The 288,358-nt window shown below is 38.2% G+C and overlaps 1 protein-coding gene across 1 annotated transcript; it reads right to left on the minus strand.

The window, feature by feature from the left end:
- Positions 1–18,960: 18,960 nt before the first annotated feature.
- Positions 18,961–205,690, minus strand: PLD5 (phospholipase D family member 5). The gene is made up of 10 exons (XM_074925510.1): positions 205,222–205,690; positions 129,438–129,574; positions 90,709–90,877; positions 82,509–82,623; positions 56,148–56,275; positions 34,251–34,448; positions 30,173–30,312; positions 27,802–27,967; positions 21,489–21,603; positions 18,961–19,398 (listed from the first exon to the last, which is right to left on the minus strand). Exons 1-10 carry the CDS (start codon positions 205,405–205,407, stop codon positions 19,163–19,165), a joined length of 1,590 nt encoding a protein of 529 aa, XP_074781611.1. The 5' UTR covers positions 205,408–205,690; the 3' UTR covers positions 18,961–19,162.
- Positions 205,691–288,358: the final 82,668 nt, after the last annotated feature.

The raw sequence follows: 288,358 nt of genomic DNA on the forward strand, positions 1-288,358 counted from the left end.
CTCACTTTTTGCAAGAATGATTTACTGGTCCCCTCAAGAGGGTCAGACATAACGTTCACCATTCTGTTCTGCCTGGGGGATCTCTGACTGTACACTGGAGCTGCGCTCCTCTTGGAGGACTCCCCTTTCGTGATGGTCTTCCCTTTCAGCTGCTCTACTCGTGCAGCTAGGGCGGCAGTGGGCTGTCCATCCCACCTCCTCATGTTTTCTTCATGGTCGCGGAGGAAAAACCACAGGGTGTCGCGTGGTGTGTGCCTTCTGCTGCCTTTCTCTTGGGTGGGGAAACGTTTACTTCTAATGGCTGAGACATTAGCCCGTGTAGGTGGAACGTAGAACATGTCCTCTTCCATTTTCTGGACCCTCTGAGACAGTTCCTCCATAGCTGAGACCAGGGAATGGTGAGATGAAGGGAGATTTCCCTCATATTGCTGGAGCTTGCCAACCACTCCATCCACTGTTAGAGTCTGTGTGTCTGTCCATCAGGACACTATTGCCAATGCTTTTGAGTGCGCTTCTGATGCGTTCTTCAGGAACTTTCACCACATCAGGTGTGTGCAAGGGGCCTGATCTGGGTCCACGGGCAACTGCTCATTATTCAGATCACCATAGATCATCTCAAACACAGACAGTTCCCTGAGGTTCTGGATGCCTTTCTCAATGCTGGTCCATTTGCTCAGCTGACATAAGATATCATCCTTGTAGGGGTGCCTATCCCTTACACTGAGCAGGAGTCGCTTCCAAAGGCTGAGGGTTTGAGTCTGTTTCCCTATTTCCCTATCAATGCCAGCGTCCTTGGCCAAAGATCCCAGCTGCTTGGCCTCTCTCCCCTCCATCTCAAAAGCACTGGCTCCATTGTCCCAGCATCGGAGCAGCCAGGTGCAAATCTGCTCGCCTCCCAGGTGGCTGAAATCTCTCCGCATATCTCGCAGCTCAGTTGGGGAGGAGATCGGACAGTCACCTCTGGTCCTTCCTCCTGTTCCCCTGATGGTCCTGGCTCATTCTCATCCCTCACTCTGCGAACAGACTTTCTGGTATATTTTGTTTTCTGTACTGGGGCGACTGACACTGGCACTTCCTGGCTCTCTGGCCCAGTTTGCGTGCTGGTGGAGGCAACTGAGACTGGCTCTGCCTGTGCCCCCGGTTCAGATATTGTTTGTGTGGCCTTTTCTTCCATTTGAGGGCAGTGGGTGGTATTAAAGAGGACACGGTAGGCATGGGCAAGTCCCCAACACTTTGCAGCGATTTGTGTCGCCTGGGTTTCGCCAGTTTGGTAACACACCCTTTCTAAGCACTCCATCAGCTTATCAGGGCTCTGCATTTGCTCAGGAGTGAAGTTCCAAAGCATTGGGGGTGTCCACCGACTCAGGCCTTTGCCCATCTTTTCCCACACCCCTTGCCACTCACTATTATCTGACCACAGGGCAGGTTTCCGGGCACTGCTGTTGTTAGAGAAGTGCTGCATGGCCAAAACCGAAATCAGGCAGACGTTCAGAAGGCATAGTGCTGCAATCACAGTGGCCTGCAGGCTCCAAGGATAATTTGAACTCCCCAAAGCCAAGAGGATCTCTTCCCCTGACTCACTCACAAGGGGGGTGAGACCCCTAACAAAAGCCCAAACGGCAAAAAGGTACCGGCCCACCCCCCCGCACAGCGATACAAAAGCAGCATAAACGTTCGATAGCCCATATAACAACATAAGACCTTTTATACATTTTCCACCGATAACAAACACCGCCACTGGGATTATACACTGCATATAAGAATTAATCCAGCCCCACCACGCAAGCAAATGGGCCAGCATTGCAAACATTTTCTTATCAAATAAACACGAATACAAACAGAAAGATTACACCCAACAGATGGCTTTATCACACTCTGGTTAGGGTCTGCCCCACGTTGGTGCGCCAGTTTCTAATGTGTATGTTTAATTCCTGCCGGGATCTGAGAGCACGTTGCCGTTGCCCCTCCCCCACCCGCGGCCGGTCAGGCTGGAAGTTAGGCACAGACCCGGGCTAAAGTAACGAGGAATTTAATACAACAGAGTGATAGAACAATTTGAACAACAACAGTAGCAATGATAATAACAATAAACAGCAGTAACAGTGAGCAAGATAAAAGATATACAGAGAAATACCAGTAGCTGGTTTACGGACAAAGGATTCCTGCCACCGAGCCCGCCAAAGAGCAAGGTGAAAAAAGGTTCTGCCCCTGGACCTGACGCCAGCATGGTATGAATAACCCGGCTGGAGATCCCTTCCCCCTCTCTCTCTGTTGGGAAGCTTAACCCTATCCTAGCTGAACCAGGACAGTTCCTTAGGCAAAATGTTACTGCTTCTGTTCTGTTGTTGGGCCTCATCTTGCAGTGTTTAGTCCCATGCTGCTGTTCCTGTTATCAGACTCCCAGTATGGGAATTCACCAGGAAGAGGGTCCTTCTAAAAATTGCTGGGAGATCAGGCAGACTGGGGGTAGGAATTTTAATGACTCAACTTTTTTCCTCAGAGTTAATTATTTTTTCCATTTTCCTGTTTATGCCAGCTACCCCTTTGCAGTTATGGTGCAGTTTAGGATTCAGCTTATTTTCTTGGATTGCTCTTTCACTATAGTGTATCTTGGTTGTTGCCCTGTAACATACAGGTTTTTCACTTGTCCTCTGTAAGTAACTTTCATCAAGTCACCACAAAGAAGAATGCATGTCAAGCAGCCCCCTCTAATTTACATAGAAAACATTGTGGAGTTATTCATTCTGATAAGGCATTGTAACAGCAAAAAATGTGAGATGTGGAGATAAATTTCACCCTTCAGTGTGGAAACTGAATTCTGCTGTATAGACTTAGGATGGAGTATAGATCACTGATGGGGTACGGGCTTTTACTCTTTCGCACCATTTCCTTGCAAGCACTAAAATACAGATCTGGCTGTTTAGGGCCTTCCATAACATGGCTGAATACATTCTATTGCTTTAGAGCAACCTGTTTCTCCAAGTTAGGTGATCAAGAAAATGATGTTTTTAACACTTAAAAACAAAGTTGGGGTGTTATGGTAGCCACAGCTTGGAATGCTGTTTTGATTGCCTAGATCATTATTTTTTTTAAGCTGGTGCCACAGACTTTCCGACCTCAGTTTTCTGTGCTTGTAGATCAAAAGACATTTTTGTAAAACTGAAGGGGTTTAGGAGTGTCTTCTAGGACTGAAAATCACTGGATGTCGACTTTGCTGCTTTACTTTTCTGTAAAGAATTTGTTGTACTCCTAATATAACCACTGTCCATTTTGAAAGGGCCCATCCCTATAGTTTTGAGTACTTGCAGCTCTCTAAATACTGTATCAATATGAACAGAAATGAATGTGCTGATCCTTTGGTGCTCCCTGGAATTATCCCATTGATTTAAATGGCACTTTTGGTTAGAAATTAGTTTGTATGACCAAGTCTGTAACTTTTAAGCCCGGCCAGTATTCCTGGACCGTTCTGTTCTCTACATGACCTGAGATGCTTTAAGTATTTATAACTCCTTAGAATGCACTCATTAAGCTGGTTCTGCTACAGAAGACGTGACCTTTCCAGTAGCTCATAAACCCCTTGGAGATGTTGTGTTAGCGTTCGGTCCTCAGGCTGAACATGGTCTTTGGGAGTATTCTATTACTCCAACAGTAAAAGCCATCTAAGGACTTAATGCTATTCTGGTCTGATACTGGCTATAGCCATAAAATGGGTACACGCTAGTGACTGGAACATGACTCTTTGGTACTGAACTGTGATTTGTGGTTTTGTCTTTGCATTATCTGGTGTATGTATCTTGAAAGCATTTTAAACTGCAGGCTGAACTAGGCTGTGCAAGGGCTAAAGAAGGCTATCCCTCCTTTGACTTCAAACAGTACTTTGTTCAACGGAAAAAGCTGAGATGTGGGAGCCCTGTGAAGTGGATTGTGGCTGTTCAGTGATTTCTCTGCATTCTTTCAAACTTCCTATGCATCATATCAGAGCACTGTTTCACCATTGCTTGTGAGACTAGGAATGAAGTGATTTGGAAGATTTATTGTAATAAGCCAAACATCTGTTCTGAGTATTTTTCTGGCTCTCCTGTTGAAGTCTATAATACAGTTCCATTGACCTGGATTACTTTACCCTGAAGAAGCATCTTCAAACCTGGGCTACATTTAGCAGAGTTCTCTAAGTGGATCAGAGTTTTGTGTTGGTATAGTTCAGGGGCAGACCATCTCAGCACATTATTAGCATGTTATGCCCTTCAGCTACTTAAAAGAGTGTACTGTTAAGAAACCAATATGTGAAAGAAAACAGCTTTCTTTTTTTTTTTTTTTTTTTGTCACATTACTTAATTTTAAAGGTGTTGGCAAAGTCCAAGAGCATACCGTAGCTGATTTACTGTTGATGTTACTCAGTCACACATGCTGTCACTTGCTGGGTTCTTTCAGTTCAGCATTTTGCTTGAATATATGTGGCACTCAGTGAGAAATGAGTATTGGTAATCAAATATTAATCAGAGGTTAGTAAAGGGCTCTCTTTCTGAAGGGAACTTCAAAATTCTGAGTTAGAGATGTCAACGCCTTTGGGGATCAGTGTCCCACTTTAATTGATAAAAGGTATGCACTGCTTTGGAGATAGAGATCAAGTCTGAAAAGGATGTATCCTTTTAAAAACATTATAGTATTGTAGGTAAGCGTCATTTGTTATACTTGAAATGTGGTCTGTTTAGGACTAGGCAGTCTTGTAAAAAACAGTCATTCATTACATCCTATTGCATATGATTGTGAGTGGAGAGGGGACTCATCCATGTCACCAGCATTGTCTCATTCTGTTGGAGCACAAACCCTGTTGGATGCTACCAAAGGCAGGGGATGGAATAAAATCCGTTCCTGCTCAGTAAATCAGTCCAGTCGTAGTGATCTGCACTGTACGTGGGACACTGTAGCTGGTTTCTTTTCAGCTACCAGGATTGAAATGTTTTGTCTTCTTATGGAATGCATCTGAGCATTTCCATGCATGTCTCCATAGAGAGAATGCATGTTTGGAAAGGAAATTTAAGATGAAAATAGATGTCACCAGCTGAATTTAAATTTTGTGTATTTTGAAAGGTACCTTCTTTGTGATACAGTGCACAGCAAGCAATTAAAGTTGCTCATTGTAATCAGGACTAAGATTTTTGTTTCCTACTTCATATGATTGTTATGAAACTTTATAATGTTTATCTGAAGTATTGAACCATTTGGAGTCAGCTTCCTTGCTGATTTTTTTTTTTTTCAGTCCCTGTTTTGTTTCTTTCCATAGCCAACATTTTTCCACCTCTATGCCTACATCCCTTCTGTCCTTCATGGTAGACTGCTTTGTCCACAACAGCACCTCTCTGTAGAAAAGGGTTTCCCCTCCCATGCAACAGGGTCTTTAGGCAGAGGTTTGTTAGTATCACTGTTATTTCTGTACCTCAGCTCTTGGGACATGAAAGGAGACTTGGGCTATCATATGCTACATTATGTTTTCAAAGTCTGTCTGGCAATTCAGATTTGGTGGGAGGTTGGAAACCTTACTTTCTTTTCAGTTGGAACAGTAAATAAAGTTCTGGACCATATAGCATACTACTGCATCCATTAACTCGGGCTGTGCTGTCATTATGGCTACATCCAGAGCAAACTACTTGGGGATCAGGGAAAACAGGCCAGGTTGGGGCACTGGAACTGAAAGCATGAGAGGGAGGGGAAGACATACACACACACTGAGGTGGAACAGGCCAACAAGCCTATGTATTCTGTAATAATCACAGAAGGTAATAAACATGAGGGGAGAAGAAGCTGCTCTTCCTTTTTAAATCAGTCTATGCAAATGTCCAAATATGAAAATATTCTGTAAATTTTAACACTTAATGTTTCTTGCCTGTGTCAAAAGTCAATCTAGATACTCGTGGTTTTGTAGGCTAAGGATTATTCTGTACAAGAATAATTGTTAACAAAGAAACTGTATCACTGCTGTGTTATAGAAGCAGCTACTTTTAGATAAATTGTATAGTGTACAAAAAATAAATTGGAAGACTCTTAGGCCATGTTAATGTCTTTTTTATTGGTATCAGCTGATAAGCTGAGCTACTCATGTAACTTAGTGAAGCATCTTAAAATCACAGAATCCTAGATTGGTTTGGAAGGGACCTTAAAGACCATCTAGTTCTAACCCCCTGCCATGGGCAGGGACACCTTCCACTAGCCCAGGTTGCTCAAAGCCCCGTCCAGCCTGGCCTTGAACACTGCCAGGGAGGGGGAAGCCACAGCCTCTCTGGGCAACCTGTGCCAGTGCCTCGCCACCCTCATAATAAAATAGTTCTTTTTATGCAGTCCAGGATACAACTAGCTTTCTGGGCTGCAAGAGTGCACTGCCAGCTGGTGCTCAATTTATCCACCAGTATGCCCAAGTCCTTCTCAGAAGGGCTACTCTCAATCCATTCATCCTCTGGTCTGCTTTGATCTTGGGGATTGCCCTTACCCATGTGCAGTGCCTTGCACTTGGCCTTGATGAACTTCATGAGGTTTGCATGGGCCCACCTCTCAAGCCTGTCAAGGCTCCTCTGGATGTAGCCTCCCTTCCCTCTAGCAAATCACCTGCACCACTCAGCTTGGTGTTGTCTGAAAACTTGCTGAGGGTGCACTTAGTCCTACCGTCTATGCCACTGATGAAGATATTAAATAGTACTGGTCCCAGTATGGACCCTTGAGTGACATCACTCCTTACTGGTTTCCACTTGGACATGGACTTGGACTGTAACTCTTTGGACGTGACCAGCCAGCAGTTCCTTATCCATCTAACAGTCATCCATCGAGCCTTTATCTCTCCAGTTTAGTGGCAAGAATGTTGTGGAGGACCGTATCAAGGGCCTTACAGAAGTCCAGGTAGATGACATCTGTAGTTCCTCCCCTGTCCATTGATCCAGTCACTCCATCACTCCGTTGTAGAAGGCCACCAGATAAGTCAGGCTTCAAGTGCTTCAATTTTATTACTGTACATGAAATATTTTTTCTTCCATGTTTCTACTTTGCCTTCTGCCTACAACCCCAAGAAAAGGTTGGGGCTCAAATTTCAGAGTGAGGCTTTATGGCCTTAATTTTGGTAGAGCTCAGATTAGACAGTTTAAAATTATTTCTTCTAGAATTTAACAGATGCTGGTAAGCTCTCTGTATTATTTTCTTTTAGCTTTTTTTCCTAGTATTACAAGATCTACTCTGATAAATACTGTTTTCTCTGGTCTGAAAAACAGGACAGTGTTTCCAATAGCTATTGGTCCTGTTCAGTCAGGGAAGAAAGGGGAGAATTGGAAATGCAGAGGTGGTTGGAGTTCCCTGCTGGGTTTGTGTTCACAGGTAAACTGTATCCTGGAGAACATTGTGGTTTTGTCTGACACCAAGAGTTGCTGCTAAGGTTCAGATTTGGAGTGTGGCAATTTTAGGGGAGTGAATAGCTGCACTTAAACAACAAAAGACGGCAGGAGCAGTTCCTTGACTGTACAGCTAAGTGACACAGAATGACTGACATCCAAGTGCCTAACCTGTCCTTTTCCTCTTTTTACAAAGTGTAACTGTGGCCAGACTGTGTTGAAGACAGTTACTAAGACATCCTGCCCCATAATGCTGCACCTGGGCGCTGTCTGGGAGGGTTGTGGGCCAATGTGAAGGACAACTATGCTAGCAAATAATTCAGATGATGCCAGGTACTGTTCAAGTGCCGCTGTTCATGACTACAGTCAGCAGGACTGCCTTAGAGCCTGACAGTCCATTTAATGTGAACATGTAGGACAGATACAGCCTGGGCAATGTAGAGACCTGACGAGCCTAAAAGTGGGATTTAAGCTTAGTGTGTCTGAAGCCTAAGACAAAGAGACAGAAGACTTGTGTTCCAAGAGCGGTGAAGTTCAGGAGATGCTCACAGTCACCGAGTGCCAGTGCTGCTCAGAGTTCGCAGAGCCATAGTGGGAGGCACCAGGCAGGCTGTGTGGCCAGGTATGCCTTCCGTATGTGTATGTGCAGAAGACTGGGAGCTAGGGGCTAGTACCTGTGATTCAGTGCTCACAGAAACAAACACTGATGGAGACAGACGAGAAAGAATAAGAAAAGCATTATGTACTGAAACAAGATTCTTTTATTTCAGTGCAGTACAAAGAAATAGGAGTTAAATTGCTTTAGGAGTACTGAAACTAAAAAATGAAGCAGATGAAATACATTCGTGTAGTACTAGGAATCCTTGGATATCAAAGCAGTGAAAAATGATAGCTATGATGCTGCATCATTAAAATAAATATTTACATAGCTTTAAGTTAATGTATTACTTCCTTGATTTAGTGTTATATTATTGGTAACTCAGTTTGCAGCAGTACATTACCACTGACAATGCTGTCTTAGCCATCAGTCTTTCAGCCAGTGATTTCCTTACACTTAAAATGCACTGGTACAGCAGCAACACTCTGTACCAAGCCACCTCTCTAAAACCTCAGCAAAACCAAAGTCAGTCTCTTTTTTCTTCCCCCCCCCCCCAAGACTTAATCTGCTTAGTTCTGTTAATTACATTGAACTTTGGTTATGTATAGTAAGACTGTAAACAGCGGGCCCAGTTCACAATCAAATAACATTAACTCATTGTATTAAGGTCATGAGACAGTATTGTTTAAAGGAAAGAAGAAAAAAACCCTGCTACATTGGCATCCTGCAGCACCAAACACAATAGCTGCTCAGTTACGGACTTTTTCAATTAGAGCACTATTTTTCAACTTGAATCAGGAGAGGTCATCTGTTTTCTTAGTAAATGTAGGTGAGTTACATTTTCAAAGTTATCAAAACATACTGACATAGTGGTTTGCAGCAGAGTCAATAGCCCCATTTATAGACTCAGTGATATTTATTTTTTTTTAGTAAGCAAACATTAATTACACAGGTATTGCTGTGAACCAAGCCCATTGTCTAAAGGAAGCACATTTCTTGCCAAATTAAGTCATTACATGAGAACATGTTTTTATAATGGATTTGAATAGCTGCTAAGTTATTAAAATCATGTGTCTTCCTGCTTCCACTTTGTACTAACACAAAAAATGGATAAACATGCAGTAAAATGTAGCATCATTTAGAAAATAATGTGTAAAAAAACCATTCAGTATCTTATATTAAAGCATTTACACTGCATAGGCATTCATATAAGGATAGAGTATAATAAAACTTATCATATATACAAGCATGCAGCAGTTGCCTTATATTCACAGTTCTAGAAATGACCACACATTGATTTCCTCAAATATAAATTGGATTATCCAAAATAGATTTTGCAGCCACTCTCCTTTGCAGTGGCAAACAATGTTCTTGTGTGCATTGCAGATCCTGACCTATATAACAGGCCTAAGCTATGCTGCTGTATTGTACACATCTGTGATAAATACTGTGTTTTGAAATAGGAAGGATAATGAGAAGTTATCCATACTTCTCATAGTAGAACTTGGAGACTATGCAGTGCCTGAATTGAACAAAATATAGAAGCATATTTATTGTATTCTCCTTAGAGAGTAACACTGCAACCTTGCCACATATCTAGCTACTGCATAAGCTGGCATGCAGTTTTCAAAATAAGTTTAGACAGATTTTTCTATTTGATATTTTATTCCATCAGAAGAGGTATAGTAGTAAACTTATGTAGTACATATCCTTTTTGCTCTGAAAACTTTACAAAGAACTCCTGCTACTTTTAGATTGTATAGGGGAAATACGATGCAGCGTCAAAGTCCCACTCAAGAGATTTAAAATACATTTGCAGAGTGGTCTTCTTTCTTCATTTACTCTTTTGAAGGTGGTGGTGTTCTGTACGATGGTGAGCTTGGACCATCTTAACTGTCACAAGATGACAGGACCCAGATTAGATCCCCCATCCCCTCTGTGGCCAAATGCCACCTGGAGGGTACAGTTGAGGTTGAAGTTGTCTGTGGTTTTGACTTGTTTATTATTGCCTAGCTTGGCAGGTTAACCTGGTGTGTGACTCCAGGATAACAGTGGACAAAATACCTGGAGGCAAGGCTTGTGTTAGTTGTGCAAGGTCTGCAAAATTGGGCTCTAGATCCTGATACAGGTTTCAGATGTGCCAGGGTGAAATCAGATTGAGGAGCATGACTTGACTGAAAACCTCTTCCCCATCCAGGTATTTTTCCAGTAGTGACTGCACTCTGCTTTTGCCCTGACTCCCCTTGTCTTCCTACACAGTAATTTGTGTGTCTTTAAGCAACATGTGCGTGTACTTCCTTCTTCTGAGCACTTCAGGTAAAGCTAGTGGAAGTAACCTTGTAGGATGTTACAGCACCAACGATGCAAGTTGGGATTCATCCCTGTGTACAAAGCAGCAAGGGAATCAGAAACAGCATGTAGGAAATAGCTTGAAAATGGAAAAGACAAGAGGCAGAGAGGGAGATAATGGAAACATTTGCCAATGAAAAAGGGGAGTGAGGAAAGGAAAGAGAGAATTGGGGCAGTGTTTGCTGTTCTCTCTGTTTAAAAAAGTATAATCCTCTCTGGAATGTTTAGTTCAGAGAGAAAGATTGCCCTTTGTTTTTTAAAAAAGTGAGCTTTGGCACACATGTAATGTGGGAATGAAAAGGCGAGTCGATGGCTTTGGTATGTGCTATCAGAAACTGTTGCATTAATGGACTTCTGTGCTGTGGCCAGGAGTTTACTTTTGTAGTCCATTATTCTGAGTCTCTCTATGTGCGCATATTCCTGTTTTCTAGTAAAGGCTATGTGGCCCTTTCCAGAAAGAGCTGTACTATTTCCCATCAGCCCTATTTCATAGTAGGACAATAGTGGAACAAGTCATTGTACTAGAGATGTTCCAAGCTCTTCTGGCAGATACTCATTTTTCCTTTGAGGGTGTGTCTCTGTGTGTGTGTGGAGCCTCAGCTCTGAATTTGGAACCTGATATAAGTACATTTGGAATCTGAGATGGATATGGGGGCATCCGAGTGCTTTTATTGTATCAACTGGCACTTGGAAAATGGGCTTACATTTTATTTTAGTTGGCTTGCTTGCTGCCACAGATGTTGCTTTTCTGCCTTTCTCCAGATTTGTTCACTAAGATCTCTGTGGTGACATCTGAACACACAAATGCTGTGAGACGCGACTATTTTTTTCATGATTATTTGGCAGTAGGGTCTGTACAAATATACACAGAACCCCATATTTTTTGCCTTCTAAGCTGTATACAGCTGTAGATGGACATAAGACAGACTTTGAATGCTGAGACCTTTGTACAACATACCAAACCTAGTAGTTTACAGATTCTTGACTGCATCTCTGTCATATTAAGAACAGCAGTTTAGATGTGGGGACTGTCCAGAAATGTATAGTGTTTTGGTTTATAAATTTCAACTTCATTAATCTGAGGTACTGCAGTAGCCTCTCATTCGTTTTCTAATTCTCATTTATTATTTTAAATGTTGGCAAAAAGTTCTGATTTTGATCATGATTTCTTATGCATTTTAATATTTGTACTAGGTTCTTCGGGTCCCTCACTGAATCTGCCATTCATTTTTCTTTCCACAGTGGGAAAATTCTTATCTAGTTTGGAAATGACTTTGAAGAATCTGGAGATTGTTAAAAGCAGATGTCACAGCTGTCTTGACTATAGTGAGAAGGAGGAAAAGGAGCTCTGCTGAGAAGCCTGACAGTTTGGCACAAAGAAGTTGGTACCAAGCTGTGAGCCCTGAGTTCCCTCAGGTATGTACCCCCTTTTGAGAATTAGAAGTTGGATGTGTAAGATCTTTGTGTTTTTTCAGAAACCTTACCAGCTCTAGTAGCATCTATTCCTTGGGCTATTCCTTGAAAAGAGGAGACAGTACATTTTCCATTTTTACGTGCCTCTTCCACAGCTCTTACAAAGCAAAGAAATTAATTCAGTTCCTAAAGACAAGGGGTGCTTGACCTTTCACCTTTTCATGCTGAAGTTAGCTGCACATTTCAGTCATTACAAATCTGGTTGTATGGTAAAGAATGGTTTACACTAGAATAAAGAGAGGCCACCAGATAGGGTATTTATATCTCCAGAAGAACATCTACCTCATTTAAAGTTTGCCAAAGATTCCCCTCCACACCAATCTCTTCTTCTTCCTGATTTTGCATATGTATCTCTCCAGGTGAAGAATGATGTGAGGCACCTGGAATTATGGGTTTGATCTCCTTTATTATGTCGTCTCTAGTATCACATTAGGCGAGGGATCTCTCAAAGGGCAAAATCATGTTGAGCAGCCAGTTTTCAGAAGCAGCAGGTAAGTAAAAATATTTTGTTCCCTTTGCTCCTCAGGCAATGACAAGTGAAAACCTGGACTACATAGCTGAAGAAGCAGGAGATGGTGAGAGGACAAGCGAGATTAGGAGAGCAGCCCTCTGACCTTAAGAAACAGCTGTCACTACCAGAAGCATCCTGCTTTTCTGTCAAGTTTGAATACAGGTAGTGTCATTTGAAGAAATACAAATAAGGAATAATGTGGAGTAATTGAATACTGAGCAAATCCACCTGAAAACACTTGTTAGCAAGACAGTCAATAAAAATATTGTTCCACACACTTCCATTTGAAGAGCTTCTTATTTTATGTTATATGATGTCTTGCTTAGACAATGCTACATATAATGGTGGGTGTCTTTAACATAAAAATTCCTTCCCCATCAAAATCCCCATTATGTCCCTCAAAGTTACATTTGAAAATAATTCTAGCTTCTAACTCATTTATGAACTTCATATAGTTAGCAACTTTTGGGGGGATTTTTTCATCTGAGTGTGATTAATTTGTCGAATTTGGTTGCCTGATACTTGTGCTTAGTTTTCACGTTTATTAGGAGTTCAGAATGGTATCTGTCTGACTTGACTATATTTATATATTGAGAGAACGTATGCAAATGATGCACATGATGTGAAATTTGCAGGCGTGTGCTCTGCTGTAAATCGTTGCTTATAGAGCACTAGAAACTTCTAATGTACAAGGAAGAGCCCCTATTTCAAATACTGCTTTCCTTCTCAGTACCCGCTACATAGAAATTGATGGGCTCTTATTCATGTTTGTGTCTTTTTGTTAAGCATAGGTTGGTAATTGTTAAAGGTTCCCTCCTCATTCTGAAAATACTGGGAGTTCACTCATATAAAGAAGAGCATGGTGGATGCAAGAAATACGGGTTTTTGCAGGGAAAGGAACAAAATGAGAACATAGCCCAGAGCTTTTAGGCCAGCACCCAGTCCATTAACTCAGTCTGATTCAAGCTTGTTTGCCTCTGTAGCTATTTTAACCCCTTCTTCTCTACCCTTACTACATTTGATGCTGTTGCAGGAGGCATGGATATTACTATGAGATGAAACGCCCGCTACTATGTTCATGCAACACCATCGCGATATGTATAATTTGTATTATTGACATTTGTGGCCATGCAACATAAAGGAGCACAAAATAATCCTCTGGAATGCTACGGTTCTTGGCCATTTTGTTACCTTTTGTTCTATTCTGTACCCTGAATCAGCCATCATCCATTTCTGTTCTTAAAGGGAAAATTATCATGTTCCTTTTACAGGATTAAAAAGATTTATTGAGTTTCCCTGTAAATTGCAGTGTACAACTTGTTGTGAACAAAATATAGCTGACTCCATTGACTATAGCAGACTAATTTGCAGCCAGAATTGAATTGTGCTCTTAAAATCTAGTTTTAACAGGGTTTTCAGAAATATGCTACAGTAGCTTGATTTTTGAATTCTAAGGAAAACCTAAACTTAGTGTGTTAATGCAATTGTAGTGTATGGATATGGAATGGAAATGTGTTTTCATGAAAACCCAGTTTAAGTTACTGCATTGAACCACTCAATACAGCTGGATTCTCTGTAAATTCCTGATGTCAAGATAATTCAAACACACAATTCTCAGAGACTTTTTTCTTTGAAGCCCATACAGGGCTAATCCTAACAGGAGGTGCAGTAGAAAGCTATGCTGTATTGTAAGTCTGTAATTTATCTACTGACTTCAGCATCCACAGAGTGTAAAGCACGTGAGTTCTTTTCTTGTCTAAACTATTTTGAACGAGGTCTCTTTTACATGCTAGTTTGGCAAGCTTCTAAGGCATTTGTGCAAAGTGATGATGCAAGAGCAACCTGATTCAACACTGAGAAATTCATAAATAACATCCAGCAGTTATTAAAGTGAAAAACTACAGCTACAAAAAGCAATCACCCTGCAGTATCAGTTGAGCTACTATACTCTGCAGTGTTAAAAGTGGAATATGTTTACTGGTGCCTTCAACTCAGGAGGTATCGCCGTGAATTTTAAATATACCAAGGATTCATTCTGTTTTTTACATAGATTGAATTGGATTAACAGTGATTTAAAAACCATGAATATATACGTAGAGAAAGGATAAGAGTGGAAGAAAAACACAGTGCCAGAATTTTCCATCTGGAAACATACTATACACATAGTCATTATTTCTGTATTAAAATGAAGAGTTAATTTTGAAGTCAAAATGGTTTTAAAATAACTTAGCGCGCTCTATAAGGCCATTCTCAGGAGTCAAGTGCATGATATTCAAGATGGGGATATTTATAAAGGACTTCAGTTTGAAGAACTGGAATAATCCGCTGATGTCATTACCATCTTGATGAGAAAGTCTGCACTATTTTCAGTAAGTACACACTAAAGTCACAAAAAGACCCTACATACTCATCTGTATTTCTCCTTAGATTAGGATAAAATGGCAGGTAGCATTCACAGATGCTTAGTTGTTCAGTTTTTAAGTATATAAAACTCAATCAAGTAGTAGAATTTAGGTAGCTAGTAGTATACCAAACAACAGGTAGGTCTTAAAAGTAGCATTCTGAGGCTTTTTTACTTCTTTCTCAAGCTCTCCTCTGAACCACCTGCAGAGCCTGGATTTACTGGAAGGAACACTTGTTCCTGTATTGTGTAAAACTTTGTACAGCACAGCCTCAGTTCAAAGATGCATTATTTAAAAAAAAAAAAAAAAGTGAGGGGAAAAAAAATCAGACAAATCTGTTCCTGTCAGGGTACAGCTATGGCCGTTGTGCTGTGGCACACAATCCATGCTTTTCTGGTCTTCAAAGAGAAGATGAGGGTAGTTGTGATACTAGTTCATGCTTCAGGCAGGAAAAAGTGGTGGCCAGCCCAAAGCAACTTGAGCCTTAACATGGAAGATTTGTAAAGGAGCCACTCCATAATTTTTGGACTTCACCCTGTGCTTACAGGAATTTCTGTGGTTATGCTTTTGATATCAGCCAGGTGTTGGGGGTATTCAGGTTTTATTTATTTTTACACCTTGGCAAGACAGAGTAATTCAACTGTGTTGTGGATTAGTTGATAATGAAGACAGTAATTTGTGAAATTCAGTTCTAGAACTGGGCTTGGATAAAAATGCCCAGGTTTAAACGTGCTTGTGGATTGGATCACCATCTCGCATTCAATTTTTGTCTTTTTGTGACTCTAGTTTTAGGTACTAACCTGTAAACACCACAATATGTAGTCTTACTTAGGAAGTTCGCTGTATGCCTCCGTACTAGATAAAAGATCTTTAGCAGGACTTCATGTGAGGAACAGTTAAACAAAAGCTTGTATGAATAAGGCACTAGTAAATGTTTGCAGCAAACAACAATTACAGTCTATATTCTTTAAGAATAAAGCCGTTCTGTTTAGGAAATTGCCTTTAATATGACAGAGTTACCAATGCCAGTTAGAAGGGGGTTAGAGAAAGTGCATCTTTTGGATTATGCCTGTGAGGTCTGTGAGAAACCACTGAATGCAAATCCCTGTTAAGTTTGGAAATAGCCTGTGCAATGGTCATATTCAGGAGAGCTAAAGCAAGAGGAAACTGGTCTAGATTCTGGTCCCGGCTAAACCAATGGGAAATCACTGTGATGGATTTGGTCTAGGTTTATTTGCATTGGTAGAGGGATCTAAAGCCAGAATTGAGGCCGCTATGGCAAATCTAGTTAAACGGTAACATTGGCTATAATCCCCTTAAACAGCTTCAGAAAAGAATCTGAAGCTAAAGATATTTATCTAAAGATATTTTTAATTTCCTACTTGCTGAAGTCCAAGGATGCACTTTGTCTTTTGGCTAATGTAACAGACCAAAGCCTTCTGTACTACTTTGGAGCTGCTGCCGTTCTAAACAGTTACTAAAATATCAATCCATACATTATACCAAATGAAACTTGAGTCTGCCAGTCTGTTTGTAGGATGGCTGACTGCTATTTTGCATTAAAAGTTGTTCAAAAAACTCCAAACTCTTCCGTTCATAAAAACAGAACATACTGCCACTTTTAAAATGTACGTTTATGTATCAGCTCTTTGGGGGGGTGGTCACTGAAACACCAGAATTTGATAATCAAAACAATAAGAATGCATTTGTAAACTAATGGATCTGGTTAATATTCATGATTGTATTATCCTAGGATCTGTCCAGTAAAACTAGTATATCCGAATCATTCATTTGGTATACTAAATGGAAGGTCAGTGGTAATTCCACAGTGATTTGATCACTAGATCCTGCTCTGTCAACAGACAGCTTATCTTTATCACCTGACAAATTTCTGTTCCACTCAGATCCTCCATTATTTGTACAAGATGTTATTTAAAAAACTTAACACATTTCTAGTATCCATAATGCAAGAGGGAAAATTTATATTGATTCATTCTTGTATATTATTGCCACCAGGTGCTACAATTAACAACCCCAGACAGTGGGGGGTTTTTGTTTGTTTGGGGTTTTTTGTATCTTACATAAGGGCTTGGTATTAAGTTTATCTCAAGTTTTAAGATAACCCATCCATGGAGACCTCTGAAGATATACAAAGATCTCAACCTGCTTTTAAAAAGTGGTGGGGTTTTTGTTTGGTTTGGTGGTTGGTTTTGTTTTTTTTTTTTTCAGCTTTGACTCAAGACTAAATTGATTGAGGGTATAACTCGGCTGAAATTTTCACCAGAAATTAATCTGGACTAATATTTATTAAACAAAACAAAACCCCCCAACAAGTAAATTAAATTCTGGGGATCTCTCTCCCATACTTGCTATACATATTCTCTAAATTACACACAAAAGGAAGAAAATACAGAAATTTGTCTTCACAAAGATCTTTCCTTCATAGGAACTCGGGAAACATTTTCTTTTTAGATACTTGTTTTTTACATGAACGTAAAAAGATATGCTTTTCTATGTGTGTGTAGGCTAATAAATGCATGTGTTTATCTGAATATTAGAAAATGTTATTAAGCATCAGAGCTGTGCAGAATCTTTTCTGTAAAAGTTGACAACTTAAAACATTTTTTGTTATGTCATTATTTTCAGTAAGATGATGTAAATCTTGGCAGTTGCAAAAGAAACAAACATTCTTTGTCAAAAGTGTGCCTTTTGCGGTCATAACTAGTTTTGTTGTGTTTCTCTAGCTGACAATATGAAATTGTGCACGTTACTTCCTAAGCTGTGCTTACTTAAAAAAAAATTTGAACTATTTTAACCTTGTAAATGAAACCTGCGTTTTGGAACTCAATGTGAGTTTTTAACTTGTTCTTAAGGTCAAAATAGTGCATTGGGACATGGTTGTTTTTTCTTTCCTTTTTGCACACTGCCTTTGAAGTGTGCCTTCAGTAACATACTGCCAGGTGAGAAAAGTCTGTATTTTGAAAAAGTTCTGTGAATCTTTAACAAAATGCAGAATGCAGTTTGTTTTCATGGCCATATTTCTTCAACAGAAACAGAGGGATAGTAATGAAACATTTTTATTGTGAAAGCTCGCAATTTTATGAGCTATTACAGCTTATAAATATAATAATATAATATTATATAATAATATAATATGTTGTATTATATTATTATATTTATAAATATAATAGCTTTTATAAGCTATTACAGCTCGGACTGGAGAAAAATCTGTTGTCAAACATTTTAATGTATTTTTTTTAAAGAGTAAATTCACACTTTTACAAAGCAGTTGCTTCTTGGTGCAACTGAGTTGTGTTTGTAGAGGTACGCTATTAACATCCATTGGCCTAAAATGAAGGCATTGTATTTCTGTTTGTGCTGATGTATTCACCTATATGGATGAAATTTTAACAAAAAATGCCATTTCACTTTTTTTTTTTAAGTAAAAGTTAGGAAAGAAAAATCTTCCAGGTGTAAAACCAAACAAAATGACTATATGATTGTTTAACAACAATTATTGCATGATTCTGCATAACCCTTGACCTTCCTAAAAAGCAGTATTTGATTTTTTGATATATGCATTGGTTCGATAATGAGTCATCATGCAACTGCTGACTCACACTTGATAAATATTTCACTTAGGGAAGAAATTTTGAGATTACAAAAAAAAAAATCAGCCCTAGGTCTTTGTTATTAATCCAGAGATTTTCACTGTTAGATGGAACATGTGTAACTGGAAATAACTATTATGTTGAGAGGAATCCACATTACTTTTATAAAAAATCCATTTATCTGAGAGGCTTTAGGAATTATGACAAACTTGATGAGGCCACCTGAATCCCTCAAAACTTTCTTGTACTTTTAGGAGATGAATGAACTACCAGTCATGTAACTCTAAGGTATTTTAAGGCTAGTTAGAAGACATGAAAGAGTAATAACTGAAACTAAATGTTCAAAAATGGGAAGTATTTGCATGACTGGGTATTTATTTAAAGGGAATGATTTATATGGGTGAAAGTTTGCTTATTCCTTTATGTTTGCTAATACAGTAAACCTACCATCTACTTGTATGTCAATAATAACTGATCTTAGAATGCCATTTCATTTGAATCTTGGTTTTGCCTCAAGCTTCATTTGAGCCAGGATAGCAATTAGGAAAAGTCCTAAAACTAAAACAGAAAAATTGACACATGCTGTTAAATTCAAACACAGAACATTAAAATTAACATGGAAGCAGAAATGACATTCAGTGTCAGAAGTAACAAATTTGAAAGTCTTAAATAATTCAATATAGAGAATATAGTTCAGACATTTTATATAAGTGTGCTTTTTCCTAAAAACACCCCCCCAATCCAAACTTTTTTTTGCTTTTTCTTTAAGTCTTTTGTCTGTAAATATGAAAGAGGGCTACACCCCAACGTAATTCTTCATTGCCATACTAAACAGTGAAACAGTCTTTCTAATTCACATTGCTCATGGCAGTCTTATTTGATGTTGCTTTATTAAGTTTGTGATTAAAGCAGTTTGGGATTTTTGTTGGTTGTAAACTTTTGGCATAATGTGAATACCAGTCTCTTTCAAAAACAGCCTTGAGTTGCTTAATGATGCTTGTGCTGTTCCCCACGTCTGCTTGGTTGATAACAAGGCCAGCTCCAGCATTCTGCGTAAAAGCATTTCCTACCCAATCAAAATTACCTACAAGTAAAGGCAGGAATATACAATGAGTTTCTAACATTTAAAAAAAAAAAAAAAGCATCTCCCTAAAGGCAATCAAGCATGACACAGTATCATTTTCCCCAGTACCTGCCTGGGCAGAGATGGAAATAAGTTTTCTATACAAGCAGGAAAGAAAAAAATTCCTTACATACCAGTGTGTAGTGCAGAACTTTTCTGGAAGTTTAACATCTCTAACCCTTCATAAGTGAAAACAGGTTATTCTATTTATTCAAAGTGACTTGCTCTTCCTTTTGCATACACTGTATTATTACTCCATTTACTTTCCTCATTGGCCTTTTCAGTGACAAGAATGAAAATAATTTCCGCCATATAAACAATTAAAAGTAGATGGGATGGAGAGTGGTTGCTCCATAATGCTGAGCCAAACCAACAGACCTTTTACAGGTTACCCACTGATAGACACTATTTCAGGAAAGAAAAACAGGTTTTACTGTTTTATGCCCGTTATTACCACCTTTGCTGAGGTAATGAAGGAGCATTGTAAATCCTGGGGATTGCAAGGCAAAGAGGATAACTGAATTAATGGAAAACAGGTAAACCAAGTGTTTCAGTCATTTCTTTTTATTTCGCTAGAACTATAACTATTTAAGTTGTACATTTATAACACGTGCAGTATTTTGGAGAAAAAATGCTGTTACTAGAGGTCATTATTTTAAAACAGTATCTGAACATACAAAACCCATGAAAATATATGAGAAATTTATACCCTTTCTTTCACTGTCACTTCAGGTACTTCAGCAGGAAATGTTTTCTAAAGTTGTCGAGGTTGGTAAATTGAAGCCTCATCGTAAGAAACATTTCTTCTCATGCTTTCAAGTAAAAGATGTATCAGGTATAATAACATGCATCTGAATTACTTCCACACAGCTTTGATTATCTCTTTCTTTTTATATAAATATATGAGGATGTAAGGAGAATTCAAAAGAAAAAAACCAACTCAGCTAAGAATCCATGCTGTGTAGACAAGTTATAAATTACTGAAATCTGATCTGGCTAGTGGAAGGAATTTAAAATGGAGTAAAAAAAATTATTTTGGGGGGGTGTGTGTCAAAAATTTGGGAGATGAGAGAGGAATATGCTGCACTATTTGAAGTGAAAAATAAGATCTGGACAGCTTGAAAGGTGTGTGTGTGTGTTTAGAGCCCATCAAGATGAGCTTTTCTGAGTAGCTCTTCATTGTATCTCTGCAGTATTTGGGATTCTCCATTCTTCATGCATGCACAGGCACATGCTTCTGGGTTGCAGCCTTTGCCCTCGCTCACCACTTCTGCGATCGCTGGCTTTAAGCCCTTCACAGTAAGTCAGGGTGAGGAAGTAGCAACTGAAGCACCAAGCTGCAGCATATTAGAATGCATGTTTTCTCCCTTGACTTCATAAAATCCCATGACTTGCTTTTTAATTCAGGGGCAGTTTTCTGATTCTGCAGCTCTCACACAGCTCAAGCAGTCAGTTGTTTTTTCTTCTTTTTCTAAAGGGAGTTTTCAGCCTGCATTCAATGAGCATTTGACTGATGATGAACTTCTGCTAGGTGTCATACAGCGACTTTACTTAAACACACCTTTAACCCCAAATACCAATTAGATATGTACCCAGTGTTAGGAGGGTGTCTGAAATGTCATTACAGTAAATGGGAAAACACTTCAGAAGGTGAGGATGAAAGGCATTTGTACAGTGTTTACCAGGATTGACCATAGCTTTAGTAATAACATGGCAAATGAAGAACAGTCCATCTTCACTGAATTGCAGAAACAAGAGAGTATGTTAATAATCCAATTTGTTCCTGCTTCATAAAGTGTGTTGTATTTGTGTCTTCAGTCTGCTTTTAAATACTGAAAGCAGAATGTTGCTTTTGAGAAACTGATTCATAGGGAAAAAGAGAGTTTTTAAATGAGAAGAGGCTCAAACCTCAGCCTTCATCCAAGTTTCCAAAGAAAGGAACTATTATTCTAATTTAACTAGCATATCAGCTGTAGATTCCTCATTTACAAATGGGTGTTATTTCAAGATTTTGGCTACAAACTAGAATTTCTTGCGATATGGTTACTTACCAATGTATGCAGCTCCATCGGTCACCATGTATTTGTTACGATTTAATCTGGGAAGAGAAGTGTTCTTCTGTTCTTTAAGAAAGCATGCACTCTCCTCCTCAAGGTCAAAGAATTTCTGCCATAAAATAGAATGGAGTGCAGGTTAATAAGAACTGTTCTATAATGGACAGAAAAGATATGGTCTGTTCTCTACTCTTTATTGAAAAGGAGTCAGTGCTACAGAACAGCTTAAGCCGACCATTAATTTAATAAAACACTGCACGTTGTATTTCTTACTAAATTGTCATGGTTTGTGATGCTCACTATGCCTTGGCTTTCTGACCTATACAAAGTATACGGCTACCACATACTAAAAGCAATACAGTGCCAGGTAGTAAAGGCTATGAAATGACCAATAAAATCCCGTCTTTGTGTTCTGCATGGTAAGAGCCAGGAACTTTTCTTTAGCTCATTTCCTCACTCATCAAGGGACACCAGGGTTTGAAGTCTGCTTCAGGACCTGGACTGGCAGGCACACCAACAGCTGAATTAATACCTTTACATTTCATGTTGCATAGTTTCTAACAGGAAACTTGATGATTTCAGAAACTTCAAAAACTCTCAGGATTAAATCTGATATGGAGAGATCAAATTTACCAGACAACAAGAGGAAAATGCATTTATTTAACCTTAAAGAGTGAAGTCTGAGTCAGATTTTTGGGGTTTTCTCAATCTTGGACCTATGTGCACCCCTTGTCTGGATCAGTGCCAGACAAAAATGAGACTTCCAGTACAAATCTAAGTATTGTTTGATTCACCAAGGAAATTAATAGCTAGACACAGATTCCAAAACCAGAAGTAGAGAATAACATGATGAAGGAAAAATTAAATATTTACTGCATGACTGGGAAACTTTGAGGTAATGGTGTAGATCTTCAGAACAAATTTAATTCACAATATATTACTGATGAAGGTAACTGACTATAATTTGCACCCACTTAAGACATTATAAAATAGGATTAAAACACACACACACACACACCCCCCAACTCCTTCAACATGCTCCGGGGTCTGTTTTCCATAATGCAAAATTCATCTCTTGAACCAGTGCTTTTTTTGATATAAACCTTGAACAAATCCTTTTAGGTTATGGAGATGCCTTTCAGAATAATCTTACTGTTTGGAAAACCCATCTGTAAAGTACTGAAGTGTAGTGATGTTGGTGGTAGACTACATCATCAGTTTCATTAAATTAAATAAAGGTCTATGCACAGCACACAGGCAGTTAGTTTTATAAAGCATTCTTTACCCAGCTGATGATGTAGGTGGGTTTCAAGCTGGTTTGCAGTAAACTGCTCGACTATTGCAAAATGTGGTGTTACTGATTACCAGGAATGGCAGCTTTAGGTTTTATACCACTGGTTGCTTCAGAACTGTACTTCTAAATATTAATGCAAAATTTATTTATATAATAATATTTATAAATATTAATTTAAAAATTTCTCATCTTTATCATCAGTCATGATCATTACAGTTTGGTTTGTCTTGAAGAACTCTCCTCTAAGCAATGAAGAGGCTTATCTGTAATGAGTATTAACAAACCTAATTAAAAGGGTTTAGTTGAAGACAAAAGGTAGGTAGAGTCGTCCAGATGCTGCTGTTTATCTAAGGCCTTATGCTGTGAACTCTGTCGGAATCTCTCTCTTCCTCACTGGAAAATATACTGGGGTAGATTTTATGTTGTCCGAGGTTGTACCAAAACTGTTTGGAAGAACTCTGTTTAAAATACCAAGGCTGGTTCAGGCTCCTGCTGATTCCAGCACTGAGGAAACTCTCTGATCTTGGACTGACAAATCGCTCATCCTCAAAACGATGAAAGTTTATTAGGGGTGAAGCAGGTTTCTAGTGCATTAGAAATAAAATTTGAACAGTTTGTGTTTTTTCAGTCTCCAAATACTGGATGGTAGTGCTGTGTGCAGTTTTATGATCAGCAACTATCACGGAGCTGTTTCCTCAAACAGTCTCTGAATTTCCTATGTCACCACATGATTACTTACCTGTACATGGCATTGTTATCTTCCACAGCTTAACTTTTTGTAATGAGTTCAAATACTAGCAAAATTCCAAAGACAGTTTTTTGAACTTAAAAACAAGCACAACAACCCAAACTGAGTGATTGCTTTACAAAGAGCATCAAAAAGGTTATTCTATGTACAACTGCAGTATCTAGCCTTTAAATGAGATTTATGTTGTATATTCACATCTAACTAAGCTGTATGGAGAACTCATACCTTTAATTATGGATTTTTAACATCACTAACAATTATATCATTATACTTAAAAAAAAAATCTTAGCAGCTGTAAAGAAAAGTTTACTAGATATTAGGGGTGAGTTTTTGGTCAAGACTGCAACTGTGTGCCTGAGGAACTGCTCTACATACATGCACCCACCACAGAAAGGATGTACGTAGCAAGCCAGAGATGGATCTGAAGCTTTCTGAAAGGGTCTTGAAATTTTGGATAAAGCCAGAAGAAAATGGTCATGTTTTTCCTGGTGCAACAAAACAGGAGCAGAGATAGTTTGCAGCCACAGGGTGCCCATCACGGGTACTTGCAGCAACTCTTCACAGGGATGTGGAAAATACCATGTGACTAATACTAACATTGGAGGGAATAGTCTGAGTCGGGCAACTGGGAAAAGTATTTAATGCTAGGAAACAAAACGTAACAAGCTGTCTTCTTCCCAGTGTTACGAGATTTAGTAAAAACCTTGATGTAAAAATAGTCAAGCACAATAATCATGTAAGCTTAGAGTTGTCAAACTGAGACAGATTCAGCAGATGTGCTGAATTGAAAAATCATACGTTAGTGTTCTGTTTGTATAACTTAAAGAGAAAATTTCAGAGTCAGGCAGAAAAATATAGAAGGCTTGAAAATGTAATGTGTTCTCCAGCAACAGCAGAGAAGCCATTAACTCCTTGACAAGACAGATACCACTAGGAAAACACATCTGCCCTCACAAAGAGAGTAAACAAATGTAGCTTAGATGAGCAAGTGAACCAGCACTGACATTAAGTAGCACAACCTAACATTCTCCAACACACGCCTTCCACAGAAGTACTCTGTTAATAAAACACCACATTCTGCTAACATTTCATTAATCTTTTCCATGCTTATTTTAGGAGCTTAGAACTTTAAAATTAAATTAGCGCTTAGGAGCAAAGGTTTCACAGTTAATCCATAACACTTTGTTTCCTCGTAGGGCATTTCTGACTTTCTGAGAACTAGTGAAAGGTTCAGTTGTTCCTTCCTCTTAGCAGGATACACCTGCACAACTCAAAAATAGATTCATGTGGAGGCTCAAGAACAACTTGTGCTGTAGATAAGCATCTGTTCTATGCCACTCCTTCCCGGTTTCCAGTTGTCTAAAGACAATTTGTCCTAGTTCACGCTTTCTGTGGGCCCTTCAAAACCATGCACCTTTCTCTGTTCAGCACTTTACCTGACAGAGCTGGCCCATTTTTACTGCTCTTTTGAGAGTCAGACTGAGCATTCTTGTGCATAAGATGTACTTAGAGGGTCAAGCACACACAGTTTAAGGAGTACTGGAATTAAGGTCTCAAGAAGCACAATGGTGAGGTCTTCATCTTGAGTTTACCCTTTATGATTATTCAAGCTTTAATTTCATGACCACAAGTGGTTCAGTGCATAGCACAGGGTTCCTGGAATAAGGAGCGGTTTGGTATGCAGTTTACTCCTTGACATATGTGCTTACAGCATTTATTTAGTCCTCAAACAAAGTTTTTTCCTTGTGCCTTCTTCTCAGTGATCATTTTTTCAGAGTACTTGTATTGAGTTTGCCTCTCAAAGGAGTTTCAGTTGAATCCAATAGTTATTAATGCTTACGTGAACTGGACTCTGAGTGAGATGCTGAGGAATGCGTAATGAGGGACTAAGCATTTTCTAACTGCACTAATGATGTTAATTGCCCAGTATTATCAAGGTTTTGTGGCAGAAGAGAAAGAAAACCTGCTTCTAGATAGAGCACACTGTTACAATTCAGTGTTTGCAACTAGGAAATTGTGTCTTGCAGTTCCTGCCTCCCTGACCTCAACTGAAAAATTACACGCACAGCGCTTGGTGGCTGGTTTTGATCAGGACACTGCTAGGCATAACAGATTTTCAGTCCCTGTTGCTAACTATATACTTGTAGTCAGGCAATACCAAAACTTCCATTAGCCTGGTCAGAGACCAGAGGAAATCAGGAAGAGAGTCCCATCTAACAGAGAAATTATATCTGTGCAGCCTCCTCCAAGATGATGGTGTAACTCGGGCTGCTGCCATTGGCAAAACAGTGTTCCCTGTAGCTGCAGCAAGCTGTTGGCGTTCGCTGGAAACTTCCTACTCAAACTGGTCTTTCCACAGGCATAAAAATAAAGGAAAACAATCACAACAAGACATATCACAGGGATCAAGAGCTAAACGAAAGAAAAAAGTTACTGAATATGCTTTGTAGTACTCAGGTATATTATCCTCAGGAGAACAGAAGAAGGAGGGCAGGGGTGCCAGTTCTGTCAGAACAATATTGAGGCACTGGGACAACTTAGGAATTTTAAGTATAATTTCAGTCAGAACTTGTAACTTAACATTCTCCTAAAATTTCAGTGTTCTTGTGTATAAACAAATACATGACAGTATTTTATGTACAGAGTTTTGTTTGACTTTGTTTTCTCATACTCAAAGCAGAACCAAAATAGAAAACATAATGTTCCAATAATTCAAAAGGTTCAAGTTTAGTTTTTACTTTGTTAGCCTATTCTTTCTCCCCCCCTCCCCAATTTTGTTTCCCTTTGATCCTGGCTAGAACAGATGAATACAAAAGAAATGCAGTTTTAAAAAAAACAGTGCTCATCTGACATATTCTGTGAAGTAAAGGAGTGTTGTGATGGACCCTGTGGCACAGTTTCAACCAGAATCAAATAGATACCAGTAAACTCTGAGCCTTGGGTGGTTACTTGTACCAAGCTTATTTAAGGCAGTGACACACCCAGCGTGTGGAACACGTGATGCACAGCACACAGGTACTGCAGTGTGTTGAACCTTTACGACAAAATCTGCGGCAGTCTCATTTTTTTACTGGAGGTTGTATTTGTATTTTCTAACTCCAGATATTCTAGCTAGACTATCCACCTAGAATAGATGTCTAGAAAGAATTTTTTTCCTTTTAGCATTTTGTTCTTGACAAGATAAATTCTGTACTAAAGATTTTACCTGCTGTAAATAGATGGAAACATATATAAGTATGTAGAGTATTAGATGCTGATTAAATAAAAAATAACTTAAAAAACATAAATAGAATTTTAATAATAAATATGGAACAACCTAGAAGTTACTCAAAATTGAGTGTCAGACATGTATGGGGTTTTTGTCTTAAAAACAGACTTTACACTGCTTTGTACCTAGGAAACTTGTAATAACAGTGTATGTTATAAAAAAAATTTCCTTGTTTCTAGATATGTATAAATACCACCTAGTGTGTATAACACAAACAGTACTTTTTTTCCCTAATTGTTATTGATTTTAAAAAGACAAAATGATTTAGTGGATTATCAATTTAAGAAGTGAAAATAATTCAGCAGATTATTTAAAACAGAAATCTGCCACAAAATCCCCAAAAGAAATCCAATCCAAGATGAATTGATCCAAGATGGCTGATTTCCAGGTGCCTCAATTTCATAAAAATGAACTGTATCAAGCTGAAAGTAGTACTTCACCATGTACTCTGTTCTCTAATACATATGGTATTTATCACTTTCCTATACTGCATGTCTAATGTGTTCACATGATAATTGTTCTAGTCTTCACAATTCTGAATTCATAACCTGAATGTAATGTAAAATCTTCATTATTTTTTCTTGTACTGTGTACTTGATTAAAGGAAAAGCAGATGCTTAGGCAGCTGAACAGTAAGGTTATATGAATCCAGACTGAAACACATTTTTGTGCTGTCAGATTTACTCTTATCAGCCACTATAAACAAGACATATGACTACGGTTCTGTTAGCTTTGCTGTGAAAGACCAGATGCAGTGTTTTACACAGCCTGTCCGCCACACAGACTGCCTTTTGGCATCATTCTATTTTTCTGTCTTTATTTCTATGTCTGTTACTACTAGGCATATATTCAGTTCATTATACTACATTTCCTGGGTTATTTAATGAAATGTAAAGATACTAACAGAAAACACTTCTCAGTTGTGAAGTTTTCTTGAGTTTTTTTGGGGGGGAGGTGAGTGGGAAATACCAGATTTCAAAGCAATATGGGTTATACTTACAACTTTCAAACTACAGCTTGGAACTTCAGTGCAAATAGCTTTCAGAGATGAAACAAAGTTAAAAGTAAGGGGATCTGTGTCTCTTGAGAAACTTATGAGAAGTCGTACTTTAATACTTCGTAAAACTAATGCTTCTCTTATCTTCCCATCTAAATATGGCCAGTACCTGTGGGGAAAGAATACAATATATTCAGAAAATTTTAAAAATGTTGGATTTTTATGCAGCCAAGTCTAGACATCACAGAGAAAACTAAACACATGTGAATTTCATTTTCTGTCTGTTGGAGGAATGCTGTTCAATTTAGAGCTTAAGGATATGCTGTAGGTGGGAACTGTGCTAGTCAAATGGTTGGACTAGATGATCTCCAGGGTCCTTTCCAACCTAGATGATTCTGTGATTCTCATTTATAGGGATCCTCACCGAACAGATCTGCCAGCATCCTCTTCTGTGTCATTCTGCCCTGCACCAAAACTGTCACTGTGGGAACAGTGAGGTTGTGAATAGTTGACCACATCTTCCATCTGTGAATGTGCACAGAGAAATGTCAAAACACTCGCACAGATTACAGGTACCTTGGCCACCCGTAGCTGGGAATGTTACTCCTGTGTCACTGACTGCGGTGCGAGCAGCGGAGCTCTTGCTGTGCCAGAGAACCAGCAGAATGAGCTACAGCTAGAGGGTGCTGCTTACCCAGCACAGAAAAAGGGAATAAGGAGGATTTTTTTGTTGGTTACACCAGTAAGGGAACAGGAACCCTGGATCCCTCCCTGACTGACATCCTTTTTTTTTTTTTTTTTTTGTTTACTAGGACCATACAGGCTGGGGACTGGAATGCCTACTGTAATCTCTTGCTGGGGAAAAGGAGACCTGCTGCTATGCACGTTGCCTGCATTGTTCCTCAGCAGATGAAGATGGGTCATTTAAGGAGGATGCTACCTTTTTTCCTGGTGAGGATTGCAGAAGTTCTGCTATGAATAGGGTGGTGGCTTCCAGGGTGCTATTCTCACAATCGCTAGTTAGCTTTGTGTTCCTGACCTTTGGTGGGAGTAGGTCAGGACAGGGAGAATTAGACAAAGAAAATGCATGTTTTCTTTATTCCAGCAGCATCAAGGCATTCAGCCTAATGAAAACTGAGCTCTACAATGCCAGAAAATAACTTATGAGAGAGAACTAGGAGCTGACAAAGTAGAGAAGCTGTGGGAATGCCTCAAACACAAAGCCATGCTGTAAGAAAAATGTTGAAGAATTCACACAGGTGGCTTTCCTGGATCTCCCTAATGCAGTACATTTCTGAATTCTTCAGAACAAAGTGAGGAGGAGTACAGGAAATAACATCAACTGCAATGCTGTAACCGTTTTACATACTAAGACCCAGTCTTAGGCGAAGCGCAAGGGATGCATGTGTGAAACTCAGGTTCCTGCAGCAGTACCCCTGATTCTTTCATTGTGCAAGAGTCTGTACTTAAGGAGTTTGTTGAAAAAACCCTCTTACAGAGTTGAAACAGCTTATGCTTGATATCAGTCAAATGATATTATGTTTTTAAAAATTTGAACAAAACATCTTCAACTGTGCAAAACTGGAAAAAAGCACATAACCATGTGTTTAGTTTGGCTTAACTGTTGTTCAGAAAAAGTGCTTGGATGGAATGGTGAGGTTTGCTAGATGCTCAATTCATTGTGTTATTGAGAGTAGGAAGGACCACTGGATACTTGCCTTCTGAGTTGGATGGTTTTATTACCATCCAGGGTCAAAGTGCTTTTTAATGATCCATACAAACAGGGTGTCGAAAAATTACTTAGATTTGTTTGCTTTTAGCAACTCTGAGGTAACCAAAATGTGATATAATTCAAATGTAATCTGTGCTGAATTTGGAATGTTCATGTACATGTATAGTTCAATAAAATAATGACATCTCCCATGTTGTATACAAGAACTTACAACATGTTATTTCTCTCAACACACACACACACACACTCTCTCTCATGTTGAATATCTGCATGATACTCATAAAATGCCAGAATCTGTGGTATCAAGGTAGTGAATATAATAGTGTAAGAAATAGGACTGATGTATAAGGAGGTTCTTGTATTCCTGGGTCCCAGTCACTTGCAGATGGTCAGACTAGACAATTTCTGATCTCCTTCGATAGGCAGATCCCAGGCTTAGGACCCAGAACTGGAAATGTCTTCTTAGGTCCCAATTCTGCTCCCATTTAAGTCAATGGCAGAACTCTCACTGATTTCAATAAGAGCAGAATTGGGCCCCAAGAAATTGGTCCACAGTAGTAATTAATCTCCTGTGGGTTCATTTTCTACAGCAGACCTCACTGGCATTATGATAACCTGCCAGTCCTGGACATGGACACTCACCGTTTAGCATTGGTGTCAATGACGATCGGCAAGTAATCCATGACAGCTATGTATACAAACTGTTTCGCATCATCGATAACACTGTATATAGCTTCAATATCCAGGACTCTGTCCTTTGGGCAGAAGAGTTTAGGTGAATTCTGTGAAAGGAAAAGTTCAAATATGGCATTTAAAATACATGATTTATTTTCTCTTCCCTCATTCTTCTTGAGATGGCAAGAAGTATCCTTTATTTTAGTAGAGAGTATTAACTGATACCTTCCACTGTCCTGCTAGAATACTCAAAGGTACAAAGGAGAGCTATTTGCTTAATTTCCCCTTGAAAGCCTCACCATTTAGAGGTAACTGTGGGTAAAATGCAGAAGACATAAACTTCAAAACATCCGCTGTCATCAAAGAAGCTCTAGTTGAGGTTCCATTTCAGAGAATTTTGTTCCAAAGAGTCCCAGGACTGGTTACTATTAGATGGAGATATACCTGTGTTCTTGCCACATGAGCTTAATCCATCAATGGTAAGCAGGTACTAATCTGTTTGAAGTCCCACACAAAGTCACCATTTGCTCAGTCACTGTTGCATGGAGATGCTGCAGTTTTGCAAGAAACTTGTGTTTAAAACCTAGCTTCAGGTATACATTAACTGTTTACCTGGTACTGAGCTGGTAAGTGGTAAGCCCAGATTTCAGCTTTTCTGCTTTGTACCTAGGGCTGTCGAATGTGTGAGGAAGGTGAAGCCAGCAGGAACCACCTATCTGTGGCAGAGAGTCCCAGGACTTTCTGCTCTTCTGCCTGAGCAGGAAGCGAGAAGTGGAACCACCTGACAAGTTGCTCACAGGCAATGACACGGCTCCTAGGGGTAGAAGTTGCTGAAGGCATTTTATCAAGTTAGAGCAGGTGCCACTTGTCCTTTTCTTAACACTTGGCCCTGCCAGACCCTGATGGCCTTCCTGCTCCTGTATCACCTTCTCACCTTTGTTATCTGATTGGGTTGCAGCTGACATCTAGATCAGTATGTTTTCTTTGGAGACAGATCCTAGGAGTTTGATTAGTCTTTTCTTTCTATACAATGCCTCTCACAGGGGTTTCTTAATCATTGACTGGTGTTCTTAAGGATTTACTACAACTGAGTTCAGAAACTACTAGAAAAGTAAACGTAGCAAGATTTCAAGACCAATATTCCAGATCCGTTCCTGAACGCTAAAAACAACCAAAACCTCTTATATTTTATCAGCCAGTCTGGAAGACGATTTTGTTGCCAAGCAACACTCGGCCATGATTCCTGAATATAAGAAAAAAAAATATCACTGACTGTGTGTTATGTTTGTTGTTATATACAGCACATTCAAACTGAAATACATTTTTAAAGAATGAGTTTTGATTCAAGAAAAAGTGTAAAGTGATTTTGTTAAATATAATTTACATCTATTGTCTGAAACTTTTAGGAGGTTATTGCACTGAGATTTAATTCTTACACTCTTACTGTTATCTTGAGCAGAAGTTTTAAGTTACAGAACAGCTAAAGAAAGGAATTCTTTGCATTGACTTTTTCAGATGTGTTCAATATAAAGACTAGAAAGTGAAAAACATTTAGAAGATAATTAGAAGAAAAACTTCTGTTAAAGCTTTTACAGTAACAATTGTGTTTGGGCATTCTACTCCTTACCCTGTGGCACGGCTGACTCCCCCTGTGGTCACAGAATACTGTAGTACTTTTCTCCATATTAGTTGTATAGTACTTGCTGTTCTGATCAAATACCCACATGATACCTCGCTTCACCTACCAGAAATAGGCCTTATTCTCACTGGGCAAGAGTACCTTGCCATGCCCCTGCTCGGGGGGGGGGGAGTGCCATCCCAGACCCAAAGGTCTCCCACAGAAGACGATGCTCCCAAAGGAAGGTCCAATGCAGGGCTGGGGAGGGAGTGGTGCTGGGCAAGGGCAGCACCACCACTCCTGCCCACGGGTAGGGCAGCGATGGCAGTAAGAGAACTACCTGGCTTGCAGAGACTTTCTTCTTATTAGTCCAGGAACAGACAGCAATGTTAACACTGTCTCTACCAAACCAGTCCAGTGCAACTCCAGGCCTGTCTTTCAGAGGGACATGCTTGCAAACATTAAGAATCTGCTAGTAGGTGAAAAATTTATTGAAGACCCTGTTTTCAGAAAGGAAAAACCAGCCCAACTGGCTGTGGCTACAAATTAAGGTAGCTCTTGGAGTGGGACTCCACTGGTCTGAGCTTCTGAGTACCAATGACTCCTTCCTTTTCTTTTGTGAAGTGGAATTTCAAAAGAGGCTTTTGTTGCCCACACAAAAGGAAAATTCAAATCACAGGGAGGAAGTGAACGTTCTGCAAACTGCAGAAGAGCAGTTTTTATACAGCCTCTCTACCGGTCTTTGTCTAGGATCCCAGATTCCTTAAAGTTGGCCTTACACAGCTTTCCTTCGTGTGCCCCTCCGGGACTGGCTCTCAGCAGAATTTCTCCTTTTCTTACAGATTGTTTAGAAGGGCTCCTTAGCTAACTGTCCAAAACTCAGTCTCTAATTTAAGCTAGTTCTTAAAACTCTACAGAATCAATGAAAACGTATGCCTCTTCAGATGGCTATTAATTCCAGCTGTCTTAGGCACTTCCAGATTTTTAGTCCAAAATAGCTCTTTGTGTCTCCACTGATTGTAGGAGTGTGAAAAATCCTGGACACCTGAATGCTGCCTGGCTCCCAGCAGGTGAAGGTAAACCCTGCCCTGTATAACCACTCATCCGCCCGTGCTGGTGGCTGTACAACTTAATAGTGTGCTACACGCCTTGTGCTGTTTTAGATATAGCTAGCTATAAAGCAAAAGGGTTTTGCCTCTTGTTGTATACAAGAATTGTAAATAACTCTTAGCAACTTCATTATATTCCTGATTTTGAAGGGATCGTTTTTACTCATATAATTACCTCCAAAATGAAAGATACTCCACATCTTTCATCATCTCTATGACTCTATGTACTTTTTTCCAGTTTTGCTACACACTGCTGAGATGGAAGTCCACTCCATTTTTTCCCATAAAAAATACACACAGAGAGTGCTTCCATAGGGACTGCTGCTTGAATTTTGTAAGTTTTAAAATGTCATTTAAGAATAAAGTTAAAGTAGAAAATGTTCTATAGAAGTATGAATGCTTTCAATGGAACAGGGTGAAGAGGATTAATCTTTATAAATGACACTGATAAAAATGAAAGCTCTGATATCAAGCTTATTCTGTATGATTTTGGATGTCGGATCAACAGTGCATTTACTCCCAAGTCATTCACCTTCTATCTACTAGTGTAAAGAAATAACCAAGTTTGAAGGGCCTCCCTGTAATTTTTTGAATGCAAGAGGAAAAGCTGTGAACATTACAGAGAAAGGGAAAAAGAATAATACTGAAATGAAATCCTGCATCATCTTCAGTCCTGGCAAATTGTATGTATGAACAATGTCAAAGAAGTCAGAATAATAATAAAAAAAAAAAGTATTGTGCTTTGTCTGTTCTGCATCACAGGGAAAGGCAAATGACTTTCAAAAAACGTTTCAGTTACAGACTTCCACACAAAAGCATGCCTATTGGAATAACCATTTTCCCACACAGCAGAATGATTTGGTTTTCCAGCATTATGAGACTACCAAACAAGTTCTGTCTTGCATAGGTGACAGCAGTAGAGGTCTCATCTCTATAGCTGGCTTTCCAGTCACTCACATGAATCTCAATTTTGGTAGCTGCTTTTGGTTAAGCCTTAAGTATAGGCTTAATTTACACCATATATGTTCCTATTAATGGAAATTCTTTTCTATGGTAATTTCTCCCTGACAAGGAGAACACAGCATTATGATGGACTTATTGCTGAGAACTATGAACATCTCTGTGTCAGTGAAAAGACGCTTGAGATTCTTTCACAGATGCTACTAACACCTACCTAACCTGGTCTTACTACTCTGTAGTTCATAAAGGATAATACTGGGAGAATAAGCAGACGTTGTTTACAGGTATTCCAAAAATCTGGTGTGTTAAACAAGTTTCTTCCCTTCCCTCCCTCTCTGCAACTCATTTCAGAACTTACCGACACAAAAGCTTCTGATTTTGTCTCGTTCAGCTGCAGTGTCAGTTTATTCTGAGTATCGTACACTCCATATAGTCTCTTAGACCAACTCGGAGGTATTTTATTCTTGTATCTTAATGAGCTATACAGGGCAAATATCCTTTGTAAATCCAGGACCAGGCAGCTACAGTTGTATACGATGATGCCAAGTTCCTTCATCTGTGAAATTAAAAGTTCATACCATTAGTGATGCTTTGGCTGATGGATCTGTTGAAGTATGCAGCAAGTACATAAAGTTTCTGAGGGGTATCTCCCAGAAGTGTGCCTTGAGCTCAGCAGTAGTATTGTTGACTGCAAGAACACTCCTAACAATACTCTTTTAAATGCAAACACATAAGCTAAATCTTCAAAGTCAAGAGTGAGCAAAAGCAACGGGGATGTACATTCCATGTATGTCACAGCTGCATGTTCTGATAGAATACAACACACAACTTAGGTGTGATACCCATTGGTCATAACTACCATTTTTATTACAGGTGTTGCCCAAGGTTTACTACTCTTGGCTAGAGTGTTATTTATTTGTTTATTATTTTTATATTATTTTGTTTACAGGAAAACCATTCTTTCTGCTGGATGACGTAGGAGCATACACTACTACCAGTGACAGTTTCTTACTTCAGAAACAGTTTGTTTTCTGTGAGTTCTGAAAAAAGAAAGTGGACATCAGTTACTTCTCTGCTAGAGAAGGAATGTGATGCTCCAGCTTCAATTGAACGGATGCAAAACCAGGTGTTTAATACTACCAGTAGCTAAATTTACTGCGCTATTAAATCCAGCATGATCCAGTATAGTGTATACACAATTAGGACACAAAAAGGTTTGGTTCTTAACTCCCTCACTGCTATGGTATGGTACCTCACCTACATTACTCCAAATTTCTGGGTGACAAGTTTCTTCACATGTAAAAATGGAGATATCATTACTCTTCTCTCATAAGAAGTACTCTGCAAGCATCCACATTCTCACGTACAAAGTATGAGGAAAAATAGCCCAAATACATATAGACATCATAGTACAATTAAATACTTTAATCTTCTGTGGACACGCTCTCATTTCTCCATTTAAGTAAAAGCATGTCTCCTGGTCATCATAAATCTTGGTTTGGAAGAGTTTGATTAACTGCACATCCCTAGTACTTAAGTTGCTGGCAGAATTTCATTTATAAGCATATTGCCTGGCTTCTGTAATCAAAGTGTAACTGCACGCACTCTCTCGCTTCCTTTGCTTTGTAATAACTCAGGAAAGCACTGCTGTGGGCACACATGCTATTGACCTCTCATTATCTGCATTTCACACTACTTCAGCCATCTCCAAAAATAAAGCGAGAAGAAAACCTTCATGTATCTGTTGGAAAACAGTATGTAGGATAAATATTTAAAGGGATTTCTGCAAGCAAACTCTCTTGGTAGCATGTCTCAGAAGTCTGCCTGGCATGATGAAGAAGATAAGAAGAGTACCAACTTTCCATAAGCTCATCATTTGACACCAAAAAATCCCCACTCGTTTTATTCCCTTAGATGAGGTCCCCACAGTCATGTGGAGCAGGTTCTGGTAGGAGCGTATCTTTTTGTAAAGCCTGCGGGAACTCTGAACCCCATACTAATGTTACCTCAAAGCTTGTTCCTGTGCAGCTCGCCCTGACCGCAGATGAGAACCACTCTGCAAGAGCAGTCAGAGGAAGGGAAGTGAAGGATAGAATTGAACCTTCACTCTCTATGGTGGGTGAAAGGAAACAACACATCCCAGTGCTCCAATGATAAACTCGATGGGTGACAACTTCTTCAGGTCCCCGATCTGGAAATACCACATACATAACATACAACACTGAGTGATCTTATTCCCAAATACTGAATAGTTTCAACCACTGGAACATTACCTAATATTCTTACTGCCTAAATTAAAATATTCCTGCAAGCTTCTTTAATTCAGAAAAAATATGGAATTCCTTCATTAGCCTGCCCAACCTGAAATTTGTGGGTAGTTGAAAAATACAGACTACATGCTGCATTGCGGCCTTTAATTTATGGATAAGCCAGTAAATTCATTTTCATCATAAACATAAATTATTCCAAGCTATGCCCAACATGCTCATCAAACAGCCTGTTTGGAATAACATTTTTGGTTCTTCCCCTGGGTGCTGGTATCTTTGAGGACACTCCTGTATTCAGTTCTAGGGTGTCCCTGTACTCTAAGCACTGTTTGTCTCCAAACATTTTTAACTATACATTATCACTGTTTTCACTGTGTGCTGCCAATACTCCTCTCTTAATTGCCAGGCATGCCATTGCAAAGGACTTACTAATAGTATTCTGTTACATGTATCTGCATAATGTGGTTTAATCGGCTTTTCATGGCTGTTAGTTGATTCTGACATAATTATGTGGTTACAGTTTTCCTTTCATTTATCAGTTCCATTATTACTATTCTGCTTTATCCCTTCCATTAAAAGTAAAGATAAAATAGTGTCCTCACAGAACACCAGAAGCTGCCAGGATCCCATCTGTGTGAGAAGCTCTCCTTGGAGCAGGGGTGCTTGCAGTGTGTCCTCTCCCTGTGAATGAAATGATTGCCCTTCTGCCTATGAGAACATGTACAGAGACAGGGAGGAAGCTGAGGGCAGTAATGGGGTTTTTTAAGTGCAGTTTTTACAGATCACCACCTAGTCTGACTGCAAAATGAAGCATTAGCCATGCCTTACTGCCAGCCTCTCCCCACGAACAGAAGCACACGGGGACCAGCCCGTTTTGCCCAGGAACTTGACACTCCCCCATGGGAGCAGATGTCTGCCAGAGCCGAGGAGGTGCCCTGGCTGAGGCCCTGCCACTCACCCACTCGCAGCGGTTACACTCAAATCGCAGACTGGAACAGAGCCATTTCAAGAGATGTATTTACAGTGCAGTAATGAACCCTGTCTTCCCACGGCGTTGGCTTTCTGGCGGCAAGCACTGATCAAAGCTTTCCTTGCTTCTGAAGCCGTGATAAGGACTTTGCCCCACTGGATTCCCTGGTACATGATACAGGCTGGGCTCCTCCTTTCCCTCTCTGGGAAAACACAGTGATCCTCTTTATCCAGCTGACTGTTTTCATTAAGCTTTTATGTACTTAATGTTCAGATTTGACTGAACCTGAAAAGTAGATTCAAAGTTACTGGAAGAAGGCAGACAGCAACTCTGATGCTTATTGTGCAGACCTCATTTCCTTAAGAAACCAGGTTAGATGTCAGCCTGTCACCTCATAACCGTTTTGGTTTACAGATGATACAACACCTTGGAATGAGAACAAGACAAACAGTCCGCACATGTATGCAGTAATACCCCAGCCGTCTCCTTTCTTGTAGAACAGCCCCAAGAGGTTTGGAAACAAACAAAAAAAATATACTGTTTCAGAAGCGTCTGCCACACTGAGCCTATTTTTACTCCCACACTCTGAGGTGAGGAGAGACTGCTCTTTTTCCAATTAATCAGAAAGCCTATCATCCTGGAGGCACTGCAGAGAGGGGGCAGCAGGGATATGCTAGAGACAGGTTTAGTATGAAGCAGCATGTCATCTAGATAACGGAAAAGACTTTCTCTTTGGTTTGAGAGCTGCTGTTATTACTGACCTATTTTTTTTCTAAAAAATAGTGTCAGAGGAGCAGCAGAAAAAAACATTTATACTGAAAGAATCATAATCTGAGTGTTGCTCACTGGCTTGTAGTGACTGAAACCTGCAGCTAAGCATCATCTGAGGTATCTGTTAAGGTAAAATCCTTCAGGGCAAGAGCTCTTAAGGCAAGGTTAAGTATTTCTTCATCCTGAGTTTTAAAAGCAACTAATACAGTAATGAAAACATCACTTAGAAAATTAAAGTGAAGAAGATCTCAAGAAATCAAAACCTTAATTAAACTAAGGAAGATAAATCTGGAATAAAAATAAAGAGTCACAAATTTGATTACCTCAAAATGGAACTGAAATATTTGGATGTTAAAGTTGCAGCATTGCTTATGAATGACATTTTCAGGGCATGTGCCGGGGACTAGAATGTTTTTCTGGATAGACCATTTTGTGTCCTCTCATGAGCAGGTTTCTTTCCCTCTTTGATAAGAGCCACCATGAGTGCTCTTTTCAAAGAATGAAAAACATGGGAGCTGTTTTTCCTTGGTCTTCCCCAAGCCATTTACATTTGTGGGGAACAACTGTTAAAGGCTACCAAATCACTGGTTCTCTTCCTTGTCAATAAGGGCTTTCTTAAAGCACCAGAGAAGTGAATGGCTACACAAGGCTCAAGAAATGGTGGCTTAAAGCCACTGTACAATGATGCTCTAACTACAGAAATCAGTGAAGCTACAAGAAGTAATATGGCCTAGCTAGAAAAATAGTGATTATTATGATAAGAGGAGGAATATTGTTTAGTAATAATAGTGATTATTATGATAAGAGGAGGAATTCCTTACTAGACTGGACAAAGCAAGATTTCACAGACAGGAATTTTTGCTTGTACATTTGTAGGCATCATATACAAAATGAAAAAAACACAGGAAAAGAAGCTAAACAATAGAGATTGTGGACCCATAACAGTGTAAGCTTCCTAAACTGAGAAAGAGTGTTAGCAAGACTTCCCAAATACATTTGGATCATGGGTTAGACAGGGTATACGATGTGTCCTTATCCCGCACTGTGCAGACTAGACAGTGTGGTTTATATTTACCTTGAGCTACACTCTAAGAGACAACCCCACTGTGTAGGCAAGGTACTATTTGACCTACATAAGAGTGGCACAATCTGGTTCACAGCTTGCAGTATCTGAATTATGGCAAATGTAGCAGGAGGCTTTAGAAAACTCCTTGTTAATTTCTTTTAAAGAAAAAGTTTTTAGTAATTGCTCACACTCGAGCCTGATCCTGAAAATGATAGGCGGCTCTCCTCAGGCATTAACCGCCATTTGCCCAGAAGTTCTGGCCACTGGCAGGGGCTGTGCAACCATTGCCTGTGCTACAGAAACTCTGGATTAACTACAGGTAGTCTATTGCACACTAAATTTACTCAGTAGACTTTTCATATACAGGACTGTGTCTGCATCTCACATTTGCTTGTGTTTGAAAATGTACTTAATTATCCTCTTCAAGCCTGTGACTTTTAATGACCAATTTCCAAATGAATGACCAAGGAAAACCAGAATCACAACAGGGGCAAGTAATGGAGTACCAAAAAGCATCCTATACTGATAAATCAATTACTAAGGCCTAAAAGGATCTAAGATTTCCAATAGATTCTAAAGAAAAATAATATTCAATGTATTAATTACCACCTTAGAGCCAACCACGGCTATTTACAGTGGTAAACTCATTATCTTTTCATAAAATGTGCTCTAATTATTTGGTTAGCCTGCACTCCAAACGTACAGGGTTTTTTTCACCTGGTTATCAGTCCTACCTGACCCCTATGGCAAACCTCCCTTATGTTTTCATCTGGTATCATTCAGTGCTCAGTGAATCTTTTCCAATTACACATAGCATCACCTTAAGGCTGCCTTCTGCATAGCTGTTCTTTATCTCTCACCAAAACCTGCTGAGCAGGTATGTGTGGTAGTCCCATGCCAGGCACAGGTAACAGCCTAGCGGTGGCCTGTGGCAGGAGTACAGGAGGGGAAAGGCATCCTCATGGGAGCTACCATCACCAACAGAGAGAGACAAAGAGATCTGAGAAAGGTAAAAGTGTTTCTTTGTGCAGTAATGTTTGATGTGACTGCTGTAGCAGACTTTGCTATAACAGAATTACAGGAGTAGTGCTCATCCCAATTTCCTTAAGTGTAGTAGACCCCATTCAGATAGCTGTCATTTTGATGTAAACCAAAAATGCAACTCAATGCTGCAGAGGCTGAGAGGGCTGCAACACTGCCTGGCTCTTCTCTCACAAAACCTATGCAGGTATTAGAGTACCCTAAACACCAAAAGCATGTACCTCAGCTAACACTTCTCTAGAAATTGCAACCTATCCTTATGCATCCTAAACCCAATTCTCCTTCCATGCTTGGCTAGTAAAACAGTGCAGAAGCTCCACAGCTTTGTTATGTTAAAATCAAAAGTAATTCAGCGAAATCCAAAGCCAGCACAGTCCTGCTTCTGCTCCAGTTTCTACTTTTTCTTCTTTTTCCTTCCATGTTGGTAAGAACATGGGAGCTACACTACTGTTGGGAAATACTAAACAGAAAAGATTAATACAAATGGTAAAGCACTGTATAAACTCTGTCTAGCTTAAACTATGTGAGAGTGAAATAATGCAAAATTTAAATTAGCAGTATCTTTGGATGCCAGAAATCATCTAGGGCACAATAAATGTTCCTTCTTGAATTCACTGTTATTTTGAAAACTACAAACTGCTTTTGAAGATTACTCAAAGAATTCAGATTAAATTTTGAGATTAACTGTTTCATTGTAATTATTGTTCCTATTTTCTATAGACACTTTTATTGAATAAATGGTATTTTGAAACTCCTAGATTCAATTCTTAACCATTCTCCAGTGAATCATTTTGCGAGTCTTGCACATGGATATTTCTTGTGCCTGGCCTATGCCCCACAGTTGTCATCTAAGGCCAAAGGTTAACTTTTTATCATCTTAGATTTAAGTGATTTGAAAAGAATCTGCGGACAGAATTTCTACTGAACTAGAAAAGAAGTCCCTTCCACTTGACATAATAATGCAGTCTCAACCTGAGCTGGGAACTCGATCCCATCACTGAAAATGAAGAAACTGTCATTCAAGCCACTGTACTGGAAATAAATCTGAGCATATGACCAAGAAGAGGTCATGTATCAATAGAGAGTGCACCCAGCGTTGGCCCTGAATTTCAGTATAAAGCCATGACATGCTCTTACTAAAGCAAAGGAAGGGACATGAGTAGACTGACTGTACCCTACTGGAACTGTTAAGTACATCTGAATTGGCAGTCACTAGCAGTCCATTGGTCTTTAATTCTCACCTTTAAAAAGAGCATTCGATAGATTTAGGTCTGTGGGGTTCTTGCAGAATAAAAGTCCCAGAGAATTTACAACTTCAGGCATTATTTTTAATTTTATTACCTAATGGCAAAAATCTGCTACAATAAGGGAGAAGAGATATTTTAGGAGCTGGTAATTTTTGTGTCCCATTCCTTTTTCTGCTGGTCCATAGGCCAAGAACACAAAGCTGCACAGTGATGCTCTACTAATTTCCACTTCACCTTACATTCAGTAGATAGTTCCACCATTATTTTGCATAGCACCCTGATCTTAAGAAAACCATGCTGAAAAAAGGATTAGGTTCAGCATTTCATTTCTGCTGAAGGGTACTGCCACTGAGATACAAAACAAACTAGACACCCATGCAGAAGCGGGTCTTGTTTTAAAATGAGTGGTTTAAAAAGAACTTCATGGGGAAGTGGTAGTAATACATCTTCAAAGCAGAAAACCAGAAATCCCCCATGTCCTTGTGACATTAGAAAAAAAACCCAAAACAAACCACCAAACAATTTTTCTTTTTCAGCCATCTGCTCTATTTGATACAGAAAACTCAGCAAAAATAAATCTGTTTGTACAAACAATCCAAATACAATTTGTTTAAACCATAGACCAGTCTTTGATGATGTTAATGCGGAACCTAACACAGAACCGAGAGTGCAAGTTTGGGCTTTCTTACTGCTGTTGAAGCAGCTCACTAAACAAACCAAGCCTGACACATTGCTACTTGTCAGAGCAAGCTAAAAGGCAGAACTGAATCAGTTAAAAATTCCTTGCTATATAGCCTATCAGCATAATTAATATCACTTGGCATAATCACAGCCTAATTTATCATTTTCAAATGACTTTTCAGTTTACAGTTTCATTACCCCCTCAAAGCAAGCACAAGTGTCTCTTTAGGGAAAAAGCAAGCTTGCAACTGCAAGAAACCATTTTTCCAGGATCATGTTTGATTTATTTCTTGTTTTACTGCAGGAAATCTAATTAATATGAATTGTAATTTGATTCTGTTTCTCTTTCAAAACACAGTTTTTGTTTCTTATATCAAAGAAAAGTGCAGGCTGGGAAGAAAAGGACTACATTGTGCTGGCCTTCATCTCACTGCTGGCAAGCTGCATCACATTTCAGTACTGGTGTCATTCATGTGACATTAAAGAATATACTACCTCAGTAGAACCATAAAAAAATTAAAAGGTGAAGTGACAGATCCTGCTAGCTTCTAGAAAGGCCTGGACTCTCCTTTGCCACACACACGTGCATACCTCCCATTGCCTCTTTCCATCCTTCCTGCATCGGAGCCTGTCCTGTCAGCCCTTATTCTTGCATCCTCCTCACACAGCTGGAAATCACAGCATGAGCTCTTAGTATTTGTTCTCATCCTATGTAATGCTACAAAGGACAGCCTGCGTATGTCTTCTGCTGTATCACACAGAGAGGAGAGTGCAAAGGACTGACCTCAGAATAAGGACAGTATTTATGTCTAAACATTTCTTTCAAAGTGCACAGTCTCTTCGGGACTTTCAGATTCGTGGGCTTCAGGGAAATGCAACAGCACGTAGTTGATGAATTGGATGCATTATTTATAACATCACTGACACACACAGTGGGTTTTCGTTTTGCAAACCAAATACGGATTGGTGGCAGGCATGCTGTGGACACAAACCGGGACAATGACATTGCATATGAATTATTGCTGTAACAGTTGAGCCTTGCCAGACTACCTGATCAGAATTAGAAACCTATTCTCTTGATGTAAGCAGAGGGCCAAAGGCTCTAATTAATTTTTGACTGAGCCTTGATTAAATTCAGTGTACAGGACCTTAAGGTAAGCTAGGAATCCAAGCAGTTTAGATAGGTAAGGTAATTTAGCGAAAGAGTACACAGATAGCCTTAGGACAATAGCTAGTCTGTATGAAAATCTGCCTCAGAAATCCATACTTGCTCTTTGTCCTATTCTTCTGAGCAGCCACCTTAGATATTTGCGGGGTTTCTGGCTGCTTCAACACGGAAGCAACGTCTCCTGTAAAGACGGGGTCCTGGTATATGCTCCTAGGAAGAAAACTTGGAATTAAATTAGTACATTATTTTTGCGCCTCCTGACCCTAACGGTAAAATTGGAAACACATTGATTCATGCTTCCTTAATCCCTTCTATGTTGCACATACAGCCTAAAGGTCATATGGGTCATGTGAAAAGCCTTTTTGTACTTGGTGGTGTCAGATGACTGCTACTACATGAATAAACAGTAATAATGCATGCTATGGCTATATTATCACAAGAAAGAGGAATATTCATCTGTTTATTGTGTAAGGTCATGACCTGGGTGTTTTGTCCTATCTCAAATCACAGCAGATGCTGCCCCTGTGGATGTAAAAATTGTTTATTTCTAAATAATGTGTAACACCTCTTGCGCAAGAAACAGAATTATTGTGTGCCAAAGATGTCAGAGATTTAATATGCTAATAAAAGTCAGCACAGCTCTTACATAAGCTAACACTAAACAGAATGAAGAGAAAAAAACCCCACATAAAACAAGCGTGAGACAACTTTAAGGCTTGATACCATTTACATCTTCAATATTGTGTAATAATCACTTTATAGGAAAAGAAAAGAAATATCTGAAAAGATACCTGAAAAGATGTTATTCCCATTCAGCATTAACACTAACTTCCAGTCTTAGAACTAGGAGATCAAATTTATTTCTCAATTTCTGTTTAAACGGAGTTCTTTGTTACAGCACATACAGAGTTGAAGGTAATAAAATGTAAGTCACAATGATAAAAGATGTTTTCAATACGTTTAAGCAGAACATACATCATGAAACTGTAGCATATGTTCATGTTGTATATGACATATATATGGCATATATAGGTTCTGTATCTGTGCTTCAGATCTACTTACAAAATGATTTGCTACCCAATCATAGAAATCTACCATACCATTAAATTTGAAAGAAATGCCTAATAAGTCATTATACTGATTAGAAAAACCTGACTGCCCGATAAAGGGATTTTCATGACTTTTGCAATTTTCTGAAGATACACCTCACATTTCTCTTTGCGTGCACTGCCTGCCCAACACCCTCCCCCTCAAGAAAGGATTCATAGTTGCCACTGAGCAGTTCCAGGGAAACATCAATTCCATTGTTTTGGTGACTGCTGTTTACTTAGCAAAGTTAAGAAAGGTGACTGCATGATGACTTCCAAACTAGGCCTTGATGCTTATGACGACAACATCAAAACCTGAAAAGGTTTAGTGATGCCATTAATTCTGCACATTTATATGGAAGGAATGCTTTGCCAGAATCCGTTTTGTTCTGCTCGATGACTTCTGGAGATAGAAAGATGAGATTTTACACTGAACTGCAGAACCATTATTCTTTTCATAGAATGACTGAAATGGTTGTCCTTCCTTTTCCTGACTCATGGAGATTTATGGCACAGTATTTTGGCCTGATGTGAGTCTTTTTCACAGGACAATACTAAATCCAGTTTTCTATGAAAAGATTCAAGTGTTAAAGTGGGAGGTGACTGGGCTGCTACATTTGGGAACCTTTTGAAGTTGTGGCAGTTCTGAAAGAAGATATTTATCTAGAAGGGAACTATCATCTGTGCAATATCAAAGTGTGTGTGCGTGGGTGGAACCACATATTGGGAATACACTTTCATGATTATTTTAATGTTGCTATTTTAATTGTTTAGTTGAACAAGACTGATCTGATGGCATATGCTAATAACTAAATCCCTCTGAGAGGAATCTGCCTCCATTCATTAACATCACTGACCAAGATTAGTTGCCAGCATGTTCTTGTGGGAGATGACAGAATAGACTGTGGTGCATTAGCTCCCCCTCAGAGATTCAGTTGGGTTTTAATGAACAAGTTCTCTTGCAGCACAACATAAATCACATTTTTTGGAAAGTGGTAGAATTTACTGCCTTTCTTAATCTATATAAGTTTACTGATTATTTAAGACTACCACCAGCTGTTGAGACAGATGCTGGAACCCCTGGACCAGACTGCTCGGCCTGTATTTTTATCTAGGACAAACAAAATGATTAAAAGTTGGGCCAACCTCAATGATTCCGTGATTGTAAAAGGCCACACTGGTCTTAAAAGCTCTGACTCTGCAGGCATGCCTACTCCTTAGCTGCTGAACTCCAGCAACAGGCTCTGGCACAGAAGCCAAAACACTTTTGGCCTGTCCATGCAAATCTGGCTTGGACACGTAAGTGCAAACAAGTCAAGTTCTGCTGCCCCTACTTTGTGCAGGCTGCCTGCAAGCCAGCTCTGGTGAAGAAACAATAAAACAATTCTAGCTCAGCACCTGCATTAATATACGTTTTTGTCTCAGCACATCTTACTATTTCAGGGTTTCTTAATGAACACAACAGAAATGAAACTACAGGACTTAAAAGCAAGTGGCTGGAGGATCTGCACATCCAAATTAAGCCTTTCTGCTTTAGCAATTACTGCAGACAGGCCTTATAGATGTATGCCTGGAAACTATTCTCATCACTGGGACTAATGCCTTTTTTAAAAACATTTTTTGAAGGCAAGACAACTGCCTGGTGCACTATTTGTGATGCAGTTTCTGGGAGATCCTCCCAAACATTTTTTGCAAATTTAATAGCTTAACTCTTGGGCTCCTGAGTCTTATCTCCAGGCCACAGGCTCATGCAAGCACATCTCACCACACTGCCCACCTGTTTGCTACAAGATAGTGGTAGAGGTCTTTAAAGCTGTCTCTAGTTTTGCACACACTGGTACAGATGATTCTCTACCCTCTCTGTGGTGGTGTACAGTGTGTCTTCTGCCACCAAATTCCTGCATACCTCCAGTTCCCTAAACACTTCTAAGAACCCATACAAAACTCTCGAGTCTGATAATCCTGATGCACTGATATTATTTGACGAGTATCTGAGGGACCATTCATAAACCAGAATCAGACACTCTCTTTGCAACATCTTCTATGACACTTAATTATTTTAAGTATAGCAAGTATTAAAAAGCAAGTTTTTATGACGAAAGAACTTCCTCTTTTCCTTTGGATTGTGGAGATTCGACTACCTGAATATCACATACTGCTTTGGAAAGAAGGGAGTCTATCTGTTCAAACTAGATATTCCATTATTTTGCTCTGCAGGTTTATTATTTATTGATTTACAATTTATTATTGGTTACTCCAATGGTAAGTAAACCTGTTTTACAGAACTTTCACAGCAACTGAAAAAAAAAATTATGAGAAGAAAATAGATCTGTAATTTCAGAGGTCAGAGTAATGAGCATACTCCTACAGTCACCTGAAATCAAATAAAAATATGCAGCAAGCTGTATTTTGCCCTCTCTTACACTAAATACAAACACACAATGCAGATGATGCATGCAAGAATGTAGCACAACAATGGGAGAAGTATGATAAACAGTAATAAGCACCTCGGAGCTGGGAATCAGCTCTGCATCTAGAGAAACCAGCCAAGCTGCGGAGGCATGAGAAGCCTATATGGCTCCAAGTGGAAGGTGAATATACAGCCCCATGCTGTTTGCAGTCACTAGATCACAAAAACAAAAGTGCACAGGAGCGAGGAGGAACCGAAAGCACTACCAGGCAGTAGCAGGAGTACGTGCAGAACACAAGCAGAGCAGCCACACTATCCATGTTCCCGTCCAGCTTTACCCAGCCCTCTGTTAGCAGTGCACAAGAATGTTAGCGAGAGACAAATGGCCCGTTTTCTTCACTGAGATTCATTTGTAAATACTGGATGATCAGATAATAAATTTCAAGGAGTAAACCTAAATGGGCAATACGGACTGTGCTGATTCCCTAGATGCAAAGTGGCCTGTCTCAATTAAAGAATAAAACAAAACATTAGACTTCCAAAAATACAAACTTTACACCATACTGTAAGTTCTGCACATTTCCTAAAGCAACATATCTCTACCCACCCCTCCCCCAAAAGAGAAAATTAAAAAGAAAAGCTGCTATTTTGGATAGGTAACAGTCATCAAACTGCTTTAGATTTGATCAAAGATGGAGACCGTAGCCAAAAGCTCTTAGTGAAAACAATTTTTCAGCCAGTCTTTTGAAGGGCAAACTGTAATAGTGTCACAGCAGTTTCGACAATGTAACTAGCTTTCTACGCAGTGAGAAATAAAACCACAAAAAAAAGGTATTTAACTGTCAATACAGCTGTGTAATATCTACTTGGACCTGGTTTCTTCACATCTTGACTCATTCACCTATGCTTGAAGATCGGGGTTGCACTTTTATGTTATCATTACAATATTAGCTAGTTCTAGAAATAATCCCATTGAAATAAATCAGATTAGCAGCATTTTTTTTTTTTTTTTTTAAGGATTGGATCACATGGCTAACAGTATACCAAAGCTTTTTAGAAGCAGATATTCTCTGTCATATATGAGATATTATTTAACACAGAAAATTGAATTTAGATAAAATATACTGGTATCCTGTAGCACGTACTTTCAGTCTAATATTTACCCATCTGAGCTTGATTGAACCTTGGTGGATGATGAAGTTGAAAGAGCCTTGTTTCCTGTTATAGGACACTTGAGACTGTGCTCAATTTACTAATAGTGATATGATACTGAACACCATTGGGACAGTAAGAAATTAAGCAAAATATTAGAAGATGGCAAGGATTGGCAATGGTCTAAACTGCACATTAGGGACATAACTGTAGTTCATACTAGAACAACTTTATATCAAATGGAAACTCTCAATATAACTTTTGCTTGAGTGAAAAGATGTAATTCCACTAACCATCAGACAAAGTATCTTATCTCAAAAGCACCAGATGCTCCATTACATAACTTTGAGAGACTCATTTAGATAAAAGTTGGAAAAAATGACTGATTATAGTGTGCTTTTTATTATATGCAGTTCTGTAAAGATAGGATGCAACTGTCATTAACAGAAATTGCAAATGGGCAGATCATGTCTTGGTGATCAGTTTGGAGACGGGGCTCCACTATAGCAAGATTTTGGGGAAACTGGAAATGAATGAGATCATCGTGATGTAGTTTGAGGTATATAGAAGTCCAGTACTTATTACATATTGGTTTTATGAGAGGACAATTTTGCTCACACAAATAAATAGAAGCTACTGTGTTCAAGGATATACTTTGAGGAAATGACCATTCCCTCTTCCCTGAGAGAGATACATAAAAAGAAGCATGGGTTGCATTTGCTCCTGGCAGCATTCCAGAGCTTCCTGAATTTTGGGAATGTTTTGATTTGGATCTATATACCCAGAAACAGAGACCAAGAAAAGAAGGAATAACCCCAGGATGAGTTTTATCACTCTCTAAGTGCAGCCTTAGAACTGTGACTCCTCCACTTGAGCCCCTTCAATATATTTGGGATGAGACTTGAGTAAAGAACCACGTGGATTACTTCCAACTGATTTTAGCCCTAACAGGCAATCAAAGGGTTGCTCCTCCAATATTCCCACAATCCTGAATTTCCCCCAAACTGCCATTTTAGATGTAGCTCTCAATACCTGAGATACCACATTAATCTCTCAACTTTTGTCATCTCGGAGTAGGAAGAAAAAGAGGTTAAGGGATTTTACCAGTCTTTTTGTCACAGAAGACACAACGAAGAGGAGGAGAAGGTGTTAGAGAAGAACTCTAACCACTGCTTTTGTCTCCTTTTTTCTATGTTATAAGGAGGAGAGCCTCAACAACTAAACTGAAATCCCCAGTGTCTCTCAATCCAGTTCTGTCCTGTGCAGCAACATTCCAAGCGCTCCTGGAGCCATCCTGCTGCAAGCCTTCCTATAGCCAAGTCCAAAACACTAATTCATACAAAATATTGGCAAATCAAATATTTGCTCATCACTTTTTACTTAAAATTGACACATGCAAAAAGTGTATCTTTTGATCGACTGCAGTTTTTGGCTTTTTTTTTTTCCTAATAACTATAGGGTCCTTAATTTAAAAAAATTCAGAATCCAATATACTTTCACTGGAAGTATGCACTACATTATTCATATTTATAATAAAAAGCATAACTTTGTTTATCTACTGTATCTACAGATGCTTAATAAACCTTTTTTGAATAATTAATACTTGTAGCTCTCAACATCTCATAGTTAATTTGACTGCTGATTCAACTGAATTATTAACAGAATAAATTAATTGGACAACTTATTTCTTATTCTTCAAATTTAATTGATAATTCATAATTGCTACAACTTTCACATACTATAGGAGTCAATCCAAGAGAGCGAAGTACATTTTACATAATAATAATCATAATGAAAAAGAAGTCCATAGAGAGTTTATCATTCACGCACTGTCACACATCTCACCTTCTACACTATTTTGGTCCTCTTGAATATTTATTTAACGTCTTCAGTGCATCAAGTAAAGCCCTAACTCCTCAGCTAAAACGCATCACTGTTTCCAACCTGATAAAGCATGTTGGGACAGTTTATCTGATTTCCTAATTACATTAAATTATGTACATACAATCAGCAGTTTCTAACTTATAACACCAAGAGGAGGATGTAGAGGAAAGTGTCTGAAAAGGAAATACTGTTGTTTAGCAGTCCTGTCAGATACACAGCTGTCACACGGGACACTTTAGAAAGCGCTCCAAGGCACTGCTGAGAGTCAGCAAGAACAAATAATTGATCCTTTGCAACAGAGATTATTAGATAAACTTCTGCTATTCAAAACACTGCCCACACTCATTTCATGAAAGAAGCAAGGTCAAGAAATTCTACTCAGAAGACCAAGCCTTATTTACCAATAATATGTCTTCATAAATAAATACATAGGTGAAGACATCAGGCATTATTTTTCCCATCCCCCACCTGATGAATTTTTAAGATAAAGCAAAATCAAATACCCTTCTGAAGTCTTGCTTTGTATTGGTGAAAGAAATCATATGAAGAATCCAACAGACATAAAATAAATGGGAAAATGAGAGCAAGTTTACTGTGCTGGTTTTCTGTCCTTAAAATAAAAGTATGTTTTACAGCCTGGGTTTGGTTTTTTCCTTTTTCCCTTCAAAAAAATTACATCTTACAGCCACTCTGCTTAAACTGGTCTTAATTTAAAACAATAAGAACAAACAACCCAGAAATATATGTGGACTTAAGAGGCATATTAAAAAGAAAAATCCTCTGCCAGCAGCTTTTACACAGCTAACTAAGGGATAAAATCATGTGTCTGCTTAGGAACTTTTCCTCGACATCAGCTGAGTCAAAATTTAAGTAGGACTTTTTGAGATAATGCTTTTAAGATGTCACAGGCAAGACAGAGTAAATGACTACCCATGTTGGATCTGGATATCGGGGTTTAAGGACCAAGACGACCAGAGCTTTTGCAACTACTTGATTATCTTTCACACCTTCCATACCTGCAGGGAGGTGGCTGCTGGCTCGGGATGCTTGAGCAGAAAGTTGGGTCTGTCCCTGCTGCGTGACTGCTCACTGCCACCTGTCTCAGGCACCACCAGCCAGTGTCCTTGCTGCATCCCATGGCTTCCATCTCCTCACAGCTACCTGATGTCCAGGATCTCCCCCACGCCCAGGATATTTCCTCCAGCCAGGAGCTTCACCTTCTTCTGTTTGGGTCCCCTTCTTTTATCCAAGACCACTTCTTTCCAGTATCCCTTATTTTCTGGCACACCAAGACTCATTTTCCCCCCAATCTAGTTTCTGTGCATAAGTGCAAGGCATGAGCAGCCTCCTGACTGGTGGTTCTGTCTCATGTCTCTTCAGTAACTGGAGGGCTCCAGACATGCCACTTTAGTGCCTCGAGACCCTGAACACTCAAATTTGGACACTAACCCCCACACATACACCCAGATACCTGCTACCTGTTAGTATTTATGATTTAAACTATTTTTTTGCCTACAGAGCATTTAATATTAGCCTGATTCCACTTCCACTGAAGAAAATAGGATTAATTTTACTTGTTTCAATAATTTTCAGTAATAAAATTTTCCAATGGCTGATTATTTGTTGTACATAAAAGTATTTTTCTGAAGTGGTTCAACTAATCCATTACAGATGTTTGCCCACTTGATTCAATTATTCATGTGTGAAGAAAACTTTTCCAAAAATGTTCTTAGTATGAAGAGCTCCAGAAGTGTTTCTTGAGCTGATTAAAGCTTCTGTCTGTACAACAAACATCACGCTTAACAGAATTAAGGAGCTAAATGCATTTGCTAGAACTACTGGAGGGAGTCATGGAACAAAAGAAATATATGACACTTTTTGTTAGTTGTTGCTCTACATTAGTATTATGAATTGTAACATCTTTTACATAGCCTACTACTTTTATTTAAGTACATTAATAAGCTACCTGCTCAAGGAGTTAGAAACTAGAATAAAGCACCATGGCCACCTTGGTTGTTATCAGTTCAAACCACGGGCAAAAATTAATCAGTATATATACCTAATTTTAGTCATATTTGAGTGAATCCTTTTTCAGCCAAATATTTTATCATAAATGCATATATTTTGCTGAATAAAATTATAGACTTCAACACGTCATTATCTTAAATATATACTTAAGTAGGTTGCACAGCTATGGCCTGAAGATGTTGATTGCCTTGTTTGATGGTTTCAAGACTAACTTCTTAGTAGGTAAGAGCCTGGGAACTCTGGGAAAACACTTTATCAGTTGCATCCATTACCAAATGTATGTCCGTGAAGTGGAAGATGGGATTTGTACAGCTGACCACATAGATCTCCTATATGAAATAAAACATTCAAAATGTCATTTAAAATGTTATCTTCATAATTTTCCTCTTCTAGTACACCCTCTAAATTACATTTAGAAGGCAGAAAGACACACAAAGAACAAGAGACCATCTCTCCAGATGTCTTTCATCAAGCTGGTAAACATGTAAGACTTGTTTATATAGGTTTTGCACCATTTTATCAGTTTATAAAAATTTATCAGAAAGAAACTAGATTGATAGAAAGATTATTTCACTGATAAACTCTTACACAGCTTACTATATCTAAGAAAGTGGTACCTGTCTAAGGAAATGGTAAAAACTCAGCTGTTCATAACCCAGAATTTTCAACGGGTTATGGAAATGGGCAATATTTGCCATATATTGATAACATCAGAAAAAGATGCATCCCTGACACAAAATCTAGATCTGTTCAAAGAAAAGATCAAACTATTTCACTATGAATTCAAAAACATCTAACTTTTGTAAAATCCTATTTTCATGGAGTCTAAATAGTATTTTTTATTTGCCCGTGGGTTTTATTTCAGACTGAATCAGATAGCTGGCATAGATTATTTCAGCCAAAATTATTAGTGTTTTGGCAAACTTGCAACCTAACTGAAACATAGCTTTACTTGAAAAGTAATGATGTGCTGTCAGACTTGCCTGTAATTTCGAAGCTAAGACTCTGGCAAATATTGAAACTTTGACAGCAAAATCACAAGAGTATATGCAACTTTAAAGGTTATTCCCCAAGTAATATATGCAGCATATGAAAATCAGTCCTTGATGCAGAAAATTTACTTTTAAATAAAGTACTAGTATTGCTTCTTGTCAGTGCTGGCAAGTCAAGAAAATAGCAACAAAACTCAGTAAGCCTCATGAGGTTGATGTCTAGTGTCCAGCTTATAAATGTAGAGAAGAATTTTCCACAAAGATTGTAAAAACAAAGCTGACACCTTTCGACATGTAAGTCCTGATGTTGTTTTCTAAGGAGCTGTTAAAAATAAATTACTATTCCAGCTTTAGACTCAGGATCCCAAGAGAATAACAACTTTTTTTTTTTTTTTTTTAAAAATCCCCCGGCAAAGGGACAAAATAGCAATAAAATCCACTTATATCTCCCACAGTAACCTTGCATAAATATTCTCTGGTATGCTGAGCTGCTATATGTTAAATGCTCTGTACTACTATGTCACAGAAGCCTTTCTACATCTTTAGGTCCCTAGCAAGCAAGTGGTAGGAAGGCTCTGGAACAATAGCCCAGGGTGAAATACTGTGGAGACCTGGTGCATCTCTAGTGCAACTGCCACACCAGCAAAGCAGGTAGATGCTCCTATATGAACTATGCAGTGTACTGGCCTGAATGGATGCAAAGGTTCAGTACAGAGGAAGCAATAAACATGCATGTAGGAAGTATAGGGGAAGACATGTGAAAAGATATGACAACCATGCACAGTTAAAATCTTGAGGTTTTAATTGCATTTAGGTATTGTTAGATGCAAGACTGGATGCCCTCACATAATTTACACTGGAACTGTGCTGCTGAATAACGAGACATTGCTAGCTACAAGGTGACTGACTCATACTGGATGTTTGAGTGAGAAGACAACTGCTGTGCTTGACAGGCCAAAGTACCATATGTTTCTAGAAGAGAAGAGACCTACTTTATTCTGTGATTTGCTGTTAAGATCTAGTAATACTGGCCAAAGTGGTTTGTTGGTTCAATAACCACAGTTCAGTTGCTCTAAAAGTCAGATGAGCTTTTAAAGGGACCATATGTGACTAATCAATAGCCCAGTCTGCCTTTTCACCATCCTTTCCTGGCAGATAAACCATGATGTAACAGGAAACATGCAGTGACATCTGCAGCAAGTTCCCTGCCTCCTGCTGCAAAACTGCACAAGTCAGTCCTACCCTGCTACCGTGGGCAGTGCAAGTGCAAGGGCCCACGTCTGGACAGGCCTGGAACTATCTGCTCCACTATTTCCCAGTTAAACTCACTCCTCACACACATTTAGGCTGCTTTGAGACAAGAGGGAATTGATCTCTCAGTTGCAGCTACACTGGGACTCTGATAATGAGAACCCGTGGAAGATGTGTTGCCCCAGTGAGGGCTTGGCTCACCGTGGACTTTAAGATTAGGTCCCATGAATGAGCAAAGTATGTTCCTTGAGGAAAGCACTCAGAATAAAGTGACAGAGTTCTGTGCTTATTTTACCACTTACGTGAAAAGTTCAAGACAGATTATTATTTTAAGGACTGCATATCAGATCTCTTTGACAGCTGCCCTGATTTATTAACCTGTAATGCTGGGGTAAGGAAACTGGATACTCATATCTGATGTCAAACAGAGCCAAGTATCTAATTCCCTTAGGCTCTTCTGAAACACCAGCGTACATTTCTCAACTAATTGAAAGCAAATTCTCTTTAACTGCAGTTCAGAGATTTCTTTTTGCTCTGTAGAAATATTCTGAGTTTCATCTTATCACTACATATAAAAATACACTGTTATATGACAATAAGATGGAAAAAAATGTCCGAACGCATGCAAAAAAGAGTGTGATAAAATTAACAGTGAGGAATCACATTTGAAACAAAGAACTGGCATCAAAGTTTAATGTAGGTATGTCACAAGAGTTACAATTTACTTCAGTATAGAAGACCAAACCTATATGGAATTGTAGCATCTGGGATGAATATAATAAACACAATGATTAAATATAAGAATATAATAATGTATTATTTTTGTGAGTACTCGAAATCCCAACTAGAAGAGGCTTCAATGCTAAACTATAAGTTAAATAGTTCTGTGAAGTTATAACATACTTATTTCTGATTTTGTTATGACATACAGTTTAGCTCATGAGGCACAGACAATGTATCATTTAATTACTAAATTGTCCAAAAGCTGAAATGATATGTTCTTACATTAAGCAAAAATACAACATCCTCTTGGCCAAGACTTTCTTTGGTTTGTTAACAACATCCTGTTTTCTACCAGTCTTCCAGATTACTTTGTAAACATTCAAAAAGTTACCTTTTAAATAAATGAATACACATAGGAATGGCAAAAAAATGTATTTATTCACTCTTTCTTTACTAAAAAGGTTGATTTGTTTTTATTCAGACTTTCACTCTTAGCTCAAAACAAACCTTAAAAACTTCAACACAACCAACACACACCTTCTTTTCAAAATCATTAGACTGTTCAAAATTATTTATGTGTATTTGAGATTCTATTTAAAAAGTAAGCTTTTTTACTTCAATTAGTAACTACTTAGAACTGCTTCTTTTTCCCCTGTGTTGGGCATTTCAGTTACTGAGATCTGAAACACAGGTCCCACTCTCTAAGTGTGACCAACAGCAACCTCACACAGCCAGTGGTATGTAGCAAAAATGAACATGATAGCCATTAATAATCCTGAGACTGTGGTGAAAATAAAAAAGCTACAGATACCTACAAGAAGGCAAGTAAACTGCATTACTGTTTAATTACTTCTTCAAAATGGTTGTAGACTGTAGAGAGTCCTCAGCACTGGAGAGGCCTTAGTGTACACCCTTCAACTCTTACGTTTATGAGGAACCAAAATATGGAATTCTCTCTAATATGTACAACCCCCAAAATTCTTATACTATTTGTCTTTCTCTAGCCATCAATCTCTCCCTCCCCAAGGGTGGCATGTATTTCAGGAAAATACACACTATCCACATGGACGTCTTTCCAAAATTTGCTTTTCTTTATTTAAATAGCAGATGAGAGGGACATTACCACAAAGTTTCCATAGTGGTTTGTCTTCCAACAGATTTGCTCACTTTTTTTTTTTTTTTTAAATAAACTAGAACTTACAATCTTCAAACAACAAAATCATCACAAAAATCAATAAAGGCCATAAAATTTTTTAAGTTTTAAAAATTTAACCCAAGGCATAACTGTTGAGGATAGCTATTCCAATGAAAAGAAGTAAAATTTATAGTAATATACTTCTGCCAACACAGAAGAGTCATCAAAACCGTGAAATCGCAGTTTTTGATGCTGGCACTTTCACCAGCAAATTATCAGAAAAAGGAAGATATCCATCTCCACTTACTGGCCTCAAAAACATTACTTACTTTCCTCATGATACCCTCAAAGGGTATAGAATTACTTTTTCAATTCGATTACCTGTCCCAGTGATCTCCAGTCTAGGCTGGCACTTCCAATGTACACGTGCTGTTTGTCAACAATCCAGAAAGATGACTGAAGCCGACCTTCATTATATGCTGACATGTTCATATATAGCACCTCAGCACCTAGAGATTTAAGGATAGAATAATAAATAAAATTGTTTGAAATAACATATGTTATTCAAAAAAGAAACAACTTCGCATTTTAGGGTCTCAGCTTCCAAAACTATTGAGGGATGTAATTAAACAGGTTTAAAATCAATGATAAACAGTTACTGTCGCACTATTTAAGACCTTTAAATAACATATATTCCAGAAAAGCAGGTATAGGGGAATTCCCATGCATTATACTGTTTACTTAATATTCTTCCATTTTAAAAACCAAATAAGTGCTTTTTTTTTTCCAGCACTGTATGTTCCTAAAACTAGTTTATTTTTAAAGGTTTATTCTGGAACTCAAACTTGATACATATTATAACAATGACCTTTAAAATGTGAACCCAATTACAACCCCTTCCTGAAAAGCAGACTCTGCTCCTTTGCCCTGTGCAGGGATTCAGGCAGGTAGCCTGTGGTGGGCTGTCGCAGGGAAAAGACTCTGACAAGAGAAACACGGGTGGATAATTAAGGAGTGAGGAAGTAAGCAAAGGCCTAAAGCATGCTGAAACTGCTCTTAATCCTGCTAATCTGAGACATTCAACCTACCACTTTGCACAGTTTTAATAAGGATTGTAAACCACCGAAATCAAAGGAGCTACTTGTCAAGTAAAAGCATGCAGGCTCCGTCACATCAGTAGGAATGTCTGAATTGGACCAATCAGTACGTTTGCAGAACTAAATCCAGAATATATTTAATATTAGGTGAATTTAAGGGATTTCTCACATCATTATTGTTCTTTCAGTGCTCCAGTGTTTGTAAGATTAGGTGATTAATCTGAATTAATCACTGCCAAAGGTAATCTAAAGTAACCCACTCATTTTCACATTTTAGTCATGACAGTAACTGGGGAAGAGGAGCGACACAAACAGCAGCCTGGAGGGCAGTAACGGTGCCAACCATCTTCCATTAAACATTCATGGGATCTTCAGTACCATGAATTCTAATAACAGTTGGATATGAATCACAACTTCAAAAGAATTCCAGGATACCTGAAGAGCTAAAATATATTTCTTTTCACCTAACTTTCAATTTCTGATCTAAGAAACACTCGACTCACAATTTTAAGCAACAGTTACCAGTGTTAAATATTTCTTTTTTATCATGGAAACTGTAATTCCCACATATTTCTTTTTTATCATGGAAACTGTAATTCCCACTTTAACAAGTGATTCTAGAAGTTCAGACATCGAGAAGAAAATTCAGGTAAGGTGCCACTTTTCATGAAGCACCAAACATGCAATATAGGGTTTTGAGCAAGTTACAGAATTTGGTTCATTGTGCAATTACATCTGCGGCAACCCAGTTACCTTTCCATTTTTTTCTATGCTTAGAAACAAAGGTATTTTCCAATTTTCCTTGGGACATGTTGCTGCTGACTTTCAATCCATCCGTTAATGAGTAGAACTGTGCTAATTAATGAGATAATGTGCATGAAATGGAAAAGAAATCAGAAAACACTATAGCAGGTGTTAAATGGTTTAAATTGTTTTCTGATGAATAAACAAAACAAAAGAAACTTCTACTACCTAAGGAAAACAATCCTGTAAGGTGCTAAACTAGCTGCTTATCTGAAAACTGCATTTAAAATCATTTAACACAGCTTTTTGCCATGATCATATTTTCTTTCCATACATCCAATTTGCAACATTAAACAGCAGAATGAATTTAACACCCACAACACACCTACATCAAATAGGTTAGAAATGAAAAGTTAGCATTTTTGTATAGGAAAGGCAAAACAGTCAGAAGCAACAATGAGCTTCCTTCTCGTAATCAAGAGCCTAAAAAACCCACAGTTTAAAAACATTTTTGGAATCTCCAATGTCAAACAAATATGCTAATTGTTGAAGTTACAACAGAAGACTATTTAACCAGCAATAGTAAAATTAAAAAAAGCAGACATCGAAAGTAACCTAACACTAAATCCAAAAGTTGTTAAACACCAGGATTTGTGGGTGTGGGCAATTTAGACATGGTCATAAGCAGTAGGATAGGACTATCCCTCTAAAACATAATCTAGGCTTCAATTACCAAAATAGCGAATATAGCAGTGCAGGAGATACTGCTATCACACATACCATTAAAATCAAAACCTGGAACCCAATTTCTTTTTCTTCTGGAAACAGACATCTCATAAGGCTGAGGAAACAGTATCTCCAAGTTAATTAAAAAAAAGTCATGTGTTGCAAACAGCAGCTGCTGTGCAGCCTATTAATGAGCCCTTAACTTTTGATGAAAGGAAACATGCATCAGTATTGATAATTGCCTCTGCTCCAGGAGCCCTTGAGATGCTTTGTTAAAATAGGCTTATCAGGCCTTCAGCACAATCCATCATCCCTAGCATGGTTTAGGTCCCATGAGGAAATTAAATTGGTCTGATCAATATGTGAAGCCATAACAGAACTCTTTATCATTCTGCAGTCTCAATTACACAAAGCTGTGGGTCTACTGAGTTCAACCATAAGGCACAATTTGTAGGCTTGATTGCTAATACAGATGCCAGATTCTTAAAAAATAAATCTATCAATTTTGTTTCACTGAAGATTAAACTGCAGGGTGAGATCTTGGAGAAAACCAGTGCTGTCACTTAAAACTCAAGTGGATTTGCCTGTCCCATAAAAGCGTGCATTCTAAAGGCTGAGCCAGATTGCCCTCTTTCTGAAGGAAAAAAAGACCACTGTAGGGAGCAAAGCATGCTTTAAATAACAGACATTTCTCTGAGTACTTTTTCTTCTATGTAGGAGGTTTTGAACTCTGTATAAGGGAGATGACTGATGCAGTCAGGGATGCACAGAGGGGACCCTGTTGTTGAAAGCCTGGACCATCTCCATGTGATGAGAACACAGCCCCTGGGAGGTGCCAGGCTGCCACTTAACCTCTTGCTTTGTCTCATAATGGAGGAAGAAAACAGAAAACATTAGCTGTATTATGAAAAGACTGACTTTTCATCCATTTTCAAAATAAATTCAGTTCTCAGTATCTTCTCTCAGATACTCCACTAACAATGTCAGGAAAGCTACAGGGCAAGCTTGACTTCAGGAACAGGAGCTTAAGGCTAGGACCTTTTCTATATATTTGAATCACAACAGTAAGCTGTTGGCAGGAGACTTTAATCAAGAGCTCATCACATATATGCTCTATCATGAAAAACTGTATGTCATCGAGAAGTGCACCTTGGCACACCTGTGTTGCAGCATATGCTAGCTGTGGACTTTACTGCTGCTCAAGCAAGGTTACCAGTCAGCTACACAAACTGGGAGACTCTTCTTCATGGGAGACTGCAGGAGGCTGGGGTTCACAGGGCTGCCATTCAGCCTCCAGATTCAGGTTTATGCAACAGTGGAGAATGTGCACAGGGAGGCTTTGGATCCAACACCTGTGAGCAGTCCAGGATACTGCCATGTTGTCCTGGTACAGAGACAACATCACTGAGTCAAATCGCCTTTTTGGTGGGTAGGGTAAATAATTTTTGTAAAGAAGATCCAGAAAGAGCAACTGTTTAGGCAGCTATTATCACAGCTGCCTTGAAAGCAGAAGAGGTTGTTAGGCGTTGGAATGGGCTGCCCAGGGAGGTGGTGGAGTCCCCATCCCTGGAGGTGTTTAAGAGTCGGGTCAACATAGCGCTGAGGGATATGGTGTAGCTGGGAACTGTCAGTGTTAGGTAAATGGTTGGACTGGATGATCTTCAAGGTCTTTTCCAACCTAGACGATTCTGTGATTCTGTGAAAGCAAACATGCAAATTCTGCCTGCAACAGTTTCTAACAGCACCAGTTCCAGGCTAAACTCACTCTGGAGTTAGCAAACATTAACGCCCAAGAAACAGAAGCTGCATTTGCTTGTACAACGGCTAAAATTGGCCTTCTGTCTTCACAACTTTCTTACTTTCATGATAGTGTTTTTAAAACCAGAGAGAAGTATTGAGAGAAGAGGCAAACAGAGGCATCTGGGAAGTTGCAGCAACAGTGACAGGTGATTCACAACAGGCAGAACAAGAATGAGAAAAGCACCAAGAGCCCTGACTTCATTAGCCCTGACAGGAGAGAACACTGCAGCAGAAAGAGGGTGGAGAGAAATGGACGTGATCTGATAGCATGTGTCGGGATGGTGCATCTTGCAGAGCTCCAGGAGAAAGGGTCGTGGAGCCAGGCTGGGCTCTGCTACCTCCTGCTAGGAACAGGAGGTTTGTAAAGGTGGACAAGATAAACTGGGGCTTTTGAATGCCTCTCTTTCCTCACTTTGGGGAAACAGCTTGTCAAGTGCAGGCTGCATAGGCACAGCAGGGGATGGAAGGGGAAGCATGTTGTGGCAGGGGGAGGTACACAGGGCTGTTGGTAGTGGGAAGTTACACAGGGATGGCAAAGGAGAAGGGACAGCAGATACAAGGAAGTGCTAGGATATGAAATGTGTTTGGCCAGGGAAAGCAACACAGCTTACAGCTCTCTTGTATATTTGCAGTTTGAACTTGACAGATGCTCCTGTACCACATCCAACACACTGTGCATCTTCCAGCCACTGTTCCCGATGTCACCATCAAGCTGGCCACAGTAGAATCAGCTGCCCTCCTCGCTTTACCCCATTCTTGCTGTCCCTTCACTCTCTTCATCAGCATGTTCATATGTTCTCACAGCACTTTTTTCCATCTCCTAACTCTGTGTATTTTCCAAGCAAATACTCCAAGCAAGGAGGCCTTTAAAAAGGAGTCTGAGAATGTGAGCTGCGACTTCTTTGTTTCATCCCACTGCTGAGTCAATTGGCACACAAAGATACACATTTTGATCTATACCTTTTGAAAGGTGGCCTCAAGCCAGACTCAAGAGCAGACTTAACTAGTCTGTGCCGTGAACTCTAACGCTCACAAGTGCATGTATACCTGAGCACATCTGGTGCTCAAGCCACCTGCACACCACCTTGCACAGCCTCTCTCACATGGGGTTATCACATGGATGGGAGGCAGCACATGCAGCACTTGCCATCATGCCATAGACCTGCTGTATTCTTTCACCTAAACTGAGTTTTCAGATGCAGTTAATCCTCATGTGCTATGGCAGAAAGATCAACAAAAGATCCTTTATTACCTCTAGGATGCAAACTTAATTTTAAAACTATAATTTGCTTACTAGAATATGGATATGTACACATATATAGAAAATTAATATCTCCTTCCTTACATTTTGCAACAGAACCTTTCATTTTATTTATTTGCTCTTAATTACAAGACTAAGCACAAAGTATACCCATGAATAAAAATAACTTTTAGTCCGCTGAGACAAAAATCCAGAGTTTTCCATACCCTGCTCACAAGCGGTGGAGTAGCTGTCTCATACTGAGCAGACACAAGTGACCCAGGCAGAGGATCATCTCCCCAGGAATTTTCATGCTTTTTTCTCAACTGATTGCAAAAAGTCTGGAGTTGTTCCAGAAGCCCCATTAGCATGACCTGTCAGCACTCAGAGGAAGATAAAGCAGAAGAATACACAACTCGACAACAAAGTTATTTTTACTATGTCTCTGAATGATTAAAAGACAAACTAGACTATTTACTATTTCTGTGCTCTTTATAGATTATTTGATTTGAAATATGAAGTCTGACTGGTCCCAGAAGCACTGATTCAGGCTTATTTTAAAGAGAGAACACTCAAGGACTTTTAGGGAAATCTCTGATGGTAATACTGTAACTTTGAATCAGCTGTTGTGTTTATATCACCCTCTGCTCCTCACACACCACCCCCTTTCCTTCTTAAAAACTGCCAGGACTGAACGGGACCCACTCTGGGATTATGTGCTATTTGCCAGTCCAAGCCCATAGTAATTGTAAAAAAAAAAAAAAAAAAAAAAAAGTACACTAAAAGCCTTGCTACCTTTTCTTTAGGAATTCCATATACAACTGCCACACAAAAATGAAATAACACAAAGTACATTCTACTACAAGTCCAAGCAATTGCTGGAAAACCTTCTCAATATACAACTGTTAACACCATTTGGGCCTGCCTTAAACTGGTAATATCAAACTACCTGCATGACATACTTCCTGAATGAAATTCCCACTCACTCCTAATGTACAATCAGCCATAAACTATGGGCACATGCAGCTTCTTAAAAGAACACCTGCCCCCAAAGTTAATGCTGCCTGTAGTAAAATGAGCCTGTTTCTGATGGAGATATTTTCATTAAAAATTGCTGTGATACTTACTGCTTTATTTTACACCATCTGAGGTAACTGAGAAAAAGAATTTTGAGGAAATCAGTGCACAGGGGAGAGGAATCTCTGACTGTAGCTCCATGGGCCCCTCTGGTCTGTCTCTGGAGAGACATAGGTGCCTGCAGCACCCACTGGAATCGCAATGGACGGGCTCACACACTGAGGGCCGCAGCATGGGTAGATCAGGGAAAACACACAGAAAACACTCTGCCCCCTGTGTGCTGCCACTGCTCATCTCCACTGGCATGTTCCCCAGCCAGCTCACATGCCAACGCCTGGCAGGAGCTTGGAAGAAAGGCTGCTATGAGCAAGCTTCTCTGAGCAGACAGGCTGCAGTCAAAGATCTCCCTGTGGAGTTGCGGGTGTGAGAAGAGAGGTCTCTGTCAGTGCCGGCTGACTTCCCAGCCCCTTCTCCAGGCACTGAGCCAGCTTCTCGCCTGGTTCCCTTCCCTCCCCAGAAGACTGACACACTGTCAGGCCCTGTCCTGCATGATCAGGGAGAACAAATATCCTCTACATTCACCATTGTTTTTTTGCTTTGTTTTTAAGGCATTTAATGGATTGAAATAATTTCTGTGAGCCGGCACAGCCCCAGAAGCTGCTCTATCCATGCAGTTGAAGAAACCAAGAGCTGAGTGCAGGGACTGAAGGGATCAGGAAGAAAAAGAAATAGGGAGAAATGAGGATTACAGAACTCAGCTCTTCAACTGAAAACAAAGTATTACAGAATTACAACTTGCATGATTAAAAAAAAAAAACAACCACCAAACCCCCCACTAATAGTGGCACAAACAAATTTAATTTTCAGCAACCCTTCTCCTTCCCTCCGCAACATTCTCAGCTGTGCCCAAGTAGATTTTTGGGGTCCAAGGAATGAACTGGATGGGAAAATGGGTCCAGGTTAAAAATAAATAAAAGTAAAATTGTTGTTTCAAACAAACCCATTCACTAGTCCAGCTCACCACGTGGCAATATACAATTTTTCCAACATAGCTGAAGGCACAGTGCAAGCATAGGAATGAGTGGCTTGTGGCTGAGTGCAACAAGATGCAGGAACTGCTTATGCCAGTGCTGCTACTTAAAAGTAGGTCCACATAATTGTAGTCTCTGTTCCTCTCAAATTCCAGGTAGAAAGTCCCAGTAGCTGTTTGCCTTTTATCTTGTATAACCATTTGTGAAAACAAAGCAGATCGGAGGGCAATGCTGGCATTTGCTTGGGATGACATTTCCCTCATGCTTACACAAGGGACCACAGTGACACAGAAGATCCAGAAAAGTCCTGTCAGGGGATCCTCGTGTGTGCAGAGTTTGCTGACTGGATGTAGGATGGCAGATTCTTGAGAACAAAGGGAAGGTCAGAATTAATTTCTTCTAATTACTTGTTTAACTCCAATACCATCTTGGGAGCTAGTTAGTTCCCAAGGTAATGTTTGTCTCAATAAGCCCTTACAGTGGTTTTCAAGATGTCAAATGTTCCCTGTGTTGCTAGTCCAAGTAGTCAAAATAATGATTTCTCAGCAAAGTACCCAGATGTAGACAGAGTTGAGTGCAGGAGTGTTACAGCTCTCACCCACATGAACGCATTTGCGCTGCTTGTTGGGCTCTTTTAATTTATGTAGCAGAAAAAATGGATGTATAACGAAAATGCTTCCCGTCCCATACCACAAGAGATTTGAAAGAGAAGCCTGACAGTATTTCTTTGTAATACTTATCCACCCAGCTACGCGTAATTTCTGATCCACTGACAAAAAGCCAAAGGTTCATCTTAACTGCAGGGTGGGCAAACCAAGACAAATACAACAGCATAGCTATAAAAGGTCTCCTCTTTACCCACAGGATAGAGCACAGGAACACTCTACTTGAGCTTCCTTGCAAATAGCAGGTAGCTCAGTTGATTAATCACATGTGGGCATGATTAATTAACCTATGCACAGAATTTTAGACTGTAGACAAGGAAGAAAGTCATACAACTACGGACCTCTGGTCCTTCCAAAGATGGAAATCCAGTTTCCAGAGCAACGCCATGGCTTTCTCATTTTCACCAAGAAAGAGGGTTTCCACAAATCACTGACATTCCATAAGGAAAACCACAAAATGCAGTGCAGCCCATGTTAAAAACCCCCAGCATTCAGAAACAAGATTTGAAGCCTGATACCTATTTCCCCAATGCACAGAATATAACAACATGATTTTTAAAGGTTAATTAACCTTGTTAATCCCATGGGGTTTTATTATTTGTGCAGTAATAGTTCTTTCCTTTCTTCCCACTTCTTTTTCTTAAACTCTGTGGTGTGTACTTGACTTTTTATTTAAGATTTTTAATTGTTACTAAAGAATATTACACTCTACAGTTTCCACTGGAAAACACCTATTCTATTCTTAATAAAGACATATCCATGTCACCATGTCCTTAGGAGGCACATACTGCCACCCAGTAGATATTTGATAAGCAAGTACCCCACAAAAGCAAGCTGCATTTGAACACTGCAGTAATGAACACTACAATTCATTACATGGAACAAGTCAGGAAAGGACATACTTCAACTCTATGCTTTCCCACCTGGATTTGAACTCTGAAGTCAGTAATTTCTGCACTGTATTTGCCACAGAAACCCTTACTGTTTAGGACAAAGTTTAGGACTCACATTTTAGACTACCTTTACAAACAAAAAAATAAATGGAGTCTGTGAACAAGAATTTAGTGTAACTCAGATCCAAACAGCTTTTCCTTTCCCTCTAATAGTTTTATTGGAAGTAGCTAACATTTCACGCCTCTTTTAACAGGTTTTGATGCCTGATGCAGCAAACATGGCAGAGGTCCTCATTTTACACTGACTTGACTCTGACATCAGTATTTTTCAATCAAATTTTTACTTCTTTTTGAGTTATTTAAGGTATTTCATATCAATAGCCATAGATTATTTTGAATAAAACTTTGAATAATGAGAGCACTGGTGATCAGTTCAATTCTTTCCCCTTAGCAGAACTCAGCATTCCTCTAAATAGCATTTTCTGAGTATAAATCTGTTTTGTGAGTCTGATGATTCAGTAGAGTCTGTAAGATAACAAGAACACAACAAAGTTTGATAGAATATTTTAAAAAAATTTCCACATCTTTTTTTGCCCTTCCTTATTGGACAATAGGCTGCTCATTTACTAGATGAAGCTATAAAAGTGATTGCTTTAGAGACTGGGAAAAGTAATTTTCTTACTTAGTTGATTGAGGTGACAAAACATATTACTGCTTGAAGGAAGACTATAATACTATCAGTAAGAGCATTACTAAAGTTGGATTGTGGCTTGCTTTCTTCGCTGAATTATAATTGCGTATGTTTTTACTATAAAAGAAAGCTATTTTAAATATGAGACATTACTAAACCCACACACTTTTTATCCCACCCCCCTTCAAAGACCCTTTTCTTTACTTGGATTAGCATTTTGAAGCACTAGATTTATTATACGCTTTGTAGATGAAACATCCAAGAATTCAGGGACATTTTTTCATCTTAACACATGAGGAACTAGAATTACAACCTTCTATGAATGAACAAGGCTAAATCCCTAACAAAAAATACATCAACTGTTTATCTCTCTTTTTAACTTATCATCATGATTTTCTTCTGATATTTATATATTATAAACCCATCAGTATCAGAAACAGTCACTTCTAGATGTGCTAACTAGCAATAAGAATATTTGTGCAATCATTCCCAAAACGTGGTCCTCAGACAACCATATCTCTGCTTTGGATTCTGTCTGTTTCCTTCCTGTGAAGCTCAGTTCTGGGAGGTGAGAAAGTATACTGCAGGGTCCACAAAGAGGTGAGGGCAGAGTATGCCTCCTCAGAAGGTAGTATTTGATTCTAAGCTACTGCTTTTTATTTTTACAATACCTTCATAACAGAATCATTTTTTTTCCTGCACTTTCATTAACTGATTCTCTGAGCAGCCCTAGAATATTGTCTCCAGGCTACCAAAAGTTTGCAGCTTGGATGGGCACACGCTTTGCTGGGTAAAAAACTGTCTGGATGGCCGGGCCCAAAGAGTTGTGGTGAATGGAGTTAAATCCAGTTGGCGGCCGGTCACTAGTGGTGTCCCCCAGGGCTGGGTGTTTGGGCCACTCCTGTTTAACATCTGTACTGATGATCTGGACGAGGAGATCGAGTGCACCCTCAGTCAGTTTGCAGATGACCCCAAGTTGGGTGGGAGTGTTGATCTGCTCGAGGGTAGGGAGGCTCTGCAGAGAGACCTGGACAGGCTGGAGCCATGGGCTGAGGCCAACTGGAGGAGTTTCAATAAGGCCAAATGCCGGGGGCTGCCCTTGGGCCACAACAACCCTCAGCAGCGCTACAGGCTTGGGGAGGAGTGGCTGGAGAGCTGCCAGTCAGAGAGGGACCCGGGGGTGTTGATTGACAGCCGGCTGAACAGGAGCCAGCAGTGTGCCCAGGTGTCCAAGAAGGCCAATGGCATCCTGGCTTGTGTCAGCAATAGCGTGGCCAGCAGGGACAGGGAAGGGATCTTACCCCTGTACTCAGCACTGGTGAGGCCGCACCTCGATTCCTGTGTTCAGATTTGGGCCCCTCACTACAAAAAGGACATTGAATGACTCGAGCGTGTCCAGAGAAGGGCAACGAAGCTGGTGCAGAGTCTGGAGCACAGGTCGTACGGGGAGCGGCTGAGGGAACTGGGGGTGTTTAGTCTGGAGAAGAGGAGGCTGAGGGGAGACCTCATTGCCCTCTACAGCTACCTGAAAGGAGGTTGCAGAGAGCTGGGGATGAGTCTCTTTAATCAAGTAGTAAGCGATAGGACAAGAGGGAATGGCCTCAGGTTGCACCAGGGAAGGTTTAGACTGGATATTAGGAAGCATTTCTTTCCAGAAGGGGTTGTTAGGTGTTGGAATGGGCTGCCCGGGAGGTGGTGGAGTCCCCATCCCTGGAGGTGTTTAAGAGTCGGGTCGACATAGCGCTGAGGGATATGGTGTAGTTGGGAACTGTCAGTGTTAGGTTAATGGTTGGACTGGATGATCTTCAAGGTCTTTTCCAACCTAGACGATTCTGTGATTCTGTGAAAAGCCTAGAGCAGTAGCTGAACTGGCCATGGCCATGCAAGCAAAGTAGAGGCACAGCCACAACTAACATAGGTCTGCCAGCAGCGCAGTTGTTTCCTTTTACTTCTTCTTCTCACTTGTCTCTCAGCATCTTTCCCTACCTCTTTCCTTTGGTTCTGTCCTATTATCCTGCCAAGTGAGCCTTTGACTTTTCTATTTTTTTCAGATCATTCTTATCTCAATTCCAATTATTCTCTCCTTTCATCTACCCTGTCAGAAGCCCACCAAGAACATGCTTCACCTTTTGCGAGCATTTTTTTCTTATCTTTTTTCTAAATTACTCAGTTTTCTGTTTCTGCCCTTCTCTTTGATCTGATTAATTCCTCCCTTTTATTTCATTTTCCCCATTTCTTTCCCCCATATCATTCTTCCTCTCTCTCCTTCACTCTCTTCCACTTCGTCCTCAGTTCATCACTTACTCTTGACCTTGACCACTCATTCATTTTTTCATTTATCATATTTATTCATTCAGTTATTCATTCAGTCTCCCACTCTCACTTGTGGAACATATTTTATTCTCTGACTACGTAAGCAGCATGGTATATTCTCCAAAACTTTACAAATAAATTTGGGGAAAGGAGAAAAGATTTTTTTAGTTTTAAGACTAAACACAGTTTTGGGGTGCCCAAGTTGGTCCTAGTTTTATTTTATTTAGCACATGCTAGAACTCCTGCAGGTATTAAATCACGATATACAACCCAAAAGAGAAAGATTATTGGTGGGTTTTGCAGATTGGGACTCCAGGAATTTCTTCTCGCTTTCCTAGTCCAAACAACAACCGAAGCTGAGCTTTTGTTTCTTACTCTGGGTCTAAGGTTCTTAAAAGAACAAGGCACTTCTACAGTCTTCTTTTATAAAAGCAAGCATATAGAATAGACACTGCAGGTCTGCTGTAGCAGACTGAAGAGTCTCATGCTTAATTTACTATTGCTCTGACCAGCCTGTCTGATGCGCTTTTGAGGGCTTCAGCACTCTGGTTTGGTCACCCAGATACTTCATACATTAAAATGGAGACATTTTAGAGACAAATGGACATGTCCCAGTGTCAAAAGCAGAAAAATCCATGCAGTGCACTGAGGAAAAATAAAGAGCACACCAGGAAAAAATGCTTTTGGCTTTGAGGATATACATAGGGGATATAAATCAATAGCTTGTCAGCAGCTTTGTAACACAGATTGACTTTCTTCCAAACAGACTATTTGAAATGTAGAATGCAAAATAAAGGGAAGCCACAACTCCACAGATTCTATGTTATTAGCTGACTGAAGGACACACACAATATAGAGTCAATAAACGTGACAACATACTGAAATCACAAGAGGATTTTAGTGTCCTAGAGGGACTAGACCACACGTATCATCTCATTTCTTCAGTGCAAATATCAGCAACTGTCTGTGAAGGACAGGAACGCAGCTATATTACTGCCCTGTGACATTTTGAACTGATGGAGAACCAGGTCTGTAGGACGTCTCTTTCTTCTCCAAATCACAAAAGGCAGCAGAATTAGTTCTCAGCAGCAGAATTAGCTCGAGAACACTAAGAGACAGAGCAGTTCAGGGTCATCTGGCATGGCAGCAGGATACAGGATGGGGACTGCGTAACTGGACTGCTTGCAGCTGCACTCTGGGATCCCTACAAAAGCGAGGCCAGAAGGGAGCGTGCACACTTCTAGTCCCAATAATGCCTTCAAGGCACTCTAAGCTGCAGGAGAAAGTGCTGCCATTATTTCTGAAGCTGATTTGAAGTAGCTAGATGGATACATATCCAGGAAAGCCTACGCGATGAGAGTGTACAAGAGACAGAAAGGGAAATCAATTAGATTCATGCTATCAAATGCATGTAATCAGAAAATTATAAAGATTATATGGTGAACATGGCTGAATATTGATAAGAAGTATAATGAATGCACAGGCAAGCAGGCAACTCCTGTAAGAAAACAATGAAAGATCAAACTGAAAGCAGTACTAGACACTAACAGGATCAGATGAAGCATACAGTTCTTCTGGGGGGGAGGATCAGGTCCCTGGAATAAAGAACGCTGCTGTAGGACCTCTCTCTTGTGTAGCATAAAAGACAAAAAGAACAGAGAAAATAAGGCTAGGATTCAAGAGAAAAAGAGTAGTCTCATATTTTAAGTTGCTTGAAACTACCCAGAATATTTGGATCCCACAGCTGATGTTCCACAAGTCGCTCTGCATGAGGGAGGGCAGGGCAGGGCTGGTGCACATGTAATTTTCTGAGGACTTAGTTTGAGCTCTTGGGGTCTAATCTTGTTTACAACGCACTGATACATATTAAGTGCTACACAGTGATAAATACTCTTTAAAAAAACCAACCAAAATAAGCAACACATTGCGTGTGCCACAAACTGACATCAAAATAAGTGGATCTCTTAGCTCTTACTTATATCTTATTTTTTCATCTATGAAATGCAAACTAAACTATTCCTTCATTTCCTCTGAGCATAATGGACATTTATTCTTGAATATTCACGAAGAACCCTTGTTTCAGTGTTAATACCACAGGAAAAAAAAGGAAACAAGTTTGTCCCCAGATGAGGTCTTGACCAGTTTTCAGTAAGTGAAAGAAGAGACAACACAATGAAAATGATCATGCAATAAAATACTCTACACATGCTTACATGAGCATAAGAATCCCTGTGCATTGAATTTGATAGGGTCCAGTGAAGATTATGTCAGATTCAAAGGTCTATATCATAACTGCAAACAGCTTGATGGTACAAAAAGACATGATACAGAGAATATATTTTTATATACCATAAATGATTGCTTCATGGACCAACTAGAAAATGCACAAGCTGAGAATCTACTCTTGAGTTTGAGCAATGCATAATACTGATGGAAGCTGCAATTATCAAAAAGCCCCTGTAAGGATGACCATAGTGTACTCCAGCTTACTATCTTTGTAACAATATCTGTATTCCACAAGCCCATTCTGGTAACAACTTCAGAAAGACCTTAATAATATAAGAATGTATGCTAAGGGAAAAGAAGGCCAAAGAAAAAAATGGTTTCCTGGTAATACTTGAAAACATTTTAATAGAGGCTCAGCATAGATGTATACGATTAGTAAAACCAAATGCCTCTCTCCCAAGAGATGATGCAAGGGCAGATAAAAGAGAAGCTAAAGAAGAATGTTACAGATAAAATGGTATCCTTCAGTAAGGAGATTTGAGTCCAAGCGAGAAAAGAAAAGAGAGCAAAGGAGAGAAAAGTAAAATTAAACTCAGGCAAACTAAATGTAAAACTATATAAAGTGAATCAAAAAGATTTTTGAAGAAATATGGATACTAAAGTTGCAGAACACATTGCTACTGTGTGCAGTGTTTTGTGGATGACAAAAATACAAATAGATTCAAAAGTGATTGCACAAATTTAAGGAAAAAATAATCCAAACACCACAACAGATTGCAAAACTCCATGACAAGGCAGTTCCTAACCTACAAATTGCTAAAAGAATATACAGAGTAAGGGGAATATCATCCTCCACTTGTTTCAGTTGCTATACTCCTTCCGGAAGCGTGTGGTTCTGCTGATCCCAGCAGTACAGAAGACCGACCTTCAGTCTATTTCCGTTGTCTTATGGCTGAGGACAGTAACTCTGTGCCCCTTTGCTTAGGAACTGTTAGTTTTGAAAGCTTGACATTGCAACCATCATAAAGTTCTTTTGACATGATTTTGAAGCTTAGTATAGGTATTATGTAGTCTCGTAACACTGCTGGTATTTTTCCCATCACTTTATGCAGACATGACTATTGAGATTAAAAGCGTCAAGAGCAGGGTTCTGTTTTGTTTTGAGTCACTGAAGTGACTGTCAATTTCTGCACTACATAATTACTAATATTTGCACACTACAGTTAATATTCTGTCTGAAGGAAGGAGAAGATGCTGAAAGGACTCTTCTCAAGCATAAACGTTAGAGACAATCACTCTGTAAGAGTGTGCAATAAGAGATGGAAACAATGGAGAGTAACACAGAGATATCATTCTGGGAACTTCCAGTTGAATTACTTTAGAACAAGCTTAATGTAATTTACTTTCCAACCATTAGGCTGTGTAAAAATGCATAACACAATGAAGTGCTGTGGAAGGCTAAGGTTAACTTGAAACTTGATAGATGAGATTACCAGAAAGATCATTATTAGCGTGATAGAAGCAACTCCTTGTTACAAAGATAAAGCGTGGTAACTAATGCTGTATAAACCAGCAAGATTTGATCACATGGGTTCAATTTATGGTACAGCCATGCTGTATGCAACAACCCAAGGGTACGCAGTTGAGTAGCCTTTCCAAAGTGTTCATCAAATGAAAAAAAAATGGTGTCAGTCAAACAGTGTCAGCTCGGTTTGGACATTTATTGATGTTCTTAGATGATTTTGAAAACTTCTTATATAATTTTGAGCGCACAATACTTTAATTGCAAGTTTGAAGCAGAAGTGATTTAGCTAAGCAGCAAAGAAGCTAGAAGAATGTAAAAACACATACACAACTTTAGAGATCCAAGTGTCTGTGTCATGTCACTTCACATGATGGTCTTCTCAGAGCTGCCTAAGTTTGTAGTTGCATTTCAGTCTAGATGACATAAAAAAACTTGAAAAGGTGAGAGATCAAACACTCACCATCATTGAGAAGGCTGAAGCCTGCTTGCAAATTGTAACAATCAAAAATATACCAAATCCTACTAGCAAGACTGCTGTGACTGGCCAAGGCACAGTTCTAGGAAGACAGGCTTCAAGTGGATATGAAGCATGTGGAAACCACATGAACAGACAAGACAAAATCCACCGACAATAAATTATCCTGCTTTCTCTGAACCCCTACATAGGGCCATGAGCCTTCATCTCTTTTCAGGATGAGATAGTGTTAGTGCTTTCTCACACAAGAGAAAGCATGGGGTGCCAAAATTTCTGCAAAGGGAGAACAGCTACCTAACAAATTTTTCCTGAGCTCAGATGGCCCTGGCAGCTCCTAGCAGCTCTTCTAGTAACTGTAGGTAGGAACTTGCATGCTATCCATATGTTTTAAAAATGTCAAAACTAATTTCTGCTAATGCCATCCGTTATTGGTTCCTCTGTACTAAAAAGTGTCAGTGACTCAAACCAACTACTGCCATACAGGAAGAATCCATTCCAGAATGAAAACTATCAAGCAAGATTTGGAGATGATCCCTGTGGTACAAACCTGCTATACTGGACCTGACTACCAGACAAAAGCAATTCAACTTTTAACAAGATGGCTGGATTACCAACACTCATAGCTGTGCTGGAGTGTATGAAATACGAAAGTGCCCATTTCTGCCAAAGCCATGAATACACGTGCATTAGTAACAGACTCAAGCACAAGGACATTTGCAAACTGAAATTATGTGCTAAAATACTGATCGGTCTTCCATGAAATACTTTTTCAGTTACAGATTTCAAAGCAGAAGAATTATGAAGTTGTTTTTACTAAACACCTAGAATCTTAAGAGTGCCTTACTGTATATCTAGCCTTAATTCATCAATAAAAAATGTAATATTATTTACCTATGGGTCTTTGAAACAATGACTACAGATATTGGAAAGCATGTGACTGATATTTTATAATGCAAGAGCACACATTACCAGTGGGAGGGTAGTGTCCCTGGGAACACAGTCATTCCTCTCGGCAAAGGTATTAATTTCTAAATAAAGTCTACAGACACAGATGTGGTAGAGCTTAGAATTAGAATTTATTGCTTACATATCTGGCTCTGATGGGCACAGAATTTTTGGCTTAAGAGAACCTTTACTCCTCTCCCTCTTTGCAAGACAAGCCACTACAACCCAAGGCCCTGGTCTCCTTCAGAATTTAAGTTATAGTGATGTTTTTTAGGGTTTTTTCCTCTATTGGTTGTGGATGTGACAGCCTCATACTGCTAATTCCCTCATGCTAGAGAATGCTGTAAGGCAGGCCATACCTGAATCTTCTTAAAGTTGCTGTGCTTCAGACTCGTAAGAAAAAATAACCTGTTTCACATTGTATTCTATTATGGTGCCTAATCTGGGGACATTTGTGTGTGTCCAGTCAAAGTTTTATTCTCAGATTAGGCATCTAGTTTCCTATAGAACCTATAATAAAAACTGGACTGTCAGCAGAATTTTTTCTTTTTATTGAGCTAAAATACCTAAACTAGGTAGCTAGCAATGCCAATGGAAGGTATGTTGTCTACCCCAGCCCCTCTTTTAGAATTGCACAGAAGGATTGATTCTCCAGTGAGTTTCAAAATCCTGTCCTACAACCACAAGCTTAAAATAATTCTTTCACAAATAAGGGCAAGACATTTCTTTCAAAATTTATCTGGTGAGAGTAGAAGGAGCAGCAGAGCAGGGATTGGAAGCCAGGTGTCTTCCATCCCAAATGAATGTGTGACTGCTACAGAGTCATCTTTAAATGAAGACACAAATTAGAAGACTTTCTGCAAACTGTTGGAGCTCAAATAGGTAGGACCAAGGGACAGCCACTACAGAATACCCTCTGCACTTTCTAATCCTTTGTGATTGAAAACTCTGTTTTAAAAATGTAAGATTTTCAATACTAGCGTAAACAATTTGCTTTATATCAGGTGCCTGGCAAAGTAGACAGGTCTACTTCAGGTTGACAGTTTAGAAACCTTCAGACAGAGCAGGATTTTTAACCTCATCTTCTGCACTCAGGAAGATGTTCTGTGTCAAAGACATTCTGTGTATCTACATGTGTGTCTAAGATGTACTAGAAATACTACACACCTGCTCTTTTCAGCCACATTTCTTGAGGTTGAACATGGCTTACCTTACTTACATTGCAGGATCTAGCTCCCCAACAGAAACAAGTGAGAAACATTGCATACTAGTTCTCCTGGGATTTAGGCATAAAACCTATGCTGAACATTTCCTTGCTATCAACACATTTAGTGTATATGTGCACACTTAGCAACATAAACTGAGGTAAAAGAGTTTAGGTGCCTAAACAGGAAGATGTTTACCTAAAAACCAACTAAGCAGGAGTTTCTGCATTTGACTGTTGCCCAGATATTAGGTAGATACTCAAATGTTTGAATCTCTGATGCAAAAGCGGTAACTGCTTTTTTTTAAAGGATGCAACTAGTTTTGGAAATTCTGCTCAGTGTTTCTCATTATGCAGAACTCTGTCAAAGTTATTATTCAGTTCTAAGAGGTAAAGAATATAATGAGATCTTTCGTCTTGGAACTGGCTTTAAGATTGCTTGTCACAGGCTGAAGGTTGTTGAGAAAATATCGGGAAACACTCTCCAGCAGCAACTAATAAAATCTAAATCAAAGCATGCATCTACCCTGTTGTGGATACCCAAGGAATAGAAAATAATAATAAAAAAGGAAAAAGGCCTGATTCATAATAAATCAAAATATAAAAATGAATTTAAACTCAGACGTCAAAGGCCTTACCGCTACAATTTTCATTAGCTGCCTTTTGAACATTCTCATATGTTAAGGTATGGCTTGGGCACAGTTTTAGAAAAACGTCAACATTCAAAATCTGAAAGGAATGGAAGAAGGGATTTCTCTCCCTTTGTTCACATCCACCTTTGTTTAACTCTATGAAACTCATATTGAAATTACTTGCTTCCTTCAGGAGGACTCATCCCTAATCTACCAGTCCTCTCAAAGGATCCTGCTTACTTATTCCTGAAAAATTACAGGGAAAAATGAGTCTATTTTTGGTACTGTTGAATTTTAACATAGCAGAAGCTTAACCCATCTTCAACACCCTTCCCTCTCACATAGTCTTGAGAATCCAGCCTAGGAAAGACTGACCAAGCAAGCAATGGAGCTACAACTCCATGAAATACCTTACATAAAATCATCAACTGAACTTCAGCTCTCAAGAGCAGTCTATACTCCTATGGAGCATGCATCAGATAATATTATTTTTATGATACATTGTGCAAAAACTGGTCATCTGGACAGGCAGGAATCTCTTCAGGATTCCTGCTTCCTATTGTAGAAATGTAGTTTCTTTTTTGTCTTCGCAGTGTTTTACATTGATTCTCAACAATATCTTCACATGAAAAGGAATTAAAGGCTTACTTAGAATCATAGAACAGCCCAGGCTAGAAGATCATCTGGCCCAATCTTTTGTGGGAAAGGGAGACTATATGAGATTATCTAGCACCCTGTCCAGTCACATCTTGAAAACCTCCAGTGACAGGGACTCTACTATGTCCTTGGGGAGGTTGTTCCAGTAAATGATAGTTCTTATTGTAAAAAAATGCTTTCTTTCTTGAGATGAATGTACTTAAACATATCTCCTTCTAAATCACGATGGAACTATTAAAACCATCTTTGAAACCAATATAGACCTTTCCCGTGCATCAGAGCCAAACACTCATGAGGCCACTCCTCACAGGGGGTTGTCTACTTTATCCTTAAAATTGCCAGTGATGGTTCTTTCATAATCTGCTCACAGTCCACTGACCCCATATTTTCTCTAATACTGAAACAAAATATTCTGGGCTGAGTGTAAATCAACGTCATCATGGTTTACATTATTACTGGCTTGCACAAAAGCCCAAATTGTCCACCCAATCATCTTTTAGGCCCAGAGAAACTTATCAGGAAACACCCCCTCTTACACCTACAGCTTTATCTTTTCCATAGAAAATGTCAATTTCTCCCAAATGGTGAATTCTACATTTCTAGGGTTTGTAGTACACAAAGGCTCTAGGTTAAAAAAGGTGCTTAACTCACAGCTTGTTTCACAAAACAAACTGGACTCCATCTTTTAGATGGATAGAACAAAGGTGATCTCCATCTTTTCTATGACATAACACAAATTTTCCAGTTCTTCTATAATACATTCAAAATATGACTGCTTCTTCCCATTCTCCCACAGCTAGACAGGGAAAGGGAACATGATTGTGGCCAAAGGTAAGAACAACTCATGTTCCATAAGCATCACAGCTCTAAAACTATGCAACACCTTAACTGTGCCAACAGAAACAGACAGAATATCAGATTAAACACATTTCATCTGATATATAAACCATATTCACTATTGCTGTCCATCGTGCAACAATTCCATTAAAACAGAAGTACAGGAAAAACCAAAACCACTGAAAGTCCCTAGCATTACATGAACTCTGACCTTTCTGGTGCCATGATGGATTAAGCCTATCTAAACCAGGTTCCAGCGGTCCTTCCTCCCTTGCCAACTCCAGCTACGCATTTCCTATGTCTGTGTTGCACCCAGCATTTATGTCTGTGAGATCATACACTGAATAATGCAGAAATCTAATGCAAATGACCATTATGCCAGCCACAAAAAAGCAGACTGTAGCCAAATCAGCCCCCTGAACTGTCTTACAACATGACCACTGGTGCAAGGAAGAAGGCAGGGACAACATAGGGTGGGAGGGCAGAAAGGAGGCTGGGATCATGCAGCTGCCCAGATATAAACTGATTTAATCTGTCATGGAATGGTATCTGTTAGTGACTGCAATCTAAAGTGCACAAACAAAAGCACAAAAAGCTTCTAGAGCTCCACCCTCTACTCCATTCTTTGTCTCCCTGCAATAAAATAACTTTTTAGTTTCTCTGTTTTGGTTGTATCTGGTTAAGAGAGAGTGTAATCCTAGGCCAAAGTGCACAAACTGCTCAGTGAGTAACAGCTGCACATGTGATCTAGTGATTAAATCCTGCCCTAACACAATGACTTTATATTATTCTCCAGTTTCACTGCTAATTCTCAATTTCTGTTAGTTGAGTTTGCTGATTTTTTTTTTTTAAATCACATTGTGACACGGACAGACTCCTCTTTTCATATCTTCCTCAGCTAACACTGACAAAACAAAAAAACATTCCTTGCAAACGTATGAAAAATGATTCATGAAAAGGCAGTATTGGAAAAAGAACAAACAGAAAAGGAATGAAGCAATGCAAATTGAAGAAAGGAAATCCATTGGCATGTCTTAAAATGCATTAACAATGTCAGCTAAAATAAGATCATAATTAGTAAGGGATTTAGATTCTGTACACGTAAGAAATGATACAACAACCTGCTAATTGGAGACAATACTATTCGAATGTTACTGAGGAACACAGACTGGTACACAATTACGTGCAAGGAGTGGGACGGTTACAAGAAATGTTTCAATCTAGTAGACTGAACCACAGCTGAGAAAAGGCTAAAACAATAACCTTGAAAACAAGCATTAATAAGCTACTGTCACAGCACAAGGACGATAAAGAAGAACATGTTTGTTTACACTGTCAGCCAAATTTTGCCTACAGGCAGACCTACGTTTTGCAAGACAGTCATATACATATATGCATAGTATTTGTATACATATGTGAAAGTGAAATAGAGCTTTAACATTAACTACAGAGGACTTCACACCCTAGGACTACATATTACAAAATGTCCTATAAAAATAACATTATAGTTTATATGCTGCTTAGTAATAATTTTGACAACATGAGCTGGGGGAACTTACATGTGGTTGATTTTTTAAAATTACTAATACGTTTTTAAAATTATGACTATAGAAAACAAATGCTCAGATCTGGCTTCTGGTGCCTGTGCTGCCATTAATAATTGCTACTTGTCCCTGAGAGACTGAAACATCAAGCGACCTCGCCTAACAGTGATGATGTAAAAAGAAATTCATTAATAGTGTATTTGCGGAGCACTCAGATACTGCCGTGAGAGGCAGCATGGAAAAGCCTATGAGGAAATTAATCATTCTACATTCAGTGCAGGATCTGGCAGATGTGCAATAAAGCAAGCCTGGAGACATACATTAAATATGAAGATAAAAGATTCTAGCCATTAACGGCAGAAATAATATCCCCTGAATGAGCATCATCTGCCTTAGGTATTCAATGTTTGATGTATTCTTATTCAATACAAGGGAATAACTTCTGATTAATGTGATAAGATTATAGCAAGTACCAGCCAGGTATTCTATGCAAAATATAGAATCTGATAATGTAATTAAAGTCTATCATAAATATATTTTCTGGGACTAGTGTTTCCTCATTTCTGCATGCTTAATTTTGCAACTAAATAACACTCCCACAGTGCAGCAATTATTAGCAAGTGTACATTATCTCTGCACCCAGAGACTTCTGTCACCACAGCTCTAGGTGTGTTATGTGTTAGCACAGTAAATCAATCCCCATTTCATGCTGCAGCTGCTAGACTGCTTCTGTAATCAAGCTATCCCCTTTTACAGCTACCTCAAGAGAGTCAGGAAAGCAAAGGCAAGACAAAAAAAGGCTGAACAGTGGTGACAAACCTGCAGGTTCAGAGCTAGTTCAGATATCTGTACTCACATTGCAACTGTAAATTACTAATTTTACTTTACTCTGCATCAGTTCAGTTCTCCTCTCCTGTCCACATAAGTTATGTTTTATCTTACTCCATCAGCTCAAATCTGAAGTCAGAGTTCAATTTTCTCCTCTGTTAATCAGTAGGGACAGCTGCTGGAGAGGGAGGATGTGTAAGGAGGACTCTAGAATGAACCCCTGGGTTGGAAAAGGGGTTATTAAAGCTATTAAAGCTGCTTTCTACAATACTTCAGAAATGGGGAGAAGAGGCAAGGGGGCTCCATGCATGGCTGTCTAGAAAAATGAAAGATGTGCTAGAATAATCTGACTGTCAGAAACAGTCTCACATCTGTGCTGAGATGCAGCAGTACTGTAACATATCATGGTTCCTAGTACAAAAAAAACCCCTGCATGAGACAACTGGATGACTTAGTTCTTCAAGCAACCACATATAACCCCATGCCAGTGTCGATAATAAGACTTTTACCTGGGCTACTTGTCAGAAAGGACACACTACCTGAAGATACCGAGTGAGGTAGATAACCATGGGCTGAGGAACTGCAGCACTCTTAAAGGTTCCCAGGCAGTATATCAACAGATACATCCTGGGTCTGACACCCAAAATATCCCTCATCCTGACCCACCCCAGGAACCAGCCCACACAGCATGGGGGCACAGCTCGGGGGTTCTGATCACCCAGTCTGCTGAAAAGAAAGGCAAAGTTCTTCCACCTTCTCTGTGCAATAGCAACTATTTCTCATGTTTAGTAGGACAGCCCACTACCTGCAGACAGTCTGACTCTCGCACACAATCTGCCTTGGAAAGAAGAGGCTAGCCTATGCCTACCTCGTCAAGGTGAAGGCAGGCTCAGGGACACACAAACCTCACACAGGCCATGTATGTGCTTTCTATGCTACTGCCCATGGCTTGGGCCCCAAGCATATTTGCTGCTTAGGAACGATCAGCTCAGTTTATTAGCTGACAAGCCACGGAGTAGGGCTTGGACCCTCCTCCGCCTAATTCAGACAGACACCACAAGTGGGAGTTTGGGTCTGTCTGTTCAGCCAAATGTATTCTGGCTCTCCATCTTGAGAAGCTTCAAAACTTGGCTGAGCTATTGATATATTTACTGCTTTCTTTCCCACAAGAGGAACATTTCTATTAAAAAAGGTGCATGGCATACTTTCTAAGACAAATCTGATCAGTTGCAAGGAAAAAGAAAGTTTGTTATCTTCGTAAATATGCATGACCACAAAATGATGTGCAGTTCCCTTTCAAGTTTCACTGATTTCTGAGGATGCAGGTGGCTGGTGCTTCACAAGCAAAAATATTAACAATTTTAATAAACAGATCTTCAGGGACAGCATAGCAAAGCTTAATGTTTGTCCTCAGCTAAGACAATGGTAGTAGGTAACGCTATTTTTTTTCCTCCAGCAGGCATGAAAAAGGCTAATATAGATATGTTTTCCATTTACTGTGCTAATAATGTAACTAATGGAAATTGGGGTAGTTGTTTGTGGGGTTTTTTTAAGATAGCCTATCAGATAGCTTCTATTTGACACAAGCAGGACATACCATGAATCTGCTGTTCATACAAGGTCTGCTTATTTCAATATAAAATTAAGACTGCTAAATCTGATTGAATGCTAAACCTAACTTACCTCTTTTCAGGAATGCAGAACCAAATAAAGATTTACCTAGCTTTCCTGGAGATAAAAACCAAACAATAAGCCTAAATGCAGGTGAAAGACTTGCAACAGAGTTGGCAATCACCACATCATAATCAAGACATTCTAACAAAAATATCAGAATGTGTACAAATAAACAAACCAAAATATGGAATTAGAAAAAATCATCCATAGCGAGAAAATCAAGAAGTTATAATATTGATCTTTGAAAAGGTCAGCAGTACACAATGATATCTACAATTACAGGGTTCAAATATGACAACAAAACTCACAAGAATTACTACATAAGTGACTTTTTCCAACTGTTTGTAGCTCAGAGGACTCAAATATATTGATCACTTCATTTGAATACTCTGAAATTTCCTGTCTTGGAAATCTGAACAAGGCATAAGGGAAACTGAATTGTAAAAGCCCATGTTATGTTTGTTTGTTTTTTTCAAAAATCTCACAAGCCTGATTAATTCCCACATAAACTGAAGGAAGTGTTAATCAGGCATCGCTCCCTTTTTGAGCTCAAATTTTTTGCTCATCTCTTTTTGAAAGAGGATAGGTTTTGCTGTTGGGTATTCTCAACAAATGGTAGCCAAAATGTCTATTGCCAGATACATTAATATAAAGATACAGGCCCTGCCTCTCATCTCATCTGACTCATGGGAACTTGGGACATTAGAATCACAGGGAAAAGAAACCACTTTTTCAAATACAGTTTCACTGGCATCGATATTAAAATACCTATTTCTTTTTCAACACATTAGAAAAAGATAATTCCTTACTTCACAGATGTCTCACAAAGCCGAGGTATTTGGTTATCAAAGGATCAATATCACTTTTGGTTACATAACAGAAATAGTCAAAGCCCTGAAATAGGCCACATCATGAAATGACAGGACTCTGTAGTTATTACATTTAAATAACATGTCAGTCTTGATCAATAGATCTCTTTAAGGGACCAGGACTTCCATTAGTAATGTTCTTTTACTTGCCCAGTAAGAAGGTTACAGGAAATTTAAACAAATAAAGATTGATTTTTGTTAGAAAAGGGTGTTCTTTATACTTTGCCATAATACAGACATGTTATGTTAGGGTGCTGTTACACGTAGCAATTGCTTTACTTAATTCCTTTTTCAGATTTCCCTTTGTGATCCATGCAGTAATCTGTGTCAAAAATGATCATCATCAAAATACATAGATTCTTTTTGCCCTTTGAAAAATCATTCTTTTATCAGATTATATAGATAATTAGTGTATCCAGGAAAAGCATATTTAAGATTGTTAAAACTCCTAAGAGATTCTAATTTCTTTCAGCATTTCTTAAAGTCTCTTTGTTATTTTCCACAGTTTTACATAAAGTAACTTTAGCCATGTAATGCCAGTGTGTAATCCCTCTTTGGATATGGATTTTAAACCTCAAAAAAACAATTAGGAAAGCAGGCACCTAAGAAATACCCGTAGCATAGAAAACCTTTTCAATTGGCTAAATCTGACTGATGGTCTATTTTCCAGTGCTTCAGAATCATCAGTAGCATAGATATGTTGTTTTACTCATTTATTTTGCCATTGCTCAGAAGAGAAAACTATCGTGTCCCACAAGGTATGACAGCAGTCTCTCAGGTTACATTGCATACTATTAGAAAGGCTATAGTGAGTTTAAACATATATTTAATCTCTGTACCACCTTTTTAACCACCTGCAAACAGCAAACACCAACTATAGTAACAGTTTCAGATTTCTGACAACTACGAACCAGAGGAATCTGAAAGATTATAGGGTAACAGTTCTAAACCAATGTGTGCATTTTATATATCATCTGAGTCTGCATTTTAAGTAAAAGGAATATTACATAGCAGTTATTGGCATAACAACATAAAGACCTTGGTCTTACCCTTTGTTTTCAAGTCGTTTAATACCTTTGATTCTACAGGCAGTATATCGCTCACCAGTTTTATCTCAATATTTCGGGATGCCAGTTCAAGCAATTTTTCAAAAAGACGCTGACCCTGGGAAGAACATTAAAGAAAGCAGAAGTTGTAAGACACAGAATTGTTCTAACAGCATATCATAAACCCAAACAAAAACATATTGTACAACCGCTGAGTAAATCTGTTCCTAGATGTGGTTAAATCTATCTTAAAGATTAGCAACTCAACTGGTTTTTTTTTGAGAAATACTGTTTTGAAGGCCAAACTTGCTTCTTCCTTTTCCCAGATTGTGCAATACTATTGAGGACAGGTGACAGGCAGAGAATGAAGTGTTTTTATGCTGCATAAATGTATTTTTACATTTACTTTCTTCTATACAATTACATTTCGTTAAATCAGGATAAAAAGTCCAAGGAAAAGAACAGTTATGTGTATTGAATGTCCATTTTGTAAGTTGTTCTAACCATAGTACAATACAGTATTCAAGTGGTCACATACTCATCTTTAGATGAGCTATACCAGGGGTGGAAAACAATGATCTATGTGTATCTCATACACTTAGATCCCCTTTTGATACTATTTTAACTTTATTATTTAAGCCATATTTCTAACACAGAAAAAAAAAAAAAAAAGAGGGAATCTCATTCTGAGCCACAGCATGAAATTTAAATTGCTCCATTTTTCCAGGAACCAAAGAAAAAGTAGACCTTCTGATTGCATAGTACATGCTTAATTTTAGATTCAATATTTTAACTTAAAGAAAAATGCTTACTTAGAAGAATCTAAGTACACAACGTCAAGAATAAAATATTCGGTGTACCACTACTGTGCTGTATTACTACAACCACAGTTAGAGGCTGTTTCCTTTCTGCCATTCTACCTTGCCACAGCAGACACTAGTTACAGTTAGCAGCTGAATATGCAAAAAAGTGCCTGCCCGACCTACACAGTTCACTTTAGATTTGATATAATGTTGGCCCCAAGGCAAAGCTAAAAAGCAAGTCATATTAACTTTCAAACAAACAGGTAGAACACAAAGCTTTCTACAGAACCATCTTAGATAACTCTCTATACAAACTGTTACTCTAAAAATCTTAAAACGATCATTGTGTTCAGTGAAAATGGCCATAGCAAAAGCAGTTTGGGATGATGCAGTCTGACACAGCATGGACTAACAAAACCTCAGACATAAGCCCTCCTCTCACATCAAATCCAGAAGCAACAGACAGTGGAAAGCCACCCTTTGCCCTGTAATTGCCTGCATAGATTGACACTTGGAGTGTTTCTGAGCCTTAAGCATTAAGCAGTCACAGAAAGTTGCTCTTCACCTGTCAACAGTACAGATGTATTTTTTAATATTCACTTATTTTGAATATATGTAGTAAAATAAGAATACCCACCCTCCTGAAAGCTAGCTTTCTCAAAATTACAGAGCAGCCAGAGGCTGCAATGGAAACACAGAACTACCATTTATGTTTTACTTTTGTAATATATGCCTGCTTGCTGGCTCAAATCCACAGCACAGCTTCCTGCTCATCCCAGGCCTCACAGGAGCTTAGTAGTCAGTAAAACACTGCTATAGTAAAAGCATTAGACAATAGCTACCAGAACAGGAAAACAAAAAATGCTTTGCACGAAGCTCAAAATGCTTCTTACACTCAGATTCTGCATTTCTTGAAGGGACTAGATGGTCCCATATGTAAGAAATAACACCTGTGATTTAACTCACACACCCAAAAGCCCTTACTGAGTTGCTGTAAAAGTCAAGGAGTGTCTATCGCTCACATTCTTCATGAAGCTAAAAGGATCTTTAATTTTCATATCAGCGACTGTCTTGAGGTTTTTTAAAAGGAAAAGAGCAGCAGATGTTACCAGAGGTAAGAATTAATGAGGTAATAGTGTGGAGGGGGTGGATGCTGAATACAGAGTTATGCAGCAGCTCCATCACGATCCCAGGGGAGTTGGGCACTGGCCAATATTCCTGGGTGCCCTGCTCCCCCCACGAGGGTCTCTCCTGCAATTGCTGTGGACTGGCACTGGTAGACTCTAACTGAATCTGGGAAAAACACTCACTGCACTGTTGTCTGCCGAGTTCCCAGCCCACGCCTTGCCCTGTCACCCAGCTCCCGCAGGGCGACAGGCTCCTGACATGCCAGAGCTCAGGCTGCCTCTGGACCCACTTCATCTGAGTCCACTGACTGGAGACCAACAGCTTTGTTTTTCATTAGTTATATCTTTGCAAAAAGTGAGCAAGGAAAATTAAGGAATAAAAGGCTTGCATGACATTAAGTAATTAATTATGTAGAAATTGCTACTCAGAAAGGTTCTATATGTTGATTTAACATACTAGATAGAAAGACAGACACACACTGGTTTTATCTGGGTTATCTGTAAAAACTGATTTTGACTAGAAGCATAGTGGAAAGCTATCATACAAAAATAAACATGGAAAAAGCATTCATAAATTTGATGGAAAGTGATTTGAATTATCTATACAAATTAATGCATTAACTGTTCTGATAAAGAAAATTAACATCTAAAGCTCATAATATTAATTGTTTCAGGAGATGGTTCTTTACCAGGTTTTTTCCCCATGGTAATTGTTTTTGGACATTATTGCCACTTCTACCTGCACAAGATTTTATTTACATATGATTTACAAAAGCTTTGATAAACAAGCCTGGACTTTCTGTTTTAATTTTAGTTTGGACAAAAAAACCATAGCAGTGTTTCCTGAGTTTTATCTGATCTTAGCATGCCCTGATACAACCAGCACAGCATCCTTGATGGACCACCTGGCTGTCTCTCAGAGGCCATGCTGCCAGCTGAATAGTCCATCCTATGGGTGAATAGATCACCTGGAGTGCAGCCCTGCATTCCAATGGAGATACCTTCTCTGAAAATACATCTCTTTTCCCATCTGGAACACCACAACCTATATACTTATAGTATCCTTTTTTGTCCAGTTATGTTCATAAACGGTAAAACCTCAAATTGATAAAACGTTTAAAGCATTTCTGAGTAGTGATGGTTAAGACTAGGAGTACACTCCACTCACCACAAACATGTGCATTTATACAGGTATACAAAAAACGTCACCTGGTGCCAGAACTGTAAAGAATTCCCTCTGTTTCATCCCTAGCTGCATCATCCCTCAGCAGGCATTCATACACTCACCGAAACTTAGTGTAGACACTCCAAACAACTATGAAAAATTCACGACTTGAATATAAAAATCTGTTCATACTAAAGTAGGGTAGTAGAAATTCTTCCTTCATTACTGAGGTACCTGGCCTTCTTCCCCATTAATATTACTTTGAAACACACTTTCTATACTTCCTGTTATGTTTACTTGCAGTTTTACTGTTTTGTTCAATGAAAGGGAAAAAAGACAGGACAGAAGGTCTGAAGAGTTTTGTCACTGCTGTCAGCATATTTGAAATGTTTCTGTTGAATACAAACCCTCATGCTGTCACTCAGACCACACTCCCTTGTGAGACAATACCAGACTGCTGCACAACTATGTGACAGCGACCAGAATCATTTCTACATACCCAGCTTGTGAGGACTGCGAAATGGTAGCAGCCAAGTGCCATGAAACTGTAGCACGCTACCTTATACCATATCTGCATTTTAACAAACAATACCACCAGAAATCTCTCTATCCTGATAAAATACTCTCTTACACTTTTCACTGGGCTGTTTCAAAAAAACCTACTGTAAGTGACAAGATAGCATGTAAAAAGTATTTATCACATAAACAAACTGACATTCTCGTAGTTGCTTTAAACTATCATACATCTGAAACAGCAATCCCAATGCCACCCGGTGAATTGAAAAAACAGGAAAGGTATCACTACCAAAAGGCCCCAAAATTGCCCCTAAATTAATTTCTTAGCAGTCACTAGGCAGACTGATTCTAGCCTGGCTGATTTCCCTTGCCTGATGTCTTTACCAGCATGTGTTCCTCATTAAAAATAAAATAGGGGAGATATGAACATAAAACTGCTATATTTATTGAAGTACTCTAAAATTGAATTATTGTGCTCTTCGTAACTTAGATTGCAGGAATCTAAACTGTAGGAGTTTAGACAATTCTTAGCTTTTCCTTTCCACAGAAATAATACCGGTTACTTCCAGATTATTCTTCTGGATTTATTCTATATAATTCTACTGATATTTGTCCTAATATTTGTCTACTAATAGTTGTCCTATAACCAAGCCTCTGGATATATCTATAAAATACCACTAATAATTGTAGCATGCTGGCAGAAACCAATAGTGCAAATAAATCAAGAAATTTTAACTTTCGCTTCTGCTATTTAATACAGAACAGAGAAACTCAAAATGCTTTTCTCAAACTCTTCTAGCAAAGCAGCTAATGAAAAGGGAGGGAATGTGCTTTCCTTTTAAAACCTCTCCTTTTAAAATTTATTTTCTATGACAGTCTGTACCAGCCGCACCAGGGAAATGCCACCACCTGAAGAGGAGAGTTTGTGTAAAGATGAGCTTACAGAAAAGAAAATACACTGCGATCTCCACAGCTGATTGCAGCCAATTTCTGCTGCTAGATGTTAGGTTTGGAGATGTGCTCTTCTTTGTACTTATTTGCGTTTTTTAATACTTGTCAAGGACAGATACTTAAACTCTGGCACTAGCATTTGTACTACCAAATAAAACACTTAAGATCCTTGGGCAATGCATGTCGGAGTGACACGGAGTCGGAGTCATCATCAGAGATTCATTACAAAGCTGGACAGCTGGCTTACATGAGACATATCATCAAATGGAGTAGGAGAATTCTCCCATCAAGCCATTTGGGAACTGCACAATAGGTAGGTAAATAAAGTCAGAACCACCTATTTTTTATGTGATTGTTGTAAAAAGCAGATGCAGATATACCCTTCAATCATCTATGGTCATCCAAATAGCCATCCAGAGAGAACTGTGGCAAACTCATGGCAATGCCAATAAGCAATGATGGCATTAATTCTCATTTGTGAAATATAAAATGAAATTGGTCAGGAAGGACTTGCTGGAACTATAAAGGGTCACTGTAAATTAAAGTTTCTAAACATAAGATAAGCCTGAGGAAATGAATTGTGAAAAATCATAAAATTGGTATGATTCTGTGTTCACCTCTCTCTTCACCACAAATGAATTAAAAGCTATCCTCAAAAACTGTGTTTCCATTGTCCTCTGATACCTCTAAACATCAGATTGCCACAGGAGTCACACATTCATATTCTGCAAAAGTCTCAAAGCCTCTACATGACATCTACCCTGATATCTTAAAAATGCATAGATGACAATGCAAAGTCACCAAAACACATGGTTTTCTTCTGAATAAGAAAAGCAGGTGTAGAAAGCCTACTCAGTTGTTTGCCAAACATATATTTGTTTACTTGACTGTAGAAGCACACAAAACACTGCAGCAACATGTGTTTGCATTTGGAGACTCCAATTCAGCAAGACTCATGAACCCAGACAGCTGGGCACAGCAGTTGTGCCCTGTACAGCTCAGTCAGCAATGACTGTTTATTTAGATTTATAACAATAAAACATGGACAGGCAACTGTCAAGACACTAGGTAACACACCCACAAACAAAAATGAAGAAAACAGAGCAGGAAGTTCTGCAATTTTACATATGCACATGTATACATAGATATGTCCAATATACTTTTGGAAAAAATGGACAATATGGATGATACGTATATTTGGCATGAGTATATATATGCATGTCTGTATAAAAAATTGAGGAATTTCCTGCTGTATTTTTCTTCAATACATATATTGGACATACATATGTATATATATGTATGCATGTGTGTATGTAGCTACACAAACACAGAAAAAGTAGCTAAACCTTGTAAATAAGAAAAAGAAATCTAGCCTGCTCAGCTTTCCTCCTTCAAAAACCTATGTCTGTTGAAGTGCTCTTGTAGAGAACCTTGTTTTGCAATATGCCTTGAATATTCATAAAATGAAAATTGCTAGTTACAGAGCAGGATGTGGGTCCATATGGAAAATGGTTATGTCCTTGGTTTCTGATAAAACAAGAATCATTCAAGGAATGACTAAAACTTACTCACTAAGCACCATACTACCTGGAAGTTTTATATCTCACCCCCTTAACTTTTCATAATGCTTCTGCTATTTTGAGGCAAATTCCCCTGAACTCAAATTGTAAAGACTTGAGAACATTCGACTTACACTTCAGAAAATTACTGGATTACAATTATTGAAGCTTCTCTGAAATTTCACTTTCATTTTACAAGTGGAAAAAGCAGATGTAATGATACAAGTTTTCTCCTTTTCCTTTCACACACTAAGCTTTGTGTACATTCTCTGGGGCAGCGATTCGCTAAGAAATGCTGTCTCTTGGCAATTTCTTTAGCAATTAGACTGGCCAATAACAGTATAGTGTTTTAGCATGAATAGACAAGCTTGACAGAAAGATCTATCAGCTGTTCAGCCCACATTGCTGTACAAATGAGGAAATGACTGGAATATTAATTACCTTTAAACAGAAGTAATTACTCACTTTTGTAGGACTACTAGCAGGCAGAAATAGATAACTAGAATAGAATATTATGATAAAGGTTTCATTTTTCTGGCTTTAATAGTGCATTTGAGGATGAAAGCACAAATCTACTTCTTAAATGTCTCTTCTTCCTTTCCATGCTCTGATATTCAGCACTATCTTACAGTTTTTACTTTGCATGAGAATGTGGAAAAGTGAATGGATTTGATGCTTAACTACTGAAATCCCAATTTACAGTTTGCTATTTTTGTCTTCTGGGATTTGCTAAGCTCTGCTGGTTTTGAAGCAAATGACATGTTGAATTTTTTTCAGACAAAACATTTTTAAAAGATTTATGCACATACCAATTCATGCTCTCCTAAAACCATCTAAGGCACTATCTCTTCGAATTCATCTGCTTGAATGACAATATATGGGTTTGAAGTTTCTTAGGCAATAAATTTAAACACAGCTTAGCTGCAGAATTACATTGTGAAAAATCTCAATATTTTGATACTCAAGAAATTTATTCACAAACTATATTCCAATATTTATAAGCATTCTAAAAGGAAGGGTTTGCACTACATTTTCCATTTTGCTGCTCACTTCAGATTGTCACTTTTAAATGGACATGCAGCAGATTTATTCTGAAGAAAAGTTAATGTATGCCATTCAACTAGGCTACGGGACTCTTTCAGAGAAGTAGAATCCAGTTCGTGATTTGAAAACACAGGCTATTTGCAGTAGTATCTTTAGTGGCTCGGAATACCAGTCTTTGTCTATCATCTACCAAAAGGTATTTTTTTTACTGCACAACATCAACAGAACTAGAGAGTAAACCGAAGAGCTTATGATATAGTATGATAAGAGCTGATTCCTTACAGTTACCCAGCTGTCATTTTAACCCCCTTTCATGTCAGCTGAGAGGTTTTTTTCAGCAAAGAATCCATTTTGTGGAAAGGAAGACATACTCTCAGCCTATCAATTCTTTGATACCTTAGTTTTACAAGTGATACTAAGTGGAAACCTGTCCTTACCATATTTCTAAGAGGACTGCTCTCAAGAATAAAGCGTTTGTTGGCATAGCATCATTGTAATGCATGTCTGTCTCATTCACTATGATTTATGTTTTCTCCTATTGTTCTTAATTGCAGAAGTCTTGAACACCGCTCCCTCCTTAAATTAATTTTGAAAAGCTATGAGAAATCATCTGATACTACATTCTTTATGAGTGTAATTCTATCCCTCTATTTGGCTGCAGAATTAGTCCACATGCTTGCTCTTTTACTTCATCAGTTGCATCAAACAGAAAATGTGTATAGATTTGCGGATATTCCCAAATTATGGATGTATTAATATAGGTACAATTTTTGCAGGTTTCTTAAGATTACACAATGATATCCTCTCCTAAGATGGAAGGGATATGAATATGTACTGGATGTATTATCTAGTCCAAGTGTGTCACTGCTCTCAGAAAACTATTGTATTGGCAGGAAAATCCTCATAAGAAAATGGTTTTTTAGACTACGCAAACAAAAAGGTCTGCTACAGGGAAGGACTGTAGCTCTAAAAAAATTAATAGTGAAACAACAAGAACAGATTCTCAAAGTCCCACCCTTTTGTTAGGCTAGAACATACCTGGCATGCTGATGGATGACTGTGATTGAGGTCCCACTGGGAAGATACTATGTCAACAGACTTTTCAGCCATATTAAGCAAATTCATCCAGCCTTGGAAAAGAGACAAATGGGATGGTGCACTGTCTGAATAGTTGATCCCTTCAGGAATATTTTCCACAAGAGCAACCCTGAGAATAGATAAGGAAAAAATAACCACTTAGCAAAAGCACTTTTCTTTAGTAAAAGGTTCCAAATTGTATAGAACATCAGGTTTTAGGCCTGTGGTTCAACATCTGCTCCCAGAGGCTCTCAGCAGTGTGCCACCCTGCAACTCACTCTGAAGTTGCTGACTGTCATGCTCTGCACTTCTCAAAACAATAAAATGCGGAAAGGACCTACTGTTAATGCAGCAAAGCCAATTAAGCTTTTGAAGCTCTGCAAAATTAGCTTAAACATGGAAAAACTTACTACTTATAACGCAGCAAGTGGGAATCAGGCCTTAACATGAGGATGGGAAAAACAAAAAAATTTCTTCTTGCTTTGCCACTCTCATCTTTGCATTTAATTTCTTCTTCTCTCTAAGCAATGTGGCAAGACATAGACTGCCTGCATTCGCTTCAGTCTGCTTTTTACAGCTGACATTTTATTACACTGCAGTCTCTATAAATGAATTCTCTCTTTCCAACTGCTCTAAGCTACCTAATTTTTATGGTTTTGTTTACCTGTATAAGGCTCTAACTGGGATCCAATGGTTAAGAAAAGAATAATTATGCCCTTTTAATGTCCTATTCTTTTTGGTAGGCTCCTTGATCTTACCGTTTTTATTATTCAAAATGCTTGTCAATTACATTACATACATTCACACTGATCCAGGAAGCTAAAAAACATTGTAGTAAACTGACAGTTCAAAATAATAGTCCTTTGCTTCAGGGAAATGATATGTTTCATTCAGCATACTGCCTCACTGCTAGATGTCCTTAAATTGCAGCAGGTAAAGCTTCTCTCTACACTCAGTAGAGGAATCTTAAAAATAAATGCAAGTCACACAAGTTTCCCAATTCTGCCTTTAGGTAAACAGTTGAAATTTTCAATTTATCCAAGTGGCACTTCTGTAAGTGCCACCAACATCTGCCCCTTTTACTGTGAATCATACAAACTAGATTTAGGAAAGCTGTAGTAGGAACTTGGAGAATACTCCTTTTTGTTGTATCCAAGTACATCAAGTATTTCCAGATTGTTTCTGTACTTATTAATAGCATTAATTATCAACTCCAGCAACGTGAATATAATTTGTAAACTTTTTTAAGTAAATCATTAGTACAAATCTGTAGTATAAATGAGAAGTGTACAATTTTTGAGTGTCAGAAAAACAGATTAGTGCAGTATCTTCTGTTAATTCAGTTTACCCTACAGGGTCACATGGAAACTTTTACAGCTATTTCAGAATATCAAGCATATTTGTGAAGTTAACCCATTAAAAGACTAAAGATTAGTACTCTTTTAACAGTATAAATAAAACCCAGCAAGAACTGTGATACAGTAAACCTGTGGTAACTATCACATTCTTACTTTCCTGGCCTGTCAAAAAATCCACCTCACCCCACTCCCACCCCAAACCAGAACAGGCACAGCTCCTCTTTTCCTTAAACATTCAAGTATGTTCTTTCATTCCCTAAAATCCGTTAAACAACATACATATCGCTAAGCTACAATTACTGACGATGTTCTCCACAGCATACTTTGAACCCCCTCTTCTACTGATTTACATTAAAACTTAACTGCATGACAGTAACAGTTGCAACACCAGTAAATTAACTGTAAAAGGTTAAAAAACACAACTTGATTTTTTGATGTTTTCAAAGTATGCTTTATTCTAAAACATTCTACCTACCTTGTTTACAAGCTCTTCAAAATAACTAGTTCCCTAAAAATTTAGTGCCCTTACTAGTCCATTAAGCAATGTTGAACTTTTAAAATAAAATATTTTACTCTAACACTCAAAATTTTAGACTCACTTCTACTGCATCTAATCCTGTTACAGAACTTAATAAAACTTTTGTTAGATCCCTTGAAAGCCTGGCTAGTTCTTTTTTGAAAGTTAACATTACTTATCATATTGCGGCTCTTAGCAATTTCCATGTTCCCAGACCTGTTTTATGGAGAGCTGTAGGATGGCCACCTTCAAAGAGCAAGATATCGAAGCACAGAAGATAAAGTGATCTCTACAGAGACATAAAAATTTTCCCAACAACCTAGTGGCAAAATAAGAAATGAATCCATGTCTTCCTGGCCTCTTCCATCCCCTACCAATCACACGTAGATACAGAAGAGAGTTATTTTGAATATTCTCCAAAGATATTCTTTATACCAAATGACCATTCAAAAAGTAATCTATCAAATGTGGTTCTGATTTAGCTAGGAATTAAAAATGCACAGCACTCCTTTAACACAAGATGTAACCAAAATTTCTTGACATTAGAATATTGCCTGACATACACAGCATTTTCTGGTTGGACCTATGCAAATGAATATACAGGAGCCCAACAAATAACTGACAGGACTGAATCTGTCCCGGTCACTTCAAGTGGCTTGCAGTGGTGTTTCCCATGGGCTGTACTGAACTGCTGTTTCACTAGAAAGCATTAGCTTAACTTCCATTCTTCCTATCTCTGTCTTTGACAAGTTGAAAGCTGCCAAAAAGGTAACACTGTCACAGAGTCACAGAAGTGCTGAGATGATCTGGAGATCATGTAGCTCAACCACCCTTGTCAAAGCAGCGTCAATGACAACACATTGCTGAGGACATTGTCCAGTCAGGTTTTGAATATCTCCAATATCATCAAGTCTAAGAAGCTAATTAATATATTATATGTGAGATCAGGGCCCTGATCCAGCCAAACACATACATTTTTATTTCTGATGCTTTTCTTTCATGTGATTTAGGTCCAAAGTAGGGGAAAATGCTGTATATGTATATTATAAACCCAGATTCCAGCTATACCTTCAAGAGTAACATAGGAAGAGCTGCAGATGTGGGTCACTGCTCTATAGATACATTTGGGTACAGATACCATCAAGATACACAGAAACACTGGGTTCTTCCTCCTGTTCCACAGGTTAAAACCACTTACTTATTCAAAGAAAGTAGCAAGGCAAATTTGCTGAGCAAAAGGAAACTCATCTCCCTTTTCAGAAAGTTCCCTTCCCAGGGACAAGATGCCTCTTGGTAAGTAAGTTTGTCCTGACTGTTGGACTGAACTTGCTCTTCACTAAGACATAAGATCCCAACTTTTCAATACGCATACTCTTCATCAGGCTACATCATAGCACCAAATAAGGAATGTGACTACACAGCTCCTGCCATTTTATAATTTCGGTTTGATTATATAACAGAAGCTAAACACATTCCAGTTAGCGAAACTGTTATTCAGAACAGAGATTTTCTGATAATGTATTTCCTAGTCTTTTGTTTAACCAAATAGTATGTACTTCATGTTCTTTAGCAGACAAAGACATTTCATCTAGCTAGGGCACTAGTTAAAATGTTGTTTTCAGAGTTTAGACTTCCCTTTAATAATGTACTGATTCTGCCAAATCCCCCCAATATATTCCTCTACCTACTCAAAAACTCCACACCAAGCTCAGAGGTTAAAAAAAAAGTCAACCACTAAGTTTCTAAACTAAGTGATTTTGTCTTCATATTCTCTTTTCCTTTGGCACAATAGCAAAGTTCCAGTGATTAGTCAAGAAGAGTTTTGTTAAAACTTCTGTGCAAAAGTTTTGTGCTTGAGTTTGCAAGCCCTGATTCCACCAGTAAAAGCTAAATTTAGCTCTTATTTTTTGTTGCAATATGACCCAAAAAGAGGTCTTTAAAACTTGTTATCACAAAATCTTCCAGAATAGAAGGTCATTCACAGACCTTGAGGAAGATCAGACTTAGTGACATAATTTATTCCGCAAAAATGGCATATTGACAACGCAAAACAGAACAAATGTGGCATGGCAATTAAACAAACTTTTCCTATGTTCAAAATCATTAGCAGATAACCTTACGCCTGTTAGATGAGATGTCCTTCCCCGATTTCCTGGTACTGTTAAGTATTTCATCCGATTAATGCAAACACAGACTAGCCCATTCAGTTATATAGCTGAATATTCTCAAACCTACCTCACACAGACTGAGAAACCTGAAAGTAATATTACATGATTTCTGTGAAGTTATAGAGAGAGGCAAGGGTCGGAGCTGAGATTCAAGCTAACAGAAATGTGGTAAGCAGTGTAACAGTATTTAATGTCTAACAAAAAATAGACATTGACCTCAGTAATAAGGCCCTTCTGAGCTCAGCCACATGACTTTAGCAATTCCAAGTGAATTTTGTCCAAGGCTAAGGACTGTTCTTCCATCTTTGACAGTTCTTTGGTCAGAAAGTGAGAAGGTTTGTTTCTGATCTCACACTAATTTTTTTTTGCCTCTGAAGAAAATAGAGATACTCTTAATTTAGCATCTGGGTTAATTAGAGTAGAAAGAAGGCTACGGCAGTGAAAATATGCAGAGGTTATATGTCTGTCTCTTGAATAACCTTGGGGTTATTGGGAAAAATTTATAGCTCTGTCTGCTGAAAATTTTAGCTGTAATGATTACACAAGTATAAAAGAAAAGTTCTTTTGATAGTTCCAACTTCACACCATATTAAAATGATAAGCTGTAGAACTTTATTCACTACAGTTTGTCTCAATCCAGAGTCATATACTAAAGAAAATCCAGGTCATGAGCACTCGAATGTCTCTACATCTGAATTTGCTCACCATTAAAGGGAAGAAACATGATAAGAAAACACTGCAATGATTTCTATGAGACAATAAACAAATGAAAAATGAACAAAGGCTATCATTGCTATATTTCATATAAGAAATAGATAAAAAGAAAAAAAAAAGGAGGAGAAAAAAGAAGAAAAAAAGAAAAGATTACTAAGAAAGGTGCATCAGACCTGCCCCTACAGCAGGGTCCTAGTTAAAGATACTTTCTTGTGACCCCTCTCTCTTTCTTAATCACAGCCCTGAAAAATCACAACTCCTCACAGAGTTCCAGTTCCTCCTTTCTTATAGCTCCATAGTCTTAATATCCATTCAAAACCTACCATCTTTCTCAGACCAGTGCTTTCAGCCAAGTCATTCACCATGTCACCTTAAAACCCTCCACTTTGTTCTACATCATTATCACTCCTACCACTCATCTCCCTCAGATCTACTCATTAGCTGTCATACTGGCCAAGACCATCTTCTCTTTAGCTCCTCAACAGAACCAAAGCTCCAGCTCTTTTTCTGAAAATAATTAAGAAATATCCTTCCAGATAGGGTATAATTACTATTTCAAAAACATGCAGAACAAACTCTCTTTTCTGGCTTCAGAAATGTGTCCTAAATTAAGAGAAAGTACAGAACAACTTATCAATATATTTGGATATTCCCCTTACAGTCAGTGGTAAGGATTTGGAAGATCAAGCGCTACAATTCTACTTGAGATCAGACTCCGGAGCATAAAGGTATGCTGTGTATTTGGATAATTACATGACATATCTGGTAACAAAAAATTAAACTGGGGATTATATGAAATATTTACTCTGTAATTAATTCCATCTAATTCTTCCACTATGAGAAGTTACAAAATCTGCTAGCTGCTGATTTAGATTTTAAATATGTCTGACACTAAATTCATGACTGAACACAATGTTTAAAAGTGAAATGGAGAACAGATAAGATTGAATTTAAAATGCACTGTAAACTCATACTAAGTACTCAAAAGCACCTAAATTACTAGCATCTAACCAAGAATATCCCGAGCTCTGTAACATTCCTCTAGCAGTGATAATCTCAACTGGTGAGGCACGTGTATGTGCGTTTGTACATGTGCATGCACCTGAGTATAAGCACACTACAAAAGCTCTTCGCTGACATTTATTTTTCTGCTTTTTCAATTTTAGTCATGAAGACTTTGATCTCCAGAGACAAAATCTTGGAATGCTGAATGCTTGGTTTAAGACTATGCTTTGAATTAGATCTGAAGGGAATGCAGATTAAGTTCAGATTTATAGTATTAAATATATTTTTCTGCAGACATGCAGCATTGAGCTCCAGGTACAGAGTTTTATATGAACATTTCTGAGTATGTGATAGAGAAGACCAGTGTGATGTTTAAACAGGAAAGCTACTCTCAGTGCCTCCCTGACGAATACATATTTCCAGCACATAATCATGCCCTCAATGATAAAACACTGCAATGAACATATTAAAACTTACTATTTTAAGAATTAAACTGTGCCGGAATTTTAGACGCACATAGTGTCAGTCTCCGTTTTGAACAAAGACTCTTCATCTCTTGATTGTCATTATATTCAGAATCTGGTAATCAGTAATGAGATATGAGGGTAAAAAGTTAAAAATCTGTCATATAGGAAGTCCAGCTAGATGGTCTAAAGCAGATTTCCTAACATTCCTGTCCCTGGACATGTGAATTGCAACCTAGTGGGATAAAAGGGGAGTGGTTTAACAGGGTGGATGGTGTGCAGGTACATGGGACTACTAAACTGTTGTGTTGGAGCATATATTGAAGTAGTTCTATGGCTACAGCATGCAACAAAGCAACATTTCTTCTAACTGTACTGCCTCAAGCCAAGGAGGCACATACTGGTCCTGGGCTTCCAGCACAGTAGTCAGTGACTCCTCAGTCACACAGGTCACTGGGCCAGTGTGGATGCCAGCAGGGCACCCTAACACAAGAAAGGGCACAGCATTTTACATTACAAATGCAAGACATGCAGACAATTTGCTAAATAACATGTAGGTAGAGCCAGTTAAGCCATCCTGCATCTACTGCAAACAGTTTGATAGATCTAAACAGTGGCCTAATTTCTGTGAATACTGTCTGTGACTCAGAAGACACAGCTCCCTTCAGCCAAGTGAGTGGCCTGATCTTATTTAACATGCAGCTGCTGGAGGTGGCTGTGGTACAGGAGCGGGAATGAACAGCCCTGCAGACTTCAAGTGTTCACTGAAGCACTTCAGATAATGCCTAAAATTAGAAGTTGCCTTTCAGCTTTCCCCTTCTATGGCTGCCCCTTCTTTGCACTTAGTCTCCTTTCAATTTTTCTTATCAGTCCACAGAAGCAATTTAAGTATGTTAACTATATGCCAACACATATTTTAACTCCTCACCACTTAGGCCTTTTTATTTTTTCCATAATCAACTTGGAGATCACTTTGCTATTGCTATTCCCACATAATTGTTTTTGTGCCCACTCATCATGATGTCTACAAGCCAAATATAGTGTGCAGACATGCACAATGCATCCATCAAGCTTGGCAAATTTTATGTGTCAGATTCTTGGTTGGTACAATATAAAAGATAAGAATTTCAGTCAGCAGTTATGTCAGTGAAACAATAATGGGGTTTACCAGTTGAAGATTAGACTCAATTCTCTGGGTCTACAGAACAAATAACTAGAAGCACTCCAGGAATATCTCTTCTCTTTGGACTGCCTCATGGATTGTTATGTAAGAGAAAGATTATTCCCTTCCTCTCATACCATCATCTTCAGAAAGAACATACCAACAATAAAATTATGCTGTTTCAACTTCCCTCAAGTGATGAGCAACACAATATTTGTGTTGTAACATACCATAGCCACATAAGTTTCATAAGAAGGACCCACTATAGAAAAACACAAGTCATCTAAGGTTTAAAACTGTGAATGATTTCAAATTAAACATATTTTAGGTGATAAAATTAAATTTACACAGATGTATTTCAGATGGAACTTTCAGTTCTCAAAGGCAAAAATATATCCAAAAGAGGGAAAGAATTGACCAGATGTTTTACAATATCACTTCAACCTACTGCGGACAGTATTTCCCTTATTCCAAAGCGAGTCTGAACCCAGCTTAATACCTAAAATTAACATTGGATTAACCACAGACTTAATTAGGGCTGGTTTGACCAGAAAACAAATACACTATCCCAATGAAAATCCTATGCTTTACGGTCCAGGCTTTCCCACCTTCCTCAATGACAATTAGTGCCTTATTCCATGAGGAAGGAAAGAATTATTTGCTAGAGGGAAGGGTTGCAATCGTAACACCTACATCTGAGTTTCCAAGCGACAGAGTGAAATTTCATTTTAGGAAATGTTTAAGCGTCTTATTTAAACATTTTGCTTCAGGTGAAATATTGCAAGAACTGATGAGCACCGGATCATCAGTTTCTAAATCCAGTGTGGGTCAGCAGCTCTTGAAGTCCTCCCATGTTGTCTAAATAGTAATCAGAACTCAAATGTACCACAACTTTCATACTAACCTAAAAGTTCAGCACTCATATAAATACATTTACTATTCAATGTAATGCAGAAATGTGCCTGGATTGTTCGTTAAGGCCATTAGAGATGTCAAAAAGACATTATTTGAACCAAATTGCCACAGCAGTCATCTCACCCTCCCCACATTCTCATGGGAGCTGACATTTCAAAATTCATAATCAATAGAAAAGGCATCATACTCTATATTTCTAGATTCTTGTAATTCTTTGCTTAATGTCAGAACTTTGATTTGCACCCTTTTTTAATGGGATAACCCATCTTGATCAGAAACAAATTTCTTATGTTTCAAGTAAATCTTATTTCACTGAATATTCGTTTGAAGTACTCAAATTGTTCTTAAATGAAACACTGAGGCACTTTAAAATCAAAGAAAGAAACAGTATCTCTAGACACTAATTCATTTCAAAGTACACTGTAGCTGAATTTCACATACAATAGGACAAGAATACAGAGGTCAAACATTTCAGTGTTCTGCTCATGGATCTCTTCATGCACCACAGATATAAGCCTTGGGGATATGTATAAAATCTATTTAATGGACACAGACTAAGAATGGAAATTGCCATCTGTTCCTCATATATATTTGGGTTTTCTTTAAGACACTTCCATTAGGCTACTGTTAGGGTATGAAGAGCCATGACAAGAAGCTCTAAAATTTAGCTGTAACATGTCTCTTTCCTCGTCATGTCTAAAACATGCTACAAAACTTTACAGCATCTTATCTCGTGCCAGAACAAGTTCCTTTTAGACTTTGAATTCACAATAGTGTTTAAAGATAGTGGAGTGAAAACAGCTTCTATTGTGATTTTATCAAAGAAACACAACAATACAGAAGGATGACATATCAACATTTGCATATGGCTGAAATTTATTTGGAGTCATAACAGCCCTTCAAGAGCTCTCATCTGCTCTGCCCAACTTCAGGTATCATAACAAGTTTCTCCCACCAAAGCTTCTCTATGACTACCACAGCTTCATTCTGTATTTTCCTTCTCATCATTTCCCTCCCTCATTTTTCCCCAGATGCTCAGGCATTCATTCCAGCTCATTGTGGAGCACTATGTGACAGGGAACAAAGAGAATTTCTCTTACAGTTACCCTTCATTATGATGATGTTTTATACAATGAAACTTAGACTTTGGTTAGTAAGTGCTCAAAATGCATCATTCTGAATGAACTGTTCATTCCTGGGAGATTTCTTTTCTCCCTGCTTTTGAGAAAAAGAAATGCTAGGAAGAAGCCAGAGAGTGGAGTCAGCACAGTCCTTCTGTGAGGATTATTAGGCTTTCTAAAGACAATAGGCTGACTCCTGTATTGTTTCCTGGGCATTCTGCATCAGAACAGCTTGCTCCTGCCATGTGCCACCTTTTTTCCCCCCGTCTTTTGCTCTAGTTATTCTCTAATCTGAACTCTTCCATTCTCCTGCATCCTCCTACCCTTGCTTCCCTCTTCTGTGTATTATTACATCCTAGATGACCTCTTTTGCTTTTGTTTTGCTCCTTCTAGTTAGTTTTCTACTGATTAAATCTCTTCCAAATGACTTAATCGGCAGAAAACATAGTATTGTTACTAAATCTGTGAGACAGAGTTCTGTGCATTCTGTCCTGTTCCTCCACCATACCTGATTTGTCTAGGTAGAGTGAAAGCTCTTTATTAGTGGTAGTCCTTGTTACTCTCGTAGCAGTGAGAAACACAGTGGGATCCATCTTTGGTAAATTCCCAGGAATTACTGCATTAGGAAAGAGCAGCATGGGCCTCTGAAAATCCCCACTGACAGTATACAATATTCAGGGACAGACTTTTTGGTGGGGTTTTTTTTGTTTGTTAGGGGATTTTTTGGTGTGCTAGGTTTTTTTGGGGGGGTGAGGGTGTTCTTTTTTTGTTTTTTTAGAGGGGTTTATGGATATCTTGGCAGATTTCCAATACGCAGCAGTAACAACTAAGACTTCTAATTACTATTTCTAATGGTAATTCTTTTGAAAGTCTGCTGCAGCTTATCTTCAGCTGCAGTAAATAGAAAACTAAATATATTTATTTGAAAATGTGGTTACCCCACCTGCAAGCAGCTTACATGGTAACACAGTAAGCTATTGACAGTGTGTAGGAACCTAAGTAGAAGTTCCAAACTCAAATGGAAATGGTTTTCTGGGTGATCGAGTCCCCGCCCTTTCTACTTCAGGAAACGTTTCATACACTTTTATTCTTAAATTATCCAGAGGAGAAAAATAGAACAAGTAAAGGTTTTTACTACCACTTGTCCTCTGGAATATTTTTTACCCTGCTGCTTTTTAACCTGCTTCACTTGATATCCTTTTACCTGCTGTATCTTTTATCCTCAGTAACCCAGATCCCACCCCAGAATTTCTCTCTTCTTTTTTTATGGACAACAATCTTTTCACTTCTTAGATTTCACCCTTCATAGCCAAGTGCTTTTATTGTCCTTTAATTGCATAGACTCTTCATTCCTAGAACCTCCTCCTACTCAGCATGAGTTCAACCTTCTTGACTACTGATGTCAGTTACACATAGTATTCCAGATTAAAATTTATCACTGCCTTTCAAAGTGGCATTAATACTTCCTTTGCACTTCTGGTTACATCTTGCCTGATGTGAACAGTATTGCATCTATCTCTAAGTAATTCTGTCTTCTTTTATTACAGGAATTGCTTCCCTTAAATAGTATAAAGATAGAATATCTAGTTAAATTACAGTTGGTCTACTGCCAAGGAGTGACTAAAATCAAACTGTTAACCAAAATGGTACGGATATTCCCATGAGAAACCAAAAGATGTATTTAACATCCATTATAACATAAATTTGAAAAAGAGTTTCCCCATTCTCAGTCTGAGGAAGGGGCATTTTTGGATCACTTATATTTATTTTTGCCTTCAGATCATATATGTTCTCATTGAAATTTAATTTTAATGATGTCTGTGGGGAAACATATCTTTAGGAGGCTCTACAGTCAGCTGCTACTTTATTCACATATTTAAGTCAGAAAACTTTACTAAACCAGACCTCTGTCATTCCCTGCTTCTACATGACTGCTGTAATCTGAAGCTCAAAGAGTAAAATAAAGTAAAAAAGATATTTTAAGACTGAAGAAAGACCAATTAAAAGCCAGATGACTGCTGAAATGTGTAACAGATATAAGAAAAATGAATTTACAACCCCTTTCTGAAGCTGTAAGCAACAAGTTCCAACAAAGCAGCCAACAGTTGAGGTAGCTTTATTTCTCTCATAGCTGCTTCTGAGGATGTTTGATTATTATTTTCAACTAATTCAAGAAAAGACTAACCACAGAACCTGGAGATAAGAAATTGTATCATGATTGGGATCTGCAGCAAAAAACTTTGAAGAAACTCTGCTGAAAGACCCAAAATTAACCCTTAGCAAAAATATTAGAGATTGCCAGAATCACTGATGTCATACTGAAACCTAGGGAAGGCAGACACCCCTCTGAGAAGTGGACATAAAAAGCCCATATAACTATAAAGAACACAACTGCGGAAGGGATTAAGGAGCTCCAGTTGGCATTCCAGCAAAGAAACCAGCAGACAGTATCATCAAAGAATTTAGGTTTGAAGATAGCCCTGGAGGTCATCTAGTCTAACTTCCTGCTCAAAACAGGTCTACTTAGATCAGGTTGCTCAGCACTTTGGTAAAATGTTGAATATCTCCAAGGATGGAGATTACACAATCCTCTCTGGGTGCCTGTTTTGATATTCAACACCTCTCATATGGAGGAAAAAAAAAAACAACCCATGTACTTTATTGGAATTTCCTGTGCTGCAATTTTTATCTCTTGCCCCTTGTCCTATCATGTGCACCCTCAAGACGACTCTGGTTCTGTTGTCTCTGTAACCACCCATAAGGTAGTTGTAGGCAGCACTAAGACTTCTTCAAGAGAAGAAGACTTCAGGCTAAACAGTTCCTCAGACTCATCTTGTATTTTGTGCACTTGAGTTCCCTAACCATTCGAGTTACCATGCACTAGATCTGCTCTAGTGTTTCAGTATCTTTCTGGTATTGGAGGACCCAAAACCAGATGCAGTACTCCAAATGTAGTCTCACAGATACTGAACAGATGAGAATAATTTCTTCACACTCTTGCTGATAAAGCCCGGCAGGCCATTGCCCTCCTCTGATTCATATTCAATCTCATTGTCTACTCAGAACCCCAGATCCTTTTCTGCAAAGCTGCCTTCTAATCACTTGCACAAGGTTATTCCAACACAGGTGCAAGACTTCACATTTGCACACACTGAATTGGTACTGATGATCACAACTCTCTGAGCCCAACAGAACAGCTAGTATTTCACTCAGTTCATGCTATTCTCTGACAAAATAACAATGATGCTAACAAAAGCATGAGCTAAAGCAAACAAAAGAAACAGCTTCTCAATAAGCTACGAATACAAAATGTACAAAAGGGACATCAGTATTGTCTGATTACTTGTTGCTACCTAACATTAAACATGGTCCAGCCCAACAACTTTTCAAGATTATTTTGCCATTTATGAATGATTTGCAAACTACAGTCCTTGAAGAGAGCTGCTGATTGCACACACTATCTCTGAATAGGTGACAAACAGAAGTACAGTGCCACTTCCTTATACAACATGAAAATTGTTTAAAGGCAACAAGTAAACTGTTGTAAAAGGAAAAAAAAATAAATTTAGGAATAAAGATTCTATCATAAAGGGTAGTGATATTTTACTTCAAATAAACAGCAACCTGAGAAATGTGATAAAGCTTTTAGTTTAATTCTAGTCTATTAAAAGTCAACTAGCCTATGTTAATAATAACATAAGATGCCCTGCTCTAGTATCCAGGCTCCTCCTGTTCTTCATTTGTAGCACTCATTTTGCTTTTTATTTGTAAATGCATGATTTTAGTGCTTTGCAGTATTAACCGACTTTTCTGTAACTGCAGACCATAAGATCACCGCTTGTCTTCTATTTTACCCAATTCTTTTGCAGAATTTTCAGGTTCTTCCTAACATTGACAGTATTTCTCAAACTATATTTTGAGCATAAAATACCCTAGTTAAAATATTAAATGGTATCGATCTTAAGGATCACCGATTCTTGAAAAACTGCTGTACCCTCTCTATTCATGATTTTACAGTTCCCACTGTTGTGGGTACGTGCGGTATTTTCTCCTCCAGCAAATGGTTTGCTCAGTGATACAGAGTAGATCCACTGCTTTACCTTGTTAAAGTAGTCAGTTACCTTATCACTTGGAAATACATTAGTCTGATAGAACAATACCTTTTCCAAAATCAAGGGAATTTTTTATCCATCTTTCCAACATCTCTGTGCTAAAACATTATATAACACTGAAGCCAAATTTACAGGCTGCGTTTTTTTTTAAATGGAGTATTGTTTAACTTACAAACACTACCTGGGAAAGCATAAAACTTCAAGTAACCTATAGCAGACAGACCAGGCTTTCATCACAAAGATGAAAAGAATTTTACTTGACTTAATCATACATCATGAGTAAATTAAAAGAAAAAGCAACACAGTTGGGATGTGGAAAACTCACTTCCTACAGTGAATGAGATATATGGAAATGATTAATTATTATAGAAAAAAACCCAAACAACTGTAAGACAAGAAACGTAGATATGCAAAACCAAAAGTAAAGCTTATTTCAAAGAAGCTTCAATAGGAACACTAACTAGTAAAGCAAAAATATTCACTAATGTACTCCAGTTCAGCAGCTGTGTTTATAAAAGGATTTGGACATTCGCAGCTAGAAATCTCTCCACAAAAATAGGTTCAAGGACAGAGGAACACAAAAGTGTTATATTATCTTAATTTATACAAAACAATTGGATATGAAGCTATCATATCTTGATCCAAAAAAGGAAAAACCACCACATTTATTGGTTACTCAGTCTATCCCTTTTCCCTATGAAAAATATAAAAATCCTATCACTTTCTCATCTCCAGTATTTTCTGGACCTATACCTTTATAATACAACTGGATTAATTTATTGTTCCTAACACTTACTAGTAGAAACCATCAACAAATAACCTACAATTCAGAGGAGATTCCTCCCACCTTATCACACAGTCTTTCAAAACCCCTCCTCCGGTCCACCACTACAAAAGGAGGAAGATGCTTGAAAATAAGGTAATGATCTGAAGATTTCACATCCCTGTTCCCAACCACAGAGAACCCTCAGGGATGAAGAGGAGTAGAGGAGTTTGTGTCTGTGAACCAGTACTTTAGTTATAACTGATTATAAATGTTTTTAATAAAATCTCTCCTGGAAGAGGAATTCCTATGACCTATTTCTCTTTAATCAAACTATCTGTATCAGTGGAGATGCTATGGCAGGACAGAAGTCTTCAAGTATGTGCCTTTGTCTCACTGTCCCTTTGCCCCACTGATTCCTAATAAATAACACAACTGACAAACTGCACAGCATCTTCAAAACAAAGCCCCCATTATTGATGCTCCACAGACAGAAATGGGGACAAAGCTACACAGAACGAGAGACTAAAAAGGTTTATATTAATGGAGGTGGGAGAGAGAAAGGCAGCAACAAAATATCAGCTCTTTGTCTCTCCTATTTGTCCACTGGCAAGCAAAGGCTTATCACAAAATTGATGGGTTTCCTCTTGCCCTCCCAGGTGGAAGCCAACTGTTCATGGGAACTGTACACTTCCATGGATCCCCATATGTGTCCCTCACCTGAGGAGGCAGATGGTGGATTGTGGTGAAGCAAAACAAATTAAAAATTGGCCTGCCTAAAGTGAATTACAAAATTCCTAACAGTTCAATTGGAACAGAACTTAGCTCTAACCTAATAATTTTAAATAACCTCCAAAAAAGCCTATACATAAGGTATTCTGCAGTAGTTTACTTCTCAAAACCATTAACTGTCATTAATAGTGAACTTTAGTGAATGCTGGCCCAGCAATTTTTTGTGCCTCATGGGTTTATGCATAAAAAAAAAATTAGTATGTAGAAGAATCACAAATGTTTTAATTTTCAAGGAATGAAATTGCAAGACAACATTTTTAACAGTTTAATTATTATTGATGAGCACAACTATTGCAGAAAAAGCCATTCAAAGGAGTTTAATATCTGCTGTAAGTGTCAGGATCCATTGGGAGTACCCTCATCAGTGGGCACACACACACACAGAATTTTAAAAATCACAAGCACGGTTGCTCATTCTATGGGACAATGAACTTTGCATTGTTTCCTACCCACAGTTTTCACAGACAGCACAAAACACACCACAAACCACATACCTGGCCATGTTCCTGATTTGGTGATTAAGATACTCTTCTGAAAAGGAAGATGCAAAGGAAAGCTTACAGCTCAGCTCTTCTGCTTTCCGTCTACTGCTCAGTCCATAAAGGCAGGCACTAACACCGTCGTCTGGCACGGTTATGAGCTCAGTAATGTGAGCTCTGCATGGTTCACTCTGAGCATATCTCCCAAATTTGTAATTTCCCAGAGTAACATTTTAATTGTGAATCCCAAGTTTGCTGGAGGATGAGATGGGGAACTCTGATAAAAAGGTAGCAGCGTTAGAAAAGCAGAGTAGGGAGTAGGAGAAACCTTGCCTGGTTGGGGTGGATTTTTTATTTGGGTTATTTTTTAATGTTCATTTTTAATAGATGAAAAAAAATGTTTATGGATGATTTTCTACACTTCAGCTCCCAATTTCTGTCTAATTTGCATTTCACTACACATGGTACTTTTTTGGGCATCTACGTAATTTTTCAAAGGAGGCCATTTCTAGTAAAAGTTACAAGACAAAGTGAGAGGAAAGAAGGATCACAAGCAATTTGAGGGGTTCTCAGAATAATTGTAAAAACAACACAGTGCTGATATGACAACGTAGGCATATTGTCTGGTCTGTTCTAATTCTAGCATAATTACATGGTGAAGAACTTCTCAGTCACAGGACTAACCAAGTGCAAAACCAATACTGAAAGAATTTATTCTAATCTTGTTTAGGATAGGACTTACTCTTGTGACTGGGAAATTTGTAACAACATTCCACTAACTTCTTTTAAAGGATCAGGATCAAGTCTTTGGTAAATAGGGTTTTTGCCGTTCTTCTGAGTACTGCACAGATGAGAAATACATAATTTACAATACTCTTTTACTGGATAGATTCCATTCTGTTAGCGCTCTCCTTATTAAACTGGTTTTTGACACAATTCATCACAATTTTTGTGGTGAATACTTGTCAATGCCTTATTTACCTTACAATATATTCTTAAAAGAAGTCTTTAGAAATGAAGTTAGTATCTCTTTGTAAATTAAAAGATTTGCCTTTCGTCCTATAATATGTTGCAATATAAATTCCATTGCTAGTTTTCCTTAAACCTTCAGGTCTTGGCTGATAATTGTCCAAATATACATTAAGTCACAAATCCAACTTCAGGCGTTTACACTGACACATCCTCACTGCTGATTTTGATTATCCAGGTTTGGGGAAGTTCATTCTGGAAATCTATCCTGGACAAAAAAAAATCACTTTACTTGAATAATAACACAGACATTACTGTGATTTACAGCACACAAAGTAAACAATTTAAATCATTCTTATTTTATACTCTGTATATTCCTACTGTCCAGTTTCAAATACTAATTAGATAAATAAAAATCACTGTTTTTATTTGCCACTAGGTCAAATACAACAGAAAAACAACATCTTTAAAACAAGCCTGTTTATGACAGCAAGGGGTTTTTTACACCTTACAATTGTACACAATAAAATAAACATCAGTCTGCAAATTGTGTGTCCGGAAAATAACTAAATCTTTGGGAAACTAGTTTGATCCCTGGAAGAACAAACGAAAGTATCACATTCAAAAGGTTTCATCAGGTAGTATGTCTGCTTAAGAGCATCAGTGTAAACAAAACTACAGAATGAAAAATTCTGATGAGGTTACCAAAATAAAAAGCAGGACAAGCAGGACAGACCTAAGACAAACACTGCCACCACCCTTCCACCCCCTCAAAAAAGACCCCACAGCCAAAACTGGCAGAAGGTATGTGAGGTGTAGGAAGCCAGAGGTGTATCCTGAGCTACCATGGTACATTCAGGCTTTCAAGTTCAGGATAGACCTTTCAGGTACTGATACTTGGAAATGGATTTGGCTTATTCCTGTTATTTTCTTCTCTGCAGCATCAATGTAAACAAGCTGAAAGCAGAGAAATATGAGATGCAGACTCAAGATAATAGTACTGTGAACAGCTTGATACAGTGGGGCACATTTTATCTTCAAAAGCAGTTTTCAGACAAGTAGCACTCTTTCAATAGCAATTAGACTCCAGGAAAAAAAAATAGAGATGGTCTTAAGTAACATGAAAGTCATCTTGTATCTTCTAGGTACAACTGCCTGACAATTCACAGGACAGGGCCATTAACAGCCTGGCACAGACACTGACCATCCCTAAACTTGCTCAGATACTAAGTAAACCATAGTGACACCCCAGAATACATATCTCAGTTGTAGCAAACATAAAGGAGTATAATACACAACCTCAGCATAAACAGAATTAAACAGCTGAGAGACAATTTAAAATTAATTTCACTATCTATATAGTTCATTACTAGTTTGACAATATTAAAAGAAATTCCAACAATTTTATCCTTTGATGCAAAGAAAATGTAGTGTGCTCAGCAAGATTTTCTGTAAGCCTCACGCATGAAGCTAAAGCAGGATTTTATATGATTTAACGAAATTAATTACAAATATTGGTTAGGGTATTGTTTGATTTTTTTTTTTTTTTTTCCAGATATATAACACCCGACCAAGAAGAAATTAAGTAAAAGAAGTGAGATGCCGTGTCAGTGGCAAATTAAAACGAAATTTAAAGAAAGTGTTTTGGGCTTTTTTGTATTTATTTAATTTTTAAATTTCATGAATTCTTCCCCTGCTCCCAATGATTTCAGTATTTACTGCAAACGTCATAAAAAATACTAGTTTTCAATATCAACTGCAAGTTCATAATACTATTTTACATTTATGCACTCTATGTATTCTTCTAGACAGTCCTTCCTTATCTCCTCCATTATTGCTGAATTTTAATTCACTTTCATAATTGCATTTCAGTTATAATTATGAGAGCTTTGGTGGAAGAAGTCATACATTTGTTATTTAAAATAACAATATATCTTTCATGTCTTATAATTTAGCAGTAAGTTTTAGTCAAGTCTCCAGCCCTAGAGTGTGTGAACTGGAATACTGAAATACATGAGAATCACATTGCTAGTGTAAATCCCTCTCTGTTAAAACATGGGAACATGAAAAATTTACTGATTATTATGTTGTCATTTGAGTTACTGAAAACAAGAAGCAATAGCCACATAACTTATAATTATGGCGCAGTTCTAAAATACATCAGTAAGCCATAACAATATGATCTCATGAAAATTAAATTCTGCTTTAAAGCATACGAAATCCGAAAAAATGCATTTGCTGTCTTCTCCTCAGCACATAAACAGACTGTCTGATGAGGGTGGGACTGTTTATGAAAATAAAACACTTTCTGTGATTGCAAGCTTTCTATTATAAGCCAAATAGCTAAAAGACAACAAACAGCTAAAAGGAAGATTAGAACAATAAAGTCACTTGCTGTAAAAACAAATAAATCATAATATATTCCATTTTTAAATAATTTTTTAAAAACACTGAGAAACTTTGCTGATATAATAATCTATACCGAACATTCCCCCATCTGCCCACCCCCCCAAAACAACAAGCTCTGTACAAGTTAAGGAATGGAGATTTTTTTTCTGTTTTCACATAGTTTAATTCTGTAGTTGGTGAAATGTCAACACTGTACTGGGCTGCACTTAGTTGACTGATTGACCTAGGGTGTTTCAGTGCCTTCCCTTCCAAGCATTCTGGAAGGAAATAATTTTTGTTAAAAATAAACATATTGTTTTAGGTAGAAGACAACTATTCTATCAAAATACAGCAAGGCCCCAACCCCAGAAACCACATACACAAACCATATTCTTGTACAAATCCCAAGAGCCGAGTAGTTGAATTGTTGACTACTTGAAATTTGGGCTTTCTATTGTACTACAGGGAGCAACAAGAACATGAGTGAACCCACATCATTAAATTACTGCAAGTTTTCAGGAAAATATTGCTAAGCATTAGCGGAAATGTTTTGCTTCTAGTTAGTAGTCATATGCATAATAATGGTATTTGCTTTGAAAAAATCACTTTTTTCACTTGTTTTCAAAATCATAGTAAGATTTCACCAGCTTGAAAATGCTTTCTATTGCTTCAAATTGGTTCTTTTTCGCTGGAAATGGGACATATTTTTTTTAAAACACAGTGAATGGTTAATGTAACAGGATCATTTCTGTTACTATTGCACTCTAGTGCCATGCCAAAACACAGACTTCCAACTAGTCTTTAATTTATTACAAACTCTTTTGCATACGAAATACATTAAACTGAACTTTGTTCTTAATAAGATAAATGTTACTAAAAATCTTCTTTTCACTGTCATATTAGGAAAAAAAAAAAAGCAGCAGCAGTTAAGTACTTAAAATGTGGTAAATTTGGGAAAAAAAGAAGTAGTGAATTCAAAACATGTTAATTCTTCAAGCAACCAAACCACTTGGTTATTTAGGGGTCTTACACTAATCTGAAAGTAATTTGTGAGATAGACTCTCTCAAGTAATTTGAGAGGTGACCAAGCAGAAATTGTGTGTTCCAGTATAGTCTTGCAGCAGTATTTTCAACTTTCAACTCACTAGTTACTGCACTAAATCTCATTCAAACATGGTAATTCCTGCTTCAGAGAGGTAGCAATACTCCAGAGAGACTTAGAGACAAGAAAGAAGCACCCAGAGAGTGCAGATGGAGGCAGGGTGCCCCAACTCTTTGCTGGTCCAAGCAGCGATCACAGCTCATTTGCTGCTACAGGCACGCTCCCCTCCTGCATATGGCACGCTTACAGAGGGGAGCTCTGAGAAGCACTTTAAGAAAGAGATGAGTTTTACAAAAAAGCAAAATGCCTGACAGTAAAAATAAAAGACCCAAGAGAAACATAAACAATGATGATTGTTTCACTTAGCAATGTGATTGAGAATTCAGTTACTCCATCTCCATGCTCTCTCTGCTCTTGTTGATCATTACCCTTTCCATTTAGATCCAATACCAGTATAAGGGCAACATCACATGAAGCCAGAGTGGGGTGAGCAGTGCTTTGCCTTCAAAACTGTTAACTTGTAGTTGCTTAACCAACAGAAAACAGCCTTCATGGATTTTTAAACAAGAATAATAAAAAAAAACCCTGCTGGAAATATGATCCTCAGAAAATAAGCAAAGATCCTTTCCTTTTTCTGATGTAGAGACGGGTAGTTTTCATTTACACTGTATCTCATGAAATTGGGTATTCTGTAGAATTTCAAGGACGGCCACTGTGCATGCAACGTGACGACTTCCTCGTATGCATTAGCTTTCTAAAACATTGGTACTGAACAACAGGACAATATTTACAACACACATTCATAAAGAAAAAGTCATGGATAGGGGAGCTCAAAGTTTTGCTATTACTTTTGACCTTTAGCAAAGACAAAAAGAATATTTCCTGGGGACCGAGGAACAACAACCAAAAGTCAGCTGTTTTTTCCACCATACCTCCAGCTACTTGTTACTTCTCAGCTGTCATTAATGTCTAGGAAGAGCGTCCCACACTATTAATAAAAGGCCGATCAGCATTCCTGTCTCACTAGATGGTAACAGGCACAGGGAGTCCAGTAAGCAAAATAGTATGTCAAACAAATGTCCCTCTTCATTGCCACATTATTAGTAACAGTATGAGTTCAATGAATTCATACTATCTGAAACCTGGAAGAGGTAAAAGATACATACGATCATCATGATGGATTGCTGGAGCTGGAGAGCAAAGGAGAGTGAGAGAGAAGATGCAACAAAGAACTGGTTGTTATGAAAACCACCTACTTCCAATATGAAATAAACTAGTTTTAAATAAAAGGTTTAGAAAAAAAAATAATTAGAAAATTGGTGTTTACTCTTTGATCTTTGCTACAGATTAAACACCGCATCTGTGCGCCTCCAAAATACATTAAAAGCTAACTGTTTATTCTTTGTGGATAAATTTATGAACTTGATTCAAAGCTCTTACTATCCTTAGTGGTATTTTCAAATAAACTTATCTTGGTTATAACTAGAAACAACAAAGTCAGAATTTGTGAGTTAAGACTCTAGACGTAACAGTTCCGGTTTATTTCCAGATGGAAGACATAATAGAAACAACTAAAATCTAAGTTTTCAGTAAAGAATCTATAACTAACTCTTTCTTAGAATTGCTACACATGAGTTAGTTATCTAATTGCATACTAGCTTAGTATAATTAGGGCAAGTGGAAAACTTAGACAAGTGTTTTCCTGATTATGACACATAAATTTTCCACAAATATAACAGGGCAATAATTAAGACAAGACACACAACTTTAATACCAGAATACAGTTAACTAGTTTTCAGTCAGCTCCACTGATAAATGTTTTATCCTGCAGAATGGTTTCTCAGCTATACCTGGAGGATGACTAAGTTTGGTACAGCAACAGATTACTCAGCTGACAGGTCTTTGATTACCAGAGAATTACAAAAAAAGAAAAGTCTGCGGTTGCTGAGATTTCAAAATGTGAGCCTACTCTTTTGTAATTTGTGCATACCTTCAGGGTAAATTTGTTCCAACGTCACTGAGCCTCTTAGTGTTAAATGTCCCACTGAAATTTTTAGGCTTCATTCCTGTCCAGGTTCAGCTAGGATAGGGTTAAGTTTCCCCAGCAGGGAGGGGGAAGGGATCTCCAGCCGGGTTATTCATAGCATGCTGATGTCAGGTCCAGCGCGGGAGGCGGGAAGCTTTTTCCTTTGTGGCTTTTGTCGAGGGGAACATGCGGCGGGCTGGTTGTGTCCATTGCGGTATTTCTCTGTATATCTTTTGTCTTGTTTACTGTTATTACTGTTTGTTGTTGTTATTATCCCTATTGTTGTTTTTCAGACTGTTTATTACACTGTTGTATTAAATTTCTTCTTATTTTAACCCAGAGTTTGTGCCCTACTTGTGTCTGAGGGTGGGGGAGGGACAACAGCAACGTGGTCTCCAGTCCCGGCAGGGCTTTAAACTATCACAATTCCCCTGTGGGTGGGTATGATTTCTTCTGCCTTCTTTACATTTTACTCCTATTAATGGGGCTTTCACACATTGCACTGAACACTGAAGACACCTCTGTGTGACTCAGATTTTTCTCAAAATAAGTTGTGAGAACCTTCAAATACACTTGTATACCCCTATCCTGGCTGATCAGACTAAAATTAGACAATATTAAAGTATATGTATTAATTCCACATTTGTGTACTGTTGAGATCACTGCAGAAACTTTACTACAATGAGCTACTATTTCTTGATTCTGCTGAATCAAGCAATGCTCATGAAACTTTCAGTATGCACTTCTATAGTGTTATGAGAAAGTACCTGGAAAAGACATTTTTATTTTTACTTCCTATATTATTATATTTATTATTTATACTTGTGTAAAACATCCTGAAGATGGTAGTGACAACCCTCAGAGAAAGAAACTTGCTGAACTGAAAAAAGCTAATCCTACATGTCCTTGTTATGTATCATCTGATGTAAAACTGAAAGCTAAGATGAAATACAGCAACACAAATACTGTAGTTCAATATAGGTAACAGCACTTCAGAGAATGTATTATGCCCATTATGCCTGAACAGACCCTACAGGGCAAACGAGAACTAACAGAGAATTAAATTATTACATTGTTGATATAGGAAGTACATTATTACAGTAGGAAAAAGCAGAAATCTAATCAACTCCTCCCATTTTTTCAGCCCCTGGTTAAGAAAAGAAAATAATATCCTTTGAAACAGTCTTGAAAATCAACTGCTATGCAGCCACTGTATTATTTCAGCTGTGAGATGAAAGTAATGAAAATAATTTTTAAATTTTCTGATCAAAGGTTATACAGCCTATTCCAAAATCTGGATGAAGCACACACCATCTGTTTTGCAATAGAAAACACCATTATTTTAATTACATCTTCTTGATTTTAAAGAAAAAACAAAATAATCTCTCCAGCTCAGTACTCCACCAACAGAGTCAAGGGCACAACTCTGAATTTCACTTGGCCACAGCTCTACAGAGCATCAATGTGCACAAGAAGTTAAAATATCTGCTGAATGAAAGCTGACCGTTCTATCCTGGGCTTTTCTATGGAGCTTCTACGTGTAGTACTTAGGTGAAGAACAGTGCCATTTTGGAGCCTACAAAGCAGTCTTTGCTTTGTGCACCAACAGAGCAGAAACACCATCTCTTAGCCCATTATTTTCTGTTAAAAAAAAAAAAGAAAGTACAGAAAGGAAACACTCTGTGCTGAAGTCCTGAGGTGATTGAAGAATCAAAATACTAGTGATCCTATTGATATACCATCAATAGTGATGCTTCTCTCCCATTGCTCGAAACTCTTCATTCCATCTGTATCATATCAACTCCCCTAAACCCTTATTCAGCAGTGAAACATTTTGAAAAGCATTACTTGGCATCTTGCCCTTCAGCAGAAGAAAATTTGCATTTTTACAGCATTTCTGCCTGTCAGCACTAAAACATTCTAATGGGTTTTGCAGCTGTGCGGGGAGAATTGAGAAATGGTCAGCGGATTCTTATGGCAGACTGCTGGGAGACAAGTGCCTGAGGGTGCTGAGGCAGGAGAAACCAGCTGACCTGACCAGTCTTTATACTCCACAGAAAATTCAAACAGCAGCTTTCACCTCCAATGAGCATGCCAAAATAAAGACCTTTTATGATCCACATGGGCTCTGTGTAGCAAAGAACAGTAAAATCCTTATTTTTTTGCTTGATCTTAACAAAAGAAGCAGCTTTCTGTAAGAACTCATTAAAGAGCAAAAGTACAGATAATTGCAACTTCAATTCCCATAAACTGTACCTAGTATATGGGTCTGAAGTCACAGACCTTTATGCTGTACCTACTGTATGCACCTTGAGAAAGCAAATTAGAGCAAAATCAGAAAACCACTGCATCCCAGGTTTCTACTTGGAGGCAGGGACAGTAATGTGTCTGACTTAAAGGCACTTCTTCAAAGGAGTTTACCTAAATGTACAAGTAAGGGGCAGGGTGAGAAGTAGCAGTAACACTAGGAGACAGCACATGCAATCTCTATAAGAGCTTCAAGCTGAGGTGGCTGGCATTAGAGAAGGACAATACCAACAAGCTGTCATCCCTCAGGGGAGCCATCCAGCACTTCGACACCCAGTTTCAAAGGATGAATTAAGCCCAGGAGTCCAAGCCCAAGTAAGGGGTTAAATGCACTTTCCCCTCTGCTAAAAGCTGAATAGCACTCCTCCTCCATAATATCTCTTGTTTAAACACTAACCCTAAATATTTCCCCACAAAAGGCATCCCTTGGCCAACCCAAGAAGAGACTGTCTTGCTGTTTCAGTACACCTTATTAAAGTTTACTAATTGCTATTAGAAAAAAATAATCCTTCACAGGAGTAGAACAGCTTAAGTATTTTGATTTCAAGTGTAAAAAAACCTGAGGTCATGTAAGCACATTCATTGGATTAACTATCTTATGACACAGTCTTCTGTTAATTACACCACAACATTTCTTAACTAATTAGTAAATTCTTCTCTTAGTTATACATAAAAATGTGGATTTGTTTGATATCTGCAGCACTGTGGCCAACACAGATTTATCCTCGAGATACTCTCTGTCTCCGAATATAGACTTGAGATAGTTCATCTAGGCAGGGAACATGCATGTGTGTAGGTGGGAGTCTGAAAAAGTTCCAAGGAATGGGGTTTATGCCACTTCCTAAACCACTGGGGAATAGGGCAAGACCACAAAAAGGCCTGTAAGGAAAAGCCCAAGGGAAGTGCATCAGAATGCATTTTGCACACTGTCAAAACCTCACAAAGCCAAACTTAAATGACAAGGTAAGCAAAGAGAAGAAAAACAAAGTTACAGATGTCACCAAGGGCAAAGAAAGGAAATTTAGAAAGCTGTAAAAATAAGAAAGCAATGAGGAAACATCTTTACTGCATGACAAAATTTTATCAGAGTGTAAACCAAGAGAAAACTATGTCCACATGAGCTCTAACACCAACTACTTCATGTCAGAGTTTGTAGATAAAGTATTAACAATTTAACACACCACCATTCATTATTCAAAAAAATCACACTCCCACTGAATCTTCTTGAAATCTGTCTTGCTTCTCAGATTTGGAGTTAATGAGAGGAATGGTATTCCTCCACATTAGTGCCTGCCAGTGTCCTGCCCATGTGACACAGCCACAGAGCCTCTGCCCTTCTCCTACCATCAAGGTGTTACATCACTCAGTGACTTAAAAAATGAAAACTTCACCCTTGTAAAGAGCAAATCTGTAGCTTGCATTATCACATTGTAGACAGCTAGATGCTACATTGAAAGGTAAACTATGAAAACATGAGGATCCTGAGGATCTGAGGTGAATTGAAATGAAGAAGGATGAGGTACATATTACAAAGCTCCTACCAAAAAAAGAAACAGTGTGACCCAATTCTGTTGAATTTAATAAGAAATTTATCTGGCATTGCTGTTTATTATCTAGAATGCCATATATACTATTAACCAAGAGACACTACAACATTTAGTTTTCTCTGTTCACTACCATACTATAATTGAAGATCTACAGGATATGCTTATCGAAAAACCCACACAATTGCCTTGTCTATGTATTTCAAAAGCTCATGCTTAATCTCTAGACATGAAAGGACAAGGACACCATCAGAAGAGAAACTTTTTTTAAACCCCAATTTGAGTTACCAGAAGTACTATTTTTCTCCTCAATCTTTCTCCTTAGTTTTGAGAAAGGACCAGGCAATTTTATTTTTATTTAATCATTTTTTTTCCTTTCGATTTCTGCCCCCTCACCAGGAACATGCAAAGGTTAGGCTTGTTTTTTACTTCTGTTGTTCTAAATATATCCATTGCAGTTTGGTGCCACAGTACTGCTATACGCACAATTTATACACAGAAAAATTTCCTACTGAGTTTGTTTCCGTAATAGCTTATTTGTTTATACATTCTTAATTCTGAGCTAATGTTTTCAAGATTCACTATCTATATATGTTGTTAGAAAAAGTCTTTCAGTACAGTAACTCATGATAGTTTGCCTCATATTAAGTGCCTGTTTCCTGACAGTCACTCCAGGCAACATACCTAAATGGCAGCTGGAGAAGCTCTGCACCCCAGTCTGTGGCAGACAGTTTCCTTTCTAACAGATGAGGACTGTACAGCACACACAATTCAGACAATGCTGCCCTACTTAGGTGAAGCCATTCTTGCCCCTGTCATGCATAAGGAAATCCAGGTGCTGTTCTCGGTGTTAGCAATGTATTTTTAAATATAAATCTGCAATTTTTCCTCTTATATTTTGTGGTATGCATACTGCATGGAACACCCCAAATACCCATCAATCAGGAATCAGGAGCTCAGACTTCCCAATATAGCATAGTAAGCACGGACTTGGTACCTGTTCAGCCACTGATAGGTATTTCAGCCTCTTTCCTTTGTTTTGCACCATATTTAAGTCTTGGGTAAATACCATTATCTTGATTTTCAAATTATTTAAATTTAACAGCTGAGGTATTTAGTCAGAATCCTGTATAAAGCTGCATAGCAGCCACACAAGCTCCTCATTACCTGGCTTATGTCTATTCAGCTCTTCTGAGGAGCAATCCAGTCACTGTTTGCCTATCTGTGAAACACATCAAAATATCCTAACATACCAACTTTACTGAACCTCTCAAAAGATCAACAAATATTGTAATAAATAGCCATTGCCATATACATTAATTAGTTGGTGAGACATTTTTATTTTATTTCTACATTCACCTCGTGACCATGCAAGTCCATAGAAAACCTTTTTATAAGGCCTGAATATTGCAAATAAATATTACAGGAAAATTCAGACAGCGGGTTTTTTTAAGTGACAAAAATATATGTCATCCTTTTATTTCCTTTCACACAACCCCAAATCTTCTTATATGAACACTTTGTAACTGCAAGTAGCAACACTTATTTGGACTGAATAATTATGTATCAATACACAAGTGGGAACAAGATTTTTACCTTCTTTTCTCTTGGCCTATGCATCTCCAAAAGGCCCTGATTATCTTGGTATGACTTGGGATGAATAAACATGTTAGCTCACAGTTGTAGAAATCCATCGAGAATCAAAATATTATTTTTCCTCATAAATAAACATGATTTTATGGTGTTAACAGTAAGTTAATGAAAATCTTCTAAGTAAAAGCTTTCATCCCCAGAATAGGAACAAAAGGATATTCTATGATGTTGACATTTACACAATCCAACAATCCATTAAGCTTAATTAATGCCCTTCCTGCTCAACAAGAACAAACAAAACTACTGTGCAAAACGAAGGAAAATTCAAGGTAAAACCTTCAGTCAGCAACTATTTGAAATCAGCACTGCAAATTCAGCAGATATATAGTCAAGGCAGGAACAGCAATAAAAATCCACAGATGAAAAGAATAAAGAACTCAAAGTATCCATTCCCAAAGGACATTGCCAACACTCAAATTACAGAGGCAAGATTCTATGGAAATGTTCCAGGACACCTTAGGAGCACTAAAATAGTTTTGACTGTTGTCCATTGCTTTTAGGTATCTATTTGTATTTGTTTCTTTTTCATGTGTTTTTTGGGTTGTTTTTTTGTTGTGTGTTTTTTTTTTTTTTTTAAAAAAAAAAAAAGGTAAGTTTAGTTCATGTCAAATTGCATTTGGTTAAAATTCCATCTGCGAAAACTTGTTGCATCTAAGTTAAAACTTTTTGAAGAAAAAAAAAAAAAAAGTAAAATTGATGACTAAATTTCTGGCCAAGATGAAGAAAGTGATGTGACTTCCTTGCAAAATGGACACAAGCTATGTATCTTGACAAAGTACTATTTATATTTCTAGTAAAAGAATGCTTTAGTCTCATGCCCTTAGAATAAAACAAAACAAAACCTGGAACAAAATAAAACCAAAAACCCCTCACCCTTTCAGATTTTAGTAAAAAGCATTAACTGAGTTATTGGCAATTACTCTGTATACAGAACTATGGAATGTATTTTAATAGAAACATCCTGACTCTCAAAAAAGCTCTGAAAACATCAAAATATCTTCAAGTATTATATTTCTATCTGGAGCACTAGCACCTGCACATGTCCAGATCAGTACCTCTGACAATCCCTTGGCTGCTCATTTCAGATATTTGAGTGATTCTTCTCAAGAGCACCTTTGAGCACCTCACTGTTTTCTCCTCTTTAGTCAGTCCTGAACAACTCTCTTCACGTACAACAGATGAGTCACTAGGAAAAAGAACAGTTTATCTGATGTCATACAAAGGTTACATCTCTACTGGTTTTCCATACAATTCCCCAAATTGCAATAGTGATGGACTGGTTCCAGATTGTGGCAGCTTGTCTTTGCCCCAGACTCGAAGGTGTTCAGTATATCTTTAAGGTGGCTCACATAAATCTATATTAAACATCAAACGGAACAACTCAGGGAGACTGTCACCATCCCAGTAATACTGGCTGCATGCTTGAGAAGACACTTCAACTAGTCCAGCACTTCAGTCTCCATTGCCCAAAATACATCACTCCTAGCATCATCTAGTGTCTTTACTGAACCATAAATCTGTCCACTTTCCACCAGCATCCATAATGAACTGCAAAACATGCACTGGCAAGTTGATAAAAGCGACCCAAAAATGAGTGAAAAAAGTACTAGCAGCTGCCCTCCTCATGCTGGTGGCACATTCTTTATTTCTGTAAAGTTGTGTGCTTAGCTTCGATGCTTACGCATATTCACATTTCACTAAGCTATTGGCAAAATGGCATTTTTCTCCACTACTCAGCCAGTAGAAGCTGAGCTCTAAAATTTTTAACTAAAAACTTGCTTTATATTCCCAACAGACTTTTTAAAGAAGTATTTTGGAAGATCAATGAAGATCAATTAGCTATATACCTTCCAAATTGACAAAAGATACCAGATTACCATCTGTGGTCATACATATGAGTACAACATCTTTATTCCTAGCAGATCTAGAAAAACAGTAAAAAGTCAAAGTCAACACTTCTAATGTGCCACTAAATATCCATCAGACTCTTAGTCTGAGGCAAGATGAATCCTCCCCCTCATATCAGAAGACATGCAAATCACTGATGGCTCTTAGAAGAGTCATTTCAACACTTGGTATGTGAAGAAACCAAATTTAAACGTACCAAATTATGATGCTGTCGGTCATGAAAACTCCCTTTGAGTTTTGGAAAGGACTGGACATCAGAGAGCAAATGACAGATATGGAGCTGCATCTGGCAGATGCCAAGGCTGGTATCTGTGCATTATTTTTCTGGTTTCCAGTCAGGTTGACAGGAAGCAAATTCATTACAGAAAAAACCTAAAACATAGCATGAAAAAATAGTAATGGTGATAAAAATGGATCAGGTCCTCCAATGCATTTTTTCCTCTTGGTCAACACAATTGGATGCAGATAAATTGAATAAAGGAAGCAAACTCATACTTCCATAATTAACAAAGGTCATAAACAGAGAGGTTCAAGTGTCCAACACACAAGAGTACTTTGTATTTAAATAACTGTGTGCATTACTCACAGACTGTGATGCTCTAACTAAGTAGAGACACATGGACATAGGGAGACCATATGAGAGATCACAGAGAGGAGCCTCTGGCTCCACCTATATCAGAATCCATGTATTAATACAAGAAGAGAAAAACAAATCAGGCAGAAAATCTTCAGAATAACAGAGAAAATCCCAAACATTTCACCCAAATATATCTTCCTCAACATGTACAGAGCATCTGAAAAAAAGAGTCCTATCAAATGTCAACCATCAACTCTCCTCTGTGCCTTGCAGCAGGGCATGAGCACCAAGAACCACTGCTGTCTGACTACAACCTCAGTGCTGCAACTGGCAACGCGTGCTGCATGTGACTGAAAAAGATAGTCAGCTCTAGCTCACCCAGTCAAACAGCACCAACAGCTTCGGCATAATGCTTAGGCTTCAGTGGGCTCCACAACTGCTTTTTCTTAACTGTGGCATTGCCCTGGTGCTCTTGGAGGCGGACCCAGCCATGTACTCAGCAGATCACAAAAGGCAGGGACTAGGATGTTACACTTGTACTCTTGTGGAGTATCAAATCATGCCAGCTGAGAAGACACTCACAGTACCATCGTAGGATTAGACACAAAACTCAACACATCTACTGTAAGCTGACAGGATAATAAGTACCTTTTTATATACTGCTCTGAGGGTGGAGAAGCAATTAAAAATAAATGGTGTCACTGGAACAGGTCCTTGCTAGGATCTGATACAAAGTCAGCCCTGGCTGAACGAACAAGTCACCCTGAAATGAAGCATGAATTCAGACAGATTCTACTACTAATTTTAGCCACTTTTAATGCCTTTCCTACAAAGGAAAGGAAGAATTATTTATCAAGGAGCTTTATTAAGTTGGATCACTATTCTCACCATGCAGAATAAAAACCTATCTGAAATGTCACAAATCAGTCTTCAAGATCATGAGAATAACCAGTAATTTTAGAATTAACAATCTGTTTAGAGCAGGCTTACAATCTGGTAAAGAAAATGACCTCGGGAATCTTATGAGTCCTGTTGGGATAAAATAATTTCCGTTTTCTGAACACATTAAGCTAAAAAAACCAAAAAAGATTCAATCATAGAGAAACCCCAGCAAACTACACAGGAGAAAGGCTACTCTAGCACATGAATTGTTCCTTTATCCCACCTACATTACTCAGGAACCTTAAAGTAACTGGAATTTGATCTCTACTAAGGTTGGAACATCTTTGATGTGAGGTCACAAATCCTAAGTCATAAAAGGAGAAACAAACACATAAATATCTAACTTCCAAGAATACAAACATGACAATCTCTGTACTACATTCTAAACAATGCTTAGCATGACAGGAAAAGCTGCCTTAAGGCCACTCTAAAGCACTCTGTCCTAAACTCCAACAGAAACCATTAGATTTAACACAACAAAGAGTAGGATTAAAAAGAATGGTTTGTACCTTTGGACAAAATGAGTTGAAGCCCAGACCTATTCAATATGATGTAATTGATTATGAACTATCTACTGGCAGTAATGCAAACAGAATAAGATCTAAACAGATCATGAGTTCTGGCACTCCTTTTTTAATTTGTGAAGGCATTCTTTGTAGCTGAAAGTAAATGCAAAACAAATTGACCCTTTATTGTATCAGTGCAGGAACAGAGAAAAAAAAATTCTTACTCTGTACAGATAACTGAGGAACTATTAATATGATACCTTTTCCATTTTTATACATTTTAAAAAATGAAAAATAAAAGGTAGGAAAGGTAGGTTCCTCTTGAGCAAGCTTGTTGAATTACTGATGTCCCTCCCTGGCTCAGGATGCTGAATGCCTTTGCAGGAGGTCCACCAGTTCTTTGTGGTGTCCAGCCACAGAAACATTAATTATAAGCGCGTTCCTTCTTTTGATGCAAAAATAGAAATGCCTGCAATTAGGGATCATCCTAAAAATTGAGTGGTTTTATAGCTCATTCTTTCCATTACCCCAAAACAAGAGGACAACAGTCATCATAGAATCATAGATCAATTAGGTTGGAAAAGACCTTTAAGATCATTGAGTCCAACCATTAACCAAGCCACCACTAAACCATGTCCCTAAGCACCACGTCTCCACGTCTTTTAGATACCTGCAGGAATAGTGATTCAGCCACTTCCCTGGGCAGCCTGTTCCAATATTTGACAACCCTTTTGGTGAACAAATTTTTCCTAATATCCAATCTAAACCTCTTCTGGAGGAACCCGAGGCCATTCTCTCTTGTACTATTCTTTTGTCACCTGGGAGAAGAGACCAACCCCCACCCTGCTACAGCCTCCTTTCAGGTAGCTGTAGAGAGCAACAAGGTCTCCCCTCAGCCTCCTCTTCTCCAGACTAAACACCCCCAGTTCCCTCAGCCGCTCCCCGTACGACCTGTGCTCCAGACCCTGCACCAGCTTCGTTGCCCTTCTCTGGACACGCTCGAGTCATTCAATGTCCTTTTTGTAGTGAGGGGCCCAAAACTGAACACAGGAATCGAGGTGCGGCCTCACCAGTGCCGAGTACGGGGGTCAGATCCCTTCCCTGTCCCTGCTGGCCACGCTATTGCTGACACAAGCCAGGATGCCATTGGCCTTCTTGGCCCCCTGGGCACACTGTCGGCTCATATTCAGCTGACTGTCAGCCAACACCCACAGGTCCTTTTCTGATGGGCCACTTCCCAGCCACTCTTCTGCAAGACTGTAGCACTGCATGGAGTTGTTGTGACTCAAGTGCAGGACCCAGCACTTGGCCTTGTTGACCCTCATACAATTGGCCTCAGCACACTAATTCAGCCTGTCCAGATCCCTCTGCAAAGCCTTTGCAACCTCAAGCAGATCAACACTCCCACCCAATTTGGTGTCACCTGCAAACTTACTGAGGGTGCACTCGATCCCCTCGTCCATCATGTTGACAGAAGGAATTTTTATGCCAAGTGGCATATATTTTGTAAATAGAAATCTTCAGTTGCTCTTTTTCAGGCTTGTTTTCAAAATATGAGCATCTTGTTCTGTTTAGACATTTAATTATTATGCTGTCATAGTTTGTTTATTAAGTAGAAATCAGCCAATATAAACCTTGCTATGTTCAGACCCACGCAGCGCAGAGAAAATCTCCCCCACAATCAGCCAGGGGCAAAGCACTTCCAAGGTGAACCAATGTAATCATGTGCTGCAGCATGCTAACTTTATAGTGCTGCAAAACCCTACTTGGTGAAGTAGCAGAGAGGAGTTGAAGGAAATATTTATCAAGCAACTGAAAAAAAAAAAAATCAATTGTGGGCACTCTCTCACAACCTGAGCATAAAGAAACATCTGACGAAACTGAAAGCAACACACACAACACATAATAAATGAACAATATAAATTATTATTGTATACCACTAGATTTAATCCCAAGAACATAATGCTTTAGGGTACTGTTGAGATGTAAAGCTTAGCATTTCAACAGGAAGAATCAGCTCCTTTGCAGGATACCAAAATTATAGAGGATACACTTATCCAAAACATCCAAACAATTTCCAAAGCAAACGAACACTGCCCAAGTATCACCACCTACTTGCTACAGGGCAGAGTTGGTCAAAGCCTCCTTATAATAACCAAGTCAACTAAATAGCTTTGCCACTCACGTCATACAAAAAAGCAAATTCTTCCATCACAAATCCAAACACAAAAGAACAAGTGCCTTTATTATATATTACTCTGAGGACAAGAGAAATCATCAGAATAGCAAAATTGTGTCACTGGAACAGAATGCAAGACAGACTCCACCTTGAACTCACACACTCAGAAACCAGGAAAAACCTTCTATTATCATCACCGAAAGGCAAAAATTGAAAAAACATAAATGATCTCTTCCTTTTCCACCTTGCTGTTCCTTAGCCCCACTCAAGAGATAGGGCCAAACACAGAGCCAGAGGCAGGAGCTATGTATGCCACTGCTACTACCACTTCAATGGATGTTGGAAAAGCTGGTGAGCCAAGGATAATGAAGGGTATGAACAAGCTCTGTAGGAACCCTAATATGACTATCAGCAGCAACAAGCAGGAAGAAAAGGTATACTGAACAGCTGAAGTTACTGGTAACAAATGAAAATTACCTTGGTTCAAATGCTTTGGATTATAGAGACCATCTCTTAATAGTCATAATTTCTTTCATTTCCCAGACTGCCATTTTTAGAGTTTACCAGCCAGTTTTAACAAAGCCAAGTAAGTCTTGACTGATGTTAAGTCAGAGGCTAGCCAAGATTTAGTCACAACAGATCAGCCATTAAAAAGTACTATTTTCAAATTACAATAATCTAATTTTGTAGATGCAGTGTCTAATGGACCCAGAGCAAGACAGGCAAAATTCCTAGGCTGCTAAGCATATCCTCTTAACCAGTCTTATCCATCAGGGCTGCCTAACGACATTAATGTGGCTGTCTCAAGAGAATAATTTGTATCCTATACCAAGCACAAACTGCAAAAACTTAACTTTTCACAATCATTTTTATTCCTTATGTCAATCAGTTAACATTTCCTTTAATAGGAAGGGTCAAAAGACAAGTCCAACATTCTGAAATCAAATTTTGTGGAACGAAGCCAAGAGTGTCCAGAACCCTCTGAAGTGAAAAGCTGCATCTTATCAGACCTGGTCCAGTTGTACAACATAAAATGTCTACTTTCAGTCAGCCAGTCTCTCCACATATAATACACAGTATGACAGTTATGTGGGACAGTGTAAGTAAGTACAAACAGCATTATTTCATCTAAACCAATCCAGTTAACCAGTCAGTAGAGTTCAGATTCTAGCTTCAATTCTGAAGCCAGAATTTGTCTGCCTGATAAATTTTACAGATCTTACCCCATCTCCCCCCAGCTCTTTATGTGAATTGCAACGTATATACCAGTAAGAGACAGAGTGCTTAGTAATTAATCCAATAAGTACATTTATTTGTTCTAATATTTGCTCTCAATTATTAGGTCAGGGTTGTAAATTCTTTTAAATTACCTATTTGCATTTTTGGATTACAACATGCAAAGCAGGCTAAAAAAAAAAATTTAAGTTTCATGTCAAAAGACAAAAAAATTCATTTCAGTAATTTCTTAGTTAAATCTCAAATATTCAAGTTCCTCTTGAATATTCTACTCAATATTATTGAATAACAAATTCCTCTGTGTAACAAACAAAATGGGAAAGGCAGCCTACAGCAATCTGACTTCACATTGTGGCAGTCACAAATGACCTGTAAGGCAAGATGCATTTCGGTTCCCAACACAGGCTGAGTTTTTCAGCAAAAAGCTCAAAGCTTTACAAATAATAAATCATAGTTTTAGTTTCAAATGTATTTTCATTTATTTAGAAAGTGCTATTTCCTATACATCCTTTTAGAAGGGTGGCAACAATCCCCTCAGCAATCAGTGAAGACATGCAAAAAAACCTGCTTTTCCACTTCCCTGACTTGTTTTTGTTACAAAGCCCTCAAGTGAAACAAATATATCAGTAGAGGAAGGGGTTTTTTGGCAAGTAAGTATTCCTTATGTAGTAAGAGTTTAAGGAATGATTAACAGAAAGGGAACCTCATGTTGAATTGCAACAAGAAAATCAGAAAGGCTGTATTTCTACTCACGAACAACAATACAATCACAACAACAACAATTTACTGGAAAATACTGCTTACAAGATACCTCAATGATTCCTCTCTCAGGCTACAAAAAAACTCTAGACTTCTAAAAATGTCTTTTACTTTCTCTTCCTCTATTTTTAAAAAAAAATCTCACTTGCTATTTTTTGGCACAAGCTCCAAAAATTTCTAGCCAAAGAACTATTCTAGACCACATCTCTATTTCAGACATATTTTTCTTTAAAACAGAAAGACACAAATGAAATTGATTTTCAGAAGACAAAAACCTTTAACAAATTATCAGTGAGGTTCTTCTCAAATCAATAGCATCCTTTCCCATCAAGCTTCTTCACAAATTCGATCAGTTAAAAACAAAAAAAGGATTCTAATATCACGTATGTAAACTTCCATTTGACAATTATTTCATCTAAAAAAAAGGAAAAAAAAAAAAAAAAAGGACCATCTATTAGCATTTTGCCTCAGCACAACCTGCAAACGTAAGCGCCTGTTCCTGGATTTCAGTGAAAGTACTCGCACAGCAGAAATATAAGAATTCAATAATTCTTGTCTTACTTATTAAAAGTGCTTACCCCAAGTACTAAATAGATGCCAGAGGCAGCAATTGATCTTACAGCACTTCAGTTAAGTCTGCAATATATTTAACACATAAAGGAGCCCAGTTTCATCACATAGAGAAGGATTCAATGTTAGCAGGTAGCAGCTGCCAGCACTTTGATACTGTTATTAGAAATGATTTAGGCAGTTCATACACACAGCATTGATGTGCCTTCTGGTTCAGGCATTAGTAGCTAGATCACGCACTTGAATCACTCTGTGAAAGGTACCTTAAAATAGAGCTGGGGTCTGAGATCACTCTTATCATTGTAAATGCAGAGCAGTTTCATTGACCCTTATTTTTAAAGTCAATGTGCTGTATTTACTCCCAGGCTCCTCTAACACAGTCCAGGAGAGGCAAGAGAGACACACACCAACTGACAAAAAAATGAGCAAAGATAAGTATTATTTGGAAAGGCAAATTAGTGCAACCCATACAAAAAGATAAAAGAATCTCTTACACATGGAAAAACTAATATCCTGTTTTTCCATAGTAATGTACATCGCTCCCATTCTGAACTTCTTAATGTTTGAAGAATACATAGTGAAGAAGATTAAGGTCTTCCTTGGCTAGGCCTATGCAGCTACCCAGAACAAAATGGGAGCCATTAATTGATAAAACTAAGAGGAAAACATGGTGCAGCAGTTGTTGCATGTGTTGAAGTTGTGTGCAGCACCTTGCAGCCAATGAGCAGAAAAACTTTCCCCTCATCTGACCTAGTTCTGTCAAAGATTCACACATGGAGATAGTGGGTGTAGAGGTGACACATGCAGTGTCTTTAAAGATTTTGGAAGGCAACAAATCACACTGAAGAATACCTAAGACCTTGATGGGGAAAGAAAAGCTAGCTGAACTCCAGAAAATTCAGACAAGGTATTAGAAGGCTGCCCAGAACTGTAGGCACACAAGAAAATGAACAGATTAGGGCCAAGCCATTTTACAAAAACTAAACAATGCTGAAAAAAAACGTGCCAGAAGGATGGTCGGTTTCAGGACAAAGTTACATGATGCTGCAGGTATGTCCTATTTCAAACAAGCTACAAATTTAAAGAATCCTCTTTAAAAAAAAAAAAAATCCAAACAAACAAACAAAAAAAACCCCGGCATGTAAAAAATACTGTAAAAATCCAGTATGGCTGCAAAAACATAATCCAGTTTGCTGGATTGTGGATTGCTGCTGACTGCACCGTGACAGGTACAGCATAGAAAGGCACTGTCCCCAGTGAGCCTTCACACAAAGTCAACAAAGAATAGCAGAAATAAAGGAAAAAGGCTCAAAGAAACATTAATTTTCCATTAGATTATTCTAAAAAATAAATACTAATTATCTCCAACTCACTGTATACCCAGCCATTGGTAGCTGGATAGATCCTGTACAAACACTGGCACAGGTTGCCCGGGAAAGCTGTGGAGTCCATCTTTGGAGTTATGCAAAGCCTGAGTGCATGCACCCCTGAGCAAACTGCTGTAGCTGACCCTGCTCTGAGCAGGGAAACGGACTGGAGGATTCCCAGAGGCCCCTTCCCCCTCCAGTAATTCTCTGATGAGATTTCTGAGAAGTTATTTAAGGATAACTGTTTTTCCACAAAACGAGTCAATGAGGGTGCCCTATACACAAGTTAAAGCCTTGGAAAAAGCAGCATACAACTGTGAATGAAGTCTACAAATGTGTGTTAAATCATCTTTAGTGGTGGACAAAAGAGGACCTTGGACAATATCATGCAGGAAAAGCATTGGTCATCGCTGATGAACAGATTCATGGAGGAACCTGACAGTGAGGCACGGCAAAATGAAATTCACAGTCTGGATATGAAAGGCCCCCCAAAAATTGAAGCCCCTACTCAAATCTAAATTTAGAAGATAAACACATCTGTGGCAGGTGTCTGAGGCAAATCTTAATCCCACACAGTCAATACTCCAGCCTTTCTGACTGTATCACTAATTTTCTTCACAGTTCCTAGGCAAGCCACTGTGACTCTTCGGGGAGCACAACAAACAGGAATATATATAAAAGGTCCTCCTATATAAAAGGGACAGCAGTCTCTGGTCAAAAGTGATCAATTACCTTCTTGGAGAAAGAAAAAAGCTCTGGATGAAAGACATGACAGAATTGGGAACTATGTGAGCCACCTCAGTACTCATTTACTGAAAGTTATGGGCTTTGAACAGGCTTACAAAATAACTGAACTAACACAAGGATCTTGCTCAAAACACACCACCAAAAATAACTTTTAAAAGTGTGCTTGATTTTGTCAAACCAACCTCCAAAACCAGAAACTCAAAACAAGGAATAATTTCTTCCTCTGTTACCTATTCTTCCCAATCACACCACAGGACTATGGTAATTACTACATGCCATTATATAACACATATATGTTCTCGTCCACCCCAAAAGAGAAGTTTTGCTTGTTACCTCTTACCGACAGTTATTTTGACAGTTCTTTTCTGAGAGTCCATCCTCATCTTCTCCCATAATATCCACTGCCGAAAATATCAGTGCAACCAGAATTGCAAAGCAGCATACCAGTGCAAAGATCACAATGCATCTTTGCTGGGACTGAAAGAGATTAAGATTAAAAAAGTTTTAATGGTGTGATCACATTCCAGTCAATGACCTGAGACTCTAAAACTTTTACATAAGATCTAAAATTCTTTGAAGATCATACTGCCATAGTTGTCAACATGAAGCACACCTCTCTCTAGATGAAAACACTCTCAAAACTGTCCTTCAGGTATCACCTTGAGATGTATTTTAAATCTCTCAGACATTGTTAAATAATTCATGTCACAAATAACAGTCATAATTTAAACTGTTTTCTGTTTGTACCACAAGGAAAGCATTATGCATTAAAATAAAGATTCTTACATTACGTATTTTCTGATTGTGCCTCACAGGTAAAGTACACACTTAGGACAGCACTCGAAAGTCTTGACAGTTTTGTTGTGTTTGGCTGAAATAAAACATGTCAATGCAAGGAGACTGAAGAGCAAAGTCTTTTTTTATTGCACACACTTTTTACACAAAGTAACTGACATTGTTACTATGACTGTCACAGCAACTGAGACACTTTGGCAAGTCCTTGCCCCACAGAACTTATAAGGAAAAGAAACTCACAGATGATAGGTGGGATTCAAGGAAATAATGGGAGACTGTTGCTCAGTATGATAGGTGATGCCCTCCGTATCTCAGTATTAAGTATTAAAACATGGCATAGCACTACCTTATCCTACAGTATGAAATCCTACAGTACTAAATCAGATACAACTGTGTACAGCCCTAGATAAATGTGAAACCTCCTAAAAACAATCTTCTGACATGCGATTTACATAGCTACATGAATGTAAAGCATATTTTATTCTGAAACCAAATGTTGCAGCAAATATGTGTATTTTTCTACTGAATAAAATTTGCACAAAACCATACATATATATAAAAAATATAAAAGTCTAACTTCAGTCGCTACAGTTATTTTCATTATTGCCCTGTAATTAAAATGTCACATAAAGAAAAAAAGCTTTATAAAGGAATGGGAAAGTGGGAGAGTATATAGGAAAGCAGGAAAAGTGTAAGGGAAAGGAAGGAACATCATGCTTGCAGCTGAAAAACAACTTCACAGTATTTCCATTGTTCCTGACGTTTTGTTTAAGAGGTAATAAGTTTCAGTGTAATAAGACCATTTTCCTGTATGCATAAAGGCCTGACTTTAAAAAATAAGCTTGCCAAACTTCCAAACTAGTGCACATCCCAGAAGAAACAAGCTCATGTATTTCAGAACAAATCAGACATAAGCTTTTTATTTCAGTCTGTGAAAATCTAAAACACAAGCAAACAACTTCCTCAGACAAACAGGAACAACTTTTCTGAAATTTACTGACAAATGTATCCTTCTACCTAACAATAACACTGAATATGCTGCTTAGATTATATGCATATTAGACACTTTTAAACATTTCAAATATATGTTTAAAACTGTTCTAATATATTACCTAAAATCTTACAAGAACAGAGCATAAGAAAATCTTATTCAACCATTTACAAGAACAGAGCATAAGAAAATCTTATTCAACCATTTACAAAAGCCTACTTCTGAAATAAATAAAATTTGGACTTTTTTTTTCCTACTGCTAGGTATAATCATGGCAACCTATGAAAAGAATTAGAAATTACTGCATTTGGATGTCCAGAACTAAGCCTGCAGTCAGACACACAGTAGGACTTAAGAGAAAAATGTTAAAACATTGCCTCATACTACTGGCAGGAAAAACAAAGACGTGCCAAAGAGAAAGACGTACTCAGATCTGGGACACTGCTTTATGCCATTTCTTCATCAGGATGGCTCACACTCTTGCTAAGATGACCGTTGTCTCATGCAGTCTTTTTACAGTTCTGTGTGTATTTGCAGAAACTGTTTGATGCAGCTTCGTCCAAACACTGAGCATATTACCATGGCAGCAAGATAGCAAAGCTACTCCCGTACCAGCAAGCTGAACAGAGCCAGGGCTCTTTTTCTAGCCCCTAAGAGCAGGAGATGAGACCCAGCATGGCTCGCAACACTAGCATTCTTTTTCCTCCCAAACCAGGATAACTGCAGCCATTCTCCTCACAGGGAACAGTCCCAAGTCCATATTTTGGGCAGATTTGTAGCAACACAATATAAATTACTTCATGCCATTGCTCCAGGGAATAACTCCCATCTTCTTGCTGCATTGCCAGGCAAGCAGCAAAACAAATGCAACAGAGAACTGCAGGGTCCCTGGACCAGAAGAGACCATGGTAGCCATCACGGTTGGGCCAGCACACATGGAGGCAGAAAGAGATGTTCCATTAAAAGGAGTTCATGGTACCTCTATCACATATGTCATAAGGTATAAACCAGCCCTAAAAACCTTTTAACCAGTTTAAAACTTAAAGGCTAAAGCTATAAAAAATTTACAGTGTATCAAAAATGATATGGTATCACAAAAAGAAGGAGGGGGGGAAGCCGGTGCAACAGATGCCTTAAATGCCTTTGATACCAGGAAATGTTATGGTAGCAATTTCTAGGTGGTTGTGTTCAAGGAATACAGAAAGGGGAGGCCAAAATAACTCTAAATGGATTCTCCTAACCTATCTTTAATTCCCATTTCACATAAATTCAGGGAACATATTTAAGGTTTTTTGACTTCTGTGTTGTAGCTGAAATCTGTATAAAGTTTAAATTGCTGTTATTTCAGTTCTGCATGTGTACAGCTTATCAAGCTCTGCAGTGTGACTGCTCACTGTAAGCAGCACAAAGTTAATACCACTAGTAAGACCACTGCTATTCTACTAGCACTAAAATAAAGACAGAACTGCACAAATCTAATTTGCTGCTCTTATTCACACAGATCCTTTATATAATGCATTTGTCTTTGACAATTATAAAGGATTAGTTACTTAACTTTTTCTTAAGTACCAGCTTAACAATATGGTTATAAATGGTGTAGGGCACCTTTTAAACCCACACACCAAAAAAGAACCACCTTATCAAACTATGACAATAGTATTTTTTCTCTGAACTAAGGATAGCACAAATTATTAAATAAAACAAAGTAAAAATTCCAAGTTTGCAATTCTCCTAACCCTGCATTTTTATTCATAGTTCTGAGGGGTCAGGTAAAGACCATTTAAAAAAATGTATAGTTAGTGAGGATGATTTTGAATGGTTTGACAGTTCATCTTGAAATTACTCTTGTCGAGTAGTGATTTTTTGATTGCTTTTAAATCTAAAATTACATTAGAAATTAATATTTGAATATTGTTTAGATTCAAATTGATGTTTATATTAGAAAACAAAGAATAAAAAATAGCTCCTGGCACCATCAAGTCTTCTGAGCCTTTCTTTTGACAATGGTAATAAATCTTAATTTTCATGCACTAATGCCACACTGCAGGCAATTTTGTAATAGGTTTTTTTCTAATTAAAATAGATTAGAACACACCATGTCACTGTTCTATTATACCATCGGTGCGTGCCTGTGTCTATGTATGTGTGCATGTGTGAGTAATAGCAGGCTTCTTGAAAGAATTCAAAATAGAAGAGCTCACGCCATAGACAGACTAGAAGGAATCTGTTAGATTTGCTCTTCAGACTCTTGCGTTGGTGGGCTTGGGCAGACTCTTTTCTTGATGCTATGTTATTACGTATCCCCTTGGCAACTGGGATCCCTCTGAGCTTATCAGATCTATCCTCCTCCTTCCTTCAGTAAATGCCTAAAAACCCTCTGTGGTTAAGCTTTCAGTCTTCAACACTTAATTATGGAACACAGGGTCATGAGTGATCTCTGAAGCTTATGTAGTTCCTCTGTCCATATATATAGTTAATTTATACGAATACAACTTCTATGAGATATTTGTCTAACCTGGCCCTAAAAATCTCCAGTTGAAAGATTCTTCACTCTCTTCAGGCAACTCTTCCCACGTGTTAGTACCTTATTTTGATGTCTAAAGTCTCTTACGCTGAAATTTTATTTTTTTTTTCTTATACTTGCTGAAAACTGAGAACAGAGGATGTCATTCTTCCCTGCTGCAGTCTCTTACATGATTGAAGACTGCTAGAGATGCTAAGAGGCCTGGACCCAGAGCATCTACTAAGCTGCCTGGACCTGTCAGAAGATAACCATGCTTGAGAATTCACTCTTAACAGCGTGGAGATCTCTACTGTAAGCCAGAAATTCTGTTGCAAGAGGGAAAGAATTCTTCAGAGCTTTTAGAAGATTGGGAGAAACTCCTGCAAGAATAAGGACTATCAAAAATACTTTTTTCCGTTTTGTGAGCAAAATGTGTTTCTTTCACCTGCCTCATCTAGCTTATTACCTACATTAAAACAAATCCACTGAAACATCACATTTACTAAAACAAAGCATGGGTTTTTTTCCATACTATTATACCCTCAAGTACAGAGTAAGAAAAAGAGCAAAAGCTGCACAATGGGCAGTGCAATTCTGACTAGATTTTAATCTGAGAAGGACCCTGTTTATTAAGAAAAAGGATAGTCTATGTCAGCAAAGGTTACATCAGAGCCTATGATACCCAAGCAGAATTGAAAATGAGAGCAAGACAGAAAAAGGCCTCCATCTTTACTGCACTCCCATTGCTCAAAAGCTATTAAGAACACTTCAATGGCCCATAAAGCTTTCAGTTTCTTTGCAAACAACAGGTATCTCTGTAAAGCACTGAATTTAATCAGGAATTTACTTTTCCCCTCAATACAGTACAAAATTGTCCTTCTCTCCCCAAACAGGAGCCATGAAACTACCACGCTGAACCAACTGAGAAAACTGAGCACATAACAACAAAACAGGTCATGGCTTTGAACTAGTGCTTCATTTTCATACCTATTCAAAGAATAAAGGAGGTAATATTTATAGAGCATACTAATATGGAGTTCCTATCTGCTTGTCAGAACCACAGAGGCTCTAAGAGGTAGGCTTTCACATCTTCTGTCATATCAGTAGTCTGCTCACAACATGTCTGAACAGCCGTGTGAGAACAAAAGCACTCACCTTCGACAACTCATAAAATCCTGCTTACAAGTGGGGCTTTATGGCATGCTACGGTACATTTGCCAAAGATAGCAAGGAACTGGATTTAAAGAATTAGTCATCTTTCTTGGATTAACCTTGGTTCTTAAAATCACTATGTGTGTTTATTAGAGAAAAACATTACTATAAAGACTTTTTTCCATTGATCTGGAATCCACATACAGTAATAATCTTCACTGCAACTTAAGGTCTCCCAACTAGTATGATGAATATCAAGCAGAATTTAAGTTCCTATTAAACAAAAATAGGAAGGAACTAAGCCAAGAGTGCTAAGGTAAGTTAAATATTTTTAAATTGGCTGGGCCTAGTGAGCTTCATTCTTGGATATTTAAGCTACTGGCAGAGGCTAACAGAGAACATTTTGCACTTATCTCTGAAAACTCACGAGCATGAGTGAAGTATCAGAAGACTGGAAAAAGCAAAACTGTTATCCATATTTTTAAAAAAACAGTGGGCAGGCAGTACAAGTTGGGAAATATTAAACTAGTTATTTTAACTTCAATCTCTAGAAAAGTACTCTATAAAATTACTTGAACAAGTAAGTAATGAAGCTATTACATGTAAACATCTAAAAGATGAGAAGTTTTGTCAAGAAAAAGTCACATTGATCAGTTTTGATTTTCATCTTTCCTAGTCACAATCCCTGTTATCCTGCTGGAGAAGCTGAAAAAATAACATATACTTTGATCTTTAATAAAAACTTTCTTGCAAACCACAGAAGCTATGTCCAGATTATTATAGGAGAGGTGTAAAGCTGGTTGGAATATCATGCTCACTGAAAAAATAGGAGGACATTTTAGAAAAGATTCAGAGGAGTCTGCTGTGTATCTGGTTTTGTTCATGTCTTCATTAACAATCTAAATTATGGACTAGAAATGAAATGTGCTTATTAAGTTTGTGCAAATTGAAAGCATGTTGGAAGACTAGATTAAAATTTCAAAATGTTCTTGGCAATTTTGGGGGTATGTTGAGAAAAATAGGTTAAAATTCAATTAAGGAAAAGAGCTACCAGCAGGTAGGAGCAGTCAGTTGCATAGATACAGGAACTAAAAAACTGTTAGGAGAAAGGATAATCAAAATGATTAAGAGGCTGGAAGAGACGCTTTAGTAAGACAGACCAAAAAAGGGTAGGAGTCTGTAGTTTGGAGAGGAGAAGAAATATTACCAAGGGGTACAAAATCATCACAAAAGCATCAAGTATAGTGAAGGCAAAATTATTATTCACCAAGTATCACGATACAAGAAATAGGGGATGTTTAATGAAACTTACAGAAGTAAGTTTCAAAATTATAAAGTACTTTTTTATGAAGTGGATATTGAGCTTCTGGAATTTGTTGCCATGGAAGGCTGTGAAAGCAAACAGCAGCAGCAGGTTTAAACAGAGATTAGACAAAGCCTTAAAAAACATGTCCAGAGCAGATGCTAGAGAAAACAGGCAGGGATGTCCTTTCTAACAGAGATGATGCTGTTGCCACTGTTAGACACACAGTACATGACTAGATATGCCATGGGTCTGAGCTGCAGAATATATTTTCTACACTTAAAAATAGTTTCCTTTTTCCAAAGAAGGACACATGAATTATAGCAGAGTACAACTTGAACGTGAATCAATCATGTCACACCATTGTGTTGACTTGCATCTCTACATCCTAGCATAATGTTTGTACCACATACAGGGTAAAAACAATCCTTACCCTCTACTTCAAGTTGGCATATTTTGTTCACCTTTCAAGACTGCATGGAGACAGTTTAGAGTTTACTCTAATACTAGGCAGGTTTAGAGTTTAGTCCTATAGTTACCCACAGAAAGAAAAAAATCAAGTTAGTTCTCCAAACAAGATTCTTTAATTTCAGTGTTTTCCAAGCAAACGAGGCATATGAAGTCACACTCTCTGCCCGGCAGTCCCTGTCTGCCCAGTTTCTTTTGCATCTGTATTTGAAAGAAAGATTTATAGAAATGTAATTGTCTCAGATATTTTACAAAATCCAGTATGTAGGTAGACTTGACTGAGAAAGACTCAAATTTGTGCCTCTACCAAAGGAAAGATGGTCCAACTTTTTGCTTTCCAGCACACACAGACAGCACCACACAGCCTCACGGAGGCAGGGATGAGAGGAATCACTGCCACAGTGGTGTACAGAGGAGTGTGGACCCTGAGCACGCACCCATAGAAAAGCAACTGCGTTGGTTTCATTGCTCACTGAACAAATGTTTGATCCAACAGGTCAGGCATATAACACATAGACAGACACATTGCTATAAATAGACAACCAATAAACTACTTTGGAAGAAATCCAAAGCTTTAGGGGTTACTTATCTGAACCTCCTCCACACAAAGTGCTGTATTACAGAAAGCTATTAACATTCAGAATATGAGTTCTATAAGAAAAAAGGGTTTCCAGAACATGACCAACTAACCTCTAATGCATTTTGTTGACCAGAATTGGCATAAGAGGAGGAGTGAAAAGCCTGAATATATTTAAGTGGTCATGTGCCATTTTCCTGAAATTGGGCCCTGGCTTCTCAACATGATATACTGACTCAGTCTTCAGCATAATGTAAGACAAAATTATAGTTTGGCAATGCTAAAAAAGGCCATTGTCTACCCTAAAAACAAGTATCTACTCAAATCCAGTGTCTCCTGCAAAGAAAAAAAAAAAAAAAGAAAGCATTGAACAATCTCAACCTGACCTGAGCAATCAGTTCAGAATACTATTAATATCTCATTAGTAAAAAACAGTATAAATATGATTTCTATATACTGATATCTCTTTATGCATCATTAAACCTGGACCCTCTAAGTAAGGACTCTTACCACAGCTAGTATTAGACCCATTACTCCACCAGGAATTTTAAAAGTAAATATTGCTGGGCTAAAGAAAGCTATTATATTTCTTATCAGTTCAGCACTTCACTATATAATAAAAAGAAAAAAGAAAAAAAAAAAACAACAAACCCAAACACCAGACTGATGGCAAGAGTCTTGGATTAACATTTTGGGGTGACCCAAGAAAGAAAGGTATTACAGTACACTGAAGGGAATGGTGGAAAGGAGAAAAATAAGAAGGTGGGGGGGTGTGGTGGGAATTATGTCCAATATGGGGCAAGAACTCAAACAGCAGAAGTCCATGGTTCACAAAGGAAGAGTTAAAAAAAAAGGAAGGATGCAGAAAGGTAAGAAAGAATGAAGGAAAAAGAAATTATAAAAGATAGAAACAAGAGGTAGAAAGAAAAAGTGAGAGAACTGGAAATAAATATAAAATTAAAAAGATACAAAAATATATAAGAGAAAAGGTAAAAAAAATCAGATTAGCACTTGAGAGTCTATAAACTAGAACACTGCAGCTAAAAATAATTACTAACACACATACAGTACTTAACTTTATATATTAGATATTTTATGTACAGATAAGAGATCTTCTATATACAACTTCAGTTCACAAATATAATTAAAAACTGAAATCAGCCCTCTTCAAAAATCAGGTGAAACATAGCAAATAAACACCAAGCAAACAAACATTTAAAGGTCTATTATTTCCCATCAAGAACTGGATCCTGTAAGGCAGCATTTTGAGAAAGAATGAAATTAATAAGTACATTAAGGTGCAATCTATTTAATATATTGCAGAACACTCCATTTAAAATCAGGTTATAATCATCAGAGGACAGCTGGCTGGGGGATCTAGTAGATACAAAGACTGGCCTATAGTCTTACAAGTCCAGGTATCAGCAGGCACTGTGGTTGTCTGATTGTCAGCAGAAAATGCTCTTTGCAGTTTTACACCCTTTATGTATCACTCTGGAGTCTACAGCATAGCAAGCCAAGCAGTTAGAAAGCTCCAAGTAGTAGTCCAAATTCTCTTCACACCTAGTTTAAATTTGACATGGGTAGTCTTAACTCCTAAAGGAAAACTAGACTGAAATACTAGAATCATGGAGCAGGTCATCTCAAGTGCCATTAAAAGTCATATAATGGACAATCAGGGAGACAGGTCTAGTCATCATGGGTTTATGGAAGGCAGGTCCTGATTGACAAAATCACCCGACTATTGGACAAGGAAAAAACTGTGGATATTGTCTACCTCAATTTTTGAAAAGCATTTGACACAGTTCCCCATAGAATTCTCATAGAAAAACCAGCTGCCCATGGCCTGGATGAGCGAACAGTCTGCTGGGTCAGGCACTGGCTGGATGGACAGTCCCAGAGAGTGGGGGTCAGTGGAGCTAAATCCAGCTGGCGGCCGGCCACAAGTGGTGTTCCTCAGGGCTCGGTGTTGGGACCATTTCTGTTCAACATCTTTATTGATGATCTTGACAAGGACACAGAGTGTATCATCAGTAAATTCACAGATGACACCAAGTTAAGCGGGAGTGTCGATCTGCATGAGGACAGGGAGGCTCTACAGAGAGACTTGGATAGACTGGATCAGTGGGCCAACGTCAATGGGACAAGCTTCAGCAAGGCCAAGTGCCAGGTCCTACACTTGGGCCACAACAACCCCCTGCATGGCTACAGGCTTGGGAAGGTGTGGCTGGAGAGCTGTCTGGAAGAGAAGGATCTGGGGGTTCTAATTGACAAGGAGCTGAACATGAGCCAGCAGTGTGCCCGGGTGGCCAAGAAAGCCAACAGCATCCTGGCTTGTATTAGAAATAGTGTGACCAGCAGAAGTAGGGAGGTGATAGTCCCCCTGTACTCTGCACTGGTGAGGCCACACCTGGAGTATTGTGTCCAGTTTTGGGCACCTCAATACGAGAGAGATATCGAGGTGCTGGAGCGAGTGCAGAGGTAGACAACGAAGCTGGAGAAGGGCCTGAAGAACAAATCCTATGGGGAGTGGTAGAAGGAGCTGGGACTGTTCAGTTTGAGGAAGAGAAGGCTGAGGGGAGACCTCATCACTCTCTACAGCTACCTGAAAGGACATTGTAGAGAGGTTGGTGCTGGTCTCTTCTCACAGGTGATTATTGATAGAACAAGGGGGAATGGCTTTAAACTCCAACAGGGGAGGTTCAGACTGGACATCAGGAAAAAAAATTTCACAGAAAGAGGGGTCAGACAGTGGAATAGGCTGCCCAGGGAGGTGTTGGAGTCACCAACCCTGGATGTGTTTAAGGGTCGTTTAGATGAGATGCTGGGGGATATGGTGTAGGGGAGAACTTTGTAGAATAGGGCTGATGGTTGGACTTGATGATCCCAAGGGTCTTTTCCAACTTGAATGACTCTATGATTCTATGAATCTTTACAAATCAGAATCTTCTGCAGACACTAAACAAGAAACTGCTGTAACTTGCCATATTGCATCTGACCCTAGCCAGCAATTCTTGTTTTCATAATCAACAGAAAAAAAGAAAAAAAGTCTGCATTATTACTGTCTTTTCCACACTTTGTTACATTCATCATAATCCCATTTTTGTACTAATCCTGACCCATGAATTTCTGAAATCTCTTCTGGAATGAACTATTCATTGTACACTTTCAACTTTTAATCTAAAAATTAATCACATTTCTACTAAAGTGAAATGGAACAATTATAAAGGGGAAAATTACACTTTTCTTCCTAATTGTTGGTGAAACGTGCTCAAAATTTTTCCCCCTTAGACATTTCAGACTCATTCTAAACATCTCACCAAAAAAGGAAGGACATCCCACATTTGAAGTGCTTGAAGTCATGCATTTAACAGGCCTAACACGTATTGCAGGTTTTGTTTCCAGTTGGTCACATTTGAACACCAAAAGAAGCTGGAGCACTGAAGTGTCAGCTCAGCTGCAATGACTCCAAAGTGTTTCCATCCCACTCCACTGGATCAGTCTAATATATTTGGCTCTGGCAGCACAATTCTGCCCTAAACTAGGCAGGACTGCAGTAACTATAGGACAGCTTCAGCTCTTCAGGTAAGGCTCCTAAAGGAGCAAAATATAAACAGCTATTAAGGTTCTAAATTTTAACATCAACCCTGACATGCTATGAAGGCATGTTCCAGCCTAAGGACAATCTGTTGAGGTAGTAACATGCAGCAATTCAGAACACTTCAACAGTGAGTCCAAGACAAGAAGCATTTGGGGACAGAGGACAGGCCAGCATATGCTCTGGCTAACTATGGTATTTAGCTTTATAACACCAAAGAATTTGAGGTTGTCTGACAGAAGAGACCAGCAAAATATTGGGCAGTTAATTTGTGTGCACACAATAAACAAATTTATGTGCAAAGGACCTTTTAAGAGGAAACACAGTAAGCCTAACAATATCAGTGCAAGTATATCCATGACAGATCATCCCATATCACATTGGCATCCAAAAGGCACCTAAACATCTTTGTGGGTCTTACCCATATCTGTGCCATATTCCCTGAAATCAGTGAGCATTTGGAACGCAGATTCTGGTTCCAGGACAGTTATTAAATGTATAATTTTTGTGTGTATATATGTTCTTAAATATGTATATTTATACACACAAACAGACACCCCATATATATAATAATGATGGTTAACAGCCAACACAAATCTGTTTCTAAATCACAAGGGAAAATTAGGAGTATGTTAGATTCAGTTATATGTTTATTTGCAAAGGCAGACCAGACTATATAAAGATGAATACACTGATTTCATACTTGTGATCTCTAATTTACAAATGGTAATGCCTCCGTTATGTTTAAAAGTAGCTATAATTTATTTTAGTACTTTAGTAACTGTGGAAAAAAATACTAATGACTCAGTTAAGTAACCTAAAACTTGCTGACAGCACAGCATCAACTACAAAAATCACATTTCTTTTAAGGAAGTGTTTTATCTAATAATGCTGCTCATAAGGCTTTAAGATAAACTAAATGAAATTTAAAAGTCACGAAGAAATTTTTTTCCCCAGTGTTTGCATGTGTCATTTTTGGCACATTAAATGATTGTATGTACAGTCAGCTCAAGCTTCTTGCACACAGCTTTTCATTGTTTTTCTGATTCTTTCAAAAAGAGACAAGAAAAAAAATATTAAAAGTAAGAAATTGTGGCTATTGACACATAAGCACCATCAGGGAGGCTACTCGACACAAATTTGTGCTCAAGTGTAGTTCTGCAGCATAACAAACACTACTCTACCTGGAGCATGTTTTTGCTTAGCCAAATTAACAAGGCAAAATACATTACCTTAAACTTTTTCCACTGAGGGTTAAGCATTTCATCCTGTAATTGGGACAGGCTAAGAGTGCATGTGCCATCAATTATAGCAATATCACATTAAGTGAATTAATGATTAAAGCAGGTGGTGCAACTGAACCTGGAGGTACTAACTGAATCATAAATTGACAGCCTATCATAAAGTGTAAAAAGCAAATTAAGAGGATTTCAGATGAAGTTGCTTGTTGGGTTTTCCTTGTGTTTTGGGTTTTTTTGGGTTTGGTTTTTTTTAAGAGTTTGCTTTTACTCATTTTGATGAGAAACACTTAAGTAAAAAGTTTTACTAACATTATCAAAAATTGACACAAGTTCATAAAATGAGATTATCTCATATGGGAAGCATTTATTTTTAGCTCATTCTGAATCTATAACTACACTGTGAGTGCATGTTGAAATAATAGATTTGCCATTTGGCCAAGCAAGGTAATTCCATTGTCACAGAGAACACAAGCAATCTGACATTCACAATAGGAATTATATTCTATTTTAAAGAGAGATAAAGGAAAGTAGAGGCTTATGATCCATAGCTAATCAGAGATATAAAGGTAAACTAGCTAATTATAGTGATTAAGTGTATCTGATCTATGCTTTCTTTCTTGTGACAGACTTGAGAGGTAATTTAGTTCACATGTTTTTTATCCTATAAAACTCTGTATTTGAAGTAAAAAACAGTATTCGTAACTTTTATATCTTAAGTAATTCTACTTACTGGATAATTCCTTAACTGGCTGGAAAATACGTAACACTATGAGCAAAGACAGGACTGCTGTATTGACTTTGGCTTCTGAGAACTCAAAATTATATACAGAAACTGATCCCTATTAACATTTTTGGAAATAGGACACAAAGATATTTGGCCCAGATTATTCCTTGCCTGCCCATTGCTTTGAAGAAATTATCTATGTCAAGATCCCTGAATTTCTGCAGGAAAGGAAAAAGAGACAAAATTCTCCCTCCTTGGCATCTGACACTTGTCAATGATTCCAAATGACACTTTTTGCAGTGAACAGAGGACCAAAGAGTGAGATGTCACCAAGAGCAGCACCATCCCCTACTCTGCACGCAAAGCTCCAAGGTTAAGAAAGCCAGGCTGGAAGCATCCACTTTCACATGCATCACACAAAGGCAGATAACTCTCCTTGGAGGGTGCCTCAGGGGCTCTGCTTTGCTCACTTTTCTCTGACCAAGAGGGACATTACAGGTTTTCTGGTTTTTGTTTTCTGTGTGTGGTTTTTGTTGGGGTTTTTTGTAGTTGTTGTTTTAATGAAAGCACTTCCTAGCAAAGCAGGAATGATTTAGGTAAGAAAAAAAATCAATTCCTCAAGGTTTTCAATGACTGGAATGTCTGGTGCTAGCTATTTATAATAATTGTTAATAAATCTTATTGACTGAAGAATATTTGGTCAGAAAGACTTTCCCTGAATCAAAGCATAAGAACAAAGATTTGAATATTTACAGCAAGAGTAAATTTATAAGCACAGACGATGATGTAACAAGCAAACAAAAAAAGGGCACCAAGAGAAAAAAAGTCAAGAAACAAACAGCAACAGGCCTTTAAGACCTCCAGTGTTCTACTTCCCTCTATCATAATCTCTTTCTGTATGAGATCTGTTACAGTATACTCAGTACACATCATGGTTGTAGGAGTATTTTTTCTACCCCTAGTGAAGTTGACACACACCATTATGCGTGGAGGAGACAAAGAGAAGAGAATCAAGTAAACTGGCCAAAGTAAATTGTTCCTGAATGTCCTCTTCTTTCACTGTTTCAGATATATGCACCCTTTCCTCCTTTCCTACTCCATCAAACAGCAAAATAGTTTATCATTATCATGGTCTCACTCCCACTAACAAGCCCCCACTCTATTCTGCCCTCTTACATGTTTCTCTCTGCATGCAGTGGAAAGAAAAGTCCATAAAAAGGACACCAGGTTTCAAAACCAGCAGAAGTTAACAGATATCTTGACGGGAGGTACAAAAAAAAAAAAAAAAAAATCAGCACAAGCGGGATCTAGTTTTGGTAGGGTCAAAGAGATTGATTTTCTAGAGAGTGATGCAACCGTCCTACACCAGCAGAGTGTGCAGAACTACTCTACTCCAATTAATCTTTCACCTCTTGCTGGAATAATTACCAGACGCCTCTTCTACCAGCAACAATGCTCCTCCTGGTAGCCCTTCCCTGCTGCCTTACCTCCATATTAATAAGGTCAGAATCTTTCTGGTATATCTGGGATATGAAAGTGTCCTGATCTTCAGCCTTTTGTCAGGTTTTGCTTCTCTGCCTTGTTTTTCTCATTTACTACCTTTATGGAAAAGGCTTTGTCCTACTCTTTTCTTAGTCTAATAATATATTATAGTATTATTCTACTGAATTGGGCTTATTCCCTATTGGTCTATTATCTAGTCAAAATAGTTATTTTTGTTTTCTTACTCTGTTAATATGAGAAATCAATTCTTTTTAAAAATAATAATTTCCACAAGATTAGCTATAAGGATAATCTATCAACATCATAACTGACAGAACATACATTAAAAAAAATGTTAGCTTGGCTTCCTATATCTTCTATTTTGCCTTTGATTGTTTTTTATATCTAAGTCATTAAAAATCCAGAAAAAACAGAGCCCACAGTTATGTAAAATATTTCACTTTACTAGGTGGCAGAGAATCTGCTCTTTCCCTCAACCCATCATCAATTTTCATGACACCTGACTTAAAAATCTCTTAAGACCTCCACCTTTCTCTTACATATCATTTAAGTCAGTCTATGGATTTAGAAGCCACTGAGAAGGAAAAAGATACATGCATATGAATATACATACACACAGCCTTGACCACAAAAGTCTCAGCTTAATAGGAAAACAGTCCTAAAGATTAAATATTATATCCAATATATATGACTGTTATGGTAAAAAAAAAAAATAGAAAATATTCATACAGACACATGGCTGTTCCTATGAAAAACATCAACTGTTCTGGTCTACATGAGTTTATGTGTAGTTTTATTACTGTTTTAAATTAGGTAATTAGTTTTCAATTATTGCCAATTTGGAATTTTAATCCTTCTTCAAAATAAAACACAGAATGAAGCTACTGTGAAGTTCTGGCTGCTTCTTCTCAGTTCTGTAGCAGAGAATCCCAATGAAGTAAAAAAACAGAGAGATGAAGATGAACCTTGAATACAAAATAGCCACAGCAATTTGACATGGTGGAGGCACATATCCCTCACTGATGTTCTGATGTTCCTGAAAGGAGAGGAGGTGTATTGCACCTCACCAATAGAAGTGATGATGTGTCAGAGAAAGTTCCAGCAAAGAGTAACTGCATGCCAGAGTGTCACTAAACATTATCACCTTTCATCCTACTGTGAAGTCCAATATTTTTCTGGGGATTTTTTTTCATTTTCTTTTTTGACAGCAAACTTCATTGGGAATAGTCTATTAAAAGGAAAAGAAATAAAATTGTTTGGAATAAAAGCTTCTTATGGCAGACTGTCAACTGAGGAAAATTGTTTTGAGCACGGGTTTGTGCTCACAATACTTTACAAGCCCTTTCTAAATGGCAAAATAAAGCACAGTTTAAGTTTTCAGTTAAACATCAAGGCCTTAACACAGCAGAAGCATCTAGAGAAAGGTAGATTTATCTGGGAAATCTCAGTTTCAGGATGCCCAATCTAAAAATAAGAATAATTTATTAGAAGCTGTCTTAAAGAAGTAGCCATTTTGTTAAGTTCTATAAAATTCATACATACATCTGCATTTCATCTGCCACATTGTCAGAAATTTTCATATAATAAGGTTCCAGGGGGTCTCAAAATATGGAATTTTGCCATTTCTCAGAAAGCAGCTAAATACTAAACAATTGCTGGCATTTTGTAAGTAATTTGAGATATGTAATATTACACTGTCATATTATAATGATATGCATTTTTTCTCCTGAAAGCAATAGCTGTAAAACACATGCACACTGCACTTATGAAAAAAAGCTTAGACTCTAAATAACTTTTGTATGCATTGCTTAAGGTTGAAATTTATTTCACATGATTAAAAACCAATACAGTGTTTATTGTTTATTCTGCTAAAATAATAAATTAAATTCAAGCAAAATTAGGTACACATTTGCTTTCTGAATGTATAACATTTTAACAAGTATAATTTTAAGCAATGCACAAGGATACTCTATTACTCACAAATAACAAACTCAGATAATATACGTTGATAATACTTCCAGATTATACTGCGTCACCATGTGTCCCTGTAAATACCTGTTGAGACAACAATGGTTCTCACAGTTCTTAACTTATACAGATTCTCTCTCTATAGGAAAAGTTAGCCTAAGGGCAACAGGCTTGCTTTTCTTAGATTCCTAGCAATTGATAAAGAAAATTAATAAAATGTCCAGTGGTACAGATACACTATGCATGTGCTTTTTCCAGAGCAGATTCAAAACAAACTAATTTGATTCTAACATACAATATCAGAACAAGACGAGACAGACTTACTGCAGAAGCTATATGCAAGACTGTGTACATGCTCATACTATCAGCTGATTGATACTCCATGTTCATACATAGATTTTATTTTTAATTTTAAAGTAAATTTATTTTTAAATTGCAGGTATTTATGCCCATATTAATCTATTAAAATATTTCCACAAAAATGTTACAGAAAGAATTGCCCCACAGACTAATAAAAGTTTAATTTTGTTGATTGACATGCACTTAATGAATTAATGGTAGCCAAGCAAATTAATAGATATCTTTGCTGGCATTTGTATGTGCATGTAAGTAATTTGCTGGCATTTTATATGTGCATGTAAGAAACATGCACATATACACATATATGTCCTACAAAGCTTATTTCTGGGCAAATGCCATTGTATAGCAAAAGCATAGAACAGTAGTTCCTAAACTTTCTGGGTCACTGAAACACTGCCAGGCCTCAAGAGCTGTAATAGAAAACCACAACTATTTGTCAACAAATTGCAATTGCAGTAAAAGTGAAGCAAACTAATATTTAATACAGTTCAGTGGGTCAGCTACTTATCATCTACCATAATTTCTGTAGGTCATCAGCGCTGTCCCGATCACACCCTACAAAATTCACAGACGGGAGGAACTTAATGATCTGGGGCCAAAGATATCTTTTTCTATAGTGGAGAGATATGAGGAAGGTGCACAGATCCCACCCAAACCTAACTCTCCAAATGTGCAGCAGAGATGTCTGGAATATGTATTCTGAATATATAGCAAAGGACAAAATTTTGTAGCAGCTCTAAGCTAAAGATTTTCATCTGTATGCATTATAGACATAAATGTCCATGAATACATGAAGTGTTATATCATTAAAAATGACAAATGCTTTGCGGTAAGCTTACCAAGTGAGCCACACTTGTTGCTGTTTAGTAAGGAATTACAGGAGAGAGGGTTGCTCTGAAATGCTGTCCTTACCCACAGGAGAGCCACAAAGCTTGCTATCACACTCCCAATGCAGATTTAAGTCACAGTACAAGCCATGATCTTCTATGCCATTTCTCATGTTCTCCATTTTAATACCGATGCCAAACTTCCCATCTGCTCCTGCCTTTCTCTGCTCCCGACCTTTCTTTTGTATTGAATTTGCTATTGGCTTTGAACAAGCCACTGTGTGTAATAGTGATTTTGCCACTGTCTTTAAAAGAAACAAGGCTTAACTCAATCTTCAAAACGCATATATCATTGTTTTTATATTGAAAAAGCCAAAAATCTGCTCCAAATAGAAGTGTGATAGATTTCTTTCAAACCATAAAACTGTAGCCCTTCTCTTTCAAGGGGCATTAAAAGGCAGACTATAATCACATAAAAGTCACTCGTTCAAAACAACCTTTTTCAGGGACAATATGCACTTCATTGTTTAAAACCTTTGCCTTTTCTTCAGTTCATTCTGTCTGGCTATGAAAACTCCAGTTCCCTATGGACCTAAAGGCATAATTAGATATGTGCCTAAGCCAGAACTCATATACTTCACTGATCTCAAATTCAGATTTTGCCAAGGACATAAAACTACAGCTATAATCTACCACATTCATAGTGCCATGTTCAGAATGTACAGCCAGGTAGCAAACTCATAGCTCAAGCACTTCTATTTAACATGTTCTCTGCTAGACAAACCTCTTGATCTCATTTTGAGATTATGCTATATAAAGAAACACTATCAGAGATGGCGTAAAGTCATCAGCTTGATTTATACTTTGAATACAAAAGTATTGATCAAAATTTAATAGATGATTCAGAGCATCTGGCACCTTATTAAATATTCACATATTACCCTATTACATATTACGAAGAAGAGATGGCATTTTGATTTTCCTTTGTTGCTAAGACTTTTTGACAGATCTATAATTTTCTTTGACTCTTCCTTCTGTGCCACCCTTTAAAGGCCCTTCCACAACACACAACAGATCTAGACTTTGTCCGTCTTATGACAATTATGCTCATCTAGAGGATATGCCAAATGACAAGACATCTCACTTCTACTAGGACTGCAAGGCTGGATTTGTTTCTAAAAACTAGCTTTGTGCTCAGCTGCTGGGCTTTTTACTGAAAAAAAAAGTGAATAATCTGAACAATAAAGCATGCAATAACTTTTTTTTTTCCTGTTTGTATCTGTGTTCTATTATCATATCCATACTGCTAAAATAACTTTACTAAGTTTTTCTTCAAAATTTGCACTGATATAAACAGAATTTGGTCCTCGTTCTTCTCAGCTCCTCCATGTCTGACAACTTCTACAAAGTTATTTAGTAAAGATAAAAATATTTAAATACATGTCATTCTTATATATCTGCTTCTAGCACAGCTTTCAGCTTAGTTCTTACATTTAAAAAAATAATGGGTATACTGGAAACTAAGATTACTATCTCAACTATGTACTAATAATTTTGTAATAAACTGAGATACTTTGCAAAAAGTTATTATAAAGGCTCAAGAGTTTTGCCCGAGAAGCATAGAAACTATGTTTTTAAACACGATGGGGAAAAAAAAACCACATTAGTTTCCATCTAAGTCATGATACTTCAAACTGAAGGAAATTACATAGCAACTTAAAAATTCAATAAATATACTTCTGCTTATCCAGAAATCCCTCCAAGGGCATTGAATCTATTTGCTGTATCAGCAGAAATTATTATATTCCCTTTCTGATGTTTGTAGCTGTGCAAATTACTTTGTAGACAGCAACTTTGGTAATTTATCTCTTTACTATATAAGAATGGGCTCAGGGACTGTAAGTGATTATTTGACAAAAAGCATCTCTGAAGTTTTTTGGCTCAATGCAAGAATTTTCCAATGCTCTCTTCTCTGTTAGACAATCACAACTCTTCCTGTAGAAAGATGAAAAAAGGTATCCAGGCAAACTTCTTGACTGAAATTAAGATCTACAACAAGTTTGAGAGAAGAAAGTTATATGAAGGTTAAAAAACCAAAACAAATCAAAACCAAACCCAAAAAACAGTTTGAAAAATTTTGCTGTCATCTTCTACTTATTTTACATTAGACAAGCACAGGACAGAACACAGCATGCTTATAATGTTGTAACTAATGGTTTGGATTTTATCCTTTTTGAAAAGCAAGTCTATCTCCTCTTCTCTCCAGCTTCTATTGCTGTCATCCTTCAGCTGGGCTGCCATAAAGCTAGCAGAGCTACTGCAAGGAGCATACCTATGTGCAGGCAAACCAGGCTACTCCTCTGTGGCAAGACAGTGGAAGGGAATGGCCCTGCCACATCATTATTCTAAGAGCTGGAAGGGTTACAGGGCAACACCAATGCCATCAAAATGAATTAATGCTCACTAGATGATGGCATTCCAGAGGCAGCTGAGGATAATGAGGTTGCAGAAGCTGTTTAAGGCCACTTTTCTCAACAGCAATCTTGGCATATTGTACAAAGTGATTAAAACTGAGTTGGCAGATAGTGGGCTGTCTGCAACAGCCAGTGCTGCTAAGAAAAGTTTTTACAAAAAATCTTAATTATTTCTTAAAGCTACACGCACAGCCAGAAAAATCAGGAATGTGGTTCTGTTAAAGTAATATTACAGGATCCAAACTACCCTTTTCAGCCTCTGACAGAAGAAAGCTCTATGGACTAGAATGAGGCAGGTCTACGGGAGGAAGTAGGACAGAAAAGGAAGACTAAAGTTGGAGCTCACCAAATAGAGTGATAAGACAGAGAAATTTAAACAACTACTTTTAGAAATGTGAAAAGGCAAATACCACAAAAATATTACAGGACAGTTCAGCCCTTGCAAATGACACATTGACTCAAAGGTAAATCTAAGACCCAAAGAGTTGTTTGCATCCGTAACGTCACCCAGGGTGAGTGCTCCAGCACTATCATAGTAACTACAGTACTTGTGCTCACCTTCCGTGGCCTTGATGTTGGAGCAGAGAGCATAATGAAGAAAAAGAATCCTATCATGGTGCATCTGATATTCAGAAGCCCCTTCCATAATGAAGCTATGCTCAAATTTCTTTCATCCTTTTTTCTCCCCCTTTATCATCTGAGTGTCTGGTATACTCAAGGAATAAAAAACAACCATTCCATATAACAATGGCAGAATACTTTGCTTTTTCTTCTGCAATAATATTATCTTTTTGCTACCACTCACTGATTCTCCCTCAATTTCAGCAAGTTCCCTGACTCATCTCTGAAAAGGTATCTTTGCACTGAAGGACAAAGATGCATTTAGGCTTTATAGCATCCCCAACACCTTCACTCAGAAAGCCAGGAATGCTTGAGTATGTTCTACAAAAATCTTTTGAATGCTGTCAGAAGTGTCAGAAAAGAATATCAAAGTCCCCTGAGAATATGGTAGGGTGTCAAAACCAGGAGCAGCAGAAGCAACTTCCATCTACCATTTTAGATTGTCTTAATTTTCAATATGTGCTTGGAAACTTTCAGTAGTTTCAGCTTGTCCCAGGCTATGACCATAGCAAATAGCTTACTATGACTCTTATGATGACTTATTCCACCTATAATTCTATATAAACATCTACACAACTGTGACACCTCATTCCAAAATACCAGTCCAATATTAAAACACTATATGCTGACTGCCAGGAAGCTCCCCCTCCCTTCTTCTACATGAAGTACTTTTCCCTGGCTTTATTTATGAAGGTACAGAGAGTTTCAACTTGTCTTTGAATGCTACACTGAGTCCTCCCTCTGCTGTAAAAGTCTTCCTAATCACCAGTCACATTTGAATTGTACTAATTAATAGTTTGGATAGACTTAGTTAATAAATGCTTTGCAGATATACATAGATAGCATAGAGACTTAGCATACCAGAACCATGGAGGAATTCCCTCTTTCATTCTAGCCTTCTGGCCCCAATCCCTCCAAATGTTATAATTACTATTCTTAATCTCAGTCAAAAAAATGCACAGAGATTTGGGGAGTTTGTAAAGGGAAGAAGAAAGTTTTTTAATTCAGGGAGTTCTGAAGATTGCAAGCTAACAGAAGTACTCAAGCTAAACGTTAGAAAAAGTAACACTTAGCTAAAATAATTTCTATGTCCCTTTTATATTTTAAAAAATATCAGAAATAATCTGTAAAATCTCATCAGTGCATCACTGAAGAATGCAATACAGTAGCAATTTACTGAAGTTAAGATTTCCTCCCCCAATGTTTGCAAGTGAACTTTGAATAAACATTCATTCCAGCTTTCATTGTTCATTTTCTTAGTTACGTGACAAAGTTTATCCTAGTGGGCAGACAGTTAGCTGATGACACAAAGTTAGCCACAGATTAGTATATGCAGCCAAAGGCAAGAAATGGCAGGAATGCTGAGTGACTGGATGGTACCAAAAATTATACAGCTGCATATAACATAGTGCACATAAGTACACATGACATTTCTGACTTTATTTGCCGCAAAATTATTTTTAATCAGAGTATTATCATCTATGAGCAAGATCATAGTTATAGTACATAACCTTGTGGAAATATCAACTTAGTGTCTGGAGATCAAAGAGGAAAACTGAATCACTAGAAAGGAAACAGAACACCAAAGAAAATTTCTTCACATTGTGACTTTCATATATTTGTGTACCTACAACCTGAAAATCACAAGAAGTTCCTGTCCACTCATTTCAGAAATCACAGAACAACTGGAAGAGGTATGGAAAGAGGTAAAAAGGACAATTAAAGTCTAGAATGTTTAGTTGTGAAGAAAAATTAAATAAACTGGTAGTCTTCATCTTAGAAAAACGTTATGACTAAAGGAGGAATGTGACAATTCATAAATTGCATGGAAAAGATGATTAAGGAACAGTTATTCATTGTCTCTTCCAATAAAAACATTAGAAGGCATTAAATTATGTTGGCAAGTTCAAAATGGACAGAAATAAGTGCTCTTCAATATAAGCCATTGTTAAGCTGTAGAACTCCTTCCCATGGGACACCATAGATGCTAGAAACATATATAGAATTGAAAATGGATTTATCTAGGTTTTCTTCATGAATGGAGAAAAGCCCTGGGAGCTGTTAAACACAAAGTTGCCAACTCCAGTAACTGAAGATTACAATGATAGGGTCTGTTTTCTTCCATCTTTGCCAGGCTCCTGTCAGAGCCCAGACACCAGGCTGGCCAGGTGTTCAGCCTGAACAGCACAGCCGCTCTCGTGTTCTTGGTACGCCTTTCCTGAAGAATAATTTTGGCTAAACTCCAGGACTATGTATTTCAGGGCATTACCATTGTAAGACACACTGCCTGCACAACATTAGTAACATACTCACTTATAAAAGAAAAACACCAATACTGAATGTCCACCACTTGCATTTTCTTTTGAGTTCCGCAGCTTCAAGGGAGATAACAGAAGACAGTGCACACAGCACTAAGGAAATACCCATATAGCACAGGTGGTAGCAGGGCCCTGAGGGCACCCACAGGCCTTACGGGTCCTTGGAGTTCTCCCACCTGCCCCCAGCCCAGGAGCCCACGTCAGCTTCCAGGGACATCAGTCCTTGTCCCAGTGGTGCCACAGCATAGCCAGTCTCCAGCTCTCCACAGCCCTGTCGCGCCATGGGCCCCACTGAGCTAGGACCGCCTGCAGCCCAGCATTTGGCACCAGGGCTGCCCCCCCAGCTACCCTCCTTCCTGGCTGGGGTGGTGGGACAGCCCTGGCCACCAGGCCCTGCCCTGACAGCCCCCATTGGGAGCCACTGCTCCTACTGGGCTCTGTTTCCCAGGGGAGCCCCTTGTCCACATGGTGCCCTGGGACAATGGTACCACTGTGCAAAGCAGCCTACACCTCCCACAGCAAGGCAAATACCTTCCTGGAGAAGGAGGAAAAGAATTATAGTGCAGTTGTTCCCTCAAAATCTGCACCAAAGGATGACCTCACCGGTCGCAATTTTTAGAAGCATGCCTTGCAGACACAAGGAAGTTACCATGTTGCACATGCAACAGAGGGGTCTCAGCTGCTCTTGCTTAGGGACCCACAGCTGTCACTTCTAAGCAACTACACATAAACTGTCCTAACGTTTAAGGCAAAGAATGACCATACGATCTGATTCTGTAGCTAATATTTAACTTAAAACATATCAACAAATTCATGCTATTTGTATGCCCTCGGATTGCAATAAATCACATGCTTAGTTGAACTACTTTTAATTTACTGTAATTTTAGATTGTGTATGTGTAGTAAGTTGTTAGGCTTTTTATGAGCCTGAACTCTCAGCATCCAGAAGACTTTCTCTGGAGTATCTATTCCTAAAGACTTTTCCAAGGTTTCTTTCATCTTGCACATCGCTGTAGAGTGAACTTTAACATTCATCTGTCAGCTTTATCTAGTCACCATTACAAAGGAGATGTATTACTTGAAAAAATTTAAACCTTTAGCCTGTTCAGTAAATTTTATTCATGGCATCGGAAGAGGAGGAAGACTGAGACACTCTTTTACATAAATCTTCAAAATTTTAAGGCCATTTGTCCTTGGATTTATGACAGGAATAACCTACTTGTGTTGCTTGGGTTTATTAAAATTAATGACCTCAATAAAAACAACAGCAATAGCTACATATAAACAGCACCAACATGAATTCAGAAAACTGACTCCAATGTTAAAAAAATAAAGTTAGTATTAACACTGTCTGTTGTGACGAAAACAACATACAATCCCATCTGTAAAAAAAGTAATGCTATTGATCTAAAGCAAGCTAGTAAAATGTATTAGTTCTAGCCTTCAGAAGCATATGCTTTTTCTTTATTATCATACCAGACCTTGGAGCTCGCCAGTCCCACACACTTCCATGTGTTCTGTGTCAAAGCACAGCTTCCAGATAGCAAGTACACTAGATTCATGAAGACAATAGTTTGATTTTCTACTTGCTTTTTATCTGAAAAATTAAGTTTATCGAGAAAAAGTAGTGCTTTTCTAGCATAAGAGCAGCTCATATACATATAAAAATCACATAAATCCATAGATACATTTCATATAAACACAAGCAGCAATGCAAATGAGTCTCCGTAACTGCATACACAAAGGTACTATGCATTTTGGCTATATAGCCTGCTCCTCTTTCCCAAATAATAATGCAAGATAAATTAATTCTGACAGAATCTCATATCCACCTGAGAAGTCTAGTCCTCAGAATTATCTCTGTTGTGCCTTTAACACACATTTTACTACGTCAGTTTTCACTTGTTTTTCATAGACTCTGATTATAACAAAAGGTAGAGACACCTAACATCACTGAAAAAAAAAAAAAAAAGTAAAAAGGATAGGTTTCAAGCTCCCTGAGTTGGTACAATTACAAAAGATTTGTACGACTCTCAGTAAGTATTACGAATCACACACTCAGTGCGAGTGAAGCAAGATCCATTGAATTTAATGGAATTGGCACAAAAATCGCTATGTTGATAACATTAACGTGAATGAAAAAGTTCTGCTAGTCCCACTGGAAATTTGGCAAGGCTGTAATTGATAAAGGTTTCTATTAAACAGAATTAGCAACTAATAAATCACATAGGGAAGATAACTGTTATTACTATCTTATGGCTAGGTGAAATGCATCTGTCTGTGGCTGGTCAACACAGAGGAGAAACAAATACAGGCAATCCATTGCAGCTGGGCAATTTCTGGCTATTTCTTTGGTCAATCTCAACAGCGTTAACAAGAATCTAGTCTCTTCTGCAATTTGATAGCACTCTCATGCTCTAAATCTAGTCCCTTTCTTCCTTATTCAGGTCTGAGGACTATTTGCAGTGGGCAAGCCACGAAAAATACATGAGCTGCATCAATTCTGCGAATAATTCGGAGTTTACCCAGGCATGATTCTAGAACCACAGAACCAGCTACATAAAAAATAAAGTTATTCTAACAGAAAAAAAAAATATTTAAAAATCAGTTGACACCAGTAAAATAGGGTTCACTAGATTTCAAAAAATGAAAATTTTTACAGTGTTATGAAGCAGGATCTCAATCCTAATTTATAAATACATTTTAACATCTCCATAACAGACCCACGTTCCTTACACCTACACATGCAAATCCACTATGGAATTATTTTCTGGATTACTGGTTTCCAAAACTTAAGAACCCCTAATAGGCATCAAGACAGCAAAACATAGTGCTTCTTGCCTTCTAAAATATTGATTCTTCAGGTAGGAAGAATATGTTTTAATTCAGATGACAAGTGAAATATTTTCCATTTTCTCCTATGCACTCTCTCTGCTTTTCTTAATTTAAATAAGATGCAATGTGTACAAGACCAATGCTGATAGCACAATTAAAGTTACATTAATGCACCATGAATTTCTTAGCGTAACATTAAAAGCAGCAATGAATTTTGAATTTAAATGCTGCAAAGGTTCATAAGTTTAGAGCACCAGTAATGTAAGTATCTTTGTAATATATAGTCTGCAGGAGGAAAACCAGTAGTATTTAGAGCTCTTTCTCAGAACTTAAGTGATCAACTAAAAGTATAACCTGATAGAAAAAGCTATGAAAAATGATTCAGAAGTTCAAAAAAGCATTCAAAGAACAAGAGTCCCCTGAGTGACTTTCATGACCAGAGAGTAAAACGCAGTGTTTTCTTTTGTGCTCTCACTGTCTTAACATACTGTCATTTTCATTTCTGCTTAGCAATACTCTTGCCTTTATGAGCCAAATCACAGATTCCTTGCCAAATTGAAGTCTGCAAAACTCTGTCCTGCAGTAGGCAACGTCTTCCACCCCAAAGTCCAAATCTTTCGTTAGTTTTCAAGCAAGCAACTCCCAGAGCTTACTTATTTCAAGTGATGGCACTGGCTGGAGGGAAAGGGTGGGCTGCACAGCCTGAGGCAGGGCAGCAATATGCAGCCTGGACTGGATCATGTAAGCTGCCTTACAAGCACAGCCTGAATAGAGATGGTATTGACAACTTCCTGGATAACCTCTTTTACAACTACAGAAGCTGCATAGAACAGTGATTATCAAACTCTGTGGCTATTTAAGCAAGATGCTTGAAAGTGGGTGATGTGAACATTGCTTTTATATTTCAATTTTCAGTCATAATAGAGCTAAGATTTGTGAAATTAAAAGACATCATGGATATGTTCCATTCTTATTGCCTTGTTATTTTTGTTGCAACATTTGTTAATTCGCAGTGAACACTAAAGAACAGCAGTATGATCCTGTCAGTGATCTTCCATGATTTTTAGGCTACTAACTAACTGAACCAGAAGGTCTGTAAGCCACTTGGAAAGCAAATACACAATCCTTTGTTGAAAAGACCAACGGCCTCCTGGATGGTTTTTCTAGAAGCGTTAGGTGATTTGTAGCTATCAGGATTTGTATTATACATCTACCTCAACAACAGTCATCACCAAGACAAACCGAAGTAATAAACTGTGCATACTCTGATCAGCATTTGGAAAGTGAAGCACAACAGGCTGCAATTTCAACATTTTAGAGTAAATTCGGAGATTTGCCACTTCCACTTCTAATCTGCAATATCCTTTTGCCTCAGCACAGAGCAGGGAAAACTCCGCTCAGTTTATGAGATCATCTGTTGCCAGTGCCAACTGCAACACAGCAGCAGGATCAAGGTTGTGATATAGGTTTCCAGAGCTTGAGTTCATCCAATTTAGCTGCCCTGTTTTCTATGCTGAAAGGAAAATACAGGTCATTTTTCCTGACAGTTAAGGCTTATATGTTTTGATGGTAAAGACTTGATGGTACAAGAACCCTACCTCCTCCTCCAACTCTTCCCCTCTCCACCCCCTCCCCCCAAGAAAAGTTGTAGCACACTGACAACACAGCATGAGGAAGTTTGGACTGCCACTGTCTAGGGAGCACATATTCCGTGGGCAGGCAGACTATTTCATTTGCCAGAGCTGTCAAGCCAACCCTTTCTACAAACACTAGCTTAAAGACAAAATAAAAGAAAAATTATAATAAAATGTTTTAAAAGCTGCATGCAGAGTGCTGAAGCAAATGCATAGTAATTAACTGGTTTCCTGGGAAACCAAGGGCAAAATGATCAAATCTGCCTGCTTAAAATTAGATTCTTAAATTTACATTTAGACATTTAAGAGTTGCACAACTTCCAGGTGTTCTGAGCTGCAGCTGTTTTTATTAACTGCATCTCTAGCAAAACATGCAAGTGTCAGTCCACAGTTTTGGGAAAATAAGTCAGTAGGATTCCTCTTTTCCAGGTGCGACTTCAGTATAAAGTATAGAAAGGCTTGATTTGCTACTGTGTCAGCACCCACAACCTGCCAGACTCAAGCAGAAGCAACATTTCAAAAATCTGAACAAGGTAAGACTCTGAACCATTAAGACTAGAAATGTCGGACTACCTAAACACAGGTATGAATCCAGTCCTCTGTACTATATTACATGAAAGGACAGCTTAAAATCCAAGTGCCTGATTTAGCAGAGAAATTAATGGCATACACCCAATGAGAAAGCTTGAAAAATTGCCCTTCTAATCCCCCTTGGTTTGTGTCTGCATTTCTTGAAAGGGGCAACAGGGAAATAACACAGGTGAAGTGGTTAATAACCTGCATAAATCCACTGAATTGCTCCCCTCTCCATGATGGGCTTCACCTTGCAAGCTTCGTATGTGTGCTCTACATGCTCTTCCAGTCCTTTTGCCTTCTGTTTGTCAGTATTAGCAAGCATGAGATCTCTGTAATGAGCTGTGCAGCAGTGATTTAAATAATTATTTTAAAATTTTATTTACCACATGAAAAATGAAATGCAATTCTGACAGATGGGCAATCATGAAAGAGGTTTTGGACTATCTAAATCATTTTTATTTCAGTAATAGATAAGCTCTTGTGCACTTTTCTAAACCAAGAAATCAGACATCTGGAGACCTAATTGTCATAGCTTTAAACATATTTTTATGCTACTTTTTTGCATCTTTCTGCGTGCAAGGGAAAGAAAATGGTATTAACTGGCTAACTGGTGATTTCACATTACAAGCAAAGACAACTACATATGCTTTTCTTTGGTTTGTACAATGCTGGCCAATTCCTGGTGTAACTTGGTGAAAAGAGTGGGCTCCTACCAGTTATGCATTTACCCAGGTGGGCTACAAAGTTATAGCAGAAATAGTATGTGCATGTGGTTCACTAACTAGGATTCAGAAAATCACTTGCTAGATAAAAAAAGGAAATAAGAGGTTCCTTCTGCAGTTAACTCCTTTTATTTATTTATGAGAGAGAGAAAATACTCTAAAAATGAACAAAAAAAAGTGACAGGTAGTAAAGAAGCATCTGAATTATGTTTCAACTCTTTAAGGAATTGAGTCATAGGAATTCTTATCTTTAAAAATAATTTGAAATCTTCCGAATGATATTCTCTATGGTGTTTCCTAGAAGCTTTTCTTCACTAATTTAAGAAAGAACAAACAACACTGAATTTTAATTAACTGTCAGGTACATCAGTTTATATTCCACGCCTCCTCCAGGAAACAACAATTTTAGAATTTAAGATAGAAGAGTGTTTCTAACACAATAAATAATATGCTTTTCACTGCAGCCTAGTGAGTGTCAGGCCCTAAAGGTAGTAAAAATCTTAAACTAAGCACTTCTATATCACACATCCATTTCCCTAGAGTATACTGTCCATTCAGAAATTATGCTTTTGATTTAAAAAAAACTACATACATATTTACACAACACAGCCTGAGATTAGAGAGTCAAGAGAAAATATACATGCCACTACCAAAAAATACAAGAGACCTGTGTAAGCTCAGGATAGGATCACCATATCTAGATTCTACAAGCTTGCCATATTCAGCTGACCGTTACATAGGTGTAAGTTATGAAACCTCTTATACCTGACAGAAATTCAGCTTCATGGGTTTGGTCTTGATTTTTCTTTGAAATGACTGCTGACTGAATGCCTCATCCTTCTCCCGATTGCTAAGATGCAGTCTAGGTCAAAATCTCTGTTCTGTTTTTTGTGCAACACTTAATACCAAAACATAAAGCAGAACTGGCAAGAATACTCAACTCCATTTACTAGGACATCCCAGTATAGTGCAGACAGTTGCAGTATCCTAACATAATTCTTACTCAGTAGCAAACTTTACAGTAAAACAAACTGGAAAGAGCCTGTCTTTAAAAAAAAAAAAAAAAAAAGAACAATTGGTTAACTCCCATTTTTCAGTTACAATGACATGGATTGCTCTGGGGTTTGTTTTTTAAAAAATAGTTGAGCAAAGTTACCTGATAGATTGAGTGAACCCTCCCCAAATGTAAACTGGTGTGCCAATTAATTTTCACGGTGTACTTTCCACTGCACTTTTTCAGTCAGGCCTGGAAGCAAAATGTTACACAGGAACCTCTTAGGGAAGCAAAATACTCAGCAGCAGGGGGCACAGGCAGGGGCAGGGTGGTGAGCACCAGCCTTGGCCCTGGCCCTCCTGCCAGAGGTCCCAGCTGAGGGCCAATGCACAGCACGTCCTCCTCGGGAGGCTTCACCTCCTCCTGCTGAAGGTTTCTTTAGGCAACACTAAGAGCATAGCCCAAAACATGTATTTTTAACCAAGAGTTTCCAGGTGCATCTAAACTGTACATTCTCGCAAACAAATGTTATCACATATGCTACCTCCAGCTTTGTTCGGAGACAGTTAAAACAAAACCCACTGAAGCCTTTTTCTTTCCACAGAAAATGAAGGAGTAGTGGGGAGGAGGAGGAGGAACTGGAATTTTTTTTTTTTTTTGTCTGTTTAGGATGTGATTAATCCCAGGAAAGTCACAACACACCATACCCAGTAGTAAGCGTTTGCAAGATTTAGCCCTAAGCAACTGACTCTGTTTTTGTTTCTGATGTCTTAGTCACTTCTGAATTACTTTCTAACTAGAATAGTATTTAGCAGCAGGTGAATTAATATCATCACCTCTTCTGGACACTCTTAAAGAAACATGGCTGTGATCTAAGACAATGACAACCATGCACACAACTGAAATTGTAGTAAACAGACAAGAAAACCTATGTAACTGGAAAGTTTTCATAGTTCCCATACTTCTGCAAGAGCAATAATTTTTAAGCTATGAAACAAATCTTTACAACAGCGGCTTGTATTAGTTCTGCCTTAAAATTCCAGTGTAATATGTCTGATAAATTTTTGATCTAAAATTTATTTCTGAAGACACAAAGATTATTAGAAAAAATACTTTGTTGCAAATAGGAAACAAATTACTCAGAAAACCTTTACACCACTGGTAAATTAATAACAAGTACTATCATTCCAGAGAAGTAATTTTTTCCCTATAATTATCTATTTCTATAAAGCACTTTCTCAAGCAGCATCTCGCAGGTATCTTTTACATACATGCATTTAATTATATTGTTCATGAAAAATCCTCCTACTCCCTTCTCCATCGTTGACTGGAAGCATATATTATATGTGCTTCACCACCACCACTGACACACATCAGAGTGAATATTTCACCATTAAAACAATCCACAGAAAATGCATTACTGCCATAAGCTTGCACTAGAGAATCCATAAGGCTGCTACAACTGGTTAGACTATTAAGGTCATTTCACATCAACATGAATTAGCAGTCTTTTACCCTTTATCCACCCTTCAGATTCTTCTACAAATATTTTTACATTTCCTTTTACTAAAAGAGACTCTAATCAGCAGTGAAGCCAACTTCATTAGTAAATTTATGAAAGAGGTATAGCATCTGGGGACTTGTGATATGCTAAAACAAAAAATGACTACAGACATTAATGTAACTGTCATATAAATTCTCAAGTATTTTATATTAAACTTCTACAACACAGTTAAAAGATTACATAGTCTCTCTTATGATGCACAGCACCAAAATTCATTTCTTCTGTTAGATTGTTTGCATTTGCCCTGACTTCAAGTAGTTCTGAAAGTGATACAGTAGAAGGATTCACCTTTATCCTGATACACATGTAGATTTGTTCATTTTTTCCAAGCACTTACCTATACATGCATGTGTCCTATTAGACTGCAGTACTGCTCCCTACAAGTAGTAATATATTTAAATACACATTTGGTAAAAGTTATAAATATAGACCATGTGGAGGTGTTTTGTTTTGTCTGCTGTTTTTTTTTTTTTTCTTCAGAGAAAAGAACAAACAATGGGTTTGTGCAATGGCACACACTATAAACAGTTACTGCCAGCATCAGAGGAATGAACTGCTGTTACCCTAGAGCACATGTTCTCAATCCATCCAAAACTATATCCGTAACAACAGCTTTCTAGTATTATTTTTTTCTTTCCAAAAAACTTTTAACCCAAAATTACAACTGCCTCCTTTCTTGGAACCTAGCAATACCACAATTACCTGTCAACTCCAAAACCATCAAATCCACCAGGATCACCATAATAAAAGATTCTTCCAGGATTCAATCATTCAAGCTCTTCCGCAACTTCCTAGGAGCCCAAACTGAGCAATTAGCTTTGGATGATGAATACATTTAACAACCTTGAAACAGAAGGTATACATAAGGCACAACTGGAGACGAAGGAAACTCCCCATCACTTGCTGGCTACAGGACCACACCAGCACTGCAGAACAGAGGAAATACAGTCCACAACCAGCCCAAGTGCACAAAGAGGAAGCAGTTAGCTACAAGCATCATTTCATGATGATGACCTCTGCAACAAACAGATGCTAGGAGAGAACTTAACATATTTTGCCTTTAGCATTCCTAGTGCGCTGTACTCATCATTCACATAGAGCTCATTTTCTCATGCTTTGCATGTGCAAGGAAACCAATTTTCTCTCTACCTGTGCTGCAGTAGAAGAATTATTAGATGCAAGTGCTGCTTTTGTGATCGATCCTCTGTAACAGTGGAATGAAAGTGGTACAAAAAAAGGTTTCTTTTTAATGTGCCTGTCACTTTTGACAATCCTACAAAGAGAAAAATAAGATTAATAGTAGTGCATGCAACAAGTTTAGCAGAGTCAAGAACCTAACAAAGTTTAATTGACCTACAGGACCTTTTCACCATGGAGTTTTTCAGCACTCTCTAACATTACTCCCTTCTGTTTCTCCAATAAAAAGAAAATGAGAAACATTTCTTTTTCTGACATAAATTTTACAGGACTGTTTCACCCAGTGGAAGATCCTTCATTCCTACCCGAAGGAGTCAGAGGTCTGCAGAATAGTTGCTCTTTGGTTACTCAAGACCCAATGGCTCAGACAACTTGTTTGGGCCAAATCAAGTATATATTCTTCAAGAACTTTTTCTCTAGAACTAATGTTGATAAAATCTATACATTACACAGATTTTTCCTTTCTGAACAGGAAGGACTGCGACAAAAACTATTGAAGGTATTGGCACGGAAAAGCTTAAATCAGAGGTTTAGTCCTACAGCATCTTCCTTCTTGTCATTTTTCCCAAATGAGTCTCCAGTTTCAGTCACCTGACTAAATAAATACCTGTTATATGGCCAAAACAGAGTTCTCCCTGTTACTAGATATGTGTGTGTCCATTCATAGGAAGGAACATGTCAGCAGCCTCTAGCCTAGTAGCCTGACACATGTACCACCTCCCATCCTGTGACAGGAAGAATTATCAAAAGGCATCTGATGAAAGCCGCATTCCATCACATAAGGGGAGAAGAGGCTGCAACACATGGTCTCAGAACATCTCTGACCTACCTGAAAGGTTAGCACTGTGGAGTTAAAGCCATGACTCCTAAGAAAGCTATCCTACTATGGCAATGGAGGTAGAAGAGCTGTGGGTTTCAACACAGGATTTATCTACCTTCATCTGAAGGAGGACCTACCCTGAAGCTTGCCAGCCTTCTGTTGTGAGCCTCCTTCCAAAATCCTCATGGATCCAAAAGCTTTAGTCATATACCTGAGGTGCATCTTGGTGAGCAGAGGGAAAGTGGAGCCTCTGGCACAGTTTCAGGAAAGTAGATGGCACTCGCCCCTGAGTTGTCCACTTGGTGATACAATAGTGCTGGCTATGCAGGTGTATCCCCACATGACACAGCAACATTGGAAAACATGTTTCAATAAAATGTTCTTAACAACAGATTCACAGTAGACTGAAAAAATTCAAGTGAAAGATCCAGACCATTCCTTTAGGTATGGTAGCTTCCCATCACCACTCTAGATAGCGGAGCAAGACTGGAAATCCAGCCAAATTGTGCATCATGTCTCCCACCACCTCATATTACACAGCCTCCGTTCTGACTGGAGCACATTCCTTATAAAAGCACTGGAAACGCATCCTTCAGGGCACAACTCCATAACTGGCTCTTCTTACATCTGCACACTATCAAGTGGGTCTAAAGTTGTCAGTACCCTTTTGTCTTCTCCAAGCCTTTTTTACATAAAAAGTCCACAGTAAGTCTCAACCTTAATTGTTTACAGCATTCTCAATATGGTCATGAAGTAGAAGAACGATTATGTGCAGCAAAACATTGCATTGCTATAGAAGTCATAAGATGTATGGGCAACAGAATTTTGTCCTGATATTTCAAAACACTGCAAATACGAACATTAACCAGATGCAGAAAAAGATGTATTATCCAGCCACCTTCTCACGTTAGCTCTATTTCTCAGGAAGCTGCTCCCATCAATTATTTCACCCAGAGACCAGAGCGACCTTTTCCCCTGCCTTCATTTTCCCCAACCTTCATCTTTGATGGCGTGACAGGATAAAAGCCAGAAGGATAGGCTAAAGCTAAAAGCATCCCTTTTTAATAGTTTCTTTGTATATCACATGGATGAAGGAATAAAATCCTGACTTGAACACAGATGCAGCAGACATGCTAATGCATTATGTAAACTACAGAAATAATTTATAACTTCCTGAAAGCAACACATTTTAAGTTGCGCTGCCAGTGTAATGGCACAGTTTAAAGGATGGATTTCAGAGAGCAAAGCCTGATCTATACTGAGAGTATAGTGAAAAGGAAAATGGCTTAAAAAAAATAATCCACCACCACCACCACCAAACTATTCCAGTTTAGGAATCCTTGCATAAACCCTGTTTGCTGTCATATTTTGCTCACTGAAAGTATTCAGGCTCCACAAACATGGATGCTGAGATTTCAGAACAAACTTATTTAATTATGAACAAACTCTAATATCTCCATGTATATATTTCAGCATTACATTTCAATTAAAGGTCAAAATGATTATCTTTGTCCTTCACAAAGAACATTTATGGAGCATGAAAGTATGTATTTCTCTCTAGAATGGTGCACAGACTTTCTGGTGCGGTAAACAGCCTGTCGAACAGCTACGACACATCACCTGAACCAAACTGTGCCAAAAGTTAGTTGAAACGTATAAATTAGTACTACACACACACACAAAAGCTGTGATTTCACCAAAGCTGTACTGCTTCAGATTTATTCTGACTATATCCTTAAAAACTTGCAGCAGCAGCATTATGAGAGCCAGCATATTACTTCTGAATGAATAAAGTCTATTTTTTTTGCTAAAGAATTGGCAGGAAAAAAAAAGAAAAAACTAAACTAGTACAACCTGAGATTATTATTAAGTCTTGAATCAACTTCATAGCAGATACAAAGTAATTTTTCCTTTCTCTAAACATACTTTATATGTAATATAAACTACATAGCTTACATATTTATTGTATACCTCTTTAAATACAGGATTACATTTTCAGGCAAATTATCGGACTTCTATTGAATCACTGGGATTAAAAAAAGTATTTAACCTAAATACATTTGGATGAATCATGCATCCAATTGTTGAGTAGGCTTTTTTAAATTTTGCACCAGAAAGACACTTAAACAAACTTTGCTTCATCCAGCATCTCTAGCACTAATCCTAGATGATACTTTATTACAATTTAGCACTGCATTAGTCATGTTCACAACCTCTCAATTTTTCAAGTAAGGCTGGTGTGTTATTTGTAATTTTACTGTTGTTCATTAGATTTATTAGAAGAAACACTTTAAATAATTAAACCTGGATATCTAAAGCATTTGACAGCTTCCAATTCTGACCTCTTTAAGACCCTTCAGTATTTACATTCTGAAAGAATTTGTATCATTTTAAAATTGTATATTAGTGTTCCCTTAGGACTAGTGGTGACATTACACAGCTGATTACTAGTAACGCTTCATCTTTGGGGTTGACTGGGATGGTTCTTTTTTCCCCTCTTCTTTTTTTTCCTCCTCCAAGAACATATGTGAGACCCTTGCCCAGTCAATCCAAATTAAAAGAAATCGATCCCTTGTGAACTGCCTGCACGAGTTACCCAACTAATCCATGTCAAGCACGACACAGTGCAAGTTTACTTTGGCTTAACTTTATTAAGCGCAAATATCTGGCAGTACATGAACGTTATATTTCTAGACGGAAATGTTTTCCTTAATTTGCTGTTACTGAACTGTATCAGTATTTGACTTACATAGGAACTAAGGAATCACACACCTGGAAATATATATAACTTCATTTGTTAATAACAATTAACAGTTCAGTTCTCTGCTTACAATAGGGAAAAATCAGCCAGATCTCCTGTCTCCAATGTTTTCTTGTACCAGAATTTAGATACAAGATAATACTAAATGTGAGCACATTATTTTCTGACAAGAAACTATACAATATTAAGGTCTCTTCAGTACAACAGCAATATTTAATGGATATTCAACATTGGGCATTTTTGTCAAGAAAATAGTAGTAACAGTAATAATAACCACCATGCTTAGATTCACACTAAACATCTTTCCAAGAATCTTACAGCCTGGTTGCCATTCAATTATTGATTTTGTAACCTGTGCTGCATGTTGAAAAGGAAAACATAAATCTTTAACACATCAAAGTGTGTTTACAGTCATAACCTGGAATATATAGGTCAAGATAACATGATTTACTGTCTACTGTACTTCAGTATTTTATTTCTTGCCACTCAGTGAAACCACTTCGAAAAGGAAAACATCAGAAAGCATTCAGTGATAGTTTAGTTCTTGCATTCTAATTTTCATACTGCTGAGCAACAACAAATACACAAGAAAGATAAAAAATACCAAATCAGACACAGTTTCACATCTGCTGTACACTTTTCAAACTCCCATAGTTGCTCTTTTAAAAAAGCTCCTCTTCCATTTGAATCACAAAGAAAATAATTTCCCACACATCAGCTGGGCTGTCAAGTAAGCATATTTCAGTACTCTTCAGACTTATTTAGTAATTTGTTTTCCTTTCACCCTGATGTACTGTAATTTCATAATCAATGTATTCCTGGACTTATTATGCACTTAAAATGAATGGCTGAGTTCCCATAGAGGAGATTGGGGTTTTTTTTAAATCAAAATATGTATCAAGCCCAGTCTTGACAATGCGTCTTGGGAGTAAACACTCCCAAGATTTGCATCTCTCCCTCCAATTCTTTAATACCTAGAAAACTGCTAATAAGAATATTTTTATTGTACCTTCAGGCATTATTTAAGCTACTAACAGCATTGGTATCAATTTACAATAACTTCAGATTTTATGTGTTTTATATGCTACTTCTATTGCTTTACTATTTAGATCAGAATATTTAAACTGTTATAAAGAATAAAATCACTGCCCTAAAAAGTTTTCCTTGGCTATTTTTTCCACCAAACAATTACACTAGAGAAACACAATGTGAATAACAGGTCTTCACATATCAAAAACCCAGAAAAATAAAAACTTCACAGCTCCTTAAAAGTCAAAGGTATGTACTAGGCATCCCTGCTCCTTTCTAAAAAAAAAAAAAAAACAAAACAAAACAAAACCACAAAACCTCAACAAAAGAAAACATAAATACACAGCCTGCATAAGCAATCAGCATAGGTTTATATTTGTATGTATATAAAGTCTGTGACAGTGATTATCAATGCAAAATTATTTTAAAAGCCTGTGCAGCTGTCCTTCTGCAATAAAGCAAGTAGACAGGCTTATATTTTACATCAAATTCTAGTCAGCAGTGTTTCCTAGTTTTAAAAGATTTTATATAAGCTGCACAACATGTTCAGTGCCAAAGATATTTGTCACCAACTTGCTTTGCTGATCTCTTCCAGCAAAACACTGATAATGCCGCTGTACCTTACACACTGTTTTCTTGGTTTAAATACTGATCCCTACTAATTTCATCATCACCTTTTAAACATTCTTTTCAAAGTAATAGTCTAGATCTGTTGAAAAGTAAAGAGCTTCTTACCATTGTGATCCAGTATTTTCCCCGTCTCTGGAGTTCAGCAGCAAGGAGCTGTTGCTGTTACACTGCTTACTAGAGACACCGGAGGCTTTGGAAGCAGGGAATGTTTTATGTGGTTAAAATGTATCCCACTGATTATATTTCAGTCCCTCAATTCCTAGCCTTGATGCTCTGGAAATCAGCCAATCCAAGCGATAAAGAGGTTTGCAACAAGAAGTTGCAGAATTTTCACAGCGAATGCTTCACGGAAATGTTTTGCTTCTTGATACTTGTTTTTTTATATCCACTAAATGTTAAAATAAATCCTGGCTCCCTCTTCCCTCCTCCTCTTTTTTTTTTTTTTTTTTTTCTTTTTTCCCCAAATGAGATTCAGATATTGTTCACAAGGGACTTTAGCACTTGCTACAGCTAGGCACAGTGCAGAAAGGCATCATGCCAGATTACGCGTACATCTCTGCCAAGACACCTGAATTTTGACTTGCAACACACCCTGCTATTCCAAACATGGATCTTCCTAAGCCAAAGCTCCTAACTTTGCCAAAATACACAGTGTTTTTGTGAGACAGCCAAATGCCCCTTCTGATGAACTAAGAGGATCTTTTATTTGCAGTGTGGTTGCTCTTTGTTGGCTTTTAAAAAAAACACTTTTTTCCTAGTGAAGACAAAGTGGTAAGTTCCAAAGGGATGAAATGATCAACTGGCACTTCTACTACATGCTTCTACCCCCACCTCTCTCAAGAATATACACCACAGAAAATCTCTCTGCAATGCTGCAACCATGATTAATTACTTAGCTAATATTATAACCCTCTTAATGTACTCAGTGACAACCCAGGATGCTGCTGTGCTGGATATTGATGCAAAAGAAAGAACAAAGATAGTCCTGACTCCATGGACCTTGCCATCAAAGAACACAGTCAGAGACAACAAAGAAGGAGGCAGAAGGAACCAAATCAGAGAGTACTGGCTAGTTTGATAGGCACTTAAGAATAATATCCCAGCAATCTGACAATTTCCAAGCTTTTGGGCATCACAATAAAGGTGTTTCAAGGAAAAGGTCATCAAGAGGCTATAGAGACTACCCTGGAGATGTTCTCAAGGAGAAAGCTTATTATTATACCAAGAGAGCACAAGACGGGTGAAAACTTTAATAAATGAATGAAAGAGGATGGAATGATGCTTCTGCAATGACTGAGAGTTTCTAAAGTTCTAGAAAAGTTAAGACCATGCTTTGTGCAAGGAAGGAAAAGAAATTCAGAAGAAATGCTCATAGCTTTCTTCTCTTTATAACAGGATACAATAATGATTTTCACTGACTATTTGAATAGGTATGAGTACAGGACTGACCTGAAGAAAGCAAGGGAAAGGACACCGGACTAATTGGCGAGCTTGTTTAAAAGGTGAAGAGCAACTGGATGGCAGTTTTGATTGTTGAAAATGCAATCAACTAATTTTAAGAAATTACACAGAGAAATAAGATTTAGTCATCGATAACACTGACTATGTTTTTTCTGAACTTTAAGAAAGAACAAAGTAAGAAATGACACATGTTATGGACATCATGGCAAAATTACGTTATTTTCCAGAGTGGCAAAGAAGCAGCAGTAGAGGAGTCTACCGGAGGTCTGTTTTAGCCATTGAGCTGTTGATATCTACCTGAACAGCCACAAGAAGAGCTCTTTAGTTCTGGCTGAAGATAAAAGGTGTGGAATAAATAAATTAATTTGCAAGCCATGACAACAAAATTCAATTTGATTTGTGTTTACAGATGAGATTATCTCATGTAAATAAAAGGACCATGGTTCAACCCCTAAGAAACATACCGAGAGAGAGCAGAAAGAGGCATTGAGAGTCATTAAGAGGTAGGAGGGAAAAATTAGGCAAAACAGGTTCTACGGAACAAAGAGACACCAAATTTCTGGAAAAAAATTAACACCACTATACAAATAAGGATAAAGAAAATCAATACAGAGCACTGGTTTCACTGTTTGACCAGAAATCTATCTAAAGAGACTTTGCCTTGAGCAGCTTCAGTAGCATGGAGGGAGCAGGAGATGCACTGGGAAGTGCCAGTGCCACACCAGAACTTTGGCAGTGACAGTAAACAACTCTTACAGACTGCTAATGGGATTCCTATCAGAGACACTCCACTTGTAATATCGCTGAGACCCATCAGACAGTGCCGTGAAACAGTTCAATTGCAACCAAACAGGCTACGGAGGGCTTGCTCTTTTTAGAAATAAAAACTTTTCCTTCAGAATGCTTTTAGCCATCTTGCTAGTCTGTGTAAACCTTGTCTGCAATCCTTGAAATTTCTGAAACCCTTATATTAAAAATATATCTATAGAGATAGTGATTGGATACCAACTATGAAGACATGCAGCCAATTCTTGCCCTATATGTTTCTACACAAAGCGTGTATGGAACAGGGTGATATGGCCTTATGCATATATGCAAACAATTTTCAAATCTGTATTTCAGTCAATGAAGCCAGGATGCTTCCATTTTTTACTGAACAGTTCAGAATTAATTGAATGCATACAACTTTCAGAGTGAATTCTGGCACAGTCTTCTCATATTTAAAACAAACACCTCCCAAATTCAAGTGCAAATATCGTCTCATAAATTCAACTAAAAGACACTTGTATACAGAACAAGCACTATCAATACAACTACACAGGCAGAAAAAAATAATCAAGTTAACAGACTGACCTTAGCATTGGCACCCTTGCTTCAAAAGAAGGCCACATTTTTCCATTTACTTTAAACTATTTCCAATACACACAGAAAAAAAAAAAAAAAAAAAAAAGGAGTGTCCACCAAGGAAAGAAATTGTGTACTGGTGTAACTGCAGTAATTTAAATGTGAACTTCAACTTGTACATCTACGTAGCCTTAAAGATATATTTTTTCCTTCAATTCTGAAAGGATCCACAAACAAAGAGAGGTTAAATTTTCCAGACGGGTCTAGAATTTCTCCTGTTTATAAGAAACAACCATCTTCCTCCCCAATTTGACTTAAAACCCTTACTTTAATCCTTGCTGACTGCTTACAACCCTCTCATGCATGGGCAGGTACGAATTTGCCAGACTTTATCCCTTCTCAGCAGATTAACCATCAGCAGGAGTCCCATGCTTTAGAGGCTATTTCAATAATAAAAAGAAAGTCTCAAAGTCATCTGATCACATTCTTTAGGCACCTGTAGAAGCATCGCTAGCACAACACATAGTTTAAACACTTAAGAGTTTTTCTTAAGCAATGACATAAGGAATGCTCTAAATGATAAGGAACACACAGTGAGGCTGAAAAACTGAAGCTGGATTAAAAGCAATCTATTTTTGTGATGAAAATAACTTGCGTTGCCAAATCTACTCTATTTCACACATATATGTTCTTTGCAGCACATAAACCTTCACACTAGAGCCCTCAGTCTGCAACAAGTGAACAGTTGTATTGAGAGGTACCCAAACATAAATCAACTGATCAAAGAACTGAATTTTTGCCCTGATAGAATTTATTTTATTTTGGCATTTGATCACTCTCTGAAGACAGGATGGAAAAACAATTTACGTTTTTCACAAGTGCCGATAAACGTAAATGCAGAACTGTGAGTCATTATGAAGCACCATCTCTCCCCATAGGTTGTAATGAATAATGAAAAGATCTATGAACAGCTTGCTATAAATAGTTAAAAATAAATCACAGCTCAAATGAGTAATAAGACAAAAGCATGCAATATTATTTGACTTTGCAGAATTAAGATTAACTTAGGTTACATATGTCTGCAGGAATTCTAAAAGTCAGCAAACCAAAACAGATACATAACTTCAAAGACACTACACAAAATAGAAAATTTATCAAAATACTCTGAATTTTTAAATTATTTGATATTTCATAAAATACATTTTTTCCCCCATTCCTTCTCCAAAATCTTCACTCCCAGAAAAGGTCTAAATCTATCATGATATTTGGGATCTATAAAGAATAATAACGTTCACCACCTCATTTTAAGGATATTCTATTTCATCAGGAATGGAAAAGCAGCAAACCAGGGCAGAAGACAATAAGACCCAAGTAACTTAAAATACAAGACCAAATACTTTCAGTATGGAGTTTAGCCTGTCTTGGCCAGATGAACAACAGAATTCTGAATTTTATTATTAAAGGCGTAGAGCAAACAGAAATGCTCTTAAAAAGTACAGTGCTAATAGAAAGATAGTTATGTAAGACAGGAGAATGGATATGGCAGCAAGTATCTCTGTGCTTTCTACCTTTCTGTATAGAAGCCTGGCAGATGACCAGAGTCATAAGACCTACTACTCTGTGGAAGCAAGAACTGTATTCCTATTTTATTTTACTGTGGCATTATTTTCATACAACAAATGTCAAGACTGCACCTCAGATAGCACCTTCTCCATTTGCTTTTTCATCAGGCCCATTATTTCAAGATAAGCTCTCTCTAACATCCTGTCAAGCTCCATGTATATTTTGACTGTCATTATCCAAACTTTTTCAGAATCAGTACTGTTTTATCCCCAAAAAAAGTGTCGCTATCCAGCACAGCTATGAAGAAATGTCCAAAGTGCACTCTGAGTATAAACGGGTAAAATGCTGTACTTCTGTGTGATGAAAAAGTGATAAACGCATGCTCAGAAACACAAGAATTCTCCATTCCTTCAAAAAACTAACTAGCACTGGAACTCCAAAGCCGAATGACACAACTGTATATGTCAGCATTAGTTTTTCATTGTTCATCAGTTTCGTTGGGTGACATGGGACAGCAACAGAATTTGCAGGAGAAAAAAGAAACTGTTGGAAAGAGAGAAGATGGGAGGAGGTAAAAAAAAAAAAAAAAAAAGAGTGGCAGAACAGCAAGGTATCTCAATCTGATCCCTCTTCAAGGCTCACTGGATCTACATATCAATAGCTATCACAAGAACCCAACAACCAGCACCACCAAGATTGAAGACATAAGTTTGTTACTCTTCCACAGACAGCAGTATTTCACCTTGAAAGAGGCTTTACCAAAATCTCACATATAAGCTACATCCTGAAACCCCCTCACTCATACAATTCATACATTAACGTCAATGAAACTTTTCAGTAGTAAAGTCCTGTTTGCTAAGAAACTAACATAAAAGCACAGCCTCAAATACTTCAAATTATGTTGTGAAGCAAAAATAGAGGATTAGGAAATTCTACTAGCCTTGCATGAAAGAAAACTTTTATGGAAAATTCTGCCTGTAGAGATTAGGACCTCACACTAGAAGGAATGTAATTTCAAATCAGTGTAAATTCATTCAGATGTTACAAAATTGGTATAGCACCTGCAGAATGGCAGAAGCTATTTACGAGTTAAGACTACTCAGCAGTAGCCAAAGGATGAAACATGGTCCTAAACGCCTAGCCCTCTCGTAAAGACTGCCTGCATTACTCAGCCCTGAACTGATGTGCCAGCTCACAGATCATAACTGGAGCATGACCTTATGCACAGCAGGTGCCTGGTACTTAAACAGGCAGTATCAATACTCAGAGGATGAGGGGTTTTCATGCCATCAAAACCAAACATTGCTTACAAGTTTCAAAGAAATATTTTTCCATCATTTTGTGAAGAGCTGAAAGCATGAGTTAAAGGTAAGAACAGTTGCAAAAGAAATGCCATCACATTAAAAACATTTTCTTAAGGAAAAAAAAAAAAAAATGATAAAGCCTTCTTATCTACCAGATGCAGCTGAAAAAACATATGAGTGCTGCCTCCCAGAGTCCAGCTGTCTGGAAGCAATTCTTCCTATCTTGCTGTGGTACACCGATTCAGCGTCCAAGGAAACAATCCCCAAGGGCTGTGAAACAATAAACAGATCCTCTTGTTTCTGCCAGCCCTTGTACCGAGGGAGTTGCACCGGCCCACCCCAGCTCGAGCTATGCAGAGACCTAGGCCTCCGTGTTGCCCAAAGAGCACAGCCAGGTAACAACTTAAAAAGGAAGCTGAATCCATCTCTCTCATGTGCACACGAATGCCTGTCCGCACAACCTCATAAAGGAAAACACGGTTAATAGACGCTCTCTCCACAGGCCCCAAGATTGCTGCACAGAGCCTGTCTCCCACCCCTTCTCCGCCTGGAGCAGCCAGGTGGGCTGTAAGAGCCTCTCGGGTGCGCTGGGGAGATGGCTGGGGGAAGAGGAGCACGGGAGCAGGGCGCAGAGCGGCACTGAGAGGTGTGCAACTTCCACCTCCTCTCATACACAGTGACACTGTCCCTACGCATACTGCGGCCAAACGACTCAGGCCCACGCAGCATTTCTTGGTCTGCCCACTGGAATTAGCACACAACTGCATTGATATTCCAAAGCAAGAAGCAGGTGTTTAAGGAGCCCTATTTAAAGAAGTTTAGGGTTTAGCCTATTGCGTTTTGAGCACTAATTGCAGGTCACTATTTCTCAAGTTTACAGAACACCCACGCTAAGCATCCTTTCATCATAAATTAAGTCAAGATATGTTTCTAAAAAAGCCAGATACGGAGAGTATGACCCTAATATTTTAGCGAAAAGATTAAAAAAAAACACAAAAAGATTGCCTCTTTTCACATACGTGAGTGACAACGGGACACAGCCTTTGAACACGAGACACTGAGACTGGGACCATCAGTGGGATCCCTCACCGGCACACAGCGGCCGGAACCGCGCTCCTGCCAGTGACGCCCACCGCTAGGGAGAGGCTGGGCGGCGGCCGGCGCGGGCAGAGCCCTCCCGCGGGAGCCGGCGCGGGGGGAGCCCGGGGGCAGGCGCGGGGGGGGGAGCCCGGGGCACCGGCCCGGCGCGCGCCCTCCGGCTCGCCGCGAGGGGGAGGCACAGCCTCGCGCCGAGCGGCGCGGAAGGCGGGAGCGCACCGTCAGCTCGCGGCTGCCGCTCGCGTCGGCTTCATGAGGCTGGGCCGGGGGCGTCGCCACACAACTGCCGCTGAGCGGCCAGTGAACCGGGTGTCTGGGCGTAGTGTACACCCTGAAAAACAGCCAGTTTTAAAAGCAGCTCATCATTACACACGCATTAGTATTCGGCCTCCTACACAACGTTAGCTGTGCTGATGTAACTCCGTTTGTTTCCATGTGAAATTACACTTAATATAATTTTCCCGGATTATAAAAGATATTTAATTCTGCTGCAGTAGTTCTGCCCAACGCCAGACTCAAGCTTGGATAGAAGAGGAAAGAAATGGCAGAAAGATCAAAGCTGCTGCCGCTACCTTGAGAACAGTTTGAGACAGAAGTGGAGGAATGGAGCTGCACCCAAGGAGATCTTCAGGGCTTGGTGTGACCTCAGGGCTACAATAGATAAGGGTGACCTACATCTCTTGGACTTCCTTGACCATGATGCCCCTCCGAAGCTGTCCCCAGAAAGCCAGTGCCCAATACAGAGATACATGCTAGAGAGGAATGACTCTGGAGAACTCCAGACAAAATACAGAGGCACAGCAGAGTACTACTGTAAGGTCACATGGACAAGAAAACACTCAGAAAGGCACTGGATGGCCAAGGCTCACATTCCTGCGTGACACAGTACCTGACAGACAGGGTGTCACAATCCCAAGCAACAGGGCCAGGAGACTGCTAAATTATTGCAGTGTAACTAGCTCAATGACAAATACAACCTACTTTAAAAACCAACACATGAGCCCCACCAACTGGTTCCAGGGGAAGGGACTGATCCTAAGAAAGAACTGAAAAGTAGCTGAACAGCACCATCATTTGTTCAGGTACCAAACACTGCAATGCCAAATGAAGTAGGTGGCGCTGATTAAACCCGCCTCCAAAATGAACAGCCATGAGCAAGAAATTAAGCAGGCAAATGACTGCTACAGATTTGTGAAAACTTGAGAAGTGTAGGTGTACACAACATGCATCTTCAGCACAGGCTGAGCAAGAAATGGACCTGTACCATGCTGAAAGGCATATGTAAAATCAGGATTTCCTTTACCATGAAACAGGAACAGCAGCAGCAAGGAATACTTTAATGTCAACACATACTTGGACCCCCAATCCATGAGCTACCATTCTCCCCATGATAAACTCTGTGAGAAAGATGAACTATGAAGATACAATATGGAGGCAGCAATAGGCTTAGAAAAATATGAAAATAAAATGCTGTGGTATTTGGTCTAGGAATGAATGCTAAAAGGCAGTCATCCAAGATGCACTAGGGAGTTATCAAAGCTCTAGATATCACATCCAGTCTCCATCCATCCAGAGTGAAAAAAGAGCAGCAGCAAACAGATGCTATCAAGTGGCCATATACTATTATACAGGTATACTACAGACACTGCAAAAAGTCAAGAAAGTGAGTAAGACACAGAAGGAACTGTCTCAAAAAACCCCAACCCACCAACAAAAAAAAAAAAAAAAAAAAAAAAAAAAGAAAAAAACACCCCACATTTTACCAGTATTAGAGCACAGATTAACAAAGACACTCAAAATAGTAAAGACAGCAGGGACAAACACTCCCATATTTCAAAGGCTTCCTTGATGCTCTGAGGAAATTACTTTCTGAAGAAGTGGTTGCAGGATTACCGGAACTTTTACCAAAACAATGGACCTGAGAGCATCTTGTGAAGAGACAGAGCAAGTGGTCAGACAGATGAAGAAAAACCATCTTTGGAAATGACAGAACATCTGAAAAACAGATGATAGCAGCAGATGATAATCTGGCCCACTTGCAGCTAAGCATACAAAGAAAGAAAAATACAAGAGGTGATTTCAGTGGCAAGGTATTTGAAAGGCTTCTCAAAAGACCGTGCAAGCTTCTGAACTAAATTCTTTAACCAAAACCCTATCCATGTTGGGAAAAGGAAAGAACTGATTTAAGGACTTGGCTGTTTCCTTAAAAGATAGAGGGACAGTGCAGCTGAGGCTTTACCCTGTATTAATTGTGGGCAAGTAGAACGAGATCAAAAGTCTTTTGCTCATTTTACGAAGATCAAGAAAACATCTGTTTAACAAAGGATGTCAAAATGGACTATTCCTTGTCCTGAGTGGTATGAGACTCCTACCTATGAAAAGCAAAATCAAGAGTCTCACAATAAACTCTGAAAAATTATGGTTTTAAAATAGATAAAAGTTCTCAGAAAGAACAGGTTCTCTCAACTCTGGAGACTGATGGACAGAACTACCAGTCCAATGGCCAAAACCTTCAAAGCAAACATGCATACAAATCAAATTGACAATCTGCTGTTATACAGCTGATTTTGACCTAACAGGCACACAAAACAGGTGTCTGGACAGCAACATTTCTTCTCACTGCAGGTCTGCAAATGTTTTATACTTAACATAAACTATTGTGGTGGGATGACTCCAGTCAGAAGACAAACACCTATACACTCAGTTCCCCCCCTCAGTGGGCCATGGGAGAGAACAAGAAGTACAAAGCAAAGAAACTTCTGGATCAAAAAAGAGGTGAAGGAAAGAGGGGACACCTCAACCCCAAGCCAGCAAGTGACTCAAAGGAAATCACTCACTACCTCCCACAAGCAGACTGATGACCAGACAGATTTTGAGCAATGACCACCATGGAAGTCACTCACACACTCACTCACTCACCCTCCTTCTTCCTCTACCTCCAGTTTTTATTGCCAAGTATAATGTTGTATGGTATGAAATACCCCTCTGGTCAATTTGAGCAAGTCTTCAAGCTGTATCCCCTCCCAACCTCTTCCCCAACCCTATCCTACTCAGTGTAAGGGGCAAGTGAGAAACAGAGAAGGCCTCTGCACCATGCAAACACTGTTCAGCAATTGCCAAAACATGAGCACATTATCAACACTGTTTTAGCCATGCATGCAAAACACAGTACCATGAAGAAAATTAACTACATCTCAGCTGGACACAGTACAACTATTTTGCAACTAAGTTGACTGTCAGTTCAGGAGGCAGGAAAAAGACAGCAACCTGGATAACATGGTCAGCTTCTTGTATTACTTGCAAGGTCTTAACATGAGAGAGAATGTTGCTATCTGTCTGAAGTCATCATAGACAGAGTTGGCATTAACTTAAGAGGCACAATGGAAAAGTAGACTATTAAAACTTGACACATGAATATTCTCAGCTTTGCTCTTAGTAGCCAATACATTGCTTGCTTTTGAAATGAAGTGTTTCTAATGGTTGCCTGGAGTCAGCTGCTAAGATGACATCAATAGCTGTAATTAGGAAACAAGAGTGAGAAAGAGCTGATCAATAAGGTAGCAGAAAACCCAAAACGAAAACAGTTTGACTTCCCTGAACACATTTTCCAGATGAGGAATGATCATCCGATTGTAACATTGTGTTTTTCAGGCCAGCAGCAAGTGACTGGACTGTGCAACAGTGGCTGAGTAGCAAATTTAAAAACACTATGCTGAAGCATGAGACAGAACAAGAACATACTGTCTGCATGGTGTGTACAGTCATTATACTGCGCTGGCAGAGGAAGAAAGGAATAATATGCATTTATAGTAATTTAGATTAATACCCACATTTTTGCAGTGCGGCTGAAAGCTACTGCTCAGAAATTTAATGTCAGGTAATGAATAACTTAATGAACTTATTACCGGTCAAGCTGAACTGAAGGCACAACTTAAGTCCATTAACGGTTTAATCACCTAATAATTTTAAGGTATGAAGTTAGTTCCAAGAGGTAATTAAGGCCTGAGTATCCTTCCTGGCCTGATTCTTTGCTGCTGTAGCACACATACAACCTCAGTAGTTTCAGCTGTGTTTCACTTGTTGCTGTATTCCACTTGTTTACACAACTGAAAAATATGGCCTAGAGGAGACTGAAGAGTGACCTCAGCTTGACCTGTCAGGAAAAAAAAAAAAAAAAATTGCTTTTGAAAAACTAAGAGCTGAGGAATACATTTTAAAAATCCCATGCATTGCTGAATGAAGTCTTAAGCCTCTCCCTTTCTTCCTCTGGGCAACAGCTCTTTGGATGACAAAACCAACAGCCCCACATTAAAGGAGCCCTAATACTGTTTGCTTATCTGCTAGCTGGTTGTTGCACACTCATTGCTTTACATCACAGAGAAGCTTGTCCCAAAAACTATCACTGTGTCCTCAGACACACATCTCTTCTTGAATGAAGAATCTGAATGATACAATACTCAGATTTAATTGTTAAATCCATGAAAATCCTTTGTATATTACACAAAACACTTGCTACCTTGATAATTCTTGGGGGGGGGTTAGGGTGTGTGTGTGAGAAATTTAATTACTTCCATTATTTACAAGGATTACACATAGCATTTCTGTAGACAACAGAATAAAGCTTCCTGAATATATAAATTGCCTTAAAACAAGTCTCTGAATCTGCTATAAATAATTTGACCACTAACTGGAGACAAAGCCACAGCATGTCCGCATAGTTGGCATAGCTTACATAAACTGTTAAAAAACATCAGTCGGCCTAGACTGACTTGCAGACTTCTTTCCACATATTTAAATAGTTTATTTTTTTCTTTATTTAGTATTTACAATTAAATAAATTACATATGGATTATACTCTGTTCTCTTAATATATGGAGGTAGTTGTTGACACCTCTTTTATATTTGGTCTCTGTCTTTCTTTAGGGCTACATTATCCTGGCTTTCAGACACCTAATTTTTTTTTCCAGATAACAGACTGCAAACTATGAGAAGCACATCTTTCCATCTCTTCCTAGGGCCACAATTCACAGTATATGCAATACTGTCCAAAAGGACCTCTAAATTTCCGTCCTCTGTTATTAAAACCAAAACCAAGCGACAGACTGGGTTTTCCCTTTGTCTCAAAACAAAGAAGTTCATTGCTTTATGAAAAACAGTCTCAGGAAAGGAAGTTATACTTGGATATACTCCCCTTGGAAATCTCTTCTGACCACTTTTCAGCAGACGATTTTCAAAGTCCTTTGAACACTGGAGAACCTTCCAGCTAATTCAGTCCTGACTTGAGAAGAAAATTTAATACATTTGGGTAGAAGAAAACAACGGACCCTCCCCAATCCAAGGACCAAAGCTTCAACCCCTTTAAGTGAAACTCTAAGATCTCCTATGCAAATGTAAACCCTAGTTTGTTGACCTGAAGAGTTATTTCTTGGATATTTGATGGGTTAATCTAAATTAGCATTTTAGAAAAGTACACTGTTGAAGCAGGCTAACTCTGCAAGTTTCCTGACTATCCCGGTCTGATGCTGGATCCCAACAAGCAGGGAACAAACCTTTTCAAGACAGGTAACTATTATTAGCATTCCAGAAAAAAGTGACAATGAGAGGAAAAAAAAAAAATCCAACCCTCATGTCTTCCGATGCTAGGAACCACGAGATGATACAGCATTGGATGGACCTCTGGTCAGGACATGGCACAATGCGCTGATCTTCTCCATAGTGAGGCTGACCAATTCTATGTTCACTTGCATTCTTGTAGGGTCCTGCTTACAATACAGATTCATCTATCACTGATAGCAATTGAGTCTGGAATGTGAATCTAGCTTTGATGAGCACCTTGGTGGTAGACCCTAATATTCTTATCTCATCAATAAACCTGAGAACAGGCACACGTAACACTTGCACATTGATTAAATACATACCTCTTAAATAGCTAGAAGTCACACCATATTCATGATAGGGAGGCATACACCTGGATTTCCTATCATATAGATTACTAACTCCTACAATAGTCTTCTGGGCCAGCCACCACAATCCCCACTTAAATTTGTTTCACAGAGTGATCTAGGAATACGCAGCTGGATTTACTTGGATTAAACCTGCATGTACATTTCAGGAGTGTAACCAAAATTCAAACACTGCTAATAGATGTTCAGTCAATGGAACCAGACTAGAGTTAGTCCTATGTAAACCTCCCAAATGTGTACAGCATGGACACTCAGCCTTAGCACCAAATATTTTGCTTTAAAGAGCCGCTTATATTGCTCTCTACTCTTTCTATAGTAACATAGTCTGTGCAGATGAAAACTGAGGCCAGGGTGTCTCATTTTACAGACACTTGCAATAAAAAAAAACCAAAACAAAACAAACTGACAAGCCAGAAAATGAAATATAGTGGCTAGGACACCAATCTAGGAGTCAGAGAACTAATTTAAATCTAAAGCCAACAAACTGAGCAAGACAAATTTCCATTCTGTGCCTTTATTTCATCTCCTTAGCCTTCACAACAAGACCTGTCTCTCATCGTATTTGTACGCTGCACTGCACAAAAGGCCCTAATCTCAGTAGAGAACACTAATCCCTATTATCAGACTGTATGCTGTTAAAAATATAAAAGGTGACCTCCAATTTTCTCTATATATACTCTCAGATGATAATGTAATTTCTTGAGATTAGGATACATCCATATTGTGTTTATAAAGTGTGACTGTGTCACAGAGCGAGTCTGGAACCTGACCAGGTTTGTCCCTATAATCTGTGAAGCCAGACCAAGTCTCTGAATACTCATTCACAAGGCAACCCCACAGTCAAGTCTCTGCATCTTCTTTGCCCCCAGAACTGCAAAACTGATGACAGATGCCCACATGTCTTCAAAGGTGGAGCTCACCATGTGTTGAATATTCACTTTGAATCAAAACAACTTTTCCAGTTAGATAAAAAAAAAAAAAAAACAAACACCAAAATAAGCAGATGCTCCAATGTTATACTTCACATTTTCCAACCACTGAACACATGTTAAATAATATCCCAAACAGCTATTGCAGTCTCCTGAGCCAAGGGGATTTTCTTAGGTTGGAGATAAAGTAAATAATAAAAACCAGTTTATCTCGATTCTACTTCTATCCAAAGACATGGTTTTCATACTTTTTTACACATATTTGTAAAATTATCCTTTGGACATCTGTGATACTATAGCCAAATTTGTAACCATGTAAAAGACAGTTAAACACTATACTATACACATATATATTTTACATGTGTTTTAAAAAAAAAAAAAAAGGTGTAATTGCATACTTAAAACAAGGGGAAGAAAGAGGAAGACTATAACCTGAAGTAGTCTGAAGGCATTACAAAATGCGAAAAGAATGGTTGATTTTGTTTTAAGTTGCACATGTGCCTTTACACTGGTAGAAATCAAATTGCTATCCTTCAAGGGGGATAAAAAAAAAAAAAAAAAAAAATCAAACCCAAAATGGAACAGCAACCAAAGTTAAAAACAAACCTTCCTGTGATAGAAGTTTCACGAGTAGGAACTTAAAATAGGTGTCATCTGATATATTTTGTAAGCAAAGCATGCTTTTTGCAATCTATCACCCAAGACAGTCAGTCTATGAATTACTGTATTCAGACATTTTTACCTAGTGTCCATCTTCAACAAAAACTACAATTGCTAATGGATAGCAATAAATTTTTACCAACAAAATTGTTTTTTCAGCATCTAACTGAAGAATGTTGACTCAGTGACTGATTTGCTGGAAAACAGAAACAACAGAATCTGGCTGAAGAATAGGACTGCAGCCATCACAATGGTTCTTTGAATATAGTTTCATTTATACTGTCCCTCACCTACTACACACTGGCTGCAGCACTCCAAGTCTATAAGCACTGAAAACATCAGGAGCCCAGATGGCAAGCAGTGCGGAACCCAAACAGGTTCTAAATCACCCACCTAGCTCAAGGTAAGTGTTAGGAAGAGGTAGTAGGAATGCAGGACAGTTAACCTTGCTGACTTTTTTCATTTTATTTTTAAAATCATGAACTAGTACTTGTTTGCTTCAGCATGCAGACTCACAGAAGAGTGAAAGTACTTAAAACTATATGCCCCATTTGCACCAAATTTTTTTTTTTTTTTTGGATGGAAAAAAGACAACATTCATTTTCTGCAAAAGCATCTGTAATTGTGTGAGGTTTCCAGTTTACAGCTTTCTGATATTACAGAATGTTTCCTTTTACTAGAGGAGAAAAATGGTATACTGTAAGTATAGGGTTACCCATTCATGTTTAACGAGAAATTAAAAAAAAAAAACAAAAAAACCACAACACCAAAACCACCCCACACGCAAAACCCCAACCCCTCAAGTAGTTGTAATACAATACACTTATAAAGAAAAGGTTTCTATTTAAAACTATGGCAGACTAAAGAACTTTAAAACAAGGCACTATCTGTGCTGAATATACTCTTAAAAATTAAGCACAGACTGAAGCCCTCAAAACAAGGGCTTCACAGTAATCAGCACTACATAAGCCATCAATATGTCTTCCTGCAGAGCTTAAAACTGAGAATTTTAAGGCCTTGATCGCAAGTTCATTGGAATTAACAGTGTTTTCAGTGGCTTTGGATTATTTCACAGAAAAATAAACAGGCACAAGCAGGCAGGAAGATAAGGCAAATTAGCAGAAAAAACACATTAACAGTAAGGATAAGCTTTATGTTCTGAGAAACAATTTGCACACCTGCTTTACTTCAAAATTGTAATACAATTATACTGCAGGCTACATTTGCATACAAGAGGCAGCACTTTCTCTGAACTGAAATTCTTCAGCTAATTTCAAGATAAAACAGTAAAACCAAGAATAAGAAATAATACTAATAACGCAAAGGTAAATTGGTAAGAACATTATTTCATAAATTTTATATGAACTGTAATGAAAAAGACTAGATACATTGGTCATAATTCTGGACAGCAAAAATGCGAGAACAGTAAGTTCTAAATATTTTCTTACCAGAAGCCACTATTTTAATTCTTTATCCTGATGCTTAAAATATAACTTCATTCACAATTAAGTATTACATTTAGTTATAGTTAATTGCAGTCCAGAGGCATAAGCACAGACTATGTGACATTAAATCTTCCTTTCAGTCTTGTTTTTTGCGATTTACTTGAGAGGAACATATTTCATGGGCATGCTTTCAGTGATCCAATTATGAAACTTATACTGTTTTAAGAGTTTATAGCAAGTATATACACTATCTTATTACACCATTTTTCTTTTTCACATTTCCCAGCAAAGTAACCTTTGCATTCTGAGAAACAGTTGTGTAAGATACGCTGGATACATGTATTTTTGTTAAGTGATCTTTCACCGTTTCAATAGCTATTAGTTAAAAAGTTTCTGTGTCACATTGTTCACATACATCGGTTACAATTTAACGAAACAATGTATTTTATACAGTTACATAGAAAGGTGATCAAACATGTTAGTAACTAACTGTAAAAGACTGTCTATTGGTTTAAATAATTACTCCAGTGACCTTAGAAAAATGAAAGGAGGTAGTAATTTGTTTTGGTTTTATTGATTTGTTCAAGTGTATATGGTTTTGTACTTGACCTTTCGCAGTCTCCCATAAGATCCTTGTAGGGAATCTGATGAAGTATGGGCTGGATGAGCAGATAGTGAGGTGCACTGAACACCAGCTGAAGAATCAGGCCCAGACAGTGACATGAAGTCTAGTTGGAGGCCAGTAATTAGCGATCTGCCCCAGGGATAGATACTGGGTCCAGTCCTATTCAAGAGTTTCATTGATGATCTGGATGATGGGGCAGAGTATACCTTCAGCAGGATTGCAGATGATACAAAACTAGGAAGAGTGATGATACACCAGTAAGTCATGCTGCTATCCAGAGGGACCTCAACGGGCTGGAGAAATGGGCTGACAAGAACCTCATGAAGTTCAGCAAAAGGAAATGCAAATTCCTGCACCTGGGGAGGAACAACCTCACCCAGTACATGTGCCAGTACATGCTAGGGACACCGAGCTGGAAAGCAGATTTGCAGAAGAGGCCCTGGGGATCGTGGTGGACACCAAGTTGAAGATAAGCCAGCAATGTGCCCTTGTGACAAACAAGGCAAATGATATGCTAGGCTACATTAGAAGAGACGTTGCCAGCAGGTCAAGGGAGGTGATTTTACCCCTCTACCCCACACTGGTAAGGCCACAGCTGGAGCACTGTGTCCCGTTCTGGGCTCCTAGTACAACAGACATATAGAGCTACTGGAGAGAGTCAAGCAAAGAGCCATGAAGATACTTAAGGGACTGGAGCATCTCTCCTATGAAGAAAGGCTAAGAGAGCTGGGACTGTTCAGCCTGGAAAAGAGAAGGTCTGGGGTGGAGCTTACCAATGTATACAAATATCTGAAGGGAGGGTGTAAAGAAGATGGAGCCAGGCTACTTCCACTGGTGTCCAGTGACTGGACCAGAGGCAGTTGGGCATGAACTGAAACACAGGAGATTCTGTTTGAACATCAGGAAACATTTCTTTACTGTGAGGGTGACTGAGCACAGGCACAGGTTGCCCAGAGAGGTGGTGGAGTCTCCCTCCTTGGAGATATTTAAAAGCCATCTGGACATGGTCCTGGGCAGCCTGCTCTAGGTGGCCCTGCTTGAGCAGGGGGTTGGACAAGGTGACCTCCAGATGTCCCTGCCAACCCCAATTGTTCTGAGATTCTGTGAAGGCACAGTAGTGAGTTTACCTGCAGGAACTTTCTTCCCAAAACTGCCCTGAGCTTCTTTCCTCCCCGATCTTTCTAGGTTTTCCTTATGTTTTTGTTGTTATTCAGGTATTTCTGTGAAAGACACCTATCAAAACCTAGCATATTTTACACTGTATATTCTGAGAGCAGAACCCATTGACTACGTTCAATATTTTCCTAATCTGGTATTAAAACAGATCTGAGATATTAGGGCGTTTTTTCCCCCTCAGGCATAAGACAGAGCAAAACCTAAAATGCTTCTGAATTTTTCCATTTGTGGAGGATTCTACTTCTTTTAAAAAACAGAAGTTGCATGAAGTTATTCTTAATAAACCAAGTAGATCAGGCTAGCTCAATTTACAGTTTTTCATTTTTGCATTATCTTTTCCATCTAATATTATGAAGACCATACACCATGGAAGCAATTTTTAGAACATCCACTGTGTCTGCAGATCCACATTTTTTGAGATAACTCTTTTATTCCAGTGTCTCAAATAACATCTTGCACTGTTTAGTCACATATTTGAGGATAAGCCTCCTAACTTGCTGTGAGAAGTTATGGCCACACATAGTATGCAAATAGTAATAAATGTTACAAAAGAGTTATTGCAATGTGTGCATCATGTGTGCCTAAGGATTGCCCTTATTAAAACATAAAAAAGCCAGATAAGAAACACTTTATGTGGGAAATGAAGTGTCTGGTAAGTAACATTAGGAATTTGTACTAGCAATACAAGTTTAATCAAAAAAGTCCAATAACACATGCCTCAAAATTACACCCTTCCTGAGAGGAAATAGCTAAATCAGCATGCTAGAAGACTGAAGGCAAAAAAAAATCCGAAATTGCATAAAGTCATATTAAGGTTTTCTGAAGCAGATTTCATTATTATTTTTTCATATTAATATCACCTTTCAAAAGCAGGGCCCAGAATGACCTTGAGCTCAAATCTACCTTGTAGGCAAATGAAAGCCCTTGTTCAGACAAACAAATCTAAGAAGGATCCCTAGCAAAATGGTAACATGCAATATGATAATATTTAAGCTTCCACCTATCAAAAGGGGATATGCTTCAGTTTGCTCTTGGCCCCATATTCTGCAAAGTAGTGAGGACACATCTTCTAAATTCAAGAACTTCCAAGCAAGTCAGAGCCCTACCTCTGAAGCAAGAAGGCAGGTCTACAGAAATAACCTAGTCTTATCATTTTGGGAAGTATTTTCTCTTAATGCTTTGAATTTGGGCAAGTACAATTTTACTTTCTGGAAGTTACCTGGATAATTGTTAATGTTGATATTGACATGGAACAAAGAGGTAAGTGAACTAATCTGTCCTCAAATGTCATTGTTCATTGCAATAGCCTGCAAACATCTGGTTCCTACTCTGAAAGAGACAGACGCCTACAAAGAATACTCTATAGGAGGCCATGATGAAGTCAAACACATCCCTAAAGATGCCATTTTGTTTTGCATTTCAACCAACCTGAGTTTATCAACCATCAAGAGGGAGGTTTCTGATTAGCTCCCCTCCTCACATACCTGCTCCTTTTTCTACATCATATTTGGCTCACCCTGCAACAACGTGATTGATAGATCAGTTCACCTATCTGAAAGAAAATTTCAATTTGGGAAGAAAGGTAAATAAATTTTCTGTAAAAATCAGCAAGTTGATCAGCTTCACTTCTGGCCACATAATCACTAGCAACAATACAAGGAAGATGGCAGACCCTGCAACTCAGGAAGCTGAGCATCATTTCTCAATATCAACTTTGCCACTGGACCAGATGAGACATGAATAGAATTGCATCTAAAATTGCCAATGTACCACCTATTTTGAAGAGCTGAAATAAAAAATGTTATCACTTGTCTAAAGTATTCATATGGTTCACAACTTGCCCATATGTATAGTTTATCATCTTCCCTGGATATATCCTCACAACCCTTATAAAAAGCTGAGTAATGCTCTTAGCCCATTATACATGCAGAAAAATGAGTTGCAGTAAGAGAATGATATCTTGCCCAGGGTCACATGTAAAATAACAAAGCCTGTTTTCACTCTGTCTTTAAAAGGAGTAGTAAGTCAAACACTGTCCTGAGATCTTATTCCCTGTCTATGCCCAAAATATTTAGGTGAGGACAACTTTAGGAGACTCAACCTAGAAACTGAATATAAACTCATAATAAAGTGAAAATTCAACATTTCCTCTGCTCAGCTCATCTTCATCACTCTTTCAAAGAATAGCCATTTTCCTACAACCAGGAAAACTTCAAGAAAGTTAAGCTAAGCTAACTTCACCACAGAAGAAACTTCTGACAGATGAGAAAATGTAGTCAACATCTTGAGTCTCAAAGTATCACTACTACAAAAAATACTAGTCACAAATATGGTCTCAATCTCTTAATCAGAGTAACAGTCAGTCTAACTGCAGACAGCTTGTCTTGGGAGTCATTCTGTGAAGGTAATAGACAGGTGTGCTAAAGAGAAGGTACAAGGGAACAATTTACATCCACTTCTTACTTAGTGCTGGAAATGGCAAATGTTTCCCACAGTCAAAAAGAGACCAAGCCCAGGAATCAGCTACTGAGATGCCAAATGGTCAAACTTTTCATACTTCAAGAGGGAAAGCAGCAAGTGAGGTAGATAATGTGGACATGGCTTGGATTTGCCAAGAGCAAACTGTATTCAACTAACCCGAATGCCTTCTGTGTGAGATGACTGTGGACTCCGTGAACTAGAGAAAAGCAGAACATATTGCATATCTTGACATTAGAAGGCTTCTGCCAGTCTCCCATATAACCCTTACAGAGAATCTGGCAAGATGTGCACTGGATAACCATATAAAATGGGTTGGAAACTGGATGATCCATTGGTCTAAAAGGCTTGTGGTCACCATACAGAGTCTAACTGGTGGCCAGATACTACAGGAGTATCTCAGAGATCACAACCAGGGTCAGTACTATTTAATGTCTCATTAATGACCTAGACAATTGGACAGAGTGACTTCATGGGCAACACAAGACTATTCAGACAGATTTCAACAGTCTCAAGAAATGGGCTGACAGGAGCCCTGTGAAGGTCAAAGGCAAATGTAAAGTCCCACACTGGGGTGGGGACCAATATAACCATTGAAGAATAAGCTTCCTTTTGAAAAAAATAATCAAAATTAGTCCACAGCAAAAGCACATGGATCAACTAGCTGGCACTGATAAAGGGTTACACAGACAGTCATGCAAAAGATGATATTATGTTGTCTAGAAATCCAGAGCAACAAAAATCTGATAACTTTTTAGCTAAATCCTTAGCCAAAGAATATAGGGATTTCATTTTCCCGTAAGAGTAAGAAAGGGTATGGTGGTAAAAAAAGTTAAAAACTAAGATCCTTAAAACCACATCAAATTAAATCACAAAAAAAAAAAAAAAAAGGCAGCTTGGAAACAATTTTTCCAAGTGGTATATACCTTCTCTTGAGGTCTATGAGAACAAGGTATGTCATTGCCTCTGGAAAAGGAAAGAAAACAAACTCGTCCTATGATTGAGATCCCAAAAGATATGACAGAATGAAAAGGTTAGTGTAAAATCAACAACTCCACCCCCTCAAAACTGAATACAGAGGGAAAAAGCAGCTTCTAAAAGTATTAGAGAACTTTCTGCTGGCACTTTGAGAAGTAACACCTTCTCCTCCCCTTGAAATTAGTCCATATTGGGTTTTCAATTAGGATGTATACAGCAATGAATTCATGATTGAGAAACTGAAAGACAGACAAGTGCCCACCAGTCCAATGCTTTTTATCTGCAACTGGAAATTAGATTTATCTACAAGGAAAACCTAGTGAAAGTCATTTAAGAATTGAAAATGATCCTATTGCTATACCCAATTGTCATGGTTTGAGCCCAGATGGAAAGTGAGCACGACAAAGCCTCTCCCTCACTCCTTTCCCCACAGGGATGGAGAGGCAAAAAAACAAAACAAAAGACTCAGGGATCAAGACAAGGACGGAGAGGGATGACTCACCCACTGTGGTCACCACCAAAGACAGACTCGTTAGGGGAAGACAAAGAACATCAATTTAATTCAAACACCACCACCACCACTAATTTATCAATCAGAGTAGGACTGTGAGAAATACAACCACATCTTAAAAAACACCTTCACCCCACCCCTCCCTTTTTTCCAGGCTCATCTTTGCTCCTGATTTCTCTAATTCCTCTCGCAAAGCAGTACAGTGGAGCAGGGGATGGGGGTTGCAGTCAGTTTGTCACCCATTGTTTCTGCCGCTCCTTCCTCCTCAGGGGGGGGTCTCCTCACACTCCTCCTCAGCTCCCGCATGGGAATCCTCTCATGGAAGACAGTCCTTCATAAAATTCCTCTAATGTGAGTCCTTCTTGCACACTGCAGCTCTTCATGAACTGCTCCAGTGTGGGCCTCTCTCGCAGGCTGCAATCTCCCCAGCAAGGCTGCTTCAGCGCAGGCTTCCTTTGGATTCCCAGCCTTCTTCGGGCACAGCCACCTGCTCCGGCATGGGGTCCTCCATGGGCTGCCGGTGGGTATCTGTTCTGTGGACCGTCATGGGCTTCAGAAGGACAGCCTGCCTCTCTGTAGGGAAGTCTGCTCCAGCACACCTCCCCCTCCCCCTTTCTTCCACTGACCTTGGTGTTTGCATAAGTATTTCCCTCACCACCCCTCTACTCCCAGGCTCCCTTTCTGAAATATGTTACTGCAGAGGTGCAGCCACTGGTTGCTAATTGGCCTGGCATTGGCCAGAGGTGGGCGTGATGTAGAGTTAGGGAGCTTCAAGAAGCTTCTCACAGGAACCACCTCTGTAGTCCTCTCCCCTGCTACCAAAAGCCCGCCACACAAACCTGACACACTGGTGTTAATACTGTACTTGAAGGCAACTCCAGGTCATAAAACACTTGTCCCCATTGGACCTGATGATCTTATCTATACTCTTTATGTCTTCCACCACATAAAGGAAAGAATTATCTGAAATATCCACATGAACTCATGTTTCCCAGATCAAGTGAAAGTATTCGTGAAACACCATGGAAAGGAAAGAATTTCAACTCTCTGGAAGACAATGCTGTCACTCAAATGACAAATGGAGGCTAGTCATAGCATTCAATGGGTTATTCACATGGAAAAGTTATGATTGAAGTGACTGTGGTGTTCTCCCTACATGCTTCAAGTAGTACAACAACCTTACAGATTATATTGTAGCCAGTAACAAAGGAAAAACATTATTTAATTTCTGTAGTTTAGAATCCTCAGGAAGGTATTTCACTTTGAATACAGCTTTTCTTTGCAAAGCGATATGAAAACTGCTTGACTTTACATAAATCAATGGCAATTTAACTGACATAAAGACTGCAGAAAGAAACTAAGAACACTGCATCTCAGGATAAGTATATTTAAACAAATCAGGTGAGACCATTACATATGAAAAATAGCATTTAAAAAAAAAAAAAAAACCAAAACATTATTATTTAACCTCTGTTTTCAGGTGACATCCATACAGACATGTAGAATGAGCTTTCTTGGGTTGAAAAAAATCTCACCTCAGAAATATTTGTGCAAGCATACATGTGCAAAGGCTTATGTCAAAAGTTTTAGCATAGCCATCCAGAAATTACTTCTGTGCCTTCTCTGCAGACAGCAAACATTTAAAAAAAGAGAAAAATCAAGCTGAACACAACATTATTTATGTCCAGTCATACACAGTGAACTGCAAATAAATAAAAAATTTAAACCAATAAAAACTACAAAAGAACTCGTCAGTTGCATTGGGACTTTGATAAAATTAACTCATAATTAAAATACCTGCAGCTTTTGGAAAGCAAGAGCGGCCCCTATTCAGTCTAAATACTTCATATTCCCCTTTTTGGTGTCTGTGTAGCTTCCATATTCCTTACTTAAAGCTATGTAACAGCAGCTAGTTAAATGAGCCAATGACAGCACAGGTCCCAGGCAGATATTGAAGTCTGTAGTTTAAATATACATTTATTACACTACAAAAAAACACAAACAAACAAAAAAATCACATCTCTGCATCAGCATTCATGTACGTTTTTAGAGCCCACTATTCCAATGAGTCAATCACAAAAGCTGCTTTTTTCAGTCTTGTCTTACTGCAACATTTGGCCAGTTTGTATCTGGACGTTCAGAATGGAGCTTCATTTCAGCCAGAGCCTTCAGGTGAAATCACTGAGTATACCAAACATAGAGACAAAACCAAACAGCAACAACAAAAAAACCCAAACAAAAACTCTCCACCTATTTCTAATTACTAGCAAAAAAATACTAAGCTAATACAGAACCCAGAACTCAAACCCACTGCATGGAAAAATCTAAAAAATAAATTTTGGCCCTATAATTTTGTAAGGTGTATCTTCTCCTCTGATTTAGCTATCCAATCCAAAAATCTTTCAAAAACTGAGCTGAACAATACTCGTGTTTTGACCTCCAGAGCCCTAAAAGAGACTCTATGTCATCATCCTACTACAGGCAAGTTCTCTGCTCCTTTCAGGAATCTTCCAGTCTACTGTTTCCTTTAAGCTTCCCAGTTCCTCTCCTCCTCTGCTTCTTCCATGTCCATCTTCAAAGATTCTCCAAGCCTCATGGCTCAGTTGCTCTCAAAAATCACTCATTCCCCACTTCCTGCAAAGCACAGCAGCCAGGAAAATATAAGGCGACCATCTTCCTTTCTGCTGACAAGCCTTTTTTTATTTTTTTAACCAAAAAGGGAAAAAAACAGCACAATGCATGATAAACATGCAATAAATACAACTAAACAAACCTATCAGTTACAGTATCAGTCTCAATAGTTAAAAGCATACGCATATATAGACATGCAATTAATTAAGTAGCACTAAAACAAGCTACTATAAATCCAGCACAACTCACAGAAGAGAGGTCACAACCAGCAGTTATGTTGTTTTCAGACTACATCGCATGATGTCTCTAATTAGACATGCAATTATTATCCTGAATGGTATTTTGGGAAGCTGTTCCTGTCACAGTGGTAATAATCAAATGCCCATCAGTAGACAGTTCCTTGTTGAGCTATTCTGCTTGAATCAGAACTTCTATGCTCAGAGCTTCAAGAAATTAGCCAAGTATGCTATCAAAAATTAATGATGCCCAGAAATAAACTGAGAACATCTGATGCCAAACAGAATCATAAAGTGAATAAACAAAGCAACAAGTATTTGCAAAGGTTCTTGTAAAAAAATGTTAATCTTCTAAATACTGGAGAAATAAGTATTTTAAAAAAAAAAAAAAATCACATATACCTGTTGGGAAGAGACTTTTATCAAAACAGAAATCACAGGAAGCAACAGCTCAAATACAGTCACCAGATTAGTCCAAGAAGGAAGGGATCTTACAGCCTTTCAAAAATACCACCCTCCTTATTTAAGCAATGTATTGAAAAAACAAAACAACACAAACACAACATACAGTGGTAACCTGAGAGTTAAAACATACATAGATTTCAAATACTGCATGTATATCTTATGTACTGTGGGCTGTAATTCAGAAAGCATTACTATAGAGTGGTGCTCCTATAATAAACATTTTTTTACGTCTGCTGCAAATTTCTCCTTAGATCAGAGAAAATCCTGTTTACCACCTGCACAAACTAACTTCAAAAGATACACTCTCAGAGTTGTCTATTTCTGGAAAAACAAACAAACAAAAAAACAACAACCAAACAAGCAAAACGTGCAATCTCTTGGAAAACAGATTCCATAATACTGAGAAACAGTTTTCGCATCCCGTGCAAGGCACAATGGTACAGTGTTTCTGTATGTCTCTGAACTGAAAACATCCAAGCTCCCCTTTAATTACAAAGGGAGAAGATCCTGAAAGACTATGCTGTTGGCTGACACAACAAAAATGTTTTGTTGCTCTTAGTGGAATCACTGCCTTTAATATTACTAATCTATAGACTGCACTTGCAAGGCTGTTGCCCAGCTCAAACTGTCACACAACTCGGAAACCTTTAATTTTCATTGTAACTTCAGGGCTTTCAAAAGGACTTTTGAATACTCAGGACTTTAAATCACTTAAGAACTTCAGAAAGTGTTTTCCCACCAGTACAAAAATTATGTATAAACCTTGTAAGAGAACTGTAGTTTTGCAAATTTTACTCGCCACATTTTCCCTGGGAGTTCCACACAATGTGGCAGGCAATACCAAAGTAGGGCTGTGGATTTGTCAGAGAAGTTCAGGGGGACAGGGCAGCAGGGTGGGGAAAAGGGAATAAAGAAAAATAATTTAAAAATTAAGCATCATGAAAGAAGTGATGAGATTAAATTATAGAAAAAAGGAAAAAACTAAGGTCTTGGTTTGGGTAGGTAAACCCAACCTTGGAGAAGTAAAAAGGGAAATGGTTGTGCAGTCCAGTAGTTTTTAAAAATTGGATATGAAGCAACAGTTATTTAAAGCCAAACAGAATGCTTGGAACAGCACCAGCACAGACAGACTAGGGGAACAAAGTGCACAAACTGAAGAAAAAATATTTTTAAAAGTTGAAATTTCCAGCAGTCTAAGGTTTCATCTGTCATATGGTGCAGAAACAAACTGATTTAGGCTGATGTGCATTAAGACCATATACCACACAGACAGAGAATAAAGGCTGGCACGTTCCAGCTTTCCACAGCAGGAGTTTGATGCAACTAAGCCATGACAACAAAGCTCAGAGAGAACAATACTGCATAAAACGGGATAAAATAACACAGAAAGGGTTAGGTGCTATCTGCCTGCCACATGGCCAACAGGGAATTGAAAGAGGAGTCTGCAGGGACAGCAGCTCACATTGACAAAGGAAATTGCTTTGTTCAAGGGCAACATTTTCCGAAACACTTAAATGACTTTGTTTCATGCTAGACCCAAAGGAATTGTTGTTGTTATTCAAACAATAAATCATGCTCACCATAAGGGCCTGAAACAGCATTTGGTGTATTGATATCTTTTGATGCTCATGGCATCCCAAATAAGCACCAATCAGTCTTCAGCATCGCAAATTTGGTCTAAGTCACATTCTACAAACAAATCATTCCAAAAATTGTTTCAAATTGCAAATAATTTCAAAACTGTTGGGCTTTCATTCATCTGTGTTCTTTTTGCTTGCTTGTTTTAAGCTTTCCATTTTCAGGTTGTGTTTCCTTAGACTCATGCCCTCAGCTGCACAAACCAGGGTGGCTATGTAATTTTTACTTATGTAACAGGACTTATTCAACAGATGCATCTTCTCAGGGATCTAAAAAATCACAGATTTAATAGAGGAAGCATTGAATACACTTCATTCCATATTGTTTTAAGCAGCACTTATGCATAGGACTGTATGCATGACTCCAAAATACTTTTTATGTAGCAAATTGTGAAAGTTGACTCTTCAGGAAACATACTGGTTTTCTATTAAAAGACACATGGAGAAATAGCACAGTTTAGCAAACACTTCAAATTGTGACTGAAGCCCTGTCTAAATGATTTGAAGGACAGGCTCACTATCCTACCAGAACTTAGCATTATGAATCCTGTTGAAAACTTAGGGAAACTACTTTTCCATGAGGCATCAAAGACCACAAAGATCAGGAGACAGCATACCTTCAATATTAGAGTTTACAGGACTAAGCACACTGCTGCGGGCCGTAAGACAACTTTTTAATAAGCAGGAACAAGTTATCAAATGTACTGACTTAAGAGAAGAAAGGAAAAAGTGTGATTGATACCTCAGTCAACCCATTGGCTTGAAAACTTTGAACTACTTTATTCCAGAAGGTGACAGTGAACGGGCAGCACAGGGTTACAAATGTGTATCACCTTCTGTTTATAAAGACAGAAAATCTCCACCCATCATACTGTGTAGACTCTTAGAGCTGTTCGGGTCCTAGAGCAAACTGACAGAGCTTTAGCCCTAACTTATTTCATTCCACTCATCTCCCCAACATTATCTATGCTGGCTATTTTATCACAGCCCATGAAGAGGCTGAACAGGTCAACTTCTGTCAGCAGCTGCCAGAGAGCCAGAAATTCTGGTTTAGAATTCTATGTTCTCTAATCATTTGGATTTTTTCTTAGTGTTCTAGGAACACAAGTCTTCCCAGGTGCTCATGGGTCATCCACAATGAACAACTACAGGGAAATAGCAGAACTTGACAAGAATCTCCATCTTCATTGTAGCCATGAGTCACATTCATGCACATTCTTCTATTTGCTCACCTCATTAATTTTCCATAAAAAGAGATTTATTATTTTTTCCAATTATTATCATTAAAGCAGGTGCACATTTCCACTTAAATAAGCACAAAGCATGAAAATAGATGATGCCTGCTATCATTAAACTGAGACGATATTCCAGTTTATATTTGATCTGATTTTTTTAGCATGATGGGCATTTTTTTCACCTACACTTTCTAATGAGGAACAGAAATATTCTAGTTAGGAGCAAAGAAATAATTTCACAAGCATCTTTGTTTTTCTGAGTTTTCTTTAGGTATCCATTGTCTTGGCAGATAACTGAAGTTTCAAATGCACCTGACTTCCCTTCTTCTGTATTATCTATTCTGAAACAACTTAAGATGTTAAATAGTGGGCAACTGGATCTATATCATTTTTTGCATGCTCACATGGACTTCACAGTTTCTTACATCCCACATGTTACGTTAGGATACCTTCTCTCCTTTCTATAGCCTGTCAAGGATTTTCCCCTGTGCTAACTGCAGTGTTCTCACATAACGTATCCAGCAACTAATCTAGATCTAGAGACTTAAAACTCAAGAAAAGGTGAGGCCTGAAACATCTATTTCCCCCAACCGCTTAGCATGATATATAACGAACATGCTTTTATGCCCCAAACCCACAACAGCTGAATTGATCTGCAGTCTTCTCTCAAGGAGCTCATATATAACCTGAACCTGTAGTAGTGAAGCCAATGGAGACTTTACCATGGCTTTGGAACAAGATTAAACACAAGTGCGCAAACTACACTGAGGAAATAGGGTTCGAATCACTGTCACCTTTAGCACCATTCCCGTAAATAGGTAGCCTCTGCTGAGGTAATGCCTGAAGTTTTCTCAAAACACATAATGCATATTCCCTTATCAAAAAACTCCTGCCTAGAAAGGATCAGTCATGGAACTTAATGGACAGCAGCACAATTTCTGTAGCACAAAAACCACTAGTGAGACATGCCATGTTTACTGTGGCTTAAAGTGCTGAAGACATTAATAACTTTTACTCTTTCACGTTTCAAAACAAATACACATCTGCTCATTATGATAGGCTCTGCACAGCATATACTAGCATTTAGAGATCAAGTTAGATAATTACCCCAGATAAATATGACTTTATTGCAGTAAAAACAGGATTATAAAAGTTAAACTGGTCACAGTTGCTATCTCAGCACTGTTCCACATTTGATTCTGCTCCAAACAATTTAGAATATCATGGGAAAATCCAGCCTATTTAATGTATCAGAATGATAGGAATTACCTGAATCACTATTCTCAAATACTTCAGCTTTTTTCTTTCATTGAACATTTCCTTACAACCATAAATAGTGAAATACAAATAGCAATAAAAATTAGAATAGAATGACTAGCTTTTATGAGCTGCAATGACTACATAAATCATAAAACATGCTGTTGATTATGTTGGCATCATGCTGTCAGAAATGGAACTTACCAAGTTCTTTTGAATTCTCAGTTTTAATAAAAAAAATAATGCACAACTCACCTACCGATACCACACATAAAGAAGACAGTTTAAAGGTTTTGCAAAAGTGGAAAAAAATAGGTAATTTTTTGTGTCTTCAAAGAGCAAGCCAATGAAGTATTGCTAAAAATACCACTCTGATATTTCTCTGTCCAGGGCTAGATATTATCTACACAGTCAAATTACACAATGCATTGATCAAATCAAAAGAAGGCAAATCTCTATAAAAATACTCAAATCCTATGTTACATTTGGAAAGCCCTTATAAAACTGTAAGAATTCCAAGGAGTAAACCTTAAAAAAAAAGAGAAACTTTAAAAAAAAAAAAAAAACAGACTAAGTTTTGATGAATGAGCATCCAAAAAAACCTAGGAGTAAGTTTGTGATCTAATAAAAATTAATTTCCAATTAAATTAATTCACTCCTTTGGCACCAATGTCTCGTTTGTTCCCTCTCTACCTCCTCCTGAACTTCCGAGGTTCTGCAGACTCCCCGTACATACTTCTTCACTTTTAGCTGAGTGGCTCTTCTGCCCACTAAGGCACAGCAGATAGTCAGACAATCTCAAGAAGCCCAGTATTTAAGTCACTTTGAAGGAACAGGAGGTTAACTGGCTTCCTTTGTAACACTAAAGACCAGTGAATCTGGGAGTGCCTCAGTTGTCAATAAATGGCTCAACTGCATCCCCACCAGATAAAACAACACTAGAGAAGTGTCACTGCACTGGAAAATTAGTGTTAGACTTTTTCTCTCTAACAGCTGTCATCTAGTAATACAAAATCTAGTAATGCAAAAAAATCAAAAAAAAATCATCCAAATCTCATTTTAAGAAAGCTTCTTTCAGATTCTGAAATATGACAGAGGGAATACTCAGTTTAAAAGGATATATGGACCTTCTAAGACATTAACAGTGTACCTGTTTTATTTTTTCTCTCAGTAATGAAACTACATAAAAGGCCTGGGAATCAGACCTTAAATAATGTTACAAAAAGAGCAAGGCAAGGGGTGGGCAGTCGTAAGCATGTCCCCTAGAAAAAGGCTCCATCAAGGGAGACAGATCTAGGGAGTCTATTGCCAGCACAGGACTTCCTTTTTTAGGAATGATTAAGAGTATATGGCTTCCCCTCTTGAAAGACAATGAAATGGCATTTATTAATCATTATCATGAGTTGGTCTGTTGTTTCCATCTTGGAATAGTCTGGTAAAGAGATTTTCACTGCAGTATTTTATCATTCCTTGTTCTGGAATGGAAGAAGGCCTACACTAAACATACATTCACCCACAGAGACTAGTTTCTTTGGGCATCCTCTACAGACAGTGAGGTGATTGCATTTGTGAGAAGATACTCATTACAGATAATTTTCCTAGTGTCTTTAATACTCCTGCTATCTTTAAAATTGTTAATGATCTGCTACAAGACCAAACCACTGAAGGCTGCAAAGTATTCATTTGTGTAACAGACAAGGAGATTAAGTTTCTGAAGCTGCTGCTAAAAAATCCTTAAACAAGGATGGCCAACACCAATCAAAAGAAGGGATGGGATAGCAAAAAACTAATTTGGATTTTCCTTAATGCTGGTAGCATTAGGAAAGGCATAGCCATGAAAACCACTTTTCCCATATCTTCAATGAAGTTAGCATCTGGAACAAACATAGCCTAAGATTTAGGTCTTTTCTTCAGAAACCAGTAAACTTCATTTTTAAAAAGTCTTGAATGGATTGAATTACATTTATACATGCATATATAAATCAATTTTAAGAGCAACTTTGAAACTTCAAGTTGTTTTGTTTTCTTGTGCAAAATGAAGCCAGACATTATAAATTAAGTCTGTCACACTGACTACGCCTCTCAAATGTTTTAATCTGAGCTTTAGATATTTGGACTTTCAAAGTGACGTTGAAATCATCACTACTTCTGCATTAGATTAATGCAATGTTGAAAGTTTTTTCTCATATGTCAGAAAAAGAAGAGTAGCTTCTAAGGCTAGTGTATTGGGTTTACATGGTTAGATTTTGGTAGAGGGGAGTGCTGCAGAGGTGACTTCTGTGAGACCAGGGTCTGTCTCCATGTTGGACACAGCTGGTTCCAGCTGGCTCCACAACAGACCCACCATTTGCCAAAGCTGGACCCACCGGGCAAGTGGTGCCTCTGTCAATAATGTATGTAAGAAAGGGTAAAAAACACTGTGTGGCAGCTACGTGAAAGAAGCAAGAAAAATGTGAGATAAACAGCCCTGCAGATACCAAGGTCGGTGAAGGAGAAGGGGAAGGGGAAGGAGGTGTTCCAGGGGTCAGAGCAGAGTCCCCTGTCACCTATGAAGACCATGATGAAGTAGGTTATCTCCCTGCAGCCCACGGAGGACTGCACCAGAGCAGATACCCACACTGCAGCCCATGGAAGACCCCACGCGGGAGCACGTGGATGTGCCCTGAAGGAGGCTACAGTCTGTGAAAAGCCCACACAGGAGCAGGCTCTGGCACAGCTGTGCCCTGTGGAAAGAAGCCCATGCAGGAGCAGGTTTTCTGGCAGGAACTGCAGCCTGTGGGGGACCCAAACTGGAGCAGTTCACTCCTGAAGGACTGCACCCCACAGAACAGTTTCTGAAGAGCTGCAGCCCATGGCGAGGATCCACATTGGAACAGTTTGACATGGACTGTATCCCATGGGAGGGACCCCACACCACAGCACAGGAAGGAGCAGTAGAGACAAAGGAATAAGCTGTCAGCAACCCCCGTTCTGCGTTATCCTGTGCCACTCAGAGGACTGGAGGGAAGGAGGTACAAGAGTCAGGAATGACGGACTGGAGCTGTGCCTGGAAAGAAGCGGGGAGAGGGGGAAGGTAGTTTTAGTCTTGTGCTTGTTTCTCACTATACTACCCTATTTTTAAATGGCAATAGAAGAAATCAACTTTCCCCAAATTGAGTCTGTTTTGCCTGTGATGGTAACTGGTGAACAATCTCCCTCCTGTTATCTCAAACTACAACATATTTTATCCCATTTTCTCCCCCTGTCCTGTTGAGGAGGGAGAGAGAAAGAGTGGCTTGGTGGGAAGCTGCAGACAACCAAGGTTACCTACCACAACTAGCAAGAGAAAAATTAGAAATTAGATATCATATTTTCACTGTTTTGCAATACAAAATTACTTTTATGCATGGTAACTACTGAAATAGGTTATTTTTTTCCCCTCCAAATGTCAAGATTTCAAATTCCCCATCCTATTTTTGAAAGAAACCATTTTACATTTTCTGCCCTAAAGTGCTATGCACTATTTCCCCAACACTGTTAATTATTTTGGTCCCCTTTTTACATTTCTCTGAACATCTAATTATGTTTGTCTACAAAACATTACTAGAAAAAAAATACCTTCAAGGAAAGCAGCATTTCAACAGAAGAATTCCTCCACACACAGTCTGTCAGCAGTGAAGCAAACTGCATGCTACTACTTCAGCAAGAACCTCAATGCATGCCAGTACCACTGTTGCAGGCAGGCAATTCCAAATGTCAGTTGTCTTCTGAGAAAAAGCCAAAGTTCCTCTACTTAATGGAGTTTGTTCCCTCGATTTTAATGATGAAATATAAATATAGATATCTATCTCCAGGACAAGATAGACATTTGGAATTGTCATCTGCAACTATGGCATCAAAAAGCTCCAAATGCTGGAAACCAACTCTTTAGAACCCTCTGAATTGTCACCACTATGTACCTTCATACATGGTGCACTCTTCTTGGTATCTGACATTATTCCAGGTGACAAATTATTTATACCTGCTTAATGCAAAATACTCCAACAACTCTTTTAACTTAAAAAAAAAAAAAGGAACGACAGGGGCTGCTTTAGGAAAATGTGTAATGATTTTTTTAGTTCTGATTTAGATCCTTTTATTATTCTCCCTTAAGTTAAAATTGTTGGCTCTGTCCATCTGTCCAGCAACTGATCTGGCCTGACTGAGTTCTACTGTTACTTGCTTGACATCAAGCTGTGTCCACCTTTGTTGTTTACGTGTTACAGCTATGCATGTGGTATCCTCTGCCATCCTTTGCGTGTCAAATTCCAAAGTCTATAAATCTCTCCTCTCGCTTTTAACACTTGTTCCAATTTATATGCAAGAGCAGAAATGACATTTTAAACTGTCCATTAATGGTTTTGCTAAGAATTTCCTGTATAGTAAAAAAAGAAAAAAAGAGAAAGAAAAATGAGGGGAAAAAAAAATGTTGTCCAAGAGAACTACTAGTTTTTGAAAAACAAAGATCAACTGACAGAATCAGATTTGAGATTTCAACTTTTATAAAGATGTTATGACAGGTGAATTATATTTTATTTCGGGTTTGGTCATGGGGCTCTGAGAAGTACCACAGCCACACCTGTTGGACAGCGTTATAAGTTGTCTTAGGCCTAACTTCAGCATGTTAGACACCTGCCTCTGTTGCCATGTGACACTGCCCTCCCACTACCTCACAGCCTCTTTTGTCTCTGGGTAGCAGTGCTGCCAAAGGGATAGCGGTACACTGATCAGCTGTGTACCATCAACTGGGCAAGTCAATTCCTACAACAGCAAGAGTACTAAGAATCTGAAAATCCTAATGTTGCCTTTGCTACTGATCAGAACTTAAGTAAAAACAAGAGATGATGCAAGTATTAGCAATAACCTCTCCTAATTATGATAATAAAGGTAACAGAACAAGAATCTCCAGGAAATAAAACTGCTCTGATAGCAGGTCTCCCAAAAAGTTATAGTCTTGAAGCAGTTCTTAAAAGAGAATTTTTTAAAATGTTTTAACATAATTAAATAATTAAGTTATAAGAGAAAGACTACCACTACGTCTTTGAGAAGGAATAACTGTATTTGTTATAATCAAGAACATATGTTTGAAGTATATCTGTTGTAACTTAAAAAGAAATCTTTTCTGCTTTTGTTTTAAGTTTTGATTATTTAAAATAAATTTCTCTCAAATTTTTTGCTGAGGTACTAGCAAAGTAGCTATACAGTAGTTGTCATTACTGAAGGATATACAGGCATGCTGGAGAGCTGCTGTAAATTAAACTAGACATAGCTAACTCCCACCAGCTAAAGGCTATCAGGTTAACTACTCTTCCTCCCCATCTCTACATCCTCCTCCTTCTCTTAACCAATTCACATTTCATTAAAAAAGGCAACACCAAAAACAAGCAAAGAAAAAAACACTGTGCAAAGAAAACTTTAAAAATATTTCACACAATAAAAATATTTCACACAATTTCCCTCCAACACTTCCAGTAGCAGGCGATCAACTTCACAAAAAGGCATGAAGAACCAGCTGAAGCAGATATATAGAATCCAAACATTCTCAACTCTGCAGGAATTTCAGCCAAGGGTTTGCAACATCACTGTGGTCACATCTCCAGTGTCAGAGTTCCTCACACCTCTAGTAATTTCCTCCATTAAAAGTACACCTCTTTGACACATTAGCTACAGCATACAGTACACTGAGGCCTGCCTTAAGCAAAAACTCCTCACTGGCTTATCTTTAAACATGTTACAACAGATCCATTTAAGATTAAATTCAGTGCAGGAGTTCACAAAAGAAAATGGGTGAGTTGTGTTCAAATCTTATATGGTACAAATTGTGTTACCACCATTTGAAAAAAAGATAACCCACATAAACAATTAGCCAATGAGGAGAAACACTATATTAAGATCGATTTGAAGAACAATCAATTAGCAAGACGCCAGCAATGCATTCCAGATTTTGACTTCCTCTATGGTCAGTCAATAATTAAGTATTGAACAATTTAAAAGAAAATGTATCATATTTGTGCATCTGAACTTCTTCTGTGCTTTTAGAAGAGATATGGCAACAGTTCAGTTTTGAACCTCTTTACCACACTCTTCAAACTGAGATCTGTTTAAAAAAAAAAAACACAAACCAAAAAACATAACACTAAACCCCACAACTCGTACAGTTTTGAAATCTGAAAACAAACTATTTGTATATTTGAGACTTTTTTTTTAAAACAAATTGTTTATATTGGTTTCAGAAGATGTTTCTTAGTCCCTCAAACTATATATGGATTAATTGGAAGTGTCACACATGAATAAGTCATGCTACTCACTTTAATGAAAGTCAATATGATATATCTACTGTGGTCTACAAGGATTTACTGGAAGTAGCGTACAAAATATACTGGCTCAATTTTATCCCTATTACAACCACACTGAAATCCGTTTAAGAAATAATTTCACTTAGGCAAAGCCCACCCCTCTCTACAACGCCTGAAGAGTACATATGAAACTTCAAAATCTGTTCATGCATATCTTGACTTACACTCACTATACACCCTTCTTCTGCCTATATCTGTGATTACGACATACTTTCAAAATCAGTGCCTCAATGATTGCTCACTCCTCGTATTTTGATTTTCTTTGTAGGTATCACGTATCTCAGAGGGAGCTGCAGTGAAGTGTTAGTCATGTCCCCCATCCACCTTGTGAAGTTTGTATACCTTCATTATCCAATATTGGCCATAAGCTATCAGATGTCAATGACTATACCATTCAAAATGATGCATCTCAAATTGTTTTGTCTTTTGGAGTGGAAGAGTGGAGTGTAAGAAATAACTTCTTTGGCAAGAAAACACTCAAAACCCTCAAAGATTATCTGAAAATAGAAAATAACAACCTTGCTCCAAAACTGTACAAGCAAAATACAATCTAGAAATTAATACATATTTTATTTATATTAAAGGGAGCTACGCAATACCCCGTCTGTTACAACACTCATGAGTAATGCAGTTACCTTAAATCATATAAACAAAGTATTTTCACATATGTACCGTTGGCGTATCTAATATACTGCACAGTACTCAGGATAAATGTCAATGAAACAAACACTTCATGGCAAGCAAGAAACATCGGTGTTCCTATTTTTTTTCTTTACATTGTTCAAATAGGCTCCAGGAATAAAAATAACAGGATCATATGAGAGGGAAACCCCCAGAAGAACATGCATTCATACCAAACTGATCACTGAAAAAGCTTTTCACACCAATCCTGCAGGGTTACAGAAGATTACTATCATGACAAAAAAACCCAACTGAATTCATACAAAAAACCCCAGAGAGACAACAAAACCCCACACAAAATAAAGGGTTTGTACTTGTAATCTTCAAACAAGTTAATGCCTGTTTTCCTTGTCCATGCTCATATTGTGGTAGGATTTAAAATACAGATATCAGAACATGTTAATATTCAGCTACAAGAACAGTAGTTAGCTATCAAACTGTTGACAGATTATCCCCCCCCAATTAATAATCATTCATATGATGACACATACCAACATGCAAGCACATGTAGCAAAAACCTCTTACAAAAGCCAGAGCTCAGATTTCTGTGCTTTCTATGTTTTAACTGTACTGAGAGAAGGCATTGACCTTCTTGATTCACAATGGGAGAATACTCTGCTTACAAGCTTACTACTGTGAAGCCTTGTTGTTAGTGTGAAGAATCACAAAAACGTGTGTAAGAAGGCAGATGGGATTCAATACCTTTCTCAACATTTGAAACGTGATCTCTTCAATAGTTCATCAGTTCTTGTCGTTTCCCCAGAAGCATAAACAACTCAAGTTTAAGATTCACTAACAGGGATAAAATACTCTGCAGGTTAGTGTGAAGGGAGAGTAATACTCCATGAACTAGTTGACAGACGAGCTTTTTTCAGGTTTCATCTTTAAAGGACTCTACTGTGCCATCTAGGATTTTCAAGTAATAAAGACAATTTATCCTTGTAATGAGACCATTTCTATCCAAAGAGACCTCAGGTGGCTGTACCACAAGAAATATTTTTCTGTGTATCCTGAAGTCAATGTGACTGTGATTGCAAATTACTCACTAACATAAAGAATGGCAGACTGTTGCATTATGCAAACCCATACCACATTCTTTTGCACCCCTGTAAATGCAGCTGCTTTCCTGTTTTGATTGTACTGTACACTGTAACAATGGGTTTCAGCTATTCAGAAAACTCTTACACAGTATACAGGTCATCTCAATCCATTTCCTTGCTGTTAGAAGTAACATGAAAAATGCTTTCAAACATCATCTGAGACAGGTATGCTTAGAAGTACCTTAAATTCTCATAAAATATTCACTAGAGCTATCCACAGTATCAGTTCTATTGTAGTCCCAAACACAGTTAAGTCATGTACTACTGCTGCAGGAACAGACGTCTTGAAGGAAATCTCCTCTTTCCCACACAGGTTGAGTATTTTCAAAGTCCCATGCATGAAGAAGAAGAAAAATAGGGGGGGGGGAAATCACAGCTAGAATTAAAAAAAGCTATTTTCTTTTTAGCAATTCTAGAACTACACTATAGTCACCGTGAGATAAATGCTCTAACCTCCATCTGCACCATCCCAATCTTTCTCCTCCCACATCAGCACTGAATTTGCGGGAATAGAAGACTGAATAAGCCGAGCACATTAAAAAATATTTCCAGTTAGGAATAGACTTGCGTGTGGTTTGGGAACAGTACCGACATCCTATTTACCTCAGATTTGACCAGTCCGGGACCTCTTAAGTTTCTCCTTTCTCTACCATTTGGGAAATACCCTGCTCAATTACCGGAGCAACACTTTTCTTCTGGAGTCCAGGCTGGTAGAGAGGTAGCCTAACAGAACACCTAGCCAGAGATGTAGAAAGACAAAAAAAGGGGGGAAATAGAAGCTGGCTTACGTGCTCCAGTTTGTCTTTCCTCCTCAGCCAGACACTGGCACTGTAGTCCTGCTGCTTGACAGTGCTGTAGAAGTTCGCACCTACTCTGGTGAGGCTTGGGGAAGGCTCCCTGGGTCTGCTCTTCAGCCTCATCTGCTCGAAGCCCTCATGGGGGGATGAGGAGAGCCAGTCATGCCTGACTTCCATCTTGACATGACAAGGCAAAGTCCAAGGAAAAAAACCAGAAGAAAACAAGAAATTAGGAGGCACTAGACGAAGAGGGTCCAAAAAAGAACAGGATGGGGGAAGAAAGAGAAGGAGAGCAAAACCGCCCCCAAAACCGGAACATGGGGAAAGAAGGGGGAGAAAAGGAGCAGCGAGCAGGTGGGAGGAGTGGAGGGAGAGAGAAAGGCTGCAGGTGCGAGCGAGGAGCGGGCCGGAGAGCTGCCGGTGCGCCGGGGCGGGAAGGGAAGGCAGGGCAAGGCGCGGCGCTCCGAGACGCCGCTGCCTGCAGCCCCGGCCGCCAGCGAGCCGCAGCCCGGGACCGGCGCAGCGGGCAGCGGCCGCTCCCGGCTCTGCCCGGGACGGCGGCGCGGGGCGCGCGCAGGCGGCGGTGGCGGGGCGCGCGCGGGCGGGGCCGCCGCCTCCCGCCCGCCCGGCTGCAGGTTGGCGCAGTGGAGGGGCCGCCGCCCCCCGGGGGTGGGGGGAAGGCGGCTCCTCCCCCGCCTCGGCAGCCGCCGGCAGCGCGGAGGAGCCCCGCCGTCGCCCCTAGGAAAGCGGCCGCCGCCGCCCTCCCCGGCTCCTGGGGGGCGGGAGGCTCCCCGCGCCAGTTCACTCGCGCCCTCTTCCCCCCATCCCGGCGGGCACCGCCCGCTGCCCCGGGCCCCGCCGCGGGGCTGCCACTCCCTCGCCTGGAAGCCTTTGTCCGATCGCCCCACGCCGGTGGCCCCCGGGGCGCCGCCGCCCCCTTGCCCCGCCCCTCCCCGGGCGGGCTGCGCCCCTCGCCGCCGCCGCCGAGAGCGGGAGGTGCGGGGCTGCGGCTGCCGGGGCCGCCGCGCCGCCTCCCTCCCCGGGCGGGGGCTCCCGGCGCTCTGAAGCGTGACCTGGCCGAGGGGCCGGTCCCCTCCCTGGGCAGCCAGGAGCGCACCGCACCCGGGCAGGGGGCGAAAGCCGCGGCCGGACGCGCCGGAGCCGGGCCCGGGGCGGGCAGGGAGCCCCGGGCCCAGGGCGCCGGGTCCGGATCCCGCCTGGAAGCCCTCACCCCCCGCGGCGGCTCGGCCACCGCCAGACCTCAGAAACCAAATCGCTGCTGTGGTCCCGGCTGGACAGTAACGCTGGAGCAGCCCGCAGCCGCGGGTACCCGACACCCTAGGATTTGTCTCACGAGAGACGCTTTGGGGTGGTTTCTATCGTCCGCTGCCCTCTCTTTTAGTAGAAGTTGGTATGTGTTGCTATTTAGCTCAAACTTGTTTCAGCAGAAAAAAGGACTTTCCTTTTTCACACTATGAAAGAGCCACCTCGCTAATTGCCCACACGCTCTGCAAAGCTATATTAGGCGCAGACAAGAAAACTTTCTCACATAGCACCAAGAAATAATTATTGGAGCTCAGAACATCATTCCAGTTTTCTGGTGAATATTTGCTGGCAGACAATTTGTAGTTAGCTAGTGAAGTAAACTGATGTAGCTATTTAGATAAAGGGATGTTAAACTAAAAGTCTGCACTTGAATCCAGTTAACTGAAAGTTGCCTTTGAATGGTAAAACAGTTCATTCGGACTAGTTGGCAAGAGCACTGGAGAAGAGTTCTCTGCTAACCCCTTAATCCGGAGTGAACACTACTTCTGCCTGATCAAGAGGCAGATTTAAAATATTCTTATGGATGAGCTCAAGGTGTATCACTGCAAAACAACATTCAGAAAACTGATAGATAATGAAGTTTTCCTTTCAAAATTCCAAGGATAAAGGCAAAACTCCCATCACACCCCATAACCAAGGATTGTTATTAATAGGTTATACTAGTATCTTCCTAAAATGCCAGGAACATAAATTGAACAATAATAGGGGTTTGGTAGGAACATAGAGTACAGCATTTTCCTCTCAAAATAAAAAGGCAATTTCATAATACTTACCTAAATGCTACTACAAAAATAATTTAAAAAAAATATATATATATTTTTACTCCCCAGTATAAAAGACTTTTAGCTTTCTTTCTAATAGCTTGCTCTCTCATGTCTTCTGTTAGAGTAAATCTGGGCATTTCCAAGATCATCAATATACTCTCATAACACCTGAAGGAAAAATTAGGACCGTATATGACTCAACTGCATGCAGGATACACCTGAAAGCACTGAGATTTATTGTATGGCATATCACAGCTGCAGTAGTTTTAAGCTCACACAGAATAACTTGATTTGAAGCCTGCTGAACCAAACTTTAGCTGCAGATGCCCATTTAGGAATTGTATACATTCACAGACGCACCTACTACCTCAGGACTGAAATACATGGAGTCAAAATAATTCAGTCAAAAGAAAAAAAGAAAAGAAAGAGCCTCTGAACTTCTTTAAATATACCATCGGGCTGATGTTCTCAGAAAAAGTTTGAATGTGCTGTAAATAAGGACAGCCTGGTTTTGCATGAGAAGTTTCACATTATTTCTGTAGCAGTATATAAAGCACTTCAACCTCTTCCTTATTCCTCTGGGCTTTCTTGTTTATGCTGCCTGCAAATATTTTTTTAAAAAAGTTTTTAGTAGCATTCTGCAGTTGCCACCTGCTTTTCTCACCATCCCTTAATACTATGACAGGCCAGAATCAATATGCCACTATGCTTCAGTACAATATGTTGTTCCATTCCTCCATATATATTGTTTGTTGGGTTTTTTTAACTTAGCTTTTTTGTAGAGTTAGTTTATCTTAGCTTCCCTAATGACACCACTAGCAGCCTTCTCAGTTGCCAGATTAACTTCTTTCTGCCTATCCAGCACAGTCACAAAATGGAGTGCTGAAGCTTCTTTTAACCCCCTAGGCTATAAACTTGGTTTGCTCACCTTTCCAAACATCTTCTTGCATGGCACTTAGGTGTGCTGTATGTGCCTTTTTACTACTACTGCTGTGAACATTAATATTACCCCAGTCCTATTCTCATTAGGAATGAGAGAGAAAAGGAAAAAAAGAAGCCCGGAACAAGTATATTAAAATTATATGCGTAAGTTATGCTTACAAAGCCTTTGTTGCTTCCTAACCCAAAGCAGGAAAGAAGATTTGGGGTGGGAAAATGTAGTATAATGACTATGAATTTTGGTGTTTTCATAAAAATTGTACTTAGGCAAAGTAACAAGCTAAAAATACATTGTCAGTCCTTAGTGAATAAAAGAGCTGTTTCCCAGATTTTCTCTTCCTTTTTTTTTTTTTTTTTTCAGTTTGGACCTATGCAAAAAAACAAGTTCCTTCAAACCAGAACCACAAGCATATCAACAAGCTTAATTAAGAGATAATTTCTGTAGTAGGCCAGTGATTCCAATCAGCTGCATGATCTGGATTAAACTGCTGTCTTTCTCTTCCATGCAATTTCCAGAATTACCAAAACACCTGCTCTTGTCAAGGCCCTTTGCTTACATGGCTAGATGACTACAGCAGCAAGGATGACTGAAATTGCAAACATTGTACTAACATCATTAGCAATAGATGCAAGTCATGCATATCATAACATGATTTTACTTTACTGTGGTTCCTGCTACAATTTAATTCACTGCCCAACTTAATCACAGAATCATTCAGGTTGGAAAAGACCCTTGGGATCATCGAGTCCAACCATCAGCCCTACTCTACAAAGTTCTCCCCTACACCATATCCCCCAGCATCTCATCTAAACAACCCTTAAACTCATCCAGGGATGGTGACTCCAACACCTCCCTGGGCAGCCTATTCCACTGTCTGACCACTCTTTCTGTGATTTTTTTTTTTCCAAATGACCAGTCGGAACCTTCCCTGTTGCAGTTTAAAGCCATTCCTCCTTGTTCTGTCACTAATCACCAGAAGAGACCAGCACCAACCTCTCCACAATATCCTTTCAGGTAGCTGTAGAGAGTGATGAGGTCTCCCCTCAGCCTTCTCTTCCTCAAACTGAACCATCCCAGCTCCTTCAATTGCTCCTCACAGGATTTATTCTCCAGGCCCTTCACCAGCTTCATTGCCCTCCTCTGCACTCGCTCCAGAACCTCAATATCACTCTTGTATTGTTAATATCAAGACAGAGAAAATCCGTCCAGGCAATCTACAGAACTTCCCATTTTCTATACCAACAAGATGAATGCTGTAGGGGGCAGAGTTAACTCAGGGTAATGCGAAGAATATAATCAGGATGTAAGTGGAAACATGTAGGTAGGGCTACTATATATATATAATTTTTTTTTTTTTGAAGACAACTTCTTTTTCTTCCAATAATCTTGTCCAGACAAATGTTAAAGGAGCTGCTCCCTGTGCTTCAGCTTTCTAAACACTTTTTTTAAAATTATTTTTTTATTCAGGGGTTCTAGCAATACAGCACATCTACAAGAGCATTAGGCCTTTTATCAACAAATAGCTTACACCTCGAACAATAAAACCTCCTATAGCAAAACTTTATTATGGCTAGATAGCTAATATACATGCATGCATGCACCTGTAATAGATTCAAGGCCTCGTTACAAAGTACTAATTTATGCTGCAGAGCTGGACTGCACACAAGCCCTGGCCCACTTTTTAAGAATTTACTACACCTGACCAAAACAGCAGGCAGCAATTGCCTGCAGGCTTCAGCTGGTCTCCAGTCAGAGGACTGTGACTGACACCAGCTTCAATAGCAGCACTGCACCTGGCAGCCAGGCAGGAAGCAAACTACCATCTTCTTACCCAGCTCAGCTGAACTTGCTTTCTCATCTAGGAATTGCCAACAAGGCTTAGCTAGAGAGATCTTTTTAACAACCCAATAACACCGGCATGTCCAAGATTAAATTACTAGCCTTTCAAACAATTTTAGAATTATCAAAGCACCCGCTCCTGCCTAGCCATCCAAATTCTAGCAACCTACAAAGAAAAAACCCATTGCAGTCATCTGTTTCCTCCTCTATGCTGACAGGCTTGCCATGCATATCTCCCAGTCTCCCTGCTCCTTCCTCCTGGAAGCAGTTGCCAATCACTGAAATATGGATTTGCCATAGGGAAGGACCAAAGAGGGAAAACAAAAACTCAAACTTTTTCCCTGCAATGCGATCCCCTACAATACCATGCACAGGGTCAGCATAGCAAAACTTACTAGATGCAAATTAGGAAAACATTAAGAAAAAAGATGGAGTGCTACATGGAGAGTTGTGAATAATTTCTACATTGTTGCCTTCCCAAATTCTATGCAGCATAACATGCAACCTTTGTACAGAGTATCTGTATCTTCAGTTTATGGACAGGAACTGAAGTCATGAGTATGTAATGGTAGGGTTGAAGCTAAGGTTACACTGAAGATTTAGACCTGGAAGTGCTTTAGATTTCAGATTAACATATCAGGCACCTACCAGAAATAACATGGAAACATTGCCTAATACTGATAATGTTCCCTGCTTTAGCCTCCTCATCTCTTTCTGGATTGAGCTATTAACCAAACTCTTTTGTGTCTCTTGCCTCAAATTTTAAATCTGAAGTCTTCTTTGCATAATCATTTATTTGAAAAAAACCCAACCAACCAAACAACAAACACACAAAAAAACCCTGCCTGTCAAGAACATCATTGCTCTTGAGACACTTCCCCTCTGTCAGACTTGGTTGAAATCAGCCATGTGTTTCAGAACATACCAGTCTGGGACTGACAGACAAATAGTATAATTATATAAGCTTTGTTTTCTTTAGAAACCAAATAAAAATATCTGAGAGATCAACTAGTGAATCTGCCCTTTGAAATAAAAGATCATCCTGTAAATATAATTAAAATTTGAAATTAACCTAGAACTCCAGGGCTAGAATTTTCCTCCAATGGCATCATTTCCACCTCCGTATAATCTAAGAGGGCCCTAAATTTGCCCCTTGGCTCCATCATGTGCTGAAAGCATACCAGTGTGGACTGGGATGCTCTCACTTTCATCAGGGATTGTGACAGAAAATATGATATCTTTCATCTCAAATCCAACTTTGCCTTCTCTCTTTCTCCTCTCTTTCATCCCTCCCCCCACACCCATTCACACCTTGCCAAAGAACATTTTCAGTTCTGGGCCTCATAATTTGTCCAGACAAGATTTCATCCTGCACCTTAAAATAACATTCATTAGTGGCACATACTAATGGGGCCAGATTCTGTCCTCCATTACACCTCTATGTCCCCACTGGAGTCACGAGACAAAAATAATCGTATAATGAAATTGTAACTGGGGGGCAAAATTTGGCCTACATTTCTTTAAAATAAATCTGCAGCAAGTAATGCCTCTCCACCTCCCCTGAGAATGAGACCCTTTACGTTTGTGAGAAGCGTGCTGGCTTTTTTTGCTGTTTACTGGATATGTTCACATTTATCTCAGCTTGGGTTCTTCATGCTGTATTTATCTGGTTGGTGCAGCTAAATACAATAGGCAGTCTGCTGACAAGATCTAAGCTCTTGAGTACTCTTGCTCTGAAGTGAGTAGTTAAAATTGTTCCAGAGGGTAGTAATCAGAAGAGGAAAGTTACTCTAAGGAACAACATTTTTTCCAGTGAACTGGAAGTGAAAGCACAGCGGGTGAGGGATCTGTACCAGTGGAAGGAGGGATCTACAGGGATAGATAGAGGAATGCTTTTTCACTTTTATTTTAAAAACGTACATAAATTATGGCTGATAACAACAGATATATTCTCTACATCCGCACAATATGAAGTGTAGGGAGGGAGGAGAGAGAAAAATTGAACAACCTTTCATGAATGTTACTAACTAAACAACAAAGAATGTAAAGCAAATAAAATTGGATTAGAGAGTAGGGGAAGTAAATCAAAGAGAAGAAAACATTTGTAAATGCTTTTTTATGGCTAGATTGGTAGGTCCATATAGGGAAAGAACAGGTTCTAAGGCTAGCACTCGGAAACTTTCCCCTAGTATATTTTCACAATGCATTAATATAGGTAAAGAAATATATTCCAAAAAGGATAAAAGACCATGCCTTTATGTTAATCATGAAACACTACAGGTGAAATTTCGACCTGCTGGTTGTGTAGTAAAGGATTTCACTATGTTTCTTTGCTAGGGCTTTATACCGTACCAGTGAGGGTGCTGGAAATACTACAGACGTGCCATCAAACTAGTATGTCCTCAGCTGAACTTGGTGATGTTCATTACATGATGTTGACAGTTGCATTACAGACTTCCTCAGACTCTTGATTACTTTACAGCCCTGATGCTATTTCACAAAGGAATCTGAAAACGAAGTAACAGAGTGAAGGAGCAGTAAGGTACAGAGAAACAAGAATCCAGAATGTGTGAAGTGTTATTGTAAGGAGGGGAAGAGGTGGGAAGGAATAACTATCTGTGCCAAATGCTAACAGGAAAAAACACCCTATAATAAGATGGTGATAAAAAGCAGGCGATATGGACCAGTTTTTGAGCTGTAACAATATAAACCAAAAATAAAAATGGTGTTCACATACCAGGAAGGTGCATCTACCTTGACAACTGTCTGAAAACAGCAAAATTGAAGCACATTCCTAGTGCAAAAGGTTTACTGTTAGAGATCTAGAGTAGTTTTCTACCAAGATAAACTAGTCAAAGAAGGGAAAAAAATGCATATATCAAAACTCGGTGTTAGGTTTTTTACTAGTATAGATCACCTGAGCTGGCTCAACTGTGTTGCTTGCTATATTAGGGGCCAAGATTCAAAGCTGCCAACATTCTGTCCCTTAGAGACTGTTTTCCACCCAGAGCAGCAGTAGTTGCTTTGACGATTAAAACACAATTGTATACAGTGTCTCATATTTCAGAAGAATGGAGAAGAATTAATTATGTAGTCTTTTACCCTGTCCCAAAAATAAATATTTCTTTTTTCAATACATATATTTCTGTTGCACCTAACATACAAAAAGGGACATGATGGCCAGAAAAGCGGTTGGTTTATACTTAAATTTATGCATTTGCAGATGCTTACTGATGTACAGTTGTGTTAAAGTTGTGTTAAAGTTATGTAACCAATACTTTGCTGAATCGTGGATGGCTATTATTTGAAAGGACTGAATCTGTGAGCTCCTCCAGACACAGGGTGGTCTTACTTTTCATGAACTTCTACAATGAGATTAACGTAATTAAATGCACTACATCTTGTCTCTAGAGCCACATCTTTAAATAAACAGTCTTAGCTCATCCTCTCTTAGCTGTATCCTCACTTGGAGGATATAGTGGTAAACAAAGGCCAAATGGGGCAGCATGGATATATCTCCCTGCAAGCTGTGCTTCTGCCATTGTATCATCTGGTTAGGCCCTTGTATGCAGTGTCAGGCATCATTGCCATAGCTCCACCCTGTTACAGTCACATCTGAGACATGCTCCTGTTGAACTTTGCCAAATTCTTGTACAAAATGTGTTTCATTCTAACAATATCCACAGGAAATGTATTCCAAGGAAAGAGTTACTTTTCCTTATGAATGCCCTCAATGGCTTAAACCAAGTCTTCTTGGAAAGAAAAATTAAAACTCCTGTGAAATTGGAAAACTTAATTTCTTAAGTTAAATCACTAAAACTACTGTAAACAGGCAAGGCAGCAACTGCAGTCGTCACACACTTTTCTTACTCTACTCTAGAAAGAAAAAATTCCAACTTCCTTTGTGTGACAAAAATAAAAAAATTTAAAAACGTTTTTCAAAAAGTGGAATACTGATCATCTGCAAGGCCTAGAAATTACTATGAATGTTCAAGATATATTGCATTACTCTTTCCTGAAAACTGGTTGTGATGCATATGTTTCCTTTTTATACTGCACAAGAAGGATTTGATTAACCCCCGAGATGTGCAGCAAGTAGTTCACTGATGCATTGCCTTGTTTAAAAGATGAGCATATGTGAGATAGACATCTTATCTACATATTTTGCTTTCTTCTGTCAGTAAGAATTTTTTATGCAGAAAACATTTGCAATTGTGATAGTCCTGAGGAAAATGCAGGTAAGATTGATGCAGCAGAAGGTATCTTAGTATTTAGTAGGTATACCAGGTTATTTTTGTTTGTTTGTTTTGCAGTGAATTTTCAGCATTTTACTTCCCCTCTATAAAATATTCAGCTATCCTCGTGTAATGAAAATGTTCTACTATATGTATGTTCAGCATATATAAAATTAGAAGCTGAAAAACCTGATGCAGCTACATCAATGCTCAAACCCTTCAAACAATCAGGAGTTCTAGAAATTACAAATTCAGATACAAATTCTTGAAATGTTAAAAAAAAAAAAAAAAACACAACATAAGGCCTGAACTGCACAATGGCAATTAAATTATATCACTTTTATGCTTGGGACGCAAAAATCTCATTTCCTTTAGAGTCATAGCGTAAAGAGCAAGCAAGCAATGCCAGTGCTGCAACCAATCATTAGGGGCTCCAGTGAAACTGCCACAGAGTCATTAAAGTGCAGGGCAGAGAAGACATTAGATGATCATCTACATCTTCCCCAGTAATGACCCCAGACAATGCCTTAGATTTTCTTTAATGTAGAGTTTTCTGGCCCTCCCTTAGTGGAAGGAGATTCCATAGCCTCTATCAGTTGCCTTTGTCAGTGCTTATACTTTGAAAGAGTTTATTAGTATCTAGTCTGAATCTGCTTTGCTATAAATTAACTTTTTTTTTTTTTTTTTAAGCAAGTGCATAACAGTGACAGTGAATAACTGGTTATTGTCCTTTTTCTAATACTCTTTCCATATTGGAAGAAGGGCTGCATGTCTCCTTACCATTGCTCTCAGTTCTCTCTTTTAAACAAAACTGATTTTAGTTTTTTTTTCTTGAGGTACGTATCTTCTAAACTTTATATTCTTATTGCTTTCTTTTTTAGTTACTTCAGCTGGTCTATTTCTTCCCTTATATGTGTTGCCAAAGACCTGATGTGATGCTTCAGCTGCGATCTTGCAGAGGCCAATTACAACAGATATTTTCCTCTTATTGTTTGTATGCACTGCTTCTTTTTCTAGAATCAACACTGAGGTTCATCTTGCTTGCACCAGAATCACTTTGTTGGATTATATTTCAGTCATGGTTTCTTTTAAACTGCCTGTCATTCTCTCCAGGATGATAGCATAAGCAATTGCCACTTACATTTTGTATGTGGACTTTTGATTGGGGTTTCTTTCCAAATACAAAGCCTTATTAATTTCAATTTGTTCACTTCAGAATAGTCTTCAATTTATCAAGACCATCTGAATGCTGATCCTGTCTCCCACATCAAATACAAGTCTTGTATCTTTCATGTGGTAGTGTATCTTTCATCTTGCATCTTGATGGTGGTAATCTACACCCCATTATTTCTGACATTAAAGGAAATACTGAATAGGACTGGGCATAAGGCAGACTGCTGTAAGACACCTGACATCTCCACTCAATGTAACACCAAAACATTGGTATCTGCTTTTCCAATATATTTTTTCAATCAGTTGGGCCTATTCTATTTTACCTATCCCTCTTGTTTTTTCAGAAGGTGGTTGCACGTTCTGTGAGAAACTAAGACAAGTGAGCATCTTGTCATTAGGTGTACATTTGTCATACCAGGAATCTGCTCCTTCTCTGGAAAAAAATTAGAGAACTAAAACAGGAAGAGATGGAAAACACTAACACAGTTCATTCTTTCTTGTCTGGTTACAAGAACATCATGTGGGGTGGAATCAAAGTATCACCGAAGTCCTGATAAACTGTGTTCTAGTTCAGCTAGGGTAGGGTTAAGTTTCCCCAGCAGTGGGGAGGGAGCTCCAGTCGCATTATTCAATACCATGCTGACATCAGGTCCTCAGGTCCGGGTGCCCAAGGCGGGAAGAGCAGGGACACCTTTCGTTTGTCGTTGCTACCCTTCGCTGCTCTATCCATGTGGTATATCTCTGTATATCTCTTGTCCAGTTCATTGTTGTTACTGTTTATTGTTATTGCTATTGTTGTTGTTTGATTTATTATTTGTTACACTGTTGTATTAAATTTCTCCTCATCTCAACCCCGGGGTCTGTACCTCACTCCCTGCTCCATCCAGTCCGAGGGTGGGGGAGGGACAATGGCAGCGTGGTCTCGGGTCCTGGCAGGGCCTAAACCACCACACCATGTCAATTGCTTTTTCCTTATTCCTTCTGAATTACCAAAGGCAAAAGTAAATCTTTTTACCAAGGTTTGCAGACACAATTATCCTTATTAGAAAATCTTCTTAGGTTAGTAATTTGGGCTAAAGTTTTCCATTCTGATACCTGCACACTTTTTTTTTTTTTTTTTTTTTTTTAAAATGTATTGAAAACCTCAGCACCTCAGCTAAATCACATTTCTTAGAGCAAGATTAGGAAAACAGATTGTGCAATGTACATTAAGAATATTTTTTGAAAGGCTTTAGTATGTTTCATGCTTTGGAAAAGAAGTAGAATTTACAAGGGGTTGATTTTGTACCAGGAATGTGCTTCCTCATTTCTTGTAAAAATTGACCATAGTGTAGTTCTAGTTCATAGATTTTGCTCATGATATACCTCTTAGAGCTCACATGAAATGCCAAGAAACTGTATAAGTAAAGAATATCCCAATGTCACGCACTAAGCAGAGTTTTCCCAGGTTTCTTTTGTCTATATTTCTTGTGTAAGGTTGGGAACCAGAACTAGAAAATCCTCTCTCCTTCTGTGATCCTCTGTGTTACAACAAGCCATAAAAGACAGAATATACAAGAGGCTATTCAAAAAGGAAGGGAAAGTTAGAAATGGGATATTGTCTCTGAGAATGGAAAGTGCAAAGTGGAGTTAACCAGCACTTGTTTTCTCAGAATCAAGGCAGTTGTAGACTTTTCACCAAAAAAGACAAGAATTTCCTTTTAGACAAGACTGAGGCTTGTCTTTCTGCAATTCGGTACATCTTGTTTTGGGGCTCCTGAGGCTATCCCAGAAATGCTACATCCCTATAATCAAAGTGTTGATAATAAGTTCCTTCTCTTGGTTCAATGGATACTTCTTCAAGAGCTTTCCCTGTAACTCTAGGCAAATTTGGTACTGTTTGGATAGCACCATCATAAAACCAATAAATTAATCTCGGTATTATATAGAATCATAGAATCGTAGACTATCTCAAGTTCAACTCCCTGCTCCTCACAGGACTACCTAGAACTAAACATATGACTAAGAGCATCGTCCAGACGCTTCTTGAACAGGGTTGGTGCCATGACTGCTTCCCTAAGGAGCCTGTTTCAGACAAACAACCCTCTCAGTGAAGAACCTTTCGAATCTGAACTTCCCCTGATGCAGCTTCATTCCATTTCCTTGGGTCCTATCGCTGGTCACCAGAGAGAGGAGATCAGCACCTCCCCCTCTGCTGCACCCCTTGAAGATATGTCTTATCTAAAGTGACAGTGGAGTCTTTATCAAGTCATACCCTATTAATGACTGTGGGACCACAGTCTGAGAATAGCTTACAAAGAGGATGGACTAGCTTGATGAGCAACATTATCGAACAGGATAACTGGACCCAGGGCAAAAGGGGCTTAGAGTGAACAGAGAGGCTGGGGAGAATAATGTAGCATTTAGCTGTGTGCTGCTGTGTAAAGATCTTCCTAAGTGGAGTTTCTCTATTCAAACTACAATCAATCTTTCTCAGTCTGCTGTGAAGGATCCACAATTCAAGATGAGAATGTCATTACTTACATTTGATTTTAGAGTAGAAACGTGTCCTTCAACACTGTTTTAATATACTTTAGTTTTATCATCTAAAAAGAAAGGAGAAAAAAATTCTGGGAGAATTTTATGCTTAATTTTCTGTACCAGTAATGTAGTGAAGCCAACTTTAATATTTATGAATATGTTAAGGGAATCCATTCTGAACAATTCTTCACAGAATAATTTCTTCAAAGACTAGGTTATTAATAATGAATGTCTTGCAAATCTAGTAAAGCAATCAACCTATATAATTTCTTATAACACAAGCTGTAAAGAAGTCCAAAATGAAGATGAGAAAAGCATGATAAACAGTTAAAATTATTATGATATTACAGTTACTTTAATTCTAACATTTAATCCTAGTATTTTTATATAAATCTGTTCTTTTATTTTGGGTAGATAACAGCATATTTTCCAAATTTGACACAATTGTTTAAATTTATTCTTCTTGTTATTCTGTTATCCTTTTATCTTGTCACCTTTACTTGGACATTTCCTGATGTTCTCCCTGTCTTCTCCATCACTCACAGGTACGTACAAGATTATTCTAGCAGGGTGGAAAACCCTTTCAGTTCAGTATGTCTTTCTAGCATGGTTCATATTGTTCTTAGCCTAATTTTAGCTATAATGAGTCACTTTTCTTCACCTTCTGTGTGGAGTCACTTCTCCACACAAAGGAATCAATGACTTAGATGCAGAAGCACTTTTGTAGCCAAGACTTGCTTACTTACTGAACTGGTAGGGTGGGTGAACCCTAAACTCTAACAGCCTTAACATGCTGCTCATGAGCAGAGGCAGAGTCACTGAGAGCTGATATTCCTCGGTGTTCTTCTTTCTGTCTTTCTTAGAACTAAAATAACTGGCTGGGAAACACATCTGATGCACCTCATCTGAAAGAGCAATGGGATGTGCCTCCAGATATTTTCACAAGCAGAAGGAGAAACACTGATATGGGTGGGGCTTTGCAGAGAGCAAGCTCCCATTCAGAATAAACTAATCCAGGTATTTGTTAACCTGAACAGATTGGGAAATAGAGATTAGCCTTCCAATATCTTTTACCATTCTCTTCTGCTTTAATACAGCTTGTGTTTTTGCTCATTTGGGACAATATGTTAAAATATTATCATGACAAAATGAATAATACAGTAACAAAGAATTAGCCACAAACAATGAAAAAAGTAATGTAAGGAAAGAGCAGGTTGGGTTTTTTTCCTAAATTTTAGTTGTGAAAGACTCATGAGGAGTGCACACATTGAAATGATTTGGGGATAGAATACTGGAATAACAGGCTTGTAAGAATAGCACACACAAAAATAACGAAGTTCTTGATATTGTCTCAGATTCTCATTCCCTATCAGTTTCATTCCACGAAGGAAAGTGTAAACAGAAATCTCCTGACTCTTGAAGCCTCAGAACCTGAGATACTATGGCAATAATTCTTACGATAAAAACTTTTGAGAGTACCTGATTGTTAAAGGAAGAGTATTCATAACAGCTCAAATGACAGCTGATATGGGGTATAGTAAGAGTACTATCTTTCTTCTAATATGCCTCCTCTACTGAGAGAAAAAGCTGAGTGAGAAAGAGAATGTGGTAGGGAGAGCTGGGACTCTGGTAGGAGCATGAATACTGCACATTATCTTCCTTAGCTACTCCCTAGGGAAGAAAAAGCCTGTTGAGATGTTTGGGGGAAAGAGGAAATAGAGTTGAATAGAGAGAAATAGTTAGCTCAGGCAATGTACAAGACATGTTGGAGAAATGGTATCCCGGGGAATGTAAAAACGAGGAAAATTCCCAGAGTTGAGGGAGGAGGTATCCAAAACCATATGGAAAATACGAGTGCATAAATTTTGCTTATACTTCAAAGGGATACTTGGAGGAAGTACGTTTTGGAATCACTACATCCAAACAAATTTCGAGGCTTGCTTTATCAGAAAAATAAAAATTGCTAAGATAGTAATTAATAATTAAGTTGAAGTCCTTTATTTCACTACCCCAGAAATCAAACTCTGGTACGCTGTTGCAGGCTTCTGCAAAATGGCTGCCCATTAAAATGTCTAAAGTGGCCTTGAGTGGCAGGTCCTAACCACAAGTTCTGTAGATCATAAACAGAGAAAACCCTGAGAAATAAAGATGCATATTTTTTTTGTCTTTCTGAAAGAGGAGAATTGCAAAAATGGATCCTAAAAAGACTCATTATGCTGCATACATCTGTTACTAATCTATTAATACCTGTTGCTGGCCAGGATGTTTCTTGCTTTACTCATTCATAGAGCCCAACTAACTCCTTTTATGAGAAAAATGGGTAAGATCTGAAGCATTTTCCATTACCTTTGGGCCAGATTATACAGAAATGTCAAGACCTGATGCATAACTACTGGATCTGAACTGCAGGATGCCAGATTGTCTCCTTACCTTGTAAGGACAGCTGCTCTACCCATCTCTCTTATTCAGAACCATCCTTCATTACGTAGATTAGAAAATAAAATATAAAAGCTTCAAAATTATTTTAAAAAACCCCAATGGAATGGCTTGTCCTTAATCTCTAGAGCACACTACAGAGGACACTATATCTCATGCAAGCATATCCCATAGTCAAGTTCTGTCATGTCTTTATTACCCAGCCCAAGGAGGTAACTTGTTGGCCCCACGACAGTTTGGAAGACCATCTAATGTCATTCAAAATACTCATTAAAAAAGCAAAGAATCCAATACAAACTAATTTCTGCAAACAAGTAAGAATTTTCTGTGTTGCATATTTGGGGGAGGGGACTAACCTTCTAGGTCTGTAGAAGAAACCCTGAAAATATGAACCAGTTGCACCTTACAGTTTTAGAAAAACAGAAAGCAGATGCAAAAGGTCAATTTTACTGAGAATTTTGGCATTTTGGGATATATTATGATTCATTCTCTTTGAATTACTGGATTTGTTAATAAAATTACACAGGACTTTTTTGTTTTTGTTTTTGTTTTTTTTTTTTTTTTTTGTCCTGTTAGTGTACAGACTTCTTAAGTCACTTGCTTTTGTCTTACTAATTAGGCTATTGACAGCAGTTCTACAATTGATTTGTGGTTTCCCAAAGTGTCTGTTTTAGGAGTGAGAAACAATACTGTTACTTTTGTAGTTCATGGAATGGCTTGTCATTAAGGCTTGGAAATCAGCTGCAATATTTGTGGCTGCAATAGTTACTATATTTTCTGTAGTTTTATACAGTGGGATAAAAACATATAGTAGCTTGTTACAGAGCCCAGCTAAAAGCTCAAACATTTACCAGTCTTCTGCTTGGCATTAATTGGATGTTTGGTATCAGAGAGGAAAAACAACACACTGAAAAACGAACAGAAAGAGCCTGAAAATAGAGAAGAAACTAGGCAGGAAAACTTGGAGATAAAGATATTGATAGAAAGCTGTTGCGTGGGACAGCAGTAACTTTATTAAGTGTCTTTCACATGCTTCTATATTGCATAATCCACTTTGTACAATACAGAGAGGAAGAGAAGGCAAGGGAAGGCAGTGGAGGGGAAAGGGGGTGAGGGCAGGGGAGGGGAGGGGAGAGAAAGAGGACAGGAGGGGAGGCAAGGCAAGATAGCATGGATTTGTTTGACTCTTCTATGTTTCTAGACAAGTACAAAGAGCAGAGACATTTCCTTAATAACCCAGAGGATAGGAGCAGTAGCTGCATTGTATGCTTGTCTCTCCTATTTATAGAAAAACAGCACTATATGTTGTAGTTTTGTCTACCTTCTATATTCCCAGTGAGAAAGCTGACAAAAATGTGTAAACAAGGGAGTGAGTGCAAGGAACTTAAGTGATTTATTTATGTGGGATTGCAGGGGAAAGTCTGTGAGAGTGTGTTTGACTTTCACAAATAGTTCAGCTGAAGGGCAAGAATGTGCAGTATTTCACTGTACACATGACTACCTCAGTGGTGCTGGTACATCATTAAATCCACATCGGTCTTGTGAAACCATTGTGGGTGCACAGGTTTCTGTTAAATTGCAAGAGGATTTTCAGTCAGTACTATGCTAGAAATATTCCCAGATAACTACAGCTGCATGGTGCTCATCAGTTCAGAGGCAGTTTCCTCTGGCTTTTAGTTTCTCTGTTTTCACAGGAGGTAAATCATATACTATCATATACTCTGCTGCTTACTAAGAGTTGGTGTTGTTGGTCTTTGGGTTTTGGTGTTTTGGGTTTTTTTACCTGAACAAAGTAAGCAGATCTGGTATAGTTAAAGAGGGCATTTTTGTCGGAATCAATGGAGAGAAAGACTTTTCTGCAGCAGTGAAAAAAAAGAGCTATCTGCAACAACTGATAGCAGTATAGATGGGCTCACAATTATTCATGGACTAATAATTCTCCTTCAAATCTTGGTGTGTCTCCTGTACTTTGGAATAACATTCTGCCTATTGTCCATTGGGCCTCCCACACAGGAGAGGGACCAAGAAAGAAGGATATAAAGAAAAGCATCAGCAGCACATTTTTTATGCTGCTGAGCTTTTCTTCCTGCAAAAGGAAAGCAAGTGGCATTTTGTTCCTATTGCTGTCTATGGCACTTTCCTCTCTGTGGATTCCATTAAATTTAACACACTGGTTTTACCATGTACATCCAATCTCCCATCTCATTTCTGGTGCCTTTGGGTGCCCTGAAGAGTCATAAGAGGAAGTAGGACACAGCTTCATGGGACAAAGGACGGCAAAAGCTCAAAGTAGGTGAGAGTTGTCTGCAGAAATGACAGATTGCTGACAATCTTGCAAAGCAAGGCAATACTTTCCCCTTCTTCTCTTCATTCATCTTCATTCCATTTACAGTCAGAAACAGGAAGGGTTTTCCTACATCAGTTGAGCTCCTATCCCCTTCCTAAAAAGTCAGAACTTGTAATGAAGTGATCATTTCTGGACTAAAATTAAAAAAAATTCTATTCAAGCAATTAAAATGTAATTCACAATCATAACGAAATAAGAAAGGTGCAGATGTTTCTGTGCATTTTTATTCAGTGACTTTCTGTGTGTTAGAAATGATATTCTTTTCATGCTTAATAAATTCCACAAAAATGACGCTTAAATAGGTGGTCTATTAGCTAGTGTTGATGTTCAATTACTAATAATCACACTACAATGTAGTTCAAGAAATGCTTATATTTTTATAATACAAACTCACAATTACATGTTAGTTGGAACAGCCAAGTTCTAAGCAATCTCTTTTTCTAGATGAAAAATCTCTTTTATCTACTTCTGGATCCTGATATACAAAATAAAATTACATTTTCAATAACAGCAACTTAGCTGATATTTTAACCCCAAATTTTCTTAACTGTCTTTCCCCGAGATTGCACAAGACTCTAAATAATGCTGGGTGGAAAAAAATGGGATAAAATGATGCCATCATAATCTGCATCAAACTCCAGATTTTTTTTTCATATTTGATTAACAGTATTCTCTCCCAGTTCACAAGGGGAAGACCTCCTGTACAGAATGGAGCACAATTCTATTTTTATGGAGAACAGTACAAACAGGTACTTACTGCCTTTCTGTATTGTCCTCAGAGTCTTTGAAGATGTGATTTCTGAATGTCAAATACTTTTCATATCATCAGAAAGTAACATGCGCAATAAAAATTTGACAGAAATATTCATTATTTAAACTGAAGGTAGCTTAACGTGAACATGTTACCCTATATTGCATTCTGCTAGTCACATCTCTTAATTTTCTGAAAGATTATGCCTGTATTTTCATTGAACTCCTGGGCAGCATCATGATTTAAGCCCTATAATTCTAAAGGCAGATAAAAACCATAAAAATCTGCCTCACCCAAGATTAATCAACAGGCAACATACGAACTTAACTCTCCCCTCTCTTTTCTTCCTGCCATTTTCCATCCAGCATAGCTGATACAACACTTGAAGAATTGAGGACATCTCTAGCTATAGGGAAAGAATAGTGCTTCTGAGACAATCATGAAAACTGCAATTGGTCCATCATCTCTCATGATGGACAAACTATAACTCTAACTCAGGGATTTTTCTAAATACACACACAAAAAAATTCTCACACTTACAGGTGTGATGAAGAACTGATGGAAGCAGGGATTGCTGACATGTCTATGGCCTCCACATTATCGTTGTCACATATAATACTTATGCTTCTTGTCACGTGGCACTGAAAGGTTTATGCGGTCCCTTATGTTTCCCTCCATCAGCATCACAACATGCATATTATATCTGTACCTACTGTTGCATAGGCAACAGTTTTAGTTCCCCAGTCAAAAAAAAACCACAACTGAAGTGATTATGGAAAAGTAATCTGCAAAGGTAGTTCTTTTATTCTTTTTAAATCTTCTATTCTTTATGGGACTGGATAAAGCTCAATATCCATATCAATATCCGGACCCACTTCATAGGGAAGTCTGCTGCCTCTCTGGGGCCTGCATCAAGGACGTCACAGCTAAACTCCCTGCTCTAGTGAGACCCAAGGACTACTACCCTGTCCTGGTTTTTCAGGTAGGTAGTGACGACATTGCCAGGAGAAGTCCTAAAGCAATGAAGAGAGATTTCAGGTCCTTGTGGAAACTTATTAAGGGGTCGGGGGCACAAAGTGTGTTCTCCTTCATCCCTTCAGTTGGGGGAAAGAATGAAGAAGAATACCGGAGAATTCAACAGACGAACTTGTGGCTCCAAGACTGGTGTTACCATCAGGGCTGTGGATTTTTCAATCATGGGTTGGTATACAGGGCACCAGACGTTTCGGCATTAGATGGGATGCACCTGCCCCAGAGGGGGAAGAGGATCTTGGGGCAGGAGTTAGCTGGACTCATTGACAGAGCTTTAAACTAGATTTGAAGGGGGCAAAACATTGGCCCGTCTGAAGTGCATGTATACCAATGCACACAGCATGGGTAACAAACAGGAGGAGCACAAAGCCATGATGAAACAGGAAATTTATGATGTTGTGGCTATTACAGAAACATGGTGGGATGTCTCCCATGACTGGAGTGCACCAGCTGATGGCTACAAGCTCTTTAGGAGGAATAGACAGGGAAGGAGGTGGTGGGGTGGTGCTGTATGTTAGGGACTGTTATGATTGCTTTGAGTACAAGTGTAGTGAAGACAAGGCGAAGTGTCTCTGCAGTAGAATCAGGGGGAAGGCCAACAGGGCAGATGTTGTAGTAGGAGTCTACTACAGACCACCCACCCAGGACAGAGAGTTGGGTGAAATATTCTATAGGCACTTAGGAGAAATCTCATGATCACTTGCCCTTATTCTTGTGGGAGACTTTAACTTCCCAGACATCTGCTGGAAATACAACACAGCAGAGCAGGACCAGTCCCAGAGATTCCTGGAATGTGTGGGAGACAAATTCCTGATGCAGCTGGTGAGACAACCAACCAGAGAAGGTGCCCTGCTGGATCTCCTCTTTGTAAACAGAGACAGTCTGGTGGATGATGTGGTGGTTGGAAGCCGACGAGGGCACAGCGATCATGAAATAATAGAGTTCTCTATTCTTAGAGAGGCCAGAGAGGGGGCAGCAGAACTGACATCCTGGACTTACAAAGGGATGACTTTGTCTTGTTTAGGCACCTGCTTGACAGGATCCCTTGGGAGACGATCCCGAAGGGTTTCGGGGTCCAGAAAGGCTGGGTGCTCTTTAAGAAGGAAGTGTTAATGGCACATGAGCAGGCTGTCCCCAGGTGCTGTAAGAGAAGCCATTGGCAGAGAAGACAACCCTGGCTGAACAGGGAGCTTTGGCTGCAACTCAGGGAGAAAAGGAGAGTTTACAGCCTTTGGAAGAAGGGGCTAGCCACACACAGTGATTACAAAGACGCTGTGAGGCTATGCAGGGCAGAAATCAGGAGGTCTAACGTCCAGCTGGAAATTAATCTGGCTTCATCAATCAAGGACAGCAAGAAATGTCTCTATAAGTATGTCAGTAGCAAAAGAAAGACCAGGGAGTCACCATCCCCTGCTATATGCAGGAAGTAACATGGTAATAAGTGATGAGGAAAAGGCTGAGGTCCTTAATGCCTTCTTTGCCTCAGTCTTTAATAACAAGACTAGTTGTACTGAGGGAATCCAGCCTCCTCAGCCAGAAGACAGAGACTGGGATAATGACCCCCCCTGGATTCCAGGAGGAGACAGTCAGTGACCTGCTGCATCACACAGACACACACAAGTCTATGGGACGGGATGGGATACACCCGAGGGTGCTGAAGGAGCTGGCTGGGTGCTCGCCAAGCCGCTTTCCATCATTTACCAGCAGTCCTGGCTCACTGGGGAGGTCCCGACAGAATGGAAATTGGCCAATGTGACGCCCATATATAAGAAGGGTTAGAAGGATGATCTGGGAAATTACAGGCCTGTCAGCTTGACTTCGGTGCCCGGGAAGCTGATGGAGCAGCTCATCCTGAGTACCATCACACAACACATGGGGGACAACCAGGGGATCAGGGCCAGTCAGCATGGGTTTATGAAAGGCAGGTCCTGCCTCACAAACCTGATCTCCTTCTATGACAGAGCGACCTGCTTATTGGATGAGGGAAAGGCTGTGGATGTTGTTTACCTTGACTTTAGTAAGGCCTTTGACACCATTTCCCACAGCATTCTCCTGGCAAAACTGGCTGCTCGAGGCTTGGATGGGCACACACTTTGCTGGGTAAAAAACTGTCTGGATGGCCGGGCCCAGAGAGTTGTGGTGAACGGAGTTAAATCCGGTTGGTGGCCGGTCACGAGTGGTGTCCTAGGGCTCGGTTTTGGGGCCACTCCTGTTTAAAACCTTTATTGATGATCTGGACGAGGGGATCAAGTGCACCCTCAGTCAGTTTGCAGATGACCCCAAGTTGGGTGGGAGTGTTGATCTGCTCGAGGGTAGGGAGGCTCTGCAGAGAGACCTGGACAGGCTGGAGCCATGGGCTGAGCCCAACTGGAGGAGTTTCCATAAGGCCAAATGCCGGGGGCTGCCCTTGGGCCACAACGACCCCCAGCAGCGCTACAGGCTTGGGGAGGAGTGGCTGGAGAGCTGCCAGTCAGAAAGGGACTTTGGGGTGCTGATTGACAGCCGGCTGAACAGAAGCCAGCAGTGTGCCCAGGGAGCCAAGAAGGCCAATGGCATCCTGGCTTGTGTCAGCAATAGCGTGGCCAGCAGGGACAGGGAAGGGATCTGACCCCCGTACTCGGCACTGGTGAGGCCGCACCTCGATTCCTGTGTTCAGTTTTGGGCCCCTCACTACAAAAAGGACATTGAATGACTCGAGCGTGTCCAGAGAAGGGCAACGAAGCTGGTGCAGGGTCTGGAGCACAGGTTGTACGAGGAGCGGCTGAGGGAACTGGGGGTGTTTAGTCTGGAGAAGAGGAGGCTGAGGGGAGACCTCATCACCCTCTACAGCTACCTGAAAGGAGGGTGCAGAGAGCTGGGGATGAGTCTCTTTAATCAAGTAGTAAGCGATAGGACAAGAGGGAATTCCCTCAAGTTGCACCAGGGAAGGTTTAGACTGGATATTAGGAAGCATTTCTTTCCAGAAGGGGCTGTTAGGTGTTGGAATGGGCTGCCCAGGGAGGTGGTGGAGTCCCCATCCCTGGAGGTGTTTAAGAGTCGGGTCGACAGCACTGAGGGATATGGTGTAGCTGGGAACTGTCAGTGTTAGGTCAATGGTTGGGCTGGATGATCTTCAAGGTGTTTTCCAACCTAGACGATTCTGTGATTCTGTGATCCACTCCAAGTAACTAAACCAATATTACTAAACTATATTTAAGTTAACCATTCAGTAATAAACAAGGTTGAATTAAAATATCTTTGAATGTTTCATTTGTATTTCTTCTGTGCATATTATACACTATCTCAATAGGTTTTTACCAGATGAAACCTTTTACCAGGTTTCTGCCAGATGAAAAAACATGGTAGGAAAATATTCACTAAAGTGTTATATCAGTTAATTTAGGATGCTGACAGTACTGAGGTTCTTCAACGATTACTGTCTTGCACTTTACCACCAATTTGTAATAAACTTGATTTCATTGCTGTCTTGTAAAGTTTATGAGGAATTAACAACAGAAATTGAGAAGAAGCTGGAATTCTTATGATGTGATATAATTGCCTGTACATACTATTAAAGCTAGGTCCAATTTAGTGAACTGCTACTTCATAAATTCTTGTATATTAGAAATTATGCTATTACAGAGCATGTTTGATATACCTCAGGAGCTGAATGACAAATCATTTCTCCTTTTTCATCAGTGATTATTATGAAACTTTTATAAAAAACACTCTAAAAGCAGATTGGTTTCTCCTAGTGACTAGAAATGCTGAGGACTTTTCCATATTGGGTGACTCAAGCATAGCAAATATTTACATTAGAAAGATCATGGATAATTCTTTGGTATTTTCCATAATTTCTCCCTGACTGGTGATGATTATCCTGTTTTACCACAGACCTTGTCATACCTGAGAACATAGCAGCTATGTAACAAGCTCAAAACCAACCACTATAGATACTTCAAAGAGCACATCCTCAGTCTTACTGTCTGGGTGTTTCCATGGCACTCAGAAACGCCACTAGCACTGAAGTTCATTCCTGGATTCACAGAAAAAAAGGGAATTCTAAAGCTATAGCACATTTTTTCTTGCATGGATTTTATGCAAAATGCTGAACTGAGCTATTTAAATATGCATTTAGTGATAGCCTTGTTCTTTAAAGTCCTTTGCCTGATATCCAGTCAGACCTAGACACATTCAGCACATAAACATCTTTTACAGTAAAATTAATCCCTTGTTCATACTGACCAAGAGAAAATAACATGTTTCAAATTATGCTGGAACAGGTTTTCTGAAAATGAAACCAGCAACAGTGAGGTAAAGAGAGTTTCTGTCAGTGAGAAACTTTCTCTCTTACATTCTAGTGATTATATATATTTTTTTGTTAAAGGAAAGCAAATTTGTTTACAACTGAATACAAGTTGCAGGGCTTTGATTTTTTTTTTCTGATATTGCTGTGGGTTTTGTGGGGTTTTTGTCTTTTTGTTCGTTTGTTTTTTTGTTTTTTTTTTTTTTTCTGGAGCAATAAAAATGAATGCAAAGCAAATAAACAAAAAAAAAAACCCCCGAACATCAAGGCAACACACCAGTTTCCTCACTGTTGCTGTTCTCTATGGTCAGCTACAGAAGTGCTCTTGTTCTGAGGCTAATCCTCGTTGATAAAATATTTCAGTATACAGTGCAATATTATTTTCATTTTTCCAAAGCCTTATGGTGTTTTCACCACAAATCAACCAATAGGGCATTATCACAAGCTAGAAATGAGTCAGTAAGAACTGTAGTTGTACAAGACGGCACTTCAAGAATACTGTATAAATCTCTCTTAGTTAAGTGCAGTTCTAGTGTCCAGCTTTTTGAGCTGCTGGCTGCAAAACAGACAACATGATGGAAGCCACAGGCCACTTCAAGAAGAAAAATTGTGCCTTTTGACAGGATAAGCATACAAGCTGTAGAAAAAAAAAGCATCGGCAACAGACTGGTGCCTATGTTTGAGCAGTAGTGTGAAATACATTTTTAAAAGCGCTTTGTTCAGAGAAGGTATGGCATATAATTATTATCTGATACTGCTGGGTTTTGTCCTTAGTAATGTGGCCACAACACTGGCAGTCTTAGTCATCACTTTGGTTAGAAAAGAAGGCTGTGTCTCAGCACCTCAAGCCTGTATTTAAGTTAGAGAAATTAATGAACACCAATGTTCTGTTCCTTGAATTTATCTCCCTCACAATTTTTAGGATTCATGACCAAAGTATCAGTTGTAATTATAACAATATCAGTCAAAAAGAATCACTTTCATGACCGAGGACATTGTATATGTGCATTTTCATATCAAGTAGACACATATTAGTATATTTGGAGTAAAAAACCATGCATATCTTAATTTTTATTTCATGTAAACGCAGAAGAGTTGCAGACACATAACAAAAAAAATACTGCCGCTGACAGTGCATTAACAGCGAGATGTTCTTCTTTTCCCGATACAGATTTGACTACTACTTCCCCTCTGTTTAGTAACCTAGTAATCTTTCAAAACTCCACAGGGGATATGAATTCTTTATCAGGCTTAAGTCATATTGGAGTAAATTCAGAAAAAATCCAAGCTGCTGTTTGTACCAGTGCCAGCAGCCCCATCGATCTAGTAATGCCATACAGAACAAAAAGATACTTAATGGAATCAGTCTGGGGATTAAGTGGGAAGTTTCTTGCTGTTTCTGTGGACATTGCTGTTTTGTAAGATTCTGTAAGGAGCTAGATTTTGCATACATTCAAGATTATTTCTACATCTTCTCTCTACACAAGGGAAATAAGCAACCTAGTAAATCTTGTCTATTAATTGGTTACTCTGGACTCCAGGGTACCCTCAGTGTACAGGTGCAGAAACAGTTCAAGATTATTCTTTGTCTTTCTGCATTCTATTTCATCAAAGAAAGCCAGGAAAACCAACAGGCTTCATAGCTGAGAGAGGCATTTGGGTACTCGGGAAAAGCTGTACAAGCTTCCTGGATAGTTCTTTGTCCTTTTGTAGCTAAACAAATTTTTACCACATTTGTCATAATACAGGTTCCGGAATTGCCACTATTATCAGAAAAATAAATAAAAATATTATGAATTCTTTAAAAATACACTCAGGAAACATGTAAAACAACACAAATCCATGTAAAAAAAAAATTGCTATCTCCACACTGAAGTGCTCTATTATCTGTAGGTCAGGAGAAATAGCTTGAAAGAATTTACATTAAACAGTCATACTGATGTGAGTTCCTATAGACTCATGCTACTTAAAGTTAATACTAACACTACTCTCACAAATAAGAGCCAAAAAATATTACAACAGTTTTTATGTATAGTATAATGCCATTTACTTTGATGTGGTTGCCACAAAGATATGCACCATTATTTAAGCTGCAAGTACTAAGCTGCCATCATAAATAAATCTTGTACAGAGTTTTCATAATATATTTTTCCTTGCCTAGGACTGATAATATAGAAATGTTCTCTACCATGACTAACAATACCCCATAGGTAATGGATTTTAATTGTTTGCTCAGTATCTTCTAAGCATACATAAGAATTAATATGTGTTTGAGTCAATATAATCTGGTCTTCTCTCTGACAAAGGAAAGATTTTATCAATGTATTTTACTTTCTATTATGTGGAGAACAACCTGAGTTTGCTTTGTATACCCATCTGAGATGACCACCAGCAGTAGTGTACAGAAACAGAAACAAGGCTTATGAAAACTTACACTCCATAATCTTCTATAGACACTCATTGCATTTACAATCAGTGCGTTCCATTTCTTATCAGTAGCAAGTCCCTTCATAGCAATAACTTCAGAATATGTGTTAATCTGAAATGCAATACCACAAATGAAATTTCGACAGGAGAAAAAACAAATATTATGATTTATTTCAAAGACCCAAGCTGTCAGAGACAGAAGAGGCATTTTAATCTGAGAAGTCACCTCAGCTCTAGTATTTAATCCTCAAAAGAAATCTATTCAATATTGCAGTTGTAAATTTGAACATGGCCAGAAGGACAGAAAGAAGAAAAGAAGTATGTATCTGCAGCTCTCTCAAAAACAAGTAATTAAAAGAGTCTCTTCCTCTCATTGCTTTTAGAGTCTAGAAGGAAAACTGAAGTGCTGCAGAGAGTGCAGGAGAAAAGGTAAATTTGAGGGCAGTTTTCAAAACCAGCGGCTTAGTAGGGAGAAAGCAGAGAACTAAGGTTCTCTTATTACTACATTATGATGCTCAAGAAATATTATGCATATCACCTTATTGGTCTTTTCGTTATGCTCGGGTACAGCATGAAAATAATATCTGATGTACTGTCTCCTGAGACCATTTCCCCACTGGTCTTGAGGCCGTTTCTTAGGTTGTCTACAATATTTTTTCTTTATTTTCATCCTGTAGCATCACTGTTGCATTTCACTCTTACTGAAGTTATCAAGAGAAAATCAGAGGGAAGTTATCAAAAGATAACATGCGTATGAACTAGTTCTTGTTATACACTGGGAGTTCTGAAAATCACATATTGGTATACCATTTTAATTGATAACTATTTCCTTGAATTTATCTTTCAGTCAAAAAAAATAAGACTGCAAGAAGTCTGTGTGTGTATGTGCATGTAAATGGTATATGAGATTTTCTAAATGACAAAGGAAAAAGACCTGCCGTAGTCATACAGGAATAGTGTCATTTATGTGAGATGGCATATGTTTCCTTACCTTGTGACCCTGAAATTACTTTGTCCTTCATGGGCTCCTTGTCCATGAAGAATCTTTCAGTGAGTTCTGACTTCTTTTGCAAGACACTTCCTCCCTCCACACCTCAGCTCTTGCCTTGTCTGTCTTGCCTTGATTATCCAATCCACGATCAAATGAGATGCAATGGTTTACAAATGTGCATTTGTATAGAAGGCTGGTATTTGGGAAGTGACATCCGATTCAACGTGCACTAGATATGGGTAATGTAAAGACAAAACAACTCTTCTTTCGTTTCTTCTTTCATCTGCAAGTGGTTTAACGGGAACAGCTGAATTCATCAAGGCTGGATCATCAGTTAAAGGACAAGCATAAGAGAACTAAGCTAAGAAGCTGACAGTAAGTGGTGCTCAGCTGCATAAAGACATTCATTACTGCACAGTAGCTTATATTTATACATGCCTATTATAAATATCTGTATCTATCTGAAATGAAAAACAGGAGGTTGTTCCCCTCCCCAGGAATGGCTTTACTGCAGTTTCACCAAAAGAGCTGATATACCAAAGAAACAGAAGTTCTCCAATTTCTGAAAGGAGATAGTTCTGCTAATATATCAAGCTGGTAACTACTCATAGAAGTTAGCCTGAAAGGCAAAACCAGTGTGAAACAACTAACAACCTGAAGCATGCTCCAAAGGAAGGAGTCAGAGCCACACAGATTTTGGCCTTCTGGGATACATAATCAAGAGATTGGAGAAGACATGTTACATTATTCAAGTCATCTAATTTAAAAGGATCTACCTTGATTCTTTTAAAATCCCAGAACCAAAATATGAATGCTGACATACAAACATCTAATTTCCCATCATGCCCTTTTTAATCACTCTTGCTGAAGGTGGAACATCTTTCTGTACTTAGTTTTTTCTTGAAGTAAACCCCATTCAGACCCATTTAGTTTTCCCTTGGAACAGTTATATCTTAATTGAGGGTAGATAAGTTACCCACCCTCAGCTTCTTTGTAAAAACTGCAGAACTCGGTATGTTATCACAACACGCTCTTTCTATAGAGATTCATCTTTATTCCAAAAGAATTTATGAGTTAGACAAGTGCTCATCAACAAACTATCAGCAATTTGTCTGTTAGTACAGTAACAGAAAGTTGTTATGATCACATGGCCTTTATCAAATGATAAACTGTTCATGTGGTGTAACTGACCCCTTTTTGAACAGTAGAACATCATTGCTATCTTTCTGCTTTTTGTTTTGGAAGTATTTGAAGATGGGCTTCAAATACTTTAAAATGATGAAATAAAATTTCATGTCCCACACACGATCAGTTATTTGAGATTATTTTCAAATGGATCTCAGATGTAGAAAAATAACACTCATTTGGATTTTTTATTTTAGGATCTGATTTTGAACAGTTGTACATCCACCTGAGAAGTTGTAACAATTTCTGTTAGTCTAATTCATAATACTGCGCTTTCACCAAAAAAAGTGTCAAGCTCATGAAGTCAAGAAGATGATTAAGGGATTTTACAGATAGCCAGAATTTGAATCAGCAACTGAAATCTGAAGTTAGCAGAGTTTAAACTAGAAAAATGACACCATATTTAATAGTGAGACAATGAGGGTGATCATCATGGAACATGACAAATTCATCACCTGCAGTTAGGATTGATGTCCTTCTAAAAGATGCACTCAAATAGAGCTTATAAAGTCAGATGTAGTAATAATTTTCAGGAATTCTGTATGAATCTAAGAGGTCAAACAGACATTTGAAATATTTCTCTGACTTTTAATATCTATGAATATTATATATATAGCAGAAATATCTGATACATGTAATAGGATAATTATGAAAGAGGAAAAGATTAAATCAACTTTTACTCTGAAGAAACTGTTTTTCTTTTTTATACTTGTTCTTATAAAGAAAATAAATTGGATAATTATATTGGACAATTGTAATTAGTGTTGTAAAATAGATAAATGCTAAAAATCTTTATAGAAATCATAATTGCAATAAATATGCTTTAGAGGGTGAAAAAGAAAGTGTCTGTTAAGTTTGTTGAATCATATATTTTAGAAAACACGTAAAACCCAGCAGAGGTAATTTGAAAATAATTTATCAAATGATACCAGTTCAAACTATCTTCTCACTGGAAAATGCTGAGGAACCCGTGAACTACTCAGATGATGCAGGCCACAGAAACTACCTGCTCTGAGCTGGAAGGATTCTTAAAAAAACCTTTAAAACTTTTGGATCAAGCTGCAGCACGTATGTGACATTCTCCATCTGGAAGATGTGATCAAAATGGGTCCATCAAAAAGTAGCTGCAGACTGTAAGTGCTTTCACCGGGGTCACAGCTGGAAGCTGAGCTGTGGATTTGTAGGTCAAGCTTTTACACTTACTGCTGATAACTATTAGAAGCTATGTGGGGTGGTGACAAATTCTTTTCAGGCACTGACCTAGATTTAGCCTGAGTCAGTTCAAAGGCCTTTTTGCAGGGTGAAAACTCTGTCCTTCCTTATATTCTAATATATGCAACTCATTTAGTCTAGAAGACTCTAGAGCCTGTAGAATGAGAAGACAATTCAAAGCATCAAGGGAATACTCTAAATATGAGAATACCCCAGTTTCATCACCTCTGTATGACTGACTGCAACAAAGATTGTTCTATAGCATTATAAAATCATGATTCCTGTGAGCTATTCCCAAAGGACATCAATCAAAGTTTCAATCTCATTATAGACTTGAGAGATCTTTTCTTCTTTGACAAGTTCAAGTTCAGGATGATGATTTTGACAATCTCAGAACACCTCTAAATCCATGGAAATTGGGGTCTTCATCCTGGGCACTTATTTCTGTATATCCAGCAGAGCAGCTTACAGAAATTTTCTACTGTATTCACCATAAGCTTAGATTTCACTTTTCCACGATACTGCTTATAAAATTACTTTTCACATCTAGAATCTCAAGGAGAAGTAGGACGTTTACCACTTCTCTCATCTTAATAATTTTCTACTAAAAATCTACCAATCCTTAAAATACCAATATCACATTCTAGTGAGTACCTTTCTACTTAAATCCTTAATCTAAACAAAAAAAGCCTGTGTTTTTCTTACTAAAAAGACTGTGCACAACCTTAGCTGACCTCAAAGATAAGAAAGATGTTCCCAGCTACACAGGGAGTTTGTGCAATTCTGTACATCGATATACTTCAACCTTAGCCCTTCCCAAAATATAAAAAGTTTCTGAAACTCTCGAGATTGCTGATATCACATAGTGTTCTTACCTTTAAAATCTCTTAGTAGCTATCTAGCAGAATACATCTTCAGAAACAAACATATACTAATTTTCAAAACTGACAGTGACGGAATCCATCTTCATAAACTATCAGAGTTCAGTGGGACAGTTTCCCAGAATAACTGCCGAGTCCAAATTTTTTTAAATTCCTTTCCTTTCTTTAGTAACATTTCGTTTACAGAATGAAGCACTAATTTAGGTTGACTGACAATCACAGGATAAGGGCTGTTGTGCAAACCCTGTTGCATATCAATATATTAGGACGCGGTTTTATAAAGACAGTGCTAAAAATTTCTTTTTGCACACTCAGGATATACTATTAGCAGTGAGAAAACTAGAATCAGTCCAAATTTCTAGGCCAAGATGCATCCTATTTTTCAACATTGTACATTGGTCAACTCATTGCACAATTGTTTGCTCATCTTTGCAGTGATCTGCCAATCTACACAGGACATTGCATCTTACACTAATTCATCTAGAATGTTTAATATCCTTGGAAGCAATCAAAATGGCTTTCAAATGCCATTTCCAGAATCTTTTCAGGGGGGTTCTCTGCTTGCTTTGTATTATATCCAGGAATGAACATGTGAAATAGCAAGTATATAGAGGAAAATAAATCAGTTGATCTCTGCTTTTAGATCTCTTGGAAAATAATCACATTAGAACTGGAAGATAGATGAAACTATCAGAGTGGAGCAGTCCTTAGATTTGGAATGCCTGAGTTTTACATATGTATTTCAGCCCCATTGCTATTTTTCATGCTTAAAATCATGTTCTTGTTCTTTCTTATTTTTGGCTATTGTCTTCCTAGGTATCCTGTATTCTATTAGTGCTTATTAATCAGCAGTGTATATCACTTAATTTCAAGCCAATCTCTACCTACCTGAAATTCAATTCAACCTTATAGCACACATGAACCACATCAAATTTAGCATCATTTTTTTCCTATACTACTCTATTTTTTGGTGATTCTAAAGATATACATGATCATAAAATCTGTTTATTTTTCTCTTGAACTAAACTCTTATTTACTAATTTTCGGCACCAGGGGAGAAATATTTTTCGTATACAACCTAACAGGTTGCATTTATTATCTTATTGGTAACATCACTGATTTTTTTTTTTCCTTTTTAAGGAAAACATGATAAACATCTAAAGACATGAAAGGAAACACATTGCAGTCTCCTCACTCTGGAACTGGAGTTAATTTTACCTATTTAAAGAGCAAACAGAATATTTAAAAAAATATCTAAGCCACCGCTCTGCTCTTTTCAAAGTAATTAATACCTGTAATAAAATTGATATATTTATATGTTTCTTTAAACTATCCAGAGCTTCTGTTCCTTTAATTCTGCTTGTCACACAGCCAATTTATATAGTTTCTTTAAGTTTTTTTTTAATCCAGTCCTTTCTAGTTATTAGTAATGTAAACAGGATATACATGTTCAACCAACTTAATTAATATGCAGTACATTCCTGTTTCTTAGATTGTCACCAAAATATACAGTGAAAATGAGGGTGAGCATCCAAGATGCCCATGATGTAGCTAAGGTCTTTATCAGAGAGCTTGCAGTTTCTGTTTAATGCTTTGCATAAGATTCATGGCCTACCTGACAACATAGGTGCATAGCTCTTTTTCAAAAGTTATAGCCAGTCACCTTAATCTCACCACACCATGCAGAAACTTTTAAACTCTATCAAGACTTGAATTTGAGTAGCTCAACCAGTTTGGAAGTGAAGCTTTCAAGCCAACAGCCAATCCTTCTGTTAGAAGAGCCATCATCCTGTGACCAACAGGGAGACTGAGCCAGGCTCAGTGGTGAAATTAACAGGAAGACAGAAACAAAACTAAGGGTGAATCAAGTAGGAAAACAAAGACCAAGCAAAGATATAAGCTCAGTTAGTCCAGGCCTAAGGAACAAGAAAGAAAAGTGGTGTAGAGAGGCTTCAGCCTGAAGCCTGGAAGGCCAGTGATACAGCAGCTATGACATATGCTTCAGATTCCTGAGATGGACCAAGGTCTCATGGCTGTGTAGTTCACTTGCAATGTCATGTGGGCAGAACCACCACCTCTCATGAGGTCCCTATGATCACAGCGGTCAGAAGGACTATTAACTCCTTCTGAATGGTTGGCCTTAGGATACTGGACAAATTTTTGGATGCAACAGGAAAATGCTAGTGCATACAAGGTGTATAAGTACTATGACTATACATTGTTTTGCCTGGAAATGAGGAAGATCCACAGAGGAACTCAGCTGAGATGCTGCCAGAGAGAATTGTTCACAGTAGTTTGAAACTGAGTGATCACCCAGACTCTAGTGGTGGTAAACAAAATAGAAGCAGAAGCAGAGAGGAGTCTGACCTGGACATTGGGAGAGAATGTGTCATCCTTTTCTGGTAGAGTTCTGTCTCAGCTCAGAATCTGTGAGTTTTGGCTTGAATCTCCTTCCAGTGCACAGCTAGAATAGCAGCATCCTGAACAAAATGAAATCAAAGTTTGAACAAATGCAAATTATGTATTTTTATTTTACTCTTATAATTATATACTTCTAACATTTTCAAAGTTTTTTGACAAATAAGAGATCACTGTTTATCAATATAACTTACGGTGGCTCCTGCTTGGCAATATATATAAACAATCTCTTCACTGATTCTTAATTTTTTTTTCAATTATTCTTAATGCTCTACAAATTATGAGATTTTTTTTTTTTTATAAAACTATCTCTTAAAAAACAAGACAGGTCTAAAAATATGCACATATGACAAATGGTTAATGCTTTCAGTAACAATGTGAGCTTTCTGCTTGGTTAAAATTTTGCATAAGCAAATGACACACACTTAAAATAATGCCAATTGCAAACGAGATTTTCATCTGTCTGAAGACTACTTATTTCCCTCAGCAGTTGGCAGCGTATTTGGAAGCAAGACACACTTTCCCCACACGGCAAAAGGGGAAAACGTGAATTGTACTACTGCTACTTAACTGCCATCACATCAGAGCTGTCCAGGCAGAGGGAGTGCAATCCACTTGTGTATATCACAGTAACTTTTGGGGCTGCAACTTCTGGTATTGTTAATTAAACCCCATGGAGCAGTGGCAGCAAACCCACTTCCACAGAAAAGAAGGAAAGGCTGCAAAACTGCGGCTACTCTGTATACAAAGCTCCCCCCTAGTAATAACCCACATCTCACTGATATGGGTAAGCCAAACTCTTTGCTTCTTTCACTGCATAAGAAATATTCTGCCTAGATGATATGAGTCAGAGTCACTGTAAGGACCAGAAGTTTTTAAATGGTTTATGACTGCAGTGATAACTGCAGCTATGGCTCTGGACCACCTCCTTTAAGGAGCCAGAATGGTTGCTTCTGCAGTAATACAAGCATCTCAGAAACTGCTTTGCTGGTTCAAGATGCAGGAAAAGGGTAAGGGTGATGTACATGCCACAGGGCTGTTGAGATACGACGTGACTGAAGTAACTTAAGGACTTGAGGCCCAGGTCTCAAGGGGAAGGAGATCAGGGATATATAGTAGGAGTAAAGGGAAATTTCAGTGACTGTGGGCCAGGAACTGGAAACACTGACCTTAAAGGAAAATAGTTAAGGAGATAGAAGGTAGTATGCTGGGATGGTGGATTAACAGGCAGAGTCTGTACTGGGGCTAGAGGGTATATATGTGTGTATGCATACAGCTATGTATAATGTTTTTCTTCATTTTTGCCATAGAATATTATTTTCTTTGACTAGATTTGTCAATAGTCATTAGAATCATTCAGCAGTAAGACTATACCCCTACTTACATTCAGGCTAATTTATCATCCAAATTAAACATTGTATCACCACTCTCCTTTTAATTACTATCCCTATTGAAAGCTGCTGGCCTGATTTACAGAACAGTACAGCAAATGTAAGATTATACAGACTTCATTATGATCTGTAAGCACCTATGAAAATGAGGCCAACTTTATACTTCTGTATTGCACAACACAGATCTAATGAACAAGCCACATTGCTGAACATATCCTGTATAAAACATTCATGATGAAAACAACACATTGCAGCGTGGAGGCTGACATTCTGAGAGCTTGTGGGTTTTTTAATCACCTACTTTTCACTGAGCTTTGCAATATCAATGAGCATAAAAAGATGGCAAAAGATTTTTGATTTTTGGTGGCTGGAAGCATGAGACTGTTTTATTTTAAATGATGTTTAATGTATCGGTTTAATACCAAAATTTTGGCACAATATGCTAAAACACAGATCATGAAGACAGAAAAATTTCTAAATAGATACACTAAACCAAAACATTAAAAAAAAAAAAAAAAAAGTTTGAAAGAAAACTAGATTTTTACTTTGATTTTAGATGGTGAAAAAAATGTTTATGTATATTTTCCAAATTTCATAACTTCAAATGTCATAATGAAGTCTGCTCTGCTTACTTCTGAAGTCAGGATGTGGCTTATATTGTGAACTTTGCCAAGCTGCCATTTCATCCTGTTTAAATTCCTGTAGAGCTTGCACAGATTCAGCACAACTTTCTCAAACTCCAGCCATGCATGGATTTTAAAAAGTAACATCTTAGAAGAGGTAAGGAAAACATCACTTTGAATGACATTGAGCCCTAGTCTAAAATGTCTGAATTCTTCTGAAGTTGGTGAAGTTTAGACTATACTCTGGCTAAACTTGGCCCATTGTTTTTGTAGAAACAAAGGTGATTTGGTATCAACTGTGTTAGTAGTCAGATATTATGGTTTTGCATTACTGTTTGGAAGTCTTACTCTTTATGTTATGCTTGTTTGACATTGAGGAAGTACAAATTTAGAGTCAAAATTGTCAAATATTCTGTATTATAGTATTTCTGGAACAAGAATATTTTTTATCAAAATCTAATCCAATGCTGCTTGCAGGATCCTTGAGAAGTGCACCAAGGGATTTAGAAATGCAGTTGCAGTTGATACATGCCCAGGAGAACTCAGTGCCGAGTTATGATTAGAGACTATTCCTGTAATCTAATGACCTCCCCGACACTGGCCATGAATGTATTAATAGTGGCAATGTTAATTATGTGTAATGGCCTCTACCTCCTCTTTGCTAAATTCATACCATTACAAAGCACTGATATATTTAAAAGTGTTAAAAAGTAATTAACCCATAATTCCATGATGGAAAATTACTAAAAGAAATTGTGCAAGAAAGGATAACCTTACCAGAATATCAATGCTTTTGATTTTAAATATAACATAACAATTTAATCAACTGGACTACAGCATCTTCGCTGGCATCGATGGAAATTTACAGTAGATTTCAATTAAAGACACCTTTTTTCTTGTTCAACACTGTCAATTAAAACATGAGAAGTACATTAAAAAAGTGTAAAACCACAGAGCTAGAGATTTTAAATAAATTCCATCTTCTTCATTCATATTGTCATCCTTACATGCTGCAGTATTTCATGTAAATGAGGCTGTATTTTCATCCTCAAAAAAGCTAAAAATTAGACCAGGCTTTGAGCCTAATTGATTGCAGTAAATTCCCTGATGATGTAAAGATTTGAGCATAATTCACAGAAGGCTGAGAAGGGGCACTCTATCCACACCCAGCTGCCGAAACATAGAAACATGGTATAATCTGATTTGTGATTCCTTTGTAACATCTGTAGAAGAATATGCCTAGAACCTTTCTGTTTTAAAAACTTCTCAAAACCTGTGTTTCTCTTTTGAGGAAACCTCACCCTCTGCTTAACCTGAAGGTACTGGCATAATCCAACACTTGTCCTTCATCAAAAATGGCCCAATTACATTAGGTATTTTTAAACTGAAGATTACCCTTACAGAAAAGATCAGGCTGAAACGTTTTAATTGCATCAATTATCTGAAGTAATTCATTAAAATGTCACAACACTGACAGATGATGCTCTCCAGAGTTCATGTATATGTGATCTTGGTTGCTTTAATGTTTATTTTGTATCATCCATAATCATTTTACTCAGCAAATATGCTTCTGTGTGTATATAAGGAGAACAATGAAAAATTCATTGTTTCAGGGCATATAAAATCTGAATAACTTGTGCACAGACCTGAAAATACATTTTTTTTTCTCTTTTATTTTCATTCAATAAAAATCTCCTAAACCAATCGATGGGAAGCCATGAACTATGTAATAGTGTAATCTCTCACTGCTACATATTTACCAGACTTCAGTTTTAACTGGTTATTCAGTGTTCCATTAATCATTTCAGACCACAGCTAAAGCTTGTTTGAGCTTTAGTTTGAGCTTTATAGAGGACACAAAGAAAAAACATGGCAACTTGATTTCCTGGTCTCACTGAAAAAGTAAGACATTCATTCATTTATTTAAATTTTCCATTGCCTACAAACAGTGTAAAGAATAAGAAACCTTCCTGGGTGATTACTGTATTAAAGCTACTCTTATTATGCAGGTTAGGAGAAACAACTTCAGTTAAACTAAACAGGCATCTTGTTTATTGATAAGGCCATATGGTTAGCAGACAGGTATAGGCAAGATGTTGAAGACTTGCACTTTGACTACAAGCAAAGTTAATAAACTAAATCAATACAATATTAACACTGCATATGTTAAGTAGATTGAAACCCAGTGATAGGTTTTGAAATGTAGTGCTGTCTTAGATACAAAATCATCAGGCACAATTCCCATAGGCCCTAAGAGAATCAAATCAATTCATTTAGTTTTGAGTCCTTCCTCCAGCAATCAAGTCTTGGTCTCAGACTACTTCACATTTTTATTATTGACCTGTTTCCCAATAACAAGAAGATTAAGAAAGTGGTAAAAAATTAGGGCAGTCTTCTGGTACAGTGACCCTCATTTTCTTAACAGGGCACAACCCTTACTTACCTCTACATATGAAATTGTACATCTAAGACAAGAGTGAAGGGAAACCTTACTGAAGCTTATCCTTGGAAGAAGTGACTGGAAGAACCTCCTGAGATCAGTGGATGATCAGATGAACATTCTTGTAATGTTTTACTCAGTAGTCAAAAGAATTACATGTACCAATAGTTTGTGAGAAAAGGAAAACACATAAGAGGGAAACATGTAAGAACAGAGAGATCACACTGGTGCAACTGAGGTTAGAATAAAGTTTCACCGAAAAGGGATCTTTAAAGTTCATCTAGTCCAGCCCCCCCTGCAATGAGCAGAGACATCTTCAACTAGATCAGGTTGCTCAGAGCCCCATCCAACCTGACCCTGAACGTTTCCAGGGATGGGGCATCTACCACTTCTCCGGGAAACCTGTTCCTGTGTTTCACCACCCTCATTATAAACAATTTCTTCCTTATCTAGTCTGAATCTACCACATGGATATTCCATACCATATGATGTCATGCTCAGCATATAAATTTGGGGGAAGAAGAAGGAAGGGGGGGACGTTCAGAGTGATGGCATTTGTCTTCCTAAGTAACTGTTATACATGATGGCACCCTGTTTTCCTGGAGATGGCTGAACACCTGCCTGCCGATGGGAGGTAGTGAATTAATTCCTTGTTTTGCTTTGCTTGCATATGCGACTTTTGCTTTGCCTATTAATCTCAACCAATGGGTTTTGTAATTTGTACTTCCAATTCTCTCCCCCATTCCACCGGGGGGCGGCAGAGAGTGAGCAGCTGTGTGGTGCTTCGTTGGCTGGAGTTAAACCAGGAAAGCGTAAGAATATTGACAGGCTGAAAGATTAAGTTGGACAACATCAAGTACAAAATGAGTTATTTTCAATAGTCAAAATAAGTAATGCTTGGAGCATTTAACAATTATTACTTTAGTAAATATTTACTTTTTCCCTCAGAAATCATGCTTCAGGGTTCACATCCAAGATACAGTATGTAGTAATTAATATGCAGAATGTGAGGCCATTGAAACACAAAAGACAGAAGAGAAAAAATGCCAAGGCATGCAAAGGCTCTGAGACTGAAACAGAAGGCTGAGAGTTCACTCAGAACAAGCTTTACCCTGTGAGTTTTCTGTAGGACTTAGAAGATACGGGGAAGAAAAAAACACTGTTCTTCACTGTCTTCAGAGAACATAATTCTCTGCATGTGAGATAAAGGGAAGGACTAAGAAAAAGCTAAGGAAGAAAGGGGAAAAATACTAAGCTCACAGCTTTTGTATTTCAGTGCAAATCAATGATTAATTCCTAATAATAAATGCAACCTGAAGAGATAGGGATGAAATTAAGACTTTCAACTTTACAGACTTGCACTCTTTGTGCTCAGGAAAAATAAAGGATAATTATTTAATGGGCCTATGATCAGAATAACCAACATCAGTTTCAGATACTTTGCACCAAGGATGTAACTTGTGATGCCAAGTCCTTAAAGATGTCTATCAAAGCATATCACCATTGTGCAGAAACAAGCACACATCTAACCAAAAACATATCTGCATGATTAATCTCTACCAAGCAGCAAAACTAACCTGAGCAAATAGTCTTTGATTTTCCTTGCTTCCCATCCCCTAGTACAACAATTTTGCTGCTCAAATTTTATTATATCCTATCTATAACTACTAAGCTGCATTTCCAGTTATGTATATAAATTTATAAATGCTGAATTATGAGCACATATAAAATAATCTTATATTTATTGAATGATATAATAAGATTGAATACCTTATTTGTTTGTTTCAAGCATTTTGCTTTTATTGTTACTATAAATGTATATCAAAAAATAATTTTCATTTGAAAATTCTTGGCATAACTTGATACTGTGACAATCTATTTCACATCAGCATTTCTCAGTTTTTTAAAAGCAGAAGCATCTGTAGATGAAAGTAACTGAAATTCCCACCTCTTTCACTTCTCTAACTCTCCTCCCAAGACGGACCCATCTTTAATGCTTTAGGCAGTTCTCTGACTCCCCACTGGGACTTCCCATACTTCTAGAGTAGAAGATGGGCAGCACAACAGAGGGTTTTATTTCACGACAGAATGATGAGGAACAATGAATTTACAAATTTATATTACATCTTCTGTGGCAATAGATGGAATCAGTGACATTAGATAAATGATAAAATGAGTAGTATGTATAGTTTGGGGTTTTTTTTAAATTAAGCACTTCAAAGACATGGACATACATAACATCAAGGTATTTGCAATATCTGCTTATAAATATACATGAAATAAGTATCAAGTTCAGGGGTCTTAATTTGGCTTTAATAGTTCATCCACATTAATGAAATCCTAGAAATTTTACATCATCTGTGAACTACAAGGAGAGCAGAATTTTTATACCATCTTAGGTAATACTATATCAAAGCATCTGTGCTGATGAAAAACATAGCTGATGAAAAAAACTTCTAGTAGAACTAAAGAGAGTGTCAGATGAGACTATGCATGCAACTTTTATATCTGAAAGCAGAAGAGACTCTTGCTTTCCAAGAACAGAAAGATGGAACTAGAAATCACATCATCTAAGCAGAACTATGTGCATTTTTTGCTATATACAATCTTTAATTCATTCAGATGGTACATATATCGATATTAGAAGTATTATGTAATCTAAATTGTTCATTCCAGGCAACTGTAGGCAAGTCTATGCCTCATGGGAAACCTGGGTCTATGTTATCTGTTAAAAGTGATATTTTGATTATACTGGCCAAGATTTGGAAAGTTGTTTTATTTAAGAATTCAAGCAGATTCCAGGTTTCAGAAGCCAATAAACATGGGTTTATAACCATCTTAAGTCATCTTAACCTGTCCAAATTGTTAACATAAAGAACAAAATAAATCAGTGTCCATTTGAGTTTGTTATCATTCAACTGTGCACTTCTTATAATCAGGAGTAAACTATTTTTGTTTTTATTACATTACTGCTACCACAGTTAATGAATAGAAGCGACTATTAGTCTAATCACGCTCCAGTTGCACATACAATACATGCAGTCATTCACAGAGTACCATATGGCAACTCCACATCTGACTAACTTTTTGGACACAAAGTATACTAATTATACTTTGCTTTGTAAAGCAAAATGGTGCTTTGGTTGAATTCAAAACTGCCTGCTGAAAAACTGAGAAAGCTATTGCCAGTGGATCTAAAGTATTTAGTTACATATATGTGAGAAAAAGGAAAGAAGAAAGGAGTCTGACCTAACTAGGAGGAAATTCTTATAACCTACGAATAGTGAATGCCTAATCTAAATTTCATTCTCACAGCCAAGTACGAAGGTAGATAAAGGGAAAAAAAATAACAAATAACACCAAAGGACTGCTAAGTTCTAACCTAGTGATAATCAGGTTTCCATAAACATGTGAAAGATTCACTGATCATATCAGTTGATTTTACTGCTGTCTCTGATACCTGGGAAATAAACTTTGACTAAGTTGATTTTGGCTACTTTGTAAGAAATGTCTTGGATATTAAACAAGTGTCAGTTCAGTAGTATTATTACTAGCAGCCCGAATGTACTCCTGATAACCATTAGCAGTTCAGGGATTAGAAAAGGCAACGTGAGCCTTGCATATGACGAACATTGCACTTTTGCTCACACAGAAAGGCTGGATAGTGTTTATGAAAGGACTACTTGCCTCAGACAAACATTAATAAACTTTTCATGTCATTCATCTAGAATGGGCTCTTTGATATTAGAAAACTTGCAAGATAATGAAGATTAATAAAAGTTACGGCAAACTGTTATGGTTTTCTGCCAGCTCAGTGCAGTCCTGTCAAAAGTCTTGTAACATAATATCAATCTCAAAGAACCATCACATTTTATAGACTGATAAAAAGAGGCTTTTTCATTTGCCAAAGCAAGCTGCACAGTTTGAGGAAAAAAATCTGAAAATCACTGATGATATTGAAAAAACAGGTGTTAAAAAATACTTCATAATTGATTTATCTATAAAATTAAATTAGACTTTATTTTAACATTATTTACAGCAGTTATGCTTTTTCATTATCAAAAAGCAACAAACATATTTGGTCAGTAAAAACTCTGACCTTAGATTAACGGAGACGAGAAACAGCAATGAACAAATAAAATACGTACTCAGAAAGAATGGCTTTCCTTTTATGTTCTGCTCCACATAAAAGCACGCTTTGAAGTTTCCAGGTGGAGTACAGTCACATAGATACATACTCCTCAAAGCAAAAATAAATTAAAATTTCAGAATTATATTACAGTTTCATAAAAGAGATTTCACAACAGCTCTGGCAGGTTGTCTTAATGTTCTCACTAGATATTGCTCAGCAGCACACTAAATTTTCCTTTGGTATTTGAAAAGGCAATGAGTAAGTTATGTCCTTTGTATTAAAAAGTTTACTAAAATGTAGTGACATAATGGTTTCTTCTGTCATAAAATTTATATCAAATACCATATATTTTCATGATTGATTGGGGTGCCCTATGTATGTAATGTAAGTATAGAAGACACATTACGATTTCTGAAAGAGAATACACCAAAAAGGGATTTTAAATTTAACTGCTATCATCAGCTATATGCAGAATTCTAAGTATTCAGGATCTTGGCACATGCAAAATGAAATGGTAAAGGGAATTAAATAAATTCTTAAACATCATAAAAAAAATAAACCAGTGAATGGCTCTGATTTCAGTCATAGAATTATAACTAATATTTTATCTAATTTCCAATAATTACTTCCAGTCTATATAGCAGCTTCATTCATGAGTTCTATCCTCATATTGTAAAAACGTTCATTGGAATAATTTATTTGTGAAAAATATCTGTACAGTATGAAATCTGGAAGGCTGATTTGAAGAACCAGAAACATATTAAAATTATTTTTAAAATTAAAGTTTTATTCCATGTGGTATTTGTTTATACTGTAAAGAGATTAAGATGTCCCTTCAGAATACCTCCTAAGCAAAAAATAACAGAGGTAAAGATGTTGACATTAACATGAAGACATTTTTTGATATGCTGTCTCATATAACAAGGAAAACCAGGAGAAATTCCATCAGAGCCAAGGGATTCACAGTCCTGAAAGTGATTTGAAAAGGGAATATACAACATTAACTCTTTGGCATTTTTCCATATATAATTTTTATCCTAGAACTGCATGAATTATTTTATTCTAGGCTGTGGCTCAATGTATGTTACAGATTGAGAGATTCTCCTTCACACTTACAATATATATTCACAAGATGCACAAGAAAACAATAACAGCAGGATATGTACAGGAATATCTGCTGCCACTGGCAATTTTCTCTCATGTATCAGACAGCTGCTCTTTTAGAAGTTTTGTGCCTCCTTGTCTCAATTACAAATGCTTGCTCTCTTCTCCCAATCTTCAATTGCCTATATCCCACTTTCACATTTGTTCTTGCACCATGTAAATTCATTGGCATTTGTGAAGTCACTCAGCTTACATTAAAGAGTGTTTACATTAGCATGTGAGTTTAGCTCAAGAGTGTGCTTTTGAAGTAAATCTCCTGTTCATGTTCTATGTCTTGTGGTTTGGTTTTGACATCACAGAGCAGCTGTATTATAGACGAGAGACTTCTTGTCCAAAACTGAACTGAAAGATGCCCTACAGGAATGCACCTCCAACACACTGGACATTGAGTCCTCAGCACCAACTGCTTCTCCCTGCACACCCTCTCCTATTCACTTGCACTACTTGCTAATACCCACAGGTGTATGCAAGCAGCAACAGGCCAAAAGTATCCCCTCCTTACCAAAATAATCTATTTCAGTTTTAAAATTCTTTGGACACATATCTGGTTTCCTTTTCTAATAAAAGGATGTGATAAAGTGTGCAGCTTCTTGACACAGGAGTCAGAGAGGAAGCAGTTTGGGAGCACGGTGTGAAATAGCAACAGATCTTTCATCCAACCTAGGGTAACAAATGCACATGGGGAGTAAAACATGCAAGATGTGCATTGTGTCAGTGATGGGGAGGACAGGGTGAATCCTATCAATACCTGGAAATACTTCCTCATGTCTCTCCTCTCCCAATACATACCTTACTTTACCATCCTTTCACCTTAGTTTTTTAATAGTAGTATTCAAAATGAACTAGTAGTCATAAAATTGGGGTAGAGATCTCCTATATCACCAACCAAAGCACACTGTCTATGCTTGTTCCCAATACTAATTTGGAAGGGAGGTGGAGGATGAGGATCCTTCACAACTGTGATTGACATGTTGAAATAAAGAGGCTGAAGTGACGATAAAATTGTTATTTCTGACTGAAGAGATTGTCATCAAGTCATATATCTGGCTAGAAGTAATCTAAGACACTTCTTTTATGCTGCTAATTTCCTGTGCTGGACAGTGTTTCCCTAAGATTACATCAAGGTTCAGACTTCAGCATTATTTCTGAAGGCAGTGTGTTTACACTGAGTCATCCATCCATCTTGATGTTCTCACCTTCCTTGGAGATTCTTTTTAGTAGAAGGTTTGTTTTCATTTGCTTGAAAAGTCAGATGTGATTCTGAACTAACTTCAAGCATGTTAGCAAATGCTTCAGGGTCAACTGGAGTGATTAGAGGTTGATTCTGAGAAGCAGCAGAGCTATAAGTGGTGATACCAGGCCGATTCAGAGAAATCCAGCTTGAGCTCATTTAAAACTTGAATGTTTAATGCTTATGATTAAAGACAACACGTCCACCCTTGCTCTTTCAATGGTCTCATCTCGGGTTTCAGTCACTTCCTATCGTACTGAAAGTAGGTGCTTGCATTGGGATACTGTCGGCATCAGTGTGAAGCTGTGCCTAAGTTCATACATCAAATATAGTTTGAATTCAATTGACAAAGTAAAGCCAGTAAGAGAGGAAGAAAGCCATCAGAGCATATATCAGGTACATCAGAGGTCTGGTTAGTACTGAGACCAATAGCTAGTTACAGCTAACTAGCAACACTTTCATTTAGCCCACTTCCAGCCCAAGATATCTTTTTAAATTATTAAAAAATAACACAAGAGCTCCTCCTATCTTACTGCTCCAAAACATGCCACTTTCCCTCTATCCCCATGCTCCTGTTGACTGAATTCTCATCTTCCTCCAGCTGTCTACAGTCCTCTTTGCAGAGACTCACCTGCCTCCTTTAAAACCTCATTCAATCCCATGCGCATGCCTTGCTGTGACCTTTTATAGCTAGCTTCCACTTTGCTCTCAGCTTGATTAATTTTGTCTGGTCTTCCTCCTCCTGTGCTCTTATTAGCACATACTTCTCTGTTATACAATCTATTTGGCCTTGTCCTCTATTTACCTTTGTCTCTCTCCAGCTCTCTGCATCCTGCCTTCTAGATATTTACACTCTTTCAAAAGGAATAGGGTTCTCCTTCCTGCGCTCCAAACATTCTTTCTTCCTTCTAATACATTCCTTTGACTGTTCTCTTTTGCAAAGCCTTACGGTAATAGATTTCTCCAACAGTGTTCCTGACTTTTTGTTTTCCATAGAGTTAGTCCGTAAAACTGCTTCGCAGGGAAACCTCAAGGATGTCTGAAACGGTAAAACAAAAAGGATCAAACCTGAGTGCTTAGCTGTTCTTTCTCCTCCAGACTTTGTCTGGACTGTTCAAACCAGATTCTTCCAAAGCATCCCCACCTGATTTGGGGATAATTCATACCAGAGATCACACAGAAAAATAATGAGCATAAGACTGCATCAGTTTTGGCTCTCTTCGCTCTATGAAATTCTCCACTACCCCAACCTCAGCAACCAGAGTACCTCAGGGCCTGTCATAAACATCTGTACTAGGTGATAAAAACAACATTTTGGAACATCTCTCAAATTATTTCAAAAAATTTCAACATAAAAGTAATTGCATTTTAGAGCTACAGGATACCATGTAAACAGCACAGCTAAATGGTTGCTGCACTCTAGAAGAAAACAGCCTGAAGCAATGTAGACATAAGTCCATCCACATAATTTGGCTTTAGGGGCAGGGATCTTTTTCTGTTCCTTTTTATTTCACTGTATAAACCTATCCTTTTTTTTTTTTTTTCTTTCTCCTTTTTTTCCGGTGGAATGAACTAGGCACGTATCACTCACAGGGCTTTATAGACATAATCTAATCCACCATGATGGTATTTTCTCCATCATCACAGTTGTAGTACCTCAAGGCTACAAGTAATACTCAAGACAGACACTTCCTTCTTTTATTCAACACTTTTGCTATTAAAGTAGGCCATGCTATGTTCATACTCAAACAAGCATGCATAGCATGTGGGTGAAAGAAGGAGGGTGCTGACATTTCCAGCTGCCCAATTTCCAGTTAAGCTTCCTTCTGCAGCTAAAAAAAGTAATGGCTGGATGCTGCTGCTTCATCTCAGTGCCCACAAGATTCCTCTCCCCTGTTGTTGTTAGGTCATGGTGCTACTCTAAGATTCACAGAATATTGCAGGACTGCCTAATTTATCATAAATGGGATGCCAGATTATATTGTAATAGTTTATTCATTGGCCAGACGGCAAATAAATCTGTAGAGGTTATACGCAAGTACTACTGGAAGAAGAGAGACGAGATGGAACTGTCTTGCTGTCTTCCAACTGAATAGTCCTGGTTTACATGGTCATAACTAGATTAGGGCAAAAAAAGTAATCTCATTTTTACCAAAATCAGTGAAGGTCTCTCTATGAGGAGAGAATATATGGCAGTCATAGTTTGAATGGAGAACTGCATTTTTTTAGACCAGCTGATACAGATGGAAAAAACAGACAAGCATTTTTGCACTTTTTTTTTTTTTTCCAGGTCAGAAAACAGAAACAACAAACTTCAAATAGCTTGTGAAAAATTGCTCTGACTTTAATTTAATTACATACATCAGTCTGAAAAAAAAAAAAAAAAAAAAAAGAGGTAGGAGTTAGTAGTCGTAGATAGGGTGATATGTTAACAAAACAGGGAGAAGAGAAGTTCAATAGCTCCTGTGAAAATACAGAAAAAGAAGTAATTATCACCTACAGAGCAATGAGGTATGAGAGATGTTTGGCACAAGGGAAATTCTAAAACCTTCATCTAAGTATATGATTTTTTGTGTCTAAAAAATATGAACTTCAATTCTTAGGCTTTCCTTCTAATAATATTTTGAAAACGTTCCTTGAGGTCAAAGATGTAACAGTTGTTTTGTGTATGCTTTGCCACTGGTAACAGAGCTCCTCTAACATCTGCATTAATATGCCTTGCATGAAGTCTATTTGAAGTTTCCAGTTAGGTGGAAGTTATGAATCTAAGAAGCTGCATGTACATTGAATATTCTGCTGGATATGTGATAGGTAAAGTTTATTGCACATTAAAAAGGTGATGAACAAAATGTAAAGAAATAAAGTCATATTGAGAAAGGCAAAGAAAGAGGGGAACAGCCTGCTCCTACAGAACAGTGGCAAAGGGAAGAGAACCCTACATCCTGATCTCTCCCATCAGAGAAGAAAAACAAAAAACAACAACAAAAAAAAAAGGAAGTTAGACCAAGGGAAAAGAAGAGACAGCCAAACTCTTAATCTATAAATGATCCTTGACGGATATTAAAGATACTGTAATGGTAAGCCTGGAACTTTGCAAAGTGAAAAGCTATGCTTAAGTAAAGAATTGCTCATGGGCACTCATTTATTGTTACCATCCAAGAGGCCACAGAGGAGTCCCATGCAGCATATGACTCGGAAAACTCATCCCATTGTCAAGAGGTCAATTTAAAAAAATGAGCAACCTCATTATTTTATTGAGACTGGACAGTGACAAAGTTTACTCAAAAATTGTCCATTTGCAAGTGTATGTATGCAGCCCATGCAGACTAGTGGAAATGTACCACAAAAAAGAGATTTCCTTCCTTCGTAATCGATAAGTTTACACTGAAAGTCTGCATTAAGCACTCTATATTGCTGACTCATGTTTTTGCAGATCATTACTTGTTTACTTGCTTTTTTAATCCTTCATTCTAAGGCAGGTCACAGAGTGAGTATGTTATCGTATCAGTAGTACAGGAAGGTAATAACCTGGTGGGGAGTGAATTTAAGTAGAAAAAAAAAAAAAAGAAGACAAGCATTCTTGGGCTCAGTTTTCAGCAGCATCTAGGGTTTAAGCTTTCTGAGAACATGGTGCCTCTTAAACATATGTAAGCAGGTCCCTCTGATGTTTTCTCTCCTTGTCAGAAGTGAGGATTGATATACCTTCTGTGGGTTTCCCTTCAAATATTGTTTGTGAGGGAATTTTGTGCTTTTGAGGCTAGAAATATAGAGAAACTTTGGCTACTTAGAAAGAGTGTTCCAGAAGATTATGAAAGCCCACTTGAACTGGATGCAATGTTGGATGTAAATGAGGGGAGAAGTGGGCCTTTATTAATACTCCCAAGCAAAAGTACCCTGGGTATCACAGTATATGGGGAAACCCAATTGCTGTACTGGTTTGATGAGTGCAGACTTGATCCCTGCTGTTCTTATTCCCTGTGAAATTGTCAACAAGCAATTTTTACTCTTTCATCAAGTATGATACTGAATTTTAAAAATGAGAGAGAGAGAGGGCAGTGTCAGACTAATCAAAATAACGTTCTTATTATGATGATCTTAATAAGCCAGAAACTCATCTTAATTAATTAGCTTTAAATCAGATTCTAAAAAAAGGATCTTGGTTTTAAGTGGGACCTTAGATTAACTAATTAGTTAATGTTTGCAAAGTGTGGTGAATACGTGGAAAGAGAGGGAGTCTGTTCTGTAGTGCAGTATCTGTACTTAGTCTGGGGGAGTGTGGTTTCAGCTGAGGCCCTGTTTGGAGTCTAGGTTTGCATATAGGAGAGAATATAACCTGGTGGTTATAGTCAGCTATTGCCAAAACATCTTGGTTTTGAGTTGATCTGTGATACTGATGTACTGTGAATGGAAGCAGGTCCATTTTGTTCTTCTAGAAAACAGGAATAGTCAAAACAGACTGCTTTGGTAGGGTGGTAAGGTTTAGTTAGTCTATGTGGGTGATGCTCTTGGAAGGCCACGGAGTGATATTAAGTGTGAACTGAATCTCTTTATATCAGTTGCGATCAAATGCAGTCCTAAGTCCTGTACTGGTAGGAGGAGAGTAACAAGAGTTTTCTGTGGCTTTCACAATGCCATGTGCATGAATGAATACAGTTCTGTCTTTGTTTTGTTGGCATACCAAACTGCTTTGATTTGTAGATGTACAAGTGAGGTGAAGTGACCATAGTACAAAGGGAAGGATAGAAAAGATTCAAAGCTGAAGAGACTGTGGGAGCAGCTCGCAGTGAGCCAAGAAGCACAACAAATTGAAAAATTAAGAAAGGCATAAGGTGGGCTGTGACATGAGAAAGGGCAAAGTTCGGGACAGGTACTTAATATTAGTATAATAATAAATTTTTTACTTCCTTGGGAAATGACAACACTTTCAAAGAAATTGTATTCTCTCTGAGAACTACTCTGAAATAGAGAGGGAGGAGAAAATTCATGGATATTTTACTGTTATGGAGTAATTCTTTGAGCACTTGTGAAGGACAGCAGAAAGGATTCTCGATGCTGCTGTATAGACCAAAGGTATAAAAAGCTAGGCATGTTCATGCACCACTAAATTGTCTCTTTCTTACATACAGATGAAAGGAAGATGACACAGTATTTTGCACAAAAACGTGTGACTGCTTGTTCTAGATACTTTGCCCTTTGACAATCTGCCTCTCTTTCTATCCACTTCTTGACAACCAGCAAACTTGACTCACGATTGACTGTTCCAGGACTGACTATCCATGCATCAGGATTCACAGTGACTGCCTCAGAGTTTGCGTCAGCCCACCTGAGGACACCTGTTCCTCACTAACTTTATCTATGACATTGGAAACTAGCTAGGTCTCTGGCTCCTTCACGAAAATACCAAGCATAACATGAAATACCAGTGCCCAAACATCATTCTGTGATGTCCAACTGACAGTAGCTTGAATTCAAGGAATCCAAGCCACAGCTCCTTTCCATATCCATTTACTCACTCCCTTGTCTGCAGTTTCATGCATTTTTCATCATGAATCTTATTTTCTACTGTAAGTTTAATCTTCATTATTTCTCAGTTTTATTAAAATGAAGAAAACTTTCATTTCCCTTCTACAAAACACTGTTCTACAATGTCCATTATTTTAAATTCTTACAATGTATTTCCTTTTTTAATCGTTTCTCCAGACTAAACAGTTCCAATTTTTCATATGTCCCAGTACAAAAATAAAACTTCTATTACATTTTGCCTATTTATGAAAACTTCATATGATATTCCTGATGATAGCACATGCAATTTATTAAGCACAATACTAAGTATTTAATTTCAGGATTATTTCTGTTTCATTCTTAATACTTATCTTTCCCTCAGAAAGTGCTGTTGCATGTCACTAGAGGCTTTCCTTCATTTGGAACAGTCATTCTTCTGTCTATACTTCAGTATATCACCATTTAAAACTCAGCAATACCTACAAATAGCATCTAACAGGCATTACTACGGATTTCTCAGCAATTAATTTCATCTTTTATCATATTGACAATTTATCTACCTTTTCCTCTCAACAGATCTTTAGACTTGAATAAATTAACTACTCTTTTGTCCTTCAAAGCTGAGAACAAGTAGACTCATTTGAGAAAACCAGGATCACTGAAATGGTAATGTACAATGGAGCTGGGTAACAGGGAAAACAAATTCAGGTGACTTCAGTATCCTTTCCTTGAAATTCTGCCTTCTTATATTCTTTGTTTTGTATTTTAGCTATGTTCTGGCATGTACTCAAAAGGAAGATTATGCCATATTCACAGAAAGTAGTAATTTAGAATTCATAATCATGATGATTCACACTAGAAACATCAGGCAACTAGAGTTACAAGAAAGTACAGCAGCATCAAGGATCTTTACTCTTTCATGACCTAAAAACAAAACACATGAAAACTGTGGTGAGAGTGCTATTAGAGTTTGACGGTGTTTGTGTAGCTAGAGATGAGGCTGAGTGCTACTTTCACCTGCCCAGTTTCCTTATTATGGTGAAGGTAAATCTGCAATGGGTACCCTGCAGAGTGAAGGGCTCAGACTATCCTAAAGGTCACACATCCCCAGATCCCAAGTTCCGCATGGTCATCAGAGAGGTTCAAATACTCATATAAGGACAAAATTCCATCCCCTACAGCTCCATTCCTACTACAGATGTGCAGGAGATGGACCAACTTCATGGTCTCACTCTTTTTCTCTTCTAATCTTCACCCTTTCCTCCTAGAATAAACTCCTCAATCCCTACCCATTTACTGCCAATAATTTAGCTTAATTGGCTCAATTTAATTCTTTGCCTCACCATTTGTACCTCTGCCTACAATCTCTTTTTTCTTGGTTCGCCATGAAAATATTTGCATGCATCCTGTACTTACTTTTCTAAAAAAGGCATACTTCCCTATCTTTAAAGAGCGTATCATTTCTTTGTTGTTGTGTGGCCCCCAGTAACACCTGGAAGAGGCAAAGAATCTGTCAGACACAAAGGCAAATATATTGCATATGAATGACAGATTCTTTCTTTTGGTTATCTCCTTTTCAACACTATTAGGCATTGTTTGGAAGTAAGAGTAATTTTAAAAATTGAGAAAATACATTGTTTTTAAATTGGCAATGCCCCTTTAAGTGATTCCAGCTTTCCTTTAAAAGATAGTAAAAAATCTGATAAAACGTTGCTAGTGTGAGGTATGCTGTCAGGGGACATGACAGTGATAACTTTTGAAGAGAAAGCTCAGATAAAGAGATTTGATGAAGTAGAGCACATTTTCTTTGTTTCTGCTTAATTTGATTCAGCAGGGAATAGAAATACGACTCTGGGTATCTGTGTTCAAGGAAAAAGAGCATAGCAATCTTTTCTCCCACAAAATAAAATTGAGCTGAACCAGTACTTCCAAACAGATCTGGAAGTTTTGATAACTGCCTCCTTTTTATCTGAGGTATGCTTGTCAATCCCACATTTAGATCAGTTTAATCCCATTTCAGTTTAATGTGATAAGAAATGTTTTTTAGGAGAAACAGAAGTCAAGTTCAGGGCAGTTTCTGTTTTTTTCACAACTGGTCAGTTGGTAGCTAATCCCCCAGACATTCTGTCCACAATACAACCACACATAATTTTTTCAGTGCCTCATCAGGACAGACCCAAGGATAGAACAACAAGAGAACAGTAAGTCAGTACACATGTTCAATGCTGTCAGATGCATAGTAAAAAAGACTTGTACGGGCTGGGGGTTGTAGAATTGTAGTTTTTTCTCTGACACAGAAATGTGATGTTATCTCCTGTCTCCCATGCTATGAGCTTAGTTTAGGGAGTGAAGAATTCATTCTCACTAGCTATTGTATTGAAGGGAATAGTCACAACAACTCTCAAGACAGTGTCTGGGCAAGAGTAATAATGATGTGTGTTTCACTCCAGATGATGTAATTTAAAATACAGACTGTAAGAGTTTTAGGGGATTAAAAAAAAAAAAAGCAGCAGCAATCAATGAAATTTTTTAAATCTACTGAAAATATCCACTGCAGCCTGAGGAGTTTACCAAAATTAGCTATCATTGTTTATTATCAACATTACTAATTAACTATTGATAAAAAAATCTAGGTAGCTACTGAAAACTTAGCAGACCTATTAGATATTACAAACAAGAAAAAAGGAGCAGTGACTATCTAAACCACATAGTTCACAGATCATTCATAATCTGAAAATTTTTCACATATGCTATTTGTTTATGGAAGCATGAATGAATAGCAAAATCAAAAAATGCAAAAAAAGCCAAATTTCTCTTTAATTATATGTGGTCTGCAGGCTGGGGCCTACCTTTATGCTTTTCAGTGTTTGCTTCCTGTTTTTCTTCATTGTAAAGATTTTAGAGACTTCCTGAGCTAATGTCATGTCTTATTTTTCCAAAAGGCCCTTTTCACTTCTCAGCAGGAAGCTAGCAGCTGACTATCAATATCCTGCTTCTTTAATCATGTTCTTTCCAGAGAATCACTGGTTTAAAAAACTACCAGGTTTGAGCTGAAGCTGTGTTTATCCATAGAAGAGAGAAAACACAGCAGCCACATTTCTCCTGTAAGTCCCACACTTGAGGGCTCAGTGCAGGAAGGAGATGGCTTTTTTTTAAGCTTCATACCTGAGTGCTATTTGGTCCTTTTCTGAGGCTGCCACCAAGCTTGCTAGTTAATGCTAGAGTTGGGGGATAACCTATCCTCTAGAAACTAGACAGGCAAACATTACTTCATACAGTCCAATGTCACCCTAGCAAACTATGCAAATATGCTGATTGAATATCCCCATATCAACCCCACTTCTGAGAAGAATGTCCTTGCAATGGCACAAAGCAAGTACAAAAAATCCCCTGCACCCCTTCTTTCACGTATAGAAACAAATTATGGATGAAATAGAAATTGAGACTAACTTGAATCTTTCTTCAAATTCTCTCAGACTGTTACTTAATTCCAGCTGAAAAGATCTGAAGCTCCACTCTATCTGCTGAGATCCATCCTGCTGAAAATCCATCTTCTGGTGTTGGCTGCAGCCTTCCAGTGGAACAGCCATTATAACAACTAAACTTGTGAAGTTTCTCTGAGAAGTGTTTTCAGGTATGTGGACTCTGGGAACTCAGATTGGCCAGGGCAATGCTTGACAATACCAGAGGGAGTCTCTGCAATAACCCACACTGGCTTCACCCACAGGTTTGGGGAAAGAAACTCTCAAAGACTAGGCTATCACTTTGTCTTGCTACCTATAGATCTTCAGACCCCCTGAAAAAAAGGCAGTGATGTGTGAAAGTGGTGCCCTTTTTCTACCCACAAAAGGCAGAATGCTCCCAAGTGTCCTCTGGCTCTCCAGAAGCATCCATAGCAGATGAACAAAATAGTAGAAGGAATTTAAAAGCAGATAAACAGAAGATCGCCTTCTTGGTATTATCGCCTCATGCTTAGAAGGTGGACCCTAAATACGGAAGGCCTATGACTACATTTGTTGATGAATAAACATTTTTTTTATTTCATTGCCTATGTCTTATACATCTATTTCTGCACTGTTAATTGCAGCATTGGGATTGAGGCAAGGTGAAATGAGGTCTCTTCACTAGGCTAAATTTTGCTATAGCAGCTTCTATTAGGAAAAAATAAGAGGCACAAAAGTTTGTTTTGGTATTGGATAAAAATCAAATTTAAAGTGAAATTTGTATAGCAATAACACACATTGTGCTAGCTACAGAGCTTCATTTGCTAAGAAACCTGATTAGCCAGGTACAAATGCAGAGTGGCTTATCAGCAAGTCAGTGTTTGAAATACTAACTACTGTCACAGTACAGTTTGATATTGCTTTAGCTCACAAACCTTGGCTCCATGGGACCTTTCAGTATTGCTAATGAACCAAAATAAGGAAAGACACCATGTCTTTATGTCACAAACGGAACCAAAATGCAAAAGCAATGACAAATTATTAATATAATTCATAATCCTGCAGAGACAAAGGATATTTCTGGTAGAAACTAACAGAGTAAAATAAGACCTAGAAATATTTCCATGTTTATAGGACAGTTGGAAGAGGTCTTTCTCCCAGTAAACTTAATTTTTTCTACAGAAATTCATGTCTCACTATTCTGTTTGGGAAAAAAACCTGATTGAAAATAGCTGCAGAAATCGGAATATACTAGCATATATATATTTTCAACAGTAGGACTTGTACCAGTGTCCTGCAACAGTTGCAACGAGTATACAATTTTGGGTATTTTTTTGAGTATTACTTCATGAAATTATCTTGCACTAAATTTAAATGCTAAATGTCCATTTCCTGAGACAATATACATTTCATATCTTCAGTTGCAAGTTTTCTTGATGTTATTTTTAAAACTCTGATTTTGGTTTAATCTGTTCTTTTTTGTCTTTGCTGGTTAGCCCTAACCAAACTTATTTTGTTCTCTCTAACACCTCTTCCCTTCAAGTGTTCTGTCATTCCGGTATTATTTTCTCTACAAATACCTTCAGATCTTTGGAAGAGAAACTTTTTATCAGCATCCTGGTCTCCATCTTTACAAACCTAAACAGTGGTATCCATATTTTGTTCTGTCTCTTCTTTCTTATTTTTGCTGAATTTTCCAAATTTAAATTCTCCTCCTCTTTCAATTTTAGATCAATGGTTGTAGAATACAATGTTTGTTCACCTGCAATAAAGCACTGTATCAATAAAATCTGGAGCAATTAAAATTTAGACACAGAAGGAACATGTATTTTTATTACAAATTAAAATTATATGAATTATAAAACTGCTGTGTTATTTTGTAAGAATTTTGTGTATTACGCTGACTAGCACAAGCATATGAAGAATCACAGATTCCTAGACACCTCTGCCAAAAAGGATAACAAGCCTCAGTAAAATTCAGACTCAACAGTATTTCTTGTCCTTCACACAACTCTCATCTCCTGCGAGTGAATTCAAAGTACTACTGAATTATACATATATAGTCTGGCCATTAGGAAGCATTTCTTTGAGAGGGTGGTCAAACACTGGCACAGGATTCCTAGAAAGATGGCCGATGCCCCGAGCCTGTCTCTGTTTAAGAGGCATTTGGACAATGCCCTCAACAACAAGCTTTAACTTTTGGTCAGCCCTGAGTTACTCAGGCAGTTGGACTAGATGATCATTGTAGGTGCCTTCCAACTGAAATATTCTATTATTCTATCCTATCCTATCCTATCCTATCCTATCCTATCCTATCCTATTCTATTCTAATTCTTATTCTATTCATGTTAAAACAACAGCAGTCTGCTCTCCCTCTTCTCGAATGGAAAAGGATTATTAAGATGAGTAAGACCTCAAGTGAACAAACCCATGCTGATTCAGATGGAATGATGAGAAAAAGGCTGAGTAAGTTTAAGAGCTTAGGACTCTAGAAAGAAAATGCCATTTTGCCAGTATCCTTAGTTCTACGTTAAGAAGATAACAGATGCCATGCTTACCCCAGGTTTTGCAGGATGACAGGAGGATGTACATTGTCTATTAAAGAGCCAAGGTGTGGTTTGCTAATACCTTATGCTTGGAAATAAACCACTGGCAGACACTGCAGATCTTAACAGCAGAAAGACTGGATCCACTCTGCTTTAATCTTAACTGTCTCTTGTGTCCAGGCTATCTAAATTTCTTCAAAAGTGAATGAAGAGAGAGAAGTATCTTTAGTAAGTAATTTATCTCCCTGTAAAATAACTGAGAGAGATGTGATGAATCACTTTCCAGGGGAATTTTCTCCCTTCACTGATTTTAGAAGCCTACTTGGGTAGTTTAAATTGCTTTAGATGGTAACTATAAGGTCAGATGAATCTTGTCCATAGGTCTGTGCTTTTGGAAGATACACTATTCAGTAAGTGGATTTTATACCCTTTTTAGTGCACTGTGTCTACTTTGAGGTCCTCAACAAGCCAGAAAGACACTGACAAACTAGAAGGAATCCAGTGGATTGTTACCATGGTGGCTAAGGGGCTTAAGCATGTGACAGTATATGTATGGGAAGAGCGAAGGGAGTTGTATCTGTTCAGTCTGAAGAAGAGGAGGTTAAGGGGGGAATCTAATTGTAGTTTTCAATTACCAAGTGGATGGCTATGGAGAAAATGTATGGAAAAAGCCAGTATCTTCCTGGAAGTGCACAGTGAAAGGAGTAGAGACAACACTCACAAGTAGCAGAAAGGGAAATTCCAAATAGAAGGAAAAAAACTCCCCACAAGGTGTGCTTAAATACTGGACCTGGCTGCCCAGAAATGTTGTGGAATCTCTTCAATAGAACTCCCTGTGCACAAGGCCCTGAGCTGCTCTGACTGAGCAGTTAGCTGTTCTGTGAGCAGGAGGTTTATGATGCCCTCCAAAAGTCCGTTCCAAGAAAGTCTCTTAATAGTATTTAGAATAACTTCATAGTAGCTGAATGTCATACTAAGTATAGGTGAAATGCCTGCATTAATGAAAAGCAAGGTCAAAAGGTACTACAAATGCATAGAGCTATGTAATCACAAACTCTGTCATTTCAGCATGAAAAATTAATTGAATTTACTTTGAAAACTGGGTCAGAGACAAATTGCTTCATGAATAAGACCCAATTTATTCTTTACCACATCAAAATCAGAAGCTCAGTTTATCTAAAAATAGTTGGCAAAAAAATAATACTTTTGTGCAAACATCACGATGAATAAAGCTTGATGTTCTAGAAAAGAAAGATATTCTCTGACATGTACGTATACATAAAAACATTTAACCAAACTGATAAAATATTGATTCAGCCTATGACTTCGACAGTGCTCGGCTTCAGGTGCTCTGCTTCAAAGACGTGAAGGCTATTGGGCAAGTCTAAAAAAACTGAAGAATTAAGACTTGATCAGCCATTAAGAAGAGAGAGTGAATAGGTAAAAAACTTGAAACTCAAGATTTTGTGTCTGCTGTAATGCAACCACTGTTTAATACAACCATGCAAAACACTTGCAATAGCATTGTTCATTTGCATTACACTTACATATACTTACATTCACCATATATTTAAAAAGGAAACAAATACAGTCCATGCGATATTCAATAATGAGTGCATTGATGCCACCCTACTGAGGAAATCAGAAATGTATTTTTACTCTGAAAATAAACACCATTCAAAACACTCTTTTTCACAGCATAATACTCTAAAGGATATTTATATCCTTTACTAATCATACTAATTTGAGAATGTTCTAGCACTGTTTACACTGCGGAGCTGCAATGAAAATAACAACAATAATGAAAAATTAATTATGACTTAAGGACCTGAATGTACATAATTTGTCCAATCAAGATTTTAATAAAAGGTAACATGGATGAGCAATAGTATCAATAGACTTAAATTTGATAATTTTTTGCCTGTTAAACCATAGCATTTGCTATAGAATTGGCTCACTGAAGAAATGCTATAGACAACCATGAGAACAGATATAGATGTATACAGGTACCATACATACATATATCATTATATACATACATATATATGGCCTAAAGATGTTGAAACTATTTGTCTTATACATTTGCTGTAGTGCAGCATCATTTAACATGAGCAAAATCACATAACCAACTTTTGTCACACAGAAAATTTTTTTAATATCCCGTTCTGTGGCTAAGCAAAATTTTGTGTTAGTCTGTTACACTACACTTGCCACAGACTGCTGTGGCAATCAAATCTGGTCCTATTAGTTTCTGAAAACTAGCTGAGTTCTATGGTCCATTTTCTCTGGTTCATCTGTGCCCTTCTCTCTAGGAATTCTAGAAACAGAAACACAGCATTGTATGGTGTTACTGTGCCACTTTTGCCTGTGTTGCATTTAAGATCATTTCACTGAGACCCTTGCATTTTCCTGCAAAGCTCCTTTGTGTCTACTGTGCCACAGCTCCTATTTCTGAAAATCTTTACTGCAACATTCATTAGCATTCAAAATCACCTTTCTACATCTTGGAGTTCTTTTTCTCTTTGTAATCACCATGTTTCATGCTAAAGAGAAAAACACATTAATTATTTATTCCTTGATTTAATGCAGTGCTGAATAAAGAATAGCCAAATGGCTTCAACTTACACTTTGCACCACAGAAAACAGCGTAAAGGGATTCATTTCAGTCACGATGATTCTCCAGTGTGAATTCTCCATAGCAGCTGCATTGAACAATTTATCTAACCCTTCTTTTGCATCTAGTTTTTCCACAGATTACTTTTTCTGAGATCAAGAATAAAAGAGATGTAGTTTGAGAAGGATGAAAAATGGGTTACTCTTACCCAAGATTTACCCTTTCTGTAGATTACAGTTCTCTCTTACTAGCCCAACAATAATTACAACAACAGAAAACAACCCCTCAAAGATAGTCACAGAAATGCTCAGAGGAGCTTTCATTGTTTGTATTATTGATCAATGACTTTCAAAACCACTAGATCAACCTTAAAAAGAAGTGCATTTTAAGGAGAAAGATTTACTCTAAAACATGAACAGCAAGTAGGTAGGAACTTCTTGGTAAGTAATTTTTACTTCATATTAGAACAACACATGACACGTTTGCAACAGTGTAAGACTAGAAGTATATCACAGATCATCACCTTTTAAATAGTTCAGTGACATAGAGCTAGCTTTCAACCTTAAAGTATTCCAGATTTTTAATATTTAAAACCTGTTTTAAACTTAAAAAGCATAACATTTTATACAGGAGGAATAAGATTCCTCTCTCAACAACACAAAAGCACTCAAACAAACCCCATAATTAGCCTAGAGGAAAGGTGGAAAAAGCAGAAACAAGTATACCATCTAAAAAGATTCCTGAAAAGTAGGAAAAAAAAATAATCCTTTTCATTCTATGTGATGAACGCACTTTTCACTGTAATGAATTCAGTCATATAAATGCTGTATGTCTCAAGAACAGTTTTGGTCATAAGAGAAACAGATTATATTCCTTGGCTTTCCTGTTCTCAGCATCAATTAATTCTAGGCCCTCTAAAGTTGTATTTCTCCATCTAACTTAATCAACTGTAAGAACCAACACTACCAGCCTTAATCTATATAGCCTGGAAAATTTAAATGGCATGCATTAGAATTTGTAGATTATTTCTTTGGCAAGTGAAAACTTACACACCTAAATATTAACAAGATTGTCACTAATCCACTTAACTTAAAAACTAAACAGCCTTTCAACGACTTTTAGCTTTCTGAGGACAAGAAATTGAATCAGAGTCAATATGATAATGTAAAACTTAACACTTGTTTCAAGCAGCTCATTTATCATAGTAAACATATCATGATTGTTATTCCCACTCCAGTGTGTTCTCCAAATAGCAGGATATATTTCATTCAAGTTGGTATTTACAGAAGAAATACCACATACTGTAAAGAAAAGGTTGGGTAAGAAGTAAGCATTTCAGTCAGTTGTTTTCCTGTGAGAAGCTGTAAAAAATATGAAAACTGACAGTAGACTTCAACTACTACTTCTCACACTTGCAGCCATTTGCAAAGTGAAAAAGGTAACATAACAACTATTTGTAATCATGTTTCTGAAAATATTTAGACAGATGGTATGGTGACAAGATGTTGGCAACTGCAGGTTTGAAAGAAAGCATAGTTTCAAAATCATCTCAATCTACCCATTTACAACAGCGGCCTAGCAGAAACAATATTGCACATGTATATGAAAATTGCAGAAAAAAAATTCACTTTAAAAAAATCAAAAATTTCTCTGGTATAGTTGAGAGCAGGCATTGTTAGGCAGTTCAATTAGTCAATACAAGAATTAATGGAGTTAAACTCCAAAGAGTTAAAAGCCAAAGATTATCCATGAGATACCCATATTCTTCTAAAAATAGATTAATGCAACAGCGTATAATCCTTACATTCCAAAATCTAATGATTATGTAGTATTTAGTAATACTGAATTTCATGTCATTATTATCCATTTCATACATATTAAGAGATAACAGTCTATTCCAATCAAAATCTATGATAAAATTTCCCCAGGTCTTCAGAGAAGATGGAATTTCAGTAACGTCTTTGGGAAAGGGTCACTGCTGGAAATGTTTGCTATGGAGCCAAAACCACTAAAATATGAGCTATTTTAAAAAGGTAGATTCTTAGAGAACAGAAAGATGGCCTGTAGAAAGCAAAGAGAACTGACCTCAAGGAAAATTTCACTTCCAAACATTTAAAATACTCCTATGACTGGAAGAAAATATCTATAGTATAAATAGAAAATTTTCACTGGTGTATTAACATAATTCTAAATGTATTTCCTTTTGAAATTGTCTTTTATTTATTTATCACTTGAAGTTATTTTATCATGTCAGCAGATTTATGCTGTTATATCAGCAATTCCATATTCAAGGTAATGAAAATATTTGAACTTATTAACTCAAAAATGATACGTTTTTTTCATACATCCGAGTTCCACCACAGATGCTCACCAATTTGAAGTTTTGTGAATTGAAGGTATGTGGACAAATCAATTATGCTGTTTTTCAGTCATATGGTTCAAAAGCTCTCTTTGTCCTTGTGAAAGATGCCTCTTATCTTATGAAATAACTATGCAATAACTACATAACTACAACAACTACAGTGTAGCTCTGAGTTCATTGCAGACTGTAACTGAAGTCAAGACCATAATAATTGAAAAACATGAAATAGAACAGTAAATAATAGTTAATAAAGTAAGCATGGATATACAGAATTTCTATTCAGAATATCACCTCATGTTTCATAACTCTATGGAACTTCATATTTGAAGCTGATTTTATTCATGGTACTATTCAAATTATGAAAGTGGGTTTCTGACACACTAATTCTAGAGAATAACTTTTCTAGGATGGATGCCAGGAGCATGATTTTGCCTGTGCAGTTTCAAGCAGAAACTGTATCAGGCAGATAGAATAATATCAAATAAATCTGCAGGTCAATGAGTACAATGAGTTCTGTTCAGAGTGGCATGATTCAATTTGAAAGTGACAACTCCTTGCTCTTTACCATGAATGTACCTGTGCAGTCATCAGTTTCAGTGATAAGAAAATTACATTTCTGTATCTACTAATTCCTCCGCTTCTTTCCGATGCTGTCAGAAGGTGTTTTATACCTGCCATGGAAGTGACAGTGCTTTGGTGACAGCAGCAGTGAGGAATTTGTTGTTGTAGACTCTGGTACAATAGGAATTTCAAAACTGTTTTTCTTTAGACACCCAAGCAAAACAAAGAGCCTCTTCTAGACTGCACATATATATTTGCAGGCATAGCGGCTCAACCACACAATGTAGAAACTACTATACACAATTTCACGTAAGGCTCATGAGTACAAACACACACGTCCTCAAAGAGGGGTCAATTAAGGAAAAATATTAATTGAAAACGGAGCATAAGTTAAAAATCATTAACCATCTTCAGTACGAATCTTAAAGAAGATGTACTTTTGCTTTTTGAAGCTTTTTTCCTTCTGCACTTGTTTACCTATTCCTAGTGAATTTATTCCAACTCTGAGTCCCCGAAAATCTTCTCAGCAGGCCTACAACATCATCTTCACCTAGCACACTTCGATTACATAGAGCTCATCACTTTGTTGTGAATAGATATGCAGCATACTAAGTAGGGGAAGAAACTCTCAACTCACTGTCTGCTCAGTTAGAAAACTCTCTCGGTCTAAACTTTACACCAGAGAAGATCTGCCAGATATAGCAAAGGAGCCAGTTCAGTCTCACAAAACAGTTTGGTATAGAGTGCTGACTTAATAGCATCTAAAAGTGGAAAGTACAGTGCCAGCAGGGATGGGAAAGTAAACAGGTGTTGTCACTGCAGGAGACAGTGATATGCAGTGTTATCAGTATTCTTACTGCCTCCATTTCAGGTGGTATAAGCTGATTTATGAAATCCTATCGTAAGGATGAAAATCAGCAAGTCAGGAAGTAGAAAGACCTACTACTATCTGTTAAGTCTGAATATTAAGATATATCCCCTGTGTCACTATTAGCAAAGTCAGATAAGTGTCAAGGTCAGAGAGGTGAAAGTGCCATGACATTAATTGCTGGAATGGAGTTTAGAAATCAAAGTCTCTGGGCACAAGGCTGGGCAATCTGTATTCTAATATTTCTGACTCATGAAAGCTTGATTTAGCATCTATTTTTGGATGGTTTGTGTTTATAGTATTACCTACATTATTTTGCCAAATAGCAAGTGATTAATTTTCCTTCTTAAATTCTAAATTAAATGCGTTTACTTGTTACCAAGTTGGGAACACCAAGTTATGCAACACAGAAGATAAACTAATTGCCTCAGCTGACTACATTCTGGCATGATATAACTGGGTTTAATTCAAAGATGTGCCTATTTTCAACAGTTGATCAGATCAATAAATTGCCTATGATATTTTCCAGCTAAATTATTGCTTCCCAACACACATCATAAATGCAATTAAGAACTGCCTATTGCTCCAAAACTGTTGCAGGTTAGGGACTATCAGCACTTGCGGTGGTAGCAAATGCAATGCTACTCTAAAACTCTGCAGTTTCACATTCATCTATCCAGGAAGTAGCTGATTATTATTTTCAGTTTGCATGAGTTTGTCTCAGGTAAACCACTGTAGATTATTCTGATCCAAACACTTTCCTGAGACAGACAGTGCTTTGCTTTCTTTTAAGGACACCTCATTTTCTGTATCAGCCAGTAGCTAATCTATCCATTTAGAATCTTTACCTAGGGAAAACAATTAAAATAAACTTAATAACTTTTCTATAATTTTAAAGTCTTCTTTATTAAAGTTCTGACTGAGGCCTTGAGGTAAAATATGAACAATAAAAAGTTGTATTAAGGTCAAAACTACACTGCTAGATAGTTCTTTAAAATAAATACCCAGCATTAGAAGAGGGGACAAAGAAGGTCAGGAAGAAAAGTGAGAAGCCGATACTCAGAAGACAGACAGACACCCTGACCTTGAATAAAGCAATTCTGCAATACATTATCAATGCAGAAATGAAAATATATAGTGCAACTGAGGTAACACAGTCCACTAATTTCCTCCTTCACTATTTAGTTGAATGCTATTCCACAAGTTCAGAAGAAGGTAAATCATGTAAAGAGCATTCCTTGTAAAAGGATGTGAGACATAATGTAGTTCAGCAACTGAACACACGTCAACAACAATGTGATGCCATAAAAAATAAAAATAAAAATTGGTACAATAACTGGTACAATTATTACCAGTTATTGTCTGTAACATTCATAAATCACGTATTTCACTCCACTGAAGACTGGTAAAGCCCCACCTGGATTATGAGTCTGACTGTTGAGGAGTAATGCACAAAATATGCAGAATAACTGAAAAGATTGCATAGAAGAAAACATCATCTGGGGTCCCAAAATGATCTACAAGCTATAATGGAAAGAAATTAGTCTGGTCTACAGGGAAAAAAAAGAGCAAATATGAATATATTTATCAAATACCTAATATTTTAGAAATGAAGGGAAAAAACAAACAAGCAAGTTTACTCTGAATGTGATTTACAGAAATAATAGATTTAAATCACAGCAAGAAATATTCAGAAGAGGTCTTAGAAAACACCTTTAATAGGAGAGCCTAAGCAATTGCCTGGTTGAGGAATCCCTATCATTTTGAAAACGGTTGTGTAATCATTCAGGAATCATGTTAGACTGTGGAAGATCAATGAGATGATATCTTGATACTCTTTTGGCCTTACCTATATTATCCAGTGGATATACATGTGTACATATGTACCACCACATACTGCTTACTCACATTTTCATGAGAGGCCTTTCTTATTTGAGGAACAAACGAGAAAAAGCATGAATACAGTGATAACTGTGTAAAACTTGAGTCTCCATTCCTGACTTTATCTATTTAGTGCACTTTATAAGTTTTACAGTCATGACATAAGGTAGTAATTTCATAATTGCTTTTCAAAATACAGGTATAAAATTCCAATTATCTGTTTCATTGTTAACATTCATGACACAGTACATTTAGCAACTGCAATATTAACATAAAACTAATCATGCTACTCTTTTTGCTAGTTTCACTAAGTAATATTATGTCATTGACATTTAAGTATGCTCCCTATTGATTTAAATCAGAAGTTCTGCTTGAAGTCTGATGACACAATATCATCTACTGATATTAAATGGCGTGTGCATACATTTTGAGAAGGAAGATAAACACAGAAAATGATCAAAATCATGTTTTGTCATGCTGCTTTATTTCAAAGTGGCTAAAACAGAAGAATCATAGAAAATGTTTTAACTGGTGACAAAACATAATGTAGAGCTATGTAAAAAGGCATATAGAATATAAATCGAACATTTCAGTCACATAAATACTAATTTTAAAAGAGATGCTGGATCCTATAATATCCTCGGAAGATACTAATTATCATGTTGATATCACAACTGAAACTGGGCAAAACCTGACTTGTTTCAGGACATTCACTTTTAGGTAAACATATTAGATAGTCCATAGTATATGATCCTCATAGGTTTGTACTCTAATTTTGCAAATCTTGCAAAACTTATTACTTTGATCCTGTAGCCATTAGAGAGTCTATGACTGTTTAGGTTTTGACTCAAGATGCCCATAATTGGCTTCAGTTCACCACAATATCTACTAAAGTTCCTGAGTTTTATTCACTTTAGATTGGATCCTGCTTGACTGAAAAGTGGAGCCACTGCTGTGTAGTAAAATAAAAGGTCATCTCCAATTTCAAAATACAACACTGGCCAAGAGTTGTCAGTTAATGGTATTTGTACCGTCTGTCAAGAAAACAAAAAACCAAGCTGGATCTGCTATTTGCCCTTGGGAAGCAAACATGGTGTGTGCTGTGATCATCCATATCTGTTACCTCTTTGGAGTATGCTGACATTCCCATGTGGCCTGTGTGCCTGCCTTTCCTTTCAGTGGGTATCAGGAGCAGAGAAGCTTGTGAACGCTGGGACCATACCCCACTTTGTACTTCATGGAATCACAGAATCATCTAGGTTGGAAAGGACCTTGAAGATCATCCAGTCCAACCATTAACCTAACACTGACAGTTCCCAACTACACCATATCCCTCAGCGCTATGTCGACCCGACTCTTAAACACCTCGAGGGATGGGGACTCCACCACCTCCCGGGCAGCCCATTCCAACACCTAACAACCCCTTCTGGAAAGAAATACTTCCTAGTATCTAGTCTAAACCTTCCCTGGTGCAATTTGAGGCCATTACCTCTTGTCCTATCTCTTGGTTAAAGAGACTCATCCCCAGCTCTCTGCAACCTCCTTTCAGGTAGCTGTAGAGGGCGATGAGGTCTCCCCTCAGCCTCCTCTTCTCCAGACTAAACACCCCCAGTTCCTTCAGCCGCTCCCCGTATGACCTGTGCTCCAGACCCCGCACCAGCTTCGTTGCCCTTCTCTGGACACACTCGAGTCATTCAATGTCCTTTTTGTAGTGAGGGGCCCAAAACTGAACACAGGAATCGAGGTGCGGCCTCACCAGTGCCCAGTACAGGGGTAAGATCCCTTCCCTGTCCCTGCTGGCCACGCTATTGCTGACACAAGCCAGGATGCCATTGGCCTTCTTGGCCACCTGGGCACACTGCTGGCTCCTGTTCAGCCGGCTGTCAATCAACACCCCCAGGTCCCTCTCTGACTGGCAGCTCTCCAGCCACTCCTCCCCAAGATGTGGGTCTGCTTAGATGTGGTCTACTTAGATGTGGGTGTTCAAAAGCACACTTGGGTACAGCAATATCCAAGACATAGATGGAGTTACCAAACTGTGGATAAAATTTCAAAGGATGTTAACAGTGAAAAATGTTGAAAGGTCAGTCTCTCACTTTACTGAGACATTTTTAAACTTCTCACGGCTTGGCTTCTGTTGTTTTGTACCTTATATTTTTCATTTGCACCAGTGAAAAAATGAATTGAAATCTGCTTCATACCTACAACTGTAAAGAAGATTCAACTTGTGTAAAACTGTTAGTAAGAGGTGATATAACCAGAGTCTATAAGAATCTCCAGAGGGAATAAAACTTAAAAAACTAGAATACTCTAAAAGAGAGACAAAGGCAAAACAACATCCAAAATCTAGAAGCAAATAATTGAGAGATTCAGACTACAGCTAAGATGCAAGTTTTTAACAGTGAGGGACTACTAAACCATTGCCTCTGAAGTCTCAGAAAATCTAAAATCTTAAGTGAGTATAAAAAAATCAGCAGTTCTGTTTCAATAATATTAAGCATTTCATTTGTCTTTATGTGAATGATAAGTTATCCCACACAGACACTCACATTCTGTATGTAACTCTCGTAAACTTACTTTTAAAGAAATCTTTTTCCAGGTAAAGTATACAAAAAAAAAAAAAAAAAAAAATATTTAGACAGGGAAGTCCCAGTGACTGGGAAATTCAACCTGGAAGCACATCTACTTAAAATGCTTCTATTAACAAATTACCAACTTTGATCAATTATTGTTTTAAAGAATAGAAGGTAGACATTTCTTTAAACTTGAGTTGAAGTGCTTATATTTATTGGCAAACACTGCCTTTCTGATAGCCATTACCATGATTCTTCCGTTCTCTGGCTGCTTTTGTTCCTATTAACCAAGCATTACTCAGCACAGACAAGAAACGTTTTTAAGAGCTGATTTATCCCTTCAAGTCTAGAGGCTTTGGTACCAGTAATCTTCAAGGACATCCAGGCCTAATTGAGCACATGTGGAGCTACAAAATGAGTAATGTACCAACAGGGATGGTAGTCTTGAAAAATGCAACCTGACTGGTAATTAAATGCAAGTGCATGTCAGCTTTTTGTAGGGGGTTGTGAGATAATAGTCACAGCTCTTGTTTTATCTAACTTGTTCCTGATATCACTCTGCTTTGGAGTACCTGAACAGCAAGCACCCTGAAGTCACCTAACTGAGAAACTACATATCTACACCGTTAACATGGATTTTCTGAAGCATGCAAACATCTTGTCTTCTCAAGGAGTACTTCTGTATAAGATTGTCTCTGACAAGACCTCATATGATTATCCAATAAAAGAAGTATAATTCCCTAATTGATTATGATTACCAATAAACCTTTGCAGACAGCATAAACCAAATAGTGTGCATGTGAGAAAAGACTATTTATTCATGTGGTATTTAAATATCTATAGGTATTGAACAATACAGTGAGTGTTAGCAGAGACAGATCAAAGATAAAAGACACCTATTTTTTTCAGTTTCTATTACACTAATCAGCAAAGCTATTAACTTCCCAAAGAGCCTAAATGTGTAAGGCAGAACTGAATTAAGTAAATCATCATGATTAATTGTGAAGATACTTTTCAAGCTGTATTTTGGCTGACCTTCGTGATTGAATTGGCAGTGCTGTAGAATATCCAGTGTCAGTTATAGAACTGGTTGAACAGTTGACTGCAAGTGTTGGACAAAATTTTCAAATGTATGTAATTAAGATGGAAATCAAACACTTGCGTTCATATTTGCTCACATACAGGACCACACCTCTGACATTTGAATAATATATTTCAGCTCTCAGACATGGATTTTGGTGCCCTCAGTTAGGCATCAAGATTTAAAAAGTAGTGCTAATATTTTCTTTCTGGATTTTTTGTATTTTTCTTCTAGAATGTATTTTCTTTTGTGTAATCAGATCTCTAGCTAGCAACAAATTGACTTACTAAGTTGCTACCAAGGATGTGGGCATTAATGTGCTCTCTAGCAAAAGCTGGTAGTTCTCATTATAATGTCATTATCATCTTAGAAAAGCTCATCTGGCTTTCAGAGAAAAGATGACTGTTGTAATTGAATTTAATCCAAAGGTGCATATCTGTTTCATGACTTGAGAAGAGAGTGTAAATGTACCAAACCCCTCCAGACATAAACCAATATAAATAAAGAGGTCAGTGAGAATGATCTATATCTACAAATTTTTTGTCTTTTGTGACTTTCATTTTTAGTAATAGCCATCCCAAAAGCCATAGAAAAATGTCAAGTAAAAAGTGCTGTATTAAGCATCTGTAGCTTTTGCAACAAGAAATAAATAATCAACATTTATGAAGTGAATTAGACACATTAAAACACTAACTGATTCTAAGCACAACCTCTTTGCTGTTATTCTTTAAGATAAGAAAATAGAATCCTCTGTTAAAGCTCCTGAATCACCCTGAGGTTATTGTGAGGCCACAAATCTCTGAAGTGAAAATTTCTTCAGCCCTTGAAGAACAGCTACCTGAAAAAAGCACTGTTCTGAAAATGACCTTCTGTCAAGGATATATTCAGAAAGATTTCTATACTTGCCTGTAAGGTAACAGGGAGCAAGAATTAGTGTCTTTCACTTTTCAAAAGCCATTATATATGGAGAGCTTTAGATGATCTATCACTTCAGTGAGTGAGACACAATTCCAAATTAAAATTTCCCTTCCACAGCTTGAAAGAGATGGATTCTAAGACCATCTTCCTGTTCTGTTCCCCGCACCCTCAGCATCACAGTGTTTTCTTTGCCTCAGTAAACTCTGGCTGATGCTTTTATTTTGTTGCTTCCTTGACTTCCTATCCAAAACAGAGGGGAAAATAAAAGAACCTAAAAAACCCAGAAGGGTAACCCCAGCAAGAAATCTCATACTCCTGTCTACAGTAAATAGTCTTCTCTGGTTACTGGTGAGAGGAAGGGAGACTAGTAATGTCAAAAAAGGTCTCACCATCATTCATTAGACTGGCAATTGAAAAAGGACACTTCATGACACATGTGCTAGTGTATCTGTGCTTTGCTTACTCCTGAAATCACAGGGTAAGATATTCTATCACAAATTCAACCCTGCACATGTTGCAATTAGGCAATGGTGACATCTTTACACAAATAATGCTTTCAAGCCTCATCCTACTTGTGAAGAAGCAGCAGCTTGTCACACTACATTTCACAGATTCTCAAGGGTTCAGATAGCATGCTGGTAGTCTTAGTGAAAATAGTGAGGGCAGAGACTACAGAGCCATAGGTTACTGCTCTGTATATCCTATACAGGGAGACCTTGCTGTGGTCTTCCAATACTTAGAGGGGGCTTATAAGAAAGATGGGGACAGTCTTTTTGGTAGGGCCTGTAGCAATAGGACAAGAGGTAATGGTTTTAAATTAAAGAAGGTAGATTCAAACTAGATATAAGGAAGAGATTTTTTTATTATACAGGTGGTGAAACACTGGAACAAGTTGCCCAAAGAGGTTTCAGATCCCCCATATGTGGAAACATTTAAGGTCAGGCTGGATGGGGCTTCAAACAACCTGATCTAGTTGAAGATGTCCCCTGTTTATTGCAGGGGGGTTGGACTAGATGACCTTTAAAGGTCCCTTCCAACCCACACTATGATTTATTTTAAATTTTAAAATACAAAGATTTTAACATTCGAAAGTAGATTTTAATTCTCTCTGTATGTTTGTGAAATAGCAAGAAATCTACAGATCTTTATAGTAATGTCACTGCCTCATCATCAGTTCTTCTAATCAATTCCACTGGAAATCCAACACTAGCAAAGAAAAACACAGCCACTGTTCAATTTTTTTGTTGTCTAAACTATGGGGAAGAGGGTTTCTTAATCATGATTTACATCATTTGAAGTCTCTTTTTCATTGTGATAATCACAGTAAGTACATACGGCAAAAAGAAATCTTGGATTCAAGATCTTTTCTATTAGCTGGCTCTAAAAGTGGCTTGGTTTAGAGTGCGTTCCAGTTTGGATATAGATTAAATATGTCATAATGGATTTATGAAGATAAATAGGCAAGATACTACAAACTGAATTTCTTTTCTCCCACAGAAATCACAAGTATGCTTACGCATAAGCTAAAAATGTGTGAGTCTATGATCATGAAATCTTGCTCTCTTGTTTGATTGGCAATGCATCTGGTTTACTTAAGATCTTCTGAGAAAGGCAGGAAACCCTTGTAAGTGATACTAGGTAATGTAAATAAACAATTTCCCCAATTCTCTCAGCAAAAGTAGCATTCAATATAATGGTCCTTTAAGGTGATTAGGCAGTTGGAGCACATTACTTGTGAAAGGAGGCTGAGAAAAATGGATTTGTTAAGTCCGGAAAAGATGAAGGGGAGGCTTTAATTGCTGTCTTCATCTACTTAAAGGCATGTTGTGGAGAAGACAGAGCCATTCTCTTCTCAGCGGTATACACTCAAATAAATATATTTCCCTTTCTCGACATTTAAAGGATACTGCAAGAAGAGCTGGTTTGATTTTATCTCTGATCTTTTAGTAGACTGCAGACAGAAGGTCCAGGCAAAAATTGTCTCATAAGGAACATCTTTAGAAGAAAATAATGTATTTGTAAGGCCTAATTGATACCTGTCCCTTTTATTAGATTTCTAGAACATGGGGAGGTACTTTGTTAAGAAATATCACACAGAGCAAAGCACTCTGAATTATGCCTTTTATGTTTTATTTGGTCCACATTGCATACAGACTGTTAGCAGTTCTGAAACATATTAACTAAGGCATTAAAATGGATTTGCAAATAATTTTCAACAAACTTACAACAGACTTACTACCATTTTACTTATTATTACAATCTAACCACATCAGTGTCTATACAGTTTTCACAACCAAAAAATGCTCTAAATTAACAGGCCTTTATCTTTACTAACCAACAAATTGGGGGAGAGCTGAGCAAGCACACGACCAATGTGATCAAGCAACGCCTGTTCATTACAACTAAGAAAGCCCTTTTATAATGTTCTCCCACACACGTAACACGCAGTACAAGCCCTCAAGATTGGACAGTTAACTTAGCCCGCGCTTTAAACTTTCTTATGACTGGATAAAAAGTGCCCCATCAGCCTTACCAGGCTTCCTGCCTTGTGGAACTTCCTCTTCCGTCCCAACCCCTTCCGGGGGTTGTTTGTCTCGTTCTCCCCCCTCATTGAGGGTCACATCCTTATTGCATTCTTGCTCAGGCTGAGGCTCTTATCAGTCTTGTTCTCACGCAGGATTGCTCACATGTCCATTCTCTTGCAGAAAGTCCTCTTGAATCCCAACAACAAATAAGGTCACTAAAAGATTTCTGAATAGTAAGAAAATTTCTATAACAGAACATAAATAACAATCAACTTACATCTAAGTTCAGTTCCTAGGTTTAGTTTTTCATCCATAAACTTCTGCAAAACTTTTCAACAGGGTCAATGGTCCATAATTTGAGGGAGCTGCTTGTTGCATAAACTGGTCCTACAAAGTTATCAAAAAGAGACAGAACTCCTAAAGAGTGGTTTTAATAATCCTCACTGATAGGAAATAGCTAGCTAGGTGTTCATCTGCTGTACCTAGTTCCCACCAGTAGACAGCAACTGTTCAGGACTGCATCCTTAGGATGGGATTGGACTCTTTCAGGCAATTTTTACCTTAGGATTCTACATCAGCACTTCATGCCTATACTCTGCATGGTCAAGACCAGGATGACCTGAGATGGTCTCACATTTCCAGTACAATCTAATACTGTCTCATGACTCTATAACTATATCCCCTATGCCCTGTCAGTCGAGTGCAAGTTAAGCTCCAGTCATGTGTGGCCTTTATTTGCAAGAATTTAAAACTTGCCTTGGCTGGATCATTTACTGTCTGTCTGCTTAAATCCACCTTGTAGTCATTTATGTTGCAGTAGCTACTCCTTTGCTTTCTTGCAAATATTTAATGGCTCTCCAAAATAGCTGCTATATTTCACCTAGCTCTATTGCCTTTAGTATTGGTAATGCCAGTCTCTGTTCATTTCCACTGTGTAAATACCCATACTACAGTAAATGTCATCTCAATATATATATAAGCACTTCCAGATCCTTCTGCGTGACCTACTACAAATAAATATAGATTTTTACCAAGCAGATCAAATTCAAAATACATGCTAATTGGGCCAACGTACCCATGCACACCGCAAACATAATTGGTTGTATCCTATCTCATAATGACCTCATGGCTCAAAAGGAGACTCACACATTGTGAAATTTTTGTACTTCCTGGCACTTCAGTTGCATTGATAGACATGTAATATATTTCAAGCAGTTCTTTAACTGAGGGGAAAAATACTGCAATGTCTAAAGAATAAACCAGAGAACTAGATCTTGAAAGAAAAATAAAACTGTGAAAAAGATCATTGTCTGTTTTATTGCAGAACATATTTTCGGTTAGGAATAATAACCAAAAAAAGACCAACAATTAAGGAAAAAAACCCAGGCTTTATCAACGCAGCCAGTGACTGCACTGTGTTTAAATTATTTAGAAAATTCAAGATACCTGAATATTTCTAATGAAATCAACTGGAATAGTAAAAAGCCTGGGAAACATGTTAAGTTTCTTTAACAATGACTTTAAAAATAAATGTAAACCTAATAAAAAGTCTTCCTTGTAAAAACACCACTTATTCAAAGAGAAGGTGAAGTTTGCAGCAGTTTTACACAGTAATACATAATTTTCTTCACATATAACCAAGAGATGGAAATACTGATCTCCAAACAGAGCACAGTTCAGGCTTAGCTATTGAGCTAAAACTGTTGCTGTATGGCATACATGCACACATATTCATTCAAAGGGAAGATTTTGGTCTCCTTGAAAATCTTAACACTGAGGTTGCATATAGCTAGACGTGACTTTTTTTGTTTTTTCTTTTCACATGTTCCTTGTTTCTCACTTCCAGAATCCCAACGATATTTGGGTAAGCAATGAAAAGGAGGACAGCTACTAGCTGCACAAATCATTGCAAGTGAAGCAGCACCTCAAGTAACTGACAGCAGGCACTCAGATCAGCCACTTTGAAAAAAGGTTCGCTAGACTATCTCAAAGTTAGACCTGAAAGGATCTGGAAAACACCTCTGAGGAAGTCAAAAGAAACACTATTCCCAGCACATTATCTGGTTTAGAAATCTTTAAGAGCATTAAAGCCATACAGACCGACCACACTTTTTTGAATAGTGTGACACTCCTCATTGCCAAGTTTGTTGATATGCTTTGCCTTTATTTTTTAATATTCTTATTACATTATATTAGCTAGTTTCCTACACCATAGAAAAAAAAAAAAAAAAAAAAAAAGACTAGTCAAATTCATACTACTACTTGGATTCTTCTTCAAGCAATTCAGTATTCATTCTGTGGGTTGATTACCTTTATCTCCTTGGTTAAGAGCTTTGCTAAAAATAGGAGTGGAAAGTAGCAGGGAAGGGATTCAGGAAAAAAACCAACCCAACCAATCCTCCCCAAAGCTTTACAACACCTGTTTCAGCTCAGACAAAAGGCTGAAAAAAAACCAGTGTCCCTTGATTCAGTGAATCCAGGTCTGCCTTCTCCTGGTTCCCTCCTCTGTTATCTACCAATCCTTTCTGATTCTATCCAAGCCTCAGAATTTCTGTTAAAATTTCCTTGCCCTCCCCTTGCCACTGCAGTGATGCTGCCTCTTCCTTCATACTTCCTTGAATATAGCTTCACTGTGTAATACTGTAATTAAAACTGAATTAGAAAAAACTCCATGGGCTACCTTGAACTGATACAATAATTTCCATTTACCAGAAAAATTGTTGCACTTTGAATACTGCATTATTTGTGTTTTCTCCCAGTCTTGTTTGTTAGTTTGCATAAAAATGTGTGTTTGAATATTGCAGGTTACCTAAAGTTTTAAGGAATGCAGGTCACTCGTGTAAGGCTTTGAGAAATACCATCTGGAGGACTGGACTCTGAATGTGAACTCCTCACTGGAAGCATTCTTTAGAAGCTCTAATAGCAGCTGCTTCTCACAGCTCTCCTCACACAGTGTTTTTGATCTTTCTGCAGCTATCTGTTCTCCAGGCTTTTTCCTTGCAAGAACCATGTAAGAATATGGGAGTAACTCTTGTGGAGCCCTCTGAATTTGTCTGACATGATCATGGTGAGTCCTGGTAAATCCAAACTAATTTGGTCTGAAAGCAATTTCTTCAGTTTCCAGTGCAATTATGGATCAATTTTGTTTTACTCAGGTGAAAGTTCTGGCACACACAAATGCACAGAAATATATTCTGTAATATGCATTTCAGAGCAATCATTTTATAGCTGATTCTCCTCATAATTATCAATGCTCCACAAGTCTCATGCCACTGCATAATTTAAAGGAAATCTCAGTGAATACTTAAAGCAATGCAAGAGGGAGAGGACTTCCAAAAGCTGAGGTGTGGCATATTCGCTTATATATTAGCATCTTTATTAGACAACTGAAATGTCCACATTCTGAACTAGCCACAAATATTTCAGTATTCAGTTCGGTTTCCACATAAGTAAGGAAAGCCACTGAGGAAACTAAGCAAAGAACTCCATTTGGGAAGCATAATCTAAGAAAAAATCTGACATCCAAACATTTGATGTACACTTTTCAATGTGCTTATAACGTTAGTAAAAATTACCATTAGCATTTTCTATCTGAAGAAACTGAAAGGGGCAAGTTAGCCTGTACGTGGTCCATCTTTTCACACTCATAGATCTGCTAGTTCTGGGGTTCTCATCCTTTCAATAGCCACGTCTCAGCTAAAAAACTGTCAGGTGTATCCAAGTCCATCTACTGCCTGAGCCCTCCTCTGACACCTACCAGTCCTTCCTGAGTCTACCTGAGCCTCAGGATTTCTCTTATAATTTCCCCAATTATGCTTTTGCTCTCCTCTTGCCACTGCAAGGATGCTGCCTCTTCCTTTTCCTCCTCTTTGCTCTCAGTTGTGCTCACACTGGTGCTGAAACCGGAATAATGAGTCCACTGAGATATGTCTGATTGTGTCAAGGGTCATTCTGATACCTCTGCACTGGAGCAGGGGAACAGTGCAGAGGCCCTGACACCAGCCCTGCACAGAGCCAGCACCATTCATTCAGCTTGTTGCTTGGAGTGCCCCAGGGGAAGGATCTACTCAGCAGAAATCACCTTCCGAGATCACATCATTTTCTTTTGTGGGATTTCATGTTTATGCAGAGACAGTAACTGTGCAAGAAGCTGTGGAAGGTAGGCAGTAGGTCTTCCAGTAAAATATCTGCCACGTGTGACAACAGTAATGGTTCACTGGTGAAACAAAATTCGTTAGTGATATCTAAAGACACCAGAATTTGACAAATGTATGCCACATCAAAATAGCGCTAAGAGAGTATGAGCTTTTTAGCAGACTTCTAATACAGTTCAGCTTACAATATAATTATTTGCTTCTAAGAAGGTTGTAGCTTTCCATACAGACTTTAAGAATCTAACAATAAGAACCTACAAAAGATTTTTCATTTTGCTGCTTGCATATTATAAAATGCTGCTTTACAAAGAAGTGCCTGACCTTGTCATGAAAATGAAAAATGTAATCAGTGCAGTTGTAGAAATCCACGTCACTTTTGAAAAGTAAATCTTGTAATTCAGACAAAATCAATAGCTTCCAGAACAGACATTTTCAAGTTATTAAATTATAAGTAATTAAAACTCCAAATTAACAACTACTCCCACAAGGTACTGCGTATAAGACTATACACTGAATTTATACAACAAACCTTCTGTTTTATTTACTTGCAAGAATAAAATAGAAAAACCATATATTGCACATAACTCTGTATGACTGATATCAACTAATCCACTACTATAATACTCCAAAAGATGAAAAGGCAGTGGCAACTATGTCATCCTTTCCACCCACCAGCCTGTTTCAGATGAGTGTTATCTATCTTTTCAAGGTATCTGGAGACTAAATGAAAGTGAGTATGGAGTAGATGTCTGATGGGTGACTTATCTGGCATTAATGCTTTTTACTTGGTGGGGAAAAAGAAGCTAGTTCATGCTTAGCTCCAGGGCTCAATGGAAAACATAAAGATTGACCGAGTGGGATAATGAGTGCTACCTGCAGGAGAGGATGGAGCTACTGTTAGGAGTTTGTGGACTCAGTCAAAAGAAAAGGGTGGAACAGTAAAATGGATGATTTTGTGACAACAGTGGGAGACCAATCTGTTTTATTCAGAAGGCAAAATTGGGCTCACTGAGCCATTCACACTGAGAAAGAAGCACAGATGGCTTATTGACACATTTATCAGGCACTCTAGTGACAGTGTAGCAACTTCTATGCAACAATGAGATTTATGCTTCTGAAAAGTGTTTCAGTAAGGATATATTTAATTTTTACCAAATTCACCCACAAATGTGCACATACAAGTCTCATTTCCCTCAGTTAGCATGGCTGAAGGCAGATGAGAATCTCTAAGCCATACTCTGCTAAATACTGAAATATTAATTAAAATCTCTTATTGCTTCCCACCATCACTGTAAATCTTACTGGCATAACTGGGAGTTTTGTGAATAAAGAATAGAAGAGTATTTGACAGGCAGAAATTCTTTCATTATTCCAGCTCTTTGCAAAACAAAGAACAGAATAAAGTGATAAATGTCATCTCAGTTTGAATGAACTAGTGAAGAAATACTATTTTTGTCACAAAACCAGGTAAGATAGTGCTGGATAAACTGATCAAAGGCTTGCTAGAGCTTTGTATGATATAACATTCTTTTTAAATAGTCTCCTCATGATTGTCTGTACTTGCATAGCACCTTCGCATTGTCAATGCTGCAGATTCTTTACTCTGAAGCTTGAGTATACATTGAGAAAATGAAAGAAGATCAGCTTTCTAGTAGGGATCACCTCTGGAGTAAGCTGTAGTTTATGTGAAACTAGTGATTATGCAGAGTGGTTTCTTTCTTATTCTTAGTCAAATTGCCAAACAATTTTGCACTGCAGTGTTGAAGACAGTAGCACAACAGAAGACTGAAACAAGAGGAGAATAGCAAGAAGCTCTGCTGTACTGCAGCATCTCGCTGATCAGTTCATACTCAGTCTTTCTTCCGACAGAAACTTCCAATCCGTTCTTTCATTAATCCTGGTGACCTACAGAGGTTTACAAAATAAAATGGCCTTTGGAGAGGAGATCCACTTCTTTTACTTTGTGATTAAGACTAATTTGCAAGATACTGATTTTTTCTTTTATTTCCAGGTTCTTCAGAACTGATCACATTTTTTTCCTGTTTTGAACACTCTTTCCATAGGGAATTGGTCACAAATATTCAAAACCTGTAATATAATGTATAAATATTATATGTCAGTATTTCCCTGTTTCTCAACTCAGTGAACACTTGAAGCAGATACATCAGCTTTTTGAAATTCTGCAAATTCTGCAGATATTCCTCCATGTAGCATTAACATTCACTTTCTGTGAATGTTTCTGCCAGCAAAACCCTATTCCTCAAATGCCAGTATAAACCAAATGCAAATAAACTGCAAGCTCAGCTTAAACTACCTTGCTGTGAACACTCTAATGAGATCTACAGAGCATGTATTTGTAAAAAGCTTCAACTTTGTCTATTTGATATAGCTTATGATACAAGCAGTGAGATGTAAACACACATACCAATAGAAGATTGTATTTCATGATACATGGAAACTTTTCAATAACAAATAGGAAGGGGGTGTCAAATAGAAATAATTTATACAACACTGCTGATCAAAACACGAGAATAAGTGTGATAAAATTGACTGTATGTTAGAACAGCAAATACCTGATGCAAGGAAAGTAGATTTTTCAGTTTTAGCTTTTATTCCATCTAAAATACCAAAAGTGTTTTGGTAAGTTGAAATAAAAGACCTACATCCTCCTCAGGTAAAGTACTAGCCCTGTTCTACAGACTGTGAAACCACAGCAATGACTATTTAAATGCTGCTTCCTAGATGAGATGGAACAACTAAGATCAGGAGCAGAAGTCTTTTCCTTACACTCAGTCCTGTATTTTGACTGCCTTAATTTGATTCACTGAAAATGTCTTACACTAAAAATCTTTTTTTTTTTTTTTTGTTAATCTGAATCCTACACATGTAATTGCTCAGTTTTTAAAATTAAAAAACATCTTTCACTGAGCATCTTGATAGCCCTTGTTTTTTCAGGAATACGGTGCCAGTACCCTACCAGAAACGATTTTGTCCAAAGAGAGGAAATAAACTGTTTCTATCATATGGGCCTATGGGACTCTTCAAGATAAAAAATGTTACCAACATTCTGTCTCTTTTAAGAACAGCATTGTGCTTTTAGTGACTGGATGTACAGCAGCTAAAGCATGTATGATAAACCTTTGGGATGCCACCAGTCCTTGGAAGACAATAACCAATGCTAACTGGTTTTCAAGAGTGCCAGGAGACCAGGTAAATCCAAGGATTAGTAATGGACATAGATCTCTTCTATGACACCACATCAAATGCAACTGAAATTGGCGTTTTTTACCAAAATGATGGTTGGGCAGTCTTGACTGATTTCTGGCCAGCAGACATGGTAAAACAATTTCTATTCAAGACAGGATTTGAATCTTCTCATCAAAGCCAGCCCAGCATATAAAGTCTGAAACAAGCATAGCTAATAAGATGTATTCTGTTCACCTGAATGTGGATGAGGAAAATCATCACTACCCAGCAGTGACCATGCTGTTAAATTAAGTTTAATAATAACAACCTTGTTCTTCCATTCCTATAAAAACCATGACAAACATGGTTGATGAATAAAATATGAGGCATTTTCACATGGTCTAGCACAAGCTGAGGCAATATATGATCCCTTTGCCTTTGCTTAGCCCACAGTATGGTGGAGTGTATGCTGTCATATGGTACCTTTGGTAAAAATTTGTGTCCACTTAAAAGCAGGAATCAGATGCTAAAAGAAACAAAAAATGGCCTCAGGACAAGAGGGGACTGCCAAGGTCATAGGTTCTGCTTTCACAGGCAATTACATCATGCAATGTTTTTCATGAGGAGATGACATACCACTTTAAAGTAGTTAAGGCTTTCCACCACTACTATGATTATTATTGGGAAGCTGTTTCAACTCTCACCACTCTGTTACACTAGTGAAGTGTACTCATGGATATTTTATGTTTAGTTTTTCTAGTACTAAGAATGACTTGTAATTTCAATATCTCATTCTCCTCCCTGGAACGACACTTTGAAAAAAATTCTCCCTATTTCCTCTACTATTATGGTAGCCATATAAAAGAATCATGAAAAGAATCACCTCATCCCCAGTGTTTGCAGAGATGAAGGGAACAATTTTTTGTCAGCATATAACATCTATATAAAAGGCTCCAGTTTTAGTTTGAGGCCTCTTGAGACAAAAAATATTAACTCTAAATCATGATTGTTAAAATATTGTTAACAACTTAGAATAACACCAGTTAGTCATGCTATATTCAAATCTAAAATAATTTTATTTTCTTGTGGTTTTCAACCACAAAATCAAGTTGCATACCTAGATCCAAGGAATTACTGTGTAAACAGGATTTCTTATGACAGGGTAACATTCAAGTAGCCCTACAATACACCCTCTTTGAGAGGACATATAACTTATATGTTATCAAGACAGTAGCACATTCATAATGTAAATGCTTTTTAACAAAAAATCTAGTACACTTTGAAAGAAATATGGCTTATGGGACGTGCCCAGCTTATGCAATATAGTCCAATGATACTGTCTACGTATTCTTCAATTACAGAGTTTATAATTCTCTATTAAATAATATCCAAGAAGCAATGAAACATTCCTCAAACACTTCTTGTATTAAAAGCCTATAGCTGTTGGGTTTATTCTTTTTATTAATACTTTTCAAGTAAATTCTGCTGTATTCTATAGCAATTCCTCAAAAAATCTCATTTAAAAAAACACTTTTATACAAATCACCAGTTTATTACATCACTGAGGTTGCAATATAGAAAAATGCCTGTTTTCTTATACCTAATACTCTGCAGAAGTTCAGCACAAGTTAACAGCAGCTATCTTCAAGAGAAAAAGAGATTATGAATCCAGGAGTGTGGCTAGATAAAGGACACAGGAACAAGAGAAAAATGAGGGAAGGTGGACATGAATGACATATAAATGAGCCCCAAATGTTCTTGACCTGACATTTAGCCTGACACTTTTCAGACCCTAGTAAATATTTACTGGAATAATTAAGAACATAGGTAAACCATTTTTAATAGAAGCTTTACAGTCTACCAACCTTCTTAACTCCTGTATTCCACTCATAAGTCACTCTGAGACCTTTACTGTATCTGGTACAGCACTTCCAGTCCACCCACTGTGGAATGGATGTGACTGGAACAGTACCAGTGGAGCTGCAGAGGAACTCCCACGTACCCCCTGTCACTTCTCCCCAAGGCCTTTGCAGCACCAGTCCTCCATGTTTAAGAACAGATGAACTGCTTTTGGCAGCACTTTTCTTGAACAACAGATACTCTGTCATTGAGCCAACAGAACATCCACATTGCTGATATGCATATCAGGCAGAACTCAGAACATCCACAGCATCTGACCTCCCAGACCCCCATAGCATTACTGCACATGTGTAGGAGAAAACACTGTACTGATGCTGTCATTAGCAGTGGTATTGTTAAGGCTTTTTAAGTCTCTCTAATTTATTTGTGTATAAGCTAATAAAGAGATGATTAGGCAATTTCTATATTCATTGCGACGGTAGTGGATGTTGCCTGTTTCCATAAAACCTTAAGATCAACTAAGAAACAAGCCTGCCTGCATGATACAGTATTGGGCCTGAGTTATAGAATCAGAGAATTAGGTCGCTTTTTCAGTTATACAGTTGTCAGCCAGAGGTAGCCCTAATAAAAACAGTGGTTTCACAATTTTGGAAGTTTCTCTGAGAACAGAACCTAACTTGGTGGTGCCTGAACTATACAAACCTTTTTGCTTTCTTACATCTCAGCTACTAGATCATCAAATATAATATGACCTTTATTAGCCACCAGGAGTAAGCAAAGCATCAACGATGTGTTACATTCAGATATTCAATGAAATCTCCTATGCTCTATAGGTATGTTTACAGAGTTATTTCTAAATTGGCATAGCAGGTGGCAGGAACAAAGATGATATTCACCCTTGCTGCAGCTGCTTGCTCATCCATCTGCACTCTCAGTTCTTATACACAGTACTCTTGCAGAGACTTACAGTCTCATCATGAGGACATGGTTTTATCTTTCAGGATGCCTATCTCCCCAGAACACCCACTTCAAGATCTATAAAATCAGATGATGTGCTGCTGCTCCCCAACAAGTTACATAAAGCAATATGGATCACAAGGACAAACAGACTGATACCTTGCCAAATATGAAGAAGCTACAAAGACAGAAAGACCCATAAAAGCACAGCAGCTCAGTTCAGAGGTAGAGGTAATGTGCACCACTGTCAGATGCTCCATCAGAAGGTCAGATTTGACAAGAACCAGTCTGGCACTGGTGGCCGTCTATAACCAGCCTGATCTAGCATGGATCAGACAGTCAGGGGGCAGCTTAGAGAGAAAGAATTATTTATTAAAATTCTTCGCCTTGGTAGGAGCTACCCAGGCTGCTATCTGTCTAAAGTTTCTTCTTAAGGTAAGCCCCAGCAACTTTATGAGAAAGAATTCAGACAATTTGTTTCCTATTTCTATGATGGGGTTTTTTTTTAAAGAAAAGAGATCTCATGTTTTCATTTATCTTTAGTCTGTTGTTCTGATGAGTATGACAACACAGTTAATGAAAACACTTTCTCACTTAAAGAGATTTAATGGTTTTGAGAAGATCTTTGGGGAATGGAAGATATCTGTCAAACGCCTTAACAGTGTGTATAACAATATTTTTTTTCGTCATCAGTTTTGCCCAGCTATGTACTTAACCTTCATGTGATTCACTGCTTATTTACATTCATGTACATGAGAAAGATATCATCCACAATTAGCATATAAATATCTTGTGGCAATTGCTCTAATCACCTATTTTTTTTCTTGAAAAAAATTTTCCTCTCTAGGTTTACTTGAGTGAACAAAAAAGGAGTAGACTGCTTCTTCCCATGGAGCAGCTTTTATACTGACCAAAGCCCTGGTAGCTTTCTGGTTCTAGTTTAGAGCAGCTGTGGGACAGCGACAGACTATGACATCATCCTGTTAAAAGATCAATGAAGCCATAGTAGTTCAGTCTCAAAATATTTCCAGTGATAAGGTTATGGAGAGGACTACTGTGAGAAATAACTACCATACCTTGTTCCTGTGTGGAAAGTTCCCCAAAAAATCAATTGTTTTGAGAAGTACAGCTGCTTTGGCAATGATTTGCACTACTAGAAATGTGCAGGGAAAAAATCACAGAATAGAAAACAACCTGCTTCTGTCCATACTTTTAAAGTGACAGATATTCCTGCCATTTACCCTGGACATTTCATTGCAATGAGAAGATTTTCCTATTTACAGGAACACTGAAATGCATTTTTCTATCTGAGACACAGATTCTTTAGATCCTAAACTGAAAATTGTTACCTTTCATACAAATACCTTCCATTTTAGTGTCACTAGTTTTGTTCAGACACTGAAAGAAACAAGCAACCAGCAGGAATATCCAGGTAATCCTGCTGCCCACTGTAGTGAAAACAATGTGCCCTCACACATTTGAATTGACTAAATCTTTCGTGATAACAGCTACTTATATACCTAGGGATTTATTAATGCTTTCCTCTTTGAAGCTTCCTGCAGTACGCTGGTTTTTAAGATATTTGTAATAACCTTCAGAGACAGCTTAAAAGTTTCCAAGTTCATATGTGCCATAATGTATGTACAAATTCTTCTTTCTAACATTGTTATGCACATCAGAAATCTGTCCCAACAAAATATGGAAAAAGCATTGAAAGCTCAGGTACAGTTCTAGGTGTTTGAAAGAGAAAAAAATACAGCTAAGACATTTAATTGTTTGCTTCAGTGATACCAGGAGGTTGAGGAACTATGGTCACCAAATAACAGCTCTAGATTAATGGCTTGATAGAGACACAAAGGAACCATTGGTTGTTTTTTTTCCTGTCATTTCATTCACGTGCCATGATTTTTATTCCCTCATTTATTTTAACTTCATATTCTTCAACCGGAGCTTCCAGCATTCTAATGAAATTACAGATGTAGGCAAATAAATATCTCCTAAGTGACCTAAAACGCTTTTTCCCTTTTGTATGCTGTGTCAGTTTAGTATGTGACACAGAACAAAAGCACATTTAATATGAAAGCAGTTATTTCCTCCCAAGTGAAGCTTTATTATTTTATAGTTCGCTTGTTCCAAGTTGCCTTCCTTATTCCTTATGTTGCTTATACTATGTGTCTATCCCCTTGCAAGAAACCTGCAACACAAGCAGAAACCCACAAGTTAGGATCCAAATTTAAAAAAAATAGTAATAAGATGTTCAGTGCGGCATCTATGGAATATCCAGCTTAAGACTCTTACGGACTGAAAGCCCACAGATTTTGACTGGGGTTACAGATTTCAATGACTCTGGAGAG

This window comes from Athene noctua, chromosome 1 (assembly GCF_965140245.1).
Source record: "Athene noctua chromosome 1, bAthNoc1.hap1.1, whole genome shotgun sequence".
Lineage (NCBI taxonomy): Eukaryota > Metazoa > Chordata > Aves > Strigiformes > Strigidae > Athene > Athene noctua.

Excerpts from the sequence above, each read along its gene's own strand:
- PLD5 (XM_074925510.1), bottom strand. The coding sequence starts at position 205,407 with ATGGAAGTCAGGCATGACTGGCTCTCCTCATCCCCCCATGAGGGCTTC. Across the intron at positions 129,575-205,221 it reads GGAAAGACAAACTGGAGCAC|TCCCAGCAAAGATGCATTGT; the intron begins GTAAGCCAGCTT and ends AATCTCTTTCAG. Across the intron at positions 19,399-21,488 it reads CGATGGAGCTGCATACATTG|GTAATTTTGATTGGGTAGGA; the intron begins GTAAGTAACCAT and ends CTTTACTTGTAG.